Source organism: Panicum hallii, chromosome 1, assembly GCF_002211085.1.
Source record: "Panicum hallii strain FIL2 chromosome 1, PHallii_v3.1, whole genome shotgun sequence".
Taxonomy (NCBI): domain Eukaryota; kingdom Viridiplantae; phylum Streptophyta; class Magnoliopsida; order Poales; family Poaceae; genus Panicum; species Panicum hallii.
Window position 1 is genome coordinate 4557254 of NC_038042.1, and position 221344 is coordinate 4778597.

The 221344-nt window shown below is 47.4% G+C and overlaps 27 protein-coding genes and 1 long non-coding RNA gene across 40 annotated transcripts; 7 read left to right on the top strand and 21 right to left on the bottom strand.

Moving 5' to 3' along the window:
* Positions 1-17432: 17432 nt before the first annotated feature.
* LOC112892218 lies at positions 17433-17717 on the bottom strand. The gene has a single exon (XM_025959353.1). The coding sequence runs from the start codon at positions 17715-17717 to the stop codon at positions 17433-17435; it is 285 nt and encodes a 94-aa protein (XP_025815138.1).
* Positions 17718-21621: 3904 nt separating this feature from the next.
* LOC112892209 (30S ribosomal protein S21, chloroplastic-like) lies at positions 21622-23186 on the bottom strand. Its single transcript, XM_025959346.1, has 2 exons — positions 22745-23186; positions 21622-21896 (listed from the first exon to the last, which is right to left on the bottom strand). The coding sequence occupies exons 1-2, from the start codon at positions 23059-23061 to the stop codon at positions 21794-21796; spliced, it is 420 nt and encodes a 139-aa protein (XP_025815131.1). The 5' UTR covers positions 23062-23186; the 3' UTR covers positions 21622-21793.
* A 6074-nt stretch (positions 23187-29260) lies between these two features.
* LOC112892201 (mediator of RNA polymerase II transcription subunit 11) lies at positions 29261-31033 on the bottom strand. The gene is made up of 4 exons (XM_025959333.1): positions 30864-31033; positions 30647-30763; positions 30157-30351; positions 29261-29654 (listed from the first exon to the last, which is right to left on the bottom strand). Exons 1-3 carry the CDS (start codon positions 30915-30917, stop codon positions 30175-30177), a joined length of 348 nt encoding a protein of 115 aa, XP_025815118.1. The 5' UTR covers positions 30918-31033; the 3' UTR covers positions 29261-29654; positions 30157-30174.
* A 1758-nt stretch (positions 31034-32791) lies between these two features.
* On the top strand, positions 32792-34071 carry LOC112877638 (GDSL esterase/lipase At2g04570-like). Its single transcript, XM_025941989.1, has 2 exons — positions 32792-33205; positions 33310-34071. Exons 1-2 carry the CDS (start codon positions 32819-32821, stop codon positions 33994-33996), a joined length of 1074 nt encoding a protein of 357 aa, XP_025797774.1. The 5' UTR covers positions 32792-32818; the 3' UTR covers positions 33997-34071.
* A 3383-nt stretch (positions 34072-37454) lies between these two features.
* LOC112901488 (GDSL esterase/lipase At2g42990-like) lies at positions 37455-40155 on the top strand. 2 transcript variants are annotated; one of them, XM_025970421.1, is made up of 3 exons: positions 37455-37952; positions 39249-39736; positions 39837-40155. In XM_025970421.1, exons 1-3 carry the CDS (start codon positions 37554-37556, stop codon positions 40111-40113), a joined length of 1164 nt encoding a protein of 387 aa, XP_025826206.1. In that variant the 5' UTR covers positions 37455-37553; the 3' UTR covers positions 40114-40155. The 2 variants fall into 2 exon arrangements, with proteins under 2 accessions (XP_025826206.1, XP_025826213.1); XM_025970428.1 differs by having other exon boundaries at positions 37463-37952; positions 39249-39741.
* A 528-nt stretch (positions 40156-40683) lies between these two features.
* LOC112901315 (extensin-like) lies at positions 40684-43348 on the bottom strand. The gene is made up of 2 exons (XM_025970206.1): positions 43216-43348; positions 40684-41924 (listed from the first exon to the last, which is right to left on the bottom strand). The coding sequence occupies exons 1-2, from the start codon at positions 43222-43224 to the stop codon at positions 40896-40898; spliced, it is 1038 nt and encodes a 345-aa protein (XP_025825991.1). The 5' UTR covers positions 43225-43348; the 3' UTR covers positions 40684-40895.
* A 6225-nt stretch (positions 43349-49573) lies between these two features.
* LOC112877239 (ethylene-responsive transcription factor 3-like) lies at positions 49574-50752 on the bottom strand. Its single transcript, XM_025941479.1, has one exon. The coding sequence runs from the start codon at positions 50503-50505 to the stop codon at positions 49885-49887; it is 621 nt and encodes a 206-aa protein (XP_025797264.1). The 5' UTR covers positions 50506-50752; the 3' UTR covers positions 49574-49884.
* Positions 50753-57251: 6499 nt separating this feature from the next.
* Positions 57252-63133, bottom strand: LOC112874744 (putative multidrug resistance protein). Its single transcript, XM_025938292.1, has 6 exons — positions 62549-63133; positions 62388-62442; positions 61660-62296; positions 61051-61591; positions 59719-60609; positions 57252-59644 (listed from the first exon to the last, which is right to left on the bottom strand). Exons 1-6 carry the CDS (start codon positions 62789-62791, stop codon positions 58274-58276), a joined length of 3738 nt encoding a protein of 1245 aa, XP_025794077.1. The 5' UTR covers positions 62792-63133; the 3' UTR covers positions 57252-58273.
* Positions 63134-66574: 3441 nt separating this feature from the next.
* LOC112881528 lies at positions 66575-73426 on the top strand. 8 transcript variants are annotated; one of them, XR_003226491.1, is made up of 5 exons: positions 66575-66777; positions 71234-71310; positions 71434-71557; positions 72077-72174; positions 72574-73426. It is a non-coding gene; the product is annotated as an uncharacterized LOC112881528 (long non-coding RNA). The 8 variants fall into 8 exon arrangements; XR_003226490.1 differs by lacking the exon at positions 66575-66777 and adding an exon at positions 69275-69290; XR_003226482.1 differs by lacking the exon at positions 66575-66777 and adding an exon at positions 70078-70247.
* On the bottom strand, positions 67511-76619 carry LOC112881520 (putative multidrug resistance protein). Its single transcript, XM_025946256.1, has 6 exons — positions 76005-76619; positions 75847-75901; positions 75106-75742; positions 74488-75028; positions 69341-70228; positions 67511-69271 (listed from the first exon to the last, which is right to left on the bottom strand). Exons 1-6 carry the CDS (start codon positions 76239-76241, stop codon positions 67901-67903), a joined length of 3729 nt encoding a protein of 1242 aa, XP_025802041.1. The 5' UTR covers positions 76242-76619; the 3' UTR covers positions 67511-67900.
* A 12476-nt stretch (positions 76620-89095) lies between these two features.
* LOC112891357 (protein STRUBBELIG-RECEPTOR FAMILY 8) lies at positions 89096-95542 on the top strand. Its single transcript, XM_025958194.1, has 16 exons — positions 89096-89695; positions 89820-89952; positions 90476-90547; positions 90632-90697; positions 90778-90849; positions 90943-91014; positions 91826-91897; positions 91988-92059; positions 92134-92199; positions 92285-92610; positions 93091-93347; positions 93701-93972; positions 94056-94191; positions 94301-94440; positions 94521-94677; positions 95042-95542. The coding sequence occupies exons 1-16, from the start codon at positions 89608-89610 to the stop codon at positions 95198-95200; spliced, it is 2160 nt and encodes a 719-aa protein (XP_025813979.1). The 5' UTR covers positions 89096-89607; the 3' UTR covers positions 95201-95542.
* A 160-nt stretch (positions 95543-95702) lies between these two features.
* Positions 95703-97569, bottom strand: LOC112891363 (lycopene beta cyclase, chloroplastic). Its single transcript, XM_025958206.1, has one exon. The coding sequence runs from the start codon at positions 97478-97480 to the stop codon at positions 96002-96004; it is 1479 nt and encodes a 492-aa protein (XP_025813991.1). The 5' UTR covers positions 97481-97569; the 3' UTR covers positions 95703-96001.
* Positions 97570-98803: 1234 nt separating this feature from the next.
* LOC112885637 lies at positions 98804-99753 on the bottom strand. The gene is made up of 2 exons (XM_025951210.1): positions 99585-99753; positions 98804-99433 (listed from the first exon to the last, which is right to left on the bottom strand). Exons 1-2 carry the CDS (start codon positions 99673-99675, stop codon positions 99162-99164), a joined length of 363 nt encoding a protein of 120 aa, XP_025806995.1. The 5' UTR covers positions 99676-99753; the 3' UTR covers positions 98804-99161.
* Positions 99754-102555: 2802 nt separating this feature from the next.
* Positions 102556-107464, bottom strand: LOC112885616 (alpha/beta hydrolase domain-containing protein 17C-like). Its single transcript, XM_025951201.1, has 6 exons — positions 106882-107464; positions 104803-104839; positions 104490-104726; positions 104372-104419; positions 102987-103429; positions 102556-102849 (listed from the first exon to the last, which is right to left on the bottom strand). The coding sequence occupies exons 1-6, from the start codon at positions 107274-107276 to the stop codon at positions 102774-102776; spliced, it is 1236 nt and encodes a 411-aa protein (XP_025806986.1). The 5' UTR covers positions 107277-107464; the 3' UTR covers positions 102556-102773.
* Positions 107465-110129: 2665 nt separating this feature from the next.
* On the bottom strand, positions 110130-112226 carry LOC112885626 (biogenesis of lysosome-related organelles complex 1 subunit 2). The gene is made up of 2 exons (XM_025951208.1): positions 112059-112226; positions 110130-110611 (listed from the first exon to the last, which is right to left on the bottom strand). Exons 1-2 carry the CDS (start codon positions 112170-112172, stop codon positions 110339-110341), a joined length of 387 nt encoding a protein of 128 aa, XP_025806993.1. The 5' UTR covers positions 112173-112226; the 3' UTR covers positions 110130-110338.
* Positions 112227-113286: 1060 nt separating this feature from the next.
* Positions 113287-116758, bottom strand: LOC112872740 (amino acid transporter AVT6A-like). The gene is made up of 6 exons (XM_025935806.1): positions 116430-116758; positions 115394-115827; positions 114770-114922; positions 114473-114676; positions 113882-114347; positions 113287-113772 (listed from the first exon to the last, which is right to left on the bottom strand). Exons 2-6 carry the CDS (start codon positions 115812-115814, stop codon positions 113640-113642), a joined length of 1377 nt encoding a protein of 458 aa, XP_025791591.1. The 5' UTR covers positions 115815-115827; positions 116430-116758; the 3' UTR covers positions 113287-113639.
* Positions 116759-117221: 463 nt separating this feature from the next.
* On the top strand, positions 117222-120724 carry LOC112877694 (E3 ubiquitin-protein ligase SIRP1-like). Of its 2 annotated transcripts, XR_003225558.1 has the most exons (3): positions 117222-118305; positions 119118-119193; positions 120216-120724. XR_003225558.1 is itself a non-coding variant. In XM_025942083.1 (2 exons), the coding sequence occupies exons 1-2, from the start codon at positions 117409-117411 to the stop codon at positions 120309-120311; spliced, it is 993 nt and encodes a 330-aa protein (XP_025797868.1). In that variant the 5' UTR covers positions 117231-117408; the 3' UTR covers positions 120312-120724. The 2 variants fall into 2 exon arrangements, 1 of the variants encoding a protein (XP_025797868.1); XM_025942083.1 differs by lacking the exon at positions 119118-119193 and having other exon boundaries at positions 117231-118305.
* A 2977-nt stretch (positions 120725-123701) lies between these two features.
* On the bottom strand, positions 123702-124675 carry LOC112900748 (basic leucine zipper 8-like). Its single transcript, XM_025969559.1, has one exon. It carries the CDS (start codon positions 124372-124374, stop codon positions 123898-123900), a length of 477 nt encoding a protein of 158 aa, XP_025825344.1. The 5' UTR covers positions 124375-124675; the 3' UTR covers positions 123702-123897.
* Positions 124676-127601: 2926 nt separating this feature from the next.
* LOC112879086 (serine/threonine protein phosphatase 2A regulatory subunit B''beta-like) lies at positions 127602-132245 on the bottom strand. The gene is made up of 11 exons (XM_025943424.1): positions 131595-132245; positions 131377-131482; positions 130813-130912; positions 130632-130737; positions 130404-130494; positions 130175-130316; positions 129895-130042; positions 129640-129749; positions 128702-128858; positions 128494-128619; positions 127602-128390 (listed from the first exon to the last, which is right to left on the bottom strand). Exons 1-11 carry the CDS (start codon positions 132000-132002, stop codon positions 128250-128252), a joined length of 1635 nt encoding a protein of 544 aa, XP_025799209.1. The 5' UTR covers positions 132003-132245; the 3' UTR covers positions 127602-128249.
* A 9927-nt stretch (positions 132246-142172) lies between these two features.
* On the bottom strand, positions 142173-143172 carry LOC112903652 (protein GLUTAMINE DUMPER 6-like). The gene has a single exon (XM_025972887.1). It carries the CDS (start codon positions 142975-142977, stop codon positions 142534-142536), a length of 444 nt encoding a protein of 147 aa, XP_025828672.1. The 5' UTR covers positions 142978-143172; the 3' UTR covers positions 142173-142533.
* Positions 143173-153571: 10399 nt separating this feature from the next.
* On the bottom strand, positions 153572-154214 carry LOC112875786. The gene has a single exon (XM_025939763.1). The coding sequence runs from the start codon at positions 154090-154092 to the stop codon at positions 153847-153849; it is 246 nt and encodes an 81-aa protein (XP_025795548.1). The 5' UTR covers positions 154093-154214; the 3' UTR covers positions 153572-153846.
* Positions 154215-157418: 3204 nt separating this feature from the next.
* On the bottom strand, positions 157419-160946 carry LOC112874954 (protein FLX-like 2). 2 transcript variants are annotated; one of them, XM_025938583.1, is made up of 5 exons: positions 160745-160946; positions 159877-160580; positions 159644-159786; positions 159453-159550; positions 157419-158240 (listed from the first exon to the last, which is right to left on the bottom strand). In XM_025938583.1, exons 2-5 carry the CDS (start codon positions 160506-160508, stop codon positions 157608-157610), a joined length of 1506 nt encoding a protein of 501 aa, XP_025794368.1. In that variant the 5' UTR covers positions 160509-160580; positions 160745-160946; the 3' UTR covers positions 157419-157607. The 2 variants fall into 2 exon arrangements, with proteins under 2 accessions (XP_025794368.1, XP_025794376.1); XM_025938591.1 differs by having other exon boundaries at positions 159877-160598.
* A 3791-nt stretch (positions 160947-164737) lies between these two features.
* On the top strand, positions 164738-183487 carry LOC112873586 (methyl-CpG-binding domain-containing protein 9). Of its 3 annotated transcripts, none has more exons than XM_025936597.1 (11): positions 164738-165444; positions 172489-172574; positions 173007-173326; positions 173508-174644; positions 174751-175422; positions 176045-176350; positions 177164-177499; positions 178683-178781; positions 179167-179598; positions 180081-182168; positions 182645-183487. In XM_025936597.1, exons 1-11 carry the CDS (start codon positions 164738-164740, stop codon positions 182885-182887), a joined length of 6426 nt encoding a protein of 2141 aa, XP_025792382.1. In that variant the 3' UTR covers positions 182888-183487. The 3 variants fall into 3 exon arrangements, with proteins under 3 accessions (XP_025792382.1, XP_025792397.1, XP_025792390.1); XM_025936612.1 differs by lacking the exon at positions 164738-165444 and adding an exon at positions 166230-166546 and having other exon boundaries at positions 182645-182887; XM_025936605.1 differs by lacking the exon at positions 164738-165444 and adding an exon at positions 170529-171391 and having other exon boundaries at positions 182645-182887.
* Positions 183488-191881: 8394 nt separating this feature from the next.
* LOC112878980 (glucomannan 4-beta-mannosyltransferase 1) lies at positions 191882-197822 on the bottom strand. Its single transcript, XM_025943275.1, has 9 exons — positions 197532-197822; positions 197306-197404; positions 195867-196119; positions 193686-193796; positions 193458-193594; positions 193176-193289; positions 192856-193055; positions 192547-192744; positions 191882-192468 (listed from the first exon to the last, which is right to left on the bottom strand). The coding sequence occupies exons 1-9, from the start codon at positions 197820-197822 to the stop codon at positions 192306-192308; spliced, it is 1566 nt and encodes a 521-aa protein (XP_025799060.1). The 3' UTR covers positions 191882-192305.
* A 4791-nt stretch (positions 197823-202613) lies between these two features.
* LOC112893192 (peroxiredoxin-2E-2, chloroplastic-like) lies at positions 202614-203678 on the bottom strand. Its single transcript, XM_025960395.1, has one exon. It carries the CDS (start codon positions 203585-203587, stop codon positions 202886-202888), a length of 702 nt encoding a protein of 233 aa, XP_025816180.1. The 5' UTR covers positions 203588-203678; the 3' UTR covers positions 202614-202885.
* A 4323-nt stretch (positions 203679-208001) lies between these two features.
* LOC112889499 (protein LYK5) lies at positions 208002-210354 on the top strand. Its single transcript, XM_025956219.1, has one exon. The coding sequence runs from the start codon at positions 208115-208117 to the stop codon at positions 210161-210163; it is 2049 nt and encodes a 682-aa protein (XP_025812004.1). The 5' UTR covers positions 208002-208114; the 3' UTR covers positions 210164-210354.
* A 948-nt stretch (positions 210355-211302) lies between these two features.
* LOC112878267 lies at positions 211303-212217 on the bottom strand. The gene has a single exon (XM_025942714.1). The coding sequence runs from the start codon at positions 212133-212135 to the stop codon at positions 211512-211514; it is 624 nt and encodes a 207-aa protein (XP_025798499.1). The 5' UTR covers positions 212136-212217; the 3' UTR covers positions 211303-211511.
* A 1456-nt stretch (positions 212218-213673) lies between these two features.
* Positions 213674-214519, bottom strand: LOC112873033. Its single transcript, XM_025936069.1, has one exon. The coding sequence runs from the start codon at positions 214490-214492 to the stop codon at positions 213866-213868; it is 627 nt and encodes a 208-aa protein (XP_025791854.1). The 5' UTR covers positions 214493-214519; the 3' UTR covers positions 213674-213865.
* Between the last annotated feature and the right edge of the window lie 6825 nt (positions 214520-221344).

Consider the following 221344-nt stretch of genomic DNA (forward strand, 5'->3'; position numbering starts at 1 on the left):
CATTATTGCTCATTTGGTTATATGTCAAAAGAGGCCCCTAACTTTCATTATTCAAAAAGGCGATCTCGGCATTCAACTCTATAACATGTCAAGACTAAGGATCTTTCTAGTCCTAAGTGTCATAAGGTTGAGAAGGACACTTAGGTTAGTATAGGTTTTATAGTTTTGTAGTGATCGCACTATTAAGAGGGGTTTAGGCTTAGTAACTTGAGCATGGACATGGTCATTTGAAAATGGATGCACACAATGGTCACTCAGGTTTCTAGAAGTTCAAATAAGTGGTTCTCAACTTATATCTCAAGAATATTTGGATTTCATTCAAGACTCAAGTCAGAATAGGCAAAATCAGAAAAAATCCTATTCACCGGTTTAACCGACGCCTCAAGTTTTCTATACGTCGGTTAAACGAGGTCAGCAGGTCTGGACAAGTCAATACACCGGTTAAACCGACGTGATTTGATATTGGACGTCGGTGCAGTTGTCCAGAGACTCGGTTTTCAGTTGATCAGTGGACAAATAGACTCACCGGTTAAACCGACGATATTTGAAAATGGACGTCGGTGCAGTTGTCCAGTGACTTGGTATTTCTGTTGATCAATGGATGATTACACTCACCGGTTAAACCGATGCAACGACGGTTAATCTGCCCAAGCTGTAACGGCTAGTTTTCAGAAGTGGCAGTTTACGTTCACCGGTTAAACCGACGATGACTATTGGAGGGACGTCGGATTAATCGGCGCTACGCAGTCTTCTGGCAGCTTTTTCTCCAACGGCTCTATTCGTGTGAGCTGCCCATATATACCCCTCCAATGGGTCATTCTACCACTCTTGACACCAGGCAACATCCAAACACACATACTATAGTCAAGAGCCACCTTGAGCTTCAACATTCCATACACTTGTTCATTCAATCATTCAAGAAGCAAGATTAAGGACTTGAGTAGAGAGAAACTTGTGTGCATCCATTCTTAGTGATTGGGTTCTTGCTCAAGTGAAGGCCTTAGCTTGTTACTCTTGGTGATTGGCATCACCTAGGCGATCTTGGTGATCGAGGTGATTCTCGCGGAGCTTGCCAAGGATTGTGGAAGCCCGGAGAAGAGATTTGTACGTGGCTTGATCTCCACCACACCGGGATGGTGAACGGAGACTCTTAGTGAGCGCCCTCGTCTTGGTGACTTGGGAGGTGACAATACTCTTTGTGAGTGTCACAACGTGGATTAGGGGTGTGTGCCAACACATCGATACCACGGAAAAAAATCCGGTTGTCCCTTGTCCACTTTACTTTTCAAGCATTATATTTCATGCAATTCATTCATGTGCTTGATTTAGGAATCACTAGTTAGCTCTACCTTGCTAGGTTTTATCTCTTTTCTATCTTGTCTAGCTTGTGTAGGTTGTTTAGTTATCCGGTTGGTGAATTGGTGCCTTTCTAGTTTTGCATAGGTTAAGGTTGTTTTATCTTGTTTTAGAAATTGAAAAAGGCCCAATTCACCCCCCCTCTTGGTCCATCGATCCTTTCAATTGGTATCAGAGCCTCGTTGCTCATTTGGATCATTAGGCTTCACCGCCTAGAGCTATGGCCAAGATGGGTGGTTCGCCGCCTCACTTCGAGGGCAAGAACTTTGCCTATTGGAAAGTTCGCATGGCCGCATACCTTGATGCGATTGCCCCCGAAGTATGGTTGGCAACTAAAGTCGGATTCACCGGAGAACCCACCTCCGACCAATTAAAATGGAATGCTAGAGCTAGAAATGCTATTTTCGAAGCTATTAGTGAGGAGGTCTTTGCTAGAGTTAATGGCATGGACCTAGCAAGTGATATTTGGAAGGAACTCATTGAAATACATGAAGGCTCCACCAAAGTTCGTGAACAAAAATATCACTTGTTTAGAGCTAAGTATGATTCCTTCAAAATGCTAGCTCATGAAAATTACAATGATATGTATTCTCGCTTGAATGTCATTGTCAAGGACATTAATGCACTTGAAATATCCAAAATTGACAGTGCATCCATCAACCGCAAGATCCTCATGCTACTCCCGAAGCCCAAGTATAACATTATCAATGCTATGCTTCAAAAGGAGGATCTCGCCGCAATGGAAGTTGGAGAACTTGTGGGCGAAATTCGCGCTCATGAAATGAGCATTCTTGGTATGACCGAAGAGCCAACTTCAAGCAAGTCAATTGCTCTAAAGACCAAGACAAACAAATCCCGCAAGCTCAAGATGGTCAAACAAGACTCAAGCTCAAGCAATGAAGAAGATGAGCACCATGAGAGCTCATCCGATGTTGAAGACGATGGAGAACTTGCTCTCATGATGAGAAAATTCACACGCTTGAATGAGAAGATCAATAAGAAGGGCTTTAACTTTGACTCCAAGAAGGGAATGTTCCGGCCATTGGATGTCAAGAACAAGATTTGCTACAATTGTGGCGAAAAAGGACACATCCGTCCAAATTGCCCCAAGCCGGACAAAAGAAGCAAGGACAACAAGGGTAAGCATCGCCATGATTCAAGCGATGATGAAGAAGAGGAGAGGAAGAACAAAAACAAGAGATTTGGGAAGAAGAAGACCCATGACAAGAAGACCAAGCTCTTCCCAAAGAAGAAAGGGCACACCAAGAAAAGTTTCTTGGTGGAGAAACAAGAATGGGTGACCGATGTCTCATCAAGCGAAGACTCAAGTGATGAAGAAGACATTGTCACCATCGCCCTCACCAATGAAGAACCATCTCTACCTCCGCCCCTATGTGCCTCATGGCAAAAGGTAACACCAAGGTATGTGAGGCAGATAGTGAAGATGATAGTGATGAAGAGCTTGATCCAAATGAATTTACTAACCTCATCAATGAGTATACATCCGTCATCAAGAGGGAAAAGGGCAAAGTTAAAGTTCTTGAGAGCACTCATGCTAAGTTAGAGCTTGCCCACTCCGACTTACTTAGTAAGTATAATGACTTGCTCAAAAAACACAATGAGTCACTTGTACTTGCTAAGCAAGTTGAAGAGAGCCACAAAAAGCTCAAACAAGAGCATAGGGAGTTGGCTCACAAATATCAAGAACTTGAATTTGCTTATGAAGTAATTGACCCAAGTCTTGAGAAAGTTGTTAATGAAAAGGTCAATGCTTCTACTTCATGTGATGACCTACTCATTGATGCATATGCCACTAATGTTGTGCCCAAGCTTGCCTCTTCTAGGGAAAAGGAATTGATGGATCAAGTGGCAAGCCTCAAGAGTAGTGTGGAGAAACTCTCAAGGGGAGAATACATCCACAAGGAGATTCTCTTCAACAATGCCCGTGACTATGGTAAGAGAGGTCTTGGTTCATTTCCGGAGCCAAACATGGCTACAACTCCTTCTCCGGAGATCAAAACAAGCTTCATCAAGGAAGTTGGTTCATATTGCCAACATTGCCAAGTCACCGGGCACCACACTAGGGAGTGCACTTTACCATCACGTCCTCTTCCTAAATTACCCAAGAATTACTCATCAATGTTTCAAAATAATCATTTTCTCTTGAGTAAAGTGAAGGGCAAGGTGAAGGCCAAGTTTATTGGCAAAATTGCTAAGGAGTCGAAGAAGAAGCTCCCCAAGCAACTTTGGGTCCCAAAAGCTCTTGTCACACATGTGCAAGGCTCAAAGCTTGTTTGGGTTCCGAAAACTCAAAAATAAATTCTCATGTGTGTAGGTGAACTACAAAGCCGGTGGAAAACATTGGGTACTTGATAGCGGTTGCTCTCAACACATGACCGGCAATGATAGCATGTTCACCTCACTTGAAGACCCCGGCGATCATGAACATGTCACCTATGGTGATAACTCTAAGGGGAAAGTCTTAGGTTTGGGTAGAATTGCAATTTCAAAAGATTTATCCATTTCAAATGTTTTGTTTGTAGAAGCACTTAGCTTTAACCTCATTTCTATTGCACAATTATGTGATCTTGGACTAACGTATGCCTTTGACAAGAATGGTGTTGTAGTGACTCATGAAAAAGACAAGTCATTGGTATTCACGGGGTTTAGGCATGGCAATATCTATTTGGTGGATTTCTCTTCAAAGCAAACTAGCACCATGACTTGCCTCTTCACCAAGTCGTCTCTTGGGTGGCTTTGGCATAGAAGAATTGCTCATATTGGCATGAGCAACCTCAAGAAAGCCCACAAGAGAGGGATGATCACCGGCATAAAGGACGTCACTTTTGACAAGAACAAGCTATGCAAAGCATGTCAAGCCGGGAAGCAAGTTGCAACTCATCATCCAATCAAGACGATGTTGTCTACCTCCAAGCCGCTCGAGCTACTACACATGGATCTCTTTGGTCCAACTTCATACAAGAGCATTGGTGGTAACCTCTATTGCCTAGTAATTGTTGATGATTTTTCACGTTACACTTGGGTCATGTTTTTAGGCGATAAGGGTGAAACTCCGGAAATCTTCAAGACATTTGCAAGAAAAGCTCAAAGGGAATATAATTCCCCAATCGTGAAGATTCGGAGTGACAACGGCACCGAGTTCAAAAACATGAAGATTGAAGAATGGTGCGATGAAGAAGGAGTCAAACATGAGTTTTCCGCCACCTACACGCCTCAACAAAATGGAGTGGTGGAAAGGAAGAACAAGACACTCATCACCCTAGCAAGAGCAATGTTGGATGATTATGGCACGTCCGAGAAGTTTTGGGCGGAAGCAATCAACACGGCGTGTCATGCATCCAACCGAGTGTATTCTCACCGACTCCTCAAGAAAACTCCATATGAGCTCATCACCGGGAGGAAACCAAATATATCATACTTTCGGGTCTTTGGTTGCAAATGCTTCATTTATAAGAAGAAAAGGCTCGGTAAGTTTGAAAGTAGCTGTGATGAAGGTTTCTTTCTTGGTTATGCATCAAACTCCAAAGCATATAGAGTATTCAATCAAACCTCCGGGTTAGTTGAAGAAACATGTGATGTGGAGTTTGATGAATCTAATGGCTCCCAAGAGGAGGTTGTTGGCTATGAGAATGTAGGGGATGAAGAGATTGAAGAAGCCTTGAAGAAGATGTCCATTGGGGATATCAAGCCGGAAGAGGTGCATGAAGGCAATGATCAAGGGGGAGGACCTTCCTCATCTACACCAAGCACCTCAACGGCACCCCCAGTGGATGAAGATCAAGATAAAGTTGATCCACTACCTCAAGAAAATGTGTCAACGCCAACGTCCCAAGTCCAAGAACAAGAAGAACAAAATGTTCCACCACAAGCACAAGTCACTCATGATCCACCCCAACAAGCATCTACGCAAATACCGCTAGTGAAGCATGGTCGCATCTCCAAGGATCATCCAATTGGTCAAATCATTGGTAGTCCTTCCAAAGGAGTAAGAACTCGTTCTAAGCATGCTTCATTTTGCGAACATCACTCGTTTGTTTCTTGTATCGAACCCACTAGCATAGAAGAAGCACTTGAGGACTCGGATTGGGTGATGGCCATGCAAGAAGAGTTCAATAATTTCACCCGCAATGAAGTTTGGGTCCTCGAAGCTCCTCCGAAAGACAAGAACATCATCGGCACAAAGTGGGTCTTTCGAAACAAGCAAGATGAACATGGGGTGGTGGTACGCAACAAAGCAAGACTTGTGGCAAAAGGGTTTTCTCAAGTCGAAGGTTTGGATTTTGGTGAAACTTTTGCTCCGGTCGCAAGACTTGAAGCTATCCGCATTCTTCTTGCTTACTCTTCACATCATAATATCAAGTTATATCAAATGGATGTGAAAAGTGCTTTCTTAAATGGCTTTATTAACGAACTTGTTTATGTTGAGCAACCTCCCGGGTTTGTAGATCCGAGGAATCCTAATCATGTTTATAGGTTGCACAAGGCACTCTATGGGCTCAAACAAGCTCCAAGGGCTTGGTATGAGAGGCTTCGTGACTTCCTAATCATGCAAGGCTTCAAGATCGGGAGGGTGGACACCACCTTGTTCACAAAAGACGTCAATGGGGATCTTTTTATTTGTCAAATTTATGTTGACGATATTATCTTTGGCTCAACTAATGATTTACTAAGCCATGAGTTTGCTACCATGATGTCTAGGGAATTCGAGATGTCCATGATTGGCGAATTGACCTTCTTCCTTGGTTTTCAAGTTAAACAAATGAAGGAAGGGACATTCATTTATCAAGAAAAATATACTAAAGATATCTTGAAGAAGTTCAAGATGGATGAATGTAAGCCAATCAAGACACCCATGGCAACCAATGGGCATCTCGACTTGGATGTGGACGGTAAACCTGTTGATCAATCCCTCTATCGCTCTATGATAGGGTCTTTGCTTTACCTTACCGCATCTAGGCCCGATATAATGTTTAGTGTGTGCTTGTGTGCTCGTTTTCAAGCTAACCCTAAGGAATCACATCTTTCTGCTGTGAATAGGATCCTTCGGTATCTCAAGCACACTCCTAGCATAGGCTTGTGGTACCCCAAAGGCGCTAGTTTAGATCTCTTGGGATACTCGGATTCGGATTTTGCCGGAAGCCGTGTGGATCGCAAGAGTACCTCCGGGGGTTGCCACTTGCTTGGGCGTTCTCTAGTTTCCTGGTCGAGTAAGAAGCAAAATTCCGTGGCTTTGTCCACCGCGGAAGCGGAATATATAGCAGCCGGTGCTTGTTGTGCCCAAATTCTATATATGAAGCAAACCCTTTTGGACTTTGGTGTGAAACTAGGAAGAATACCACTCCTTTGTGACAATGAAAGTGCCGTAAAAATTGCCAAGAATCCGGTTCAACACTCTCGCACAAAGCACATTGATATTCGCCATCACTTCTTGCGTGATCACGAAGCCAAGGGGGACATTTCCCTTCAAGGTGTGAGATCCGAGGAGCAATTGGCGGATATTTTCACAAAACCTTTAGACGAGAGTACCTTTGTTAGGCTAAGAAATGAGCTAAATGTGTTAGATGCGGCAAACATCATGTAAGTTGCCATGTCATATAGAAAAATGCATACATATAGGACACTTGTCTAACCATGGTAAGATAGTGATGAGCAAGGGTTTAGCTAGAGGTGGTGGTCCACTTGTTTTCCTCTAGGCTTGTAGAAAGGCTCATCATGATGAAGCTTTCCGTGGGATCAAACTTGACAAGTAGATCTTAAAATTCTCGCTATGCATTTCTTGTCATATAGTTGTGCATCTTATGTTTACCTTTCTTTCGCATGTGTTTGTAATTTGCATTATCATTGCATGCGTAAAAGTCACAAAGGAGGTCACTTGATGAAAATGAGACTTGTTTTACGTGCAAGATCTTAATTCATGAGAAGTGAAAAGAGTAAAGTGTTAGGTGCGTTATTGCCTAGTGAGCAATGTCATTGTGAGTTTGAAGCTTTTCTCCTTCAATATTCTTATGACATGGCTCATACATTTTAAATTGACGCTTTGTCTCTCTTGCGACTTATCCTAGATCTTGAAAAGAAAAACTATTTAAGTTATTAAACTATCCTATTTTGAGGGGTAAAGTCGCCTATGCGAGTCCATTAACTTGAGTTTAGTTGAATCTTATAAGTTCATTGGACTTAGCATAGAAAAGTGAGCTGAGAGAGGGTTTTTGGGTTCACCGGTTAAACCGACGTTCAATAGATCTATACCCATCGGTTTAACCGGCGTTACTAAGTGTCAGCCACAGCTCAGTGATTTCAGGCGTTCAACCGGCGTATACAAAGTTTGCAGCATCGGATCAACCGATGAACAGAACACAATTCTGACCTGAAAATCAACTGTTATTTGCATCGTTCAACCGACGAGTTCAATTTTCAGATCATCGGTTCAACCGGCGTACAGATACAGATTTGGCAGAGTTTCTGGTGACCTACACCGACGCAATCAACCGGTGTTCAAAACCTAAGCGTCGGTTCAACCGGCGATAAGAAAAATTGCGGGATCCACATGTCATATGTCTTTCTTGCTCCTGCATCGCCGCCCACATCCTCAGTCCGTTCGCATTCTGTCACCCGCACGCCACCGTCTCCGTCGCGCCGCCGCCGTCTCCACTGCCGCCGCCTTGCGTCGTTCGCCACCACCCGCCGCATTCCCGCGCCCGCTCGCGTCCACGCACTGCATCGCACGCCGCCCGCGCCGCCTCCGCTCTCGCCGCCCGCACGCGCCGTGCGCCGCCCGCTTGCCGGACTGCTCCACCGCTCTCAGCGCCGCCACCCGCCGCATTCCTGCGCCGGTCACCGTCCCTGCGCCCGCGCCGCGCCTCCGTCGCACCGCCACCTGTGCACCGCCAGCTCCACGGCTGCGTCGCCGTCGCGCCACCGTGCCCGCACGTTCTGCAGCTCCACTGTGCTACCACCCGTACGCCTGCGCCCGAGCGCTGCCCACGCACTGTGTCACCGCCACTGCCGCTTTCCACGCTGTGCCACCCGCGCATCACCGCGTCGCCCGCTTGCCACCGCATCGTCGCGTCCGTGTTACTCACTGTGTCGGGATGGGTCGTGACAAGAGGAAGGGGAAGGAGATAGTTGTTGAGGAGCCCGCGCGCAAGCGGACTCGCGCAGCGAGAGAGGCCGAGAGGGCCGAGATGGTGGCTAAGGCCGCCGAGGAGCAGGCGTCTGGCCGTGCTCGTCCGTTCGAGATCAGGGACACGCCAGCCAGAGGTAGAGCCAGAGGCAGAGGCAGAGGGATGGGCAGAGTCCGAGGTGCCAGGGCCACCAGAGCCGTGACAGCAGCAGCAGCAGAGTCTGGGTCAGCGCAGTCACTCTCAGCGGCGGAGTCCGATTCAGCTTCAGAGTCAGAGCAGTCAGAGCAGTCTCAGGGGCAGGGCACACAGCAGTCACCAGCTCTACGACGTTCTGACCGCACCCGGCAGACGTCCCCAGAGGAGACTTCACCTGCGACCGAGCGTCGCACCGGACCTAGGACGCGAGGAGGTCACCAGCCACAGGAACCTCGCAGGTCCACAGCAGCAGCAGCAGCAGCTCGACGAGCCGAGGCCCTAGCGGCCGAGCGCGCAGTGTTCCGTATGGACACTGTCGTGCGTCTGGAGCCAGGCGTACTGCTCCAGAACTTGACCAAGGCCAATGCGGCGAAGGTCAAGAGGCTCAGATGGAGTGTACAGGAGGAGGAGTGGTTCCCCGTGACGCGAGACAGCAGGGTCGATCGCAGATTCTGGACACTTCTACAGGCCAGTTTCTACGAGACCTACCAGAGGCGGGGCCACAGGATATTTCCGCACAGAGTACTTGACTGGGTTTCACTGAGGACAGCAGCAGGGGGAGCAGATGTCCGCGAGCACTTTAAGCACTTCAGAGGTCTGCCCAGGTTGCTCTCGATTGAGAGGAACAGATACATTGAGGACTGGGTCAGAGTTTTCTATGCCACTGCTTGGATAGCCCCAGAGCGCAGAGCTGTTCACTTCATGTTTGGGGGGCAGGTGTTTGGTTTGTCCAGAGCGACACTAGCTGGGATACTTGGAGTTGACCTTGTTGACGTCTCTCTGCACGAGATGGTCTACGGTGATGCAGATCCACCACGCAGGGCTATGATTGGCGGGATTGCACCTTCTCACGAGGCGATCTCTCAGTGTTTCCGTCAGCCATTCCCTGCTTCCTACGCCAGAGTCCCCAGCTTGCTGACCCCAGAGGCCTACGCAGTTCACATGGCACTCCGGAGGACTTTGCTCCCGAGGAGTGGCTACCCAGAGGGGTTCACAGGTCTGCAGCAGCTACTGCTTCTTCACATCCTTACTCATGAGCCGTTCGACATTGTTGACTTTATTTTGGCTGAGATTGAGGATGTCATCACTGACGGGATGGGTGTCGTACGTCAGTTTCCATATGCTCACTGGATCAGTTTTATTTGCTCCATGATTGTACCAGCTGAGTCACCCGTCAGTGCAGTTTACAGACAGGACGAGGTCCCATGGTTTCCAGTCTACAGACCGACAGCACCCTCAGACAGGAAGTGGGCGAGATGTGATAAAGCAGCTTTGGCCAAGTGCTAGCTATGCTGTTGTGCAGGGGCTGCTGGCTGGCTGCAGGTGGAGTCATGTAGCACTAACAATAAGGCCTCCAAAATTGTTGGCACCCCCAGTGTCCCATCTCATGATGCACCATCTCTAACTGCCAAACCCTAGCTACCCTGAGCTCTAGGTGTAGGATCGGACTGATGATGATATATATAGCTAACATTAGGTTTAAGCAGGAAGCTTATATGACCTGGCCATGGTAAGAAGGGAGATGAGAGGGGGAGAGAAGCAGTGGCGGAACGTGACCAAGAAAAGGGGGGCCAATTTAAACAGCTGTGTGAAAAGGTTGAAAAAACTAAAAAGTAGAGAACATCCTTGCATGTATGCATGTATGCATGTATGCATGAGGCATGCAAGCAAAAATTTCCATTGGAAGGGAGGCCGGAGCCCAGTTTGGCCCCATTGTGTTCCGCCAGTGGAGAGAAGGGGGCCTGGGGGAGGAAGATGGTGAGGAGAATGATGACTCTCTTCCTCTCTAAATTCAGTAGCAGGCGAGTCATGTGTCTAGGAGTACTACTCCACCCTATAAGCAGCATACATTGATACATTGACCGCTAAGTTACGGTTGTTCTATATATAAGCGCATGTTAATAATACTGAAGGCATGGTGGCGATATCTAACTTTATCCAGTTTGACTACATAGTATTCATATTTTTTTGAAGACAAATTATTAGATGCGCACAAATTAAATTATATGCGGGGCCATACACTATTTCCTCATGAAATTTTAATACAAGAGAATGGCAAGCTTGAATCCAAGAACACCCGAATACACACACGGTCGAACATATACTACTACAGATCAGTGGAGAGGTCGAGAAGGAACATTACGGAGGGGCCGGCCGGAATCATGCGCCGATGCGGTTGCTGGGTTAGGAAACAGAGGAGGCGCGAATATTTTCTCCTACGATCGAAGACTGTACTAGACCATCGGGAGCAGGAGCGCCGAATATGTGGCGCCTAGAATGAAGCCTATCTTGGAGGCACGTACAAGCCAGCATGCTCCACAGCCGGTGGCCGCCGCCGTGGGGTGCTTGCCTGTGTTTTCCGCCCTCCCGTCCGGGATCTGCTGGGCATCCTACGGGCGCGTGGGTGTGCTGGTGGACCTGCAGGGATCGCCGGTCGCCATACATTGCTTCTTGGTGTGCTGGTGCGCAGATTTTCGGACGAAAGTCTAAATAAACTGTCGGTGATAATGGTGCCGTATTACCATGGGCACTGTTTTCCTTCTTGAAGATATTACCGTGAGGACCTCAACCTACAGTAACAAATCCAGGTGAAAACTAAAGAACCGACACATTGGTTCGGGCGGCGGCAGCTCTCCTCTTGAGGTACCATTTTGGAGTTCTTGATGGCAACAACTTGGTCAGCTTGAAGCAATGGCGGTGTCTGATCTATTTGCGTAGTAGAGATCGATTCAGTGCGGTTTCTATATCACAGGGCGACCAGACAGCACAGAACTATCGACGATCCTTACATCAAGAATTTCTAAGAAGACAGTTGATGTGAGAATTTTGTTACTGCATGAGGACCAAAGCAAGGTTGAAGGAAGGACGTAGAAGAATTTTGAAGTTTAGGGTCCCTTTGGTTCAGCTTTGAGGAAGTGATTCCAACCAAGAAAGCTGAAATCTCAACCAAAAGGGTTCAATGAAGAAATCGATTCTTCAAAATCTGATGATTTCACTAGTTCAAGTGGGAAAGCTGGTACCCCCCAGATTTCACTGCGTTGAGGGAGAAATTACCCACCATGCCATCCATTACACACGTAACGATTTGTTCTTTTCCCCCACCTCCCTCCCATCCACCAGCCAGCCGGCCGCCCCGCCCCGGGCCACCCCGCCTCCGGCCGCCGGCCGCGCCGCCCCGGGCCACCCCGGCTGTAAGCATCTAGGCCCTTAAGGTATGTTTCGGTGATTAATGACAACCATTATTGTGACTAATGGGTTTGTGCAGCTTTATAGATCATTATTGCTCATTTGGTTATATGTCAAAAGAGGCCCCTAACTTTCATTATTCAAAAAGGCGATCTCGGCATTCAACTCTATAACATGTCAAGACTAAGGATCTTTCTAGTCCTAAGTGTCATAAGGTTGAGAAGGACACTTAGGTTAGTATAGGTTTTATAGTTTTGTAGTGATCGCACTATTAAGAGGGGTTTAGGCTTAGTAACTTGAGCATGGACATGGTCATTTGAAAATGGATGCACACAATGGTCACTCAGGTTTCTAGAAGTTCAAATAAGTGGTTCTCAACTTATATCTCAAGAATATTTGGATTTCATTCAAGACTCAAGTCAGAATAGGCAAAATCAGAAAAAATCCTATTCACCGGTTTAACCGACGCCTCAAGTTTTCTATACGTCGGTTAAACGAGGTCAGCAGGTCTGGACAAGTCAATACACCGGTTAAACCGACGTGATTTGATATTGGACATCGGTGCAGTTGTCCAGAGACTCGGTTTTCAGTTGATCAGTGGACAAATAGACTCACCGGTTAAACCGACGATATTTGAAAATGGACGTCGGTGCAGTTGTCCAGTGACTTGGTATTTCTGTTGATCAATGGATGATTACACTCACCGGTTAAACCGATGCAACGACGGTTAATCTGCCCAAGCTGTAACGGCTAGTTTTCAGAAGTGGCAGTTTACGTTCACCGGTTAAACCGACGATGACTATTGGAGGGACGTCGGATTAACCGGCGCTACGCAGTCTTCTGGCAGCTTTTTCTCCAACGGCTCTATTCGTGTGAGCTGCCCATATATACCCCTCCAATGGGTCATTCTACCACTCTTGACACCAGGCAACATCCAAACACACATACTATAGTCAAGAGCCACCTTGAGCTTCAACATTCCATACACTTGTTCATTCAATCATTCAAGAAGCAAGATTAAGGACTTGAGTAGAGAGAAACTTGTGTGCATCCATTCTTAGTGATTGGGTTCTTGCTCAAGTGAAGGCCTTAGCTTGTTACTCTTGGTGATTGGCATCACCTAGGCGATCTTGGTGATCGAGGTGATTCTCGCGGAGCTTGCCAAGGATTGTGGAAGCCCGGAGAAGAGATTTGTACGTGGCTTGATCTCCACCACACCGGGATGGTGAACGGAGACTCTTAGTGAGCGCCCTCGTCTTGGTGACTTGGGAGGTGACAATACTCTTTGTGAGTGTCACAACGTGGATTAGGGGTGTGTGCCAACACATCGATACCACGGAAAAAAATCCGGTTGTCCCTTGTCCACTTTACTTTTCAAGCATTATATTTCATGCAATTCATTCATGTGCTTGATTTAGGAATCACTAGTTAGCTCTACCTTGCTAGGTTTTATCTCTTTTCTATCTTGTCTAGCTTGTGTAGGTTGTTTAGTTATCCGGTTGGTGAATTGGTGCCTTTCTAGTTTTGCATAGGTTAAGGTTGTTTTATCTTGTTTTAGAAATTGAAAAAGGCCCAATTCACCCCCCCTCTTGGTCCATCGATCCTTTCACCGGCCCCAGCCGCCCCGCCTCCAGCCGCCGGCCGCGCCGCCCCGGGCCACCCCGCCCCCGGCCGCCCCACCTCCGGCCGCCCCGCTCCCGGCCGCGGCGCCCCCGCCCCGCCTCGACCCCCGCCCCGCCGCCCCCGACCCCCGGCCCCGGCCCCGAGCTGCTATGCCCTCGGCGACCCGAGGAGCTCCGCCGAGATCCACCGTCCCTTTACCCAGCCACGCCGCCGGCCGCCCCTGGTCCACCGTAGCTTGCTTGGAACGACGCCGCCGGCCGCTCCGAGGCAACAAGGAAGCAAACAACTATAATGCACTAGTTCATACACAAATCAACAAATTTCATACAAGATAAATGATATGTTGGAGCCTTTTTTGGAGAATATTAATACTGAACTCAGAGATAACAGGGGTATTACAGACATTTCTACTAAGAATCCACAGTTGACAGCTGTTTCAACCAAACAGCTTTCAGTTTTCCCACAGCTGGCAGCTCACAGCTGATTTCCCACAGCTGGCAGCTGAAATCAGATTCTCAGGAATCCACAGCTCAACCAAACGGACCCTTAGTCTTTCATGCTTTCTTTCTTAATTCTTCCTTTCTTGTCTTGTCTTTTGTGTTTGGAATCTAAGTACTCATGTAAATTTCTGGCTTTGTGGCCGGATGCGTTCTTTTGTGGTACTAGATATTCACTTGTAAATGTTCAAAATCATAGTTTTCCCTTACTTAAAAAACATATCATCACGCATGCAAGTGTATCTTAAAAATTTGATGTTGGAGTAGTCTAATTTTTTAAAAACTCTTAGTAATAATGTCATTAGTACAAGTTTCAATTTCATCAACATCTTATTCTTAATTTTTAATAGTGGTTGGTACGTGCAACTCAATATATACAATAAAATGCTACATATTGTACATCAGTGCATGATCCTGAGCATTTAAAGGACGGAAATTTTCCGCAGGGGTCCATGAAGAAAGAAAATTGCAGTGTAGTAACTGAAGTGTTAGCAATTCTTAACTCTAAGAATGCCATAAAGTCTTCATAGTATAGTCGTATTATATTTCGGAGATACTAGTATAATATCCGTGCGTTGCTACAAGTAATATAAATTTTACTCGGATCTATATAAAACCACCAATTTTATACTTTTTCACTTCGTGTACAGACCGTACTGTGCCTGCGTGAGGCATTGATTGTCCGGGTTCCAATTGGGGTTCCAATTAATTTGTCTGTTAGCTTTAGAAATAGTAGAGATAACATATATATATATATATATAAGTGCCAAAACGACGCTAATAATCTCTGTTCCTCCGGAGATCTCAGTTGCAGGGAGAGTTTTGACACGAACTACTTGATAGGTATACTGCTAGTAATATTGCTTAATATAATGAGCACCCAATGCAAGCTACAAAGTGGCCGGCGACAGCGGCGTTGAAGATGTACTGCCGTGACACCGCGCCCGGGGACAACGGCCTCGCGCCTTGGTGCCACTCCTCTCTAGTTTACTCTCTTATGCCGTCTTCTCTTTTGCTTCTAACTCGAACTCAGCTGGTAAGATTTTTTACGGTGAAACGTGTCTGTTCTCGATTCGGTACTGGTGCTCATATTTTTCTGAATTTATTCTAAAATTTAACCAGCGCTATTCTTCAGTTATCGGCAATATGCTCGTCGATAATGAGGCGCAAGTGGTGACTTCATCAATCCCAAGGATCTGCCGGCTCAATCTTTTGGAGGTGCTCATAAGGGTGGATTGCATGCATGTATTCATATGAGTGAGTGTGTGCGCGTTTGGGAGCATCTGCGTCCGTACTCTATACTGTGTTCCGAAAAAAAGGTTAATGTTTCCTCTTCCATATGCACTCCTAGCTAGCTGACTTTTTGCATCAGAAAAGGCATGTTTTTGCATCCAAAAAGGCATGCAAGGGGGCGTTTGGATTTCCGGACTAAATTTTAATCCCCGTCACATTGGATGTTTGGACATCAATTAGAAGTATTAAATATAGGTTAATTACAAAACCAATTGCATCGCAAGATGAATCCATTAAACCTAATTAGTACATGATTTGATAATGTTGTGTTATAGTAAACATGTGCTAATGATATATTAATTAGGCTTAATAGATTCGTTGCGTGAATTAGTCTCCATTTATGCAATTCGTTTTATAATTATTTTATATTTAGTTCTCTTAATTGGTATTCAAATATTTGATGTGACCCGGAATAAATATTAGTCCATGATTCCAAACAGCCTGCAAGAGATACGAGGAAAGCAATGTTGTCGCGGACAGAGAGAGGAAGGAAGGCCAGCCACAATAGGGCAGGCGAATTAAAGTGTTTTTAGATAATAGGGTATCGTTTTGCGCTCGGAAATTTTTTTATTATAGCAATCTTAACCGCACATAACTTATTTTTACAATAAGCATTAAGCGAACATCTGTCATGGTAGTATCGGCAAGATCAGCAGTTGCGTTAACCTCGCGCTGTAACGAACTCTATTTCTTCTATTTAATATAAAGATGCGCAATCTTTTTATTCGAGAAAAAAAAACATGTGTGTATAGATGCTTCGGTTTTACACATACATATATAGCGTCTTAGTAAGATATCAAAGCACCAGGTAGTAACTTTTATTTTTTTTCCCCTTTCTAGAAATAATTAATTTTTCCCCATTTGAGACGGAATATGAGATAGTATATTAGTGTTTGACTCTGTTGACCCGGCAGCTTCACCAATCATCAGATCCTAAGAGAGAGAGAGAGAGAGAGAGGCAGGCATGGAGCTCCGCTCTGTCGGCCCATCCGACAAACAGACAGCCTGAGCCATGCTCTGTCCTCACCCGACACCCATCGATACGATCTTCATTCATCTTCCCTACCGCCGCCCACGTCAAACCCCAAGCTCCATCCTTTCTACGCCCAACGCCCCCACATCATCAGTAGATGTAGGCATGCACAGCCTGCACTTTTATCCTTCACTTTTCATGGGCATGGTGTTCTTCTTTCTACGACCTCATGCAGGCCTGAAAGGCGCAAGTGCTGGCTTTAACTACCGGAAGCCGGAATAGCTCAATCGGTGACCTATTTTTTCCCTGCCGAGCTAGCCACATCGGTTATTTTTCTGCGGTTTCCGATCTTTTTGTTAGTCTCTAATTTAATTTTCTTTATTTTACTGATGGTTTTTAACCGCCAAGGAAATTCCCTTTTCCGTAGTGTTTTCAAGTGTACATCATCATTGTACTTCGTCTGTCAAAAAAAAATATGAGGCACGTTTTAACTATTTTGATCTGGTCATTTGAATTAAACTTTGACCATTATATTATATTGTTTTTGAATATAACACCTTATGCCATTTCCTGCTACCCACAAAACCAGGTATGCTGTAAGCTCCCGTTCCATCATAATTAAAGCATGTTGTGGAAACACTTTCGGTAGGTGAGTCTAACTGTAAAATGTTTTTTACCCCTAAACTTGCTTGTAATTCAACTAGCCAATTGTTAATCAAAATATACACGTAATGTTTTACTTCTTCAACATAAAATTCGTCTGATAGTGTATTTTGAACGAGGAGACCTGCATTTACATCGTCATTCGTACGTGATAGCTATCCATGATGACCGAGGCAGCACAATGCTTCAGCATTGCATCAATATCAATGGAAGAAATGAAGAATGGGCTGTGCACGCCTGCCACGAACGGGCCGAGACGCCAAGTTGTCAACTTGTCATGATCAAAAACAAGGAGAAAATGATTGTAAATTGAACTAGAGAGCTTGAGTTAATCTCCAAAAAAACCTAGAGAGCTTGGGTTAATCTCCAAAAGAAAAAACCAAGAGAGCTTGAGATTCTTTCTTCCAATTACCATCATATGCTGCTCACAATAGTACAAACAGCATGTGCAGATTAGAGCGTCAAGATCGAAGACACACACACGACACGGCCACCCACCCGCAATCAGTGGGCGTGGCCGAGGATGGTGAAGTGGGGGTCGAACCCGGGCAGCTCGTCCTCATCGCCGTCGCCGTCGATGTCGATGCCGCCGCCCGGCAGCAGCTTCGGGCCGTCGGGCTTGCACGTCTTGTCCGTGGCCGGGTTGCACCCGAACACGGTGCCGCCGATGGAAGGCGGGAGGCCCTCGACGGGGGCGGCGGCGTCGGCGTCGGCGGGCGTGGCCAGCAGCGCACACGAGACCGCGAGCGCCGCCGCGAGGAGGAGACACACGCGCGTGGACAACGCCATGGCGATCGATGCGGAGAGAAATTAAGCTGAAAGGTACGGTGGAAGCGGAGGCCGGCACGTTCGCGAGCACGGAGAGATAGATCTTTGTGGAGGTTCAGCGAGGCAGAAAGAGGAGGTGCCCGCGGTGCTCTAAAAAGGCGGCCATGGAGCGGCGCCGGGCCGGCGGATCCGGTCAAGGGCGTTGGTGTTGGTTGGTTGCCGCCGGTGTTCGGAGGCGTGCGGCTGCGAGCGGCCTCCGCGGCGGCACGGCGACCGGGTGTCACGGAGGCGCCTCTCGCGAGCAACCGCGCGCTGGCCGCTGCCCCTGACGTTAGGAGAGTTCTCTCTCTACTATTTTTGGGACAGGGAACTTGGCGCGCAGCAAGTCATCCTGATTGTTCAGGCGCAGATCTTCCTGACTGACAGTGTCAATAGCATGATTTTCTTTTTTTTAATACACAAAAGTTTGCAAGTCGAGCTTCCTGCCTGTAAGGATCTGATACATATGCATACTTGGTCTATTTTCTTTCTTTCTTACTTTTTGTACATGCATAAGCTTTGCGAGTCAAGATTAGAGATACTAGTACGCAAGAGGCAAGAAGGGAGAACAAAGCATTTCCCTTGGCTAGTATTTACTATTCCATCTTCAAACATTACATGTAATGAGCAAATAGTTTATATTATAGACAACATCACAAATGTAATTCCATTTAAGTTTTTGAACTTCGGTCATCTATATCTAAAATTTCATACAGATTTAGAATACAAGGTTGACATTACTATATTCATGACGACAATATATTCTTTATAAATATTGCTTGTCATGTTTTTTTTTAAAAGTTTGGAACCTAGATGGACTTATATTTATGATTAGAGGAAGTATATGCAAGTTCAGTTTGCCCGAATGTAGCTTTGAATTCTCTTCGGAAGAGGAACCGGTACCATGCAGTTTGTGAACACTGATAGCTTACGTTGCTCATCAGTTTCTGAACTTTGTGTGAGGATCCGGTCCAAATTGATTCCATTTAATCGAGTTATCATTCATTGATCAACTCTATTAAAGAGAACCAATCCCGGTAGTCCTTGAAATGTGTCATGAGCAATGCCCAGGATTTAAACACACTCCACAAGCACAACAAGTTGAACATCATTACAAACAAGCATATCCATACATAGAGGTTCACATTACATAAAGAGGTCCAAGTTACATAACATCGAGTCTTAGAGTTTTGCAGCAGAAAGTTCGACTTTGCACTCATTCGGTACATAACAAAAAATAAGAAGGTTAACACTATATGCCGATAGTGCCCTCCTCTTAGCCACTGGCCATCTACTCGTCAGCTGCACCTCCGTCTGCGGAGTAGAAGTACCCAAAGACGGCCTCCGGCTGCAGATCACCTGCATCAACTTAATGATAGCACCATGAGTACAAAAGGTACTCGCAGGACTTATCCAATATGGGTATATTTGTGCCCGGCCTCAATGAGAATCCATTTGGTTAGGTAGCAAGGACAAATCATGGTATTTAATTTTGCATAAAAGCATCTATATTTGATCAAGTTATAATTTATAGTAAGCAAAAGACATAGCATCTATGATCAAAATAATTCAAGCATCAAAACAATTGCATAAGTAAAATGATCATAATTCATGAGCTCAATCTTCCATGAACTCTTCTTGCGATAGGGTACGTTAAAGTCCAAATACAAGAGCATATTCAATAACCAAGAGCGCGGCTATAGCAATAGATCAAAAATCCTGCAGGGGTGTATACTTTTCCCACACGAGAACAAGACCAACGACCATACCCACGGCCAAGGATAAGTGTTGATTCATGCCTCAATCGTTCACATACCCATACCCGGCTATGAGCGAACGGTCGGGAGGGACAAGTACACCGGAACCGCCGATCACACTCCATCACAACCCGCACCGAATCCGCTCAAGGCAAGGTGCGACTTATGCTACTGAGCTTACCATCCCATTATTAAGTATGTGGTTTGTACAGAAAAGTGCTCAAGTATCAAAGCGATTACGCATCGGCCCTCAATCAACCCAAGCAAGTCTAACCATTTGAGTTCCACTTCCAACATGGCTCTACCATACTTGCTCAAGTCTGAATCATCATTAATAGTTTTAATAGTTGCTCGTATTTTATTCATCCTTGACTAATCATGTAGAATTAAACATACATCCTATAACTCACGAGTGGTGGTGATCTCGCCACCTCTTGTCTTCTACCGTAGCTAAGCATGGCTAAGCATATAATTCGTGACACCTAACAAGCATGCTCGACTAGGAAATAATGTTCTAAGCAATGTTGGTAATGCATCAGTCAGGTTCTAAGCAATCATTGATACATATAGTAACTCATGCAATCCAAAATATAGGTGAAAAGATGCATAGATGCCTGCCTTGATTCTCAACAGGGTGTCGTCTCCCACGGTCTCCGACTCGTGCTAACCCTCCTCTTGCTCCAGCGTCACGACCTCTACACGAGTGCAATGATGTTTGATAAATAAATATGCCATGCATGATTGCAATGATATGCGAATATGCGAATGACATGAGAAAGTATGCTTAAACATTGCAAAACTATGACAAAAGGAGCTAGGTTGCTGTACATAGGTGGATCATTTATGGTTAAGTGCAAGGGTGTTAAACGAGCAAGGGCGGACCGTCCGACTTAGAAGAAGCGGACCGTCCGGCTCTAAACGGCGGACCATTTAGCAGACTGTCCGCCGGTCAACCGCGGATTGCTTTGGCTGAAAAATAAGATTTCTGTGTGTTTATGTAGTGCTGAAAAATAACCTGCAGACCGTCCGCCCCTAGGAGGTGGACCGTCCGCCATACAAATTTCTAGGAGGCCGAAAAATATCCAGAAGCTCTGCTGGTCGGGTCGGGTGACTAGCGGACTGTCCGCACATGATGGGTGGACCGTCCACGCATTATGGGTGGACCGTCCGCACATGATAGGTGGACCGTCCGCACCACAGCCGAGGCTCACCGGCAAGTTTGCCGGCGGCGATTCTGGCCACAGTTTGGGATGGGGTTTGTTCCTAAAGGTTCATGGGAGCGTGGGGAGTCTATTTTGGTAGCTAGAACAAACATGCATTAAGGTTTCAAAGCTCTAGAGGGCTTTCATGGCTTCCAAATCTAGAACAATGGGGATGGATAGGGGAGGGGAGGGGATGAGCTCACCGGCCTGCAAGATGATGGAGGAGGCTCGGTGAAGCTCGAGCTCGTCTTTCTTGCTTGAAGCTTGAGGAAGGGGAAGAAGATGGAGGGAGAAGCTTGGGAAAGCTCCTAGCTCCAAGGAAGAAGATGATGTCGAGGTGGTGCAGCTCGTCTGCTTCGATCTTCAGCGTCCTCCGGTGAAGCTCCGGCGAGGTGGAGGGGCTTCAATGGTGGGGGAGAAGATGAAGCTCCTCCCTGGCTTGGGGTTTGAGAGAGAGAGGAGTTTTAGTGAATGGGGAGGAAGAGAGAGCAGGAGGTGCTATGGTGGAGATGGAGCTCGGGCTGACATGTGGGGCCCGTGAGGGGTATGTGGCGTCAAAGTTCTACGCATTTGATACGCATGGGGGTGGCACTAGTGGACCGTCCGCGAGTGGGGAGCGGACCGTCCGGGAGTGTTAATGTGACAAAGATTTGACTCGGTCGCGTTTACCGCTATCAAGCGTGCTGATGAACTGAGGACAGTCCGCCCTACAGAGGCGGACCGTCTGCCTCTATAATTTTGAAAGAGCTTAGTCCTATAGTTTTATCACCTCTAAGTGCAATCTAATCATGGTTAATGCTTGATGATGCATATGATGACATGATTATCCTTTTAATTAGCCTAGGGCTGTTACACTTTCATAAACAAATCTTAACAATGTGTCAAACAGATGCAGAAGACGTGTTGAAACACAGTCAACACAAGGGCTCCGTGAAAGGGAAGGATGCTGCATTCGCTAAGATTTAGTTACACATTATGATCGTACAATCGAAGTGGAAATGAACACTGCCAAAACCTTCATAGTTTTGCGCTTTGCATGGCCAAAAAAGAACTCAAATCATCGAAACTGTGTATCTGGACAGTTATGAACTCCATTGTTTCACAGGAGACCATCAATCTCCCAGTTGTCATCGTCCTCGTCGCGAGCCCTTGCAGCTGCCCCTGCATCTTCTTCTGGGAACCTCGGCTCATCCATCATGCGCCTGCAAAGTTTTCAGCACATACAGTTTTAGTTAAAAAGTGACCGCAAAGTTTTCAGCACATACAGTTTCAGTTAAAATTGATGTACGAATGCAGCACAGAGCTGATCATGCCTAATCAATAGGAACTGGAGACGCTCTCCAAAGTTTAAATTTTGCCTAGTTAGGCTGATCAATTGAGCTGAACTTTTATCACTTGTTTGAACTAGTCATTACATGGTCCTAAGGACGTCGACACTGGAATCCAATCAAGTCATCCACCACAGTACATAACACCATCATGACTAACAACAATGCACTGCATTGAGTGATTGAATCAGTACTACCAACAAGGAGGGAACCAGCTGACTCTCTTTATCCAGCATTTCCATCACCAAGTTAAACAGTTCAAACACCCTCTTGCATTCACTTGTCATACAGCAGAATACTGACTTAAACCTGAAAGCTTTACCTGCACATCAATGCTGCAACAGACAAATGTTGTCCTACATCACTAAGACGAACTCTGGACACATCTACTTGTAAGTTTGCAACGACAGCACAGATCGAACCGTCCAACAATTCGCTCTATCAACTACACCAAATATCAAATTGTCAGCCCCAATTATCAGCAGGAATGAGCATCGAACATCTATGCGCACTACTATATCACTGTCTCGCATAGCGGTGCGCAGGTAAACTGATTATAAGACTAATCAATTCCATCACGGCATCACCAAGACCAAGAAAGCATAAGCACAGAGCATCCTGAAACGGGCCGTGCACAATCGTATCCAATTTCAACGGACTAGCTCGGTCGGTCAATACTCAATAGCATCAAGGAAAGCGATCAGAAGTGCCGGGACGTTTACCTGCGGCGGTTGCGGCGTCCGGCCTCGCGCGCCTTGCGCTTCTTCTCGTCCTTCTTGCTCTCGTACCTCCGGCGGCGCTTGATCTCCTGCAGCACGCCGGCGCGCATCACCTCGCGGCGGAACCGCCGGAAGATGGACTCCTCGCCCTCGTTCTCGTCCACCAGGATCTGCACATTGTACCCCTTGGCGGCCACCACCGCCGTCGGCGCCCGCCGCGGCACGTGCACCACGGACGGCGGCGAGCTCTTCCCCGAGAACGGGGCAAGGGGCAGCTGCAGCAGCGTGCTCAGCAGGGAGGTCGTGGCGGGGGCGGCCATGGCTGCGGCCTGCTTCGGCTGGCTGGCTGGCTAGCGGGCGCTAATTGCTGCGCGCTCCCGGGTCTGGAATTTTCGGGGTTCTTGGATGGGTAGGATGAGAGGCTGAGGGAGGCGATGGATAGTGAAGGCAGGGGAGGCTTGGCTTATCCTCTTATATTTCTTTATTTGTGGATTTTGGAGGGAACAACTGCTAATAGCTTGGCCGTTCTTTGTGTTCTTTCCTTTGGTTCTCTTTTAACCTTTTTTTATAATATAACCCCATTTTTATGGGTCTTTGTTATAGTATTTGAGTTTTTTTTTTTTACTTAGGTAGCAATTTGTGTGTTGCTGGTTAATTTTACGAGAACTTGTTCCTCGCAAAAGAAGAAAAAAAAGAAAGAAAGAAACTGCGGGAATTCAAATAGGTTTTTCGAGTCCATAATAGGCATGGAACCAAGTTAATAACTGTTTGAAATGCAAATGGCCAGCAAACCAAATTATTGATGAAACACTGAAAAAGAGCCTGAGGGTACAGTTATTTACGGCTCGCCTGGCTATTCAGGCATCGCACATACCAATTTTGAACTCAAATTCTGGCCCATCCAGGTGGATGGGCCAGAGTTTAAACCCGGCCGAACAAGGCAGTAGACCTTAGGCGATGCGATCCGTCCTGCTGGAGACTTAACGTAAAGGATACACTTCGAATGTTCAAAGCAATTAGCAAACAACATAATGTTTCTGTTGGTATGCAGGAGCATTGCAGTTGTTAAATGCAAAACCAAATGGGTAAAAATTGCAGACATCTCAGTCTGCAAGGTACCATCAAGCAGAGAGACGTGCCCTGATACAGCCCACGGATTGACGGACATAACTGCAAAGTCTGAGGTAGCACTGATTTTTAACTTCAACACAACTCGATGAACCAATCGATCATACCTGGCTTCGAATAATTGGAAACCAGTTTATGGTGAGCAGTCAAAGTTGGAGGGTTCTATGAACATGAATACTATGCTTGGGCACCCAGAAATCTGGTTGCGGCGAAGCACACCCAATGTGATAGGCTGACAGCTCAGCCTCGCCTTCTGATGTTGTCAAAACAGCACTTCATCTAACTTACTCAAATCAGGAACAACTCAGTACATGCATTAAGCAACAAACAGGGCACTAGACCATTTCTCCATCAGAAAGTTGGCCAGGCATCTATTCGAGTGTCTCAGCGCCCTGGGATGGTTATATGCCTATTCGCACAGGCAACTGCAAAACATGGACAGGTCAATAAAATTTTGGATCATTATTGATCTCTACTTCCTTTTGGTTTATCTATTGAAATGGCACCATTAGCAGAAAGATAGTGCCCATATGCAACCACTGAAATAAAAAGACAACAAAGAAGACATGACACCTTGCTTCATTGCTGCCATCCCTAAACCCCGAAGGAATTATCTTGGTTCATGGCAAAATGTGTTGCCTAAGAGTAACATTCTTAGGCTGCAAAAATGCTAAGAGCATGCAGAGTCGAAGGAAACATTTACCTGCAACGGCAAACACGATTATTTTCCTTGTCTGGGGAAGACATATCTTCTTCACCTTACTTCCAATTCGTGCATTCTCTATTCATACAGATTTGTTCAATCTGCAATAGCTGAAAAATGAGAGAGCAATGTATTCCAGTGTAGTTAGATGCCAAAAACACAGTAAACAGAAAAGGTCAATGCTATACTGCTTAAAAGTAATTTGCAAGCCTGCATATTAGCACTCGAAAGATCGTAACTTGTAAGACCTAAGTACATACAAGTGGTTTCAATATAGACGGTCCCAAGAACTGAAAATTGAGATGCAAGTCAACGAAAAACTTTACTACTCTTATGCAGATGAAACCAGGTTTTAGGTTGTTGTTCGGTTCATGACCCCTTTGGCGACACGCCATACCTCAATATAGATTTGATATTCAATGAGCAAGGGCTAAGCTGCCACCCTCCTGGTGCCATGCCATATCTCGATCTAGCTACGGTGATAACTGAGAAAAAAATGGGCTGTCACACCCTTAGTCCTGAATGAGCAAGGTCTTCTTGTTTTACTCGACAGGTGCAAGGGTAAAGAAGGTAGCCAAGGCAAGTAGGATTTGTTAAGGCCACCTATTTCTCACACTGGACATATTCCTCAAAAATATACGCATAGAACCTGCAATGAACACTCACCAGACAAGTGACAAAATACTCACAAAAAATGTTCCTGATTAATTTGAATAGTCCTAAATATACACATTTATTAGCTACATTGTACATGATACACCAAATATGCACATTTCCTACCTGCTAAAAATGCGCTTTTGTTTCTAAGCCGGTATTATCTTTCATTCCCATCTGTTCTTCCGATTGGCCGTATCCAAATTTTCTGCAGTCAAATTTTGCACACATCGAATCCTACTAAAAACGCGCTTTTGATTCTAAGCCGGTATTATCTTTCATTCCCATCTATTCTTCCAGATTGGCCGTATCCAAATTTTCTGCAATCAAATTTTGCACACATCGAATCCTACTAAATATACACCTTTCAGCAATTACTACCTGCTAAAAAGTACCTTGGATTCCATGCCAGTGTTATATATCATGCCTATCAATATTTCTGAGCTGGATGCATCCAATCTTTAGACGGTACAATTTAGAACGCATTAATTTACTCCCTTAAAAAATTTAATACCACCTAAACATACAAATCTCTATATAAGGGCATGAGCGTCGTCAAGGTACACCATAGTCTTTGCACATTGCTTTCACACACACAGAGAGAAGACAGACACTAGAATACATTGCGTAGCCAATTGTGAAGGGTTCATCGAGAATGGACAAACAAAACACTGGTATCATCTTATCATCCACCAGTACGCAGTACTACTTTAACCAATATTCTATCAGACTCTCAACTCTGACACTAACTGCTTCTTTGTAGGTTATGCTAGCAATAGCAAAGGCACTGCTAAGATGATTGCGATGCAAAAGCTCATGAAAGAGGAAGCGGAGCTGAAGAAACAGCTAGAGGCTGCGAACCGCCAAGGTGAGGAGCAAATGGCCAGGATGAAGAATTTTGACCCGAAGCTGGTGCGCATGCTGAATGGCGACTTTGAGGGAAAGGGATATGAGGATTTGAAAATTTACCATGACAAGTTAGTTGAGATACAGCGCATGATCAATGACCGAATCAACTAAATGTCTTGCTTAACGCAAACCCTGCTCCTAGTGGTGATGCCAACGGAGTTGGGGGCCCTAGGCCGGATGCGAGCTCAAGAAGGAAGTCTATCGGTGGTTTCTTCATCATTTAGTCGAGTTGGTCAGTTAGTGTTAGTTTGATTCGCTTTGGAGTTGTTTTGGTCCAGGAGTCTGTTAGTTTCTAAAATATTCAAGTGTCTGTACTCAGGTTGTAGGAGGAAAGGGGACTATATAATGTCACCCTGATTATCAATGAGGATCAAGCAGTTAAACCCGAACCACTTTTACCCCATGCCTTGTTCATGGGTGTCGCTGGCGACATGGCTCCCGCCCAGGTTCAAGTGTGCAGCTACGCATCTGGGCCCCGCAATCTCTCATCGCTATAAGCTTCGCTCCAACTGCTTCGCTGATTGTGATATGGGAATAATCTGAATGTCTCTCCAAATAATGTTGCAAATCATATCAATAATAATTACCAACCAAGCCTGTGGGACGACTGCGTTTGATGATCATATCTCCCAAACTATTTTATTTATAGTTCGTGCTTTATTATGATAAGTTTATATTTGGAACTCTTGTCAATAGGACATTACATCAATCTCATTATTGTTTTATGTTTGGTGATGAATCTATATATTAAAAGGAGATTAAGTATGTCAGCTGCTAGGATATAGTGAAAGAATAGAGATGAGAAAAACATCTGATCTATGGTGGCCCTTAATTATGATTCAAATCATAAACACTGGTTCTGCAAAAAGGTAAAATACATGGCATCTTAGCTAGCAGATAAGGCATACTTGGAGTAGGCTTCTTCATATCGTAAATATTGGATCCGCTAAAAGAAACATTATCGTGTATGTGGCAACAGCCTCGCCCTCTGTGGATCCACATGAAACATGAAGCTAGCAATCATGCTCTTTCTCATAGCTACCATCCAAATAAGCATGAGAACAAGAGCATAAACAATTTGTGCCAACCTCTAAATCAGGTTGCCCTATGGCTGTACTATTAACAAGGTTCACATATTAACATATGCACACTGGAAACATCAAAGATTGGAGCAACAAAGTAAGGAGGGAGGGAGGGAGGGAGGAGGGGGGGGGGACTATATTCCTCCGCCCCCTTGAATATGCATAGGCGCTCTTTGCTCAACTTAGGTGCCTAATCTGATTTTCCATTGCTTAGGTTATAGATGAAAATTTTTGAGAGAAAAAGGCGGTAAGCAGGCCATAAGTTCTCCTTTGTCTCTCTTGGATCATGTTTTCTGCAGCGATCAAACGATAGGGCCATGCCCATGGCCAAGATCAAGTTTTTACAGTAAGCAATTGTAACATAGATAATGCATGCTTCAAAGCATTTGCATGAGTTTAAGGTATCCATTAATGACAATGCATACCAATTGTTGCAATCAACAATTTGCTTCTACATGTCCTGTGCTACAACAATACATTGTTAATTAACTTCAATTCTAATAGTGCATTATTAAATCTAACCATGATACCTTGCAGGTATACCAGCTAGTTGTCTAATAAAGAAAACTGCAGTCATGGATGTGGTTATATCAATAGCAGTAGCACCCCTTTATATACCATTTATATGGGGAATCTCTAGTCAGTCCACACCAATCTGATAATTTTCGCATGGGATCAATTTAGTCTCCATAAAGTAAAACGGTCTTGATCCCTTTATATGGGGATTCTCTAGTCAGTGCACAACCAGTCTCATAATTTTCCCCTCGGGGTCAATTTAGTCTCTATAAAGTGAAATGGGTTTGATCCCTCAGATTGATTCTTAATGCACAATGCTGCTTCAGTTGTGAATTGAAAGATAAATGGCAGCATGAAGAGATACAAAAAGACGGACATAGATATGCTTCAAAATGAACAGAAAGAGATAGTTACCAGTTACCTAACTCATTCAGGAGTTCATCATCATCATGCAATTGTCAAGTGCAGTTATTTGGCTCTCCGTGTATTTTCAGCAGGATAATTTGCTATATTCTCCACTGGAAAAGTATGGATAATCATAAGGAACAGCATGTCGGAAGTTAAAGCTGAAAGTTCAGTAATTGTAGTTACCTCTACACTTGATTGGTCTAATGCCAGTAGATTGTGGAAGAATACATGGCTAAAACAACAGAAGCATTTGGTCCACCTCATCTTCTATACCAGTTGTGTCGATGCGGATGCTGGTTCCTTGTTCGCAGATGGTTCCAGGACCTCAACTGCCAAAGATGTGGCTATATAGGCAATGCAGTCATGGTCCATTGTCTCCCTCAACTCCTATACCCTCCTCTGCATGACGAATGTGGTCTCATCCTCATCCACTGACATCAATGACTGAATTTAGATCAGAACTCAGGTTAAGCCCTATTCTCCATTCTCTGGGAATCAGTACTGTGTTGCATTACATGGTCACATGTATAGAGGTTGGCCGCTAGCTCCAATGCTTCTCGGGCTTCCATTCTCCGTAACTGCTGCTGCAGAACTCTCTAGTCAAGTGGTCGAAGTACGCATAACAGCCATAGCCCTGAGTGAGCCCTGAAGAGCCTTCACCAAGTTCCCTTAAGAGCACCAGTGTCCCCATGGCTTTCCTACCCATTCTCTTCTGAATCCACCTGGTGGGTCCTTTCCTTCTTTGGCAGAAGTATGTTCCCTAAGACACTTGTTGTAAATGTCACATATAACCTTAAGAGTGTCTGCTAACATCTTGTGTCCACCACACTCCTTGACCTCACATGCAACGGGACTCTACACCCTTCTCCATCCTTGAATTGGGCATGTTGATCACCTGATTGGTGGCTTCATTAAAGAACAAGCTTGCATATTTTATTTTATTTTTTTTGAAAAAAGAACACTTGAAAGATTACATTGAAAATCATAGAACGGAATATAAATATCCAAGAGATTGATGTGGCGGCATACCCAATCCTTTTCTATAAGCCATAGACTTCAAGTTTATTGGCAGATAAATGGTTTTTTATGTTTTACCTGCTCTAAAGTAGACTAAAAAAATCACAGTATTAACAGCAGTTAAAACCTGATGAACTTCAAATGCTGTGGATGACAGACCATCAGCAGCACAAAAGAACGCGTTAACAATAAAGAAAAGGCATGTTCTAAGGATGAAGCAAGTGTATGTGATACAGAAGAGCAAATTCTTATCAGTTAATACAGTGCATTAACATCCCTCATTTTAAGCCCAGGGATTTTACTCCTATTCTTCTCGAGCCAAGACCTATGCTACTGGGCATCAGTAACTAAGAACCCTGTCCCCGAAGAATGCACTACAAACAAACCAAAAGATGAAGTCCTAGAGTTGGGCAAAGCTTCCTGCTATTATAAGTTGATAGAAAGCTTCTATGTTCCTTCCATTTACTGCTCGATCAGATATATGTTGCTCCCAAACCTGAAAATAATGGACAGTATGAGTAATTTAACTTAGAGGAAACCTCACCACTGTTCAGAAGGCAGACAATTCACCAAGATGAGTACCAAAAAAGATCATTAGCATTATAAAGACAAAAAACAATTGCCCCTTTTTTTGTACATTTGGAAACATATGGGAAGATAATTAGCAAAATAAAAGTCTATTCATGAGCACGTAGTGTTAGTGTGTTACAGATCATAATGGTTTCCTTACATGTACAAGAAAATGAAAAGGAGCTAATCACAAACTCTACCCCCAAAGTAGAATATTGAGCGAAATCACCTAATTTATTGTAGACATGGAGAGCATGTGAAGAACGTCTACTACCATCATACTAGTATTCCTTATTCCCCTATGCAGTCTACAGTCTACACTCCTTCATACAAGGGGTTTATGCTACAAATCATTGAAAGCTCATTTTAAATTTAAACAAAGAGAGAAAAGAGAAGTAAAACCAAAAACAGGGGTCAAGTACACTTACCAATATGTAGGCAGCTCGCTAAACATCATCATTACTCTGCTCAAGGTTCTGATGCACAGTATCCAACTTCTCGATTACATACTCCAGCTTCTTACAACATATCTCATTAGCAATCCTTGCGCTGTAATCACACTTTTCAAATGGACGATATTCACAAGCACTCTTGATTTCCTCACGCAAAGTAGTTTGAATATCCTACTCCAACCAAAACAACAATAAACCAGTGAGTTAGCCTGCATGATTTTGTGGCACGTATATTCTGCTAGAATGAAAGCCAATTTACAGGCACATGCATATATTTACGTAGCCAATTAGATGGCAAGCAAGTAACATTGGCAAGAGCAAAATTTTGCATACAGCACTTTAAAACCAGCTGTTGATTTTCCATTGCAGCCTCTCTAGCATGAGCTCAGCGAGGATTGAGGCGAAGTAACGGGAAACTTAGGGAAATGGGAAGGCAGGCAGCAAGGGCACGCAGTAGGCTGGTTACCTTCATAGCGAGCATGAACTCGCGGCAGTGCGCGCCGACTGCATCGGTGCGGGGGCCCTGAGAGTTTCCCAGCTCCTCCATCACCGCCCCCGCAAGCTCCAGCACCCGCACTATCCGCTGCACGGGAACAACAAACACCCAGCCGACGAAGTAATCAGGAACCGAACCAACCACCACCGAAATTGGGGAGAGGAGAGCGGGTGGGCCGCGAGGATACCTTCTCGACGTGGTGGAGACGCTGCAGGGAGCTGCTCTGGCTCTGCGGAATCATCGTCACCGGCGACGACGAGGAGAGGCGGCGGCGGAGCGGAAGGGGATCGGTGGTGCCGACTGCCGAGGGTGGGGAGGGCGTGATCTGGTTTCTCGCGGCTTCGTCTGGGCTGGGCTGGTTTGCCGCCATGGGCTGTCTAGTGTCTACTGGCTCCTTCCGTATTTGTGGGCCCAAATGGGCTTTATTTCGTCGCGGGCGGGGTTGTGGAGAACAACCAGGCTAAATTTGTGGGGCCTTAAAGCATGTATTGTTCCATCTTCTGCCAGATCATCATTTTTATCTGCCATGCGTCTCAAGCACAAAATTATAGACAAACGTTTTGTTGTCATGTTCTAGTGGAAGCGACACATAACCTCTTACTTTGAAGAAGAGATGGATCACTTAAATACAGAGGACGGTTGGGATGTGACTAGTAGTACGATTGTACCCAAGTCCTGAACCTTTGAACTATTTAAATGGTAGGCGAATGCTCTTTCCTTCGATTCTCAGAAGAAGACCACCTCCTTGTAAGGATGAAAAATCCAAGTAAATCCATATGGCCACAGAGCTTGCTACCCGTATCTCCAATCTGAAGAACATTGTCATCATCAGAATCCCACTCAAGTTTTGCTTGCTCTGCTGCATCAACATTATTGTACCCTCCAGCACGATCATCACAATTGATGTCTTGGAAGATCCAGGGGCCTTCAGCTTGCACAGAGTACAGTGTAGCTTCATGCTTCATTACCGACCCCATTTGGTTAATGGTTATGCGGACGTTCTTCAAGAATCCGAACCCGAAGCTGATACGAAAGAAGTGAAAAATCAGCTACAGCACAGTACACCCCTTTCTCAGATCTTCCGAGATGAAGCCCCTGTTACATCGGGAATCTAATATCCACGGGTGGTTCAATTACTTGGTATGTCCTGTTTGCCAAAGATACTCTGCAAAACGTCGATCATTGGAAAAGTATTAGTAACCATATAATTGCATGGATACAATTGCTCAAGGAGTAACTCTCTCATCAGTTACCTCATAACAAAATCAGCCTCACAGCCCACATAAATTTCCCCTTTCCAGTATGCGGCGTGCCGCTTCTGAACCAAAAGACAAGCCGACCTCATGTCAGCAATGGTCCCTGCAGCATTGCCTTCCCGGAGAAAGAGCCTCTCCTCCCATTGCCCGGTCTCCGACGAGAACGCATTCAGAACGTGCTGCGATGGCGGCCATTCTAATTCCTCGATCGAGGGGTCTAGTTCATCGCTAACACCACGGCCATGACGAAAATCTCCAGGTCTCTCCTGGCCCGCTCGTCGCTCGCTAGCCGCGTTCCATTGGCGACTGCTCGGTGACACGGCAGATGGAGCCGCGGAGACTCACGATCTAGGGACTAGGATTCGTTCGTTCCTTCTCGGAGGAGAGCGGCGCCGCCTCGTCGAATTAAATAATTAATATCGGCTGCATTCTGTTCAGGCCGGATATCTGGGCCGGAAAGGCGTCTGTGTGGTGGGCTTGGCTGCATTTTTCCCCCGTGTAGAATCAAGATTTCCATTCATCTATGATCTACAGGCGCTATGGTTTGGACAATTTTTGTAAATTTGCCGTTTCAAGTAAAATAAGACTCTGTTTTTAAATTAGATGAAGAGTGGTAAACGAAGATAAAAAACGACAATAGACTAGCGACAAGTGGAAGTTTCTGTTCGGTTATTACCTGCAGCCTCGTCTCCATCGGTTGTTGGCCGGAAATCCCATGCCGGCGAGTCACCAGTAGCTCGCCAAACCCTGCAGAAAGCCGATGGCAGCACATCAAGAAATTGACACCTGACACGGTCCAATCGTCAGAACCTGAACCGCGCTTGCTGATCTGCAAGAACGGCTGACCGTTTCCCAACAACGTTGATCTGTGCACGTACAACACACCATGCCGACTTTGCGGCGTTCTCTGCTACCGATCATCCTCCTGCAGTTGCACACCCTCTCCGGCGGGCCGGCGGCGGCGAAGGTCCCGGCGCTGATCGTGTTCGGCGACTCGACGGTCGACACGGGCAACAACAACTACATCGCCACGGTCATCAGGAGCGACTTCGCGCCCTACGGCCGCGACCTCCGGGTGGGCGGCGGCAGCGGCCAGCCCACTGGCCGGTTCTCCAACGGCCGCCTCGCCATCGACTTCATCTCGGAGGCTTTCGGGCTGCCGCCGCTCGTGCCGGCGTACCTGGACCCCAACGCCGACATGAGCAGCCTTGCGACGGGCGCCTGCTTCGCCTCTGCCGGCGCCGGCTACGACAACGCCACGTCCGATCTTTTCGTAAGCCGCCGTGTGCATTTCCATGCCGGCTCTGACGCCGGCCGGTCACGGCAAGCAATGTGAATGCCATGGTCATCGAGAGATTTGGTCTGTCTGTCTCGCAGTCCGTCCTGCCGCTGTGGAAGGAGCTGGACTACTTCAAGGAGTACGCCGCCAAGCTCCGAAGCTTCCTGGGCGACGACAAGGCCCAGGAGACGCTGTCGGAGGCGCTCTACATCGTCAGCATGGGCACCAACGACTTCCTGGAGAACTACTACGCCGTGCCGTCGGGCCGCGCGGCGCAGTACGCCGCGGCGTCGGACTACGCCGGCTACCTCCTCGGCGTCGCGGAGGCGTTCGCGCGCGCGCTGCACGCGCTGGGCGCGCGCAAGCTGGACCTCAACGGGCTCCCGCCGATGGGGTGCCTCCCGCTGGAGCGCCGCGCGGCGACGGGCGCGTGCACCGAGGAGTACAACGCCGTGGCGGCGGGGTTCAACGCGGGGCTCCGCGACCTGGTGGCGCGGCTCGACGGCGGCCTAGGCGGCGGCGCCAGGGTGGTGTACGGCGACGTGTACGGCGCCGTGGCGGACGTGCTCGCGGACCCGGCGGCGCACGGGTTCGAGGACATCGGGGCCGGGTGCTGCGGCGCGACGGGGCGGTTCGAGATGGGGTACATGTGCAACGCGGCGAGCCCGCTGACGTGCGCCGACGCCGGCAAGTACGCGTTCTGGGACGCCATCCACCCCACCGAGCACCTCCATCGCTTCATCGCCGACCGGAAGATGAACACCACGCTCTACGAGTTCCTGTAGTCAAATGGTGATGGAATGGAACAGGGTTGCATGATCCTGCTCGACACACACCAAGATCCTTGTCAAGAAAACCGAATTAATCCATGAATCGTTCGATGTGGTTGCTCAAATATTGGTTGCAACTGTAAACGGACACACACACACACACACGGCGTATGTTCGTGAGTTGGTGTTGCTAGTTTCCTTGCCGTGCCCGGTGCACAGATACCTTACTGACCTGACTCGTTAAGGTATCCTTACACGACGGTGCGGTCAACGGGGGCATGGGGCTAGTTACCTGACTCCAGCAAGTGCTATGTTGCGTGCAAAGACGTATTTCGACACGCACGCTAACTATAGTGGAGGTGAAAACAGTCCGTGCAAATCCTATTTCATCCCGCGTTACTTTTTAACATTTATTTAAGAGGATGACTGAAGAGAGTACTCTTTGCAGTGCTAATTGGAAACTCTCAAATCAATCTGCAACTTGGGCCTATTACCACGGTTGATTTTTTTACCATACTTTTATCATCTTCTCTTTCCGCCTATTCCCCTTAATTCCTCTATCCATACTGCTCCAGGCCCTCCATCCCCTGTTGTGATGCCAGCAAGGACTGGCCTTTTCCCACCCCACCCCTCCACTCCCCTTCCTCCTCCCCCTATCCAGATCTACATGAACCACACCACCGCCGCCATCTTCGCGTGAGCATCTGTGCCTTTGTCATCTTCTTCATCTCTGGCAACCGCCCCTGCCTCCGTCCTCCTGCTCTGTCTCCTGCTGCTTCCACCGCCGGATCCGCCGCCATGCCAAACTAGCCCACCGAGGATGTCACCGTGGTGCCCCTGCACCGACACCGCGCACTGGTTGTACTTTGCTACCTCGGCCTGCGGCGCCACCACGGTCTCGCCTTGCCGTCCGCCTCCACCGCCAGGCTAGTCACCTCCCTCGAGCTCTTTCTAGGACCGGCAGTGCTGGTAAGCCCAACCTCAAACCTCAAAGCTCAACACCGGAGCGTTGCCGCCAATCAATTTTCACTTCCTTCGATTGCGGATGTTACTTCCTTCAATTCTTCTCTTCTTTCTTTTCTGGGTAATCCTTACTTTCGATCCATTCACCTTTCCTGATCGAGAGGGCTCTCACGATACACTAAATTGATAATCACATTTCCAGGTAGGATAAGAAATGGGACATCAAATTCAAAATTGGAATGAAAACCAGTTCGATCAGTGCTTCTAGGATCATTTTTGTTTTCCCCATTTTGACTAGGATATCATGTTTTCACCCTAGTTGATTCCCGTTTTAGGTAGCCCAACCCAGCCTGAACTACATCCCACTCCCGAGCATCCTAGTCTAATAAAACTAGGGTTAAATATATACTATCCACCCCCATCTAGTGTATAGCTCAATTATGTGAGTTTGTAAACCATGCTTGCGATGAGGTTATCATCTACGTTTCTAGGGTTATAAGTGTAATAATTGAGGGAGACTAGGAGCTGAAGAAGAATTTATGCCGCCCCCCACCCCCATCCCACCCCCACTGGAAATGCAAAAATTTTGCCTTGTATGATAGCGATATTTTTTTGAACATCTTTTACAAACATAAGTTTTTCTCAAGATGTCCAAAGCCGTGTATGTCTCAATTAGATAGGAAACCATGGCTGGCAAAAAGAAAAGAGTACCTTTTCTATTAGCACACATGAGTTCCATGAGTGGGTACAAAGGTTATGACCCTAATTTCCCTCTAATATCTCCATATCTCATCATTTGATGCATCACATCCAACAAATGGATGGATATCCAACGGCCAAGGAAATACGTTAATGAGGATATGAGTCCCCAACTCATTATTGATAGGGGGTGGCGTGGGAATATAATGCAATGGCACGAGAGGAGCCAACAGCCTGACCTAGTTGTCGTGTGTATGGGGCACATACATATATGTTTGTCATGCTATACAAAAGAATAAGTAAGAATTAATTTTCTAAGCGCTTTATAGATATTTTAACTTTAGATTAACTAGCTGTGTTGTATTGTGAATATGTTTTTACTATCTTAACTTGGGCTCCAATAGTGGCCATATTTTTCAATATTGAGGTATGTGTTATCCACACTCGATGTACTTATGTGAGTTTGTAAAACACGCTTGTTGCGGTAAAGTCATCATGTATGCTTATTTAGATTACAAGCGTGGCAAACTGTGGTCGCTGAAGAAGAATTTATTGCCTCCCACTATGTTTTATCTGTAATTGATTCATTAAAGAAGAGAATTACAGCATATCATTTAGTTTACATTAAGGAGCTAAAAAGTTACATATTTTGTCATCTTCCTGAGTATTTTCCGAGATAGTTTCTATGCACATTAGGGCGTAAGGATTCTTTGATTTTCATGAAAGGGGCTGATAATGGCACAAGAACATCATGTGCTTGATTGACGAAGGATTTACTGTGAATCAAATCATGGTGAAGCCTTAATTTGCAGTGAGAGCGAAGAGGAGGCCATTAAGCATATAGAAGATAAAAGGAAGTTCAAAGATTAAGATAGCATAATGTAGTGAGTTTGAGATATTGTTTATTTTTTCATCAATGTGCTTCATCATATGTTTAAAGCCTAATATGAAACAGTGTAGTAGGTTTACAAGGGGTTAAGTGCAACAACAATCTTAATATGGGGATTTTTGAAACCATGGCATTTTTATGTGGGGGGTAGTGTGTAATTTACTTCTTATTTTACATATGGCCCAATACCACACTTGTGTGCCATACACTGATACACATGGTAAATAACATTGTCAGGTGCCTTGATTCTGGTGATTAAAACGAAAGTATCCCTCTTGTTGTGTTTTGTTTGTTATTTTTCTAATGACTAACAATGAATAAAATATAATACAACACTAGTTGTCAAGATCTAATATCTACCAGATTATGGTTTTGTTGGACCCATATGTTAGTGTATATAGGCATGGACCCTATTTGTATATAGGCATGGACCCTATTTGGCATGGCATCCAAATATGTACGTTCCCCGTGGGAACTAGGACGCGGAAGCATAACTAGTTATTCCTCTTGTTATCCAAAACGGTTGCTAAGTGCTAACACATCCTCACATCCGCTTTTTCAGGCATTTTTCACTGACTTGTTAGCATTTCGGGACAAGATATGCCAACATCATCAGCATTTTTCTTCTTTCAAAAAAGAAACCGCATTTTTTCAGGAAACGAGCAAAAGACAAAATGGTGTCAGTGATGCAGTCTTGCTAGGTAGCTGAAGATGCAACAAAATCTCCTCGAGTGGCGTGCTCTCCGGATGGCAGCAGAATTCAGCTTCGAGCCTTGCGGAGTTGCGGTAAGGCTAAGCTGCAAGCCAAGCCAAGAGCGCGCGACAACTCGGCGCAACGGACACCGCGCTTGTGAGCCTAGCTCCGACCCCCCAGCAGACCGTGTTCTACAGTTCTAGCTGTTGCCACAGCTCCCTCAACATCTCCCTCCCATCCATTAAATTGTGGCGAGGAAACAGCAGCTCACTCTTAACAGCCAGCGACCACTCGCCCGCTCGCTTGCCGCCGTCACTACCCTCCGCGATGGCGCCGCCCCGCCGCTCCGGGGCCGAAGCGGCGGTGCTGCTGCTGCTGCTGCTGCTGACGACGTCGAGCGTCGGCGCGGCGCGCGCGTCGTCGCCGCGGGTCCCCGCGGTGATCGTGTTCGGGGACTCGACGGTGGACACGGGCAACAACAACCAGATCCCCACCCCGCTGCGCGCCGACTTCCCGCCCTACGGGCGCGACATGCCCGGCGGCCCCCGCGCGACGGGGCGGTTCGGCAACGGGCGGCTGCCGCCGGACCTCATCTCCGAGGCGCTGGGCCTGCCGCCGCTCGTGCCGGCCTACCTCGACCCGGCCTACGGCATCGACGACTTCGCCCGCGGCGTGTGCTTCGCGTCCGCCGGCACCGGCATCGACGACGCCACCGCCGGCGTCCTGGTAAGCGCCCCGCCCGCCGCCTGCCGTGCACTGTCAATTCTTTGTGGATCGGTATCGATGAGCTGAATTGCTGATGAGTAAGGTGCACACTGACACGCATACGCATTGCCTCGTTTTGCGGGAAAGCGAGAGATCGTGTGTGGCTCACACGTACACTTGGGAGGAAAGTGTTGTGTGATTGTTCACAAACATCCATACACAGTCGCCTCGCTAAACCTCGTAAACTTTACTCAGATTGGCTATAGGCCATCACGTACGGTGCTCGCCAACCCAACAAATTCGGAGTGTGGCCTTGCCCCTGGGTCAACACATTGAATTCGTTCCCAAGCTGCGCCGCTTTTTCTGCCCCAGATGGGGATGGCATCTAGGCTGCAGATAGATGATAGGACGAACACGGACCACACCACACTCCCAATCAATTCCCAACTGCAGTGCTCGATCTACATGAACCCTGCACTCCTCCGATACGGCCGGCCGTTCGTGACCTCGTCGTGCGGCGGCCGAGGTAGGAAAGCCCGGCCGGCCGGGACCCGGGACCGTGCGCGACGCGGCCAGCGGATACGCCCGCCGCGGCGGCGCAGGCAGCGCCGCCAGCTACATGAATGAATGCGAGCTCTTTTTATTAGAGGAATTTTCGCCGCTTCGTCTTGCAACCACTTGTGCCGGCCGGCATTTAGTAGGCCGACCGGCCGTTTCAGCTGATCGATCAGTTCTGGTGACTGCTGACCCATGTTAGCTAGCTTCAAGTACAGGTTTCAGCATCATGTAACAGCCCAACCGTATTCCGCTTGCTGATGGATGCCAGTCAAGTAGGTACCCATGCATGCATGTGCCACATTGACACACACTCCTCACCTACTAACAAGGGTCGCCTGACACTGTCCATAGATCACCTTAGAATTATGGTCCTATTTATTTCAGTTTATAGCCGATTTTGAAGGTTCGATTTTAAGAAATCTAAAAGTCAGGTGACTCCTAAAATTTAGAATCGAGAATTTATAATCAGCTAGATTCTCAATTCTCGATTATGGGAGTTATCTTATTTTGAATTTTTCAAAATCGAACCTTCAAAATTGATGAGAAGTTGAAACAAATGCAGCCTATATATAGGCGGTGTTTGGTAAAAAAAAAAGGGAATTATAGGAGGGTGCTGTGTTTCCTTTGAAAATTTAATTTCAAATTCGCGCATTTTATTTTAAAAAACGCGATCGTATCTCAGTACGGCTTGATACCAACTGAAATACTACTGATGAAGCACACTAATGGTGCATGCGCTGACGAACGCCGTGTCGCTAGTCAGTGATCCCGCTGTGGAAGGAGGTGGAGTACTACGAGGAGTACCAGCAGCGCCTCCGCGCGCGGCTCGGCCCGCGCCGCGCCGCCGCCGTCGTCCGCGGCGCGCTCCACGTCGTCAGCATCGGCACCAACGACTTCCTCGAGAACTACTTCCTGCTGGCCACGGGCCGGTTCGCGGAGTTCACGGTGCCCGAGTACGAGGACCTCCTCGTTGACGGCGCGCGCGCGTTCCTGGCACGGATCCACCGCCTCGGCGCGCGGCGGGTCACCTTCGCGGGGCTCGCCGCCATCGGCTGCCTGCCGCTCGAGCGCACCGCCAACGCGCTCCGCGGCGGCGAGTGCGTCGAGGAGTTCAACGAGGTGGCCAGGAGCTACAACGCCAAGGTGCGGGACATGGTGCGCGGGCTCCGGGGCGAGCTCCCCGAGCTCAAGCTCGCCTACATCTCCGTCTACGAGAGCTTCCTCAACCTCATCGCCGACCCGGCCAAGTACGGTGAGCACCGACCAACCAATTCAGTTAAGATCGGAGCCAATAATCCATGTGCTGATCGATCGATTTGTGCGTGTCGATCGTCATGGCAATGGCAGGGCTGGAGAACGTGGAGGAGGGGTGCTGCGCCACGGGCAAGTTCGAGATGGGGCTCATGTGCAACGACGACGCGCCGCTGACCTGCGACGACGCCGACAAGTTCCTCTTCTGGGACGCGTTCCACCCCACGGAGAAGGTGAACCGGCTCATGGCCAACCACACGCTAGAAGTATGCTACCAGGAGGGCGTCCTGTGACCATGTCCGGACACGTGGCAATGAACGGGCCCGTCGATCGCGGAGGAAATGAAATTACGTGTATCACGAAGGATTTTTAATCACAGTGATAGATGAAAGTATATATTAAAGGAAAAATATCAGCATTCTTTCTGTCGCCTGAAAAAAGTTTTTTTTTATATGGTGCTCTGGTCAATTGCTCTACCAGCGATGCAACGAAGTTAAACCGTGATGGCATAGCTTGTGATGGGTTAGAGGGTGGTGGAAGGAGACGGTATGATGAGGAAGGATGGTGTTCATGGTAGTGTGTCGCCATGGTCGAAGGTGCAAGGCCATGGAGTGGACATGAGTAGTGTTGTCCTGCGCACTAGTTCAAGTATTCAACTGCTAATTTGAACGAGACGAAAACGGAAATGCAAGTATGAAATAGGGGTTTGTTCAAACCCCATTGATTCTAACAAAGTGACGATGATGGACTCAATGGGCCACTTTGTGTGGTTTGATGGGCCTCATTGAGCTTTCGGGCGATGACCTGTTCACGTCATCACCCATTTTTTATATTTCTGTATGGAGAAAATGCCTCAATTGTGCCATGAAATTCAAGTCAAAGAATGAGTGCGTAATGATGCTCTCAAAAAAAAAGGGAATGGGTTCGTAGTGACATAAATACGTGTACCCCAGCATGGTTTTCCGTGTATTTTTGACTAATGCTGGGAGTTTATACATGCAGTATACAGAACAGTAGAATGAGAATGAACAAAGAACGAACAAATTTTCAAGTACAGTCTGTGTGGGAAGAAAACGTACACAATTGATCGAGTGGTAATGAGCGTCGGATTATACCACTACTAATAGTAATTTACCGAGCTGCGGCCTCACTGAATCACTCGCACTCTCTGACCCTTGGGAACAGGCACCTGTACATCCGGGACATGAAGGACCTCTCGGGCTTCCTCTTCCCGTACCGCCGCGCCCCCGCCCCCGCCGCCACCGCGTGATCGGGGGGCAGCGCCTGCTGCGGCCGCGGCGCGGGCGGCGCGGGGGCCGTCCTGGCCTCCTCGCGGTGCCGCTTCACCTTCTCGAACTGCACCGTGAACCCCTGCGCCGCCATCGCCGCGTTCTGCTCATCCCACACGCCGAACCGGGGCACCGCCGACGGCTTGGGCCGCCGCGGGGGCGGGGGCTGGTGGTGCCGCGGCGGCGACGGCGTGGGGGACGCCGCCCTCGGCGCTCCGTGGTGGTGGTGGTGCTGCTGGTACTGGGCGTGGGCGGCGCCGTGGCCGCCGCCGGATTGCGGCTGCGCCGTGTAGCTGTTGTTGCTGCTGTACCTGGGCTGGTACGGCCTGGGCGGCGAGAACTTGCTGCCGCGGCTGCTGGCCTCGGACGCCGCGTTGCTGCCGTTGCTCCCGGTCCGCCGGTGGTGGTGGCCGCCGGGGTGCTGGTGCTGCTGCGGCGGCCGGTGGTGTGGCTGCGGCGCCGCCGGCGCGTGCCCGTGGGAGCTAGGCGGCCGGGACGGCACGTTCCTGCTGTCGTAGTGCTCGTAGGGGTCGTAGTGGTTGTAGCCGGCCGGCGAGTGGCCGTGCGAGCTCGGCGGCCGGGAGGGCACGTTCCGGCTGCTGAGGTTGTCGTAGTGCTCATACGGGTCGTAGTAGTCGTACCCTCCTCCTCCGCCGCCACCGGGCGCCTTCGGGGCGGGCGCCGGCGCGTGGCCGTGGCCGTGCGAGCTCGGCGGGCGCGACGGCACCTTCCTGCTGAGGTTCTCGTAGTGCTCGTACGGGTCGAAGTCGTTGGCGCCGCCGCTGGGCGGCCTGGGAGGCGCAGGCTTGTTGTCGCGCACCTTCTCGAAGAAGACGGTGTAGCCGATGTTCTCGGCGTCCCAGGATCCGAACTTGGGCGCGACGGCGTGCCCGGCCTGCGATGATCATCGCGCGCACGAATGAATCTCCATGAGCAACCGATAGATACTACTAGTGGATACGGTATGAGAAAGTTTCGGTATAGCCGGATAAACGCCGTGGCATTTAGCCTACTAAACGCTGTAACGGTAGCGTTAGCCAACTATTTAAAATCATAGTATCTGCACATGTATAGGAAGTACAAATAAAAGTTAGGCAATGTGAAAACGAAATTGTGTACTACGGGGTACGTGGCAACCAACTGTGAACAGCACTGCCTTTGACACCAAGACAGAGCACATGACAGCCCAACACCCTGCATGATTAGAACTTAGCACAGCACGAAGCAAGCCGCTCCGCGCCTAGGCCAGCTCGTCATGTGACAGAAGGAAAACAGCTAGTCTCCGCTCCTCGCCGGTGGCTAATCGCTTTGCTGGGACGTGAAGGCCGCGGCCGGGAGGCTCGACCGGATCTGCCCGAACGCGCCGGCGCGTTCCCCTCCCCGCTCGATCGCTGATCGCCGAGCCGCCCTGACGCACGCCTACTCGTCCGCGGCGAGCAAACCGAAGCTCTGGCCGCGGCCAAGTTTCTTTCTACCGAGCAACTCCCCACATGGGCGGCCCGTGAGGAGGCGACCGGCGAGTCGTCCGAGCACGGGTCGCGCCATGTGCAGTCGGGGCGTACGGCGCGGACAGGAGAAGATATCGAGTCGTCAGGAGCGAGCGGCGCGCCCATGTTCAGATTGCAGGTGCTGGTGCTCAGATCCGTGAACCTTACCCCTGCCTGCCTGGGACAGTGAGCAGCGGCCCTGATCCCCTGACCGGCCGCCACCGAACTACCAGCGCATGGATAATGCATGGTGTTGCCAGCTCGCTGCTGCCTAATTCTGGATTGCACTATACTAAACGTCTTCTTTAGAAAAAAGAAACTGAAATCTTAATCGAGCTAGCTATAATGGCAGGCACCATCAAGGTTGGGGAAAGGTGGCTCTCACCAACATGGGCACGCACATGGGCGGTGTTCCGTGCCGGAGGGAGCCATCGTCCATGCACGATTGTATTCTACTTTACTACGCCACAAAATCGGGAGCAAAGTTGATCGTGGATTTGCAGCAGCCATGGGTCGTGGAACATCACACGAACGCATGATGGCGGTGATGAATGCAGGCATGCCGGCCGACGCCGGCGCGGCGTGGCACCGTTCCGGGTGCAAGGGCCGCAAGCAAAGCCGCGGCGCAGCGCAGTCGAAGAGCGCGATCAGATGCAAGCGCAAAGCGCAGACAATGCGGGTGTGGCTCGTGTGACTTACAGTGGCCATGTCGTCGTGCGGCGCCTGGAGAAGGATTGGTCGGAGAGCGGGAGCGAGGACGGATCGAGGCCGGGCCCCGCTGCTTGTTCTTGCCCCTCCTCCTCCTCCTCCTCCGCCTCCCTGCCCCTCCCCCTTTCCTCTCTCGCAAGAGGAAAGAGAGAGACCGCGGCGGCAGGACGGAGGCCGGACGGAGGGTGGGATGGTGTGCGGGGGCAGGGCAGGGGTCGCGGCCTGCCGGGGGGGCCGGCTTTATGGCCGGGCTCGGCTCAGCGGCCACCCTAATTAAAGGAGGGGCCTCCGATCGAGCTCCGCGACGGCCGCGCCCAGCTGAGCAGCGGCGGCAGCGCGGCTGGGCTGTGCCTTTTCGCGTGCGTATGTATGCACAGGCGGTCAGGGACGCTGCCTGTGTGTGTACGCGACGAGGGAGGGGAGAGACAACTCAGGCCTTAACCTCCTCCTCGCCCGCCTGCCCGCCTACCTACCGAGGGGAGGAGGACGGTGGTTGGCCGCCGCTGCCCGCCTCGTCGTATCCTCTCGCCTTCGTTTGCCCGTGGCAGGGCTGGCAGCTGGCGTCGCCCTCCGCGTTTGACCTGCGGTTCCCTGATCGTCGTTAGCGTAGTACGCGTTAGATCCTGATGAATTTACCCCACGGGTGCCAGGATCGTTGCTGCATCGAGTGCCAACCTTTTGCTTAGCACATACTACTACTACTGTTATCTCCCAAATGCCAAGCTCTCGCGAACCGCGCTCATCTTAATCTTCCATTGGAGGAAGTGTCATTTCTTTCGCCTTCCAATCTGATCAAACTTTTGACAATTTTAGAATTTGGTGGCACAGCGAGGGGGCCTCAGCTGAGCTAGAAATCTCGATTTCTTCTCCACTTTTTTTTTTTGAAAACTTTCTTCTCCACTTCGAGTATGGTGCCTCGAGTACATACCAACACACAACAAGCGCAATCAAATCAAGAACAAACACTACCACTCTACCAGTACACTTGTACCACCGGAGTGTACAGCAAGCAACAACCAGGACCCCGTTTAGCTTCTGGCACCGCAAATCGCTCCAGCCCAGTGTACAGAGCAAAGGCAGGCGCCTACCAGCTGGCTCACGATCCATCGACAGCTGATCCGCTAATCTCACCGCGGCCACAGGCGAAACCGTCCAGGTTAAGCGACCGGCCACCCCGCGGTTTCTTGAAGAGGATGCAGCATGATCTCTAACAAAATCCGCAATGGCCTGGCCCCCATTTCATAACCTTTATTCCACCGAAGACGTCCGGTTGCGTCCAGCCGAGAGGCGTCAACCGGCGCCATCCTTGTCAGCTCCACAGCACCCGGAACCGGGGGCGCGGCCACCGGCGCGGACCGAGGCACATGGGGGGAGAGACGCTTTGCTTGCCCCTGCCCGCCCCCTGCATGTTGATCAGCAGACACCGGGCCGCAGGATCTGGAGGCAGCTGAAACAAAGGAGCAGAGAAAACTAGTTTAGTGGTTTAGTCGGGAACCCAATCACCAGATCATCAATGATCAATGGCAGCACCGGCGGAGTAGATGCTGAAGTTAAATGAAGCAGATACTAATGAGGTTAATTATAAGCAAGTGTCCACGTAATCATGGGAAAGGTGGCGCTGGTGCAAAATTTCCAGCATCTTTGGCAGCTAGTATAGCACCATCCATGGTAGCTTTTAGGCTGCTAGCAACAATATATAACATGATACAACATTATTCATGGACCATGGCCATTACAACAACTTACCCTTTTGTCCCAACTTGTCCCAAGCAAATTGGGGTAGGTTAGAGATGAAACCCACAGAAAATAAGAATAAGAAACATAAAAAGGATACAAGCCAAAGAAAGAGTTAGGGATTAAACAAAAAGTAACAAAGGTCATGGTTCAGGTACGTTAATTGCTAATCTCCAAGCGCTCCTATCCATAGCTAATTCCTTAGCGATATTCCACTCCTTAAGGGTCTCTCTTGACCGTCTCGTCCCAAGTTAGTCTAGATCTACCTCTACCTCTCCTTACATTATCGCCCCGCTTTAAAACTTCACTACGCACCGGCGCCTCGGGAGGCCTCCGTTGTACATGTCCAAACCATCTCAACCGATGTTGAATCAACTTCTCCTCGATAGGTGCCACTCCGACCCTATCTCGAATCTCTTCGTTCCGGACTCTGATCCTGTTTGGCACAGCTGAAACTTGTTCAGAAGCCAGCTGGTGGCTAGCTGGCCAGAGAAGCAGCTGGTTAAAGAAACAGCTGGTCACAGGTCCTGTTTGGCACAGCTGAAACTTGTTCATAAATTATTAACAATTAATATATCATACAATTAATCATAAATTATTCTTAAATAAAATAATGATAACTTAATTATAAATTAGATAACATAATAGAGTGTCATTGCACAAATAAATTAGGTCGGCGCGGTGTGCGGGGGGCGGCGCGGGGGCGTCACGGGGGCCGGCGCTGGGCGGTGCGGGGGGCGCCGGCGTGGGGCGGCGCCGGCCGGCGCAGGGGTCACGGGCACGGGAGGATTGGATTGGGGAAGAGACGGGTGGAGAGGGATAAGCTGGAGATAAGCTGGTCCGCTCCGGCTGCTGGAACCAGCGCGTTTTCTCGGGCTGTTCGCAAGCGCTGCTGCGGGAAGCTGGTCCAGAAGCGGAGCGTTTGGCCAGCCCGCGACTCTTAAAATTGCTCAGAAGCTGGCTCATAAGCTGTGCCAAACAGACCCTCTATCCCTTCTTGTATGCCCGCAGAACCAACGCAGCATACGCATCTCTGCTACACTCAGTTGCTTAACATGTCATCTTTTTTAGACCAACATTCAGCACCGTATAGTATCGCCGGGTGAATCGCCGTCCTACAGAACTTATCTTTTAGCCTCTGTGGCACCTTCTTGTCACAGAGAACGCCAGAAGCCTACCGCCACTTCAACCAACCGGCTGAAATTCTATGCCTGGCCATTAATTTTCTAAATTTGTCTCCAGAGGTACGTACAGACACACTGGACATGAAAAACAAAGGGAAAATTGAAACAGATCTCACCATGACAAACATGGAAGGCACGGCATGAAATGGTCAGTGCTCCGGAAATTCACGCTACAGTAAACCATGCTAGGATACTAGAGATAGCCAGTGCTGATTTACTCGACCATAACCCCACGGTACGTTGGTACCTGATAAACAAGTGGGCAATCAAGTGGTCGGGTCTAGTGGAACAACTGCCATCAATTATGCAAATCAAATGAATGCTCCAACAGGTTTTAAATAGGGGAAGGGCCAAACTAGATGTCAGAGAGACTACGCGACAAAAACTCCTGACCAAGCTCGTGAGCTTATTATCCTAGGTCGGAACAGAGCCATCAAGAAAAAACAGCTGATGAGGTGGTGCTAAACAAAAGGCACAGAGAAAACAAATAAAATGCTAACAATCTATTGTCAGAAAACCATTATGATGCAATTAAACAGGATAAGTTTGGAGTAATACATAAAAACTCAGCTAAGACCACACATGCAAAATCAAGTTTCACCATCTTGATCAACAATTCACTCACAAGTCACCGAGAAACGACAATCTGGATCAACTATAGGAGCAAAACCCCAAATACGTCATAAGAAAGTTGGAGGTGCCATTATATAATGGATTGTAAGACATGATTACACTAAGCTAGAAAAGGAACAAAATTATTAGTCATCATAAAAGAATTACATATTTATTTGGAAATATTAAATGAAAAGTGTACAAACCTTATCAAAGTAATGAATTTTTAAAGCAAATGTACAAGTGACCTTACCTTTTCATTAAATAATTATGTTTCAAAAATTCTTCACCCAATCAGTGGTAATGTGGTATTGTGTGCATTGTCTCACCTATACTCCTTTCACAGAATGACTCTTCAACTCCACCAGATTAGCTAAGACATTGAGATATACTGTCTGATCACATGAGGGCACCATCAGGTTGTGATCAGGACAGGGGCTCATAAAGTCGTTATTAAGTAGTATGCAAGCAGAAGCTACCAGGAAAGTATGCCATAGTAATATTGAAGTTTCTCAAAAGAACAGAGTTAGTTTTTAGTACATCTACTTGACTAAGAGCAAAATTATTCATAAATGGCATGAACGAGGAAGAGAGGTGGTTCCATGAAGAGATGCTGCTTAGACAACCGATTCTCCCAACGAACCTGAATCTAGGTGTAAATATAGTTTTAAACAACACCCTGCTCCCTTGTCCTTCAACCTAACCAGGCAGCCTTTGTCATATTATCATATATGCTCCTCATATTCCACTTCATTGAATATGCTTCGCTCATCCCAGAGTCTACAGCCATCAACAAGTTGTAGTCATGTGTTGACAGCTAAGAATATATAGCCTTAGCATAATTCTTAGCAGCTAGAAAGAAAGCACCCCATGGGCTGTCAAGGTTGCTCAGTGTAATTAGAAGATATTTCTATGTAAGTTATAGTGCAGTCTAGGTCGTTCAAGGTACCCACAACAAACTGGCCAGATGTATCTTAATTGATGTTGCACTTCCATTTCCTGTTGTCAACTTTCAGATCGTTCCCAGATTCAATGGATCTGCACTCCATCACTGGCAGCACTTCTCCAGTAATTCACAAAGCCGTTCTATCAAGCATCCACCTTTGTCCAAAGGTAGGTTTACTGTAAACCCACAGTATTTGTTGCCTCTACAGCAAAACATGAAGAAAGAAAGAATTCAAAGAAAAGAAGCGCATGTTAGTCATTCAGTTTTCAAGTATAAGGTATAAGGATTCGTACATGAATATACAATGTTGCATTGATCTTCCCACTGACATGATTTCGGATTTCCAAAGTGCTTATTCTTACCATTGGTCATCAATTGAAGTACTAAAGGAGCAGCGGGAAAGGTCCAACCCTTTTAGGAAGAAATGTGTGATGATATTAGCATAGTGTTTTTCATGACAAATCTACTTATCTCAGTTTCATACAGCAAATGTATATATGCATAAAGATATTGTTGGTCAAAGTAAAATAGTTTCATTGCATGCATTCTAGTATATTACACTTATTCTTAATTGCTTAAATGCATCATGCTAAGGTCAACTGGAGTGTAGAGCCAGGAATAAGACAGTTTTGCCTACATATTTAGACATATTACCATAGTAATAGCCAAACCATGCCTTATAGGGGACACCTAAACAAAACACTGATAGGGCTTAATAACAAAAGGGAGACAGTGTCGTGTTGCATTTCCCAGTATAAGTCTTGACATCAGATGAAAATAATATACTTCCTAATGAATTTTAAAATGGTGTATCAATCAAGATTTAAAGCCATAATTTACATTACAAAATCAAAGTTTATCCAGAACAGCTATGCATAAAGAGGGCTTGCAAACAGTGATTTAGTCTTTGCAATTGTATCTGGCAGTCCAAGCAAATATATTATTGTGTGACAAAGTAACAAACACAATACCGATCTATTATGCTCACAACATTTCTTTCCACTTCCTTATCGCCAAACGGTAAGAGATGAAACAGTATTACAGTTGCAGCATCATACCCATGTAGAAATGACATTAGCCTGGAACATAAGAAATTTTGTTAAATTTGTCAGTACTCCTAAATAACAAACAGAATATACTGACAACAAGAGAACAGTATATTCGAAATACCTTTCACTTTTTATGCTAAGCCACCCACATGATACTATTGACACTGCTTTGACAGTTGTAGTAGTTGATCTTGCAAGCAAGTTAGCATCTTTGTTGATACTTTATATGAATGTGTCTGATGTTCCATAGGGCAGTAAAGCTAAGGCTACAACACCACGTAGAATCTTCTACTTTCAGCATGCCTTTATGTTTTCAGCTAATGGTTGATGTGTCATATTCCAGAATTATTAATGCAAATGGTTTTGGTTCCAGTTTCCAACAGCCCACTATCCTTGATATTGCCTCTTTAGTATAATATAAATCAAAGTTTGCAGGTAAATTACTTTCAGTGACAGAAAAGAGGCATCATCCTGAACAGAAAAACACCTTTCTTCTATTATGGGAAACTACAACAATGCAAAAAAGTAATGAGAACTGAAATAATGGATCACTGTAAGTGACAAGTTAATAGCAAATTCACTAGGCATTTATGACCGCGGAGTAAACTAATGATTTTCAGGGGAAACAAAGTAAATTTGTTCATTCTACTTGAAAATGCTGAAAGCAAGTCAAAATGCAGATCATGTCCATCTGTTCACAACTATGATATCAACATTTGTAGCATTTAACAGCCCATCTACTACAAGCCTTTTGGCCATGAAATATTTTTGAACTTTCTCAATTCCAAACGGAAGGTATAGCCATATCGGCCGAAAAAAAGATGAAGGCAAATGTAGCTGAAGATAAAAATAAGTTACTTTAGCTGTCTCTTTCCTCACAAGAGGGAAGGAAGTAAAATGTTGCTATATTACAGCACAACTGCAGCGAGCTGCCGCCAGATTTGGCAACAATCCTCAATCACCGGCAACAAGCATGCAGATACGCAGATCAGGGCATAGTAATCATCATCAGATCAAGTAAATAACAACAACAAACGTAGTGGAGAGAGTTCATGTTGGCTACAAGAGAAGGGAAGAACCAAATATTTTTCTCCTTTTCCTCTTTCTCTAAGCAGCGGCTCAGCAGAGCTCGACGTCACAGCCGCAGCGCCGTGAGCCTGAGGTCGTCCTCCTCGTCGCCGTACCACCCCACGCCGGCTCCGCACCCGGCGCCGGCGGGCAGGTTGAGGTCGAACGGGAGCGGGAGCTGGCAGGACGGCGAGGCGGCCGCGTCCGTGCAGTCGTCATCCACGACCGAGGCTGAGGAACCGCAGTCGCTGCGGCAGTCGCCGTCGGGGATCGGCGGCGGCGGGGGCCGCGGCGGGAGCACGGGCCGTGGGCGCGCGCCGCCGAATGACTCTACGGTGGAGCTGAGGCTGCTGCAGGCCGGCCTGGCGACCGGCGGCGTCGAGACACCCGGGGTGGTGTACGGCGTGTACGCGGCGGCGGCGGCGGGCATGCGGTGGTGGGCGGCGGCGGCGGCAGAGGCGGGGAGCGGGAAGTTGGTCTTGGCCTTGGGCCCGCGCAGCATCCGCGCGGCGGCGTCGTAGGCGCGGGCGGCGTCCTCGGCGGAGTCGAAGGTGCCGAGCCAGACGCGCGCCTTCTTCGCCGGGTCGCGGATCTCCGCGGCGTACCGTCCCCACGGCCGCTTCCGCACCCCGCGGAACCGCGACTCCACGTCACAGTCCGCCGCCGCCGCCGCGCCGCCGCGCCGCATGCCGCCGGATGCGCTGGCTCACGGTTCCAGGCCCGCGAGGGTAGAATCGGGATCGGAATTGGAGCTGGGGATTTGGGAATCGGGGGGAGGAAGAGGGGGAGGGGAGGAGGGAGGAAGGTGGGGAGGAGTTAATTGGAAGGCTTGCTTGTTTGCGCTGCCACCGCCCACGACGCCCACCCCACCCCCACCCGCTCGCCTCCCACCACCACCACCCCCCTCCCTGCCCGCCTTGCCTTTTTCTTCTCTCTATCCTCTCTTCTTTTTTTTCTTTTCCTTTCCTTTTCTTCCCCCCTTGACCCTCCTCCTCCTCTCTCCTTCCTCTCTAGACATCGATTTTTTTTTACGATTTGGGAGTAATTTGCTTTTTAGCTTTGCTTTGTTTTCTTTTGATGACGCTTTCTTTGGCCGGTCGACGCGCACCGGTTTTCATCTGTTCCCACACAGGAAAGGAGAGTACGGGCACGGTGGGCCGCTTCCCGTGACATGCAATGTTAGCATCGACATGTTCCCTACGATTGATCTTGATCTTGCTTGAAGATGTCTGGATTTTTTTTCTCTAGAATCAACTAGCGCGCATTTTTTTTCTCAGTGCACAACTAGGCATGTATTAGACCAACCACAAGTCCACAATGTAGCGAAAAGACGATGCTTAGATAGAAGAGAGACAGATAAAGCATCGATTTTTACAATTATGATTACTGAAACTAAGTTCAAAAAAACCTGGCGGCAAAGATATTGGGCGCATCGATTAACAAAAATGCTAGAATTATAATAAGTACAACACCGGCTACTGAAATAAAAAACAGTTTAAAATACGAATGCACATGTTAAGTTTAAAACTCGGATACTAAGGATCTATCTGGTTGAGCTAAAGTTGAATGTTAAAATTTAATATTTATTTTATATTTCTCGCTAAAAATTTTTATTTTTCTCTCGAGTTTAGCCTACTAGTTAGTACTTTTGTTTGGATAGATTATTGTTTGGATAAATTAGTACTGAAATTTAGTATTTTTAGATATTAGCACTTGAATCCAAACACCCCGTAATATCAGGCTCATTGCTAGCTTGTCTCACCAAAGCACGATTCGCTCTTTTAACTATTTCATCTTTCCTCTTTTACTTCTTTCATTTCACTTTCCTTCCCCCCCAACGCTCTTCTTAGTCTGCTGCGCCTTTAGTTTTGTATCCGTATATTTTCTGTCCTCGCGTCTCGTGGCCTCCACTCTTCGTCTCTTCCCCCGCCGGCCGCCGTGCTGTGCGGGCAGGGCTGGCAGCCTCTGCCACGGCGTGCCCTCCGTGAGCGTCTGGTCGTGGTCGGCCACTGCCCGCCCACATCGCTGCCTTCTCTCTGACGATGGCTGTGACGACGGGCGCGCGGCGGAGACCGGCCGGCGAGGGGCGGCGTCGCCCGGTTGGTTCGCCAACCAACACCAACCAGAGCCGTGGAGAAATTTATTACCCGCGAATCCGGTGGGCTGCGCGTCGCTCGCCGTGGAGCGGCCGCCGCGGCGGCCTGCGCTGCGGGGACTACGGGTGGCGGCGCGACTCCGCGACTGGCGCGCCATGTGCTGCTAGCTGCTGCTGTCCGGCGCGACGTGGGCAGCGTGGCTTCGCGTGAGCCGCGCGGCGTGGCCGTGCCGTGCTCGTGCATGCATGGGTGAAGGGTGCGTGCGTGCATGGGTGCTGCCGCTGCCTGCCTGCCTCTGGCCCTCTGCGCCGCCTGCGTGAGGCGAGGGCGAAGAGGAAGATGAGGCTCGCCTCTGCGCTGACAGCTCGCCGCGTTCCATGGCTTTTTTTTTCGCAGGCTATTAAATTGGGTCGCGCCAACAGGAAGGAACGAGCTTCCCAGCTGCTCGAATCAAGAGGAGGAGGTTTTCTTGAAACTTGTATATATTTCTGAGGTTAGTGAGCATAGTCATGGATAAGGCCATGTTTGGATGAATGGGAAAGAGAAGGAGAAAGTGCAAAACTTTTGCTCTTTTGCACCTTTTTTGCATTTTTGGATCCAAACACCCCAAAGTGCAAAAGGACAAATGCTACCGTAATTTTGCTAATTATGGATTAATTAGGCTTAATAGATTCGTCTCGTCATTTAGTCCTCATCTATGTAATTAGTTTTTAAATTAAACTATATTTAATACTTCTAATTAGCGTCCAAACATCTGATGTGACAGGAGCAAAAATTTTACCATTTGCCCTTTTGCCATTTGGGGGTGGATCCAAACATAGCCTAAACATGGCAAGATGGCAAGATGGGCAGCTTTGAAACTTGCTTCTCGAATCTCTCTCTCTCTTGCGAAACTTTAAGGGGCTGTTTGGATGCCTGCCTTAAGCGCCACACCACGCCTAAGGTGCGGCGGCCGATTTGGCCGCTACACCTGTGGCAGAAAATGTGTGGCGTGGCGTGGCGTCTTAGGGTGTGTTTGGTTCAGCTGTGGATTTTTGAAAATCTGATTTCTGAAATCAGCTGTGAGAAAAGCTGCTGTGAGCTGACAGCTGTGAAAAAGCTGAAAACTGTTTGGCTAAAAACAGCTATCAGCTGTGGATTTTTGTAAGTAATATCACTTATGCCCCTAAGATCCTATTTATATGCAAACTAATCAGATGGATAATTAGATGATGGTTTTGGGGAAAAATCATTTCTTTTGATGTTATATACAAATATAGCTGATAGAAATAGAAAGGGATCTCATATAATAAATAAAAAATATATTTGAACTAGAATTTAAATAAATTTGAACATACATTAAATAATTAAATTCTAAATATTACAACCATGTGTTCTCTATACATCCTTTTCCATTCTTTTCTTTTTTTAACATTTTCACCTACAGGGCCCACACGTCAGACAAAGGGCTTTATCTTCTTCCTCTGATCCGTGCTCGCACGCCTGTCCAGCCCGAGCGCCGTCATCGAGCACCACGTCGCCGGCCGGCTCGGCGTCGTCGTCCAAGGCATCGAAGATCGCGCGGTCCTTCGGCTTGCCGAGCTACTTCGCGCCATCTAGCAGAGGAGGAGCGACGACCTTCACCTTGACGTGGTGGCAGCCGAGAGGATGGGGTGGGGAATGAGGACGGGGCGGAGGCACCGGCGGCAGTGGGTGGAGGCGGCCGGCGGGCGTGCAGGGGCTGGCCGGTGGCAACCCAAGCCGAGCCTGAGCCGCTGGATCTGGAGGATGGGTGCCGACTGCGGCGCTCGCGGCGTCGGCCGCGGGAGAGGCGGCGCGGCGGTTGGGCGTCGAGCGGCTGGCCGGCGGGGTGTCGAGCGGTCGGAGGCGCGAGCTCTGTCCTCGGTGGCCAGGCTTTTGTCGATGGGTGGGGAAAAAAGAAAGAAGCCGAACCGGTATGTTGTAACCGATGGCAGGTGGGTAAATACCCACCGGAATCGGTGAAAATCTGGGGTACGAGCCGCTGCGGCAATTGAACTGGCGGAATCGACTACGTCCACGGAATCGCTGCGCCCACCGGAGCCCTTTGGTTGCGTTCTCGGATTCTTTGACGCGAATCGGTCCCAGAAATCGGAACCAAACGGACCCTTAGGCAGGCATCCAAACATATTCTAAATTTCTTATGTACTCCTACACGTCTCCAAACTTCCTTCTTCTCGTATCCAAAAGCTGCCCACGGTCCAAATCTAGGTCGCTACATGCTCACTGTAACTGTGATCCTGCGAAATGTTCACATGATGCCGTACTTGACAAGCACTGTATGAGCCTGTAACTAACTGTAAACCTGTCAGGTTTTTGCAGAAAATTAAAATGGAAGCCGATGCCGATGCCATCATCGCAGAAGCATGATCTGCGTGCGACTGGCCAGTCCATAATAACGTTACAGTAGTATTAACTTGCACGGCACATGAGCACGGGTCATGCCGGCCGCCGTGAGTGTCCATGTGATGGGCGAGCATGATGGGCGATGATGCGCGGTGAGGTAATGATGATCGGACGGACGACCGGATCGGGCGCGCGCGGCCGGCCGGGGGTGCGCGCGGCGTGCCTGCCGGTTTGCCGGCGCACCCAATTCCTTGCGTCCGGAGCGGGAGGGAAGACCACGCACGCACCAGCATCATGAGAATTTGAGAGCCAGCAGCCGGCCCCGACCTTGCCAAATGATGCCCAACAACTGCACGAGATAGATATTCCAGCAAACGAGTATAGAGTAATAATAATAGAATAGCATTTTGTTCCAATTCCAACATGGTAACGATATTTTAACCTATGCAAAAACCACGCGTTAAACGATATTTTAACGGTGAGGGAAATGGATGGTCTTCTTGTTTTTTTTTTTTTGAAAGAGAGGGAAAGGGATGATCGACAACATCGCCTAAAGAAAAGTAAAAAAAAGAAGAAGAAGCTGGATACATGAGATACTCAAGTCAGTTTGCGCCGGTGCTTAATTAGCATGTGCTAGCAGCAAGGTGTTCAAGGCACCGGTGGTTTTGCACTTGCACATTGGTGCTTAATGATGTGACAAAATTTTCTCTCATTAAGCACCCACCTTTCACTGCGCATGTCCTAGCAGGGCCTGGCGGTAGTGCTGGCTATCCGACAGTTTACATGGAAAGAAGCAAAGAGCAAAAACGCCTCCTCTCCTTCTAAACTGTTTGTGGGAGTGGACGCTTGCTTGGCTGGTCTGCAAGTTCGTCTTCGTCATCGCCTCGATCGACCACTCTTCCACCACTAATTCGCGTGGGTGGTTCTAGATAACAATCAGCAGGCTTGGCGTTGGCGTGTGGTTAATTAGAACTAAACAGCAGAGCTGGCATCACCATCTTCGCCCCAGGCCGTAAGAGCACGTAGTCCTGTTCGTGCTGATCATCACTCGTAAAAAAACAATATGCAGGGACATTCTATTTTTTCTGGAACGGTTCAAAATGTAATCCGCTTCTGCAAATGGAGCAGGATTACCGTAACATTTCACCTAATACTGAAAATATATCTTTTAGGATAGGTGATGGTATTACCTGTGCCTAGAAATGACCATCATTTTTAGAGGAGCGTGATACCACCCGCCTCTAAAAATGCATTTCTAGAGACGGATGATAGCATGACCCGCCTCTACAAACAGTTCCACTCAAAAAAATTATAACTTTTTCATATGATCTCGGATGAAGTCAAACTTTATATAAAAATTGTAGAGATTGATGAGATCTACAATTTTATAGTTGATAACTTTTTCATTTAAGATTATTTAATATTTCAAAAAATTATTATAAGTTAATTAATAGCTATAACTATACAGTATTTCATACACCTCAAATCATACTTTGAGGTTTCCACGATCTTAACCTTATATATATTGAAATACTTGGCATATTTTTGTATCTACAGTTCACAATAAGCATATTGTAGAAGTTCCACTTTTTTAATTTGTTTTGCTATATGTAGAGATTTAAATGAATTTTCGGAATAAAGTAAAAAATATTTTTAGAGGCGGGTGACGACATCACCACCTCTGGAAACTATTTCTAAGGATGGGTGATGGCGTCACCCGCCCCTACAAATCAATTTCAGAGTTAATATAAAATAATAGCATACCCCATAGCATAAAGTGATTGTACAGTGTGGTGGAGAGAAAGGTATCCGCAATGCTTGAGTTATGCGGCTCTAACCCCCGGTGATGTAAGTGTACATATTTCATCAAAAAATTGTACTCGACAGTACAGGGGCCTGTGGTGGTGGCTGGTTGGCTGCAATATTTTTTTATTTTTCTATTTTTGATTTTTTTATTTTTCTAAAAATTGATTTGTAAGGGTGGATCATACCATGATCCGCCTTCATAAACCGATTTGCATTTTCAGGGACGGACGCATTACTCACCTCTAAAAATAGTACTTTTAACTGCGAGAAGTAGAAGCGGGTAGCGCAGCCGTAAAATACATTCTTACCCCATCCATAAAAACTTTTTTAGTAGCGCATGAAAGCGTAACACCGTACCCTACTCGCTCTTGCTCACCGCCCGGCCTGCGTCGCGCCGCACGTGTACGCACGACGTCGGGTGTCGCGAAGACTGATTGGGGTACGTGCAAGAACTGGCATCTCATTATGTCATATGGACCCGCTAGTTGTTGCATTATTCCTCAGTTTTATAGATTTTTTAGTGCGAGTTCAATTCTTCAGCCAGTTTTTTTTATTTAGGACCTGTTTGGATCCACCCCAAATAGCAAAAGGGCAAATGGCAAATTTTTGCTCCTGTCACATCAGATGTTTGGACGCTAATTAGAAGTATTAAATATAGTTTAATTAAAAAACTAATTACATAGATAGGGACTAAATGACGAGATGAATCTATTAAGCCTAATTAATCCATAATTAGCAAAATTAGGTAGCATTTGCCCTTTTACATTTTGAGATGTTTGGATCCAAAAGTGCAAAAAAGTGCAAAAGAACTATGCACTTTCTCTTTCTCTTTTCATTGGATACAAACAGACCCTTACAAATAGCGCAACTTGATTCTGCTTCTTTCTAAGAAAAATGTCGCGACTTGATAATCCTGAAACAATATTGCAAACTGAGGATAACGACTATTGGATTTGTATCATTTATGCAAATGTACCCATCGGACCCAACCGTTTTTTTTTTGAAAGGATGTATCGGGACCAACTTAAATTGGCCTTTCCAGGCCTGTCGCGTGAGGCCCATAATCAATCTGGGCCTTCACCGAAGCCCAAAATTTGGAATTCGTGAAGAAGCTCGTGCCCCTTGAAGCTCGGAGGCGGAGTACGTTCTCCGCGCAGTGCCTCCCAGCGTCCCAGCGCCGCCGCGGCCTACCGTCGTCGGGGGCCGAATCCGACGTCCTCGCCGCGACGCAGCGCGGCGGTGCCTGAGGCGGATTCCCGCCTCCTTCAAGCGACACGGCGTCGCAGTCGGGGTGCAAGCTTTTGCAACCCCCACCCGATTCGGCTGCCTCCGCGCCGCCAACTCCGCGCGCCGGACGGGACCCCGCCGGCGACACCAGGGGACGCCGGCTCCTCTCTCTCTCTCTCTCTCTCTCTCTCCCCGACACGGTGATGATCTGGTAGGGCCTCCAACTCTACCGCACTAGCAAGTATACTAGCGTACTGCAGATCTTCCCGTACCGCTCTAGGGTTATTAGGATTCCCACTTTGGAATCGCCTAAACTTCCTTGAGTAAATTGCTCTAGACGCATCACGCATGAACATTTTACTCCTGCAAATACCCAATTATGCTGCTAATCTCAGTCGTGGATTTTTTTGTGTGTGTTTGGGTGGGGGGCGGGCATCGCCGCAAACATGGATCTTAATTCTTCATACGTTCAACTGGTAATTCATCTCACGTTATTCGAGTTGTTTGCTTTGCCAATACTTTATTTGGGCCTCCCAGCCAAAATGCACTAACAGAGCTGCTCAGAACCTTGCATACTAAAATTTAGGCCCTGAAACTATAAGCTAACACTTGGAAATGTAACTTCTCAACACCTTGTTTTCCTGCGTTTCCTTCCTTATCAGTGTCCATTCTGCTACCTGCGACTTCAGGTTCTTGGTTTTAAGATTTTACTTATCTACTTGACCAATAGGCTCTATAATTTCAACTATAAAAGTCGCAGAATGGTAAGATGGACTACTCTATTGTACATATATCATATTTCCATTGTTCACCTGTCATAATCGTTGACCTTTGCACCAGTACACAACATATCCAACACCACTATCCAACATAACCAGCAGTGAAATTTCAGTCTTCTGCTGAGCATTCTAGCTTGAATGAGGCCGCGGATTTGGAAAACTAGTGCTGTATCGCAGTAACATCTTAGTGATGGCTGCCTCCTTGTTGCAAATTGACCAATCCAAAGTATGTTCCAGAAGGACCCTTGGCCATAAGGGATGCATGTGTGCCCTTCTCCACGACTATTCCTTTCTCAAGCACGGTGATTAGGTCACAGTTCTGGATTGTGCTGAGTCTGTGCGCAACCACAACACTTGTCCTGCCTACCATCACCCGGTCCAATGCCTCTTGCACCACCTTCTCAGACTGGCTGTCCAGTGCACTTGTAGCTTCATCTAGTAGCAAGATAGCAGGTTGCTTCAGGATAGCACGGGCAATTGCAATCCGCTGCTTTTGACCTCCTGATAACTGAACACCCCGCTCACCACACCACGTGTCGTATCCATCCTTGAGGCTGCTAATGAAGTCATGTGCATTCGCAGACCTCGCAGCACTCTGAGTCTCTTCCTCAGTGGCTGTTTCAGTGCCATATACAATGTTCTCTCTGATGGTACCTGCAAAAATTGTTGGTTCTTGGCTAACCAGTCCAATGTGCTTTCGTAGGGCTCGTAGGCTATATGTTTTGATGCCTATGCCATCGATCTCTATTGTCCCAACAAGGGGATCGTAGAACCGCTCGATGAGTCCAATGATGGTTGACTTGCCAGAACCACTTTGCCCAACAAGAGCTGTTGACTTACCTGGCTGGATGCTCAAGGAGAATCCTTTGAAGATGATCACATCTGGCCTTGACGGATATGCAAAATCAATTTCTGTAATGTCCACCTTGCCTTCAAGATTCTTTGGTTTGTATCCTTCAGGGTTGTCAGGGTCAATTTCTGTCTTCCTGTCAATAATAGAAAAAACTGAAGTGACTGCATCAGCACCCTTGGCAAGGTCTGTTGTCATGCTACCTGCATCTGCTATCACACGTCCTGTGCTTATCAAAATCAAGAAGGTCTGAAATAGGGCCTTGGAAGTAAGGCGGTGCTGAGCCATGAGTACTCCACCATACCAAAAGGTGAGGGCCCATACGCATCTCAAAATGCTCATGGAGATACTGAGCCCCAGACCAGCAAACCAGGACTGCCTGATACTTTCCTTGCGTGGGCCTTCCTGTGCTTGGTCAAAGAGGCGTAGGATGCGGTCTTGGGATGAGAAAGCAGTTACTGTGCGAAGATTAGCAACTGCCTCAACAGCTAGCTTGCTACATTCAGATTGTGCTTGTAATGATTTCTTGGACATGCTCTTTAGTAAGGTACGACGAGCATAAAAGCAAATGATGATAAGTGGTTGCACTACGATCATCACAAGTGCCAAACGCCAAGCGATTGCTAGACTCATGATGCAGGCAATGAGCACTGCAGAAGCTGTTTGGATGACGAGGGACATTCGATCACCAACGAGTGATCTCACCTGCAAAAACAAATATGGTCAGGAATTATTCTTCTCTGATTTCTAATAAACTTCATTTCAGTATCTGGACTTACAACGTTGGCATTCTGGGCAAGCTGTGCGCATATGGCGCCACTAGAGTTCTCATCACTGTCGAACCACCCAATCTCAAAAGTAAGAATTTTTGAAATCATCTGTTCTCTTATCCTTTTGGTGAGGTATTCCCCCATGACACCAAAGTTGTAATGTTGCGCAATGTTGATCAGGAATGAGACCAGTGCAAGGCCAACGAAGAACAGTGAGTAGATTCTGGTTTGATCCTTCATCTCTTTATGATCTGTCAAGAAGTAGATCGAGACCATGCTGCCCATGGCGTATGCATACACAGGTTGTATGCCTCCGACCACAACTGCACTGAAGCTTCCCATCAGTGCTTGCTTCCACTCTGGTGCATTAAGCATCAATAGCCTTCTGAAGGATGGCACAGGAAGCTTCAGCTCTGTGTTGTTGCCGTTACCTTCATCATTGCCCATGATGGATAGTGTTGTGATTGACCCGCTTGCTGTGGATAACCTCTTGCTCATACCATGGCTGCTTGATTGCCGCATAAGAGATGTACTTCTAGTTCCATCAACCTCTTCAGAATCCATTGACTCTTTGGTCTGTTGAAGGTGGACAAGAGATGAGTAGAGGCCATTCTCATTGGCAATGAGCTCATCATGGGATCCCAGCTCCTTGACCTCACCAGACTGCATGACCGCAATCGTATTTGCGTTTTGGATGGTGGATAGCCGATGGGCAATGACAATAGTTGTTCGACCCATGGAGGCCAGTTCAAGCGCCTCCTGCACAACACGCTCTGAATTGGTGTCCAATGCACTGGTGGCTTCATCAAGGAGAAGGATCTTAGGTGACTTTATGATTGCTCTAGCAATAGCAATCCTTTGCTTCTGTCCTCCAGACATTTGGACACCATGCTCACCCACCTGTTTTAGTTCTGTACATGGTTAGTGTCCAAGTATGAGCAGCATTTTATATTTATTTATTAGAAGAAGATATCTAGTTTCAAGATCATTGGTTTGGTGAATATAAAACAGACAAGTATCATGTAAAGCTAGCTAACGTTTTAGGTTGTAACCATCTGTAATTTGTAGTGACAAAAATATAACCCAAGTTAGTATTTACACATATATTTTGAGTTTGATGTTTTTTTTTGCAGTATTTTCCTCTTCTTATCTGGGAAGCTACCTAGCGTTATACTTCCAACCATACAATAACTTTTTATCCTTTTGAATTTAAAGTCATGTCTTATATACTTTTTTTTTTCAAATTTATATAGTTTGCTTCTTGTTACATCGCGAAGTGTTCAGGGGAAGTTGAAGCATCAGGACAACAGCAAGTCTTCACACATTGTCCAGGATCGTTACCTGCGTGTGGTAGCCCTGCGGCAGCTGGGAGATGAAGTTGTGGGCATTGGCCACCTTCGCCGCGGCGACGACCTCCTCCTCCGTCGCGTCCTCCTTGCCGAACAGGATGTTCTCCCTAATGGACGTCGCGAACAGCGCTGGCTCCTGGCTGACCAGCCCCATCTGCGCGCGCAGCCACTTGAGCCGCAGCCGCCGGATGTCCACGCCGTCCAGGCTCACCTGCCCCTCCGACGGATCATAAAACCGCTCCACCAGCGCGATCGCCGTCGACTTCCCTGACCCGCTGCTCCCCACAAGCGCCACTGTGTGCCCCGCTGGCACGCGCAGGCTGAAGCTCTTGAAGATGGGGTTCTCGGGTCGCGACGGGTAGCAGAACTCCACGTCCTTAAATTCCACCTCGCCGGCGACCCTGGCCAGCTCCTCGCCGGCGTTGCTCTCCGAGTCGATCTTGGGCACCCGCCGGATCACCTCCAGCATCCTCTCCGCCGCCACGCTTGCCTCCGCGAAGTACTTGATGTTCGACAGCCCCAACCCCAGCGCTCTGCACATAAGGTTTGTCAATTGCGTCGGCATCTAAGCATGGAGTTGAAGGTAGCTGTAACTACGTACGAGCCTCCGATGACGATGCTGGCGGAGGCGGCGTAGACGGCGCCGCCCTTGTAGCCGTGGGACATGATGAGGCGGGTGCCGTACCAGATATTGAAGGCGAAGATCGCGAAGGCGATGCCTTCGCTTCCGAGGGCGACTCCCTTGGCGAGCCCCTGCTTGATCCCGAGCCGCGCCGACTCCTCGAGGGCGGCGGAGAACCGCGCCGCTGTGCTGCCCTCCGCCACGAACGAGTACACGGTGCGCACCGACGACATGGCCTGCTCGGCGATGGCACCCGGGCGCGTGTACTGCTCCCTGATCCGGCGCGCGAGGCCGATGAGGATGCGGCCGTAGAGGAAGCCGGGGACGACGAGCAGCAGCGAGGACGGCAGCCCCACCAGCGTGAGCCGCCACAGCAGCGCGAAGCCGACGGCGTAGCTGCCGACGAACATGGTGGTGTTCACCACGAAGTTGGGCACCTTCTCGCTCAGCGCGTCCTGCACGGCGAGGCTGTCGCTGGAGACGCTGGCGATCACCTCCGACGTGGAGCTCGCCCTGAGGTCGAAGTACTCCACGTCCTGCCGGAGCACCGCGCTCAGGTACCGCGCCCGCATCCGCGACGACTGCCGCTCCGCCGTCCGCGTCCAGCAATACCCCTCTGCACGCACCACGCACACAGGGGGTGTCATCAGAGGCAGTCACAAGCGCCGCCATTGGCGTGCAGGCGTAATTGCAAACCGAGAGCTCACCCAGGAACGCCATGGTCCAGTTGGCGGCTGCCAAGATGAGGAGATTTCTTGCGTTCTGGTTGAGGCAGTGTGGAATTGGTCAGTACGTGATGGTGTTCATGTGCCATGGCTAAATGGTGCTAGGAGCCTAGGATTGGAGGTCAGAGATGCGATTCGTATACCTCGTTCATCCTGGAACGAAATTGCTTGAGCCGGTCAGGGCTGCTGCCGACGTCGTTGAATATGCGGCTGGCGATAAGCATCGTTATCGGCGTCGACATGCCGTCGCCCATGGCGCCCACCAGGCCCAGCACCATGAGCGCGACGTCCACGGCGTCCGCGTGCATGAACACTGACGCGAACGACCGCAGCATCGGCGCCGCCTTCTTGGTCTCCACCGTCTCCGGTGGCCCGTCCTTCCCCATGTCCGGCAGGCAATGGCTGGGTAACTGCACACGCCACGCCGGAGGTCTTTAAATTTTTTTTCCTAATCGCTAGCTCATAGTGAACATCCGGGTCTTTAAAGTTTTCAAGTGGTTGGTTCTAAGTGAAAGTCCATCTCCGCAATTGGACCTAGAGTAAACAATGTTAAAAGTTTACAAAGATTTAGATGATTATTTTGAGAGTTTATGGACCTAGTAGATAAAAAATCCAAAATCTAAGAAGCTCAGATACATTTTAGTCCAAATGTTGCTATCTGGTTTCAGCCATTACTGATTTAGGGAAGGAAAGCTGAGCCCAGGTTCCTTATTAATTGACGCTTTTCAGAAGGGGATGTTCAACATTGTGCACTAAGGATAAGCAATTCAGGTATCACAAAAAGGCAGCGTATTATCCGTCTTCCAAAACCTAATTTGTGTCCTTTTTTCTAAACACAAATTAGACGCAGATGCTCACGTACGTAGACACACATTTAACCCTATGAATACACACACATACGGCGACTATCACTGAAAAATAATAACTCGCATAAAATACGAGTACCTTGCTAAGTCAGAAATTTGAAAGGAGCAAGTTTCTTTCTAGCGAAATGATGGACTATCAGCACAAACAATATTGGCTTATGAACCTAAGACCAACTGATGGAGATCTCTCTGCCAATCAATCATATAATATTTTTTCGGCCGCCAGAACAATATAGTTTTCCGCAAAGTGATGACACATCATACGTATACTCCATTTTTCCCCTGAGGGGTCCCTACTGCACTAGCGCATAGAATGCACAATGCAGGCGCGCTGCTGATTGACTTCTTGGTTTCTGAAACTAAAATTGCATCGCCTGCACGTCATCCCTGGAAGCTAAACGAGGGATTAGGTGAGGAAAATAAGCCACGGCAGCTCAATGGGTGCTGCCTGTTTAATCGGATCACTGCACATGTAGCTTCGTTAATTACGTTAACGTGGTGACGCCATTTCTCTTCTCGTCGTTCGTAGTTAAAGAAGAGTCAACTTCTAGAAGCAGGCTGCGTGTTCATCTAAAATCTGAGGTCAACTTACTTCTGTTGCAGAAACGACAATCGTGGCATCTCCAAAGTGGCACGGCTTTGCTGCAGAGCTAGGATGTAGCATCGTATATCCAAGAAACGTCCAATAGACAGATTCTAATCTTAATTGATTTGCATTCCATGATCATATTTGTGAATGTTTCTCTTGAAGAAAAAAATATTGTGCTCGAGGAAAAAAAATACTCCACTCAAGAAAAAAAATGCTCTATGTTAAATAATAATGTCCTTTAAGTTGATCTGAGATCCAATAGTCCAGAAAATGACCTGCAAATAAGCAAGCTCTAAATCGCCTTGTTAGATATACCCTAATTTTAATTGCAATTTTAAATTCAATAATAGAGACTACCTATATTTATGAGGAATTTCTTAGTGCAACGGTGGCAGAGGAGTTGTCATGTACTCTTAAAATTGAGCCTATGATGAGGTGGATATTTCACAAAACAATCATCTCTTTCTCTGACCTTACTCTCTCTCCCCTCATCAGCAAAATTATATGTGATATTATATGAGCTGATATATAGTTAACATGTACTACCTCCCTTCCAAATTATAATTTATTTTAGCTTATATATATATATATATATTACAGAATAGTACAGAACAGGTCTTTCATCCACCCCTTTAGTTCCGGCCGGGGTTGAGCCCGGGACTAATGAAAGTATTAGTCCCGGATCCAACGGCTAGGGGGAGGGGGGCTTTAATCCCGATTGGAGTCTAAGAGTGCGTTTGGTTCAGCTGTAAGCTGTGAAAAAACTGCTGTCAGATATCTGCTGTGAAAAAGCTGTTGTGAGATGTCTGCTGTGAAAAAGCTGAAAGTCGTTTGGTTCAAACTGCTGTGAGTTGTCGACTGTGAAAAAGTTATATATTATCTTTATGCAAATTGACAATATACAATATTTCTTTGTGATGACCAAATTCTTTTTTCTTTAAATCTTTATTTTTATATATATGAAAATATTTGGAGTTAACTTTTTTGTATTCTTTTTTATTTTTATTTTCCTATATATGAAAATATTTATTTTCTTATATATAAAAAAATTAAAAGGGTATATATGTGACCAATAGTAGGTGTGTAGTTTTCACAAATTCGAAAAAGCTGCAAAAGCAGGGTACAACCTGCTTTCAAATTTGCACTACAGAAAAGCAGCTTTTGCAAAGTAGCTACAGAAAAGCTGAAACAAGGGGTTCAGCTTTTGCTTTCAGAAAGCTGAACCAAACGCAGCCTAAAAGTCACTCTTTAGTCCCGGATGGTGATACCAACCAGGACTAAAGAGTCACCTTTTAGTCTTGGTTGGGGTTACCAATCGGGACTAAAGGATTTTTTACCAGTCAGTTTAAAATGAAAACATCCCATTTAGAATCATATATGTTGTGCAGTTGGGGTGGTAAGGAGACTATACGCGAGGTAGGAGATCTTGAGTTCGATTCCTGTAGACCGCAGAGGTAGGAATCATAGTTATAGCAAAAACTATGCATTAAAAAAGTCAAAACAAATTGTAATTTGGGACGGAGGGAGTAGCAACCTGCACAATTATACTTTGGAAGATTAACATGAAAAAATGAGAAAAAATTATATTAACATATAAAAGTGGAGAAAAAGAAAGGAAAATTGAGAAAATTGACCATAAGCTAAAGGAAGCGAGCGGTGTTGATCAGAGTCAATACACATTCGATAATTTTGTCAGTATATTACTTTTTTGTATGTATAATTTTGTATGGTGGGGTTGATCTATTTTTAGCAGTGGCAGACGGCCAACATGGCCAGGCATGGCGCACGTCATGTCTAGTTTTTTTCAACAAGAACCCACTACCCTCCACAGCAAGACCGCGAGAAGCAGCGAGAGCTAGCTGAGCGGGAGCGGCACAGCGCAACCTGGGGCGCGGAGTGACGGACTGACGGTGACATAATCTAAGGTCCCCTTTGTTTACGGTGGTGGATTATATAATCTGAAATAAATATATTTTCAGCAGCTTATAAATTATTGTAATTTAAAGGGTGTAGATTATATAATCTGATGAATAAACTGGAGTGTTTATTTTCTTGTTAGATTATTTTTCAGCTTAAATTTTAAGTGGATTATATAATTTATGGGCAAACAAACAGGCCTAAGGCTGCGGCTCACTACTGACATGTTTGCGATCTGGTTTGGAAGAGCGGCGCCGGCTCACCTTTAGGATATAGAATCCGCCACACCTCAAATTTCATGCGTCCTCCGCCACGGATTATTATTTATTGGATGTACTATCCTATCAAAATCATGATGAAATCCATTTTTCATTTCTTTAAAATGAGCTATAATGCCTACTATCATCCTATAAGATTTCAACTTAATACTCCACTTGTTATGGAAAAGGTCAAATCTTAAAGGGTAGAATGGACAAATTGACATGGTTTTGGAAGTAAATCGGACAAAAAAATATTTTAGGAAGTTACTTTTACACATTTGGGTTGAGTAATTTAGACTTTTCTTATTTTTTTATAAGATGTTGTATTTTTTTCCCGAAAATATGCTGTTGTTTCTTGGAACAAGTAAAGAAACATTGCAAATGCCGTGGGCCTGTGAGGGCCACTAGGGCCATAAGCCGAAACTAGGCCCAGGAAAGCCCAAGAAAATTGTGGAATTCGTCGACGACGGCGAAAGGCGCAACGGTTTACTTCCTCGTAGGCGGAACACGTTCTCGCCGTCTGCCGCCGCCGCGGCAGGTGAGGTAACCCACCACATCCTCGCAGCGAGGCGAGCGGTCTATTCCGAATCATCCCCTTTCCCCGTGCCAATCTCCAGACCACACGCTTGCCTCCGCCTCCGCCTCGGCCGCTGCCGCTGCCGCCGCCGCCGCGCGCCCGACGGCCCGACCGGCGCCACCGCGCCACCAGGACGCCGGTCGGCCCCTCTCGCTTCGACCAGGTGATACACCGATACCTCCACCATTTTCTACTACGCTGAAATTTTGGATGTATCATAGCTACAGATTTTCTCCCCTTACGAGTGAATCCGAAGCAGAATCACCCTTCGGCGGCCCTGTAGTTGCTGAAATAGCCGTACCCATTTTTTGTCGTGTGATTCGGCTTCTGACTGTTATGAAATGCCAGTTACGAGTCTTCGTAGTTGCAAATATTATTGTTGGCCATGCCTCCAAAATTTGATCATATCTGTTCAAATGTGTATTGAAGTAACGGTAGAGTTGTTTTCACACGAGGGACCACGCCCGAACATCACTAATTCAGGAAAGCAACGAAATTACAAGGTTTAAACCTGTTTAACGCGTACGTACAGCCAAACCAACGAAATGGGTGCGGGAGTAAGGGTAGAGTTGTGGGATGGGAATTTAGGAGTGCTACATCAGTTGCGTCCTGTGCTGATGCTTTTCATTAGGCCTCTCAGCTAAGCAGCACGTCCGGTTGTGGTGCTTAAAAATTGGAGGCTTGAACATGTATTTGGTGCATCTGTTTAATTTTAACTCATCCTAAATGCTTGTGCATTAACATGTGCAGCCAGAAGCTTTAAGCTGACACTAGGAAAGATAGTTTGTACTCGATTAACCGTTTCCTGTGTTTCTTTTTTGTTTGTCTCTGTTCTGCTACTTGTCATATTGTGGTCATGGAGTTTGGAATTTACTAATCTGTGTGGCTCAGAAGAATAAGTTGAAACCGAAAGCTAACATAATAATTTCAAATACACAAGTCAAAGAAGAATAAGATGAAACAAAAATCTAATGTACATCTTATCTCAGATTCCCTGGCCGTTGCACCACTACAATACATATCCAACAGTTACATCAAGAAAGTGTAAGCTTGACACACTTCCGTGTACTGATAGAACAATGGGAAGTAAAATAACCCACTGTCACAGGAATTTTAATTGTCTGCTGAACCTTCTTGCAGGTGATCATCAACAACAACAAAACTTTGTAGGCCCAACTCCCAAGCAAGTTGGAGTAGGCCAACCATTTCTTGCAGGTTGATCAAAATGGTTTTCATCTGAATAGTTTGCACATATGGAAGTAATTCTGTGTTGCCATGCAAATGCCTCAACGCTGATTTCGTCCTTGTTGCAAACTGACCAATCCAAAGTATGTTCCAGAGGGACCCTTGGCCATAAGGGATGCATGTGTGCCCTTCTCCACAACAATTCCCTTCTCAAGCACAGTGATCTGGTCACAGTTCTGGATTGTGCTGAGCCTATGTGCCACCACAATGCTTGTCCTGCCAACCATCACTCGGTCTAATGCCTCTTGTACCACCTTCTCAGACTGGCTGTCCAGCGCACTTGTTGCTTCATCCAGTAGCAGTATTGCAGGGTTCTTCAGGATGGCACGTGCAATTGCAATGCGTTGTTTCTGGCCTCCTGAAAGCTGAACACCCCTCTCACCACACCATGTGTTGTATCCATCCTTGAGGTTGCTAATAAAGTCATGTGCATTCGCAGACCTTGCTGCATTCTCAATTTCTGCTTCAGTTGCTGTTTCTGTACCATACACAATATTTTCTCTTATTGTACCTGCAAATAGTGTTGGTTCCTGGCTGACCAATCCAATGTGACGCCGCAGGGCTCTGAGATTGTATGTTTTGATGTCTCTACCATCAATCTTCACTACCCCCCGAAGTGGGTCATAAAACCTCTCTATAAGCCCAATGATTGTCGACTTGCCAGAACCACTTTGCCCAACAAGGGCTGTTGACTTGCCTGGCTGGATGCTCAAGGAAAACCCTTTGAAGATAATCACATCTGGCCTTGAAGGGTAAGCAAAGTCAACTCCTCTAATGTCAACCTCACCTTTTAGTTTCTCTGGCTTGTACCCCTCAGGGTTGTCAGGGTCAATTTCAGTTTCTCTGTCAAGAACAGCAAACACTGAAGCGACTGCATCGGCACCCTTAGCAAGGTCTGTAGTCATGCTACCTGCATCTGCAATCACACGCCCTGTGCTTACTAGAATCATGAAGGTTTGGAAGAGTGCCTTGGCAGTTATGTGATGCTCAGCCATGAGCCTGCCACCATACCAGAAGTCGAGGGCCCATGTGCATGTCATAAGGCTCATGGAGGTGCCAAGGCCCAGTCCTGCGAACCATGACTGTCTGATGCTTTCCTTGCGTGGCCCATCCTGTGCTTGGTCAAAGAGGCGTAGGATGCGGTCCTGGGATGAGAAAGCAGTGATGGTGCGGAGATTGGATACAGCCTCAGCTGCTAGCTTGCTACTTTCAGATTGTGCCTGTATTGATTTCTTGGACATGCTCTTTAGTAAGACGCGACGTGCATAAAAGCAAACAATGATAAGGGGTTGCACTGCTATCATGACAAGGGCCAAACGCCAAGCTATCACCAGGCCCATGGTGCAGGCTATGAGAACTGCAGAAACTGTCTGGATCACTAGAGCCATTCGATCACCCACAAGTGACCTCACCTGCAAAAAAAAATGTCAGGTATTATTTTTTAAATACTCATAACCTTTAACTTTTGTTTGTATACTTACAACGTTGGCATCCTTGGCAAGTTGTGAGCATATGACACCACTGGAGTTCTCGTCACGGTCAAACCACCCAATCTCAAAAGTAAGGATTTTTGCAAGCATCTGTTCTCTGACTCTCTTGGTGAGGTATTCCCCCATGGCACCGAAGTTGTAATGTTGCCCAATATTGATCAAGAATGAGAGCACTGCTAGACCAACGAAGATGAGTGCATAGGTCCTTGTTTTGTCCTTGATCTCATTGTGGTCTGTCAAGAAGTAGATTGAGATCATGCTTCCCATGGCATATGCATATGCAGGCTGTATGCCTCCAAACACAATAGCACTGAAGCTTCCCATCAGAGCCTGCTTCCACTCTGGTGCATTAAGCATCAGTAATCTTCTGAATGATGGGACGGGAAGCTTTGACTTGTCGGTACTATTATCATTTTCTGCATCACCCATCGACCGTCCTGAGCTTGACCTGCTAGCTGCAGAGAACCTCCTGCTCATGCTGTGGCTGCTAGATTGCCCTGCAGCAGATGTACTTCCAGTTCCACCAACCTCAGTAGTCTCCCTTGAATCCCTGGTCTGCTGAAGGCGGACAAGAGATGTGTAGAGGCCACTCTCATTGGCGATGAGCTCATCATGGGAGCCCAGCTCCTTGACCTCACCATACTGCATCACCGCAATCATGTCAGCATTTCGGATTGTGGAGAGCCGATGTGCAATGACAATAGTTGTCCGACCCACGGAGGCCAGGTCAAGTGCCTCTTGCACAACACGCTCCGACTCTGTGTCCAATGCGCTTGTGGCTTCATCAAGGAGGAGGATCTTAGGTGACTTAATGATAGCTCTGGCAATAGCAATCCTTTGCTTCTGACCTCCAGACATTTGGACACCACGCTCACCCACCTGTTTTATTTGAAACATGGTGAGTATCAGGGCGCGAACAACAACTTGTATTTCACAGAAGGGAGCATTCTAGTCCCATGGTTCTTGATTTACATAGTGTCAACAGATTTATACTGAACTTGTACCTATCTGTCATTTCTACTGACAAAATCATAATTCAACTTTGGTTTGGTAGAGGATTAAACTTAAATTCGTTATACTAGCTGTTGTTTGATGGCCCTCCTTTTTCCATTTCAAAAATTATTTAGCAATGAAAATCAACATGTATGTAGAGTCTATCAGATGACATACTGCTTGATGGCGTCCTTCTAGTGATGCAGACATGTAGGAATGGACCTTTCTTAATTCTACAGCTAGCTTCTCTTGAGCATTCCAGCTCAACATTCTACTGTATTAAAGGGTTATCCTGTTCTTCTATCCACACAAATTTACTTCCCTACGTAAGTTGCCTAGAAAACTTAGTATAGAACCTGCCATTGGCAGGCAAAGTCTTTGTTTGCAGTGAGTGAAATATTAATCTTAGTTAATAAGTGAAGGAATAGGGTAAACATGTTGTATACATGTTTGATTGTTTGAAGTTATCATTCTACCCTTAAATCACCAACTGATATGGTTATAATTCACAGATGATCAGATTGCCCATCTTAATAGTGAGATGAAGCATTCAGGAAGGCATGCTAGATTTCCTTATTCTCATTGTGATCATGTTGAAAATTGTTGTACTACACATAGTTGGCAATATTATTGAGGACACTACACTGCTTCCCTCCTATTGATGTTTTGTCCTCTCGGACCTTAAATCCCACACTTTCATGTAAAGTTATATTATGTTACCCCAATAAGTTTGCTTTTGTAACTGATTGAAGCTCATTCTCAGTGGCAAACATATTCACCAGTCACCACTGATGGGAATAAGCACGTCAGATCAAAATTGTTGCTGTGATTTCTCAGTATATATTAGTGCTCATATTTTACTTCTAAAGTGGTTCTGTTGTTGTTCTGCAGAAGTGATACACAACATCTCTGCTTTTTCTAAACCAGATAATTCGTCCCTTCTCCCAAATGGATATTGATGAAATCAGGTTGTAAGATTACTACACAAGTAGTGTTCCCGAAAGAATACAAGTTTTCATCCACGTCAGGTGTTCATTTTGTAGATACATTATTTTATTCTTTGAGTTAACTCATCCTATCTTTGTTCTTAGTTGATCTCCACTAAGGTCACTCTCAATCCTGTGACTCCTAGTCTCATACAAGTTGTTCAAGGCTGACAATAGTTGTAGATGAGTGCAGATAATGATCATTTCTGAAGCAAACTGATATGATAAGGTGAGTTGGCAAATCTTCAGGACTTTTCTTTGATGTCTATCTACATTGATAATTGAACTTTATGTTTAGTTACCCAGTAAGTAACATTAATATCACAATTACAAGGATATAAATTTATCTTTTCAGAATTCAGATTGAAAATCCCGTTTATCTATCTTCCAAATGTGTAGCTAATCGTTTATATTATTCCAATTGACCATTATATTTTTTCATGCCGTGTATTTATTCCCCTTAATCAAACCAATGCTAAACTGAGGACTGAACACAGCCATTAATGAAATAAGGTGTTCTCTTATTTCTATGGATGTTAATATGAAATACTGTTATAGTTACCCTAAAAATGTTACAGTAAAGTCTATTTGGCCCTTCTCTAATTTGATATTTGTAGATGCTACTTGTGTATTATTTATAGGAAATTAAACCATGCTCAATTGATAATTGTCCATGGTTTATCAGTGCTTGTTGGTACTGCTTAACTGTAGATGCAGTGCTAAAATTTAACTGTCTCTCATTATCTAGGACTATTTCCTGTGGTCTCACATGAGTGCATGAACAATGGAAATGAAAGTTCAGTTGCAAAGTGGCCCTTCATTGTTGTCAAACTCACATTAATACAGGTATGAAGTGGTTAAATACCAACTGTGCAGATATTTTGAGTGCCTATCAGGTCATCTTGTTAGAGTTTAGCCCACATCGAAGACTACTGTCCCCTGATTATGGGTGCGCCACGGCATGTTTGCACACGGTAGAATATGGTAGTGGTGGGAATATGGCCATGAATGAAACATCTCAGGTTTACATGCTTGCCACCGAGTCTGATATCATTAGAGGGATCTTTCATTATTAGCTGGGACATGGCATCTTCACAAAGTGCTACGTTGGGATATTTGCAGACTGCGAAAGCACGTCTTTTTTCCCTTTTGTAATTAGTATCTTTAAAATAACAGTTTGTGATGGTGGCAACAGACTGGATTAAAGATCCTTTCCTGAATCATTTTAGTTTTCTCTTTTTACAGATAAAGCTTCATGGTGGAAGCACTTGTGCCACTACCCAGACATACTAGCAGGGGCACTTTCTGCTGTCAATCTCTGCCCGATTGTATTGCTGTCAAAATAATTAGTGCATGACAGGGCCTCGGTAAAATCCTGTTTGTTGGGAAAGATGGCACACCCAAAACTGTTGGCTGGCAAGCCTTTTCCAGGTTACTAGATTTGCAAAAAGGTTCTGGCTGCTTGCCTTCTGCGTCCACCGACCACGGAGGCACACGCCCTGAGTGGTGGGCCAACCGTTCTTCCTTTCCCAATTTGGGGTCACCACTCACTCTTCTATGATTCCTAGGTCCCACCCCCACCATGAGCAATCTTGCAATGCGTCCATATTTCAAACGGGCCACAATGAGGTGGTGTACATAGCAGTCTTAGAAATACTGGCACGGCTGCTTGGAGTACAGGGTTCAACTACTAGTCTCTAGTGGAAAGGTATAACAGAGCATTATTCAGTTCAAAATGCCTGGGCAGTCACCTAGGTTGCACCTTCAACCTGTGCGTTTCGTTGGATGTCAATTGTCAAGCTTAATCATAGCTTCCATTTCCTGACTCGATGGTTTGGTTTCCCCACTCTTCAGTGCTGTTTATCCACTTTGCTTTCGCGTAATGAACTCTTCTTCCATTTCAGGAGCCCTAACACTAGTGTTGTATATACTCTTACTGGAAGCAACCAAGCTGGGAATCCTTGGATTATTCCTAATCTACCTGGACGGCTGGACCAATTACATGCGAGTGCTCCTATTTCAAGTCGTCCCTATTCCTCCAGACAGGCCAGATACCCGTAGAACTTTTATTTGATGCTGGTGATTGAATACTACTTTATTCAACCATGTACTATCTAACCCATTTCCAGCACCATCAAGATCTTAGATTTGTTCAAGTGATTATTTCTTCTGTGATGGTTCTACAACTTATAAGAGTAGTGGGCATGGATTTCCTGGGAACACAGTGCAGTGCAGACAAGGAAACTTTTCTTTGAGCGCACTGCAGGGGCAGGCAGGACCCATGTTCTTGGCCAGCGATGCAGCGCCTAGCGAGCCAGCAGCTATAGCTAGCAAGCACTAGATAGAATAACCAGATGGAGTAGTGGACTAGGTAGCGTTGCTTCCAGATAAGGGGGAACACTGTAGTACACTAGAAACAAAAGCTGTTGCTTCCAAAACCAACCTTTGCTCCTAGCCCAACTTTTTGCAAGATTTCCGTTCTTGTATGAATAACCAAAGGTGCCTTTGAATCATCAACAAAAGATGCACGACTCACCAGAAATTAAATCAAAAGTATTAGAGTCAGTGATGAGTTGTAATTCCAAAGGCACATGCTATGGCCACCTAACCACGTTGAATTATTTGAACTTTTAAGGGTGAAGTTTACTTGGAACATGTTTGTTTCAGTTCAGTTGTTGAAGCAGTTTGGCCTCGTTTCCTTCCCCCAGTTTTCAAATGTGGGAGCTAGCTATTGATGTGTTTTTCTGACCTTTGTGTTGTTTTCCCAATGGTTTGTTTTTGCCAACGTTCAAAGATTAATTTAGAAAAAGTCAAAAAGGGGAAAGAATATCATGATCACTCTTTTCACTAAAATTTTGCAAGACCCTGTACGACATGTAGTGGACCTAATAAGCACATTAGCAGTAGTAGTACTCAACGAAACCAGAAAATTCTGAAAACAAATAAATTTGGGGGCATCGAATTCCATGCACCAAATAAGCATTTTACTACTAGCTGGTGTGCACGGAAAGTAAGAATATTTTTCTTTTGGAGAAAAGAATTTGAGAGTGACTTCTTTTAGATGAACTTGACGGTGACTTGCAAAGGTAAGAAAAGCGTACTGAATCAAACAACCGCATGCATTTCAAGTTTGGCAAGACAACAAGGAGAGAAATTTACCTGCGTGTCGTAGCCCTGCGGCAACTGGGAGATGAAGTTGTGGGCGTTGGCCGCCTTGGCGGCGGCGACGACCTCCTCCTCCGTGGCGTCCTCCTTGCCGAACAGGATGTTCTCCTTGATGGACGTCGCGAACAGCGCCGGCTCCTGGCTGACGAGCCCCATCTGCGCGCGCAGCCACTTGAGCCGCAGCCGCCGGATGTCCACGCCGTCCAGGCTCACCTCGCCGGCGGACGGGTCGTAGAACCGCTCCAGCAGCGCGATCACGGTGGACTTGCCGGACCCGCTGCCGCCCACCAGCGCCACCGTGCGCCCCGCCGGCACGCGCAGGTTGAAGCTCACGAAGATCGGGGTCTCCGGCCGCGACGGGTAGCAGAACTCCACGTTCTTGAATTCCACCTCGCCGGCGACGTTGGGCAGCTCCTCGCCGGCGCTGCTCTCGGAGTCGATCTTGGGCACCCGCCGGATCACCTCCTGGACCCTCTCCGCCGCCGAGCTCGCCTCCGAGAAGTACTTCACGTTCGACAGCCCCGACCCCAGAGCTCTGCATGGTTCGTTAATGGCGTCATTTTCTTCCATATAACAGCAGAGATTATTGCAGCTAGTGTCGTTGTTACGTACAGGCCGCCGACGACAATGGCGGCGGAGACGGCGAAGACGGTGCCGCCCTTGTAGCCGTGGTACATGACGAGGCGGCTGCCGTACCAGACGTTGAACGCCCAGATGGCGAAGGTGATGCCGTTGCTGCCGATGGCGACTCCCTTGGCGAACCCCTGCTTGATCCCGAGCCGCGCCGACTCCTCGAGCGCGGCGGAGAACTGCGCCATGGTGGTCCGCTCCGCCACGAACGAGTACACGGTGCGCACGGAGGAGACGGCCTGCTCGGCGATGGCGCCCGGGCGCGTGTACTGCTCCCTGATCCGGCGCGCGAGGCCGATGAGGATGCGGCCGTACATGAAGCCCGGGATGATGAGCAGCAGCACCGACGGCAGCGCTACCAGCGTGAGGTGCCACAGCAGCGCGAAGCCGACGGCGTAGCTGCCCAGGAACATGGAGCAGTTCATCACGAAGTTGGGCACCTTCTCGCTCAGCACGTCCTGCACGACGAGGCTGTCGTTGGAGACGCTGGTGATCACCTCCGACGTGGAGCCCACCTTGAGGTCGAAGTACTCCACGTCCTGCCGAAGCACCGCCCGCAGGTACCGCTCCCGCATCCGCGACGCCTGCCGCTCCGCCGTGCGCGCCCAGCAGTACCCCTCTGCATATATAGATCGATGCCAACGACGGCGACGACAAGGTGATCAGCTAGCGCGTCCGGCGGCGGCATTGGCGTTCATCAGTGCGTGCGAAGCGCGGGCTCACCTAGGAACGCCATGATCCAGTTGGCGAGCGCCAGGAAGAGGAGGTTCCGCGCGTTCTGGCAGCCGAGATGGAGAGGAAACGTCAGCGACGGCGTCGACATTAAATGCTAGGATCAACGGAGGCGAGGGAGACGACGGTTTGTATCCTGTGGTTCCTACCTCGTTGATCTTGGAGCTGAACTCCCGGAGGAGGTCCGGCCCGCTGCCGAGGTCGTTGAAGATGCGGCTGGTGATGAATAGCATGACGGGCGTGGACAGGCCGTCGCCCATGGCGCCCACCAGGCCGAGCACCATGAGCGCCGCGTCCGCCGCGTCCGCGTGCATGAACACCGACGCGAACGACCGCAGCGCCGGCGCCGCCTTCTTGGCCGTCCCCGGCGGCCCGTCCTTACCCATGCCGGCCGGTGCCGATCGAGGTCGTCGCAGCTGGCACCCGGGGCTCGCCGCGCCGCCGTGTTGCGACCTTGCCTTCCGCGAGTTGTGAATTGCGATGGCAATTATATGAGAGGGAATTGACTTGGCTCACGGCTCTTGTGGCCAAGCTACCTTAGCTTGGCCTCCTTTTCAGGCCGTTAAGGCGGTAGGCTCTGACCGAACCTCTTGGAGGAGAGGAGAGAGGTCCAGGGCTCTTCTTATATAGGGACGCAGCAGGCGCATCAGTCAAGAAGATCCAGCTTTGCTTGCGAGCTTGCTTGTCTCGTGCCATGTTCTTTCCACATACCAATATCTGTTTGGACACGCAGGTATTGGGTCCAATAGTGAAAAAGCTAATTCCATTTGAGCTAGTTTATTTTCGTATTGTGGACGCACAATTCAAGTATGTTTCTTTTTCTTCTTAAAACATAGCGCGCGACTACGGTGGCAGATCCTAAAATTGACGAGGTCATAATAGTGATCTCAATTCGGAGTGCAAATTGGAGGTGCACCTAAGGTCACCAATTTGCATCTCTGATCTCAATATCGATAGGTCATATATCACCTATCATGAAAAGAATAATTAGCTATAAGTACGAACGAACCTAACTGACCGAGCCATGCCTAGTTTGTGATCATATTTGTAAACATGTTGTAAGCATGAGAATTGAGAACCATATCCTTGCTGGTTGGGAGTGCGAGTGTGGTCGTAAGTTTATGCCATTGTAGTCATCCCTTTCATCAGGGAGAAAAATAACTGACTTTAATTTAGACACGTGGGAGAAGTAAGATTTTGATTGCATAACTAAAAGCTACTAGTGATGTTGGTCAAATGTGTTGCCTCCAAGGAATGTAGTGCACGACGAATGATAGATATGACCAAGTCGAGGCTTGGAAGGAGATCGGTTAGCTGCATGCCAGCTTCCTAGTTCTTACTTGGATGTTGCATTGGATCCCTCTCCTTCAGTGCTAACTATCTAGTGTCTCCCTGATCCGTGGGCCCCACGACACCGTACAAGTAGAACGCCATCCCATCCACACCATCAATCAATCATTCAATTGCAGGATAAAAGTCTGCAGCACCGTACCTTTGACATGTTTAGAGGTAAAAGCGAGATTTTTGAAGGGTTGTGTGAGAATTGAGGTGTGAGGAGTGCACCCAAGAGGACAATTATTCTTTTTTTTTTCTTTCAAAAACAGGACCAAAACTTGTCAAAGTTTGTAAACTGCCACTTGAATCCCGTCGTTGAAATTAAATGGTAGTTTGTTTAGCGGCAGACAGGGGCTGGTACGCGTGCAGGAATGTTGAGCCACGACACGGCTAAATTGACACGTGTCTCGACATCAGAAATCATTCTGCCAGGACTAGTTTCTTGGGTTGGAGAGGGTGTACTCAATACCGATTAGTACATTAATAAAACCATTAATGATCAGGATGGACTGAGGACAGGAGAAGACAATAGGCTAGCTCTCATTTATAGCAGTCGAGAAATGAGTAAAACCCTTGGAAATGAGCCGACAAGTTTCTTTTGTAACACTACTACTCATTTGCAATCCTGAGTAGAAAACTAGGGCTTCAATTAGAGAATATAAAAATGTTCTAGTTTTATCCTGAGTCGCATCTATCCAACTTTGGTCGCGCTCACCAACATCTACGATGTCAAATAATTTCTTTAAAATTCATCATGAAGTATATCTTGATATTGCATTCAAATAATAGATGGTGATCTATTTTCTATAAACTTTATCAAAACTAGAAAAATACTGGCTTCCAACACAACTAGAAAATCTTAACACTCCGAAACGGGAGGTGAAGCTTGGCTTACGTACCCACAGGGGCCCCGCTGCCCAAGACGTCACGAGTGACGACTGTGCTCCGCGGCGCCTCCTCGGGGCGTGCAGAAAGAGGAGATGAATGCCAATAGGCTGAAGTCACCGGCCGGCGCAGATCTGAAGCTCAGGTGCAGCCACACGCGTCTGAAACTCTGAATCGATGCCGTTAACTGCAGGACCATCGCTACACCTACGACCCATGCACAGATCGCTATTAGGCTGCATTTGGCGTAGAAAGCAGAAGCTTTCTGCAGCTATTTTGAAAAATCTGTTTTTAAATTTGAAAGCAGATTGTTCCCTATTTTTGCAGCTTTTTCAAATTTGTGAAAACTACACACTTACTTTTGGTCACATATATACCCTTTCAATTCTTTTTTATATATAAGAAAATAAAGATTTTCATATATAGAAAAATAAAAATAAAAAAGAATAAAAAAGTTAACTCCAAATATTTTATATATATAAAAATAAAGATTTAAAGTAAAAGAATTTGGTCATCACAAAGAAATATTGTATACTGTCAATTTGCATAAAGATAATATATATTATTTTCACAGTCAACAACTCACAGCAGTTTGAATCAAACGACTTTCAGTTTTTTCACAGCAGCCATCTCACAGCAGTTTTTTCACAGCAGACATCTGACAGCAGCTTTTTCACGGTTCACAGCTGAACCAAACGCACCCTTAGTCTTAGTCTAGTCAATCCTAATAAGCTGATGGTACGTAAGCATGCATGCTTAAGGCCAGGATTAATTAATTAATGAATTAATTAGTCGCCGGTGGGTCCGGCACGCATGCAAAGCACGGTCCACACGCCTTCAGATCGATCAGGTGCCTGCTGTTTCCCGTGACGCTGATTTGACACGGGATCATATCGGAGGAGGAGGCTCAAGGCTGCGTGATTCTCGCCGGTCCCCGCGCGGCCGGGGCACGGCACGGGCGCAACCCCCGGCCGCGGCTGCCGCGCGTGTGAACGAGATCACCTGGCCTTTGACGTTTATTGGCATGGGGATCCCGGGCACCGGCAGATGTTGGTGTGCTGATAATGTGTGCCCCATAGCTTAGGGATCCATGCGTACGGCGCGCGCAGTGCAGTAAGACGGTGCCGTCTCAACCGTACCCCGATTCTCGTTGATACATACATACATACTTTTTTCATACTATGTAAATATTTATATTTAAAATAACATATTCTTGGAGGTATTATTGGTCAATTAGGTGTGATAATGGAGACTATATATGTTGATATGTATTCCTGGGATCAGAGGTAGTACCTGGAAATCTTCACCCTTCTTGAATATATTCCATGTAGAACACAAACAATGAAATGATCTCCATATAACTTATCAGCTCAATGTATCTGGTTGGAAACGCTCTAAATAAGTGTCTGTTTGGCATGGCTCCAGCTCTGAGACCTATGCTGGAGCTAAAGTTTGTAAAATAGATTAAAATATTTTATAATTTTATTTTAAATCTAAAATAAAAGTATAATGACTCAGTAAAAATACCTTTGATTTATTTACAAACAAGTATAATGCTGAAACTGAAGTCTGGAGCTCGGTATGAGCAGCTTAAAAAAACTTTACGAATTTTTTGGAGTTGGAGTCATGCTAAACACGTCCTAAATAATCAAGGCGCAAACTTTCTACTTGCTCGAGAGGTTTAAGTGACAGGTAGCTAGTCCAGGCAGTTCCCTCAAAAAAAAACCTAGTCCAGGCAGGACATGCAGTAGAAGTTAATGCTTGATTTTTTTAACTCCTGCCTAGAGTTTGTGGTTGGAGTAAAATCAAGTGCTAGAAGACTAGCTACACCAACTAAACTCGGAAGCAGGCTATCGGCAACACTTCGGGGCGCACGCAGGGTTAAAGAAGCCGGGATAGGTCAGACGCTACGTGTAGGAGCTAATGATGTGCCGTGCCAAAAGAGAGGCACGCAGAGTGTTGATGAAATCTATGCGAAAGACGTGTGATGGAAAGGCGGTGAAGAATCGATCCACCTAAACGCAGCACAAAAGTGCGTGTTCTCTGAAGATTCTGCCCAACTTGGGAGATTTTTTCTGAAAAAAAAGTCCATTTTACTCCCCTCAACCATTCACTTTATCCACTTAACCCCCTAAATAAAATTTGAACTTAACCTACTACCCCAAACTATTTCAATTGGTCCAATCTATCCCCTAATAAGATTTCTCTTTTTTATTTCTCCACTTACAAGTGGAATTTGAACTTTAAATTTTGTATTGTAGCTTATAATATGATACCCTATGCTAGAAAAATACATTATAATTTTTTTCATGAATGTTTTTCATGCTGTATTTTTTTTTGATAAATTTCATGTTAAATATTTTAAAATTATGAAAATAACCATAAAAAATTCTTAATATATTTTTAACATATGACATCATGTTCTCTATCCACTCATAAAATTTGAACTTAAAATTCAATTCGTACGCGGAGAAATAAAAAAGAGAAATATCATTAGAGGGTAGATTGGACTAATTGGAATTGTTAGGGGAGTAAATTGAGCTTAAATTTTGCTCAGGGGGTTAAGCGGACAAAGTGAACTGTTGGGAGTAAAATGGAATCTTTTTTTTCATGCAGACGTGAAAGGTTGGAACCTCATGCCTCCTGTACTATTGCTGGAACAAGAAAGGAGCTGGATTATCTCCTTCAGTGTAGTGGGATCACTGTGGTTCTGTTGCAGACTGGGAATTCACCATTTTTTTTTGTAGTACACACCTACATAACCATTAAAACAATGAATATAGCCTCCCTATTTTATTTTATTTTATTTTTGGGACAAATTGACACCCTAAACCACCGTGTACATCACGACAGGATATTTTAAATTGTTCCAACTTTTTTCTCACATGGCTGAGTGATTATTGTTTCTTTTTCATAACTTTTCTCTCAAGTGGTTGAGGGTTTTGTGGTTTTATTTGTACAATCCCCGAGGGTGTGGCAAGTTGACAACAAATTAGCAAGCAAGAATCCTTAGCAAATAAACAGACTCCTCACAATAGTAAATGACTCTAAAATAGTATCCTATAAGATTAAAAGCCTCTTAACCATTTGAATCAAAAGAAGCTAAATTAGTCGTCAGCTATTTGTGACCGCACTCGAAAAATATCTTGTGTTACGCATACAAATCAAAACCCCACATTAGCCCCTCAGATCAGTTCATACATGAGAATGACTTTCTGCATATGCCCATCAATATGCTTTTGTGCACCTAATTAATATATGCCCTTGTATATAATGTATTTAATTTAAAATATTATATTAGGAACATGGCCTAAGAGAATATACCACACACAACTAAGCAAAGCAATATATCCACTGAACCGATATTATCCTATAGATGTGTCGCAGTCGTATTCTGACGATCGCCATTAACTAGCTATATTTTAGTCTTCCCAGTCCATGGACCACTTCCATACGTGGCTTGGGAGAACAAAGGACCTGTATCAAGCATCAATGGTGTTCCAAACCAAAAGGAAAATGAAAGTAGCCATGAAATGGAGACGGTTCAACAACAAATGATGTAACATGCCACCTGCGGTAAGCTTTGGCCCAAGGTTTCAATTTCACTCTTCGCAAAAAGAAATAAAACCATGCATTTTTCACATAGCATTTGCTGGGAATTTAAACTGTATGCAACAGTATACTCTAATTGCTTATTTGCAACCGATTGGCGCAATGAACTTGTACCACAAGCAATCATTAATAAGATCACTCTTTGTTTAGGGAGGCAAGGTTTGTGGCTACTGTACAAAAAGACCTCCGTCGATCATCATCAGCTTTATTAGGATGGGCAAAAGCCAAACATGAACAGATGATTAATCGACTTTTTTTTGTATCTTTTCCTTCGCTGCTACTTTGATCGTATCTATCCATCTATCGATGTGTAAATCAAGACCTTTGAAGTGGCAAAAGCAAAAGGGTCGGCTCATTGTTCCCCTCGGACCATACCCATTTCCACTTCAGTTTACTTTGCAAGAAAGCCCTGCCTCTAGCAATGCTCTTGGCCGTCCGTTCTTCACACACTAGACTCTGCAAAACAGCAAAAGGGCAATGGATATGTACCAAAGCTACTAGTAGCAGCTAGTTAACTAGGGAGCCTTTCTTTTCTTTTTTCCTAGAGAGGACTGATCATGAGCTCTTTCTTCATCTCTCCTTTCATATATGTCATTTTGATTTCCAGTTCTTTTTTGACTTATTTATTTGTTTGATAGCCAATTATTGAAGTTCAAGTGCATGCTGTCCTCCTCGTCCTCTACTTATGATAAAATCCATTTTATGTTACATTGTACGCATGCATGCACATGTTATCATAATTTCCTCCAATGATGGACACTAAATTTCCATGCATTATGACTATCATGCACTACACCGCCATCTACCGATCATCGCACAAAGACCATTAGCCTAGTAAGACGGCCAAACAAGAACTGCACCTAGACGGTCATCAATCGTCAGGCACAACCCCTAATTAGCCAATAGCTAGGGTAAACATATTGCTGACAGTTATAGCTGTCAGGGAATATATACCACACGACTAGCGACATTATATTCAAAGGTTATCGATTTGAAAAAAAGGCTTATTCAAGACTAGGCAACTCATATTCCGGGTAGGTAGGGTGACTGTTTAGCAAATGGAGTTCCTGTAGGAATAATGTCATCATAATATACGTATGTATTCCATGCATGTCACTCTCTACATACGGTTTCGTCTATGCTGCCTTTTTCAAAGAAATTGGAAGACTCCTGTTGGTTTTAGGCCTTTTTTAAGGTGTACATTCCTTTGCTGGAGAACAATAGATGCATGCCTGTTGTAATCAGCGCGCCTGATATACGATCCCTTACACTATGATCTTTTTTATCTATATTTTTGTACCAGTAGCTATATATTAGCATCAGCATATGATTCACAAGGATGAGATTATTCTCATACAAAAGGCACAGAATCCATTCTTGATGTCAGCGAAAACCAGAAACGTAACCTTGAGAGGCTGTGCAAGCCACATCATAAATTAAATGTAAGCATTTTGTAGCATTCAAAATTTATCCACCAACGAAACCATTTCTGACGTAATTTACCCCTAGCTCCCTCTACCCGCCATCATTAATAGTTAGCCCTTATTTGCGCCAACATGTATGTTGGCGCTTAAAATTTTAATCTGCTTATTATGCTACTGATGACATTTGACATCTATGTAAAAGGCAGGCATTCAGCGCATTTTCGGAGGCGCATTTCCCTTCCTCTGAAAAGTAAAAAATCCGTGAAACATTTACGTTCATGGACGGAGGGAGTACATTTTATCGAATATATGGTGCCTGTTCGAGCTGGAAGAAGGGATTTTAATAACTGTTGTGCTAGGAAAACAAATCGAATAAATAACGGGACAAGCATACCAACTTACAAATTAATCTGGGCCTATCTCGCGGATCGGATCTCCTTAATTATTATTTTTTGTTCCAATAACGCATGAGTTTCCCTGGGATATGCAAATATCTTCAACAATAACGTGGGGCAATATTTTATCCGTGCGCCAGCACAAAGATCGTACAGCACTTGTTGGGTGCCATGCCACTTACATGTTGTAAGCATGATCCGCACATCATCATCAGTCAAAGTAGCTAGCTCTTTCTGTTAGCTGACAGCATCAATTAAAACAAAGCCATTGCTTGTACTACTCATCGTCTTAATTAGAAGCTAAACAAGGGATCAGGAGGGCCAAATGCCGACATCTGAATGGCGCTGTTTTACTTAATCAGGTGCACGGCACAGCTGGCTGATCTGATAGATCAGACGACATTGGCAACAACCTTTTTTCTCACATGACGCCATGCGTATCCCGAGGAAGCGAATCATACATGAGTCAGCTTCTAGAAGCAGACAATGTGTTAGAATACATGTTTTCTAAAAAAATATACTACGTACACAAAACAGCTACACCAAGCTGCTGCGTAAAAGCCAGCTCGCTCTGGCATCTCCGAGCAAGGGACGACACGGATTTCCTGGAGCTGTTACAGGGTAGCGGCACACACGTCCTACATGTGCGGCCAACGGGATCGGATCAAGATTGACGTTCACGTTAGTCGTCGTCGGTCACATACTCTTTTTCTTTTTTTTTCCTAGAAAATCCCAAAAGCAAAGAGAGTTGATTTTTTTATAAATAATAATTTATATCTATATACTATAAATGTTGCCAGGCTTTTTTATGGATCTTCGAGAAGAACAAAAAGAACATATTTATCATTTGAACTTTTTTTAGTTTTGCCAGGCTTTTTTAGGGCTTCAATTGGTGCAGATACATACCAAAAGTTCTACTTCATTCCTTCTTCTAATTAAAAAAAATTATTAGAGACGGCTGTACAAGCCCTGATCGAGCTGCTGCATGATTGAACTAAGCGCCTACTACTCCATCCTGTGATGATGCTATCTTAAGACATCATACTTAGCTTGGGCGTTGTCTCTCTTGCTGCGCCTCATTTAAAAAGGATCTCAGCTCATCCATCAGTTTATAGCATGCAGTAATCCCCTTCTCCAAAACCAGCGGCGAGCATATGAGCGTCACCAGCCTGCATGCATGCTTATTATTGTATCTAACCACTCGTTGTTGTCATGCATGACATAAGTCACGTTGCATCCTGCACATATATATATATATATATATATATATATATATATATAAAATACATCCATCCGTTGACTTGTCCCTCTACAAGAAAATTGCATTGTATGACGTCACAAAAGGCGGTACCTGTGTGGATCATTAATTCTGGGTGATTAGGAATGCGTTACAAGTTTCTAATTAACCGTTGACAAATTAAACTGGATGGATACATACGACATGCATGCAGTGCACTGCAGGAATCGAAACTACTGCACCAGCTAGCTAGCACTGCATTTAGTCTGCATCTATCCAAATTAAGAAGAAATCCAAAGGAAAAAAAGGGAAAAAGGCTACAGATGCAGCAGCCATGTAGGTAGCTAGTATATGTATTCCTGTGTGAATGGGATGTGTTCAGTTTTGGGGCTGATACGAGGTTGACACTCCAGGAACAGGAAGAAACGAAGCCAAAGGGATTGATGGATGGATAGATACCTGCAGGCGCGGTGCGTGCGCGGTGTGCCCACCACACCGTACCAACTGCAGAGATAGGCCGAGCTGGGATGGGATCGGACGGGACGACCTGAAAGCAGTGGCGCACACCCCGGCCGGCCGGCCGGACACCATGATTGCATGGACTCCTCCGTCGGCCCGGCCGGCCGGCTTGCCCGCACCGAGCTTAGCTAGTGATCGATCGCGGTGTCTCTCTCATCCATCTCTGCTAGTTGCTGAGATGCCTTCTTCAGATCATCTAGGGTACGTAGTGGTGTGGAGAGTGGAGATGGACGAAAGGGATCGGAGCGAGGAGCACGGATGGAGACCTCACCTGGATCGGAATTGGAAAAAGTAGGGTATGCGCTGCCGCCCCTCACGACGGCGGGCCTGCTGCTGGAGTGCTGGTGCTTCATGATCGACGAGTTCAGAATAGCAAGCAGCACATTCCAAAGAAGAAAAGGAACAGCAACAGCGGAAGAAGCGAGGCCCATGGCTGCAATCGCCCATCCCGGATCGGCCCGCAAGAGTTGCGGCCCAGACGTCGCCGACTCTCTCTCAGCCAGCCCATGACCTCCCGGAGGCCCAGCGGGCGGAAGGCGCGTGCGGCCCATCTCATTCTGCATTCTGATGACAATAAAAGACAGCGTCGGCTTCTGGGTGGACCGAAGACCGACCTACAGAACCTCTATTTTTTCTTATCGAAAAGTATAAAATTTTTGTTCTTTAAAACAAATGGAATGTACATTTGCTTGCTGCCATTTTACTTGCCTGCACCTGCACGAGCGCATGTGCTCTGATGGGAATAGATTCAGGGTTTGGCCGGACACCCTTGCCCTCATTCACACTAGTGACCAGATCCATGTGTAACGAGCACAGCCTTTGGGCGGCCACCTGTCTCTTAACCACAGACTGGCATTCGGTTCTCAGCCTTGTTTGATCAGTGGCCACCCCGTGCGAAAAAAACGCAGCACGAGCCTTTCTGCAGAAAATTCAGACAGGATTCAAATGGTTCCATTATGAACTGTGTTGGGCAAATCAGGAAAGATCTATCCGGTTCCTTACCACGAGCCGGCACCGTGAGAAAATGATGGGACATCCTCTCGTGTTCTTGGATCCGGCGAGAGAGATTTCCATATGCTGCTAGTGTTTCTGCAGGCCCAACGTTCCATGATGGTACAGTACCAACAACGCCTCATGTCTCGATCATTGATTGGATCAGATCAGCAGAGGGACCAGAAACAGCAAGCTTGCATTTCCATGGATCCCATCCACCCAGATCCCAAACCGCATCCATGATCCATCCATGCACATCCATGTTGCTACCTGTCTGACTGGACCCATGTTCATCCCAATTACCCATCTGCCAGTACTACCAATGTACCATCACGAGCTTCAATCTCGTGCCTCTCCTGTCCCAGCAAGACTGAACATGAGTGGATTCAGAAAACCATCACCTGAACCTGCTGGAGTGCCGGTACAACCACAAGGTTGGCAAGTGAGCACTGGATAGCAGCAACAGCTTCAGGAATCCAATGAAGCTAGCAGCAGCCAGCAATGATTCTGGGCTTAAGTTTTGGAGGTGAGTCAGTTGGATCCACTTCACATCTGAATTGATCAGCAGGGTCCCGGACAACACGGCTGGACGCGTGAGGCCAGCGATCATGGGAGGACGCATGCAGCTGCAGATCGAGCGGAAAGAGCACGGAGCAGCTGGCTCAACGACCGTGGTTGGTGAGCAGTTTGGGCCTCTGCAGGATCACCAGCTACGACGTATCTTGGCGCCACGAGATCACACGATGTTCGTGGCGCGGTTGATCGCTGAGGGATCAAGGTTATACTTTTAGGTCTGACTTTCTTCTTAATGCAACGATACTTCTACGTATTCTTGAAGAAAAATTTAGATCTGCCTGAAAGGACATCATAGGTAGCTCTTCTGCGTATTCTCGGAAAAAAAAATTAGATGATGCATCATGATTCCTCCAATCGTTCTGATCGTACGTCGACCGCGAACGAGAAACATGTTTGCTGCAGCATTGACTTGCCCAGTTCGTTCTTGACTTTCTTCTCCCCCGTGGAGCTGTCGAGGCCGTATCATCAGGAATTTCAAATGCCCATTGATCTCCTGTTGACCCGCTGAGGGGACGCGCCAAGATCTTGTACAAAATCCAGCCGAGTACTTCGCATTTCATGAGCCAGCACGGCATCCTCCTGGCAGACCTTAACCGTGTGTTTGGTTGGCGGAATGAGGGGAAGCGGAGCGGAGCGGTTCCATTTCTGCACGTGTTTGGTTGGAGGACGGTGGAGCGGAGCGGAGCGGAACCGCTCCCGCGTAGGAATATTCGGTGCAGATTCGGAACGAGCTCGCTCCGTGAAAACGAGCGGACGCGAGCGCTCGCCTCCCACGCGCCTCGAGTCTCGCTGCCCGTCACTGCCCGCTCGTCTCCCCTCCGCACGCAGGTGAGCGACCTGGAGCCCCCCCCCCCCCCCCCGCGCCGCCTGCTCCCCGCGCCGCCGGGCCACCCGCGCCGCCGCGCCCCCCGCGCGCCGGCCCCCACGTGGCCTGCTCCCTGCGCCGCCGGGCCCCCCGCGCCGCCTGCTCCCCCGCCCCGCGCGGCCGCGCCCCCCGCGCGGCCTGCTCCCCGCGCCGCCGGGCCCCCCGCGCCGCCCCGCGGCCACCGGCCCCCTGCGCGGCCTGCCCCCCGCGTGGCGCCCGCCCCCGCACCCCCGCCAGCGGCCGCCTGGAGCCCCCCCCCCCCCCCCCGCCGCTCGCCGCCACGGCCCGCCACACCCCCCGCCGGCGGCCGCCAGGAGCACCCCCGCCAGAGCCGCTCCTCTGTTTTTGTTGATGATGAAATAGGTGGTAAGCTCACCCCTAACAAATGAGAGTAACCACACTCACCTGGCTCTCCAACCAAACACAGAATGGAACGGTTCTACTCTAGCGCACTCTCCAACCAAACAAAAAATGGAACGGCTCCGTTCTCCTTACCAAACGTAGAACGGAACGGCTCCATTCTCAGAAATTAGAATGGAACCGTTCCATTCAAGTTGGTTCCCCAACCAAACGGACCCTAAGTCTATACAGTTAAAACGCAAGTTGATGAACCCGCCACATGCCTGCATCATCACGCAGTATCTGACTACTAGTTTAGCTCCGGACACACATGTTAGTAGTTAAGTGTGGACTAGAAATAACAAAGAATAGTACTGTTGAATTGTAACAGACATAGCTCAATTACTATTCACTAAGCTTTGTTTGGTCAACGGTCAACGCCAACTTGATGTGGGCAACCGGGCATGGACCATGATCTACCAAACATGGTTGGGAATCTAGCAGAAGACATGTTTTGAGCAAGAGCATCAATGTCAGCTCTCATTTCTCTTTCATTTTCTTTTGTGCCGAACTCTCAACCATATAATTTGGTGATTTGCGGATGTAGCACAGCTGCAGGTTCCCAGGCCATTCCAATTCCTAGTGAGCTGTGTGACATGTAACGAACTGCTTTCTGATCTGATGAATGATGCTTATGAATCGACATGCCACATTTTTATATAAGATAGTACAGTAATTCTATGACCTGCATTTCCATCCTGATTCTAGAACAGTTTCGTGCAAAAGGGAACGCATCTAAACGTGACTCTGGCAGATCTGTGCCCTCATGGCACCCAACAATAAAATAAGGAATGTAAGCTGGATTAGTAGATGCATCAAAGGTGTTGAAAGTTGGGGAATCAGGCAAAGTGTGATTCAGGTGGCGAGGAAGAAGATGGCACATGGATGGTGAAAATCTTGTCCCTAGTCCTGCTCAGTCAAACCACAGCTCATGGTTGACTGTACTGGTATAAACCATTGCCCATATAGTCCACACCATTAGCAGAGCATCAATCAGTCCAGCTTTTCTTCCCTGCTGGCCTCTGCCGCCTCACTTCGGACTTCATCACCTTTCACCTACTCCCATTGCTCCCCCATTAATTTACCGGATCAAAAGCTTCCTTCCTTCCTCTCCTTCGAGGAGGAGAGAGAAAGAGTGTGTGCACAGGAGAGAGAAGGAGAGTTCAAGAACAGCAAGCAGCCCAGAACCCAAGAAAAATTTAAGAGTGGGGAGCTAAAAAATTGCAGTCTTTTACCAGCACCATCTCTACCACGCCGCGTCCAATCTCCCTGCCGGAGGCAACCGTGGCATCCCCCGTTTCTTCCTCGCTTCCTTTCTTGGTACCGCGTGTTAGCTGTCATCCTTGGTGAGTGAAGGAGCAGGAGAGAGAAGGGAGCCCATTGGCCGCGCCCGTGGTGATCCTCGTGCTGGCCACCATGGCCGTGTCCTAGTAGAGGAGCAAGTAGCCGAGGAAAGCAGCGATCTTTGTCGCGGAGAAGGATCAATCAAGAGCGAGAGTGTGGGGACCAAGCATGGAGGCGCTGGCTGCCGCATTGGCCGCCGGCCTCCTCCTTGCTCTGGCGGCGGGGCCGGCGGGAGCCGACACCGACTCGGCTGACGGTAAGAGCCTTGCGCGGCGCTTGTGGTTCCGGCTGGGGTTCCTGGTTTCTTGGGATGGTGTGGGTTTTCTTTTCTTTTTTTCCCCCATGCGTGTGATTGATGTTCATTAATTCGTTCCTTGCAGCTGCGGCGCTGGGGAATCTCTACACTTCCTGGAACAGCCCGTCGCAGTTGGCCGGCTGGTCGGCCGGCGGCGGCGACCCCTGCGGCGCGGCGTGGCAGGGCGTCACCTGCTCCGGCGCCGGAGTCACGGAAATGTAAGATTAAGATCCCCGTCCGCATCGAAGGAACCATCTTGACATCTTGCACAGCCGTGTAAATTGATTGTCTTTGAGTTCCATGATTCCTCTTGCGACTAGGTGGTTCAGTGATGGAGATGACCCGTGCTTTTTTTGGCTGGTTTCCGGTGTTCGATCCTTGTTCGACTTGAGTATGTGGCTTGTGGGAGTTGGTAGGAATGTGCAGTTTGGAAGCACCTGCTGTAATGTTGTCTGTGCAGCCTCAAGCTGAGACCGTATTGCAAACTCATCATATTTGCATCTTGTATAAGTTTATTTGATCTTTGCGTTCATTCTTTGTAATGAGTAATAACAACTTGGGGTTACTATGCTGTGCTGCAATCTAAATTGATATTTCTCAGCTCATTTCCTATATCTCTTGCTTTGTTCTTTGTAGTTCTTCTGTTCATTGGTATGCCAGCTCCTTCATTTACTTTCTGGCCATGGAAATTCCTGAAGCAAAACTACCACACTAACACATTCTTCTACCCATCTTATACAGCAAGCTTCCAGGGATGGGACTGGATGGTTCTCTGGGATATGAACTCTCCAACCTGTTTTCTTTGAAGACGTTGTGAGAGCTTCAATCTGCCTTTTATTCTTCATTCAGTTATATACTTTTATGCACTATCTTGATCCACAATTTCATAACATGCAGGGATTTGAGCAGCAACAACTTGCATGGTTCGGTCCCTTATCAGTTGCCCCCAAATCTCACATATCTGTAAGTGTCTTTTGTCAATCCTGATATGATTTGTTCCATAGTAACCAGTGTTTTCAGTTTCATAGTGAATGGTGCTGCAGGAATCTGGCTAGCAACAATTTCTCTGGCAATCTTCCATACTCTATAACAAACATGGCTTCAATTGAGTACCTGTAAGCTGCTACCTGGGGCAAACCTTGCTACGTTTGTTTGCACAAGTGTATTTTATGATGGCAAAGTATAACTCACTGAAACTTCTGATGCAGCAATCTCAGCCACAACTCACTTTCTAATCAAATGGGTGATCTATTTGGAAACCTCAATTCACTTTCAGAATTGTAAGAATCTTCAAAACCTTTATTCATTGCAAAATTTATCTTTGTCTCGTTAATTTCTATCTCATACACCGTCCCACTTTCATCCCAGTGACCAACAAACAGATAGATTGTATTTTTTAAAATGTAGCACACACTACATGATGATATAGGGAAGCATTAGGAAGATGTAGTTGCCTTCTCTTGAAATCGTATGGTTGTATGACATTGAATAAGGATGAAGGTGTTTCCCCTCATAAAACACGGAATGAAAAAGAACTGAGTGTGTCATTAGGCAATCTTGCCGTTACCACACCTTTCAGATACCTTTTGCAACACTACTTTGACTTAATTTCATGTAAACCATCCACTTCATTACTTCTTTAAATGCTTCATGTAAAACTCCATAGAATGCCAATTTGCTTCATAGTCAATATGCAGCACTGTGATGTATAAGCTGACCAGAAGATGAAATGCATGACCAATGTGCTTGATGGTTACAATTGGAATTTCACATAGTTTCTTGTCTCTACTGTACAAAATCTACAACCATATATTGGATTGGTCATGCATTTTTTTCATAACCTAAATCTTTAGAGGATCTTAGTTATATACTCCATAAAGTAATACTTCCAGTATCCCTTCCTGCCCCAGTAAAGACTAGTGGGCCATGATAGATTAAGTGAGAACTTGATGTGTGCGCTTCATGCTATTCTTCCTTGACAAATTTAATCTTCATAGTGGTCATAAGAAGTTACGTTTTACATGACGCTAACAAAATTACTGTCCATTTGGTTTCTTGAATCCATCTTATGCATTTTGTACTCCTTGACAGAGATGTGTCTTTCAACAAATTGACAGGGGACCTTCCCAATTCTATTGGTTCTTTATCAAATCTTTCAAGCCTGTAAGTATCAAATAATCTCTTTAAAGAAAGGCCCTAGTTTTTCTGTGTTAGCTTTTCAGCATGATAGATTCATGCTTTCCCACTTTGCAGTTATATGCAGAACAATCAGTTCACAGGTTCTGTCAATGTTCTGCGTGGCCTAAGCCCTGCCCTTACTACATTGTAAGTGGATTTTCAGACAATAGTTTGACTTCTATTCTTACTTGCTTGATATCTAATAGCCTTTTTTTAAACAGAAACATTGCAAACAACAATTTCAGTGGTTGGATACCACAAGAATTCAGCTCCATCCCCGATCTAACGTATGTTCCAAACATGTTTAGTTTAACTTTTCTGTGGAAATTGTCGTTGACATATTGTAATGACTTTCTGTAAATGCAATCATAGACTTGGAGGAAACTCATTTGCCAATGGACCTGCTCCCCCACCACCACCTTTTATGCCACCACCCCCTCAAAGGCCACGGAATCGCCCTAAGCATCCTCAGGGGCAAGGAGATGCTCCAAAAGGGTCCGAAAGCCCCACCATTCAAAGTGACAAGAAGCAAGGCCTTGGGACAGGTCCGCTTGTGGGGATAATTGCTGGCTCGATAGTTGCTGCCTTATGTGTGCTTCTGCTTTTGGTATGCTGCATGCGTGTTCAGAAAAGAAAGGACGATACCAGCAGTGAAACAAAAGATTTTGTAGGTCCACTAACAGTGAACATAGAGAGAGGTATGAAACTTCTTATGCTGTCATGCCTTCATGTTGCGGTACTCTTCTTGGTTGATGCTAGAGAAATATATATTGTTCTGTTAGCTAGGATATTATTTGTTAAAGAGGTAAAGGTAACTTTTGATTGGACTACTGCTTGATTGATCTGAACCACATAAGGCATTGGTGCTGTTAAAGCATTTATTATAATTGAGTTATGGCAAGAGCTTGAACAATTGGAATTTCCTCCCTTTGCATGCATGTGCTCAATCTCAAGATCGGTATAATTGTGTAATATAGGTTTGTAGTTAGGAGAGACATAATTCAGTAGCAGAAAACTGGAAAACTTGGAATTTTATTAATAGATTTAATGGTCCGATTGAGCCATAATGATGCTAAGTTTCTTGTTCTAAAGATATAACCAGCACAATTGCAGAACCCTGATGTGCCGGTCTCTTAATAATTGTTATTTTAATTCTTGTCTATGTTTTGGCTTTGTAGCTTCTAGTAGGGAAATCCCAGAGCAGAGTCTTGAAAATTCCTCTATAGCAGCTGTGAAACTGCCACATCCTGAGAAAATGACTCCTGAGAGGGTTTATGGTAAAAATGGTTCTATGAGAAAGACGAAGGTCCCCATAACTGCAACTCCTTATACTGTTGCTTCTCTCCAAGTTGCTACTAATAGCTTCTGTCAAGATTCTCTTCTAGGAGAGGGTTCTCTTGGTCGAGTTTACAAGGCTGATTTCCCAAATGGAAAGGTACATTGTGCATTTTGTAATTTGATCGTAACAAAAATCAAATCTATACTCTTTGGTCCTTGCAGAAAAAAAGGGGGGAAGAATCAAATATATACAGTGGGTGTATTGTATCAAAATATCAAAACCCTTGCTGCTAATACTCAACTACAAACTATTTAATGCATTATGAATCTGTTTATTATCATTGCTCAATATCAGACTTGTTACTTCATTCAACGCATTATGGAACCAAATCCTTGTGCTTTTGTTGTTTGTTGAGGTAGTGGTGTTTTATATGTTTTTAGACGCTGTACACCACTATTTTTTCTTACTCATGCTCTGCACTACACCTGAGCTGTGTGCCATGATTACAGGTTCTTGCTGTTAAGAAGATAGACAGCGCTGCCCTTTCTTTACAGGAAGAAGACAACTTCCTTGAGGCTGTATCAAGCATGTCCCGACTAAGGCATCCAAACATCGTGCCACTAACAGGATATTGTGTTGAACATGGGCAAAGGCTTCTTGTTTACGAGTACATTGGAAATGGGACGCTGCAGGATATGTTGCACTTCACTGATGAGATGAGCAGGAAGCTTACATGGAACATCCGCGTAAGGATAGCACTAGGCACTGCTCGGGCACTGGAGTAAGTTATTTGAATTTTACAGCACTGTGTACTCCAAGGTTATGGCAGAGGATGCATATAATGTCTTCCACATCTTGTTGTAGATACCTGCATGAGGTGTGCTTGCCATCTGTTGTTCATAGAAACTTTAAGTCTTCAAACATCCTACTAGACGAGGAGCATAATCCACATCTATCTGACTGTGGACTTGCTGCCTTGACACCTAATACTGAAAGACAAGTAAGTAGTACACCGCATTTTTTGTACTGAAGTTGTTTCCAAATAGCCATTTTTGGAATCTGTGATTTTTACTTTGTCCATGGATTAACTAATTAGCTTGTTGTTACAGGTTTCTACTGAAGTATTTGGATCATTTGGATATAGTGCCCCTGAGTTTGCTATGTCTGGAATTTATACTGTAAAGAGTGACGTGTACAGTTTTGGAGTAGTGATGTTAGAGCTATTGACAGGGCGGAAGCCACTAGACAGGTACGTTGTCTAGCATATATCTGATCCTGGTGCTTTACATCCTATAGTAAGTTGAAATAACCCTTGGGTGGTTGTTGCAGCTCTAGAGAGAGGTCAGAACAGTCCCTTGTTAGATGGGCTACTCCGCAGCTTCACGATATTGATGCACTCGCTAAGATGGTTGATCCAGCATTAAATGGAATGTACCCAGCTAAATCACTCTCCCGTTTTGCAGACATAATTGCGCTCTGTGTTCAGGTATATTATTGCTTTGTGACACATGTTCAGTTATTGATCTGTAATGGCCATTGAGTACTCATGATGACTTTAAAGAAATCTAATAAAAAAACATGTGTGGGAAAACTGTCGTGTGGAGGAGTGACTAATTTGCTAATATTTCAAATGCTCACTCTAATACATATGTGTTGGGTGCTTAACCACGCAAAATCATTTGCTGTAAAATTTAATTGGTCCATTTTGCCACTTATTTCTCTTTTATAAGAGTAGCAGGCAAGATTGCCCCGCTCCATTTCATCAAAACAAAGCAACAGAGCACTTATTTCTCTTTTCAGGAGCCATATACTAAGAACATATACTAAGAATGTATCATTTGTTTCTGCAGCCTGAGCCAGAGTTCCGTCCGCCTATGTCAGAGGTTGTTCAGCAACTTGTGCGCCTGATGCAGAGGGCTAGCATAGTGAGGCGGCAATCAGGAGAAGAGCTAGGGTTCTCATACAGAGCCCCAGAACGCGAAGGAGACCTGAGAGACATATCATTCTGAGTTTGAAGCAAATCCCTCCATGATACAAGCGCAAAGCAGCTCTGAGGCTGAGTTTGCTCGGGCAAGATCTGGAACGTGCATATGAATTGAGAAGTTGAGCTGATGACGAGAACTCAGGACCGGATGAGTTTGAGGAGATAATTTTGGTACTTATTGATCAACTTTGTTCATTCTTCTATGTTCCCTTCATTTTACAGTCAGTGTACTGCTGCTGGATCTAAACTGAGGCTCAAATCGATGGCGGTGTATAGCTAGTTTTTGGTAGAGACGAAGGAAAAGAAATGTAAATTGATTCCTGCTCGGCTCTTTTAAGTTTTAATGACACAAATCTCGTTGACCTCACTGGAGCCATTCACATATACAGGATAAATTTCTTTGGTTTTTTATCCCTATGGTACTAATCTTTATCCTCTCAGTTTGTTCTAATTCCTACCTCCTGTCTTTGCTATGTTCCTGAAATATGAAGAACAGGGTATCATAACACACAACTGTCAGTTTCATATTTTGTCGGAAATTTGGTCTTGTATTTGAAGATCATGATATCTGATACGTGGATTGTCATAACATCCCTCAATATGCAACTATACAGCTCTCAATTGTGACTGTAATAAATCTGTAATCACCAATACTAAAATAACGTTGCAGCAGCAATTCCTATATCTGACAGAAGCTCCTAGACTGGTGTTTCGTGAATCTTTCTTTGCAAATCTTAAGTACACTGAGCATCAGCAATGCCCAAAACCAGAGATCCAATGGAGATCTTAAGGTGAGAAATGCAGGCATACATACCCTCCTAAGCCCTCATCCATCTCTGTCCTGTATCAAGTTGCCAATCATCTTGCCAAGAGGCACGGTGCCCTTGGCCATGATCTCCAGCCTCGACGTGTTGGAGGCGCTCCCGAACAGCGCGAGCCCGAACATCAAGAGCTCCGGCAGGAACAGCCTGGATGACAGGAAGCCGTGCCAGTAGTGCGGCTCGAGGTCGAAGAAGGCGTCGAAGAAGCGCCGCGTTCCCTCGAGGTCCAGCTTGAGCAGGATGTCCATGCCGAAGCAGAAGAACTCCCTCTGCCGACGCCTCTTGGCCGGCCACAGCTGCTTCCACACCTCGGCTGAGAGCGCGTCCCCGGCGAGGCCGGCCGTGCCGTTGCCGGTGTCGAGGAACCGCACGATGGCGTCCGCCACGATGGGCGCGGTCGCAAGCGTGCGCGCCACCATGTACCCCGTGGACGGGTGCACCATCCCGGCCGTGCCGCCGATGCCGACCACCCTCTGCGGCAGCACGGGCAGCGGCCCGCCCATGGGGATGACGCAGCGCTCGTCCTCCTCGACGCTCCGGACGCGTATCCCCAGGTGCCTGAGCCGCGCCGCCATGCGCTCCTGGATGTCGTCCATGGCGAGGCCCGGGCGCGCGACGAGCGACGTCTCCTCGAGGAAGATCCTTGTGGGCGAGAACGGCATGGCGTAGAGGAACGTGGGGATGCGGCGGTTGCGCTCCTTGATCTCCGACCCTTCGGGGAGGTGCGAGTCGCGCCAGTCCATGAAGAGCATCTTGTCGATGTCGAACGGGTGGCCGTCCACCTCGGCGAGGATGCCGTAGGCGACCTGGTACCCGGGGTTGTAGGGCTTGTCGTACTGCACGAGGCAGCGCGAGAAGCCCGTGGCGTCGAGCACAATGGTGGCCGGGATGGAGACGCCGTCGTCGCAGATGAGGATGGAGGAGGCGTCGTAGTGGACGGCCTTGGCGACCTTGGCCTGGTGGAAGACGACGCCGTTGGCGACGCAGCGGTCCATCATGGTGGACTTGAGCTTGCGGCGCGCGACGCGGGCGTAGGGGCGGTCGAGCGACTTGACGCGGCCGTCGTCGATGAAGACGGACGCCGACGGCCAGACGGTGTCGAGGCAGTGGGAGAGGCCCATGGCCTCGAACTCGTCCACCCACACGCCGTAGTTGTTGGGCCACACGAGTGCCGGGGACGGATCGACGGCGCACACCGACAGGCCGGCCTCCGCCACGCGCTGCGCCACGGCGAGGCCAGCGGGCCCGCCGCCCACCACGGCGAGGTCCACGGGGCGGGCGCGCGACGGGTCGTAGCGGGGCAGGTCGAGGGACAGCAGCTCCGGCCGCGTGGGCGGGGCCAGCGACCGCAGCGCCGCGGCCGACGCCGGCCCCGCCGACGTCCCCGCCGCGGCGCGGCAGAGGACGGGCGCGTGCGCCGCGGGCGGCGGCGGCGGCTTGCAGGGGTGGTGGTGGGTGCGGAGGAGGAGGGCGGCGGCGGCCATGGGGCGGTGGGAGGTGGGGAATTCGGCGCGGTGGAGCCGTGCAATCCTGAGCCTGAGGTGGTGGTGATAAGCTGCCGGCTGATTTGAGTGGGGGAACCACTGTCGAATGTGGCATTCTTCACATCAAGCACCTCAAATGTTAGCATTTTGCTAAGAAGAGTGGCAATAGGGTTTAAATTTTCTATTTTTTTGAAAAGATATCTCGATCCAAGATGCATCGGTCTACGGACTATCAAACTCTAGACGCCGTTTAGTTCCCAAGAGCTAAACTTTAATTCCATCATACAATAAAATTTTATCACTTAGAAGTATTAAATAAATTTTTTAAAAAAGTTTTTTCATAGATGGGTGCTAATTCACAAGATGAATTTAACAAGCTTAATTAATCCATAATTTTTAACAGTTATGTTACAGTGAGCATCCGCTAATTATGGATTAATATACCGTTCTGCAATATTAAATATCACGTGCCAGTGCTAATTAGTTTTATAATTAAATTTTATTTAATATTTTTAAATGATAAGATAATTCTTTTTACGTGATATGGCTAAAGTTTAGCAGTGGCACGTGATATTTTAATATTGCAAAACGGTCATGTCATATCTCGTTCCAATCAAGAACCACTTTTTCAATATTACGGGACTTTCTCACGTTGCGTTCGTGGAAAATGATCGGAACCAATTTAAAGCCACCGTACAATAAAATTCCCCCCTCTCTTCGTACTTCTTTCTAGCATTTATTGTATAAAACTAATTCCTAAATATACCGTGATCACTAGATTGGTGCACTCATCGCATACTAACCATTTTTGTCCTATGAAGAAACAGCACGTGTGCACGTTTTCAAATTGTAGCTTATTACAAAGGAGAAAAGACATCCTTCGTCCTGTTTTGCAATGCACAAACATGTCCAAATCTGCGCCTAATTGGCCTGGAGCACGATACAAGGGAAGAGGAAGGGCAAGTTTGCGAAAACGTCGTTGCTGATTCCGCCCAGTAGATCCTGCGCCGGCCTCTCAAGGTAAGAGACAACAGGTGGAGGGAAGGCATGGGTTCCGCAGCCACCACTACTTGTCACTTTTCAAACCGTCCAAACTGAAACTGGTAGCAATACCGTAGGCCCCCATCCATGTTTATCCTGCAGGCCTTTGGCAGGGAGACCTGCCTGGCAGTCCTTGTCAGTAAAGGTTGTCAGTAGCATGGATGGGCAAATGTGAAAAATGGCATGTAAAGTTGACATGACGACGGCCATGAGAGAAACAAGAAAGTAGCGCACTGGTTAACATCCAACAAATCACGAGTTCATGTTCGTCAGAAACCACAAGTCAGTACTCAGTACAGACATACAAAAGATGGAAGCCGAAGAGAACATTGGTCAGGTCAGCATTAGCAATGCACCCTTTTCAGGAGAGCTCACACTGACTGCATGTTCAGACAAAATGGCCCCAGCGTACTGCTCCTTGCATATTACTAGTATATATCGTTACTAATAAGGATCTAAAGTTCTAAACCTAAAAAGAAAAGGAAAAGAAGAGTAACATAACATACAGGTTGCACATGTAGTATGTATCACTACTGAAGATCCAAACCTAATAAAAGCTAAAAGAGAAGAACTGAAGAAGATCTATTTAGAAATATTCAGAGACGGGCTTAGTACTGAAGCACATAGCGAGCTGCTAGTTCTAGTTGTGCGTGGGCGGGTGCCTGTGGACGGAGTGGTAGTCGGCGGTGAAGGGTATCCGGCCACCGAAATGAACCTGCGACTGCGAGGCAGGGATCCTCCTGGTCCTGAAACGGCGGTGGCTCTGGCTCCTCGCCACCACCTCATCCTTCCTCCTCCCGATCACATCTTCCCCACCGTGCGCCGCCGCTGCCGGCGCATTATTTCCTAAGCTGTTCACGGCTCCCGCACGGCCTCGCCCTTCGTCGTCGCGGCTCGCCGCCGTTAGCATCTCTGGAAAAAATGTTGCATCAGACACCATGTTAATCGCGAGAATGGAAGGGAGCAAGAAGCATTCGATCGATCTTCATTCAGATCACACGCAAAAACAAAGCTGTCTGAACTGACGAAGCACCCTGAAATGAGTATGGCGCCCAGCGTTTACCTCTGCGTGCGGTGGCGACTACGACGGGGCTGAGCGCGGCCAGCAGGACGGCAAGCAGGAGCAGCAGGCCGACGCAGCCCAACCGCCGCATAACGACCCTACCTGTAAGTCTGTAACTACCGACCTCTTACTCTGAATATGACTAGCTAGCTGCAGCAGTCTGAGCTCTGAGCTCCGAATGGAAGCGAACGAGGAGGGAGGTCGATCAGGAACGGAAAGGCATGCGGAGACGGCTTTAAAGGGGGGCTGAGCAGGGGCGCACACGCACAGACGCCATTGGTCAAAGCTTTGGGTTCCTCCATGCAAGGTGTGCGCCTGTACTTTTAAACCCTTGGCGCATGGGGCTCTGAGACTGATACTCGACCAGCTGGTCATTGGTCTGATGGTAAGTCTGCTGTCTCTTGTCACTTGTCATTTGGCAAGCTGCGTCTTCCGATGGCCGCGGTCCAGAGTTGTAAAAGAGCCCCGAGGAGCTGCCGCTGCTATTGCTCGGGGGTTGAAGATCTTGATGCCGTGGCGTGGGGGCCAGCACAGCTAGCGTGCACGTTCAACCGGCGTGTGGCTGGTAACGAGAGCGATTCGGCTCGATGCTCCCCAGAAATGGTCCGTGCCCTGAGTCGTGATCGAGTTCGTGACCCGTCTGGATTGATGATTGATCTGCGGCCACCGGCGGCGAGCGAGCGGCTCCACTGTAAGTATGTAACAACCGTTCAATTTGCATTCAGTTTAGGTGAAATCGTCGATTTTTTTATTGGAAATCTAACTTTTATAAATTTATGTTGATGTTATTTGTACGCTAAATTTATTTCATGATTTATGATTGTTGTACGAATTTCTTGTTGATAATTTTTGCTTTAATTTTCCATGCTTAAGTGCTAGTGATGCTCGAGTGTTGTTTGTGACTATGTTGTGTATCATCGCATATTGTACCATTCATTCTTCATATCATATCAAGACGTTCTAGATTGCTCATAGAAAAATAAATAAAATAGCAATTTCTGTTTTCGAAACTTCCAAGAATTTTATGTATCGAGTTAATTATCATAAAATTCTGCAAAAATATTTTAAATTCATCATTTTAAGTCTAATATTTTAATAAATTATGATGATGTTGTTTTAGTTGTTAAATATGTTTATCAAATTTGGGTTGTGACATCCACCGCCGGGTGCTGAAACGGAACCGGCCGCGGTGGGGTCTGGCCGGCGAGGCGAGGCCGGTGTCCTCTGCGCGCGCGCGGTCGGCGCGAGGACGCAGCTTGGCCGGGAGAGGGACACACGGGCGTGGCTACCCGCGCCAATCATGGCGGCATGATTCCGGAAGCACGAGCACGCTGCGACCGCGAGACGGGGGCCGACGGGCTCCGACGCCGGCCGGGGTCGGACGTGGCGGTGCATATCCCTGGCTACGAGGAGAGGGGTCCGGGAGCAGCTAGAGGCAGGTGGGCGCGATCGAGGAGGTCCTAGGCAAGGAGTACGGCCAACCGCCAAGAGTTTTTTTTTTTTGGTTATTCCGGACTATCAGACAGTCAACTCGGTCTTTTTGGAAGGGATTCCCGGTTCCGAGACGTGCCCACCGGTGTTCCCGTGCACTGTGCACACCGGCGCGGCGCAAGCACGTGCACGTTCGCTTCGTGTTGCCAATCACTTGTATCTAGTAGCTAAGTACCATGACCATCTGCCGTGATGTGTACACAATCAAAGATCTTTCTCCCTTTTTTTTCGATACTTATCAGAGATCTTCCTTTGACCGTCCCAAGCAACAAAGGTTCCCCTTTCGACCTTGATTACAACGGACAGATGGTCCGGGATGGACGGACGGCCTTCAGGAGGCCGCAGGACGGACGGAGCAGGGGACAGGGGTACGTGGTAGGAGTTCGACGAGTACATGCTACTACTGGACTTGGCTGCGTTAATGCCTGGTCGTACTTGCTTGACTACTACTTTGTAGTACTGTAGGACTAGTTAGTAGTTGCGTGTTCCCCGGCGGCGGCACGAGGCCGGGGAGGCGCCGCGCGTCCCGTCCCCGACTCCACCGGCACAGCAACGGCACGTGCGCGCCACACAGCCACAGCGGCGCGGCCACCGACGAGCCGGTGACGAGGCAGCGGGCCGCCCGGGCATCTAGACGCAGCACGGACCACGCGAAGAGGACGGCAGGCCGAGGCGGCGGCTGGCGCTGGCGCGCGCACTCGCACGCCGCGCCCGCCCCCAGCCCCGAGCAGGAAACCGTGAGGCGCGGGCGGGACCGCCGCAGCGCGAACGTGCCCCGCCCGCGTGCGAAGGTGCGCCGGCGCCGGGAGTGTGCGTGCGTGCGTGTTCGGCCTTGGTTCAACCAACGCGCTCGGGGGACACGAGGGCGTGCGCGGCGATCCAAAAGTCCGTCCGGTTTCCTCCCTCCCGGGCCCCACGTCCTCGCCGTCGATCGCCGCGCTCGGAGCTGGCGTTGGCCGCCAAGCAAAAAAACGTCGACAAAACCCATGGTCAAGGCTTATAGCTTGTTCAGTTTGAACGTGATAGGATGAGGTTGGGAGAAATTAAATCTCCTACGAGTTAAAATCTCTCTCAATCCTCTCCAATCTCCCTGAGAAGACGAAAAAAGATCTTACCGGATTATCGTCATGTAATCATCGCAAACAATACTATGATCCTATTTGGCAGATCTGCTACCATCGAATCTAGAAGAAGCTTACTTGTGATTCTACGATAATTCTGCTAGCGATTCTCTTAAATAAACTAAGACGCTGGAAGCTGACACTCCCGATTCAATTCTCACACTGATCATGAAATTAATCTTAAAAAATTATAGAGAATCACTTTTCACATTTTTCATAGAAAATCAGCTCCACATGAAAATTGGATGGAGCTCTACCAAACTGACCCTAGTAACAACCAGGCAGCATGTGGAAACGTCTGGGAATGGACCTGACCACCAGGTCGTCGTCGCTTTGCGTCTTGGCAGCAGGCGCCTCACTTATCAACAAATTATTATTTCATTTCATCTTAGAAAACCAACGGAAACAATACAAGCTCCCATTGTATGCAAAAACACAGACGCACGCACGCACACCTCCTGCTACAGCCCAAACCAATCGCCCAATTGAATAAGTTACACGGCGGGAAAATACATACAGACGGCTCCCAACACAAACCTTTTTTCTCTGTCGCTATCCGTCCCCCCACCTCCTCCCATCAGCTCCCGGAAGTTGCTGTCACCTTGAAACAGTCGATATTGCACAGCCTCACCGACTTCATCATGCCACCAAACCTGTTACACACACACACACATCCCATTTCATCACAACAGCCACGAAATCGAAACAAATCTGATCGCGCAACAGAAATTTGTACGCCATGCTATTCAAAGGAGGACACAATTTGGTAGGTTGGCAAGGTGATCTGTACCGGTCAACGCTTTTCCTCGGCCGATCGGACTGGTCGACGCTAGCCCGGGGCTTCTCGGGGTGGTCCACGCTCTTCCTGCCCTTGTCCCGCCGATCCGTGCTGCCCCTTGCCTTCTCCCGCCGATCCGTGCTGTGTCTGTGATCTACGATTGACCTCGTCTTGTCCCGGCAGTCTGTGCTTTTCCTCGAATCCTCCGCTGTGCATTCGGGTTCCATCGGGGCACGGTCCGACGGGCGCGATGCCTCCATAGACTCGTCGATCGGAGGCGGAGGTGGCGATTTCTCTATGGCCCCCACAAACTTCTTCAGGTGCTTGATGTATTCCGGGTACAGTTCAAGATTACAGTGGTTTCCGCCTTTGATCCATAGCGGCTCGTACTTCACCTTAGCAAGTTCCCACAGTGCCCTCCCGTGGGAACAGTCAACAACCTCATCCGCTGTACCCTGAGACAAGATATTGTATTAAAACCACCAAGCATGTGCATAGTTTTCCTACATCTTGACTGGAATGAACAGGTTGTACTACATCAGAAGGAAATTCTAGCAAAACTACTTCAATAGATGACTATAGAAATAATACACCATCATAGTCATAATAAAGCCCTAGGTTTCCATGTTTATAGCCATAATATAATGAACAGGCTGTGCACAGGAAATTTTAGCGTGCTACAATGATAATTGTCCCAGGTTTACAGGACACTATCTTTGTAGCTCACCAAACCTAGAAACTTTTTATCTGCATTATTAAGTCTTTGTGCCACAAAGTAATATTGATAGCCCTGTGTTTCATTGCATGAGGACAGTTGTAAGCAAGCATACATTTATGGTTCGCAATTCATTAACAAAAATAACCATGCAATTCTATTCCTCTTGGTAAAGGCTCAGTTGGATCTTTCATGAACAGAGCTTTGCTGTGCGGAGGGGCAGTTATGGGGTTATATAAATAGAGGATCATGTATTATCCTATAATACATATTAATGAGGTGTTTTCAGAAACTAGTAAATGTAAGCATGTAACAAGTTCTGGTGCAAAATTTTTAAAACAAAAATCATTTTTTTAAAAAAAAAGATCACCTAACACCTAGACCGGAAATTTAGGTTCCAGGATAAACAAATGGGGCCTGTTTGGATAGAATTCTTACTAGAAGCCCCTGCAACTATACTATCATTCAAATACTGCATAGTCCACAGCTTGCCAATAAATTAACCACCAGATATTTCTAATGATGGCACTTGGTTGTCATTCTCTTTTCTGAGAAGCCTAATTGCCATAATCATATGCACGCGCTAAAGAAAAAAAAAATCAAGAAAGAGTAAAAACATGTATGTCCTGAAAAGTGCAGTCCAATATGACAAAGAATTGCTGCAAGAATGAAGAATACTCACATGTATCACTAGCACAGGACACCTGACTAATGGAATTTTGTCGATATTCTGCAAATACAGATTAAATTTAGATTGATTATGTGATAAATAAGATTCAAAACAAGTCTAAATTAATTACCTTGTATATGTCAAACCAGTATGTATGTTTTACAGGATACATCACTCTTAAGCCAGACAAAATGGGGCTATGTAGGACAACTGCTCTCAAACGAGTTAATCGGGATGCTAAATCCAGTGTAGGACCACTGCCCACTGATTGACCATAAAGAATGATATTATCCTCAGAAGCTCCATAGGTTTCTATGAGGCATCTGTATACAGCTTCTATATCAGCATAAGTGTTTTGCTCACTAGGCTGCAGTATTAGGAAGAACATAAAGGATTAGAATCATGCACATCAAGATTATGGCTAGAACAATAAAGGTGTGTACCTTCCCAGAGGATTGCCCATAACCAGAATAGTCATAGCTGCAAACGTACAATAGGTGAGGTATTAATATTTCATCCAAATAGGCTGAAAAGGTGCAGAAAAGAAGTTCATCCCATGGTTTCAAAAACATAAGGTGCCAATACCAAAGAATGAATAAAGCACAGCTGTGAGCTTGTGACACTCAACTATGTAAAATTGGCAACATAAGAATCACTTCAAATTCTGCATAACCTAGTGTTATCCAACCATTAATGGTTACGACACTTAAGAAGCTATGCATGAACACATTTCCCTGTAAGAAATCTCGATCCTTTAATGTTGTCAATAACTGATATAAAATAATTTTACTTAGCTCTAGGATGATAAAATAAACTTTCGGTCATGTTCTTTTTTGTTTAAGATGCTTCTTTCAGAATCATAGCTAATCTTCAATTTTTTTCTTCATTTCATGAAAAATTAAGCCTCACAGCAGATAGTGTCTAAATAAGTTTATGCAAAGACATTTCAGTTTGCTGAATTGCACTTAACGAAGGTCCTTATTAGTGTCCCAGGCTAGCTACAAAAGCCCTATGGACCATGTCAGCAACAGTCCTGATGTTTAACTTATATTACTCAGTCAACACAAGCATCTAGTTAAAGTAGCCACACAGCATGATGTTATGTTGCAGAAATTATGGACATAGAGAGGACAAAAGTAGGTTCAAAAGACAGAGCAGTAACAAAAAGACAAAAAAATAATGTTGATTATATTAATAAACCAGATAATAAAGCAACAAAAAACTTGAATTAAAGAAAAGGAGGACAAGGCAACAGGCAATTCCTCCCTACCACAGAGTTTTATATTAGCTACAGCTGCTAGATTCACTGAATCAATCAATGGTTCACATCGGCGATCAACCACCAGACCACCAATCATCAGGCAGATGACACCAAGATTGCTTTACTTGTTTGTTTTCCTCCCCCCAAAACCTGGACCTAAAGTAGATTTGAATGGAAATTTTAAAACAAAGGTTCCTCAACCTGAGCTATTTCACCACAACAGAAGAATAAAACAAATGGGCTAAAAGCCAGAATCTTTAACAAAGTATCCTCAATGTAAAGCGTGGAACGGTCCAGCTAGAAAGATGCGCTATTTCTATTTAAAGAACAAATAAAAGATTTGTGCCTCCTGATTTCCACTTATGGAGAGTTACCAACTGTCAATAAGTAACGTAACTGTTTGAACATTTCCTCAGATAGTGCATGACAGAAGATTTGCAAAATTATTCCTCAAATGATACTTTCGGCTAGCAATTTCACCATTAGAACTTTGCGAGCGCTACCAGACAGAAAAAATGCATGCATGTATGCATTAATTTCATACTACTAAAAGCACTTCATATCAGCATTGTAAAAAAAATTACTTTGTTTGCACCACACTCCACTGCCAAACCATTCTAACCACACTACACCTAATAAATCAACAAAATTATGCGAAAAAAAAATTTCCCAAAGTAGCAGCAAACAAACAAAACCAGGGTCCCAGCTACTGCGCATAGAGTCCAGTGAATCGCAGAATAACCTATGAGGCTATGACAATTAGATACTAAAAATCTAGATCACTGTGCTATCCAAGAATAAATTCCATAGGTTTCAAGCACTCGCCTCAAACAGATACGCCAGTGATCAACTCCTTCCCGAAATCAGACAAGGCCCGTGCAGAAAAATAGGAACTTCTACTACAACTACAGCAAGCAAATCCAACAGGATAGAGCACTATCCCAGCATTAGCACAGTTCCATACTCAGATGATGAATGCTTCAAGGCAACTGTAAGCTTGCATCTGTCAGTGAAGCTAGGAGGCAGCAACCCTACTGATTCACCGAGTCCCAACATTATGCATACGAGCCTCATTCCTAACTTCGGACGAGATTGTAGCTCCGATCCAGAGACGCACGATCAGGGGGATCCAGGGCTACACTGGAATCCACCGTCCCAACAGCACATAATCGCATGGGCGGAAGCATCGCGTCCCAATCTGGCCAAACCAAGCCCAATCGGAATCGGGGGAGAGCGCCGGAGCGGCGGGCGAGTGGCGTACCCCATGAGGTTGACGTTGAGGTGCGAGCTGAGCTCGACGAAGAGCTCGTACATCTGGCCGAGGTCGGCGGCGTTGCCGTGGGAGTAGAGCAGCGTGAGCTTGGCGCCCGCCTGGCGCACGTGCATCGCGACCACCTCCGTGCCCCGCTTCGTCCGCAGCCGCCGCGCCTCCACGTTGCCCCTCCGCGGCACGCCCGTGAGCTCCACCACCCTGCTGCTACCTCCGCCGCCGCCGCCCCCCTTCTCCTTCACCTCCTCCCCCTCCGCTGCCGCCGCCCCCGCCGCCGGCGCCGCAGCGGCGGCAGGGGGCGGCGGCAGTTGCTCCAACCCGTACGACGGCGGGTTCGGCGGGAAGAAGGCGAAGCGGGCCGCGACCGTCGAGGTGACGGCGCCCATCTAGGGTTAGGGTTTGCGGCTGGGCCGGAGGGCGGCGGGGAGGAGGGCGCCGGGGGGAGGGAGGGCGGAGCGCGTGGATGTTTTTCGGTTTCGCTTCGCGTCGTTGAATGGAAGGGAAAGAGAGAGGAGAGAGACGGCGCTCTCCGATAGAGAGAGGGAGAGAGAGTTCTCTCTCGCAACTGTGTGTGATCTGGGTTCCAGTGTTTTTTTGCAGGGTAGGAGGCCCGGCAGTTTGAAGCAGAACGGGTCAATCCAACAACCTCAGCGGACCAGTTTAGAAAAAGAAAATGAATGAAAGTGACGTGCAAATGAGATTTGTAAGATTTTGAAGCGAAGCATAGTGTAAAGATCCTAAAGATGGTACATGCACGTACTCTGCACGACAATCGTAACGGCTATTCGTTTAGATGTTTCACCTTTAGTATGTCTTTAATAGTAGTGGATCATAACTTTTCTTTTCGACCCTAGTATTTACCGATGGTTGCTCAATAAAGGATCTAACTTATGCATTTGTGGCGGTTAACTTAACGAGTCGTAAATGCACTTTGCACAAAAGTTACGTGTTAACTATAATTGTGGATATTAAAGTGTCAATCTTGTATAGTAACCCTTAGATTTCCATAAGGTACGTGGTTGTAAGGCATTCTAAGATTAATCCATATGAAAGAATATGAAACCATTAGATTTAAAACAATCTTTTTCAATAGCAAGTACAAAAAGGAAACATGTGCTATGGAACATACACAATCTTAACTTTTGAGAAAATTATTTTTAGTTCCATGAAGTTGGTTTAAATATGTGAGATGCGAATTATGTAACCTCTAGTTACTCCAACATATGCTTTGCTTCTTAAGATGAACTTGAGAGCTGATCCATTGCTTATTTTATGAGCAATATATCCCTATGTGCCATCTGCCATAGTACCAATGCCTTTATCTTCGGCATTACCGAAACTATACCCGAATAAACAGCATCAGAAACCAAAGATGCCAACCAAAACAATACAGTGATGCTAGGCTAGCAAAGCTCAGTAACCCCAGCACAAAAGAAAAGGTCGCTATAAAACCTAAACTAGTAATACCACCATTAACAGGTACAATCATTTCTCGGCATCAGGAAAAAAGGGGACAAATGATGTTCACATTTTAGTATTTTACGACAGCCATTTCTGCGACCATACACATCAGAAAAAAAGGCCGACACCATCACGCAATATCCCAAAAGTCCAGGGGCCAATGCTCAGCTGCAGCGACCAACCAAGCCTTGAGCTTAGATGGCGATGCGCTGGATAAGCTATTAAGCTGCAAGCCTAACCCAAGCTTAGGCAATGCCCCATGACACGCCATTGTTCTGGACAACCGCTGCTCACCCCCTGACAACCGGGCCGCGCTTGTGCCCGGTCCCACCGCCCAGCGTCAGGGGCCGCTGGATCCGGGATCCAGCGTGTCATGTGCCGACGGCGCTGTCACGTTACATTACTAGGCCTAAACCGATCGCTGTCACCTCGCTAATAATTTAACTTGTCGAGCGGGCAAGTGTCGCTTTTGGGAGAAGGGTCTCGCTCGCTGTGTGCCTCAAGGAACCTGCTTGTTTGAATAAAAATATATGGGCGGTCCATAAATTTGTTCCGACGTATCATCTGAATTCTCAAAATGCATTTTTAGACGCTCGAAATTATCCTGATGTATCACCCGAATCCCTAAACTCTTAAAATACATCTTCGCCTAACCTAAACTTGTCGTAGGATGTCATTTACATCCTTGGACTCTCAAACTACGTTATCATATCTGCAAACTTAGCAAACTTATCACTTTCATCATTACAAGTTTGAAAACTAAACATATATGTTTCAAGAGTTTAGGGATCTGACACCCTGTGATAAATTTAGGGATTTCAATATGCATGTTGAGAGTTTGGGGATATGGATGACGTACCGAGATAACTTTGAAAATCTGAAGATGCATTTTGCGAGTTCGGTGATGAAGATGACACAACACGACAAGTTTAGGAACCGTTAATGTATTTTACTCTTTAAATAAGCTCCTGCATCTGCATCCGGTGACATTTGGGGCAGGGAACACGAGGTCAATCCGACGGGTTCCCCGGTGCCAATGGAGGTCAAACTTGCCTGTGCTGGAGGGCACCGAGACGTCTCGGTAAGGGCCTTGATCCGATCAAGGCGAGAGGCACTGGCGGAGCTACGTTAGAGCCATAGTGGGCTTCGGCCCCCTGCCTTGGAGTAATTTCCAAAAGACTCTGTGGTAGGCCGAGCACACACTTACATATAATGGTTGATTACTGATCGTTTACTTGGAATTGGCCCCCGCTTGATTTGCCCCCTAGCTCCGCCACTGGCGAGAGGAGACCGAATTTCACTCGAATTCATGCGGTTTCGAACGACGAAACCAAGTTCGTTTCGCAACGGCTTGATCAGCAGCGATGATGTGTTGATGCTGCATGGTATCTCAAGAATTGTGCTGATGAAGAGTACTCCGTATGAGTTGAGGACAAGGACAAAACTTGCAATTGGTAGCCGGTCCAAGTTCCAGCACAATCTGCAATGATAAAAGAAGCATGAGATGCCAAGCTGCATGTGAAATCATCCAGCTCAAGAATTTCAGAGCCACGGGATTCAATTCCAGGGCCTCCACAAGTCATTGACCGGCCCCGTGCAGCCGATTCCACGGATTGAAAAATCTACAGGAATCTTTGGTAGCATGCATGTACGCTGCGAACTGCAGCTCGCCCGGTCCTTCAGGAATCACTACACAACAGGGGCAGGTTTCTTGTGGAACAGTAGGCAATAATGATCAGGCCCCGTAAGTCTGGTAGATGTAGATCCCATGCATCAAGTTCCTGACAAAAATCCAGCTGCTGGCTACTTGCCACTGTATTGTGGCAATGGCAACAAATGCCCGAAAGTGCACAACTTGGGATCTGACAGCATCATTGCAATGCTGGAAACTTAGCATCTACAGCGTTATTTCCTCATCCAGAATATAATATACATCTCTTGGATAAGCTCAAGTGTCGGCAAAAGAACCAGAGTTCTGGATTAGGAATCATTGGGTAGAAGGAGAAATGTGGTAGGCGGATTTTACTTTCTTTTCCAAGAGGGCAACATGCTTGTCGAGCATGGACACCACCGCCTCGAACTCAGTCACCTGTTGATCAATCGCATCAATCTGCGAAACGTACTCCTCAAAGCCTCGGTTTTTCTCGTTCAGCTGCTCCACAAAGACTCGCAGACCAGCAGCAACATCACCATAGTTGCTGTATTCCTGTGCTACGCGGTCATTCATCTTCTCAAGCAGAGCCAGCTGATTGTTAGTCCCCTGAAAACAATGAGAACCATGCCAGAAATTAAGTACTGTTCTATAAATAAATTGAGACAGGAAGATGCTTGTAAACGCAAATGCCAGCATACAACATAACCAACACATGTCAACCAATAACCATAGAGTCCTACCAAGGAACATTTCTGAGGGTTCAACTTCCATACGACAAAGGAAAATAATCCGCCTTTCATTTCAAAGGCCAGATTAGGGGTAAATGGTTATCGTAATTTTAGCTAATATATTCATTCTTTTCAAGTTATTATTAGCCTAATCGGTCAGAGATTGCAAGCCGCCAAGCATGCGTTAGTTGTTACTCAACTTGTGGTATTAACATATTTTGATAAAACTGAAACTAATATTACTCTATATCTCAAAGCATTTCACAGTCACGAGTCTAACAAAACCAAAAATAATATCAGTGCTTGGTAGCAGCAAAAACACGTATCATATATAGAGCAGTAGTCTTGCAAATAACAGAACATGCCATGACAACAAGTTAGTGATCTCGATTCTAATAACACTGTACATCCACTTCTGTTGCTTTGGACTACAGATTCAGTATGTCAAGGAAGATAAAATCAATGTTTTGTGAACAGTGACAATCTAGTTTATGTTTCGGCACTCAACCGCTTACACACTTAATAGCCATTCCTTGCCAAGCCAAGGGATACGATTAGCCTCCTACTGTGCAAAGTACTAAAGTTGAGCTAGGTCAAGGTAGGGATCTGTTGCAACTTCAGCCTACAAAAGCTGAGTGCGGACCACATATCCTAGGTTCCCAAACCTCAAATTCAAACTCGTACTCACCACCCAGCTGGTATCATTTTTCTGGTCAGTGTCCAGCAAAATGGAGGGTAAGAAAATTGAGCCATGCTTGTTAACTGTAAATATGAAGCAATACTAGAAACTACTCAGCAATCAGGGGTCAAAACTAGCTGCTACATCTACCAGTCCAAAGAACTTCACTCATTGGGAATTCATTTAGACATACCAGCCCTGCAAATAGCAATAGCCTCTTTAACACATAAATTTTAAATACTTCCATTTGCAACAGGTGACCGAGAAGTTTGGAGGCTTAGGTTCAACCCAAGGGTTAGCACCAATGGGAGCACAGCAAATGGAAACACCTGACATGTTGAATTCAGCAAGCATCTAGGTAGACAATACCCGCAAAAATTTAACTGCGAATTCCGAAGTCATTGGCACCATGAAGGTGGGGGGAGTGAGATTCTACACTAGGGTTAGTGTGTGATTTACTGCGCGCCTTACCAAATCAGCACTAGCTGCTATCAATTAGCCACGCGCAACTTCGAATCGCTCCTCTCACAGATTGAAAACTGAAAAGAGGCCGCTATCAGCCTATCTAGACCCAGTGAACGGAGGACGGCGCGCTGAAGCTGCGCGACCACCAGGGGTTCGATCCGGGTCGAGGGGGAAGGGAAACCTGGAGCTCGCCGCGGACCATGACGGATACGTTGGAGAAGAGCTCGGCCAGCGACTCGGAAAGCTCGTCCCGCTGGCCCGCCGCCTCCGCCACCGCCGGGTTCGAACTCGCCATCGCCGGCGGTAGCTTTCCTCTGCGCCGCTCCGTGCCCCGTCTTGGATCGGAGCCAGGCGTAGCTTTTGGTCTGATGATTATTGGGCTCTGGCATGGACCAGCCCCAGCCCACAGTGTTGGGCCCGTAAAGGCCAATTCGCAGCTGGTGGCGGGGGTGGGCTCTCCGGGTCCTCCGGCCTCTTCCCCGTTTTTTCTTTTCTTTTCTTTTCTTTTCTTCTTTTGATAAGGACTCTTCCCCGTTTCGCTAGAAGCGATCATTTCACTAATCTGAGGTACGAATAGCGTATTAGGACTTCAGAAATCTATTCCATTTCACTGATCGTGGATTCGTGGCTGCTTCTAAACCCTTACACAGACCTGAGTGTCCAGAAGAGTTCTCCATGACAGGATGGACCCACCATCTTTTTTTTTTGCAAACTGGACCCACCATCTGTTGACTAGTGCCAAGTGCCAACACATCAACACAACCCTGGCATGTTCCCACAGTGGACCTAGCCTCCTTCCACGCTAGAGTCTAGACAGACACAGTGGTTTTCTGGTTCATGGTCGCTCTGAAATCTGAATGGGCATGCAAAACCCTCAATTTTCAATGCCAGGACTCTGGACGTTCTTGCGTGAGAGCTACTCGAGTGCAAGGTTGCACGTTTATTTAGTTAACAAGTTAAGGACTTCAATTTGGCTTCGGCTTTCAGTTTTAAATTGGGACTACTAATTTCAGTTCGCTTCATCATCTGAAGCTGAAAGACTAACTGGCTACGTGCAAGACTTTTTCGGGTGTTTCAGGATTCAGCCAAAAGAGAAAAATTGCAGCGGAAAGGTGGCCACAACCCACAAGATGAGCTTTGACTTGTGAGCTCAATGCTTTCCTGGTCTGCTGAGCTTTTATCGTAGCATTGGTTCAGAAAAATTCATTCTTTTACTTTTATTTTTCTTGAAATTATTTCGTAACGAGTAAGGTTTCAATGAGTTTTCTGGTAAAGATGGCCTCGTAATTGATATGAAGATTTGCAGTACGAAATGAATTTTGCATAAATCCACAATCAGTCGCCAAACAGAACCAAAGCTTACTCGCCCTTCAACTTCACCCACAAATTTTATTTCAACTCAGTAGCCAGACACAAAATGAAGTTGTAATTGCATTATTTTATATGAGCAGGTTTTTTCAGGCCATCCATTACAAGATGACTGAATAAACAACAACCACAGGAAACAAAAATGTTCCTTTCAGGGGCATCGACACAGAGCACGGCTGATCATATCACAAGTGGCTCATCTCATCTAGACGATGAGAGATGGCATATGTTCAGCAAAATAGACAAATGCGGCAAACCGGATCATTTCAAAGCAACCAAAACAAAAATTATTGACCGCCATGAAATCACCTCGCTCTGCTGCGTAGTAGTAACTTGAGCTCAACAATCACTCTTAACTGTACATAGAACTTCTCTTTCCGTTGGGGTATGGATTCTAGGCCTCCTGTTTCCTGTAGAAGATATTAAGCGTGTCGCTGTACAGGGCTACAGAGTTTGAGACCACAGCAAGCACAATCATGGTTACAGCCAAAATTTTGTCGCGATTGGTTGAAACACCATAAGGGTCCCTTTAGAAACAAAAACAAAATGACTATTAGGTGCAAAATTGCAAAAGTCAAATAGGCATACAAACCATGAATACACATTTATATATCACTGTAAGGGTATTATAACTACCTGAGTATAATCATGGCAGGAAAGATGAAACCAATAAGCACAGCAGCTGTGGCGCCAGTGAATTGGAACGCATCCCAGATGCTTGGTATGAAAATGGCAGCAACATAAATCACAGCAAGGAGTGAGACTGTGATGATGGTGAACCTTCTGTTGTCACAAGAAATGTGCCTCGCGGTGGGAAAGAGCAACCCATCCAAGTTGAGCCTAAGGGCAAAGAAGACTATAGGAAAGACGAGCATGATATGGACCACATAGCTCACTCTCACTATATCGTTGAACACAGAGCTAAATGGAATGCGAAGATCGGAGTCAAAATTGGCGAGCACGTCAGCCAGGGTAGCCTCACCAAAGAGGAGATATGCGAAGAAACTTGTTGCAATGTAAACACTTGAGCAGAGTCCCAGTGAAGTTTGCACAATTGGTTTAATTTGAGTTTTGTCCTCCAGCTCATTGTCAATGCTGTGAACTGTACAAGCATAAAAAACACATGTTTGGTATTACAGAAATGAACTGTACAAGCATGAAAAACACATGTTTGGTATCACAGAAATGAACAGAAAGAGCAAACCAAGTGAGCACTAGGAGACCCACCATTGTAGTGGCAGATGTAGGCAGTAACAAGAACAGGGACAGCTGTGAACAATTTCCAGACGGAACTAATTCCATCTATCTCAGGAAATAGTTTGGGGATCTCCACAGTTCCTTCGACGAGTCTGACAATTGCAACTCCAGCAGTGATGACAACAAAAACCACAGCAAGAGCAACTGATAGCGCAGATGTGTATCTCAATGAATCTGTGACCAAAGATTATCGTTTACTTAAGTGGTACCCTGCATAAAGGAAAAAAAATAGCATATTGAACCTTTTTTAATGGAGAACATACTTACCCAAACGCTTGAAGCTCACCAATGGAGCAAACACAAGAAGAGTTGTGGCAAGGAGAACAACGGGGCGAGAATTCCATACATGAGGTCCAAACCACCCCTCAAAGATGCCACTGTGATGAACGCCAGTTGTTGATGTTCCTGATAGGACATCCCCTACAGCAAGGATGATGTAAAAGTATCAATAATAGTTTGATGTAAGACACATCATCCACTCAAAGACATAAGAGATTCCTAGAGAAAAAGAGACCATTTCCTGCACTTGATGAGCACAGGTGCAATCTAGATCTAGTACATTTTTCTGAATGTTACAGTTGAAACTTTACATCAACTTAAAATGGTATGAGGAAAGGAAACCACGTCAACATCAGAAGATCTAAACTGAACATTCAGGGTAAACACTTGTCTTTTCATATGAAAACACTCAACCTAATACACATAGTTATCATATTAAGTTTTATCAACAAATACGGGTCTCCTTGTGAGAAAGCTAAACGTGCGTAGCTGAGGAGATCATGAACTTTCAGCTAATTCTAGATTACCAATGTTTGAGTAGCAACTAAAAAAGAGAGCAACTAAACATATACTACTACTAGGCATCAGTTTTTGATATTTTCAGATGCTTACCGATTATAATCATGTATACAATCAACACGCCAATGTTGTTTATCACCACAGACACCTGCAGTGCAATCCTCCCCCACTGCCCAAAAGTGTCACCCATCAACCACCCATAGGATGTTATCTTGCCCTGGTGGCTGCACCTGACCAGCATGTCAATGGATGCCTCAGTGAGCAATGCCACAAGGACAATCATCAGAATACCAGGGATGAGGCCTAGCATCTTGATACTCGCTGGCAGAGCCATGATCCCAGCCCCTACTATGGTCGTTGACAGATTGAACACTGCACCAGAGAAAGAAGCTCCGTTGAACTCGTGAACTGCGTCCTCCTCAGCTTTGATCGGGAGAAGCGGAGTGGTCTCATCTTGCATCGCCTTGTGTGACGCGAATGGCACATCGCTCGATGATCCATTCCCAAGCCCCATTTGTTTGACTCACCTGTATGTGAGAAACTTCAATTAGGACAAAAGAATTTTGGCCTCCAATTGCAATATCCATTATAGCTGTCTTCAATCATTCCTTGCCTACTTCTAAATATGGAAATCAGAAGTCTTATTGATTTATCTAGCGATTGGGGAGCTAGTAGTAGTAACAACTACTCGGGAGACATCAGTGGTTTTCACACCATTATGGAGTGCTAAAATTGATCTCAGAAATAAGCATGCGACTCATGTGCAGAAGACACAAAGCCTGATTCAATAAAGAGGAAAGGATGGAAATTTTACATAAAGCAACGAGCTTTGAGCTCCATGAACATGATAATTCACATAAGGCACGCCAAAATCCAATCTCTCCAACAGAACGCACGCTCCACCACTTAACGAAATTTCAGAAACAACCGCCGACAAACACTCAGTCGTCTAAAAATGGAATTCTTGGTACTCCCCCTGAATCCATATAAGTTCAAGAACTCTTGTTGGGGAATAATGTTTGGACCGCCTCTCAGATAACCCAAAGGCCAAGCAACAATCTCCAACCCCAGCACGGATTCGCATCAAGCGTCAAAGAGATGAACACCGGAGATGAAGGAAAGAACATACCTAGCGGAGCACACAGAACCGAAGAGAAGTAGAGAACTTGTGCTTGTAAAGAGAAGGAGCTTCCCTCCTCCCCCACCTCCGGTCTTCTTATAGGCGAACGTCGGCGCGGGTTGGTGGAACAGTCTAATAATATCTCTCCGCCTGCCAAGAACTGGCCACTGGCGTTCTTGCCGCCCCGGTTCGCCGCGGCCCCGTCCCTTTCCGAGGAAAAGGCCCAACTTTCCAGCTAAGCTTGCGTCCCTGTCTTGGCTTCCTTCCTTCCCTTCCGCAGGTGAGGATCAATGCCGCCGCCGCGGCCGGTCTTTACTTGCCTTTTTCTTTTCTTTCCTTTTACTTGCCGGATTGGATCGCTCCTGGCCGGTTGCGTGCCGCGTTGCCTTTCTTGGACGGAAATGGCTGGCCTTATCCAAGGGAAGACGGCGGGAAATGGCGAGGCGTGCGGCGGCGGCGGGCGACCGGCCGCTGGCCTAGATAGCGATGACGGCGACGTGTGGTGTGGGTGAGAGTGATGATGGATCTGCCTGCCACTTGGCAAATGTCGGTGGAGACTGTTGTTGGGGAGAGTGGATTTTGCGGCGAGGTGGTTAACTGACCAGCGAGAGAACAGGGCAGGAAAGGTGGATTCTGTGGATCCATGGGAGATTCACCTTCATGTTTTTATTGATTTTTTTACTGCATGACACTTCAAACTCGTCTAACCTGTTAGGCTGTTAGTCACGCAAGAATACGCTCTCGTAACGGAGAACGTAGTATGTAGTACTGAAACTCTGAAAGAGTCGAAGCATTTGGAGGCGGAAACTTGCCGGGCCTCGTGTCGACCCACTGAGGCACTGACCCAGGCCAGGCCCAATCCGAATTTCCGTGGTCCCATAAAGAAACCAAACCGGATGGGGCCGTCCGGGCCCATAGATCCGGCTAAAAAAAGGTTAAAAGAAAAGGGCCCCATCCGCCACGGCGCCACCGCTGCCTCCCCTTCCCAATGGCGGAGTTCGCCGGCGACGACCCCTTCGGCATCGGCTTCGGGTTCGGCTTCGACTTCGAGGACGACGGCAACTACGACCCATTCGACGACTACGGCGGCGACGGAGATGAGTGCGAGGGACTAATCGGCGGCCCCGTCGTCGCCGACGGCGACGGCGAGGAGTTCTGCATCTCAGGTTTCGCCTTCCGCGACGGAGACGCCGAAGGGGCCGACGTCCTCATGGGCGAGGACCACACGTCCCAGCTCTCCGACGAGGATCCCATTCTCGAAACCCTAGGCCGCTCCTTCGATTCCGACGAGCGGGAGGCTGTCATCGAGGAGGCTGCCGACGACGACGACGATGGGATCGGGCTTATGCTGAGCGGATTCAGCCTCGATCCGCGGCTGGTCGTTGGAGGCTTCCAGACGCTGGTGGACACCGATGAGGCGGTCACCAGCGACGACGATATGGGCGAGGGGGAAGGGCTCGTGCTGGGCGGGGTCGACCTCGTGGCGCCACGGGTCGTGCGGCCCGGCTGGATGGTGATGGGCGCCGCGGACACCGACGACGCCGACTTGAACCTTCTCGAGATGATCTCGGGGCACGTTGGGGAAGCCGCGCGGCGGCTGCCGGCGTCCCGCGCAGCGGTGGAGGGTTTACAGGAGGTTGTGCTCAGCGAAGAGGAGGCCTCGCACGGTTGTGCCGTGTGCAAGGATTGCATTGCGGCGGGGCTGAGTGTCCTAAGGCTCCCCTGCAAGCACTACTTCCATGCAGAGTGCATCAGGCCGTGGCTCGCCATCAGGAACACTTGCCCCGTGTGCCGGTTTGAGCTCCCCACTGGTAATGCTGAGTATGATCGGCGACAGAGCAGTACCCGTACTGCATCCATGGTCCAACAAGGGGCACCAGTGCAGGTATGATATGAGTGGGCTCGTTGTGTTGACTGTTGAAGATCTTGGTTTGAACTTATGGTATACTTGGTTTGGGTTGGACTTTATCCATTTGGCAATGGGCAATTTTTGTTGGTTTGGAATTTATCCATCTGGCAATCGGCAATGATGCTGTATAAATTAGTGTAGTTGTTTAATACTTTGTTTCGTGATTATGATAGATTCTACTTCCAAACAGTTCTTATTATGCTCTGGTGATTTGCTCGCATCAAATGAATGCTTGTAGTTCAGGAAGAAACAATATGAATAATGTGTTCTGAACCCCAAGTCTAAATCTACTCAGACTATTTGTTATTTTGTAGTACTATTAAGTACCAGTGCTGTGCATGTAAGGCCACCAAATATACAAACTGGATAAGGGCCCGTTTAGATTGCAAAATATTTGCAACAGTGCCACTGTAGCGCTTTCGTTTGTATTTGACAAATTTTATCTAATCATGGACTAACTAGGTTCAAAAGATTCGTCTCGTGATGTACAATTAAACTGTGCAATTAGTTATTTTTTTACATACATTTACTGCTCCATGCATGTGTCCCAAAATTGATGTGATGGAGAGAGAGTGTAAAAAGTTGGAATTTTGAGTGCATCTAAACAAGGCCTAAGCATAAAAATGAACTTTGCAGAAAATAAATGATTCAGAATTCTTACATAGAAATGCATGAGAAGTAAACCAGTAAATCACAATTGCTGTCAAGCCAATGAAAAGGTTGATAGGAGACCTGTGTTGGTTAATAGATACTTGCAGGCAAACTTTTCTACAGTGTCTTTTTATCAGGAGGGGATATAAACTTTGCTTACTCTGATAGCGAAACCGGTGCCAAACTGTATGCTGATGTAGTTGGCAAATCATGGTAATTACATCTGCTACAGAAACATGGTTTAAATTTTTCCTTCATATTTCAAAAATATATCTGCTACAGAAATGATCATTACTGTTGTTTCAAGCTCCATCTGCTTTAGATCATACTTAACTAATGTAAATTACTTGGCATCTAGGTTGAACATTAGCACATCACCAAACAGTCACTTTCGATTTGTGTATTCAGCTTCATCAGCTTTTTTGAGGACCCCAGTGCCCCCTTTTATTAGAATATGAGCTTTTCAGTTCCCTTCATATTGTTATCTGCTTTCCCAATGAAATAAATTTAAATAATTAGATCATGTGCCATGAGGACTGTGATCAATAGTTTCTTTGTCCTTTGGTTGCATTGGGATATAACCCATGAAGCAAAGATAAGTAGACAACCGAGGCCCACTTATGGCGTGGCTGCCACCTGCATGCTTGTACTGTCTTGGTGTTATTTTATTGGACTTGTGAAATTGTGAAAACATCATGTTAGCCGATCCCATTTGCCTGTTTTGCATCAGAATTCTGCATTGGCACTTTGTCAGCAAAATATAAGTATTATGCATTAGCTAATTTGTGCATGTCCAATTGTTCCTTTTTGATCCATATTTAGCTTCTTTTGGATTACCTCTTGCAATTTTGAGAAAAAGGCTAAAGAAGTAAATATGTGTGCATTCAAAATGATGCATCGTGTTGTTTTAGTGAGAAAATCTGTCAAGCGTTGATTTTTCTCAGCTAAAGCCTTACTGAAGTCGAGTATTTGCTGCTCCATTGCAGCATTGCTAAAACTTTTATGCTTTTTATCCGCAATATGCCCTGGAACAAAAGCAACAACCATCAGTGGCTTTTTCAAGCAGTCTATGTAGGAGGCTTGTGCTGCCACCTCCATGTACCTTAAAATGAAATGGCTAGGGTTTCATCATCTGAAGTCAGTTTTGTTTTCCAGATTTGGCAAAGCTACTTTGATGCTTCCATAGTCGCTGCGGTGCAATTATCTGAGTTATCTGACAAATCTTATATTGACAGAGTGGAGGCGCGAGCGCCGGCAATGGAGCCAGAGTGGGTGCAGGAGATGCAGCTGAATGTTCAGGAGAAAATAGACCTGAGCAAGGCGCAACTTGAGGCGGCAGCAGAGGACTGGCTACCGGATGCTAACTAACTGGATGCTGAACTGACCAACTGAAGTAGATGGAACGTGTCACCGGTTCCTGTCAGCGGCACTAAGAAGATGTTGTGCAGCGTTCAACATTCACTGATCACTAACTATGTTTTTATGGTAATGTCAAGAATTGTTCAGCCTCTGCAGCTTGATCTGCTCAGTTTTAGTCCAAACTCACTAGCCTTTTCACCTTCTTAATTTTGCAAATTGTTTCAAATCCTCTGAAGTTTTGTTTGGAATACTGTGTTCCAATGGGATCGGTGCTGCCAGGGTCCAGCAGGATCCGCAGTGCAAGAGATCAGTTGGAACTCATGATTCATTAATTGACGTGAAAACATTTCAATTACCACATGAATGAGAGAGAGCTTACCCATTATGTTTCGTCTGTCTGAGGCTCTGAGCTGAGTGAGAAATGAGCATGCCATCATCTCAAGCTCCTGTTGCCGTCCGAAAATAAATCCAATGAACTTGATACATATTTAGTTCCAATTCTAAACTCTGTAAGCCCGGCCAGATTTAGCATGGTTTTCAAGATTTTGTTTGGTGTGTGAGCACATCCTTTTCACCCCTTTTCCCCAGGCACTTGAGAAACAAAGTCTGGGAATAAAGAAAAAAAAAGGCCCGGACCAGGATCGCCTGGCCCAGGTGCTTTCCTCGTATCAAATCTCAAGGCCCACAACTTTCTCTTTTTTAAAAAAAGATAAAAAAATAAAATTCGAAAAAGGGGAGCCGGATAGGATAAATTCGAGAAATGGGTACCTCCCGCCCGTTGATCGGGCGGGAGGCGTGGGGCCGGAGACCTCCCGCCCATCCAACGGGCGGGAGGTTCCCCTTTCTTATTCACGAAGAGGTTCCTGCGGGGGCGTCCCGTCCATCCAACGGGCGGGAGGTGCGCCGAGGGGCATCCCGCCCGTTAGGCTGGCGGGAGGTCCCCCGGCTATATAAGCCCCCACCTATATAAGCCCCCACCTAAATTTCCATTTTATTCAGCAAAAACCAGAAAAAAAGAAAGGGAGGAGAGGAAGAGAGAAGAGGAAGCGGCAAAGTCCTGTTCACACGTCGATTTAGAGGTATATTCTCATTCTAGTCGTATAATTACTTGAAAATAACTATAATCTAGGAAATATTTCTTAGGTAGTTATGTTTTGAATAGTTTTTAGTATTTTTAATTGTTTTAGTATAATTTATATTCTGAATAGTTTAGATTCTGGAAAATATAATCTGGGAATCGTTGAAATTTAGGGTTGTTGTGTATTAATATGTAGTATAACTAGTTTTTAAATGATTGACAAATATGTCTTCCGAGAAGGGTATTTTCAGTATATATTACGGAGAAGAAAATGTGATTTATGAGCCGAATGGGGTAGATTTAAGTGAATTCAACTGTGCGTTCAGAGGAATTACCAGACCGCACGAGAGAACATTTGAATCCCTATGCAACTGTTTAATGAGGGGATTAAGGATTAATCAGGAGCACACACTGTGAGTGTTCAGTGCGTCATAAATTGTACCACTCACGCTTTGATCTGGGAGCTGATGCCACTTGCAAGCAACGAGGATTGGTTAACCTATCTGCAAAATGCAAGTCATTGGCAATGGCCACTGGTACTCCTTGTCAGTGTGCACCAGAACCTTTTGATAAATATTGAAGCTACCCGGGGATGAAAATATTGATGAAGAAGTTGAGGAGGCAAACATTGAGGCAGGTGGCACCGCAGCACCTCAATGTGTGACTGACGAGGGGGAGAACATATCCTTTATTGCTGAACAGCTGCAAGACGAAGAACGTGAATTGGATGAAGCAATGAATGCCGATTCGTCTGATGATGACGATGATGTGGCTGAAGAATGGGTAAGCAGCGACTTCAGTCATCTTGTTGTAGATGAGGGATCTAGCGCGCCTTCGGATTGCAGGGAAAACGAAATTGTCTAGGGTGCGAGGTACCACTCAATTGAAGAGGTGAAGGAAGCCGTTAAGTGTTGGTCTCTCTCTTATGCGAGAGTTCAAAACAGTCGAGTGCAAATCTTGTAAGTCGAGTGCTACTACGACATACGACATCAGGCATCATTTAGTTATAATTTTATTTGAACGTTGTTTACTCATGTGTAATATTTGCCGCGTTGAGTTTATATCAGATCTGGATGTGTATTTATAATTTTAATAGACCATTATGTGTATTTGTATATTTAAACTTGTTTGTTATCATACTATTTTATTTTTAATGGCTTGATGTACCGTACTATCTTAATATTTAGATTCTACGTTGCAAAATATTATCGCTTAACCATCTTCATACGAGTTTTAGATACCGTAATCTTCTTCGTAAAATTGAACTAAACTTTTTTATGTATACAAAAGAGTATGGTGAATAAATCTTGTATTTGAAAAAAGTCTGAATTTTAAATAGTTTGTAAAACATAAATTCCAGCAAAAAATAACAAAAATTAAGTAGATGGGCACGTGCCCACTGGCCGGGTAGGATGCCTCAGGAATCTCTTCACGAATAACAAACTTATCTTATTCGCGAAGAGGCCTTCGGAAGGAGCCTGCAAATAATTTTGGAACCTCCCGTCCCCCGCCCGATCAACGGGCGGAGGTACCCATTTTTTAAATTTTTCGCATCCGGCTCCCTTTTTCGAATTTTATTTTTTTAATCCCTTTTTTAAAAAAACTCCTCTGACCACCGCGTCAAAAGCTCGGTCAAAAAGCGTCAAGCCCCAAACGAGCCCAGGCCCATCCAAATCACAGGTGGCCCCGCGGATTAGCGGGGCGGCGGCGGCAGCAGCGGCCGGCGGCCGACGGACGGCGGCGGCATCTGAGCAGCCGACTTCTTCGCAGAAGAGGTAACCGTGAGGCACACTTTGAAGCTACAGCTACGGATCATGGATCATTCGTTGCTTTGAGTTGAGAAGCGTTGCATTCAGCTTGCTGTTGGGGGCGAGGCGTACAGGGCGAGTGATCCTGAGGCTGGCAGGAAGCATTTTGAAACTTCTGCTCTTGCTTAACTTGAAGCATGGGGCTTCATCAGGTTAAAAACAGTAGCCGCGGAATCGGATTTGACTATGCTTGCTTGGATGGCGTTATGGCCACAGAGGGCTTTCTAATTTTGGCTCATGTTGTTAACTTTGTGGTCAACTCACATTTGCCATTTGGATACAGTTTCCTTCTGATTTCCCAAGATCAGATACTCCTTGCATCTTGCAAGGGGCCCAGGGGGGATCTGGTAAACAGGTCACCCTGTTGGTAAAGCACATAGCCGAATAATGCCCAGGGACAGTGCTGCTAGGACCTGCCTTGAAATGGTCTCAATCAAATTATCAGATTCCTGTCAACCCTTATGTCAAAGGTAAATCATGCCTTGCTAGAGCTCGATTGTGCTGATTCATATTAGTTCAAGAAAAGGTTCAGTGAAAGAATATAAATAAAGCATGTAATCTCCTATATGTACTTATATGCTCCCTTAGAACAAATAGACCACTGAATTAGTATCTATCTACATAACAGTTCCATGAGGCTACTAACCACGATATTGTACATTTTTTCTCAAACTAAGCCACCTCGGGGGTGCCTGGTGCAGCTTCAGCTTCTTCCACTTCCATCTCATTGAGCCTTTTCTGCAAGGCAGCAGCTTCTTCTCTAAGCTTGGCATTCTCACGAACTACTCGAGAATGCCTGGCGATCATGTGGTTGAGCTCAATAAGAAGCCTCTGGTTTGTATCCAGGAGCTCCGCGACCTGTGATGACAGGTCGTCCAAGCGCCTCTGCTTCCTCACACGCGACCTCCTGGCAGACTCACGGTTTGATGCTAACCTTCTCTTCTTCCTCTCATCATTGTTGCGCCTATCTTGATTGTCCGCAGTCCCAGCAGACATTGAGCTGATGGTGGTACTTCCATTGTAGTTGTATGGACCAACCATGCCCAGTGGATTGACATCATAGATGTGGAGATCATTTTGTGGTAGGAAAAAGCTAGTGAAGTCCAAACCAGGGAGGCATGCTAAATTGGCTACACAATTTTGTTGCATGCTGAAGGGAGGGGCTTGGAGGTTTGCAGTGTGTAGAAGGAAACAAGCAGCGATTTTACCCTCGAGCCACGTCTTGAATGAATGGAGGGGAAGGATGAGGAGGGATGTGTTCCTTTTAAATTGCAAGAAAGCAGCCCCTAAAGTAGAAGACACGGACCCACCTGTGTTGTAAGAAAATTTGCTTTCTAACTTTGTGTCTGTTTGAGATTATCATCTTCGTTTTATTAGATACAACCATTTAAGGTTTTGTTGTAAATATGTCATTGTCACAAGGAAAGCTAGACTTTCTAAAAAAATGTCTTTTGATGAGGAAATTCTGTCGGAAGTAACAACTGTTTGCTTTATTACAGGTACAATCTGCAATATACCAACAGTAAAACTTTGTATGGAATGACGGAATGATGTCATACCGTCAAACGTGCATTTGAGACTACCCCAAAAAGGGAAAAAAAATTATAGCAAGCAAGTAGGTGAGAAGTATTATATGCATACATACTTTCTTCTTTATTTCCCATGCATTCGTAAATTTAAACACCAGAATCTTAAAATATGAAATGAAAAAAGAACTGTGCGAACCATTTAGGACTTGCAAGTACCATCACAGATTTACGGTGCACAATAATACATTGCAATCATACAGCTATCTATTGTGTGCTTTGGCCAAGCTGTTTCTTGTGACCAAGTAAAGCCATTTCCTTCTATGCTTTTTATGTCGAGATGTGACAACAATATCTGTGGCAAGGTGGCTAAGGTTAAACGAGGACCAATTGTGTCCACTTTGGGGCATATTGCGTATGCGTTGGAAGCTGTTTGGTCAATCTTTTGGCAACTTTTTTTTTGCGTATCTTTTCGAGATTCACAGAGAGCTAGTTTTACCTAAAACTCTAAGGTAGACATGTTGTCATTTCTGAATGACATAATTGATACTGTGCTTTTAGTAAGCAGTCATGGTTCTTTGTTGAGCTCTGGAATGGAGTTACAACTGGTTTTAGTTTTGTTGGATACAACCACATGAACTCATCCTTATTTTACACATGGTATGGTATGGATCTACTGGGTAGAATTGGCATATAATTGAAAGCTTTTTCGTACTCAACTACCTAAAGTGGCAATGATTGTTTTATCAGAACTTATCAAATTGTCAAGAAAACTTGCATGTGTCAAAATGTCGATAGCAGAATGAATGGTTGTTCTTTGGACCGACTAGCAATCATATTATGTTGCTGTCAACAAAAAGGCAATAATCAGTGACTTTTGTTGACCACCCTCTTTTGTGCACCAGCCTTTTCTTTTCATATAGTTACTGGGGAAGGTGGAAGATTAGCTGCATTTCTCTTCAGGATGTTCCACACACCCCTGATAAGACTTTCGACTTGCAGATTCTTTTCGTATAAAACAACCCATTCTTAATTTTATCTTCTTGTTGAAAACAATTAGTGAACCATTCCTGAGCAATTTTGCATGCATACCTTGTCACTGTCTGTTTTGTTACTTATATTTTGACAGTGTGATATCTTTAGGTTGTTCTCCTTGAATAGGGGCTTGGATTGGTCAGGTCCTAGTCGGCAAGTGCACATCTCCTACAAGGCTAAGCATCTTGCGTGAGGAAACCAGAGACCACTAGCATGAACAAGGCTTGTCCTTACTTTGCATTTTTGAGTACCTCAGCACCCTAAAGGAGCTGATCAAAAGCGCTTTTCCGATGACGCCAATGGCTAGGTCCTTTAAGCTATTATTAGGCCAATCATTTAATATTTCAATTATACAATTGATATTAGAGGATAGGGATGTGATTTGTGGGCTAAGTACCTTTGCCACCACAGTAGTTAGTGGTTTGAACTTTAGATGCACCTGTCTCTTTGCTACGATTGCAAATTAAGTATGTAACGTGAATGGACATCATTTAGTATTGTTGTGTGGCACCATATACAATGGTTTTTGTGGATTCTAGAAAAGGAACTGAACCATAATCGCTAATAGGATTGCAGTGCTGAATCCGGTCATTGCCCTTATGCTTAATTTAACTAAAGCATCACTTTAGTAAAGAAATGTTGGTGGCTACTTGAAGGCAGTGAACCTTGGATATAGTTCAAAGCAGTATATTTTTCACAATCCTTTTATTTTCTGGTGGCAGCTTATGTGTCAGAAGAGTTTACCCCCCCCCCCCCCCCCGCTAAAAGAATAGTATTGGTAGGTTGAGTCCCTTAGTTTATTTCTTTGTTTTTTAAAAATAATGTGTCAGATGAATGCCCTTTCTTCATAACTTAAAAGAGACTTCTTTAAATGGGATCTGTACCAACTCCACATGATGCTTATTTGGGACCATAGAGGACATATGCATATGCTTGTTGCTGACCAACTTTCCAGGATAAAACTCATGAGCAATATTCAATTCAACCTACAAGAAATTGCAGTCAACATTTTTGTTTGCTTCCTCCCAGCTTACATATATGATATATCCTTCTCATCTTTTAACTGCAAAACAATCAAGGCCTTTTGATCCTGGTAACGTGTAGAAACAAGCAGCCGACATTGTTGTCATATGGCGCTTAACGCCATGGGAGAAGTGTTAAACTGTTCACGTCAATTAATCATATTGCAGGCCGTCTCAGTAGGTGGTGTTTTGCTGTCATTTAGGCTCTTATCTTCCTAGCTGGAGCATAGGAGGGGTCTAGTTGTATTATCCTTCGAGCTTCTTTCCACCGTTGTCGGAAGGATCCATCCTTCCTTGCCCTTTATTTTGCTTAGAAAGAAGGCCAGGAGGACAATATGCCCTTCCTTTCTGTGACTCTCTCCTGCCTGCCCCAGATGTTCTTTCGAGCAGGAGACAATCATTGGTGGAGCAACGAAAGCAAATGCATGATCTTTGCAGGCAGCCAATCAAACCAGTGTCGTTTTCAACATCGGTCCTTCTCCCTGAAAATACAATGAATCACTGTTTAGTTTGATTGGTCTGACAACAGCTTTACTTAGGCTGATAATCTACTAAAGATGAAAAGGAGGTGGTAGTTAAGTAGCTTTTTATGCAAATTAGTAATTCTTCATAGAAAGATGGTCAAAATGCACCGGTCGATTTCCCTGCTGCTGCTGGATGTAGCATTGCTTTTGCCTTAGACTGTCATGAATAGTTCTGCTTCATGGGCGTTCCATCATCCTGCATGAATCCACATCCATTAAGCAGAAAAATGGTTCGAGTTCGTCACTGATTGCATATATTACTCTCATTATTATTGGTATTTCAGGTGTTACGTCTAAAAGGCATTATAAAATAATGAGAAATCTTGTATCATAGTATTACAGCTCATTGTTCATATGACTACAAACTAAACATAGATACATGATACACAAGTAAAATGTTCTTCTTGATGACCTTATTAAACAACGAAAGAATACTTTGATAGATATCTAATGAAAACCCTAGGATAATAAAAATTGTGGTGCCAACTATTCACGATCTACTATACGATGATTGCATCTGCCACAAGGACCCAGGCTCTTCTCCTTATTTGTCACTAGACTTTGATGTGCTCTCATAATAATCACCAGGTGTTGTGCACTTGTTGCTGCCATGAATCAACCGATAAAAGCATAGCAGCAATACAAGACCAACATGAATGTTACTACAAACATCACTGTCACCAAGAACCAAATGTACTCCACAACAAGCTAGATGGAAGTATTTGTCTCAGCTTCTATGTCAAACTTGGATGGTGCCAGCAAGTGTGCAGCTGCCTCAAGTATAGCTTCTGTAGAAATAAGATATCAGATAACTGTTCATATTTGACCGTCTTCATGGTTTCGCCTTGAGATTATTAGAGCTGTATGCCTCTATGTGAATGATCTGATGTCTTCCAAAATGCCACAACATATTCAATCTAGAAAGGAGATTCAAGCGACTCATCCCAAACATCTCCACTTGCATTTGAAGCATCTTCGCCATCTTCTTCCATCGCCAATCTTACATATTCTCTTCGTGCAAAACGATCCCAATCTGTTAATGATGGTTCTTCACGCATCTGCACTTGCATCAAAAAAAGTATGTGGTGTTACCAATGATGAAAAAAAAAATATATCAGATTGTCAATGGATGTTATAAGTGTGAGTAGGAATTTGACTCACTTGGCGAATGAGGAATGGGTCCCTAGCTTCAAAAGCCATAAATTTGTTCAGGTTAAAGAGAATGTTGAAGAAATGCCCAGACAATTTGCACCTTCGGAAGTCTTTCAATGTCAAATAGCTCTCATTCTGGAACAAAGGTAGTGCATGACTAATTCAGCATGAAATGTTTAGAACTAGGTAATCTACAAAAATCATAAATTCATACGACCTCAGGTCCAATCATGTCAATGAGCTGACACAAGATGTCCTCAAATAAAACCGGTTCCTGGGCCATGCATTCCATGCGATGAAGTTGTTCCTCAAAAAAGAACTGCAGTTCGTTGTGTGTGAGTATGCCATTGCCATCAAGATCTATACATTTAAACCTGAAGAGATGACATCAAAGCATTAATATGAGAAGTTGAGAACCTTTGGACTGCTGTTAACGGAAGCTCGAATTCACATGACAATTTAGGTGAAGCCTAACCATTTAGGCTGAGGATCAAAGCCTACTGTAACAGAAATAGATGAATCTCCTTTAGAAGTTTAGATTGGACTTGCTAGTCAAGAATGAATTTTCCAACTTCCTATATTTGTTCTCATTTCTTAGAGTTAATCGAGGGCTGAGTAAATAGAGTAAGGGTCTATACAGAAGATCAATGAATGTCTCCAAAACTACACATTCATTCCTTAAGCATATGATTTGTAGAAAAGGAAGCCATTGATAGAAGACTAATAGTCAAGAATTTTACTGGGATAGGTTGATAATTAGATCAAGAACCAGTATAGGCATGCCATTTCTTTTTATGTCGTTCAAAGTGTGGGAATTTCTTGTGCCACTACCTTTTTAGTCTGACTCTTCATGTTGAGATTATTTTTAGGTTTATGAGTTACTTAACTTTTCTGCTAACAGCCTCATGAAAAAAGATAGAAAGTTTTGCTGTAAATAAACAACATCCAGCCTATGTTTTGCTATCCCCTTGGAAGTGTTTCAAAAATTCACTAAAACTAAAAGAGATGGTACCGATGCTTCGGTGATAGGGAAAAAAAATTTGAATCAAAACATTGTTAATGATAAAACGTATAAATACTACAGTACCACTGAAAATAGCTGGAGTATCAGTGTATCACTCAGTTGAGGTATTAAAACAAATATCAGTTACCTACCAATATTCCTGGCTTGGCCCAGTTGATTTGTCCTCTTCAGACAGTATAAAATGGACAAAATCTTCATACCCCATTTTCCCTTCAGCCTTGCTGGTAAATTTCCTAGGAACCTGTTATGTACCATTTAAAATTTTCAACAGATGTTCAGTATTGAAACGAGCCTTAAGAGAACTAGAAGAATATGATATGGTGGGGTGGGTGGGTGGGTGGGTGGGGGGGGGGGGGCGGAGGGGGGGGGGTAAGAGGAAAACCAACCTCTGAGAAAATTCTATCTACAATCCTATATGTCAATGCATGGTTTCCATACTTAATAAGATTTTCTTTATCAATCAAGAAATCGTGGTCTGTGTCCAGCTCCCAGAACTTGCAATATATCACATAGAAATGCTCATATGAGAAATACCTACAGGGAAAGAAATCAATAAGTTCAATGTTGTGCATCCCTCAAAAATAGCTGCACTTGTCGTAGAGCACCACAGGAAAGTCTATGCACAGAAAGGTGCTGAAGTGTTTAGATTTGATTCGAATGTATCACCTTAAAACTTTATTGATATCTTCTTCATCATCAGCATGCCTGAGCGCACTGAGTAGATTTCCACGCTTCAGCTCCCTAAGTGATAGATGGCCACTTCCAATTCGATTCAAGCAATAGAATATCCTATATACGACAGTCTCAGCTGACAAATAATGATGCATAAGTCAAAGACGAAACAAGATGGGATTTTATATAATCAAGAGATCATAGCTGGGAAAATATAACCTACCATATCTTTCTTGAAATTCAGGTGTACTCTTTAAGAACTCCAGACCAGGATGGTTGTCCAAAAGGTCTTTAAGAACTGGCTTAAAATCCTCCTAAATCAATCAATCATTATGAACCATTGATTAGAGAAGTGCAACAATGATGAACCACAAGTGCCCTTTGATGAAATAGTCCATTGCTCAACTCTTTTACTGTACAATGTTTTTTTTTTTGGACAAGAGAGATTCACCTTCGCGAGGTAATTGCGATTCTGTTGCTTCAGAATCGTAAATACTTGGGTTGCACTATCCATACTCATCAAATTGCTATTCACCCAAAAATCAATGAAGGCCTCCCTGGAATAGTGAAAGTAATGCAAAGTTTGTCATACAATAAGTTCGCACTGCAGACGACTAAAGTTTGCCAACTACCTTGCCACGAATCCTGTGCTCTCCTTGTCGATCTTATCGAAAAGAACAGTGGTAAAGAATGTCGGTAGCTTGCAGAGTTCCCTGGTAACCATCCGAAATTCTATCGTGCAACCAAAAGAGTCACCCAAAAGGGAAAAAAAAAGGAAAGAAAAGGATTAGCTGACATCCTCACAGACAAACTGCTGTGATCAAGATAATTGTCAGTTTCATGAAGATTTCTAGCGATACTTGCTTGCCATCAGGGGCGAAGCCACAGTGACTTTCCCTGGTGCACATGCACCATGGTGAAAAACAAACTCCTAGTAGTTGACTCTTTTTTACCATGTAAATTATATAATTTTTTCTATGTAATGGAGAGTGCACCAGGGTCATTTCAATCCTAGCTCCGCCCCTGCTTGCCATTACAAGTAACAGAATCAGGCATGACAAAACTGTCATAGCATCGACCCCTGATGTAGTTAAAAGTTGCTTTCACGAGTTCAATTCATTTAATCAAATGCAACACAGCGTGTCAAAAGGAAAGAGACCATTTGAGCTCCTTGGTACACATCCAATTCAACGCACCTTGAGCCCGAAGACCATTTGAGTGTCCGGCGAAGAGCTGATCAACGGTAGCAATGCATTGCTTCTTCACCTCGTACGTCGGTGGTCGGCCATCTTGAAAATAGAACTGCCAAACAGCATTCGATTGATAAGTCGTTCACGGCAATTCAATTTTGTGCAGATTTGTCAAAATGAGAAGCGCAAGCGTGATCCGATCGACGGATTCACGAGGAACGTACCTGTGGTATGACCTCCTTGGCGGGGCGCGCGGCGGCCGGACGGAGCGGCGACGCGGAGCGGTTGGGCTGGCCGGCGCCGAGCCCGCTGGGCCTCCGCGAGAGGCGCGGCGACCTCGGGGAGAGCGGCGGCACGGCGGCGCCCCCCTGCAGCATCGAGGGCAGCATCGAGGCGCCCACCGCCCCGCCGCCGCTCGCCTTGGCCTTCTGCACGAGGCTGGCAACCTGCGCGGCGGTGTCCGGGAGCGAGAGCCAGTGCGCGAAGAGGAGGTCGAGGACGCCGCGCAGCGCGGGCGCCCCTGGCGCCGGCACCTCCGGCGGCAGCTGCAGGAGGTCCACCTGCAGCGGCAGCGCGCTCACCTGCGCCGCCGCGCTCAGATCCGCCGGCGCCTGTGCCGGTTCCTCCACCATCCCGTACTCCGAGCGCTCTCCGCCGCGTCAGACTCAGACGCCGATCCGCTCCGGCGAGCGATCCCGTCACAAGGGCGGAAGAGTTGGCGTCGCCTGGTGGAAACGGAAGGCGAGGCCGCGCGCGTGGCGCGACGCGGTGGAAGGGGAGGCTCAGTTCACCGCTGGCTCCACGAATCTCGAGGCCATCTGCGCCGTCCGATCCATCGGCTGCGTGTCAACAAGCACAGGTTGCCCGGGTCAACGGCATTGCATCGCGGAATGGGATGGATGGCGATCTCGACAACTACACATGATGCCAGTAGTGATGCACTACGAGGTTAGATCTGTCCTCTTCTATTCTATTCCCTCTATTTTCCCTACATGATCTCCCATCATAAAACCTTTGAAAAGACTCTTATCAATATGAGTGTTTTTATAAATGTGTAGCAACGAATCAAACAAATCAGGTCACTGGAGTAAAAGTTATGCTAATCGGCTTGATGTTGCAAATTCTGACAATTTGCCCGATTTCAAGCCCAAACTAACAATAGCTCATAACGGTCCATGAATGGAACAATGGCCTAGAACAAACAAAACAATGGCCTAGGAAAACTTTCGTAGCAATGGTTCAAATCGAACGCCTCAAGAAAATGAACAATGAAACACATACCATTTTAGATTCAGATCAAGATGTGATGATCCAAATGTCGAGACAATGAACGGAATGTCCTCAAGTATCACTTTATCTTGGCAGATAGATAGAGGATGAGAGAAAGAAGTAGGAATGGAGGCGACAACCAACCACAAATAGAGTTTTGAGGGGTGGGTGTGCGCGATGTCATAGATGGATGGAAGGGAAAGGAGGGGAGGGGAAGTAGGACTTGAGGCCACCCACGGACTCGGACCACACATCCAATTCTTGTATTTGCGTAGCAATAAACATATTTAATTTAACTTCATGCATTTTTAATTCTTGCAGCAAGTTTAGTTTTCTCAAAATGTAATCTAATTTATATTAGTGTTCTATTTATTGTATAGTTTGTATATCATAGAGCGTAACAGTTTAGTGCCCGCAAAATTTGAAAAATTCCGATGCCACAAGTGCATGTACACTGGCTGATTAAGCAGCCATGCTTGTTGGAATTCTCAGGAGGAGGATGAATGAATATGTTTAAATTTGGTTATCTTGTTTGTCAAATCTCTATTTGATAAGTAGGCAGATCGAAGCAAATCGTTTAAAAAAACAAATTGACCCGATTTAAATCCCCGCTGTGGACTTGCACCGTCAGTGCCTCCATTCACAATCTCATCTTGCAAACGTTACATCTGCTGACGTCCAACGATCTTGAACCTCAACTTTTGTGACAAAGTGCATATAAGTTTCAATTTTTTTTAAAGAAAACTTCAAGGTACATTTTTAGAGTTGTGCCTTTCTATATTTGCGCCATTTTCACTTGCGCCTCCAGAGTTTTTGGGATGTGGGCTTTTACATTTTTCAGATAAAGAGTTATTAGGCAAGTTGGGCATTGTTTGGGCCCGTTGTAAATCTGGCCCAGTGCTGGTACATGGCCACAAATAGTGCTTCCTCGGCAAGATGTGCGATGGGCTCTACTTGCAGGCTCGCAGGCAGCAGTCTCCCGGCTCCCGCGCCGCCGCCGTCTCCTTTGGCCTATCCACCACAGGTCCACAACACTGGATAGAGAGACCATCAGCGAGTCGTCCATCCACGACCGGAGCGGCGACCGGCTCAGGCAAAAGCTGCGCGTGTGAGATCCGCCGCCGCCGGCCGGTCGCCGCATCGCGTAGGTGCTGCTTTGCGAATTCCGACTTGGAAAGTCGAAGCTCTGAAGGTCGGGCGCCGGCGCCGGCGCGGACAACCGCACTCACGTCGGTCTCTGGTTTAACTTTGACGTCTACACACGCCCACAGCTCGCAGCGTCGCCGGCCGGCGGGCGGCGGCCGCCACATTGCACCGCCGCACCCGCAAATGAGCCGACACGCACACGGCACACAATTTTGATGGGATAAATAAGTCCTTGTTGGCCTTTGTGGTGATCTTACTGGAGCTCTGATCTTACTGGAGCTCTAATCAGGACAGCATTGCTAGGACAGGCACAACAGCATCTTAAACAAAACTTTTAGGATAATATTTAAAACAGCATCTTAGACTAATTATCACTGGTTTTTAGACTAGCATTTTAGACTTGCATCTCGGTATATGCTTGGCTGTCTTGACCAGCTATAAATATGTATCCCCAACCTCTCAGATTGGTATGGCATTGTATGAGAAATAAACTAGAAAATTGCCACAACTCCTAATGTCATCCTCTCGATGAGAGTAAGAGTTTCGATACTAACAACTGGTATTAGAGTCATTCTATCCTGTAGCTTAAACAACTCCTGCTCATCTCCTTCCCACGCCTCTCTTTGTCCTCAGTTGGGAGCAGGAATACCGGCTGTCCCTGCTCACCCCTTTTCCCCTGCGCAGACGGGCAGCAGCTCGTCTAAGGCAGCCTCCTCCCCACGCAGCAGCCCCCCACTAGCGCGCTATGTCCGAAGGACAGTCTCAGCGCTCGGTCGCCTCAAGCGTGCGGCACCGGCAGGAGGTCAAGCTCGCCGCGGCAGAGGCACGCGAGCGAGCGGCGGCAGAGACCGCTGTGATGGCGGCGAGGGCATCAACGCTGGCGGTAGCGGAACTGGCAGCAGCAAGGGCGGAAGTGGAAGCAGCAGCGACGGTGGATGCAGCGCGTGCGGCAACAGTGGAGCTCAAGGCTCTACGCGGCAGTAGCATCAGCAGCTCTGCCTCTGCCGACGGCAGCACCAACGTGGAACTCAAGCTGGCGAGGAAAGCAGCGGGAGAGCAGGCGGTGCAGTGGGCAGCCGCGCACCCCCATAGGCACGGTGGCGGCAGCCCAGACAAGCGTGGACGCGCGTGGCGGCCGCGCTCCCGGCGGCGGCGGCTGCGTCGATGGAGATCGCGGCCTTTACAGGCGGCGCAGCTCTCCCTCCCCAGACCGGCGCCATGGTCACCACGGGATCCAGACTGTTGTTAGGGATATTGGCCCCAGCGGTGGGTGGCCTACCCTCACCAAGACCAACTATGTCGAGTGGGCCACGGTGATGAGGGTAAGACTCTAGGTGCGGCATATGTGGGAGGCAGTTCGGTACGGCGACGTCGACTACGACGAGGATCGACGGGCGCTGGATGCCCTCATTGCTGTAGTCCCACCCGAGATGCAGTTCTTGCTTTCTAAGAAGTGGACTGCTAAGGAGGCCTGGGATGCCATCGCTAAGGCACACATCGGCAGCGACCGCGCCAGCAAGTCCACACTGCAGGCACTTCGCAAGGAGTGGGAGAATCTGGCCTTCAAGCCAGGTGAGGACGTTGATGACTTTGCTCTCCATCTCAACACTCTATTGCAAAAGATGGTGTAGTTTGGCGACGACACCTACAATGAGGAGAGAGCTGTTGAGAAGTTCTTCCGCTGCGTCCCCGAGAAGTACAAGCAGATCGCTTGCTCGATTGAGTCTCTACTGGACCTCTTCACGATGTCGATCGAGGAGGTGATAGGTCGCCTCAAGGTCATCGACAGCGATGAGCCACACCCTCTCTCGGGACCTATCACCATTGGCGGGAAGCTCCATCTCACTCGGGAATAGTGGGAGGCCTGCCAGAGTGACGGGAGGAAAGGGGAGCCCTCCTCCTAGACAGGCGGCCGCAAGCGCGGCAAGCCACGTAAAGCACGTGGAGGCGCCCAAGCCGGGGTGCGAGGACGTGCTGAGGGTGGCACCCGCGGAAGCGCCCAGGGCGGCGCCGCCAGTACGCACAAGCCGGCACGAGACGACGCCTACCACAACCGAGGCAGGGTTGGCCATTGGGCCAAGGACTATTGACAGCCACGACGCGGCAAGACCCACATCGCACAGGTGGAGGAGGAGGAGCCGGCTCTGCTCCTAGCACACGCAAGCATCGAGCTACCTCCAGCGGCATCGGCCGCAGTGGCTCTCCTCCACCTTGACGAGCCGAGGGCACACACCTTTCTCGGTGATGCCTCCAACAACGACAAGACTGACAGGTAGTGCCTCGACACCGGCGCCACCCATCACATGACCGGTCGGCAGGAGTTCTTCACCGAGCTTGACACCAGCGTCCGAGGCTCCGTCAAGTTTGGGGACGCCTCCGTGTAGAGATCAAGGGCGTCGGCTCCGTCATCTTCACCACTGAGTCTGGTGAGCACAGGCTGCTCACCGGAGTCTACTACATCCCCGCCTTGAGGAACTCTATCATCAACTTGGGATAGCTGGATGAGAACGGTTCGCGCATGGAGATCAAGAACGCAGTCCTGAGGATTTGGGATCGCCATCGTCGCCTTCTTGCCAAGGTAACCAGAGGCGCAAATCAACTCTACATCCTTAATGTGCAGGGGGCACAACCCTTCTTCCTCGCTGCTCATCGGGACGACGAGGCGTGGCAGTGGCATGAGCGCTTCGGGCACCTTCACTTCGAGGCCCTGAAGCGGCTCAGTGCCAAGGAGATGGTGCGAGGCCTGCCATGCCTCGACCACATGGGGCAGTTATGCGACGTCTGCGTGTTGTTGAAGTAGAGGCGGCTCCCCTTTCCCAGCAGACAAGCTTCCGAGTCAAGGAGCGGCTCGAGCTTATGCACAGGGACTTGTGTGGCCCGATGACACCAGCCACACCAGGAGGACGATGTTACTTCTTGCTGCTCATCGATGACCTCTTGAAAGATATCTAGGCCCCTTAGTGGGTTTTGGTGGTAAATGACAAAGCACATATATATCTAATCATATTATCGAGCATGTGTGCAGGGGCTAAGAGTGATGAAGCAAAACATATTACAAAAACATTGACCCCTTAAAAGGGAAATGAAAAGCGGTGTTTCAAATTTACTTGAAGAATTACATTTTATTTTGAAATTGAGTATAGGAACGCTATACTATCAAGAGGGACTTTGATCCACAGGTGTTGATGTGGTAGTTGTGCTCAAGAGAATCTACAAAAGCTATGAGAATCAAATGTACCACTAAAAACAGCCTTCTTGTGAAATTCCATGTTATATCCGGATTGTCCGGTTCATAGTCCGGAATATCCGGACATAGTGCTCCGGAGTATCCGGACAAACACCCGGAGTTTCTGGGTAACTGTTACCCATCCGAAGTTTCTCTGAGACCGGAGTCTCCGAACCCTAGTGTCCGGAGTATCCGGATATATATTCGGAGTATCCGGATATCCTTTACCCAATGGCTAGTTTTCTGTGAGAGGGGGTATAAATACCCCCATACCCCTTCATTCAAAGCTCTCTTGCTCATTTCAACCAGAAAACACCTGCAAGCAAAAGGAGAGCTCTCTCACTTCCCCTCTTTCATTCTTGAGTGATTTTCTTCGGGGATTCAAGTGAGATTGTTGCAAGAGCAAAGATTTGTGTTAGTAAGCTTCCATTCCATCTCTTGAGCACAACACCCTTGTCTAGCCGGGGGATTCAAGTTTATTACTCTTGGAGCTTCAAGCTCCTAGACGGTTAGGCGTCGCTTATGAGTGTTCAAGCAAGTTGTGAGCACCACAAGAAGTTTGTACTCTTCATTCCTCTCGAAGGAACACATAGTAAGTAACCTTGGGTTTGAGCGTTGGTCTCATCCTTGAAAGAGGAGCATAGAGGTTCTTGAGCACCGTCTCTTGAATCCTTCCTCAACGGAGACGTAGCTCCTTTAGGAGTGAACTTCGGAAAATAAATTCTATCTCTCCTTTATGCTCCTTACTAGTTTTATTAGGTATTTGCTTATGAGACTAACTTTCTAGGGTTTGAGGCCGATCTACAATTATAGTAGTCTCTAGAGCAAGACAATTGGTAAGAAACGGTCTTAAAGTACTACTAGCTTGTTTAAATTTACTCGATCTAAATTGCAGCATCAATATCTTGTTAGTGTGTACATTGTTTCATACCCGGACTCTCTGGACAGTATTTCTGGAAACTTTGGACACAAAACCCGAAGTATCCGGACATCTGTGTTACTGATAGTGTTTAAAGTATTTTAAGTTTCAGATTAGCCTATTCACCCCCTCTCTAGGCATCTTGAGATCCTTTCACCTCTCCCGCTACGTGTGGGTTATGGTCCTCAGCAGCAAGGGAGAGGCTGCGGACGCCATCAGGCGTGTGCAGGCTGCTACGAAGGCGGAGTGCGGCCGCAAGCTGCGCGTGCTGCGCACCGACAACGATGGCGATTCACGGCGGCTGAATTCGCGTCGTACTGCGCTGATGAGGGCATTCAGTGCCACTACTCTGCACTATACAGCCCACAGCAGAACGGCATCGTCGAGCGGCGCAACCAGACGATTGTGGGGATGGCTCGGGCCCTCCTCAAGCAGAGGGGGATGCCGGCTATCTTCTGGGGAGAGGAGGTGGTGACGGCTGTCTATATCCTTAACCGCTTGCCTACGAAGGCTCTCAACGGCAGGACGCCGTATGAGGCTTGGCATGGGTGCAAACCGGTGGTCTCCCACCTGTGGGTCTTCGGCTGCCTCGCGTTCGCTAAGGAGCTTGGCCACGTCGGCAAGCTTGACGACAGGAGCACTCCGGGGGTGTTCATCGACTATGCGGAGGGCTCGAAGGCCTGCCGCATTCTCGACCCGGAGACACAGCATGTGCGCACAGCACGCGACGAAGTGTTCAACGAAAGGCGAGGATGGGCATGGGACAAGGCGGCGGAAGACGGCTCGACTCCGACGTACGACGGCTTCACTATTGAGTACGTCCACTTCGAGGGAGCTGGGGGAGTCGGCAGCTTCTCTTCACTGAGCGTGCCTACCCCAGTCCCCGAGCCTCCACCTACTCGGCGCCCGCTTCTCTGGCAGCGCCACGCTCTCCAGCCATGACTCCGTCTGCGACTAGCTCTTCGCCTACACCACTACCGCCGGCGACCCCACACACTCCAGCACCACCAGCCACCCCTCCGGGCACGACTACTCCAACACCAGCTCATGTCGAGCATAGCCCGGTGGAGTTCGTTACTCCGCTCTCTGATGACGAGGAGCGCATCGACGCGTACCACGACAGCGAGCCGTTGCGGTATCGTACGATGGAGGACCTTATCAGCGACTAGCCGATGCTGGAACTGGTACCTCAGGATCTGGAGGCGCAGTTGCACCTTGCGTGCGATGACGGCGAGCCTTGGTCTTTCGCAGAAGCCGAGAGACACGCGGCATGGCATGCCGCGATGCAGTCGGAGATGGATGCAGTTGAGAAGAACTGCATCTGGGAGCTTGCTGACCTCCCTCGTTGTCACGGCACGATCACCCTTAAGTGGGTGTTCACGCTGAAGAGGGATGAAGCCGGCGCCATCGTCAAGCACAAGGCTCGCTTGGTGGCACGCGGTTTCGTGCAGCGGGAGGGGATCGACTTTGACAATGCCTTCGCCCCTGTGGCACAGATGGAATCCGTGCGACTCCTCCTTGCGCTGGCTGCCTAGGAAGGCTGGCGAGTTCATCACATGGACGTCAAGTCGGCGTTTCTTAACGGCGACTTGAAGGAGGAGGTTACGTGCACCAGCCGTCGGGATTTGCGATCCCCGGCAAGGAGGTCAAGGTGCTACGCCTACGCAAGGACCTCTATGGCTTGCAGCAGGCACTGAGGGCGTGGAATGCCAAGTTGGATTCCACGCTCAAAGTGATGGGCTTCGAGCAAAGCCCGCATGAGGCGGCCATCTACCTGCGAGGCAATGGAGGAAACGCTCTGCTAGTAGGTGTCTACGTCGACGACTTGGTGATCACCAGCACCAAGGATGCGGACGGCATTCAAGAAAGAGAAGAAGGCCACCTTCCAGATGAGTGATCCGGGACCTCTCTCCTTCTACCTAGGGATCGAGGTGCACCAGGACGACTCCGGGATTACACTTTGACAGACCGCCTACGCCAAGCGCGTCGTTGAGCTGGCTGGGCTCACCAACTGCAACCCAGTTCTCACTCCGATGGAGGAGAGGCTAAAGCTGAGCCGCGATAGCACGACGGAGGAGGTGGACGCTACGCAGTACCGGCGTCTTGTGGGGAGCCTTCGCTACCTCACCCACACACGGCCGGACTTGGCATTCTCCGTCGGCTACGTTAGTCGGTTCATGCAGCGACCGACGATGGAGCACCAGCAGGCGGTGAAGAGGATCATCCGCTACGTTGACGGGACTCTCGACCACGGTCTCTACTACCCAAGGTGTCCTGGGGAGGCACACATCGTCGGGTACAGCGACAACGACCACGCCGGCGACATCGACACCAGCAAGAGCACGAGCGAGACCCTCTTCTTCCTCGGCAAGTGCCTCGTTAGCTGGCAGTCTGTCAAGCAGTAGGTGGTGGCCCTGTCCAGCTGCGAGGCCTAGTACACAGCGGCCGCCACCGCTTCGACTCAGGCGCTCTGGCTCGCTCGAGTGCTTGGTGATCTCCTCGGCAGAGACACTGGAGCGGTGGAGCTCAGGGTGGATAGCAAGTTCGCTCTGGCCCTGGCAAAGAACCCCGTTTTCCATGAACGGAGCAAGTACATCCGGGTGAGGTACCACGTCATCTGATGCTGCTTGGAGGAAGGGAGTATCAAGGCGAGCTACATGAACATCAAGGATCAGCTTGCGGACCTGCTCACCAAGCCCCTTGGAAGGATCAAGTTCCTTGAGCTTTTGTTCCCGGACCGGGATAGCCCAACTTTCCCACAAGACGACGCACAAGACTTAGGGAGAAAATGATGGAACAAGTCCTTGTAGTGTTGGTCTTTGTGGTCCTCGGTACGGTGGTCTTGCTGCCCCAACCAGAACAACATCTACCAGAACAGCATTTAGCATCTTAGACTAGCTTTTAGGACAGCATTTAGGATAAAATCTTAGACTAAGCTTCTAGGACAGCATCTTAGACTAAGCATCACTAGCTTTTAGACTAGCATCTTAAACTAATATCTCGGCATATGCTTGGCTGTCTTGGCCAGCTATAAATATGTATTCCCAATCCCTCATGTTGGTATGACATTATGTGAGAAATAAACTAGAAAATTGCTCTATCTATAAGTGTCATCCTCTCGATGAGAGTAAGAGTTTCGATAATAACAAGTTTAAAGCACGGAATAAGAGTAGTGCAAGGTGTGTTCTCCATCCAGAAAGGAAGAGGAAAACTAACGGAAACCTCTCTGGGAAACTAGCGGTGGCGGCCGGCCGGCCGGCCGGCGAACCTTGTATTCGGGTTCGCTATGTTCGCTCGCTTTCCTTCGACAAATCAGCCTACACGAATGAGGCGAATATGTGCGTGCAGTACAAGTAGTGTACAACTAACACGTACTTATAAAGGATAGGAGAATTCCATGAGCGGATGAGCTTTTCCGCACGCTGGTTTCGGAGCGCGTAGAGGAGCATGCTCGATCCTGTGCTCAAGGAATCCAAGGAAAGCGCGCGAGCTAGTGATTCCGCTTGCAACTGGTGGCCATGTTTTGGATCAGATTATCAGAAAGTGGCCTCTGACTTTTTTTGCAGCGCCATCCAACTGATTGTTCAGATCCAGTAAGTACGCTGAAAAATTAAACCTACTGAGCTTCTTCGACTGAATTCGTTCGACTGAATTTGCATCGCCAAGAATTCAGTATCCTGAGACAAACTACTCCAGATCCTTAGTGCTCTGATCAGATCGTTAGTGTGCGTTTGGCACTGCTTCAAGAGATCGAACCGGCCCGTCTCCTGCCACTACTACATTGTAGGCGTAGCCAATTGATCGAGAACATCAAAAGGGGAAACAAAAAAGGTGTTTCTGCACTCGCTCGTACATGGCAAAACATGGTGCGCTTAGCGAAGCAAGCTTTGGCAGCAGTTTCAACTCGCTAGCTGCCTGCCTTCCAGTGCACGGCCATCATCATGCATGTGTGGGTGCTTTCTCTTTCCGGATTCGGAGTTCCGGATGAGGACGGACGCGAACCGTAGTGCTCCCTGACTGGGTACTCTCGTTAGGCAGCAGGCAGACAGAGAGATGCAGAGAAGCTAAGCTACCGCTAGCTGCGCCTTTCCTTCTCTTTAGAAAGCAAAGGGAGACAAAGCTGAAAGTGACGGATCGATGTGGTTATCTCTGTGATCATCACTGGCTGCTTAGTTAACTGAGGATAATATAATCCGCACTTAAGTTATAATACGAACTAGTAACTGTTAATATAATACGCACTTCATGTTAGGTTCATGTTTGAGCAGAATCCAAAGGTTTTTGGATGAACCAAACAGATAGTCTACAGTCGTTTGCCCGGTTTCGCAACCTCGAAAACTTCCTTGATTATATGAGATCAGAAACAGGAAATGATCGATGCAACCGGATGATGATTAGCTTGCAAATTCTCTGACCTCCAGCACCTAATTACGTGCAGAAGCTAAGGACAGCATTGCAAGTCACAAAACTACACCAAGAAAGCGAAAAGGAAGTCAGGATGAACAAAATTGCTTCTCCGATATATCCAGCTTGATCTTTGCTCGTGCCCACGCGATCGTTCTCTTTCGGCCAGTTAGGCGCGAGCGGCAGGGGAAGCGAGCGCCTACACGACGGCGGCGCCGTCCTTGCCGCCGCCGCCGCCGCCGCCGCCGTGCTGCGGCTTGGCGTCGTCGCCGGCGGCGGCGAAGGTGGCGAACGGCGCGGCGCTGGCGAGGAACGAGGGCGCGCTGTGGCCGGCCATGACGACGAGCACCTTGGGCACCGCCGCGTCCTCCCTGTCCAGCGGCGCCAGCACGCTCACGGCCACGACCTCCCCCTCGTCGCCGCGGCGGCCCTCGTCCTCCTTGCGGCGGGTGCAGAGGAGCACGGCCAGCGCCACGGCGATGAGCGCCATCACCACCGCGAAGCCGATGAAGAGGTACGGCGTCGGCGTCGACCAGAACGGCGGCGGCTGGAAGTGGCGCCCGTAGTCCGTGGCCGGCTGCGCCACCGACGACGACGCGCCGCCGCCGTCCTCCATCGCCATGGCGATTCTCGCGAGCCTCATCTTCTTCTTTTCTTGCGTCTGTGTGATCGAACGATCGCTCGTCCTGATATATATGATGATCAACAAAGGTTGGTGCTTTGGTGATGCTATCTGCGTGTGGGGAGGATGAGGTGCAAGGCGACGGATGGGGGTGTTTTATAGGAGGGGTTGGAAATGCATGGAGGTGGGTCCCGCTGCTGCCAAACTGTGTGCCCCCAGGTTTCTGTGTCAACCAGTGGTTAACCCGGATTACGGATAGATCATCTGGGCTCGCTCATGGGTTTGGTATTTTGATTCGATTTGTGGTAGGGCTGGATGCTTGTGGTTTCTCCTTTTCAAAGGAGTGGGGAGCTGATTTTATTTGCAGCTATAGGGTAGCTAGAGTTGGTGCATGATTCGGTAGGGTTAGTGGGATACATATACATATACATATATATATATATATAGACACACACATGTGTGTCATACATACATATTATATATAATATATGTATGTATGACACATATATATATGTATGTATATATGAAAATATCAGTATGTTGATCATACAAGTTATTATAACACCATGTTTCTATAGGAGTGGTCAGTAACCTAGTGATATTACCTTTTGAGATCCCCTCGTAATCCAAAGGGACGAGTCTCATCTTCGACGTGGTCACTGACATGTGGATCCGGTTGCACGGACGGACGCCTCGAAATGAATACATACAGCCCGATCATTATTGCAGAGAGTGGTAGTGGTATTTAACATAAAGTACTACATCCTTCTCTTGATCAGCCCACAATAGGAAAAAAAAAAGATGTAACGTACATTGTCTCGTGCGACGACGCCTACTGCACGTAACGGATTCCGTTCAGCTCGCAGGCAATGCGATTCACACGTCGATCGATGGCGAGATGCACAAACGACAGCAAGTGCTGCAATATTTTAGTGCAAGTCAAGTCACTCCAAACAATTCTTTCCACACGCAGGCATCGATGCAAGACTCTCTCTGCTGGGAGCAGCGTGCAATGGTCTCCGCGTCAGCCCCCAACACACGCAGCTGCGCCTGTGTGTCGATGCCAATGCCATGCATGCAAGCGCGCACTAGCTGTCTGGCACTCTCGACCTGCTGCCTCACATGGAGGTGTGGAGCCGTGACCCTGAGGCTGGCCAGGCCAAGCACAGCACTGTGAAAGGGATAAGAACGCACCACCAAAGCAAGATTAGCGTGATACGATACTTAGCCCTGGAGATCGTCAAGGAATATTAGGCCAAAGCAACCCTAGAAAAATGTTATGCCCAAGAATTAGCTTTTGCTGTGTAAGAGCTTTGATTTAAGGGAAACATCTTAAAATCCAATCAGTTGGCGCACAAGAAATAAGAGAGACAGATTCCGACTTTAAAAACTGATAGAGGCCAAGGACAGAGGCGAAGCTACGAGCGAGAAAATTGAGGGTGATGCACATGAATAATTGTATTGGGACATCACTAGCTTGAGTTTTTTAACATGATCGAAATAAGCAATTTACAGCTAAAAAAATTATCTAGCGTGCTGCCAGTGCACAACCGTGGGTGAACGCGTGACGGCGCCCTGCTAAGGATGGCGATGGCAACGGATGTGCCCTCTGCTAACTCGAAAGCGTTCTTATAGTTCTTTCTTGTCACCCATAAATTCAAATGAAAAATAATAAGAACATTACCCATCATATTTCTCGAGCGGAGCTCTAAATAAAGTTTTAGAATTATAACCAGTAGCACTATGACAAAAGGTATATGTACTTATCCCCTTCAAAATATGTTAGATTCATTTCTGTAAATAAAACACGCTACTATTTCAGGCAGGTTTCATATATCTGCATGCTGTTGAATGAGAAAAAATAATTTACACATTATATATACTTATCCCTTCAAAATATGTTAGATTCATTTCTATCAAACTTTAGGCCCCGTTTGGCAGTGCTCCCTCCGCTCGGCTCCTCGTCGGATTCTGCGGAGCGGTGCCAAACACCGAAAACCGCAGCCGCTTCTCCAAGAAATCGAGCGGAAGCAATTCAATTTTTTTTTTTTTTACATCGGTGGGGAGAGGAAAAAACCTGCTCCGCCCGATTCACTTCGGCTTCCGCCCCTTCTTAGCCAGGTCTACGAGCACATGCGTCCCGCCGGCATTCCATCTCCGCCCGACTGCTCATCCTCGCCCACCCGCACGTCGGCGCTCATCCCACCGGGCCGCTCATCTTTGCCTACTCGCCGGCCGCCCGACGCTGCTCGTCCTCACCTGCTTGCCGGCCGCTCGACGTCACCTGTCCTCGCCCGCACGCCGGCCGCCCGATGCCGGCCGCCGGTTGCCCGACGACGCTCGGCCTCGCCCGCTCCCGGTCCACCCGACGCCGCTCGTCCTCACCCATCCGGCGATCGCCCAATGCGCCCGTCGCTTGCTCGTCCTTCCCCGCCTGTCAGCAGGAGTCCGGGAGCTTGATTTGCTGCTCGGCACCGTCAATCCAGTGGGAGAGGAGCTCGATTTGCTGCTTGGCACGGTCGATCCACGTGAAGTGGAGCTCGATTCGCTGCCCGTGGATGAGCGTAACCATCGCTAGGAGCTGGAGCCACGGGGAGCGCCACCAAGACACCAACGGTGTATTTGGGAAAGAGGAGCAGCTCGGTGCGAGGAGCGAAGCAGAGAGGAGTTGGTTTGGAGCGCCGCCAAACGGGGCCTTACACAGTTGATGGGGGCTAAGGACAGAAGCGAAGCTACAAGAAAATTGAGGGTGATGCACACATGCATAATTTTAAAGAGATATCATTAGATTGAGTTGTCTAATATGATTTAAAATAAACCGTTTACATCTAACAAAATTATCTAGTATGGTGCCAGTGCACCACCGTGGATGAACGTGGTGTCGTCCCTACTAAGGATGGCCATGGCAATGGACGTTCCCCCCTTCTAACTTGAAACGATGCTTCATCACGAAAATGATTATCATAATTCTTATTTATCAACTATGAATTTAAAGAAGAAATAATATGAACATTATCTATCATATTTCTCGAGCAGAGCTTTGACTAAAGTTTGATAAATATAGACATGACAAAAGGGGATATATATTTACCACCTTCAAAATATTTTAGATTCTTTTATGCAAATGCAACAAACCACTATTTTAGTCAGATTCCATGTTTGTTTAATTTTATTATACTGTTGAACGAGCGAAACATAATATACACATTATTACTTAACAAAACGGTTAAGATTATAGCCTATATATGCAGAACATTCGTGTGCAGCAAGTCCAGAACTAACATCCTAGGGCTCAAACCATGCATCAGACAAGCCTCTACTTCACATATTTACAGGGAACGATGTTTAACGTAGGATGTCAATATACACAAATCCTGCAACGTCACATATAAGGTTTTTCTTAACTTATTCCTCATTTTCTATCTTCACCACCATATACGGATGTGATATAAGTTAAGTTTACTTTATATCAATGTTAGTATTATTTTTGAATTAATAAATCAATCTTTTTTCTCAACAAACATTTATATTGAAATAAAATTCGTATACATATAAATGATGTAGTAGTGCATATTTGGTCATGATATTATATATAGTAGGCACCACATGACTTTAGATTGGTCCAAACTGTATCATCTTATGTATTTCGTGAACTCTTTTATTTTTATTTGCATATTATATTGCCTTACGATATGGGGGAGAAGGGATGCCAATATGTAGATAGATGGTATTTTATTTTGACCAGTTCATTTCAGTTTTTATCTTTCTAGTATGCTAGAAGACATTATGGATAATGTTCCCCATGACGCATATGCTTGGGGCATAGAAGTACAACCTTCTTTGTGGATGCTCTCCTCACGCCTAAGGATGCCTACCATATATTCAAATCTTAAAAGCACATACAGTTTTCATGACTTATGTTAGTCATGTACAAGAGCAAGGAATATAAGCTTTCTTCAACAGAAATATCCTCTTGCAGAAACATTCTCCAATTAAAAAAATGTTCTAAATATCTAGCCAATGTAGCGGCTTAGCTATGCATGAAGATCTTGTAAAGAGTTTGTTCTTGGAGCTATGCATGACTCACTTCTTTTTCTCGTACTATGGATATGAGAGCTATCTTTCATCAAACTTAACTTTGCATTATATTTCTACTATTAACAACGTTTTTTCCATTTGTCTAGTCATGTAAAGGCTTTGGATGATGAGGCAAATATATCGTAAAATGGTACAACACATGTGGTCAAGTGACTAAAGCTTCAATGTTTACACATCATCATGTCCTCTTCTCTTTTGGGGATAACAAGATCATTATTTCATCACGCATTTTTTTTATAAAAAAAAAAGGATCCCATTTGACGCCATTTGCCTCATGCGACTGTACACCGGATAAGAATCTACAATCCCGTTCGCCTCCCCCTCTGTAGGGCCGCCGTATACATGGATCACACATACAGGAACATCGTCCAGGTGGTCGACAGCATCATTTCCATGGCGAGCACTGGCAGTTGACGCTGACCTACACTAGCTGATGCAAGCGACGCACCAAACATCTGGTGCATAATACAGTGCAGGTTCGCTTGCTTGCTTGGTAGTGGCGGCAATAATTCAATATATTGGCGCGGCAACTTCGATCGGGTGCGCGCCTGCGGTTCTTGACGGAGCCGACGAACGCCCATCGCTTCCTGGCCCCGTCATTCCTGCCGATCGTATGCGGCGATCCTGGCTCTTCACAAGTTCTGCGAGACCGTTACTCGTCCTGATTATATATGTGCACGGCGGGAAATTTAAAAAAAATTTGAGAAAAGGTTTTCCCTGCTTTTATTGGAATTTAATTCGATCTCAAATAATTACATTTGATTTCGTAGTAGACCGTCGTCCTCGTAAAATGGTCTGATGTAGAGCATGCTCTATGCCTGCTTTTCTTGTTGGAATTCTGGAAGACTTTTGAACTCTTGTTTTGCCACCATTATTGGCCACTGCGGCCGGGAGGCAGTCTTTTTTTTTTTTCCTTCTGTTAGAGGGAGATAGAGAGTAAACTATCCGAACCCTTCCGACGGAGCCGGGTAGCGGAATGATGGCATCCGTGGAGGCGCGGCCCAGATGTTGGCCACCTTCCTTCTCACCTTTCCGCCGATGGTTTGATGGGAATGGCGCCTCTCACGACAAAACTGTAGGCCGCGCCAGCCAATGGTTGCTGCTGCTTGCGGATATCGACGATGGAGCTCGTGATGACAAAGCTGGCCCATGATGACAAGGGCACAGCAGGAATGGAGGGCCCGAACATGAATCATCACACGGGGGAATCGAACGGCAGAAAGAAAGGTGACAGGGAACGTGGGCCGCGCGCGGGGTTGCAACTTGCAAAGCCCGTTGGTCTGGTGGGTTCCGGCCCGGTAGGGCGCGGCCGGGCGATGGGCCAGCGGCCCGGACGGATCCGCTCCGCTGCGGTGGAAGCACGCAGGGAGAGATGCGGCGAGATTCGAATCCGCCGACGGCCGGTGGTCGCCAAGCTGCTCCGCCGCGATGCGGTCGGCCGATGCTGCGCTGCGCCAACTCCGATCCGCCGACCAGACCACCGCCGGCTTGACTCGATCCAAGTCAAGCAGGTCGTCGTCCTCGCCGCTGCGCTGCTCGACTCGATCGACTCTACGATCGACGTGTCCAAGGCAGGCAGGAAGCCACCTACACGGCATTGCGGCGATCGCATCTATCCGCGTAGCTCTCGACGGCGATGGAGCCGGTGAGAGGTACAAGACGGGATAGGGGTTATCCTCCCTTATCCATTCCGTCCTCGAGAAATGAAGCATGCTGTGTAGTGTAGCCTTATCCATCCATGTGCAGGTACGGCTGGCGAGTGGCGACCTCAGTCGGTCGGTCGGTCGGTCAGTCAGGCAGGCAGATATGATCATCGGATCGACCGGCAATATGCCGAAGCATCGGCGGCGAATCTCGAAGCCTTCTGGCCGCCGGCCGGTACGGTCGGGGGAGACGCGCATCGTTCAAGGGAAAAGGCAGCGTTCCCCTCTGGCCTGGGAACCAGGACGCGGGGGCGGGCTGGCCACGGCGGTGCGCCCCTCTGTTGATCTTATCTGGTGAAAAAAGAAAAGGACAGGACACTACCGCGTTCGCGTCCACGACGACGGACGATGACCGGGAACAGCTGCCGGCCTGCCGCCCTCTCTCAGGCCGGGTTCTCGTTCGTTTGGATAGGCTCGGACGACGTCCAATGCAAGCCACGGCGCAACTCGTTGTACTCCTGCGGTCGGACCGGATCGGAGTAGACTCCAATTTGCCGCGGCGAGCCGGCGACGCGGCTGAGGTCGAGGTCGCCTCCAAGTCCATTTTCTCCGGAACGTGACAGGCCGGTAGAGCTGTAGAGTTGTCCGCGTACGCTGTCTTCCAAAAGTAAAAGCATAAGCTAGCTAGCCTTATCCAGCATCCACGCACGGGCTAGGCCTCCGGTACGCCGTACTGCGCGGATGCCAACACGGAAGCCGGAGCCGCAATGCCGCATCTGGATGCCCTAACATGCATGCATGGAAGCCGGCGGTCGAGCACTGATGAGCACGAGTCAAATTAAAGCAATGGCGGTGTGTGGGTGACAGGCTGAGGACTCGGGAGTTGGGGCGGCCGGCGGTGGCCTGGTGCGCTGGACCTTGACCGGAGCGCGATGCACCGCCTCAGGTCCGGTCGGCCGGTGCGTTTCCCCGCTTCTGATGCTGCGCGCTCCGGTCGGTGACTCGGTGCGGTCTGGAGCCTGGCCCTGGGCGCGCCGCGATCGCGGCTGCTCTCGTAAAGGCGGCAAGGGTACGGTACATTCGCTGGTCCAGGGGTTCTCTGCCCGGAATAGAATGCTGTACTCCGTATGGATCCTCCGCCTGAACCCTGCAAGGTACAGTAAAACCTGTGACTCCGTTCCACGGAACGGGATAAGGCGACAGGCTTATCCCTGCCTATATCAGCCTACGCGACCTCCAGCAGCGCCAACGTGTCGTCACCGTGTCCGGCCGCCCTGCCTGGGTCCCCTGCGGCCCGGCCTCCCCGTTGCCAGAGTCCAGACTACAGGCAGGGACAAGAAGCAAGGGCAGGTTCGATCAGTCGGCTGATCCAGAATCCAGAGCCCCGGAGACACGATAAGGGACCTACACCTACTCCTGTATAGCAGCGAGCATCGATGCCCTGGAGCGTCAGGTTCTCTCACGCTCTCCCGGTGCAGAGCGAACGACGGCCAGTCTCCGACAGTCCCGGCGTGCTTGCCAGGCGATCAAAGCTGAGGGCTCTCCTTTCTCTCTCTCTCTCTCTTTCTCTCCCTGCACGCCGTCGCTTTTCCACCAAGATTCCGCGTGGACGACAGCTTGAGACCACTGCAGCAAGGCTATGGCAACGGTTCGTTGGTCGTGCGCAAGTTTCCTCCCAGGTGATGGTGCCTCGGCGATATCTTCCCCCTCAAGATCTTCTTCAAAAGTTCAGAGTACACGACAACTATTGTGCTCTCTGACTGGCTGCCTGGCTGACCGCCTAGGTTCAGTGAGCAGCACTGCTTGCCAAGAATGTCCAATGTAAAAGCAGACAGAACCTGGTTTGCTGCAAATTAAGCTCTACCGTTTGCTTCCTAAACACCAAGAACCAACTCTGTGCCCTTAGGTAGGTCTTCTCGCCTTCTCGGACAACGGGAGTCTGGGATTCCCTCCCGATAACGGAAATAGCCACGCGATACATTGCACTGACCAAGCTCAGTATGTTGCTTGCGCGTTGTATCTTCACTTTCAGAAACTTCACCAGCATTTCCCCGCTGAAAAAGGGGACTCTACCGGAAATAGGGCTTGGCCAAAGGTACCTAGATGGCTACGGAGTCAAGATTGCAATTTTACAGCCATGATTGCTGGGTTGGCGGCTTGGAATGGTCTTGCCCATGAGCACGGTGTGATAATTTTTCAGGCTGACAGAAAGAAACAGCCAGTACTTTCCAAGTGCACAAAAGGACACTCTTTTACGGTAGATTGGCAGCCGGCTCTCCCCCGTCCAATGCTATCGAAAGCGTCGACACAATTCTCTGGAAAAAGAGGAGCCCCGAAAGGACGACGCAGCGTCTGTCTGAAACTGAGCATTGGAAATTTTATCGCCGAGGAAGGGGCCCCTGCAGCAAACTGTTTGTGATTCTCAAGCCATGTTTGGAGCACCGAACATTCTGTGACTAATGAGCTCGCCAAATTCCAGAAGCAAGCTAGGTTCTGCTAATAGAAGTTACTGGGAAGTTGAGCCCATGGAAAGCGCCAACGCCAAGTGTGAATGAACTAGTAAAGTTTCCTTTCCAAAAAAAAACTAGTAAAGCATTTGCGATTGCAAGTTGTTAAACAGCATGTGGGGAAATTATTGAAAATATAGCTTGCAGAGAATTCTATGAGCAGGATGCTTCTTCTGCAGATCGGAAGCTTATGAGATAAGATGGAATTGTTTACTCTTAATGTTAAGTAGCATCAGCGGCAGAGTATCTTGTGCAGTAACACATTGTTTTCGGTAGTCGAGCATCACTTGTCCACTGTTCTTCAGATGCATTCGGAAGCTAGCAAACAAGCTATCTTGTGTACATGTTGTGCATGAGCAGCAGAAAGAGGAAAGGCACCAGCATATCTGCATATGCCACTGGAACTTAGCTTTCTCCCTGGGACGCATTACGGCAATCTCTTGCAGAACATTCGGATTCACTGGCCTGCACTACTGTGGTAAAAACCATGGATTGTACAGTAAAAACACATACAGATCAGCCTGAGCAAATAACTTATATGCTGCCACTAGTAAGTGCTATCTGCTATGAATAATCCATCAGTGTAACGAGACAGATGATTTTTTTTTTTTGAGATAGATGATTCCAAGCAACTGGCACAATCGATGTGATGGTCCTTTTGTTTTTTCTTTCACTACTGAACACTGCATCCAATGAATTGTCAGGCATCGATCGATCATGGCCTTGCTCTCATCTATCAAAAGTCTCATTTGCCATGAAGGAAAAGGAATGAAAGGGAAGGCTCATTCGCCCGGAGGATTTGATGCCCTACCCCCACAGGGAATTCTTTTTTTCACAGAGCATAGAAAGAAAGGATGAGAGTTCAGAGACAAGTTTGTGTGACGCGTATAATCTGCCGCAAAATTTGAATACTACAGGTCACGTTTGGTTGTTCGCATTCGACTTCCCCACCATAGAAAACTTGTGGGGCTGTGATTCCTGAGTCAGTGGCGACAGGATATCCGGCTCTTTTACAGCACAATCTTTTAATTCTCAGGCAACCACAGCACAAAAATTTCAAATTCAAATTTGACTTTAAAAACAGGGATCAACCAAAAGTTTCGAGAAAAAACTATCACTGGCCCAAACTACTGATCATTTTGGCCAAAGTTTACTCGAATCAGTTTTTTTTTTCTTGAATCAGATTTGATCGCTTCTTTGTCTGGTAGCTAGCAAGGTTCAAAGGTACACTCAGAATCACTGGTTTCTCTTTCTCCAGCATGTTAGTTACTGTGAAAAGGACTAACAAACAGCAGGCAACACACCATTATCTGGAAAATTATCATGGTTACAATATGTAAGCTCCATATAGTAAAACAAAAGGTAGTACCATCGCTCTACCTTCTAAGAAACCACCCATAAGAGTACTTCAGCATACCTGATGTACCATTAGTCATATACTCATCTTGCCAACTGGATGTTAGATGCCAGTTGTTAGCCTTTTTCCTCTCTTTTTTTCTAAAAAGAAAAGGAATTTAGATACCAGCTTGCATTGTTTGCTTTCGTTCCTTCAACAAAAATAAAAATATATGTGAACCGTTGATAACCATGAGAATAAAATTAAAAGGTGATAATCAGGTGGTGTGCACACAGCAGTACAGCACTTGTTTGCAGTCTTAAAAGTTTGGATGCACCATTAAAAATTTAAGTATACTTGTGCCAGCAATTCTCGCAATGTGCAAGTGGTCATAAAATAAAACTACAGAAGGCCCAAACAGAATGCCATGGAAAACATCGGTCTAGCCCTCTAGCAGGTAGCTCGCTATCAGCAGCGAATCATGATCTTCCACCGTAGCGGCTTGGTCGGTAGTAGCATGCATGGATGGTGTTCGTAAGAGGACAGGAAAGGACTGATCAAAAGCACGAAGTGACTCCTTGGCGCTTTTGCGCAGGGTTGGAAGTTAAAATGCCTCATGATAATCAGCTACTCAGCTCTATGTAAATCGAGTTTAAATAATCTGAAGGAGTGAGATTTTTTTTGGTTTAAAAAAAATATCTGTTGCATGCATACCATGGAACTTCCATAGTTTCACTGCATAAGCAGCGAACTCTGAAGGCCAAGATGGCGCCTAAAGTCTGCTGGGCTTCTTGATCTGTATTTCTTGCTTCTTCGTTTGAACTCTGAACACTACAATTTGATCGAGTCCAACAAACAAATCTATCGTTTGAACTCCGATGAGCTATTCTGTCAGCGAAGAGATACAGCAGGAGCCATGTGCTTCAGTGAACACTGAACAGAATCGCAGAAGAGTACTTGGATCGATGGATGATGAGGGGCTTATTCGGAGGAAGCATTGCATGCATGGATTCCAAACGCAAGCGCACATATAGATAATCTCTCTGATCTTCACATATGTGTATATATATCGAACAAATTTACATGCTACAGCATACTCTAGAACGACCCTCTCGATTATTCATTAGCAGCTACTGAGCTCGATTCATCATCCTACAGGAATGAAATGGCAGGAAGCGGCAGAGGAAAGAACTGGGAATGAAGCGATTCGACCAAAACCAAGACACTGCTCGTTACTCGATCTTCATCTCGGAAGCCTTGCTTAACTGCACCTTGCACGGTGGCGCTCGTGCTCGCCCGATCTCAGCTAGCTAGCTGAGGCGGCGGCGGCGGCGGCGGCCGGCGCCTGCTGCTGGTCGGGGCAGTCGCAGACGCCGGACTGGTGGCGGTGGAAGTTGGCGATGAAGATGGCCGCCTTGTTGTCCACGTCCCGCTCCCCAACGTAGTACGGCCACCGGCCGCCGTCCTCGTCGCTGGGCCACACCCTCACCACCCTCTTCTCGCCGCCGACCGCGTCCTCGCCCGCCGACCCCGAGGAGAAGCACCCGCCCATTCCGCGCGTCGTCTCCTTGCCGCGATCGAGCGCGAGAAGCTGTGACCGACCGAGGCTGAGCTGCTGCCGCTGCCGCTGCCTGTGCTTGTGGTGCTCGCTTGGCTTCCGATGCCGGGGGGTGGGTTGGTGCCACCGCCCATTTATAGCCGGGGGGGTTTGGGGGGGGGGGGAGGTGGGGTGGCGAGCTGTGGAGCAGGCCGGGCAGGATCGCGAGGATTCCGCGCAAGTTGGCGGGCGGTGTGGACGGTGGGGATGGGCCGGCCGCACGCGCGATCGGGCTGTAGCGCGCGCACGAGCACGCGGATCCTGCTGCAGCCTGCAGTAAGCCAGGCTGCTGCAGCCGTTCTTTTCCTCCCTGCCTTCCCTCGGAGGACTGAACTTGTATTCAGGTGCTGCTCAAGTGATGGTTTCTGATGAATTCTGTTTCGTGTGTCAGGCAGGCTAAGGACATTGGCCATTTGGCCTCACCAGGTGTTCCAACTTTTTTACACGAGAAGCTACCACGGGAATCCTTTCCTGAACAGTGGAATGGCACTCTGGTAGCTGTCTATCTTTCCTAACTTGATAGAGGGAAAGGGAAGGCGCATAGCCTGGTCCTGACAGGCTACTCACACGTAATTTTCACCCCTCTGTTGTTAGTCTACTTCCAGTCACTTTACCTCCTTTGACTGCCCAATCGGCGGCTCTGATGGCATTCAGTAAAAGTTAACCCCTTGCGGTTGCAACCGAAATGTGATGCACGTAGGTAGGACCAGGGCGCTGCAAGATCTCCAACTGCCAAAGGGATTCTCTAGTTGCTCTCAGAAGAACAAAATATCTAGCTGGCCAGCAATGAACCGCCGTCTCGGATAAGAATTTCCATGAATATTTTACTGCCAATCATCCGAGCAAAAAGGCCCCAAGTTTAGCTTTCACAGCAGTGCCTTCTGCATCAGGCACGACGACAGTTTCTGAATGTAACTTCAGATAAGGGAGGGGAGGGGGGCAGTGGAGGTAGGGGCTGTTCAGATAAGGAAGCTTACGGGGATAAGCCAGCATCTCAGTGTCACTAATACGTTTAGTCACTTCAGGGCCATTTTTCTAAGCAGACTCTGGCCATGGTCTGCCTCCTTTTTACCCCAGGATGCACTGAGCAGCTTCCTGTTTAAGGGAACCACCAGAGAAACAAAACCTTGATTTGCACGCAATTCCCCGATCTCGCATCCCTAATCAGAATTCCACGAAAACAATTCAGGAAAAAAAGTAGCATTCACATTTCTCCAAGAACCTAACATGTTCGGTGCCTAACTAGTAGAATTCTATTCCACAAGTTGTCTTTCACCAGATCATTGCTACTCCCTTTGGCTATACCGCGTATTTATGTACTCGTAGTGGATCTATCTGTATATAGTATAATTCAAGATCAATGACTAATGAGAACCGGTCAAAAAGGGAGATTATGCCATGTAAAAGGGATTCTACCCACAATAAAGATCTCACATTTCTCCTCAAAAAAATAAAGATCTCACATGCATGCACAGAGCACAGTTCGAGCTGTGCTACCTGCAACTCCGAGTGTCCACAGCTGGGCTTGCCATGTTTAGAGGAGGAGGGAAGCTGCAAAATGCAAGACCTCTTCACCTTTGTGCCACTGCCTCATTACTTAATCTAGTCCTTGCCGTACATGTAATGCGCTCCTGCTGTAATCACAATGCTGCGTCGATCAGAAGAGCGAATTTTAGGCGGAATCCTAATGATGGGCAGAGGTCCAGAGTTGTTAGGCGAGAGCTATGAATTTAGATGTAAAGATATGTTTGCGTCCTAATCTCTGATAAACTAATTGGATTCTCCACGCAGTAAAGCTGCATCAGTTTTTTTCTATGTGTTTATGTGTCCCTCAGTTTCTTTTATGTATGCTTTGTGTCCAAATGGCATTGGAAGATGTTGCTGGAAATGAATCTTGGCACAGGATGGTAGATGATGGCTTCTAAAGGAAGACGGCAACGGTAGAGAAAAAAGAGAAGGTTGAGATATCCTCATCTTTGCAGCTGAGATTTTCATATGCCAAAGCGTTCACTCCTTTCGATCAAACTATTATTAATTTATGACCTACTACCCTTTTTGTGAGCTAAACAAACGAAGAATAATAGAATCCGACAAATGGTAACTACTTAGAGAACCTTTAAAGCCAGTGACATACCTCTATTTGGAGGACATGGAAAAAGAAGAAATATATCTTGGCTTGCTAGTGCATTGCAGCAGATGTGCAGTTCTGTGAGAAATACATTGAGCAAAAGATAGTGATCTGATCAAGAAAGTGGATTATGATCACTGTCCTTATTTAGCAAGCTTTTATCTACTTGAAGATTTCCTTGATCTGATCTGCTGCTATTGCGTCAACGGTCCTCGTAAGATATCTAATATCTAGGCAGAGCACATAGATTCTAATGTCATAAAATCTCAATATGCAAAATAAGTCATTTTCCAAGCACTATATCATCGAGTGGTTTAACGGATCATTTTTTTTTATCAAACCTATATATAGCGCTAGCACAGGTACCGTACAGGTGATTTGATTTCGACAAAAGCTGAATAAATCCTCACCTTGGGCCATATTACTGCAGGAAGATCACCTTTTATTCAGCGAGCCTTTTCCAGCTGGCCAATTACCTTGAGAGCTTCATTTCTACTGCTCCTGTAAAGCTTCATCTCTTTTCCGCTTTATCCCCTTCTAATCATGACAGCTTCTTCACACCAAGTTTAACCTTGAGGCAGTATAGGGCCTAATATATTCCCCTGTGTGTAGAGTTGGAACCGTTTTGGTCTTTTCTGTTCTGCTTTCTGTAAAGGTTGCATGAATTTATTCTGCCCAAGTCCTGTTAGAGGTTTGCAGCCATCGACATAGTAGTGCGGGAACCAAGAACTACGGCTGGAATTCGACGACTAATTTCTGTGAATCCATAACCACTGAAATGCAGATTCAGCCCGCGTTGCCATGGGTTTTCTGTGCAGGGGTTTCCCTGATACACGGCACGAATTGATCCGTGGGGTACAATCAACAATTGGAGGTGTAAGATGTTGTGTTCAGTCCGTCATTCTGTTGCAAATTGATGGAGGAAAGGATGTTATGCTTATTCAGGGTTCATCTATCACTCGGAAGTTCAGGCTGGCATCTCCTGATGTTTTGCCAGCAGCTTCTCCCCAAGTCAGATGCTCACTAGAAAGTTCCAGCAACATGCTACGATTTAGCCCCAGTATTTGCAGAGTGAATCTCATAGATACATGCAGCATTTCAACTGATAGGCAACGGACTTAGTGAAGCCAGATAAAACCAACAGCACAGCTCATGTCAGAACTCTCTATTCTATTGAATAAAAATGCTTTGGAAGAATCACAAGATATAATTACAAAGATTATCCTTTACTAATTCTTCTCACATCTCAGCAGTTAAACAACACGGTCCCAGTAGCTGCAGAAAGGAATCGGGTGTGCAAAGCTCTCTTTTGCAATATAAAAAAAATACAAGTGTCCCCAAATTATTTGCGTCCGTGAAGAGCTTCGTAATTACTGCCAGCATTAGCTGCTGCTCGCCCAGATCCATAGGCTGGAGGCTGTTTGGCCAACCCATAGGGAGAGGAACCCTGTGCAGCAGCAAAGGAAGACTGTGCCTGTGCTAGACCATAGGATGACAGTTGCTGTGTGTGTCCATACGCAGCTGGTGCCTGTGTTTGTCCGTATGATGGTAGCGCCTGAGCTGAGCCATAGGGATGTGCTGTTGCTGCGCCATAGGATGATGGAACGGACGCAGACGCATAAGATGGTGGCATCTGTACAGATCCGTAGGTGGATGCAGATTGTACCCATGCATATGGAGGCGGTGTTGTCTGATTGGATCCATAGGAACCAGCACTGCTCCCATGAGCCACAGTAGCTGCCGCCTGTCCTCCAATTGCAGGTGCCTTTGAAGCATCATACCCAGCACTCTTCAAAGAATCAAAGCCAGAGGCAACCCTTGATACATCATGGGTTCCAGATTTTGAAGAACTGAAACTGGCAACACGAGAAGCATCATACGTATTGCCTCTTGATGGATCAAATCCAGAATGAAGACCAGTTCCAGCTGGGCTTCCACTTAATGGGTCTACCAGACCAGTAGGAGTTGTCCTTGCCTGAATCAACATTAAAATAATATTGTTATCGCTAAATAAATATGGATCCAAGACACGGTAAGCTGAATACAGAAGATCAGGAGTGCTACTCAAGGTGAAAACAGGGGGCTTCCAGATCACTGATTCAATAGTACTACAGTACATAGCGCCCACACTAAAACAACTTGACATGGTGGCTATGTGCCATCATCAAACTAACTGGAATATTCTTTTTAGAATTCTATGAGTTCTCTCAAAATTTCTATACAAAAGAACACCAGTTTAGCGACACTGTAGACTGCATAGTTTGAGAGCATGATCCTAGAGCATAGTTCAGAACATCAGATTCCCCCAAAAAACATGCTAGTTCTATCAAACTTCCCCTTGTATATATAATAGTATACTAAAGAAATGATTCTTCCAACTGATTGCAAATCCAGCCAAATGCAAGACATGCAAACGACATGGCCATGCCATGTAAATTTTGGTGAATTGATAGATATATGACGACTGAAAATTACCATCATCTTTCATATAATTGTCTAAACCGAGCAAATAACTGCACATCAAGAAGATGAAAAAAGTCGGGAAGGAATAGCTGCCCAGTATATCGCCTGGAACACATGCTGATTAGGTACTAAAGGGTACACTGCCCACAGCAGATGGCGAAAGTGCTGATGTGGTGCCACATCGGGAGGCACTGGCGGCGGCGGCGGCCAGCAGGATGCCCAGGAGATGGCAGGGGAGGATCTAGGATTTAGGACGAATGCCTGAATGGGGAATGGGGTGGAGAAGACGAACAATGAAATGAGGCATCATGCTCAGACAGGACCACGCTCATGTGTTTGCATCGTCAGAGAACGACGGGGCTCAACGAGTGGGTGAGCGGCTAGGCTGAGAATGATCCCTCTCCAATTTATGCACCGAAGTGCGGATGACAACACCTTAGCTTCAATTTAAGCATTCATCATGACTTAAATTCATTAAATTTTGGTAGCAATCAATTATGAAAAAAAAATACTTACAACAAAAGGTTTCAACTTCCATTTAATGAACAGATATTTTTATGTTCAGGAAAGTTTATGCAAAAGCTGCTTCCTGAGTGGCATACACTTACAATCAAAACGATAAAACATACTGATGAAGACAACAAAACAATTCACTAGGTATAATGGCAATCGGCATCCCTAGTCAACTTTTAAGCTACACTCTAGAAGAACCAGAGATGCTCACCTGTGCTCTTCCATAACCATCATAAGCAATTTGTCCAACAGAAAGATGGCTAGATGTACCATCATCCTTTTGACCAGTAATGGGTTTGTAGAAAATACCTATACAAATATTGTTTCATGGTTAAATGCACGCAATTGAAAACCTCCTTTAGTAGTACAAGAAATAATCAAATAACTGATAAAACGCCATACCACTTTTGTCAAGATTAGCTGCATTCCTCATCTCGGCACGAAGTTTTTCCAGCTCTGTAACCATGGAGTCGTAATTCCTCTTCATAGCCTGCAGCGATTCAGAGTGATCCACCCTGAGTTTCCTTTCATACTCATACGTAGACCTGAAATACAAATAGCGCATGCAAAGATGTGGTCAATCACATATAGAGCAACATACATACTAAAGAATAAATGCAGCACCTGCCACAGACCTGAGGTGCTCATATTCTTGTCTTGCAGCATCCCGTTCAGCAACGAGCGCCGGAAGCTGCTGCGCCTCACCAAGGTTCCTCTGCAGGTCCTTGCTCAGCTTCTGAACATCCGCCGCCATGTTCTGCCTCACCGCCACAAGGTTCTGTGCCTCGGCGTGCGCCTGCTGCAGCTCCACTTTCACGGACTCGCAGGCTTTCAGTTCAGCCTCCATCTTCCCAACCTTGTCAAGGAGCCCCCTCATCTCCTGCTCCTCGGCGGCTTTCGCTGCCTCCCCTTGCGCCTGCAGCCTCTGCAGCTCCTGCTGCGCCGCCGCCAGCTCTTTCCTCAGCGACGAGTGGCTCACGGCGAGCCGGTCGTTCTCCACCGCCAGCTTCTGCATCTCCACGCGCTGTGCAGCGAGCTTCTGCTCCAGGACCTCCGGCGGCGGCAGCATGTCGTAGGGGAACGGCCCGGGCCCAGGCCCATGCCCCGGCGGCGGCAGGTGCATCCCCGGCCCGTACGGATCACGAACCTCCCGGTGCATCATCCCATGCGCCGTGGGAACTGGACCCTGACCGGGGCCAGGGCCGGGGCCGGGGAGCGCCCGGTGGTGGTAAGGGGGCATGCCGGCGGCAGGCTTAACGCGCGGCATAGGGTTCAGTTGAATCCCCAAATCGTCTGGAAAACAAATTCCGCGCAAACACCTAAGGCACCGCCGATTCTCCTACGGCGTAACCATGGTCCATGGATGGAAGAAAGGGTTGGATTGGTAGTCAGTAGGGCACAAATCCGCAAATGGCTGGATGCAGGGTGAGATTTGGATCGGATTGAAAACGAAACAACCTCCTAGAGCAAGGAATGCATCCGAGAAAAATCAGAGTTACTTACGAGCAAGAGGAAGAAGGGTACCCAACAGGAATGGAGCAAGTCCGGATGGATGCCCGCGCCACGGCGGTCCACTACCCGTAGAAGTGGGGAGGAGGATGAGGAGGGCGGATTCCGGCGAGGGGAGACTAGGTTTTGCTCTGCCCCGTCGCCGGCGGTAAAGCACACCTAATTTGGGGATAAATCAAAACAAAAGACTATCAGCGAGGACTAGTGATGAGAGAACGAATAGAAGGGGAAATTCTCAAAAAAATAAAATAGTCAAGCGAAAATGGGAATTTATTTGATCTTTGAGCCAATTTCATAAAGGTGTATATACGTGGATACGGCGTTAAAAATAGAGAAATGTCCGTTTTATTCTCTGAATTTGTCAATGAATCTGAAAAATAAATTCGAACTTAAAAACTAGAAATCTTGCGTATCTCAACTTTTAATACCAATCAATTTTACCTCCTGACCGTTTAAAAATGGTTTTCTATTATAGTTTTGCTTATATAGCAGTAGGGCCTACATAAGGCGATGGAACATAGGTGGCATCTCGCAATCTAGATTGAGCTCTTGATTTACATGTATGTTCATGTGTTTTTAGATTAATTTTGCGATGTTAGAAAGCTATGCTTCTCGTGACAACAAGAAGACATATCTTCTCATTTTGTTTGCTAATGTTATAACGTAAACATGGCTAGAAGATGGATGTGATATAACACCATCATTTTGCTATTGAGATGTTTCAATGTAGTTGGCGTTCTAATTTAGATCTTATATTAAAAAAATAGGGCTATAGAAATATGATGATCAGGAGAATAAATTTATAAACTTTACTAGATATACCACGGCAACACACCTCTATGATACAAGTATACAATAAATCCATTTGGTTCATATATCTTTTCGTATCAAAGTCGGTCACTTCATATTAGCTATGTCAAAAAGCCTGCTATTTGAGAAAAACTAAACCTACCATAAGCTTGACGAGTTAGAACCCCCAGGTGTGATGGGCTCTGATTCCTACCTATTGTTACTAACTTGCCGTCAAAAGAGGCGTGTCCAATCTTTACATGGTTCTGTGCGTTTTTATCTAGTTTGGTTATACATTTTGCTTGAATCAGAACCATATTATGTACTCTTATGATATTTCTTGGCATATGTCTTTTGGACGGATAATCGAAGCATAAATTTCTTGAGATGAAGATTTACATCATCCTGATGGTACCAACGTTTTTCCTCTTCCAATGTCATTGCTGGTTAAATAAACAACAAACGTTTGCTTGCGAAGTGTGCCTACGAAATTTTGGTGCTTCCAATAAATATTTTAGAGAAAGCAAACATGTACAGGTTTTATACCCCGATAGATGACTAAATTCTTTTAATTCTCGTTTTACAGTAGTCTTTCTTATTTTTATTTTCAAGATTCCCATGGATCATACTAAAATTTTTGACACATAAACATGCACACTACTATGATTTCTAAAGGTAAATGATTTAACATATTTTGTTGTTACTAGTAAAATAAATTCAAATTCTCAACAAATCGGTCAAGATAAGTTTAATGAATAAAGGATAATAGAACATAACAAATTTAACCCCTTTTGTCTCTGCATGCAACAAATTTGGAGACCTAGCACATACCAGCAGGCATGTCGCCATGCGGCTGGCCTTGCGCCCAGGAGGTAAGCAAAAATAGGTTTACGTGCAACAATGCTATTTTTTCCAGAGAAGTTGATTGTGTATAAAAAATAGTCACTTGAATTACGAACAAATCTTAAAGTTTTCATGATACAGGGTTCATCTCTTTTTGGCCCTTCCCTCTTAAAGTTAGGAATTTGTTGACACACGCCTCATTAGTGATAGGATGACATTGCAATAGTCCCCCCTCCCAATAAAATCTCTAGAGCATGCAAGCACATATACATCTTCTACCCTTTGGCTATAGTACTACATAACATCTTCTATCCTTTGGCTGCGCTTTCATCAACAATTGGATTTTTTGCGAACAATATCTCACTACATCAACTACACTTTTCTTAATAAGGCCAATGCATCTAAAAATTTGGTCGCATGAAAACTATATGTTTTTAATAATATCTTATAGTATTTCATCATATAAATTGACTAGTATATTTTGTTCTTCCTCTCAACGTTACAAACTAAATGCATTAAAGAACTGTAACAATCTTTTCTTAGCAAAGGGCATTTCCCTCATTAAAAAACTAAAAAACCAGTCCTAAAAAATTTGGATGCTTTCAATAAAATCTTGAAAGCAAGCAGTATCATATTTGTATTCTATCATTTGGCTATGATTCTTTAACTAATTGATTTGTTGGTATACAACTCAACATAACAATATGCTATTAAATTGATCATTATCTCGCGAAGTGTTCATTGCCTCAAGAGAAAGACGATCCCATCTTTCATGCTTCTTTATAGAATCACATGAGCATATCTCCACACAAATGAATACCATTTATTGGTTGTTCCAAATATGTTCGTGGTAGAATCAACAATACATTTCTTAAGAAGTTCGATGGATCCAAATATTATTGCATGAAAACTAGATATTTTTTATAAAATCTTGTCGTATTTCATCACATAAGTGAGTAGCCTCTTTTGGTTCTCCCGCTCTAAGCTAACTAAATGACATACACTTTATCAATGGTTGGAAACAATTGCAACAGTCTTTTCCAGCAAAGTGCATTTCTCTCAACAAAAGAGCAGCCCTAAAAACTTTAGATGTTTCAGATAAAATCTTGTGAGCAAGCAATATCATATTTCTCTTCTTTCTATGGAAGTGATTTAGTAAGTAACTAATTTTGTTGGTATGCAATGTAACAATGACGGTTCGCCAGCACACTGATCCCTATCTTATGAAGTGTTCAGTCTTAAGAGAGAGGTGATCCCAATTCCCATCCCCGCATGTTTTAGATAGAACCACGGAGCAAATCTCCATATAAATGATCACAACTCATTAATTCTTCCGGATCTGGAATCAGGATACTTCCTCCATTTTTATTTACATGTCTTATTAGGTTTGTTCTAAGTCGAAGTTAGCTAATTTTGATCAAATCTATAGAAAAATATATAGAAAAAATATAGCAACAACTATATTATCCAATATATGCATTGTCAACGTATACTTTATGGTAGATTTAATGAAACAAATTTAAATGTTATTATTTTTTCTATAAATTTGATCAAAGTTTGCCAAACTTAATTTAAGACAAACCTAATATGACATCTAAATAAATAAAAACAGAGAATGGCGGATTGATTAGTTCTCATTTCGACTTGCTGCTACCCGCAAGATACATACAGTCAAAATCTCTCAGAACCAGTCAAAGTGACGCCGCAAACTTGCAATTACACCCTTCCTTTTCCCCGAAAGCCCGGTGACGGTGAGCGCAGGACAACAAAACTCCGTCCAGCCCCTTGTTCCCCAGCACGACAAACCTGTGGACCCAGCCAAAACGAAAACTGTGGGCCCAGCAGGAACCAGAACACACAGGCGCGCCGCGCGGACGGACACGGACACGGCCCGTCCAGGCCCGGCGCCCGGACCCTCGGCATGCACCTCGCGTGCCTGCTCCGCGCCACTGCATCCCCGCCCGCCCCGGCCAAAAGCGCCCGCGCGAGTCACTGACGCCCGGCCCCGCACCAACCCCCCGCCCAGCCCCGGATCCGCTGCGCCCGCCCCGAACACGCACCGGCCTCGCGTTCGCGTCTCCAGGCAGGCAGGCGGGCACGGCACGCGCCGTGGCACCGTCCTTTCCCTTCCGTTTTCCCCTCGCGCTGGCCTGCGCTGCGCTCCCGTCCGAATCCCCACCCCTCCCTTAACCCCAGCCTCGCTTTGCTCGTGCGAGCTCTGCCCGTGTCGCCTTTCTCCAGCTGCTCGCTCGCTGCAAACGCCCCCGCTCCCCTCACGCTCCCCACCCAAACACCTCGAGGCCATGCCGGGGGGCCAAATCCTGGCGTGAGCGCGAGCCGGATCCCCATTCCGGCATGGATCGCCCGCCGCATCTCGACATCGACCTCAACGAGGCGCCGTCCCCGCCGCCGTTCGAGGCCACGACGCCGCGGGCCCCGTCGCCGCCGCGGGAGCTCGCTCCGCCCGCCTACGCCGCGGCCCCGCCCCCGCCGCCGCCGCCCCCGCCCCCGCCGCAGCCGCAGCCGCAGCCGCAGCTCCCTCCTCCTCCCCCTCTGCTGCCTCTGGTCGCGCCCAGCCAGCAGCAGCAGCTGAGGCTCCAGCAGGAGGCCCTCGAGGTGGTGCTGCGGTTCCACCGGCCGCCCGAGCTGAGGAACACCCCGTTTGGGCCCATAGGGAGCGTGCCCGCCGGGTTGCTCCCTGGCCTGGGGCTGCCGCTGCCGGCGCCGCACCCTGGGGAGGCGGGCTGGGGCTACCCGCCTGCCCCCTGCGCGTCCTGCGCCCGCCAGGAAAAGCTGGGGAAGACCTTCGTGTGCGACGCCTGCGACAGGGGGTTCCATTCCGACTGCGTCCGCGTCTGGCCGCCTCTCCTGCCCCCGCCCCCGCCGCCCGGGCCCCCTGGCGCGCGGCGGCCCCGCGCCGCGACCAACGAAGACTGGATCTGCCCCGAGTGCGAGATGCGTGGCGCTCGCTCCACCCGCTGGAAGCTGGGTCCAGTCCCGCTTGACATCAACGCTGCCCCGCCGGAGGAACCCGTCGTGGTCACCGCCCACGACATCAGCAGGCACTTCCTTGAGCTCCTTTTTACTTATACTCATATATGCTTGGCATCAGTAGGTTGCTGCTTGCAAAACGCTGGTACGGAGCAATCCGTGACCGTGATGGTAAGAAACAAAACAGGGGATAATGCTGTAAACCTTGTACTACTTATTATGTTTGACTCTTGTTTGGTTTGGTGCTTGCTATTGTTACAGTCTTATAGAGTTACACTTAGTTCGTTAATTGTTTTTGCGACATAGATTAGCTTAGTTAATGGTACCTTTTGAATTTCCCCTTTTGTTCCGACTGTATTGCATGAGTATGTATACCTTTATATTTACCATCTAGTGTAGAAGGTTTCTTGCATTTGTGTATGCCATCTCTTGTATATTAGCCCCATTGGGCACTCAAACATAGAGAATCTATGTTGCTTTTGCTCCAAACCTAAACCTTAGCCACCGCTAGCACGTCTTCAGCTTGTCGCAGTGAGTCACAATTGTGAAGGGTGGGTACCCTTTCATTGGAGAAATTTCGATATTTGACACTCAATTCGAGCGCCTCACTGTTTTTAACACCCGATTAGATCGACCTTCAAAATTTGACACCGAACTCATGAATTTCTTCAATCCAGGGGTTCTCTCCATTTTCCATCTTTTCCTTTTCTTTTCTTATTTCTTATTGCTTATTTCTCATGTTAGTGGACAGATTTGCCCCTGGACCTTATCTCTTCTTCCTATGAATACGAGCAGGCAAGACCCAGTTCTCCCTTCTCCCTCTCTCTCGTGTTCTCTCCCTTGCTCAGGAACAGGCCCCCGGCCCTGCCGCGGCCGCTCGCCGTCGAGAGGAAGACGACCGCCGGACAGCTGAATTGGCCGGGGAGAGGCGTGTGGCGCCGTTCCCGTGGCCGGCAATGTCCGCCGGTTGCAAGAAGCACCGCGGGGGCGGTGGTGGGGCCGAGGCGAGCTGGGATTGGAGGCGGCAGGAGGCCGCGGCGACAATGGCGCGCCGGCTCCCGTGGAGGACCGGCCCTCGTTGGTGAGGGCGGCAATGCTCTGGGTTGCCGGCGGGAGGCAGGGAAGCCATTCGTGATCTGCATTTGGTTGGCACGTTGGTTGAACACACACAAGGTTGTCTTTTTCTCCATTGATCTCTTCTCACCTTTTGTTTTGTTTCTTAGATTTATTATAGTGATTGCAAAGAAAGAAAGAAACTGTAAAGAGGAAAATGTGTTGCAGGAATTGCATTCATTTGATTTTGCCAGCTACAAACTGATGAGTTTGCTTTAGAAGTTCGGCACAGTCATTGGCTTTTTTTGCTTTACAAGGTCTTCGGTGTTTTGCTTTATAAGTTCAGCAGAGCTGGAGGAACTTGGAAGCGATGGCAAGCGGCGACCAACGCCTAGCGATGGTGGCAGGGCCAGGGGCCTGTTCTTGAGCGAGAGAGAGAACATGAGAGAGAGGGAGAAGGGAGAATTGGGTCTTGCCTGCTCGTATTCACAGGAGCACAAAGAATAAGGTCCAGGGGCAAATCTGTCCACTAACATGAGAAAGAAGTAATTAGAAATAATAAAAGAAAAGGAAAAGATGGAAAATGAAGAGAAACCCCTGGATTGAAGAAATTCGTGGGTTCGGTGTCAAATTTTGAAAGTCGGTCAAATCGGGTGTTAAAAACAGTGAGGCGCTCGAATTGAGTGTCAAATATCGAAATTTCTCCTTTCATTGTCATTATTCGTTCCTCCAACTAAATAATGCCGTTCTCAATGATGAGCTTCTTAATGGAGGTCGTCTTGCAATGACCTCGAACATATTGGCTCTTCATGCTCCTTTGTTAGGTTGAAGTGCATCTTGTCACTTGGGCATGTTTCAATCTCAATTCCACAATGTTCCTCTTCTAACTTCTCCTTGTGAAATTTTCTTCTTTTGTTTGTTAATTGCATGATGCTCACAATTGATGATTTGGATTCTCTTCGGCGCTTCCTTCGGCGTTGGCAACTCGGCAATTGGCATGAGCCACATGACTACATGAGTCACCGTGTCAGCTCCTTGGCACTTGGCAGCAGGGTGTGTCGTTACGCCATCACGTAGCAAGTGTGGCCACTGGCTAGTGACAAGGCAGGGTATGACATCTAGGAGATGAACAAGCGGACGTCAGCGTCAGAATAGCACAAAGCCATGAACCTAATTGGCCCCCTGTAATCACTAATCATGTTCACGTATTGGGCAGCTTTGTGGGGCTTTTCTTTTTCTCTGATTAAGTATATACTTAAGTAAGTTAATTAGGATATAGGGACCTTGTGCGAGTGCCACCCAGCCCCTGCCACTCGATGGGCTTGATTTAATCTACACCTTCTCTCATGTACGCCTTAGTCAACAAGTTCTTGTGTCGATGGGGTTGAGGAACATGATCGAGGAACACAATATGCTACTTGAGAGAGGTTTTGGCAAGGTGGGGACGATAATGTCCTTATATTCTTGGGTCGAGAAACGTGGCATGGTTCCACATCCTTTGTGACACTACTTACGCCTCAAATGTGCCTCTCCATCTTGCATGCTGCTTCTCAAACAAGTTCACCTTCTTGAAAACAAGCAAGAACTCCCATCAACGAGCATATGTGGCCTCAAGTGGCCATTGTGGTAACGACATAACCCTAGTACCTATTGCACTTGAGCTCATTAAGCTCAACTACGCCAAGTGGCACATGCTCTTGAGGCCACCTCCGGCAAGTATTCTCTTGAGGATCACCTCATGCAAAATACTCGCCACTCTCGATTTTCCATAGCCTGGGTAGATTGCCTATCGAAGGCGCACCATTGCCTTTGCCTCTTTGACATCACAGATTATTGTGTGATTGATCTATCTACATATGAATGATCCTCATGATTGTTGCATATTCTTGTTGAAACATGTTCTCTGATGCATCAAGGGCATCCTTTCTTCCATCTTATGGATCACGGGTTCCTTAGCGGCCTCCCTTACCACATAGGTATGGTGATTCTATGAGTTCACTTGATATTTGTTCTCCATGTATGGATATTGTCTCTACCTTAGAGACAACTTAGTGTTGCAGTCCTCTAAATGCTAGATGATTTTCTCGCCTAGTTGTGGAGGTGTGCTATCACCTTTTGCCAACTTGGCTATAGCAGCTTCTCCATGAACTCAACCATCCTCCGTTGAAGGCGGCCATCCTCATTTGCAACAACATTGGTGCTATTTACATGTCCACAAACCTAATCGCAAACTTATCAAGATAGGGCTCTGCATTTAATGCAACAAGATTTCTTTGGGCGAAGTTCTTGTTTGGCATGTTTCTGTTGTCTTGGTTCGTTGCTGTCTTCTTTGTAGGACAGCCATTGCCATTCCTCAACGCCCATGGCAGTTGCTACATTTGCAATGTTGCCGATGTAATTATGGATGTAATTATGCGTGGGCATTAATGTTTCCCTAGATTGCCAAACATGTCATGGCATGCTCAACACATACATGCACAAAGTCGAAGCCCCTTGCAGTTGTGGCAAGGTTTGCACTTATCGTGTCAAGTAAGCTTGTAGCGAGATGTGTTGTGTAGTACAATATGTGGGACAGGTATGGCGTATGCTATGAAGATCATTGCAACTAGGCTCGATCATGTTGAAAATGATCATTGTGACAAAAATGTAGGCCGTCCAACTTAGTCAAGGGACTATGACCTTCCTCCTATGTGTCCATGCATTGAACTAACCTAATGAATCTTGATGGACAGCTCTTAGTTCCTTTTTGACCTAAGCGAAGCTTTTTGCAAATCGCTTGGTTAGCCCAACAATCATGGCTTCAAGCAGTATCCTCCATGTCTACTCTAGAGCCAATGACCACACTAGAAGCCACATGGTCGTCAGTTCTAGTATGACTAAGTAGTAAAGAACCATGTAAACATTTGAAACACGCAATATGTGAACTAACTAGGAAATTGATGGTACCTTTTTTTTTGCTTGATTCACATATATTACTCCATGATATTGAACGATGCTGCAGAATTATTGTTTGCAGACATTGAAAACAGGATCTCTTTGAAATATGGGGCTGTTTGGAGTAGCGCCTAACCCGCCACAGCGTGCCTAACTTGTGGCGCTCAAAACGGCCGCCACACCTGTGGCGGAAAAAGTGTGGCGCGCCGTGGCGGGTTAGGCGGCACTCCAAACAGCCCCTATATCTTTCACGAGTTGTCATGGTGTGGGCCGTGCAACAATACTAGAGCACCTTTAGCCATCCAGGATCAAGTTCCTTTCCATTCTGGTCATAATTCCACTTCCATTCTCTATTCCATTTGGATTCTGGCCCCTCCAATTATCAATTAACAAGGACAATTATGTCTCCTGCAAAGGAGCTTAGATGTCTACTTTCCATATTAAGATTTCTATTAGAAGAATACAATACTTGTATATTTTCAACAAACTTGTGAGTATGCGTTTTCCCATTTATATGGCATATTGTGAAATTATAAATTGTTTTACAACAACTGGAATTGGTACGCTTGATTACTGGTATGACCCAGTGCTGAAATATTCTGTTCCAGTAAGCAAAACGCAATAGCCATGGGAATGGAACTAACAACTATGGTGCTGACAGTTACTGACATATCTTTGTGTAGGCGTCAGTCATGTGCATGCCGGCTCAAAGTAGTGTGGATCCATGGGGGCTTACAATTTTGAATTTTTTAACTGTGCCAGTTGGGTGGTTCATAAAACCGTATTTGCTTGATTGATTTGAACTATTATTTTTTAATCTGGTTCATGCCTGATTTTTCTGTTCCGCATTCTGATTTTGTAAGGTCCCGTCCTTGCAGTTATTTCCGTTCTCGGGTCTTTTGTGCGGGTTGGAATTGGGTGGGATCAAGAACCAATGCGCTTATCGATGGACGAGCTGACATGTCACTGAATCTAGGCCTACGCCGAGGTCCCTTGTCTGAGTGTGAGGGGAAATGTTTTGCTTCTCCAGTGATTATTATTTTCTTATCTGCCGTTTATGTTTGATGATATTCTTGGGAAGCTACCACATTTGTGCTATATTAGATGGAAATAGTAAAAAATGGAAATACATGAAAGCATGGCGAGCATACTATAGTTGCTAATCGGTAGTGTTATGAACATTTTATTACAGAAAATGTCCAATCATCCAACCTTTTTTTTTCTAAAACTACACCTCTTCCGTGGTCACAAGTTTTTTTCCCATGATTAGTTCGTGCACATTTCTTTACCCTTTTGCTGTCCAACTATCTTAACAATGTCTTTATCCTGAGCATGACTACTAGGACCACAGTAATATGTAGCATATATGGTGGACAGCAATATTGTTTTTCTGTTTGAAGGATCATTATTAGTGCAATTACCCCTTAGATATGCTTTTTTTAATGTGAAGTTCTTTATCAAATAAAATAGTTACATCTCCTTTAAGACCAGCTCAGGTCTATGTGCACAGAGTTTTTTTTCTTTTTTGGAGAAACACAATTTGTATGCTCTGGATTCTGATCTGACTTAAAAGTTCAAACTTGACTGTGACATAATTGTTCAACCAGGTGTCCTAACATTAAAATTGTTCTAATGTTGTACGGAAAAATGGTCCCTACCTTTCCGTGGTTTCAAGTTGTTCAATTAGCTGTCGTGTCGATGTTCAAATTGTTCAACTAGATCCTTGTAAGTCATTTTTTTCGCCCAACCAGGCCTCGTCGGATATACTTGCTTGAATGATGACGTGTAATTTGTCAATAAATATTATTTAATTAAACCACACTTTCTTGCTTTATATAGAGCTGGTAGACTGACTCTACAGACCACCTTTCCCCTTTATATATACCCTATAACCTGTCTCCTCAGTATAAAGGAAATGAAAACATTCGGTAGAATCCCCAAGTATCCCTTGTGCTCCTGAACCCTATCAGCACAGAAATCTTGCTTCATGCAACAGGAGAGTTATAGATTGGCATATCTGTGCATCTTGAGGTATGGATCTAAGCATAACTTTGTTTTTTTGTCAGATCTGGGGTGCGACGGTGGGAAACAAGGTTCTGTAGTTTGAGATGCGTATCTAGGGTTCAAACTATATGCAGATTTGCTATCTTCTGAGTTGTGAAGTAACTTGCATCAGATTATTGGTATTACAGAATTACTAAGATTGTCATCTTGAGAGAGGGGTTTCCGTGGATCTGATTGATGTCAAAGTTTTGCTTACTCTGCTTGTTCTAGTGGGTAAATCTCGTCCACAGTGGAGTTCTGGATGGGATGAGTTGGATTTTAAGCGTCTATTGGGGGATTTAGGGTCTCCTCCACAGTGGAGTCCCGTGATAGGATGAGTTGGATTGCAACCATCTATTGGGGAATTTAGGGTTTCCAGAAAGGAAATTGCTGTGTTCAATCTTTGGTTGCCTGGTGCATGAGCCTCACAGTTGCTCAGCTCTAGTACATGCATGAGTTAGCAGCATAGTTCCGGAAGATAACCTATTTAGAGTGGCCTGTCCGCAAACCAATATTAAATATTGATTTGCTCCAAATAATAAACTGCTGCAGCCTAATGGTGAGGACAACCATATCGTCATCACTGTTAGCTGCTAACTTGAAGAACTTGACACGATCAGAGACCTGGCCTTTGTCTTTCCTAATATTTAACTATAAGTGAATGTCATGTTCCTAATTATTGTTAAGGTGTCTGGACAGAAAAACATGAAACAAATTGATATCCAGAAATGACAGGATTGCATTTGCCACAGTAGCTTCTATTGTTATTACTTTCATTACTATTATGGAGCACTCCTTGTTGCCATGTTTGCTGTCTTTCTTGTCAGTTTGGTCTGTGCTTTGATCATTATTCACTTGAAAGTTCCAATCCAAGAAGACACTTCTGATTCATTGAAGTTCAAATTGCTATCTTGAGCTGTAACTTCTTTGAACTTTAGGTGGCTACCTTCTTACCAAACTAGCGGAATGTCTTTTTTGGTTGCTTTGACAGTAACAATGTCTGTGAATTCATGATAGGTTTTCTATTTTTCTCATACAGAAACTGTTATCATAAGGTAGCTAACATGTTCTTGGGACTCCTGCAGAACAAATATCTCTGGTGGAGCTCAGCTGAGTGTTGCCAGGTTACCACATTTTGAGGGGGTTTGCTTGAACAATACTGCTCTTTATGGTAAGGATGACGGATCATTCATTTACTCATATTTACTGCAAATGAGATGTGTTGGTTCTTTTGCTTAGAGTTTAATGTGACTTTTTAGTTCTTAAATTTTTTAGATTAATGGTTCTTAGCTTTTAGACAGCAATATCCATCTCTATTTGAAAGGATCTCTGGTTTTTTTTAGAAAAGAGGCTTTTAGACAGGGATTTTCGTGCTAACTGTCAAGCTAAAATCCTCTGTCAGTATGCTCTGTGCATAGCAATTGTGTGCTCCCTCCTGTATGGTGATTCTGGCCCTCAAAAATATTCAGCATCTTACTAACATTTTAAGTCTATTGCGTGTTGTTCAGAGCTGCATGTATAATAAACATGTGGTTTCAAATGCGATTATTAGCTATTAGTGGTGCAGTTTATACTAATGATATCTATGGTTGTCTTGTTGTAGATGGGATGCAGTTTATGCCACAATTTGATCTTGCTCATTGTCTTGGCATGAGACAGAAATTTGCTTCGATGGACCGAGATTTAAATGCTGATGAAAATGTACCACAAAGGTCAATTCATTTACGCAGAAGAAGAGATCTTCCACAAACATCAACATTACCCATGGTTGCTGAGAACCATGAGTTCGGAAATCCCGGGATTTTTATGGATCCATCCTTTATTACCAAGGCAATGGAACAAAGTACTACTGAAAATGGAAGTTCGCTAAAGCCTCCAAAATTTCTTGTGGAGAAAAGTAATCATCAGCCACATCATCGTACAGTGAGTATTTTGCTTTGTCTATTGCAGATTCTGATTCTTTATCCAATGCTCACTTTTTATGTCCCCATTTTCCAACAGTGCAACTTTTTTTTTGAGACCCAGAATGAAGCGAGTTTCTTTTATCTTATGTTTCTTTTGATACTGATTTCAACTGCATTACTTTGTTGTGGTGAAACTCTAGGTTGCGCTACCTGTTCAATATAGTGATTTCTTTATTACCAGCTTGGGAGAAATTGACAATCGGACAAGCTACCATAATTCCTACCAGATATGGCCTGTTGGGTTTACATCTTACTGGCATGATAGAGTTACTGGTTCACTGTTTGAGTGTGAGGTATGTGATGGAGGGAATTTTGGACCTTTATTTAAGATGAGAAGATTACCGTGTTCGGTATTCCAACTTCCGGAGGCATCAACCACAGTGTGCCCAAATGTTGTGAGAAAGGCTGATACAATAGAAACAAAGGAAAGTAGTGGTGTTGTTGAAGATACTGCTAATGATACTGATGATAATATTTCCATGCTCCTATCGAATTTCTCTGAGACAAACCAAGATTTCATGTCATGTCTCAGTAACAATGTGGGTAAAGAGAGTTTAGGGTGCAGTAATTTACAAACTTTAAATATGACAGTGCCAGCTGTACTGTCAGACTCTGGATCTTTCAGTTGGGCACCGACTAAAGATGCAAATTTGCATGACAAAATCGGTGACTTTACATTTGAAGGAACATCACCTTCCTCAGTCTGGAGGATGATTTATTGTGCTACGATGGAAGCTTGTGAAAAAATGTACAAGGAACATGGCCATTTGGTATTGTTCTGCACACACAGTAGTGAAAAAACTTCATTTGACTATGGGAGCGGATCTCAGAACACTGACAGTCCTTGCAATCTATTGACTAGATTTTGCTCATCAAACGGGCCCAAGATACCACGATTTATAGAAAAGGAGAATGACGTGGAATCAACTTGTGCATTACTTAGAGAATGGTTGTATCAGGACAGAATTGGATTGGATTTGGAATTTGTTCAAGAAATTGTGGAATCTCTTCCTAAATCCAGGGCTTGTTCAAACTATCAGTTCTTGCGTAACAGGACTGGTTTTAACTCTTCACTGACGATCGCAAGTGGCGCACTGTTAGCTGTTAATAAAAGTAGTCCAAGCAATGGGGATGTCATGTCATATGGTAGACATGGATCTATGGTGACTGGGCCACAGGATCATGCTCAGCCTAGCTCTTTTAGCATCCGCGAGCTTCCTCCGGGAAATCCTTTTAGCCGCAAGCTTCCACCAGAATTGGCAGGAGATGTTTTCCAGGTAGTGTTTCTTTCACTTGTTCCACTGTTCAAAAGGAAGACCTCTTTATTTGTTCATTTCTTGTTCTGAGTCTTGCTACTGGGTTATCCTTGCAATGTTCTTGTAGGTATTGGAGTTTCTTGGACGATTTGCTGAAATTATTGGCCTCAAAGAACTTCCTTCAGTTGAGCAAGTAGAAGATGAACTTATTGACCCATGGCCAATTTGTGCAAATCAAAAGGACATTCAAAACCACAGGGATCATACTCCACCAATGAATTCACCTGCAAATGTTTCTACATCATATTCAAATGGTGAATCAGGTCTAACTACTAATGAAGAAACAGCATCTGTGTTTATTCCTGTTGAAACTTCTTCAACAAGTGAAGCTGTTCAAGATAAGTTGGCTGCTGAAACACTTGGAAGATGTAGTGGTGTAGTGTTGCCTGAGATTCACCTTGCACTCTTGAAGGTTCTTTTTACTGAGCTAGTACCGAGAGTTGCAATTTTTGTGGATCCAAGAATTGATTCGAAGGAATCAAAATCCAAACGGGGAAGAAAGAGGGACACTGATACTCTAACAAGAGAATTAAAGATTGATATGCTGACTGCTAACAAATTAACTTGGCCAGAGTTGGCTAGAAGGTATCTTGTAGCTGTTTCTTCCCTGAGTGGCTGCATGGATTTGTCTGATATTTCTAGTCGAGAAGGAGTGAAGTTGTTCCGCTGCCTACAAGGTGATGGTGGTATCCTGTGTGGAGCACTACCTGGGGTTGTTGGCATGGAGAAGGATGCATCGGTAAGGAGTTTGCCTCGTATTGGCTTTAGTTGCAATTCTGATTTATTTGTCACAGAAGGTACATAATTTCCAGTTTGTCCTGTCTCTCTTGTCTTCAAATTTAGACATAAGAGTTTCAATTATTGTAGTTGTATGGTACTGTTGTAGCAATCTTGGTTTGGTCATACTTGTATGTTATGCTCTGTATTTTTCCTGCATCCATCTTCAACTTCTTTGTTTTATGTATCCAGTTTTATAATCAGCAGGCTAAATCCTATTATGTATGTAGTATGTTACATATTACATACTAGGACATTATGGGGTAACGATGAACCCTTGTTGATGGATGTGATTATTTCTTACATGCATTTTGCACTATTTTTTTATACTACTGCTGGGGAAAAAATTGCTAGAAAACAAGCTATGTCTTGTCCAGCTGTGTCGTATATTTTAATTTTTATATCATATGAACCTTTAATGGTGTTGTTTACTTTGAGCCATATTATCTATCAGTCTTTGTTTATAGTTCATCTCCTCCTATTATGCTGAGAAAAAAATACTATGAATGTCTAATTAATTGGAAAATTTATAGTTTTGACAGTTATGTGTGCATACCATTAGCAATAATCTTCTTGTATTTCAGCTGCTTGCGGAGGCTGAAACATTGATATGCAATTCTTCAGCGAATGAAGGGAATAAGGTCTTTATGATGGATTATAAGGATAGTGACATTGTAGACTCCCCTGAGGAGCCTGCTTGTGATACTGCATTACCAGATTGGGTGAAATCTCTGGAGCCTGTGAGAAAATTGCCTACTAATGTAGGAACAAGAATAAGAAAGTGTGTTTATGAAGCTTTGGAGAGGAAACCTCCAGAATGGGCAAGGGAAATTTTGGAGCATTCAATCAGTAAAGAGGTCTACAAGGGTAATGCATCTGGACCGACCAAGGTTTGTCAAGTTCCTGCTGCTACTAAGTGATATAATTGAGTTATTTTTGTGTGTGCTTTCTTACATTCTGTGTTTTTAATCTTTTTGGCGAATATAGGCCAGAGTATCTGATTATCATATCTATTCCGCTATGTCTTTACTCAAATAGTGAACCTCACTACATGTTTGTTCTTTTAATATGTTATATGCTATGAACTATTGGCAGATTCCTTGCAAAAAATAAAAATAAAAATAAAAATTTGGTAGGTCAAAGTGGTAGGGTAGGCCTAGGATAGCAAGCTAGGTATCATTTGTATCTTTGATGGAGGATTGAGCAACCCAATTTTCTTCTGATTTTTATCTTGTTATTAGCTGGTTTACTACCTTGTAGAGATGCAAATTCTGTTCCCCTCAGATGCTCTTCTAACATGCTTTTGCTTCTGTAGCTTATCTGATCAGAAATTTTTCGTTAAATTTTAATCTGAATTTACTGCCGTTGTCCCAGTTTCATGAAAATTGGGTATATAGCTGCAAGAAGAGGAAAGGCACCGGGTTGGACGGCCATTATACATGCATCTAAACTATGCTCAATATGTTACATCTATATTTTACCGTCGTAATATTCTTTTACTTTATTTTGTAAATATAGCACAACAGAAATTAATGGTCAAATCAGCGTTTTTGAGATTTGTTGGTGTCTGAAACATCACTTTTACTTAAGCATCGAACTAGACTAAATCTTCACCTTTGGTGTTTACTGTGTATCCTTTACTCCCAGGAAATTTGGACTAGGGTATCATTTATAAAATGTACTTAAATGTGCTTTTTTTTCAGAAAGCTGTCTTGTCTGTCTTGGCGGAGGCCTGTCGTAAAAAAATACCCCAGAATCCAGAAAAACCAAGAAAAGAGAGAAATATTATCTCCATCTCAGAGGCTATATTGAAAAAGTGCCGTATTGTCCTGCGACGTGCTATTTCCTCCGATGAATCAAAGCCTTTTGGCAATTTGCTTGGAACAACTCTAACAAATTCCAATGAGAATGAGGATGAGGGCATTCTTGGATTTCCTGGTATGGTATCTCGCCCTTTGGATTTCCGCACAATTGATATAAGGTTGGCTATGGGAGCTTATCGTGGATCCTTGGAGGCTTTTCTTGATGATGTACAAGAAGTATGTTTTCTTTGACACCTTGTTCTATATTATTCAGTGTTGATGCATGTGATCTTTTTCTTGTATTTATCATATATGGATAGTTCATGTGCCTTCAAGGAATCTCCTTGCACTTTTGTGATAGCTTGAAATGATTTGTTATTTGGTACTATATCCTCCATCTGCCATTTTCCATGAAAACTAGATATGTCACAGTACCTATGGCTGTACTTCAACTTCTATCATTTTGACTTCCATTTTCTTTTGGTCATCATGTCATGCCAGTTTACTGCTATTACAGTATATGCTTCTGTAGTTCAGAACCTGGATTGCATATTCAGGAATTATTTGTTATGCCTGCTTTAGTCCCTGGGCTGCTTGTTTTATGAATTAATAAGAAACAAGACCCTATTGTTGAGTGTAATTCTTGTCATTTATTTTGGTAATGCAGTGATATCTGATATCCATGCACCACTTTTATTTTTTTCGGTTGAAATGCAATGGTTTAGTGTTCACACTTCTTCTGAGTCACTCTTTCCTCTCTACTGAAAAAGTATTTTTTTTTATAAAAAAACTACTATGTATAGCTTATGAAGCAAGAATAGCCCATACCTTCATGACTCCTTTTTTCTCACCATAAGTTCTGTAGAATGAGTAAGCTTTACTATGCTGATGAGGTTCAGTTGTCTTAAGATGAAGCTGAACTATCCAGCAAAGAAACTAAGATACAATAAGTCTAGAACAATGTATTTAGTTTAGTATTGAAATTGTTATCATTTTTATAGAAATGTTCATTATATGAGCTCAGTTCAAGATATGCAGCCAAAAAGCTGTTATAATTTGTAGACCACCTTTACTAATATGTGTGGCTAACCGAGCAATGGAAAACACATTTTAAAATGTATTTATTTTTGTCATATTTTAGAGAACTGAGCAATAACTTTGTTGGTAGAATCTCTAGTTGAGAAGCCACACCCACCTAGGCTTCAACCTTGGGGCTCACAGGTCATGTGAATACCTCCCTAAAGGGTTCAGTACTCTCCCCTCTCTTAAGACGAAACCAAGGAAATGGCTTCTTTTCTGCACACCGCACACACACATATGCATTGTATTTTGGTGGATGTGCTCTTTTCACCACTTCTACTCTACCTCTGTTATTCCATGGTCAAAATTCAAATCATGGTGTCCTTTTGTTTACCTGCAGGTAATCCATAATCTGCAAACTGCATTTGGGGATCGACCTGAAGTGCTGGTAATGGTTGCTGCGCTGTCTCAGAGTTTTGAGTCATTGTATAAGGCAGAGGTTCGTTATTCCTGTCTGCCCCTTTAGGATCTTGCTTTTTATGTTCAGGGATGTATAATTTTAGCTCTTACCATATTAATACTAATAACCTTCCATTATGGTAGTGTTAATTTGCCTAAGAGCTTGATTTTCCAATAACTACTAGCTCACCTCTCTGAGTTCTCTGAAGTGATTGCAAATTGTGAGCAAACTTCAACAGTTCCTTTTGTTTTGGAAATTGTATTTTAGCAGTTGCGCTTGTAAATATTGATTTGTGCTTGCCAGTGACAATGCTTAGATACCAGCTTTATACATTGGCATTACCGTGAACATTTCTGTATATTAAATAATATAATCGTGATTTGGTACCAAACTTTTCTCAATGTTTTTTACTTGACTGGTGCAGGTACAAGACCTTATTCAAAAATTTGACAAGTATCTAAGCAACGGGAATGGTAATTCTGAAATCCATGACGAATTACAAGATGTTCTCATGGCAGCAAACAACAAGCTGCCCAAAGCTCCATGGGAAGATGGTGTCTGCAAAGTCTGCGGCATCGATCGAGATGATGAAAGTGTCCTTCTGTGCGATAATTGTGACTCCGAATACCACACTTATTGCCTGAACCCACCACTGGCACGCATACCAATTGGAAACTGGTATTGCCCGTCATGTTTGTCAGGACAAAAGGAACCGAATGTTGATCACAATACTCATGTTTTAATGCAAGAAGAAGGCAAGTGTGTTGGGGAGGAAGCTCGTGTTTTTCTTGAGAGACTCAACAAGTTAGCTATGGCCATGGACGAGAAGGAGTACTGGGAGCTTAGCGTACCAGAGGTCTGTCTTTATCTTTGAATTGAAGTAAAATTATCAGCTTGTTACTCTTTGAAAGCTTTTCATGTATTTTATGTACCATTTACTTAGAAGTCTTTGTGTTCCTTAATCCCAGGTAAAGAAAGTGTGTGAACAACTGAACGTGCAAATTATCCTTTTAAAGTTTTTTGAAGCTGTTCTAAGATTCAGCATAAAACAGTTTCTAGACGTGCTCGTCTAGGTTGGTATGGATTTATTTCCCCGTTGGATAGCTTGTGTTGTCAGCATATATAAACGCTTAGGAAAGGTGATGAAGTAAGGATCGAAGAGAGGAAATGTCCATAAACGTAATGTACATGCAAACTTTATAATCTGTAATAAGATTACAAAGCAAATAGGCCTTCGAATGAGCAGGGGTTGTGTTACCTTAATGTTATTTTTATGCTGTTTTCTATAACAGATAAGTGACAACCTTCTGATATATTATTTTGATCTTCAAATTGCAGAGGATATATTTACTGAAATTTTTATGTGATGAATTGCTCAACACAGCTCTAATCAGGGAACATCTAGATCAATGTTCGGACAAATCAAATGATCTCCAGCAGAAGTTACGTTATCTGAATTATGAACTGAAAGAGTTGAAGTATCAGTTAGAAATAAGAACTTCATATGCTACACAAAGTAGATGGATGAAAAATGATCATGTAAGCAATAGCTCAGGACTAGTGGAGAATCAGCAGCGTGCTATGCCCACAGCATCAGAGCATCTTGAAGAGGCTGAACGGGTTAATGTTGGAGTTAACCTAAACACCCCTGCTGAAGGGTCTCCTACTGGGCAATTGAATGTGGGTAAACCTCACAGTGCTGATGACATATCCAGTACATCTGTTATTGAAGGAAATAAATCTTCGGGACTTTCAAAACAAACATCAGAGATGGTTATTGACCGGATTGATGGGGGCTCTATTGGTGAAGTGTCCCAAAGTTTTGAGAAATCAGTAGGTGATATCAATATGGGAGAGGCTCATTCTGCTACAGTTGTCAATGCACCAAATGGAGAGTTGCCTGATGAAAATGCTGGGACACCATCCCAAGATAACCTTGAAGCGTCGACAACTAAATTGGCCGACCATGATAACCTTGAAGCGTCGACAACTAAATTGGCCGACCATGATGCTGATAACAACGAAACAAATAACTTATTGGATAGGATTTCACAGTTGCAGGATTCCATTAGCACAGCAGAGTTACAGCTCAGTATGGCATCCTTGAGAAGAGAGTGCCTTGGAAGGGATTCTGTGGGTCGATTGTACTGGGTTACAGGAAGACCTGGTAAACGTCCTCGACTGGTCGCTGATGGAAGCATGCTCATAGCCAAGGACAGAGACATCAGCATGGTTACCAGTTATCCTCAGTCTACATTTGATTCTAGAGGTTGGAATTCAGCATCAATTGTTGTATATGAATCTGATGAAGAAATCAAGTGTCTTGTTGACTGGCTAAGGGACACTGATCCAAGGGAGAAGGACCTGAAAGACTCTATCTTGCACTGGCAAAAGTCTCTTTATCACCAAGCTAGTTTTCCTGTCAGTGATCCTCCAGTGTCCAACTCTTCAAAGAGTGAACCACTTAGGGACCTTCCAGACACCAAGGCTTTTATAGTTCTGGAGGAAAAATATGGCATGCAATTAGATCAAGACACTAGTGAACTATCCAAAAGGATAGGAAGGAAGACAAAGTCGGGTTCTGAAGAAAGAATATATCGCTGTGACTGTTTAGAACCTGTATGGCCTTCTCGACACCATTGTTTAACTTGTCATGAGACTTATCTCACATTGGCAGAATATGAAGGGCATAATGGTGGAAAATGCAACAGCAGTAATGACTCTCCTAATGAAAGCAAAGAAAATGATGAGCCAAAACTGAAGGGTACCAAGTCTGATATAAAGGAAAAAGATCCTGTAGATCATAGTTGTTCCGCTGAGCCATCTAACAATGGAAAATTGGACCCATGCCCTTTTGACTTCGACGAAATTTGTAGAAAGTTCATCACAAATGATTCAAACAAGGAGACGGTGAAGGAGATTGGACTCCTTGGATCAAATGGAGTTCCATCTTTTGTCCCTTCACCTGCATTTTTCGTTGACCCTCCAGCTCTGCTAAGTGAAAATAAAAGAAAGGATGATGATATCCCAAATGATTGGACTTCCTCTTTGGAGGAATGCCAGGCAATGTCCGCCAAAAAGTCTGGGCAAGAGGGATCCCAAGCTGGTCAAGATTGTCCTGGCAACGCAGGTGATGAGCAGATGACAAAATCTAAAAAGCCTTTTAGGGATTCTACTTCAGCCAAGGAAGCATCTTCTTCAACAGACAAACCAACAAGATTACTAACTATCAATGGGGGCTTGGTTCCAGAGTCATCATTGATGCCTGTGATAGGCAGGAACTTTCATATCCTTAAGCAGCTAAAGATAAACTTGCTTGATGTAGAAGCAGCTTTGCCTGAGGAAGCATTGAGAGCCTCGAAGTCTCAGCAAATAAGAAGACGTTCATGGCGTGCTTTTGTGAAGAGTGCAGAATCAATATCTCATGTACGTTAGCCTATTTATTTATTTACTTTAATCTACTGACAAAACCTATTTAACTAGTGCTAGTTGCTTTTTTCAGTGAGTTTCCAGGCACTATTTTTGCTTACGAAGAAACTAATCTCTGCTTCTATCTCTATTTTCCTAAGAAATCTCAACATTTATTTGACTTACATTACTCCTGATCTTACTTCCCACTCTCAAACTACCTCACATCCGATGCTGCATTGATTTTAGCTGCTATCTCTGTTTGAGCCAAAATGACTACTGCATGGTGCCATGGTCTATTGTAGCCAGACTGAGAAATAAGGCCAATAACAAATCTTAGAATTTAGGGCGTAATTAACCTGTTGGCGGTGTGACCAATCCAAATGGTCGTGTTTGTTCTTTCCAACTAGTCTGCGAAATTGCAGTTTCAGTTATGCTAGAATTCGTTTCAGCATTATTCAGTTACTAATTTATCATGGCTGTGCCTCTTTTAGGTGGTATTGGCAACCAACTTCTTGCAGAGCATGATAAAAGCCGAGTTCCTGAAGAAAGATTGGTGGTACTGGTCCTCCTTCACAGCAGCTATCAAGACAACGACCGTAACAGCACTCGCTCTCAGGATCTACACCCTCGATGACTGTATCATGTACACAAAAGATCCTGCTCCAAACCCCGAGCCAGCTGACAATGCAAGATCTGGAAACAAGGGGAAGAGAAAGAGAGATGCTGATTCATGAGCATCATGATGGAGGGAGGGTGCTCCTGTCTCCACTGTAGATTCTAAATTTAGAAGCTTCTCAGTTCTCGGCAGCATAACAATGCGTTCAGGTAGATTTGAGGTATAGATGATAGAGATACAAGTCATCTTGGTTACCTTAGGTTGTGGTGTCCCAGCAAGGGTGCAGCCTTGTTTACCCGTTTCGGTCTCGTCATATTTACCTGCCCACCACCGTGCGACTTCTGTTGTTAAGGGTCAGAATAATCTGTAAATTCTGTTCAAGGGATGGCACCGGTAAGTGCTGGCGTTTAAACTTATCCGGCAGGAGCATCGGCGAAAATTTGCCTGTTCTGGGGGTTTAGATGAGGTATTGCTAGGTCGATAGGATTGATCTCCCATTTCTACCCTGCTTGATTTATTTTAGTGGCAGCAGTGGGTAGTTCTCATGTTTTTTTTTCTTTTTGGTGCCGGGCATTGTGTTCAGGATGTCCCTGCAGCACCTGACTGCGTTAGGGCATTGACACATGACGAGTGTAATATTTTTTTTGACATAGAAGTTGTAACTAAACCGAAACAAATAATGAAGAATGAAAATGAATCCCTATCCTGTTTCCCCGTTTCTTCATGTCGTAAGAGTTGTTGTCTCTTCTGCCACTCAAACTCGGGTGGACTGTCGCTAGGTCACTGCCCTGTTTCTTGGTTTTGATTTGGGACTTGGGGCAAGATGTACAGAGAAGAAGAATGAGTTGGTGAAGATAGGTTTGGTAGGGAAACCATCATTTTGCCTAATAATGAAGAATGATTTTGATCAATTTGATCTTGAGTTGTATATAGCTCGATTATAATCATGTATGTACGCCATTTGATACATTGAACCATCCGATTGATTGACGGGTGTCGGTACAAGTGATTTTGAATCATTTGATCTTTAGTTGTAGACAAATGGTTTGCCTATGTAGCAGTTCACTGTTTGATACAAGGGTTTGGGACGGACTAAGATAATGTCCCAGGAAAGTGCAGCCTTGGAGCCAAGTTCAGTGTTCTGGCATGGCAACGTACATTTCCTACTTTGCGAGCCGATTTCATTGAACTGTGTAGATTGGAAGTTCAGAACAGAACTATAGTACTTCTAGGTCCATGGTAGGATTGTAGGATAGGTGGTGAGTGTTACCAACTTCAATTTTATCATGGACGTCCAAGTTCCAACAGAAACTGTTGCACTTGGAGCAATTCTGTAACAGGTAAAAGTTGCACAGTACTTCCTTGGGGATCAAAACGTCATGCCTAACAGGTTCCATACTGTTGTACTAGACGATGCGTTTACTTCACACGGTTACGCATTCAGAACGCAGGCAAGCTGCAAAAATGACCTGCTTCCCATCGGTAAACATCCAGAACACACACAGGATGATTTTGAGCCTCAAACCATGTAGCAAATAGTTTCAAAAAATTAGTGTTTGAATTAATAATTACCGAAACGCGCAGGGTGTTGCATAGGTGATGGGTGCGGGTGGGCACTCGGGGTTACACGTGGGGCAGCGGGCCTGGCACGCGGCCCACGTCGGATAACACTTCCTCCTATACAGACAGCAGTAGCAGAGGTTGTGGTTGCAAAAATCCGAGACGCAAAATTTGAGGGTGAGCTTCCTCTCATCTGCTGACGTGTTCTTGGCCATGGGAGCATTTGAACTTGAGCTTGAGTTGGTAAGACTGTTTGGGTAGCTCCTCCATGCTCTTCCAGCCTTCTGAGTATGACCTATTGGAACATTTTGTTCTCACCTAATTAGTAGGTAATTAATACACATCTCTATTCATCAGGAATTTAGTAACAAGGTACACTGCAAAAAAAGAGGAAAAAAAACAAGACATGACGAGGCGTATACATACAATGCCCGGGTAGTGCTAGGCACCCAAGAATCATAACGAAGAAAGCCACCACATGCACCTGCAGCAGGCCGCTGACGCGGCTGCCCCTCATATCGGATCTGTTACTATTCATCATCGCTGGATTGGACTGTCGCTGCATACGCACACGCACAGGGTACCTACTGCTAGGGTGTCCACCTCCAAACCCTTAGCATGCCGCTGCCGCCTCACACGTAAGGGCGCGATGGTGTCCGGCTTCGGCGTGTGCGCCAAGCGCATTGTGGTGGACGTGCGCCACCACATGATCGGCCGCCTTTCCTTGATCATCGCCAAGGAGCTGCTCAACAACCAGAAGGTCGTGGTAGTCCGCTGCGAGGAGATCTGCCTCTCCGTAGGCCTCGTCTGTCAGTAAGTCGTCTGACAGAGTGTCCAACCAGATGGGCGCAAGGTTATCCGTGACCTTGCTCCTGGCCTTTGGGTAATGAGACGTATGGCCCGGTCCTGACAGCTGGAATCATGGTCTCCGAACCTCCCCGTATGCTCTTATAGGTCCGGCGTCTCCACGTACCCACAAGGGCAGGGTGCTCTGGAATGGCCTCCACGGGCCCGGACCCCCCAGGGGGGTCCGGCGCCGCCACGTGTGGGAGCCAGACCACTATGGACCTATCCACCCGGAATGGCCTCGGGGGCCCGGACCTCCCCTTTCCTCGGGAAGGGATCTGGTGCCGCCACGTGCCTCCTCAAGCTGCTAAGGAGGCGACTGCAGGGCCGACCCTGCCACGTGCCCGTGGCAGAAGGCCCTCCGTGGGACGCCAGCCCAACTACCACATTAAATACGGGTAGGTGGGCTACGCGCGCCCAAGACAGGGCATGACCTGCCCGCTGACACACTGGGCAGGTATGCTGACACCACGGTAAGCCCGCCTATTTCCAAGGCGGCGCGTCGCATCACTGCGCACTGTGCGCGGGCAGGCGGCGTACAGTCAACTCACAGCACCGCGCGCGTGAGCAAGGGGTGATGATGGTCTGCTGCAAGAGAGCTGTGGCGTGCGCTGCCACAGTGTGCGCGGAGGCGACGGCGCGGCGGATTAGCGCAGCCCCTTCGGCTGTCAGAGGGTACTGACCCAACAGTGACAGCACGTCTTCCACTGTGCGTAACACTGACAGCAGGTACTGTGCCGGTAAGGTGGCACATGGCCATATCCTGGCTGTAGATACGCACGTCAACTTCTCGATCGAGAGGACTATAAAAAGGAGCAGGAGAGGAAGATCTCTGTATCTCTCACGTTACAGGCTCCAGTCGGTGCGTTATTTAATATATAGCCGGGCCCATCTGTCGGGGACCCGCTCAGTGCATGCACTCCTCTTAGTCTATAAAACGGAGAGTGCGCTCGTTAGAACACAAGCTCTCGGAAGTTCCAGACACAGACAAGTTCTCTTGGACTCACAGGGTTCACAAGTTTTCTCAAGCAATACAACACACAAGTGGATGTAGGGTATTACGCTCCGGCGGCTCGAACCACTCTAAATCCCTTATGCCTTTTCCATGTTCATCCGCCCTTTGATCAAACGTTCCTAAGTCTCCCCCAAACTCATTCTAAACTAGGATTAGGCGGATGCATTCCGCCACCCGGCTGGAGATTTCCTCCGACATGGACCGTATGAGAGACAGATTGAACTTGAGCAATGGCCATGGTTTTTAACGCGCCACGATATATATATAGAGCATATGAAGTAGGCATCTCATGGCAAATTATTACTACTAATATAGGAAGATAGAGTTATGGCAGATAATTTTTTTTCTGCCAACAAGATTGAGAAAGGCTATGCTATAAGGCTCCGTTTGGATCTACCCAACTAAAGTTTAGTCCCCCTATTTTAGTTCATTTTTTAGTCCCTAGGGAGCCAAACATAAGGACTAAAAGAGGGACTAATGGCTTTAGTCCATTAGTCCCCAAGAGGTGGCTAAAGGGGACTAAAAGCCCCCCCTCCCTCTCATTGTGCAGCTGCATTAGTCTTCAAAAAAAATGATCTTTAGTCCCTCCATCCAAAGAGGGTAGGGACAAAGTTTAGTTCACTTTATTCCAGGAACTAAAGGGATTCAAAGAGGGTCTAAATTGATTCATAGGCATATACCATCCTAAAAGGATCCTTCACTTTATGGCAACGAATTGTTTTTGGCAACGCCATAATAAAGTCTCTGCCTATTTATATATATACACAGTTCATCTAAGGAACTCATGAGACCATTCATGACCCGCATTCTTCTAAACGATCTTGTAGAAAACTCCCACTTATGTCTCGCATTCTTCGATAATGATGTAAAACTACCACAAGTACATTTAGCAGTCGTTGGGCAGCATGCATTTGATACACTGTGTTCAGAAACGGATACCCACATGCCGGTTGTGTCAAACAGTCAAACTTGGTACGAACTACACCGTCATGCTTAGGGACATTAAGCTATTCGTAACTAAGCAACGAATCTAACTGCCAATTCAGGAAAAAGCTTGCACGGCACTGATTCAAAATATTATCAGAAGCATGAGGCTTGTTGGAAATGCACATTGGTTGGTTAAATGTCTTGACCTACAAATAGGTTGGGAGAGTCGGACAGCGCTGTTAGCTGCACCACTATTATCTGAACATGTTCAGTTGTGGATTCGTTTTGGAACTGAAGAACTACACATGTATGCCAGATTCATGGAAGCTTCAACATGTGCAACGAGACATGTCAACTGTACTGAAGCAATTGTGAAGCAGCGTCACTATGTTCAGAAAATAAAAAGGCTACTGTGATGCATTAAAGTTCAGAGAGTGCAGGAACCGCGTAATCTGAATCTAATGTTAGAAGAAATGGATTGGAGCAACACGGTAGCTGACAGCACTAGATCAAAGCTGATCCTTCAGAAATGTCATATATGCTTCGTCAGAAACAAACAGCACAAACGGAGAGAGCAGTGAGACTACTCGGACAAGAAAATTCTGCAATGAATTTAAGCTTCTCTTTCACAGAGTAAAACAGACCAAGATTGATGAGATGAAAGTTTGGCTGGCTCTACACTGCTAATCTCCGACTCAGTATAGATGGTTCCTAGCTTAGTGGTTCTTCTTTTAGGCTTTCTTTTTCTTCTTGTTGCTGTTGTTCTTGTCTTTCTACTCTTGAACTCTTGTTCTTTTTTATATATATATCCAGTAGGGGATTCTCCCCTCCTGTTTCCTCAAAAAAAAAAAAGGATCAGCATAGCTACGGACATGCTGTTGCGTAAGATCACAGGATAGGGCGAAGGTGCGGTATCTGCTAACCTGCCATGGCGTGCAGCGCGCGGGGCGCTGCTCGCCGGCTCCGATGGCCGCCATGCCCATGTCCGGGACTTGCTGTGGAGGCCTGGGATCCTAGAGATTGATGCTTCGGATGGATGGCCATGGGTTGATCCTAGAGATTGCTACTGGATATCCATGTCCAAGGTGGGGTGGGTCGGCCATGGCGAGGGTCGTCGGCGGATGAAGGAGGGATAGAGCCGCTTCGAGATCGAAACAAGGGGCAAACTGCAAAATATTCGGATCGCGATTATTAATGGCGATCCAAAATAGGGGTAATATGTAAATATTAGGGGGTTATTTGTAAATATTTGGATCGCGATCAGTAGTCGCGATCCAAACTAGGGTCTATATGTAAATATGAGGAGGTATTATGAAATAAATACCTCGGGTCGGGGACATGGCCGCCGGCGAGATTGCCCTCCCGGTGGCGAGCACCGACTGCCTTCCCCTGAGAGCATGATGAGCAACCTCCTCTGACAGCATGATGAGCATGCGTTACAGAGCAGCCGCTGCCATCCTTGTCTCCTCGTGCCTGCAGTAGAGCCACAGGATGATCAAAAGTTATAGGTTATGCAAAACAACGGAGGTGTCATGCCTGCTGCAGTGTCTGCTCACTAAGGACAGCTGCATGGATGAGATGAGATGCTCACCAAGGATTGATTCTTCAGAAATTGGCACTTATAGTGTTCTGCCTGCTTATCACTTGGTGTTGTGAGTGGAGACATTCAGATCACCGTTGTCACCTGTTCATGGCACCGGAGTGAAGGGCAGGCTTCTTCTCCTGATAAATTGTTGTAGAAGCTTCTCTTCTAAAGATACCTGTGCACCTATGCGACCTGAAAGAGAAACGCTATGTCCACTGTCACCTGAAGAATCACTTGTTTCTGTTTCTACACAGACACGAGGAGTAGCACACAAGTGTGCCTTATTCAAGCCAATTTCAGTTTGTGGAGCAAAACAAATATCAACAACTTTACATTTTGATATCACTGGTTGTTGATCCATGAGATCAACAGCATGCCGGTTGTCTCCAAGTTGTGGCATGGAGACATCATCATGCTTAGGGACAAAACCATTCATAGCCAAGGATGGATCCTTCGTTCCCTATCAAAAGGACGTACACCTGTTGGTTACAACTGCAATGCTCTGGTCTGAGCCCTTTCAGATGTTCAATTGTGGATTCAGTCGATCTGAATGTGAAGGATTGGAAAAGTATGTCAGCTTCAGCGCAGATTCAGCTTGTCCAGCGAAAGAAATAGGAACCATTTTGTTGCAGTTGCGAGGCAGCGTACAGCCGTGCGTAGAATTCGATCGACTGTGTTCAGAAATCAGAAGATCAGAAACCCGTTTTGATGCCAGAATTCAGAACACTAGGAAGATTTGTCAATGTTTGATGTGACGGAGGTAATTGTTACGAAAACAACAGGCGAATAACGAAGACGATCAACCAATAACGCAGAACACAAAATGCAAATTTTACGTGGAAAACCCTTCAAGGCGAAGGGAAAAACCACGGGCACCAGCCAGCCACGACTTCACTATTTCTGAAGTGTTTTTACAGGTCGCACTGATGGCGGCGGCTTACAAGATAATAATCTATCCAAAACCCTAATCACGGTATTTATATCATATACGGTACCACTCCCGTACCCACCCAGGCGACGGGCCTCCGCTACACTCCCAACCCGGCCACCTCGAACTGGATTTGGATCACAATTCAACAGTAATGCAGTTGCTACTTATGCATGGCGATAGGATACAAAGAGCAATGGGCCTGCATAAACCGGACAGATGCCCCTGCAGATAGAGAATAATAACAAGAGATACGACGATCGAGTAGCTATCCAGGACGATGCCTTCCGCCGCCTAACATGTTGTATCTCGATCTTGTTCTTGTATCTAGCGGCAGCCGTAGCCGCAAGGAAAAGCGCGTGCCTCCAGGTAGTACATTGCTTGATTTCTTGCATTCAGATCCATGGACGATCCATCCATAGCCAGCAACATGGAGTGATGGAGGACGATCCATGGAAGCTAACTGAACTAGTATGTGTTCGATCAGCATATGTAGCCGTGACAGTGAACATGCTTGATCTTGACGTACAATTCAACAGATTTTTTTTTGAGGCGAATGCCAAATCTCATGATTAATGTATGACAGTGTGACATGTGTGTGCATTTTGAATTTCTGCATCTCACCTTGCTGTGGTTTGAGGACCGTTCTGCAGGTTACGAGGCAGGGTATCTCAGGTTCAGGATTCATGAAAAAAGCCACAAAGGAATAAAGAAGAGATGCTGAGGCAAACTGCAACTCCTTTCGGAACTGACTCTGCAGCTGTGTCTACCGATCTAAGAAAACAGAAGCGAATTGAATGGGCCGGGTATGAACCTTGAACGGCTCTGGTATAGACAGACTTCAACTGCGAATGTGAATTGTGAAAGAGCCTTGGTAATCTTAAGTGCGGACTACAGAGATTCAGTCGGACAAGTTCAGTTCCCTCTCTCGGATCGACACCATGCTATTGCACACGGCGGCGCGCGCCGCCGGCAATGGCTAGCTTCGCAGCTCGCGCCGCCGCCGCTGCTATTGCCCTACGTGTTGGACGGGACGACCGTCCTCACGATCCGCCGGCCGCCGCGTCCAATGTCTCCACGCGGCAAACGTCGTTCGTCCCGCGCGGCCTCTCGCCGCCATTCTTGCATCCGTCTTAACTTGCCCGACAGATCAAAGGCACCCGTGGTTGGGCGACGGGCTTCCGCGAGGCATCCGAGGGGAAGTGCGAAGGAGTTCCCGGCCGGGGACCCCCAGGGGGTGGTCGAGATACCGACCGGGTGGACGGCAATACCGTCCACCCCTTGGTACCTGGCGCCGTCCGATCCGAGTTCTGCGGTCCAGATTAGACGAATCAGAGGAGGCGCAACTCCTCGCCAGCCGCGGCGCGGGAGCCGGCGACGCGCGGATGGCTTCTCCCTCCGCTAGTCCGCCGGCGACGGTCGCCGGATGACGGTGCGACTGGCCTCCGGTGCCGGCCGACAGCCCACCTCGCGCGGCCTGCGTCCGACGACCTTTGGGCTTTGGTCGATGCTATGGCGTCCTACGTTTCCTTGCCGCCTCCAAGTAACAACAAAGGCCGGCCGGCCATTATGGAGACGACAAGGAGCTCGGTCGGTGGCCACGGTATGAAGGAAGCATCCGCCATGGCTGGCTTGTGGAGGTGCCGGGGCCCAGGGTGCAGCGACCGCCGACCTGAATACCTGATTCGAACAGCCGATCATTGCATCACACTGATCGAAGCACTGTGTCTGGCATGCGACTCTGAAGCCGCCATGAGTTTGCCGGACGGCGCATGCAGAGGGCTCCGAGTTGCAGCCGCTTCCACTCATCTCTGGCATTCGTTCCTCCATCAAAGTCCTGTGATGGGGGCTTCACTAGAAGTGTAGAGAACTCGAAGCCTAACCCTCTAGCTCCTCTAGATATACAAAACACGTTCCAAAAGACTTTTTATATCTTTACGAATAGATATTTTAGTTAAAAATTACCCTCAAGCAACTTTTTCAATTGGATATCTAAATATAAACCTTCTCTATTCCGAACTTCTCGCTAACCAAAGATGGAGAGCGAGAATTGCTCTCTAGACTACGAATAAGATATAGAAAAAGACTAAACACAGGATATAGAAAAGCTGTTGGAGGGTACGGAGAGTACAAAAATATAGAAAATGATTTTTACTCAAGCGACTCTAAATGATGATATAGAGTAGATTTTAGAAAGGCTTGTGGAGATGCTCAAGCTGAAAGGCACCGAGTAGTATTACACTGTATGACATGAGAAGACACTACAATAGGGGACTATATTCAGCACGTGTCAAATGTAGCGTCGTACAAGAGAAGGATGAACACTTGATGTTTCTCAACACATGTCTGAACCTCTTTTTCTGTATGTTACTAGTACATTGGAAGCAGCCATCCTGCGCCCCCTAAAACTCAGTACATACTTGCTATAATATATAAGCAAAAACGCCACAACATTTTCTGCCCATACGGCACCAATATCTAAATTTTCCTGCAGTGGTCTTGCAACACTGCATTTCCTATTTTACAGTAGCACATACGATGGAAGGCTACATGGCCGGTCCCCAAAAAGACGATGGAAGAGAGGACCTTATGATCTTTACTTCAAACTGGTTATCCACTACGAAACTTGCTGAAGACGATGCGAAAGCCGAAGGCGGATGAACTGAACACTTCTGTTACGACTGCGGGACGATTGTGCCAACGTAGCCAAAACCGATAATGAAGAAAGCTATGGACTGGAAGAAGAGGTATATGTAAAAATGGTCCCTCCCATACGCAAGATCATACCATCCGCAGGAGAAGAGGAAGGTTCCCACACCGAGCTCCGTAATGTGCAACCTGAATTTTGTTACTGAACATTAGTGGCAGGACTTGAAAGAACACCGGGGAAAAATAGTAGATGTAATCGCTCCATACCTCTCCCATATCCTCATGAACTGTTTCTTGAGTCCTGCTTTATTAGATGATTTCATCTTCATAGCGCTGCCGAGCTTTGCTGTCACGACCCATTCGTTGGCCCTGCCAGCCTCTAACAAGCCGATCAATGTGGCTTTTGTTCTGTGCAGGGACATGACGTTCTCAAAGGCGACCCAGAAGAAAAGCAAGTGAAAAGACCTGCAAAATTTGATGTCCTCAGGTTAGGTAATCATGCGGTTTGATCACCAAGAATCATTAACTGATTGGTATATTTCATTGGCGTTGTGATGTTCACTAAAAGATATTCACCTGGGAGTGCCAACAGAATTGAGAAGGGTGATGGCACAGGGAATGTATACACAGCCCCACTTCGGTATGCGGACCTCTGGGACGAAGATTGTTGCTGGGATGACAAGGCAGTAGAATGAAAAGGTTATAATATGCGCCACGATCTTGCGTATCAAGAAAAAGTTGTAGATGACATGGATCTTCTTCCAGATCGTCACTTTCTGCATCATAATCAATAGCATGTGAGTTAGCAACACGTTCTACTCGCTGTAAATTTCCTATTTCAATCAGCTGAACTGTGTTTTCAGCATCTAAACTTCTGAATTTATGTTTAGACAGACCTTATTTGTCACAATCTCCATGAGCATTTTCCTGAACAGGTTGGCGGGCCCGCAGGACCACCTGTGCTGCTGGAACCGGAACGCCTTGAAGGTGCTCGGCAGCTCACTTTTCACCTGAAAATTGCACCGCATCATGGTTTTAGCTTCACTTTCCTCTTGGGCAATCTGAATGTACTATTGACTCGAAAAGAAGAAAAGGCTGCAATGCAATGATAGTAAGGCGGAAAGATGCATTGGATGGTATCTGAAATTGTTGGAGGCCATGATTGGTATGAACTGTACCTGAACATCACCGAGGTAGACAAACTTCCAGCCCTTGAGGCTCGCCCGAATAGCAAGGTCCATGTCCTCCACCGTGGTCCTGTCCTTCCACCCTCCGGCCTCATTAACCGCGGAAATGCGCCACACGCCAGCGGTTCCTGGATGAAAAAAACGAGTCAGATGCTGAAAAAATGTGGAATTACAGCGGTAACTGGAGAGAGCATTGGATGTGAGCTTATTAGTAGTTACCGTTGAAGCCGAAGAAAGCGCAGACGGAGGAGCTCACCTCCTGCTCCACCGTGAAGTGGTAGTCCAGGGACATCTCCTGCATCCTCGTCATCAGGCACTCGTCCGCATTCACTGATGATCACCACAGGGGACATCAATCAGATACAATCATCAATTACGCATCATCATTTGCATGGTCACAATCACGAGCAAAACAAGTGACAACGAAGAGAAGAAAAAAATACAGACCTCAAAATAATAGCTAAAAAAAACATGGGCATTTCTTTTGCATGCTCTTCGGTTGACCAGACAAATAGTTTACTGCTGCATCGGACCAGAACTGCCGTGGATACATGTGCAAGCTACTCTGAATTTCTTTCTCAGTTCTTTCTGTTCTGTCACTTATAGGTCGATCAGTGACCAATTGGACCAGCAGACCAAGCAATGTGCCTGTGGTCAGGCTGGGAAAGGAAACTAGCATCACAATCAACAGCATGTGAGTACTAGCCCTGTAGCTCAGTAGCTCCTACCAAGTTACAGGGAAAGGCATCTAAACAAGAAGTTGCAGTCCACCCTCTGGAAAAACCCAAAAGTTGCAGAGAAAGGATCAAGCTCATCCATCCTTACTGCAGCTCAGTTCAGTTCAGTCCACGCATACCCTACTGCACTAACATCTCCCAAAACAAACCCAGCATGCTTCGTCCGGTTCTGGACGCGTCTCCATGCCACACCACATCATATGACATGGGCTCCGATGCCACTACTAATTGCAGCTTGATGGCCGTGTTCTTTATGGAGGCCCAAGAAGGCTTTAGTTTAGTGCAGGGGGGGTCGTGCCCGTACCTGCCCCGCACCAAAGCAGAGACACGGCGGGTCCCGGCAGCGGTCAATTGACGCGCGCTCACGCCTGCGTCCCGGGATCACCGACGGCCGGCCCCGCCGGACCGCGCCACATGGCCGCGGAAAACCTGTCCGGCCGGCGGCAGCGGCGGACCGGACGGGCGGGGCCGGGCCGTTGTCAGTGGAGCCTGGGCCCCGCCGGGGACACGTACGCGCAGTTCGCGTACTAGTTCCGGATAGAGACTCGACACTGGGGATACAGGGAGAGTGCCTCCGCTTGTCTGGGCACAGATGGAGTGGGTGACCGGGTGAGTGAGCTTGGTGATTTGAAGCTGAAGCAGCTTGAGTGAGCTTGGTGAGTGAGGCAGCTCCACTGAACCCTTTCGCCGTGCTCCATTCCGGAGGCGTTGCACGCACACACAAAAAGAAAATGTCTCTCGGGTTCGGGAGCGTGTAGTGCAGCGCCAGTCCCACGTGGCATCAGTTGGTACAATAATCTGACGTGGGGGTGGTGGTAAAACCTCCTCTGCGCGGCACGAGCGAATATGCTGCTGCCGGGTCCCTGACAGGAGGCGCGCCCGAATAGTAAACGGCCTGCAGATGCATCGCCAGCGCCAAATTAACTGCGGCCGCAGCAGATCGGTCACCGACGCCGGGCCGACGGCGACAGCGCGGGGGCCGAGACCCTGCCGACGAGACAAGGACGGCGGGGAGAGCCCGGCCGGCCGCGCTCTGTGAAGATCGGCCGTGCAGACGAGCGAGGGCCCGGCGCGCGGTCCCGGCGGGGGGGACGAGGAATCCGTAGGATCCCAACGGAATCACGCGCCCCGTCAGGAGATCCGGGGTACCCCCGTACGCCGACGCCCGTGATACACAGGCCGCGCGGCGTGGCAGCCCCACGAGCGGGGCGTCATCACATGCCGCGCGGCCGGGCCAGGCCAGTGGCCAGGACGACCCGGTCGGCGGTCTGCCACCACGCGCGCGCCCCCGCCACTTGATCAACCACCGACGGCGGAGATGCGATCGCGATCAGTCCGAGTGCGTCGCACGGTGCAGGTGCGCGCGCGCGAGACCGTCGGTGGCGTTGGCGTCCGATGCACTGGACCGCCCGCAAAATAACCCGACGTCACAAGGCTCCTCCACCACCACATCCCAGGCCCGAAAGTCAAGGCCGTCCGACACGTGCCCCGGGCCCCGCAAGTCAATCGCAAACCCCGGTTTCCAGCTCTAGCACAGCGGCGGCACACTCAACCCCGTACTTACGCATCCCAATCAACCCCGGATCACAGCACTTAGCCCCTACTGCTAGCCTAAACCTTACGCTACCGCCGACAAAAAACGAGACCAGAGGTGCTCACTCACCGAACCTCCAGCGCGCCTGGACGAGGGCGATCTCCGGGTTGTGGACGAGGTAGGGGATGGTGCGCTTGAGGAAGTCCGGGTCGGGCTGGAAGTCGGCGTCGAAGATGGCCACGTACTCGCACGCGCGCACGTACGCGTGCTTCATCCCGGCCTTGAGCGCCCCGGCCTTGTACCCCTTGCGGTCGTCCCGGATCTGGTACGTGATGTTGATGCCCTTGCGCGCCCACCGCTCGCACTCCAGCCGCACCATTTCCTGCACCACCTCGGTTAATTTTCTCATCAACTGCTACCTCACCTCCAGATGGTAATTAGAAAGCATTTTTTTACCACAACTAGTACAATACCACTGGAAGAATTAGCATGTACTGGAAGTGTATTTTTCCCGTACTGCAGCTGCACGTATGTGGCTGCCGCATGGCATCAGGCACAGGGCCCGCTCGTCCTCTAAAGCATGGGGAGGAGGGTGACCGGATCCAATGCGAGCCAACTACCCGGCCGAGCTCGGGCGGTCAACCCCCGGCACGGCCTCTGCACGTGCCTAGGAGTTAAGCGCTGGTGGGATACCGGGATCCTTTGCGCGGGGGATCCGGTATAGTTGCTCGAGTCGCTTAATTAGCGGGCCATTAATGCTCTAGGAGCGGTGGTGGCGCCACGCAGCAAATCCGGTGTGCCGTGGGATCTCCTTTTCGTTGCGGTTGCGCTGCCGGAGATATTTTTATTACCATATACATTATAATTAGTACGGTAAAAGTTAATGTGCCCGCCCAGAAACTAGAAATGAAGGGAACGCCTACCCACCAAAAATGGAGAAACGAGTGCCCTATTTTTCGAGCTGCCAAGCAATTCCCTACGCTGAAGTGTAAACCTAACAGCAGAATTCTACCACGCTTGCAACGGTAATGTTTTTTCTCTCTCTCTCGTTCTCATGGAAACGATCTACTAAACTGGTCTCCAGCGGCCATGTGTATTGCAGCTGGTAGGTACTCCAGCAGCGAGGGTACATGTGAGTTTCCACTTTCTCATTGCAAGCGCTGGTGCAGCAGTAAACCTAGCTCAGCCACAGCGCGGCCGGGGGCCGTAGCATGACGCGACATGTGTAGCGTGAGTAAAGAGGACAAGCTAGCGTGGTCGGGGCCAGGCCAGGCCTGGCCCTGGCAGGATGCCCGGCCGCGGCGGCCTCTTTCAATTGGGGACAAGAAAGTAAAAAGGCCAGGCAAAGCCCCTTCCCCTCGGCACCACCCCAGTGCCCCACCTTCTTTCCCCTTTTTTTACTGTGCCTATTCTACCCCCTCTACTCCACAGCCCCCGTATGAATGGGCCACCCACCACCGACAGGTCGGAGATGGCGCTGCTGATGCATGATGGCAGCAGTAACCACATGATTAAGAGCTCGCGCTAATGCTAATCAACCTTAGGTCTGGCGTGAGCTTTAGCTCTACCTTAATCACTTCGTCCGTGGAGTCGTCGAGCACCTGCACCACCAGCCGGTCCGACGGCCACGACAGCCCGCACGCCGCGCCGATTGACAGCTGGTACACCTGCAGCAGCACCCGAGGTTAACCGGAATCCAACCATTCGGCCGCCACGGGAGGCCCCCAGCAATGGCGGGCGCGCAATGCGGGCGGAGATGATAAGATAGCTAGCGGGCAGCAGATGCGTGCGTACCTCGCGCTCGTTGAACATGGGGATCTGGACGAGCACGGAGGGGAACGCCTCGGAGCCGAGCTCCGGGTCGTCCTCGGGGATGGGGTCGCAGCGGTAGCGGCGCTCGGGGCGGAGCCGCAGCAGGCGCACCCCGGCGATGACGACGGCCATGTACATCCGCTCCAGGAAGAGCAGCACGGACATGGTGAGGCACACGGCCACCGCCAGCCGCAGCAGCGGCACGATCACCGGCGCGCGCACCTGCGACCACGCCTCCGGCAGCGCCGCCGCCGTCCCCGCCGCCGCGTCCATCGCTCGCTCGGTCCGGGGGCAGGGCAATGCGGCCGCCGGCGGGGTGCTGGCTGTGCTGGGGGTGCGGGTAGGGGGCGGTGTGTTGGGGCGCGGGCGGGCTGCGGAGTGGGAGTGCGCGAGAGCGAGGGGGGTTTATAGAGGCCGGGCACGTGCTTAGCGCGGCATCAGGGGGGCGTAGGGTTTTGTACCCCCTGCAGCTCACACTGTGTGTCTAGTACACTCCTACTAGGCTCCTCCTAGCTCTCACTTCACTTGTTTCTTTTCTTAAAAAGAAAAAGAAAAGAAAAAAAATGCATTTCCAGAAGAACTTTTTTTAAAACTCTAAACTCGGAATATTTTAGAGTGGACTCGAGAGATAAGATATTTGCAGGTGCAACTGGCGCCAAAAACGCAGATCCATGGGGTGGCCCGAATAAGAAATGGCGGGAGCGTTGGCGACTCGCTCAAGCCTGCCGGCAAGAATGAGCCTCACACCGACGGTCTCTCGCCCGCTCGCCGTACCCAGCACATTCACTAATCACTACCAGCGCCGTTCCAGCTCGCCAGGGGGAATTTTTTACGCAGCCTCTGGCCTCCGCGCTGTTGACCTGTCAAACGGGGTGAGTGGGGTCTGGGATCCAAGGCATGTGGTGCTCGCCGTGACAGTAAAAACTAAAAAGAGGTAAGAAAAAGGGGAAACGACTGCATGATTGCCGCAGGAGGCGACGGTAAACAAGCACGGCATGGATGAGATGAGATGAGATGAGACGGAGGGGGTAACAGTAAAAAGCGTGGACGGATGGGGTGGATGACGGAGCCGATTAGGCCATCATTGTCGCGGTGGGGGCGAACGGGGCCAGCGGGGGGTGTCGGTGGCGCGGCTGGAGATGAGATGGGGATCAGATGGCTCGGCTAGCTGGTGCAGGCACGGGCTCATGGGGCGTCAGTTGTGCCGGTTCCTCCTGCTGCCGTCTGCTAGCAGCTGATGAAGACGGGACGGGTTGGTTGGTTGGGAATCACGGAATCAGTTACTCGCCGGTGGTAGTTTTTTCTGCGTGAGTGCACTTTTGGGGCATTGGGATCGGCTTCGACATCCAGGCAAGCAAAAGGAGGGCAGCCGGCAGGCTAGGAAAACAAAAGGCACAAATCCGAAAGGGATCAGACGGTGTGTCATCAAGTTCCCATGTAGCAATGCAGGTAGGGCCATGTCCGCTTCCGCTCCCCTGATTTTTCTCGCAGTGGAGGAACAACAGGAGCTTCTTTTTCTCCCCCTGATTTCGCCGAATTCCGGGAGAAACCAAACCAAAGACGAGCGAGCTATCAGCTTCTTTTCTTCTCAGCACCGAAGAGAGAGAGAGGAGAGGAGGAGGAGAGCGCCCCACCACTTGGGCACTTGGCCCGTGCTTTCCGACGGCGAGCGCAGCGTCCGCGAGACAGGGCACCAAGGCGGGGGTTATGTTTCCTCCCGGCGCGGCCACATGCTTCCCTCACGCCGCGCCACAACACGCGCAGCGTAATCGGGCGGGGGCAAATCATTATTCAAACAGGGCTCGCGCGCGGCTCGCTAGGGGCCCCTTTTGCCGAAAAGCGCGAGCCGTCCATGTTCATCAACGAGAGGGAGGGAGGGATCGGCGGCCACCAGCCCCACCGGTAGATCGACCATTTCCGTCGGCGCCGGGCCTGCTGAGTCAGTCAGTGTTCACGCAGGTGACCTTTCTTTCTTTTCTTCCCCCTCTGTAAAATGCATGCGTGGCGTGGCGTGGTAGACTGGCAAAACCGGGCGGTGATGATCTTGCTACGCCCGGCGATGGCGGCGTGGCGCGTGAAGCGGGATAGGCACGGCATGCAACGTGTGCTGCGAGCTGCGGCCTGCCCACGTCACCCTGCGGGTTAAAAAACCTCGAGATGGTTGTTCAAGCCCGGCCCTGGCAAGGCCAGCAGGTCTATCCAAACGATGTTTAGGGGCGTGTTCGGTTCCCTCCGCACAAATCCAACCCAAGAATCTGGTCCATCATCGAAACGTAGCCGACGTGGCTTAAATGATGGGTTTAATGTACTCACCTGACATGCAAAACGGGTTACAAATCAAGCGCGAGATTTGAAGGAAAATTACTGTGAATTCAATAAGATTTATCAAGCTATTAAAAGCGTCCAGGGCACCCGATCTCCAGATGCCAACTCAACACTGCATGGGCGCGTTGCCAAGCCAAGCCCCCCACGCCCGGCCATTTTGCCAGGGGCAAAGACATGGGCTGCCCGAAATTTACCAGAATTCGGCCTCAAGCCAAGTGAAAGTAAGCCAATTTTTGTCTTACCGAGCCCTAGAACCAGACGTGCCCTGCAAAATTTTTGCTTGGCTGATCACGGCCTGGAAGGCTGGAACCAACACACAGTAGCAGCCTATACAGAGTTTGGCCGGTCGTGCTCGGTAATTCCACGGGGATTTCCGCACAAATCGTGGCGCGGAGCGAGACGCGCAGCGGGAGGAGCCCGTCAGCCATGTGCCGAGCGCCCGAGCCCGGGCGCGATCGGGATCCATGCCGGCGCCCGCGCGCGGGCGGACGTACGCAGCCGGCGACGTAGCCTTGTCTGGCCTGGCGCGGGGTTTGTACCTGACTGCTGCATCCCAGATTGCATCCGGCGGCTGTGCGGAGGAGACCTGCAGGCAAGGGATCTCAGATCTTACTGCTCCTCCTCTGCCAGTACGCCGGGGGCGGCCTTGACAAGCGGCGGCCGCGCCATGTGAAGGTCGTTTGGTGAGCTCTGAAACGGACGTTCTTGTGTTTTGAAAAAAATGGATGGATGTGTTCTCGACCGGCGGCAGCAGATGTTTCCAAGGTAGCCTAGCCTCTCACGAGGCACTGATTACGCTAACAGAGGACGGGGAGAGAGGATGACATGCAGCCAACGGAGAGGCCACAGCCTCCCTTTTCTTCTTGCCTAACATTTGCTAGGATGCCAAGTAGTGCTAGTGGTATACGTTGACGCTCCTTGCTGGTCTGTTCTGACAGATGCGGAAGCGAGAAAGGCTTCCTGCCCAGTAAAATTGCTTGCTTGCTCTGGAGAGTCACCGATTGGTTGGAGGGAGAGAGGAAACTGGCGACGATCCTCTCTCTGTTCCCGGATTCGGCATGAGGCAGCGACATCCACAGAGAAGAAGATGTGGCTACAATGCTATGCCAATCGGAGTAGCGTGCGGTAAAAGTTGCTCAAGGGAGCACACACCTGCCGCTTGTCTTAAGAACTCTGAGGAAGGGTTCGGGCACCGTGCTGCGTCCGCCGAGAGCCAGAGACGACGAGACCCCCTGTTCCTCGCAGTCCGCGCCACCGTTCGTTCCCTCGGCAGGCCGGGCGGCCCCACGGACACCAAACCAAACTCGCCATGCGCCCGTGCTGGCCGCTGCTTCTATCGGCAGGCCTTGGAACCACTCCGATCCCGTTCCTACTCTGCAGCTGGGTTTATCTTTATCATCGCCTGACAGCGACGCACATCTCCCCGGTTCAGCTACGTTTCCCTTTCGCGAGGAGCGATCGATGCGGCGGGGACACGCCCCGTCCTCGCGCTGTCGCCGCAGCGGGTTGAGGTTGGACGCTCAGCTTGGTTTCCGGAACGTCTTGATGATGATGCCGGGGAGGTTGCAGGTCATTGGCTGCTGAATTGTTGGGGCACTGAACGCCGTGATGGGTTCCTAGCTGACCTCCAAAGGGATGGTTGCGAGAGCCGCTCCACTCCAATCCATCACAGCTCAGGAGGAGTGCCCGAGTGGATCGGGAGGACCATCTCAGCTCAGCGCCCTTGTGCCGCCGGAAAGGCAAAAGAGAAGGATCCATAGCAGAGGACGGTTCTGACATGCGGTTGCAACAACAGCTAACTGCATGCTCCTTTCGACGATACATACCACCGACACTCAAGTCTTAACCCACTCTTTTTTTTCTCTACGGAAAAGCACTTCTTCAGCGCCCACATGGCAGTTCGCTAGTACTCCCTCGACGACGCAGTACAGTTTACCACCGTTGTTTTTTTTTTGGGAATAAAGAGTACTCTTGAATAAAATACCACCGTTGTTTATGCCTCGGTCGGGCCGTCACTCGCCTGGCCAGCCGAACGGAGTTCAGGAACCAAGAATCTACTAAGTGGGCACAGCCACAGTGTTGCTGCTGCTCGTGGTGCTACCGTTCCTTTCCCTTCCGTGACAAGTTACCACCCAGGGCATCTGGAAGAGGAGGGAGAGACGACCCCTGCTCGTCCGTCCGCGCGGGCGTGATCTGCGGTGCCTGGGCGGCCATTCAGTCGGGGGCATGTGCCGACGCCGACGGGACGCCGCTCATGGAAGGGGCCGCACGTCGCGCAGCAGCTAGCGTAACGTAAGCGACCGAGCACGGTGGCTCGTGGTGGTGGTGGTCACTTTGCCAGGTTATTAGTAATCTTTTTTTAAAAAAAAAGGTTGTTAGTAATCTTCTGAGCAGTCACGCGCGCGCGCCTGGGGTTCGGTTCGTAGCTTGTTCCTGTCCTCAGGGGTCCCCTGGACCTAATCACTACTGGTACTATTACTGGATCTCACCGTTGCGTTGCGTCGGGTTGGGTTCAGAGCTGAGACGAGAACCGAGCCATGTGCAGCCGAAATGTGGCGAGCAGTCTTGGATTGGGCTCACTGGTGGTGAGTTCTGTCGCACTGATGGGCTGTGCTGAACTCTAGCTTAGCCTCACGCGCACGGCCCGCAGCAACAATGTGCCAATGTTTGTTGCCGCACTGCACCTGCACCCCACCCCACCCATGGTTTCTTCTGTTCTTCCTCCTCTGCTGCCGTTGCTGATGGCGTCGATGAAAACATTCCATACAACTCCATTCACCCTTGCTGACCGATCCCATGCCCACGACACATGCTGACGAAACAACACCATTGACTGCTCGCAAGTCGCAGCAACACATGCAGCGGCAGCGCTATTTGATCTCAACTGGCATGTCATCGAACATGGGGATCGGAATGGCACAAGACGCTGAACAAACAAGAACTCTCCACAGCGACCACGACACGACACTATGCTCGGGTAGCCGGCCACAAGAAGACGCCGACGGGCCTGCTCACCCGAGCGCCTGGAGCATGTCCTCGGCGCTGCTGCTGGTGAACGCGCCGCCGTCCTCGAGGTTGAGCACCTTCACCACGCCGTCCTCCGCCAGCAGCGCGTACCTCCGCGACCGCACGCCCAGCCCGACCGGCTTGTCGGAGAGGTCCATCTCCGCGCCCAGCGCGCGCGTCAGCTCCAGGTTGCCGTCCGACAGCATCAGCACGCCGTCGGGGACCCCCAGCGCCTCCCTCCACGCCTTCATCACGAACGCGTCGTTCACCGACACGCACGCCAGCGTCTCCACCCCCTTGGCCTGCAGCTCCGCCGCCCGCTCCACGAACCCCGGGAGGTGCTTCTGCGAGCACGTGGGCGTGAACGCGCCGGGCACCGCGAAGAGGACGGCCTTCTTCCCCGCCGTGAGCTCCGCCACCGTGACGGTCTTCAGCTCCCCGTCGGCCGGGTCGAAGTAGGACAGCGTCGCGTCGGGGAGCTTGTCGCCCACCGCGATGGTGGCCACGATGGGGGATGCCGACGCCGACGCCCGCCTCCTGCTTGTCGCCCTCGAGGCTGCGGCGGCGCGGAGGCGGAGCCCAGGCCCGGCGGGGGCGGCGAGGCGGCGGGAGGAGAATGCGAGGGACGGGAAGGAGAGGACGAACCGCTTGCCTGCCGCGGGGGAGAGGGTGAAGAGGGACGCGGTGGTGGTGGCGGCGGTGGCCATTGGGGGCGAGGCGAGGTGTTCGACGAAATGCTATCTGTTTGGGTTGGTTGGGAAGCGTGCGGGGGATGTGGTTTGATGCGGCGGGGGAGGAGTGGACGGCGAGTCGCTGGGCTGGATCACACGGCTGTAGCCCATCAGCTGTAGATTTTTTTAAAAAAAGGTTAAAAAAATTAAATTCGAAAAAGGTGCCGATTTGAAAATTTTCTAAAAACGTTACCTCCCGCCGGTCTCTTCACGAATAAAAAAAGTCCGCGGGGGCCATCCAACGGCGGGAGGTGTGGGTCCGTACAGTGTGGGGGGATCCCGCCCATTGGGCGGGCGGGAGGTTCCCCTCCTCCTATATAATCCCCCTACTTGCCCTCTAAATTCACATTTTATTCAGCAAAAAATTAGGAATAAAAGAAATGGAGGAGAGGAAGAGAGGAAAAGAAGCGGCGAAGCCTTGTTCACATGTCGGTTTGGAGGTATATTCTCGTTCTAGTCGTATAATTACTTGAAAATAACTATAATCTAGGAAATATTTGTTAGAATAGTTATATTTTAAATAGTTTTTAGTATTTTCAATTGTTTTTAGTATAATTTATATTCTGAATAGTTTAGAATCTAAAAAATATAATCTGGGAATCGCTGAAACTTAAGGTCGTTGTGTATTAATATATAGTATAGCTAGTTTATTAATAATTGACAGATATGTCTTCCGAGAAGGGTACTTTTAGTATATACTACGGATAAGTAAATGTGATTTATGTGCCGAATGGGGTAGATTTAAGTGAATTCAACTGTGCGGTCAGAGGAATTATCAAACCGCACGAGAGGATATTTGAATCTCTATGCAACTGGTTAACGAGCGGATTAAGGATTAATCAGGAGACACACACTGTGAGTGTTCGGTGCGTCATAAATCGTACCACTCACGCTTTTGATCTGGGAGTTGATGCCACTTGCAAGCAACGATGACTGGTTAAGTTATCTGCAAAATGCAAGTCATTGGTAATGGTCACTGGAACTCCTTGTCAGTGTGTACCAGAAGTCTTTGATAAACATCGAAGCTGCTGCGGGGAATGAAGATATTGATGAAGAAGTTGAGGAGCCAAACATTGAGGCAGGTGGCACTGCAGCACCTCAATGCGTGGCTGATGAGGGGGAGAACATACCCCGTATTGTTGAACAGCTGCGAGACGAAGATCGTGAGTTGGATGAAGCAATGAATGCCGATTCGTCTGATGATGACGAGGATGTGCCTGAAGAATGGGTGAGCAGCGATTTTAGTCATCTTGTCATAGATGAGGGACCCAGTATGCCTTGGGATTGCAGAGAGAATGAAGTTATCCACGGTGCGACGTAGCAGTCAATTGATAAGGTGAAGGAAGCTGTTAAGTGTTGGTCTCTCTCTTATGCGAGAGTTCAAAATAGTCGAGTGCAAGTCTCATAAGTACGATGTGGTATGTGTGAAGGAGAGCTGTCCGTGGTGGGTGCATGACTATAAGGGCAAATGGAAAGATTATTGGGAATGCTCAATTGTCACTCAGCACACTTGTCATTTGCCGGACGCACAGAAGTCCCATCGCAACCTTACATCACAATACATTGCAAACGAGATATACGGGATGATAGTAGCCAACCTGTCATTTGAACTAAAGCTATTATTAGGCATATTCAGGAGAAGTAAAAGTATACCATTTCATACGGGAAGGCGTGGAGTGCAAAACAGAAAGTGTTAGAGATGAGTTTTGGCACGTTCGAGGCTGCATATGATAATATTTCTCGATTGTTGGCAATCACTTTTCAGAGAAATCCTGAAAGCTATTATGACCTGAAAAGTCTAGACAGAGGAAAAAGTCCGCCCTTCATATTGCAGCGGGCCTTTTTCAGCTTGGGTCCATGCATTAACGCATTCCAACACTGCCAGCCTATCCTGTGCATCGATGTGACCTTTCTCACAGGAAAGTATAGAGGGCAAATGCTGACAGCCATTGCAGCGCATGGAAACAATCAATTGCTTCTGATTGCTTTTGCTTTTGTTGAGAGCGAGAACACAGACAGTTGGTATTGGTTCCTGGAGCGGGTTAAACTTGCAATCGTTCAGGACAGAGAAGATGTGTGCCTGCTACATGATCGTCACACCGGCATACTAAGGGCAATACTAGATTTGCAGGAGGGGTGTATGGAGACCGGAGAGCCGGTCACGTGATGTTCGCAGTAGGTGGTGCATGAGACACATCGGTGCAAACTTTTTCAGACAGTTCAAGAACAAGCGCCTTATGGATATGTTCAAGAGGCTATTGAAGGAAACGAATCAACGAAAATTTAACAAGCAGTGGCAGAAACTTGATTTACACGACTAATTTCGTTTGTTTTTACAGTGATGCTCTCGACTGCAATGGGGCCTCCTCCTGCAAGAATGGAGCCTCAGACGTTTGGCGCCTATGCTGCAGGAACATCTCTCCTGCCGGGTTCGACGCCAGCTGCTTTGTATTCTCAGGGCTTTACTCAGCATGCGTGGTCGATGGGAGCTCTTGCACACGGTGGTCTGTTCGGTGTGCCGGACTGGGATGGCGGCTGCGTCAGTTTGTCAGAGTTGGAGGGCGGCGGCGCCGAGCCAGATATCATTGGCCCCTCTTAGAGGTACGACGCTCCACCTCTACAGCCCAGGATGACCCGTTCACGCCGGTGCCTCCTCCACCTCGTCCTCTCCATGCTCCAGATGCACTCACGTACTCGGAGGGGCACATACGCCGATGGCCTAGGACCCGGGGTGGGGGGGGGGGACAAGAGAGCGCGAGGACCGGGACAGACGGAATAGATACTTCTGATTCGGTGGACTTTGTATATTTAAACTGGTTTATTAATCATACTATTATATTTTTAATGGCTTGATGTATCGTACTATCGTAATATTTGGATTTTACGTTGCAAAACGTTATGGCTTAACCATCTTCATACGAGTTTTAGATACCGTAATCTTCTTCGTAAAATTGAACTGAAATTTTATATGTATACAAAAGAGTATGGCGAATAAATCTTGTATTTGAAAAAGTATAAATTTTAAATAGTTTATAAAACATAAATTCAAACAAAACATAAGAAAGACATAAATCCGTACTGCAAGACACCTCCCGCCCGTTGGGCGGGCGGGATGCCTTTGCCGCCGCGGGAGGGGCCTCTTCGCGAATAAGAAAAGTTGCTTATTCGAAAAAGGCCCTCGGGAGGGGCCTGGAAAAAGATTTGGCACTTCCCGTCCGTTGGATGGGCGGGTGGTGTCCGGCCCCACGCCTCCTCCCGTTGATCGGGCGGGAGGTACCCATTTTTTAAAATTTTCCAAATCTGTACCCCTCTTTCGAATTTAATTTTTTTTAACCTTTTTTAAAAAAATTCCATGGGAGATTTTGGGCCGTGAGTGATGGCTCTGGGCCTTGGGAGCCCGTTTAAGCTGAGCCCGAGTTTGATTTTCCTTTCCTGGTCTCTCTCAATATCTTTGCGTTTCGTGGAAGTAAAAAAAGTCTTAAATTCCTAATTCTTCTTTTTGCACGCTGTAATCTGTCACTGCGTCAACTCAGAAAAGTACGCACAAATAAAAAAAAAACTCAGAAAGGTACGCGGGCACGATAGTGGGAAGCATCAGCGGTGATCCGGTCAGTTGCTTACAGTAGCGTAGGCCGAGGATTTTGACCGCGCCAACCAGCCAGCCTGCCGGATTTACGCGAAGCGGACAGCGACGGACCCCCTACTCCGGTCGCTCGCAGCGAATGAACAACGGTCTCGCCGCGTTGCCGTCCGTGTCACGGGGCGAAAAACCCATGGCCTCCTCGTCGTCTTTGACTGATAGCCCGCCCCGCCCCGCCCCGCACACGTATCGACGTATGGCGCACGTCGCGATCTGCTGCCGCTAACTTCAGGACATCGTCTACCTCCAGGATCGGTTTACCATTAGCATACTCCTCCACTTTTAACTCCTGATAACCTGCATCAGAGAGAGGCAACAGCCACTACAGTACGAGGGGGTAAAGCCACCGAGATGTCTGAAGAAAGTGGCTGAGATACCTGTAGAACCATGGTTACTATCTGATCTGTACTCCACTCCTATGGGGCACTACTTGCCAAACGTCAACGGATGCTGGTGAACGGTGATGTCTGCATCTCCTCTGCTTCTCTAGTGACGGATTGTTTAAAGTTTGTGGCTTTGTGCCACATGAGCGGCAGTTGGGTACAATCATAGCATCATGAATGATTTAGTGAGTGAAGCACGGAAGGGTTGACTCGGTGTGCCGTGTTGACCTGCCATCTCCATGGGTGTCCAGCTCCCCGCTGCCTCCCCAGTTCCCCACCCGCTCGCCGCCACCGCCAGCCGTTGCGGGGAAACAGAGAGACCGCCGGGAACCCAAGCCGCCCCCGCCTGCGCAGCCTTGAGTTGACCGACCGCTTGTCGGTTGAGTCCGCCCACCCTCAGCTCACCGCCGCGCTCCTCACATACCCACCCAGCCCCGCCGCCCCGTCCCGCTCCCAGCGCCTCACATTCCCGACCGCACGATGCCGTCCCCGCGTCCACCGGGGCTCCCCGCGGCGGCGCTCCCGCCCCTCCTCCTCCTCCTCCTCCTCGCCGCCGCGGCGCCGGCGCGGGGGCAGCAGGAGTACGAGGCCAACAAGCAGAACGCCTGCTACGCCACCAACGCCAGCTCCGTCCTCGGCTACGCCTGCAACGCCACCCCGGCCTCCGCGCCGGCCTGCGACTCCTACCTCGTCTTCCGCTCCAGCCCGCCCTACACCACCCCGGTCCTCGTCTCCTACCTCCTTAACTCCTCCCCCGACGCCGTCGCCGCCGCGAACGCCGTCCCCACGGTGTCCCCGCTCGCCGCCTCCAGCCTCGTGCTCGCCCCCGTCCCCTGCGCCTGCACGCCCGGCGGCTACTACCAGCACAACTCCTCCTACAAGATCCAGTTCCGCGGCGAGACCTACTTCATCGTCGCCAACCTCACCTACCAGGGCCTCACCACCTGCCAGGCGCTCATCGCGCAGAACCCGCTCCACGACAGCAGGAGCCTCGTCGAGGGGGACAACCTCACCGTGCCGCTCCGCTGCGCGTGCCCGTCCCCGGCGCAGGCCGCCAGGGGGGTCCGCCACCTGCTCTCCTACCTCGTAACGTGGGGCGACGAAGTCACCTCCATCGCCGCCAGGTTCCGCGTCCCCGCGCGGGACGTGCTCGACGCCAACAGCCTCAACGCCGACCAGACCATATACCCCTTCACCACGCTGCTCATCCCGCTCAGGGCCCCGCCCACGCCGGACATGCTCGCGTCCCCGGCGCCGCCGCCGGCACCGACCCCGCCGCAGACCGTGCCCGCGCCGTCGGGCGGGTCGGGGAAAGGGAAGTGGGTCGGCGTTGGGGTCGGGGTCGGTTGCGGTGCTCTCGCGCTGGCCGGAATTGTCGGCCTGCTCTTCTTAAGGGCCCGGCGGCGGCGGCGGCAGCGGCGTGGGGATGGGGAAAGCGGCCGTCAGGGGAAGGTGGTCCTCGACATGTCCTTGTCGGCGGAGTACGGCGCCCTGGCCTCGGGGAAGCAGACAACTAACACGACGACGTCCTCGTCGTCGTCGGCAACGAGGTCGCTCGTGGCCAGCGACGTTCGCGGGGCCGTGGAGGCGCTGACGGTGTACAAGTACTCGGAGCTGGAGAAGGCCACCGCGGGGTTCGCGGAGGAGCGGCAGGTGCCGGGCACGTCCGTGTACCGGGCCGTCATCAACGGCGACGCGGCGGCGGTGAAACGCGTGGCCGGCAACGTCAGCGGCGAGGTCGGCATCCTGATGCGCGTCAACCACTCCTGCCTCGTCCGCCTCTCGGGCCTCTGCCTCCACCGCGGCGACACCTACCTCGTCTTCGAGTTCGCGGAGAACGGCGCGCTCAGCGACTGGCTCCACGGCGGCGGCGGCGGCGGCCACACCCTCCGATGGAGGCAGCGCGTGCAGGTGGCGTTCGACGTCGCCGACGGGCTCAACTACCTCCACAACTACACGAACCCGCCGTGCGTGCACAAGAACCTGAAGAGCAGCAACGTCCTCCTCGACGCCGACCTCCGCGCCAAGGTGTCGAGCTTCGGGCTGGCTCGCGCGGTCACCCCGGCCGACGGCGGCGCGCAGCTCACGGGCCACGTCGTGGGCACGCAGGGCTACCTCGCCCCCGAGTACCTCGAGCACGGCCTCATCACGCCCAAGCTCGACGTGTTCGCCTTCGGGGTCATCCTCCTCGAGCTGCTGTCCGGGAAGGAGGCCGCGTTCGCGGACGCCGAGACGGGCGAGGAGGCGCTGCTGTGGGAGGCCGCGGAGGAGGCGCTGGTGGCGGACGGCGGCGAGGACGTGGACCGGGTCAAGGTGCGCGCGTTCGCGGACCCGCGGCTGCACGGGGACTACCCGATGGACCTCGCGCTCGCCGTGGCGGCGCTGGCGCTGCGGTGCGTGGCGAGGGAGCCCCGCGCGCGGCCGGCCATGGACGAGGTGTTCGTCTCGCTCTCGGCGGTGTACAACTCGACGCTGGACTGGGATCCATCCGACTACGGCACCTCCGGATCTTCGATGGTTGGGAGGTAGAAGAAATTAGCATAGAACTTGAGATTGCATAGAACTGGGGACGATTTGGGATCGTGCTGTTTATAGCAAGAGCGAACAGATGTACCATTGATTCCATCAATTTGTGTTACAATTGCTCTAGGGGAAATGTAAAAAATCATCTGATGAATGTCTGGAGACCCGGAATTGATTAATAGTACAAACAAAATCCACTCGAATTGCCACTTCGGTTAGTCACTGTTTCGCCGGGAGCCCGGGAGCGAGATTCAGTTACTTGCTCCTTCAACTCATGCCTTACCTTTAGCTTCATCCCGTGCGTCCCTTCTGCATCCAACGACCCTCTGCAATCTAAAGAAGAACAGCTAGGACCTCATCGTTCTCAGGCTTTCAGCCCAGACTAGCGCAGGTAACTGAATTGCTCCCATCCGCCATGGCCGCACAGGTGAGCTCGAGCCAGCAGCGCAAGGAGTGGAGAGGGATTGGTGAGAGGGAAATGGTTCCTCTGCTCGTCCGGTGAGAGGGCTCATGGGCTATACATTGAGGCTTGGAGATCCTCTCACAGGGATTAAATCGGATGGAGATTGCCTAAAGCCAGGGATCGACTGGCTGCTCAGAATTTTGGAGATAAAAAAGAGATGAAGAAATTGGATTGGGGTGGTGCTTGCTGAAGCAGTGGGCTGTCTTGGCGATCTTGGGGGATCGACCAATTTTTCCAGAAAGAAACAAATAGACATATAATCAAGGGCCGAGCAAATTCTTGTTCAAACAGAATGTTTGAATTTGCAAGTCACAACCATTGTGAGAACCAAGAAATCAAGGAAGGTATCCTTGCCGGTGCCATTTTTCAGTAATCAGGAGGTGATCGGTGCTCTCAAACATTCATGTGAGAGCTGATCTTTCAGTGACAGTAAGGATTAGTCGTGCGGATTCTCACCTCCAAAGCACTTTCTCTGCAACTTGGACCTGAAGCAACGAGCTGCTTCCCCATGATTCAAAAACCATTAGGCTGCTCTGACCTTTGCTTACTGAAAAGCTGATCGAATGCGACATGGTTTAGTTCTGCTTCGACGATGTCAGTTTGTCAGCTGCTATTAAGTCTTTTCAGAACAGATTGCGCCAAGGATTCCCAGAAAATGGAAGACCGAAACATCATGTTTGAACTGCGAATAACGGGTATTCCACTTGTTTATCACTTTTGCAGGTATGTGCAAACAGGAACTATTTTACAGTCGTACAAGAAGTTAGTGTGAACACACTCGTCTATGCTTCTACTGCCAAAAATGGCGAGAGACGAAACGAGAGGCTTGCCGAACTGACCGTCTGACCCCTGCTTCTTCTACAGTTCCGTGTCAGCCATCGCCTCACGCCCTCACTCAGCTTCCTCTCGAATCATGCTCAGCGCCCTCTTCAGCGCCGACGGCCTCGTCTGTCTCGTGGCCGCCACCGCCACCACCCTGTCGCCGCTCCTCGCCCGGCTCGTGACCGCGGCGAACCCCCCGAGTGTCTGCTCGTTCAGAGCCTCGTGGAACACACCCGCTTCCTCGCCGTCCTTGCCATCCTCCCGCGACAAGACCGGCACGACGCGCCCCCGCCCCCGCCGGCGCCGCGGCTTCTCGGGCGGGAGCGCGGCGATCGCGCGCGCCGCCAGCGCGGCCATGTCGGCGCTCGACAGGGCGCGCCCGAGCATCGCGGCCGGGAGCACGAAGTACATCTGCCCCGGGCGGAGCCGCTCGGCTGCGCCCAGCGCCGGGGGCGGCTCGCCGAAGTAGAGCGCATCGGAGTTGCACACGAAGAAAGACGACGACGCGGAGGCGGCGTCGGCGCTGCCGAGGACGTCGGATGCAGAGGCGAGCGGCGGGTCCGATATGGGGACCTCCTTCAGCGAGCCGTCGGCGGCGATGACCCTGGCCGGCGGAGCAGCTGACCGTGCTGGCTGCTGCGCACCGCCGGAGACGCTGCTAGCGTGGAAGATGCAGGAAAGCGCTGATCCCATTGGAGCTGGAGCCTCGTGTGGCGTGACTCTGGGTGTGCGGGACTGAGGATAGTTGCGTCGGTGAAGATGTTATATATATAGACCGAGGATGTCTGTCATGGTGGTCGATGAGGAGCAAGGAGGTGAAGGAGATAGCCGTTCGAACACTTGGGAACGCACTTGCCGTGGTTTTCCACTCTGCCCGCCAAACATGAGCAGTAGTGGCCTAGTTGGGGCTTCGAGGCCGTTTCGTCAGCAGAATGTTCCGTTCCATTCCATGGCATGGCATGGAAATGGCAGAATGGCGCCATCTCCATGCCAGTGGCCAGTGGGGCATCTGGACTTCTGGAAGACCCGGCCGGAAAGCTAGCTGGTGGACCACACCACTTGTTGGAGCTCAGGGATCAATGCTACTAGAAGGAGAGAAAGTGCAGCAGCTAGCTCAGCAAAGCCTGGTGCAGCGGCGCTCTTGTTCGAAACCGTGTCGTCGTCGTCAGACGCGTGCACACATTCCACCACCAACCATGCGTATGCAAGCAAACGGAGAATCTCAATTTCTAACGCCAAGTTGAACCGTTTCGTTCAACCCGTTCCTTGAGAGACGACATCCGCGTCCGCAGAGATCGATGATCCATGCAAATTTCAAAGACTGGTAGCCTTGGGTCTTTTCCATCGATCCAGAGATTGCTTAACGCGGGGGTCGAGTTGATGGAAAAGACCCAAGATTCTGCGTGGTTTCGGGCCAGATAAACCCTTCATCAGAAGCAGCCAGCAGTAACAGAGACATGGCCTGCCACACTTGCTATGAATGGTGAATCGTTTCAAATTTTCTGAATACCTGCTGCAAGTATGTTTTTTCTATGGTTTTCACATTTCCATCAGGAACGTGGTTTGCACCGAAAATTTTCCTACGCTGCCAATGGAAGAGGACATTGCATTGAAGCGACATTTCTCATGCAGCGACTTTTCTTTTGTGTTCTTCCCATGGCTGTAGAAACAGCAGGTTCCCGCCTGCTTCTCTGATCTCTGACCACGCCGATCGTTTCTCGGACCGCATGAACAGCAAGTTCCCATGACTGTGAACCGCACGGAATATTCGTCCGTGCTTCTAGCTGGATGTGATCGATGTGGGACACGACCGGATTGATCGCTACATGCCCCTACCGTTCCCTGACGAGACTGAGCAGCGACCCACACAATTCAGTCAATTCAGTGGATGATGGTGGTTGCTTTGCATGATGGCGCCGTTGATTTGCAGAATTTTCAGATTGGACAGGCAATCGGGTTATCCTTTCATGTAATTAAATGATTCCTTCTGAGTGTTGTGAAATGATCATGCATGAATGTGAGAATACGATTGTGAGGATAATGACATTGCCAGTAGCCTTTTTTGTGGGTTCTTCTTCAGTTCTTTGTCATTTTCAGTCCATCTGTCCTGGGCGCTTGGGAGAACGTGTGTGCATCATTGAAACTTTTTTTCAGACCCTAAAGATTCTTCAATCTACCACAGTCGTAGGAAAAATATAAGAACAGAATTTGGAAAAATTGTACACCAGAAATAAAAATCAACGAATCGTTTTTACACTAATTCCTGTAGTTTTGCAACTACGAATCATGTACAGGTTTGCAGACCATACAATTTGTATGCTCTTCCTACAACATTTTAGTCTAACGAAAGAATGATTTCTACAAAGAACAAAAAAAAAGAGAGAAGAAAACCGAGACCACATCAGAGACTATTGCTTCATTCACTAGGCATATTCTTCTTGGATGATGCTCAGCGCCCGCTTCAGCCGCGACGTCGCCGCCGCCGCGGCGAGCTTCTCGTCCCTCCTCGCTGGGCTCAGCGGCACCCCGAACTCCCCCAGCGTCTGCTGGTTGAGCTTCTCGTTGAAGAGGACGTCGTCCTCGCCGCCTTCGTCCATCTCCTCGCGCACCGGCATGACGCGCACGGCCTTCTTCTTGCCGCCGCCGCTGCCAAGGGCACAGCGGCGCCGCCCGTGACTCCGCCGCTTGGTGCTGGACGCCAGCGCCGCGCTCGCGCGCACGGCCAGCGCGGCCATGTCGGCCGTCGACAGCGGCTTCTCGAGCATGGCCTCCGGGAGCACGAAGTATATCTGCCCCGGCCGGAGCAGGTCGCCGGGGGCCAGCGCCGGCGGGTGCCCGTTGAAGTAGAGCGCGTCGGAGTTGCACACGAAGAGCGACTGCGCCGCGTCGCCGCTGCGGCCGAGCACGTCGGAGACGCGGGGAGAAGAGGAGGCCGGGAGCTCCTTCAGCGAGCCGTCGGCGGCGATGAGCCGGGCCGGCGCCGGCGTGGCCGGTTGGTGCGCCTGCCGCCAGAGGCTGCCTTGATGGATGCAAGAAAGCTTCAATCCCATGGAATCTTGAAGGTTTTCGGACTTCGTTTTAGAATTTGGATTAGGTGGTTAAAGGATGGGTTGGGTGTATATATAGACGAAGACGGAGATGAGGGGAAGAAAAAAAAGCAACGGTAGGCAAGTTTTTTCCATTTCAACCCTAGATTCTCGTTCAATTCGGCAGATGCACCTGCAGTGCTTGGAGAGTCGATTCCTTGTTTAGCAAAAGACCAATTATTTTTTTAGTTCTTCTTATTTTGTAAGTTGGATCAAGAGCATGACCCTTTCATACTGTTTTTTGGCTGCCTTTTCATACTGTTTGTTACATACTATATTGTAACATACTATTGTATATATGCTAATTTGAAATATAAAATGATGTCCCTTTGTGCAAAATAGCACATTCCTAGGGCTAGGACCTACGAGGAGGAGATTCAGCTAGAGTCCACGAGAGGAAGCTATGGTGTGGGCGCTGACGCAACAAAGGTCGCTGTCCAAATATTCGCCACACGAGAAAAGTCCGGCCGGCCGCTTTCCTCACCGTTTCCCCGCCGGGGAAACGACGGCGCGCGCTGCATCAGCGCATACGCACGGTCGCCTTGCATCCCAAGGCGACGGCGACGGCCACCACGGACGACTTTTCGTTCACCGCTACCTGCCGCCGGCCGGGGGATCGGCCGGAGGCCCCGTCGATCGACGTCGAGCGCCATGCACCATCGATCTCCAGCCCTTGAACGGGCAAGGCCTGGTGACGTGCAGACAAGTATACAATACATTCGCGAGCTGCTGCTACGACTCATCGCTCAGGAGTATGCATTGCCTCTTGCCTGCAGCTAACCCTACCTGTCCTTTGTCTCCTTGTCCGTACGCATCTGCACGCATGCTAACAATTCATGTTTACGTCCACTCGCACACGCATTTTGAGTCAGAAGGCAATCTGACGTCGCGGCTTCTTCCTCTCTCTTTTTTCCTCGGTGATCTTCTTCGTTCGTTCTCCGCCGCTGCCGTGTGCCATCATAGCCAATGTTCCATCGCTCAGTTAAGGGATCTCATTGGCGCAAGGCGGATACAGTCACTTCAGCGATCCGCAGCAGGTAGCCTGCAGAGACCATCCATCATCCCTCTTGGGTGAAGATAAGACTCTGTTTGGATCCAGGGGACTAAACTTTTTTCATCACATTGGATATTTAAACACCAATTAGAAGTACTACATATAGTGTAATTATAAAACTAATTGCATAAATAGAAAATAATTTATTAGATGAATTCATTAAACATAATTAGTCCATGATTCACCATGTTGTGATACAGTAAACATGTGCTAATAATGTATTAATTAGGTTTAATAGTTTCATCTCGTGAATTAGACTCCATTTATGCAATTGGTTTTATAGTTAGCTCATATTTAATCTTCTTAATTAGTGTTCTAATTTTTGATGTGACGGGACTAAAGTTTAATCACCAGATCCAGACAGCCCTGACTCTCAGCTACCCGCTCTGAATGTTGAATTCCACGAACCATGCTACGCAGGAAGCGTAGGTACGCACTGTCAAACAAGTATAACTTCGGGAGCTTATCTGGGGAACGGCTGGACGAGTAGCTGATGACTCGTACTCGGTGTCAGTGGGCCTTTTTATCACACAAGAAGACTGCTAACTTCAGGAAAAATGGTATCTATAATACACACCCTGCCCATGTCTCCTTGACCATCAGACCATATGTATCATGCATGCCAGTATAATATTACACCATCGCTCCTCATCTGCTATCTCAAGACTAGTTAATTAGATAGATAAACCTTGCAAATATAAATATATATCGGCGCGGCAATCAGAGCTTTTTCACACACACATTAATTGGATAATATAATACTAATTAAATAGAAGGGCCGAGATAGTAAATACAAAGCATTTCAATTAAAAGATTATATATCGTCGCGGCAATCAGAGCTTTGTTTCATAAATTCAAAATAGTTAAGATTCATATGATATCAAATGGATTGTGTTATTTTGTTTGTAGGATTAAAACTTAGGATGCAAAAATCTTATTGCAGTAGGGATAGCAAAATATATTTTTTTTGAAAAAAGAATTCTCTATGGCCTTTGCGCTAGATATCAAAACACATAGAGATATCACATGATCTAGATAGAAATTTGTGTAGATTTCATGAGCGTAAGCTATGCAGCCTTATTTTTTTAATCCTAACCACCTATTAAGGCATCATGGTCCTCCATATTTGATGACGTCCTCATCAAGATTCTTGCATGGAAATTTCAAAGGTTTTGACTAGATCTCTTTTATTTATATATATGTACATATATTTAGAGAAATTGCTTAGGGTAGTTCCAACCCTCCACCTCAGCCGGTGTCACCTCAGCTAGAATTAATTAGGCTGCCAACTAAGCAAAAATAATCTAATAGGCCTGTTTGGTTTCACTTGCCTGAGAATCGCTTATCTGAGAATTAAGATTTTCTGATAATCCGCTGTCTGAAGAATCTGCTGTCTGAAGAATCTGGGCTGTTTGGCAATCCTGATTATTTCTACTGGATTGTCTGTTCTGATTGTAAAATGACCTATGTGCCCCTGAGTCCTGTAATAACTCATTTTGATCGGATTTCTCTACCATTTTCAATTCTAAGTATATTATTAGTACCGGAATTTTGTTATAGTATAATTATAGTCATAAAACACTCAATAATGATAAAATAAACTAATAAATAATAGTCATGATGAATATAGATTAATAAGTAATACAATTTTACAATGATATTCAAGACATCGTAGAGGCGGCAATAGCATCACGAAAGGCACCCATATCAATGTCATTTCCTGAAGCACTAGCATCGATCATGGTAGGTTGGCTGCCACCGGTAGCATTATCTTGCACATCAGAGTTAAAATCTGGATCTTCATTGGTATTTTCTCTAACAAAATTGTGAAGAGCCATGCATGCAACTATAATTTTTGATTGTTTGGTAATAGGATAGCTAGGCAAGTGCAACAAGATACGCCACTTCATCTTCAACACTCCAAATGAACATTCAATCACATTTCTAAGTGATGAATGTGCTTGATTGAATATTTCTTTTTCTCCCACTGGTTGGTGATGTTGCCATTCCGAAACATAATACCTTTATCCCTTATAAGGTGCAAGATACCCTTTTCTATTAGGATATCCAGAGTCTACAAGATAATACTTTTCATTAGGAGGCTTCGGGAATTGGTTCTGGTATGTGAGTAGAGTATCCAAAAATAGTCGAGTGTCATGTACGGACCCAGGCCAGCTAGTGACAACAAATGTAAATCTCATGTCAAAGTCACAAACAGCCATGACATTTTGTGAAGTATACCCATGCCTACCAATATATTTTGGTTGTTCAGATGCCGGAACAGTGACTTCTATATGCGTGCCATCGATGGCACCAATATAATCTTTGAAATGAGGCCAAAACCTTGCTTCTTGCAACTTAGGGTGAATTGTTCCAAACTGTGGATCCTTTGGCCTAATATTGTGAAAAGCCAGTCCCATAATAGCATCTACAACTTCATCAATCTTTCTACTGATTGTTTCCAATGAGTGTTTGAACCTATTCTTAACTTACCTAAATGATTGAGGACCACCACACATCCACAAAAACATGGCTAATGCTTCCTCCGTACATATTTTTCGACTTGATTTCAACCCATAATTCTGTACCAATGTGTCATGGAGACGTAGAAAAACTGACCTTAATATTCTGAACATATCATAGCAGTCAACTGGATCCGCTAGAGTTTGCTCAACCCATTGGATCCCAGTCAAAACATGAATATTATCAGGAATTGGTGCCTTCCTACCAGTTGATCCAGATCCCATGCACTCGAAAGCCAAATACGCCACCAGAAAATCATCATCCGAGTCACTCATCTATGACAAAAAATAAATAAATACATGAATCATATACCACACATACAATATATAATATCATTATATTTACCATACAAATGGAAATTATTGTCTCTCAAGCATACAACACAGGCAAGCTATTATATCTTAAGCAAACAACAAATAGAAATTAATTGTCTCAAACAAACACACTAGTGCTTCTTACTATCTTCCCATGCCCTCTTTAGCCAATTTAACCTCCCATTTGATGTCTTTAAAGTAACGAACACATCACGGTACTCTTTCTTTATAAGAAGTTGTGTAGCGTAGTAATGTTCATCACTGCCATCTTCAGCCCCATCCTTGATCACTTGATCCAACATGTTACCAATTTCCTCCCTAACACTGTCAACAACATTTGAGGTGGCTAAATTATTGCTACTTTCAGCTTTCTTCTCATATGCTTCCACTAAACGCTTCATACACTGATCCCTAAAGGTCTTCTTCTTTCCCTTGGGGGATAATGGAGCTGGCCTTTTGCCTAAAGTTGGAGTGACATCTGGGGGAGTAGGGACCTGCCCTTCCCTCTCTAACTCACTATTATTCTGACCACCATCATCTTCTTGGCCACCACCTTCTCCATTCGAAGGAACAAATGATGTTTCGTTTGTAACACTAATAGCTTCAAACATAATCCGCATTTGCTCCTCATGCTCAAGTGGTGCATCCTTAAAGCATATACAACCGGGCATAGCTTGAAAAGGAAAGGTAATAACCTTGTAAATTGAAACAGGTAACTTTTTTGTATTTCAAAAACTGAAAATCAGAAATGTATACTCACATCATTTTGATCTTTCCACCATTTGTCTTCCGCGACGATACACCCTGTCATAGGATCCCTACCCAAGCCGGTAGCTCTCGTGTTCAATATCTTCCATTGGGTATACCTTCTTTTAAGTGCATCCCACCTATTCTTCATTTGCCCTTCATTGTAAGGTCTCTTGGTACGTTCAAAAAACTTACGTAGAAGATTCGCATAGCCAGTGCTGTTCAAACAATGTTGGGGCCTATTATGGGCGAGAACTTCTTCCACACAAATATTATTAAAAGTTTTGGCAGCAAATGAATCCCATTTCACCACAACCTTCGCTTCTTTTTCCATCTACTCAAAATATAGGGTTAACATTATCACAATTCCTTGCATGTAGGACTAAATTTTCTATAGGCTGATGATATCTTATTTTTTTACTGAATATGAGCAGAGGCCAATAATTCTTATATTTTTTTGTGTATCTTGACTACATAATTATATTACAATTATATCAAATATATGTTAAGGTCACGGATATACCAAAAGATAGACCAATATTGATTTCTAAATTCCGAGTACATTAAATAATGGATAGAGCTAAATCACGAAACCATAGCAGTAGCGATGGCATCACGCAATGCACCCATATCCATATCATCTACGAAAGCAATCCCATCATGTGTTGTAGTTTGAGTTGGATAAGGACTATCATCTTGGACATCTAATTCAAAATGCATATACCAGTAACCTACAACAATTCATCTATATAGCAAAACATGCAAAACAATCCATCTATGTAGTAAAACTAGTCAATCATCCACTTCTTGAAAGTAATAGCGAGGGAGGGAGGGATACTTACAGCTCTGAATGCAGGGGACAGCGCAGGGGCAGCGCAGGGGCGGCGTAGGGGAGGCACAGGGAGAGACAGGGCGGCGCTAGGCGCTTGCTTGCGGGCGTGGGTGTGGAACAGGGGGCAGGAGCGGTGCGTGCTCTCGCCTGCTGCAGCTGCGCTAGCTACTAGCGCTCTCCCTCTTCTCTCTCCTCCCTCTTAGCAGCAGCCCTGCTCCGTGCTCTGCCTCGTGCTTCTGGCGGCGGGACAGCGCAGGGGCGGTGCAGGGAGATGGCACGGGCTGCAGCAGGGGCGGGAGAGGGCAGGGGCGGTGGCGGCGCAGATCTGGGGGAGCGACAGGGGTGGCGGCGCAGATCTGGGGACCAGCAACAATTGCGGGACAGGGCAGGGGCGCGACGACGGTGCTGATTCCTGGGTGGCCGGCGGTGGAGGGATGTGGAGGCCGAGCTCCGGCGTGCCTCGCTGGAGCGCGAGGAGGAGGAGGGAGAGGGGGGTGGGGATGCGGAGGGCAGAGGAGGAAAAAGAGGCTCGCTTACCAGATACGCGGGCTTGGGAGCGCGCTGGGAAAAATCGTCCCCCACATTATTTCTACGATTCCTAGTTAATCGGCTTCTGTAAGAATCGGAAAATAATCACTGCTTTTGGGTGGGATTTTGGCTTTTTTCCATCGGTAAGCGGCTTATAATCGTATCCAAACATGAATTAAAGAAGTGAGACAAGAAAAACATGGAAACTGGATCGCATGCCGAAACCGGATCGGCGCGTGCACCAAGACGCAGGAAACGACTAAACTCGGCGTTGGGGGGACTTGTCATTTCTTCCTCGCCGGAATTTCGTCGACCTCCCAATCCGCTGCGCCCGGCGCAGTGCGCGCGCCAGCTTCTGCCGCGCGAGGTAGAGCAACCAAATTTTTAGCGCGCTACTGCATCCTCTCGGTGTCAAGGCCTCCATTTATCTCGGCTACCTCCCTTTTTCCCAATCTCTCGTCGTTTCCAATCTCCCTGCTCACCAGATACAACCAGCCAAATCCATCCTCAATTGAGCATCCCTCAGGAAGAAATCGTCCCCAAGCCCATGCGCAACAATGATTTAGGCGGAATCGAAGAAGGGTCAGTAGTCAAAATCCTCTCGAGCTGCCGTTGAATCGACCCCATGGCTCCAGTCGTGGCGGAGCTCAGGACCGCCGGTGTTGTTGGCACTGGTGCTGCTGCAGCCGTCGGTCCAGGTGGTGATCCACGAGCTAGCGGGGCTCCAAAAGCTGCTTGTGCTCCACAGCTGAATCGTCTCCTGGCAGCTCAGACTGGCATGGTGCTTCCTCCAAATCCCTGAATATGATTCACCAGTC

Bases quoted from the DNA above. Each gene is read 5' to 3' on its own strand.
- LOC112889499 (XM_025956219.1), top strand. From the start codon at position 208,115: ATGCCGTCCCCGCGTCCACCGGGGCTCCCCGCGGCGGCGCTCCCGCCC.
- LOC112875786 (XM_025939763.1), bottom strand. From the start codon at position 154,092: ATGGGCGGGTGCTTCTCCTCGGGGTCGGCGGGCGAGGACGCGGTCGGC.
- LOC112892209 (XM_025959346.1), bottom strand. From the start codon at position 23,061: ATGGCCGCCCCCGCCACGACCTCCCTGCTGAGCACGCTGCTGCAGCTG. The intron at 21,897-22,744 runs GTAAACGTCCCG...AAAACTTTGCAG, and splicing joins GGACGCCGCAACCGCCGCAG to GCGCATGATGGATGAGCCGA.
- LOC112892201 (XM_025959333.1), bottom strand. From the start codon at position 30,917: ATGATTCCGCAGAGCCAGAGCAGCTCCCTGCAGCGTCTCCACCACGTC. The intron at 30,764-30,863 runs GTATCCTCGCGG...GTTCCCGTGCAG, and splicing joins GTCTCCACCACGTCGAGAAG to CGGATAGTGCGGGTGCTGGA. The intron at 30,352-30,646 runs GTAACCAGCCTA...TGGTTGGAGTAG, and splicing joins AGTTCATGCTCGCTATGAAG to GATATTCAAACTACTTTGCG.
- LOC112903652 (XM_025972887.1), bottom strand. From the start codon at position 142,977: ATGAGGCTCGCGAGAATCGCCATGGCGATGGAGGACGGCGGCGGCGCG.
- LOC112879086 (XM_025943424.1), bottom strand. From the start codon at position 132,002: ATGGTGGAGGAACCGGCACAGGCGCCGGCGGATCTGAGCGCGGCGGCG. The intron at 130,495-130,631 runs GTGAATCTCTCT...TGATTGATTTAG, and splicing joins ATCGCAATTACCTCGCGAAG to GAGGATTTTAAGCCAGTTCT. The intron at 128,859-129,639 runs GTAGGTAACTGA...TCATCTCTTCAG, and splicing joins GGGCCAAGCCAGGAATATTG to GTTTAAATGTATAGATCTTG.
- LOC112877239 (XM_025941479.1), bottom strand. From the start codon at position 50,505: ATGCGGCGCGGCGGCGCGGCGGCGGCGGCGGACTGTGACGTGGAGTCG.
- LOC112892218 (XM_025959353.1), bottom strand. From the start codon at position 17,717: ATGGCGTTGTCCACGCGCGTGTGTCTCCTCCTCGCGGCGGCGCTCGCG.
- LOC112885637 (XM_025951210.1), bottom strand. From the start codon at position 99,675: ATGCGGCGGTTGGGCTGCGTCGGCCTGCTGCTCCTGCTTGCCGTCCTG. The intron at 99,434-99,584 runs GTAAACGCTGGG...CATTTTTTCCAG, and splicing joins AGTCGCCACCGCACGCAGAG to AGATGCTAACGGCGGCGAGC.
- LOC112873586 (XM_025936597.1), top strand. From the start codon at position 164,738: ATGGATCGCCCGCCGCATCTCGACATCGACCTCAACGAGGCGCCGTCC. The intron at 175,423-176,044 runs GTAAGGAGTTTG...CTTGTATTTCAG, and splicing joins GCATGGAGAAGGATGCATCG to CTGCTTGCGGAGGCTGAAAC. The intron at 178,782-179,166 runs GTTCGTTATTCC...TGACTGGTGCAG, and splicing joins AGTCATTGTATAAGGCAGAG to GTACAAGACCTTATTCAAAA.
- LOC112900748 (XM_025969559.1), bottom strand. From the start codon at position 124,374: ATGCAACAAAATTGTGTAGCCAATTTAGCATGCCTCCCTGGTTTGGAC.
- LOC112878980 (XM_025943275.1), bottom strand. From the start codon at position 197,822: ATGGACGCGGCGGCGGGGACGGCGGCGGCGCTGCCGGAGGCGTGGTCG. The intron at 193,797-195,866 runs GTGAGTGAGCAC...GGTGATCATCAG, and splicing joins CCAGGCGCGCTGGAGGTTCG to TGAATGCGGACGAGTGCCTG. The intron at 193,595-193,685 runs GTAACTACTAAT...TTTTTCATCCAG, and splicing joins CGCTTTCTTCGGCTTCAACG to GAACCGCTGGCGTGTGGCGC.
- LOC112872740 (XM_025935806.1), bottom strand. From the start codon at position 115,814: ATGGGGCTTGGGAATGGATCATCGAGCGATGTGCCATTCGCGTCACAC. The intron at 114,677-114,769 runs GTAAGTATGTTC...CTTTGGTCACAG, and splicing joins GGTGAGCTTCAAGCGTTTGG to ATTCATTGAGATACACATCT. The intron at 113,773-113,881 runs GTAGTTATAATA...TTGTTTCTAAAG, and splicing joins CCTGCCATGATTATACTCAG to GGACCCTTATGGTGTTTCAA.
- LOC112885626 (XM_025951208.1), bottom strand. From the start codon at position 112,172: ATGGCGAGTTCGAACCCGGCGGTGGCGGAGGCGGCGGGCCAGCGGGAC. The intron at 110,612-112,058 runs GTTTCCCTTCCC...CATTGTTTTCAG, and splicing joins TGGTCCGCGGCGAGCTCCAG to GGGACTAACAATCAGCTGGC.
- LOC112881520 (XM_025946256.1), bottom strand. From the start codon at position 76,241: ATGGGTAAGGACGGGCCGCCGGGGACGGCCAAGAAGGCGGCGCCGGCG. The intron at 75,902-76,004 runs GTAGGAACCACA...CTCGGCTGCCAG, and splicing joins TCAGCTCCAAGATCAACGAG to AACGCGCGGAACCTCCTCTT. The intron at 75,029-75,105 runs GTACGTAACAAC...CGAACCATGCAG, and splicing joins GCCATTGTCGTCGGCGGCCT to AGCTCTGGGGTCGGGGCTGT.
- LOC112901488 (XM_025970421.1), top strand. From the start codon at position 37,554: ATGGCGCCGCCCCGCCGCTCCGGGGCCGAAGCGGCGGTGCTGCTGCTG. The intron at 37,953-39,248 runs GTAAGCGCCCCG...CCGTGTCGCTAG, and splicing joins ACGCCACCGCCGGCGTCCTG to TCAGTGATCCCGCTGTGGAA. The intron at 39,737-39,836 runs GTACGGTGAGCA...TGGCAATGGCAG, and splicing joins CTCATCGCCGACCCGGCCAA to GGCTGGAGAACGTGGAGGAG.
- LOC112877694 (XM_025942083.1), top strand. From the start codon at position 117,409: ATGGCGGAGTTCGCCGGCGACGACCCCTTCGGCATCGGCTTCGGGTTC. The intron at 118,306-120,215 runs GTATGATATGAG...TTATATTGACAG, and splicing joins AACAAGGGGCACCAGTGCAG to AGTGGAGGCGCGAGCGCCGG.
- LOC112877638 (XM_025941989.1), top strand. From the start codon at position 32,819: ATGCCGACTTTGCGGCGTTCTCTGCTACCGATCATCCTCCTGCAGTTG. The intron at 33,206-33,309 runs GTAAGCCGCCGT...TCTGTCTCGCAG, and splicing joins ACGCCACGTCCGATCTTTTC to TCCGTCCTGCCGCTGTGGAA.
- LOC112893192 (XM_025960395.1), bottom strand. From the start codon at position 203,587: ATGGCCACCGCCGCCACCACCACCGCGTCCCTCTTCACCCTCTCCCCC.
- LOC112878267 (XM_025942714.1), bottom strand. From the start codon at position 212,135: ATGGGATCAGCGCTTTCCTGCATCTTCCACGCTAGCAGCGTCTCCGGC.
- LOC112873033 (XM_025936069.1), bottom strand. From the start codon at position 214,492: ATGGGATTGAAGCTTTCTTGCATCCATCAAGGCAGCCTCTGGCGGCAG.
- LOC112874744 (XM_025938292.1), bottom strand. From the start codon at position 62,791: ATGGGGAAGGACGGGCCACCGGAGACGGTGGAGACCAAGAAGGCGGCG. The intron at 60,610-61,050 runs GTAACGATCCTG...GAACTAAAACAG, and splicing joins CGCAGGGCTACCACACGCAG to GTGGGTGAGCATGGTGTCCA. The intron at 59,645-59,718 runs GTAAGTCCAGAT...TTGTTTTTGCAG, and splicing joins TTGCCCAGAATGCCAACGTT to GTGAGATCACTCGTTGGTGA.
- LOC112891357 (XM_025958194.1), top strand. From the start codon at position 89,608: ATGGAGGCGCTGGCTGCCGCATTGGCCGCCGGCCTCCTCCTTGCTCTG. The intron at 89,696-89,819 runs GTAAGAGCCTTG...CGTTCCTTGCAG, and splicing joins CGACACCGACTCGGCTGACG to CTGCGGCGCTGGGGAATCTC. The intron at 90,850-90,942 runs GTAAGCTGCTAC...CTTCTGATGCAG, and splicing joins ATGGCTTCAATTGAGTACCT to CAATCTCAGCCACAACTCAC.
- LOC112891363 (XM_025958206.1), bottom strand. From the start codon at position 97,480: ATGGCCGCCGCCGCCCTCCTCCTCCGCACCCACCACCACCCCTGCAAG.
- LOC112874954 (XM_025938583.1), bottom strand. From the start codon at position 160,508: ATGCCGCGCGTTAAGCCTGCCGCCGGCATGCCCCCTTACCACCACCGG. The intron at 159,787-159,876 runs GTCTGTGGCAGG...TTTGTATTTCAG, and splicing joins CAAGAATATGAGCACCTCAG to GTCTACGTATGAGTATGAAA. The intron at 159,551-159,643 runs GTATGGCGTTTT...ATATTTGTATAG, and splicing joins AGCTAATCTTGACAAAAGTG to GTATTTTCTACAAACCCATT.
- LOC112885616 (XM_025951201.1), bottom strand. From the start codon at position 107,276: ATGGGCGCCGTCACCTCGACGGTCGCGGCCCGCTTCGCCTTCTTCCCG. The intron at 104,420-104,489 runs GTAATTAATTTA...CTGTATTTGCAG, and splicing joins ACTGGTTTGACATATACAAG to AATATCGACAAAATTCCATT. The intron at 102,850-102,986 runs GTACAGATCACC...TGTGTGTAACAG, and splicing joins CCGAGGAAAAGCGTTGACCG to GTTTGGTGGCATGATGAAGT.